This window comes from Chiloscyllium plagiosum, unplaced genomic scaffold (genome assembly GCF_037043375.1).
Source record: "Chiloscyllium plagiosum isolate Xiang-an unplaced genomic scaffold, Cpla_swu_hap1 HiC_scaffold_18, whole genome shotgun sequence".
In the NCBI taxonomy this organism is placed as follows: domain Eukaryota; kingdom Metazoa; phylum Chordata; class Chondrichthyes; order Orectolobiformes; family Hemiscylliidae; genus Chiloscyllium; species Chiloscyllium plagiosum.
The window spans coordinates 77,432,155-77,687,035 of NW_028270156.1; the positions used below are offsets into that span (position 1 = coordinate 77,432,155).

The following is a 254,881-nucleotide window of genomic DNA, read 5'->3' on the forward strand; positions in this document are numbered from 1 at the left end:
ATTTATGTTTGGTCAGATGACTGAACAGACCTTCAGAACAAGCAAAGAGTGACTAACATGATAGTAAGGAGGTAGAGGTATAAGAGAAAACCAACCAGTAATACAAAAACAGCAGGCACATTTGGAGAAATGTTTTCAGTTTTGTTGTCCTTACTTAAAAGAAAGATACAATTTCAGTAGAAGCAGTTCAGAAAAGATTCAATTAACTAATTCCTGGGATTAAGCCCTTATTTTTTGAAGAAAGGCTGAACAAATTAGACCTATATCCATAAGAGTTTAGAAAGCTGAGTGGTGACCACACAGAAAACATAAGATCTCAAGGGGACTGGATAGGGTAGACACTGAAGGATACAAGAGGAATTGTCAGAGATATTGAAACTAGGGGACATTATTTAAAACTAAGAGACCACCACTTCTGTCCAAGGTTGGTTATACTTTGGAATTCTCCTCCTGCGAAAATAATGGAGACTGGTGCCTTAAATTTATTCAAAAATGATTTTTGACATACAGTATAGTTCAGTGTTATAGAGTGCAGACAAGAAAGTGGAGCTGAGACCACAACCAAAGCAGCAAAGGTCTTACTGAATGGTGAATTAGTCTAGAAGGGACTGTGACTGATCCTGTGTTCCTATGTCATAAAAGGTCCATCACGAAGAAGTACAAGCAGCTATTTTTAAAAAACTGTGCACAGAACAAGAAATGTTTAATCACAAAATGGATCATGTTAGTATCATACATTATAGGAAAGTTAGGAGAATGTTCCCAGAGATGACGATCTTCAGTCATAAGAATGGATTGAAGACATTGGGACTTTCTCCATGGAGAGAAGAAGGCTGAGAGGATATCTGATAGAAGTTTTCAAAATCCTGGGCAGGTTGACACAGTAGATAGGGTGAAGCTGAATGGACTTATAAAGGACCAAGAATGAGAATGAGTGGACATATACTTAAACCGATGTGCAAAAGAAACAAGGGTGATATCAGGAAAAAAAAGCTAGTTGTTAGGATATGGAATGCACTGCCTGGAAACATGGTGGAGGGAGGTTCAATTGAAGCTTTCAAGAGAGCATTGGATGATTATTTGGACAGTAATGATGTGTAGGGATATGGGGAAAAGGCAGGAGATTGACACTTGACAATAGAACAAGTGCAGACACAATGGGCTGAATGGCCTCCTTCTGCACTGTGTGAATCTGTGATTCTGTGAATATTCAATGTGCAAAAATTGTGATCTATATAACAGAAGTCTGTAGACTTATTGTGATCTGTACAGCAACTGGAGGCTGCAAAAGAAATCCACTAAAAGGCAATGGAAGCACTACAGAGATTTTGTTTTCTTACCAAAGACCAAACTATTGAGCTTCTGCTAGTACAGAATGCCTGAGAAAGTTTAAAGTTGAACATCAGAGCAAGCTTGCTCTGTCATTTATTAAGATAAACATCATATTCCTGTGCTTTTCCCATATTCCTTGATGCTGTTACTGACTTGAAATCTATCCATTTTTGTCTTGAACAGATTTAATGACAGAGTTTCCACAGCCCTCTGGTGGAGAATTCCAAAGATTCTGAGGGAAGAAGCTCTGCCTTGTCCCAGACCTAAATGGTTGACCCCTCATTCGGAGTCTATGTCCCTTGGTTCTAGACTGCAAAACATCCTTTCTGGCACCTAGCTTGTATTTTTAGAGTTTTGTCAGTTTTTAAAGATTGCCTCCATTCCCAGATTCTATTGGACATCGACACTTCCCAATCTCGCATGGGAGTGATAATATCTTCCTTTCTAAGAGGCTGTGATCATTTGAGTCCTGGATTCACCACTTTTCTTAATTGGTCCTCACTGCCGTGACATTCAAGATTTCATAAGTCTCATAGCCAAGAAGCAACCATCCTCAACCACTGCCATTCAACTTCACCTCCTTTAAATAAGAGAAAATGCTCTTGGAGATTAGCCCCTGAAAGTAGAGAGGGGTTAAGGGGGCAAGTGGAGTAAATGCATCCAGCTTCTGCTCCAAACGTATCTGACTCATGCAAGGAATGGTGCAAATTATACAAACACAAAACTCAAACTAAGCAGGTACTTCTGAAAATAGTATTGGTTCCAAGCGCCTTACCTACTAATGTGTAAGTCCAAGAATTTATGGAGATGGTACAATCCTTGTGAAGGATAAACAAGATCTGTTTGAATGTCATGATGTACGGTCAGCCCTTTAGATAGAGTCATACAGCACAAAAAAGCAGGCTGCAGCTTTAGGCTAAAATTAAAAAAAATTGCTATTGACTGATTTTGCTGATAAGCCTTTTGGTAAAGCTGGGAAAACCACTAATATTTACTGCTACAGTCCAAATAGACTCTTCATTGTTAGCATTTCCCAAGAGTTGTTATTATCGTTCCCATGTGGATTGGTCAGTCTTTGATATGCTATGAGAGTCCTCAACATGCCAGAATCCATGAAGTTATAGTCATGGAGTCATACGGCACAGAAACAGACCCTTCGGTCCAACTTGTCCATGTCGACCAGGTTTCCTAAACTGAATTAGTCCCATTTGCCCACATTTGGCCCATATCCCTCTAAATCTTTCCTATCCATGTACCAGTCCAAATGACTTTTAAATGCTTAATTGCACTCATCTCTGTCACTTCCTTTGGCAGCTCATTCCACATATGAACCACCTTCTGCAAAACAAAGTTGTCCCTCGGGTCCCATTTAAATCTTTTCCCTCTCAACTTAAAGCTATGTCCTCTAGTTTTGGGATCCCCTACCCTGAGAAAAAACTTTGGCTATTCACCTTATCTATGCACCTCATGATTTTATAAATCTCTGTAAGTTCATCCCTCAGCCTCTGAGGTTCCAGGGAAAGAAATCCTAGCCTACCAGCCTCTCCTTATAACTCAAACTGCAAGTCTCATGGCATGAGGTGAAATGTGGGCAAGAAAAACTGCTGCTGATTATTGTGTATGGCACTAACCTCAGCTGAGGAGGTTGAAGTGAGGAAGCAGTGAGGATGGTATGGGTGCAAAATGTACACTGGCTGGGGGGTTTCAATGTCCGTCACCTAGAGTGGCTCAGCAGCAGAACTACTAATTGAGCTGGTTGGGTCCTAAAGCATATTTGCTGCTAGACTGGGCCACCAATCTGCTGGTTGCAGATATATCTGTCCATGATAGTATCGACAAGAGCGACCATCACACAGTCCTTGTGGAGTCCAAGTTCTGTTTTCAATTGATTGAGACTACATTCTTTTGTGTGGTGTGACTAAATGATTTTGGACAGATATAGCAGCTCAATATGTGGTACCCATTAAATTCTGTGGGCCATCAACAGAAGCAGAAATTTACTGGAATCTGCAGCTTCAAGGCACAGCATATCCCCCACTCAACCTTTACATCAAGCCAGAGGATCAACCCTGGTTCAAGGGAAAATGCAGGACAGCATGCCAGGAGCAACACCAGGCATTCTTAAAAATGAAGTGTCTGACTGGTGAAGATACCAAACGGAACTACCTGGGTCCCAGGTTCGATTCCAGCCTCAGGCGACTGTCTGTATGGAGTTTGCACATTCTCTCTGTGTCCGCATGGGTTTTCTCCAGGTGCTCCGGTTTCCTCCCACAGTCCAAAGATGTGCAGACCAGGTGAATTGGCCATGCTAAATTGCCCATAGTGCTAGATACATTAGTCAGAGGGAAATGGGTCTGAGTGGGTTACTCTTTGGAGGATCAGTGTGGACTGGTTGGGCCGAAGGGCCTGTTTCCACACTCTAGGGAATCTAAAAAAAACATGCCAAACAGCATACGCAGCAACTGATAGACAGAGTTAAGCAATTCCACATCAGGTCGAAACTCTGTAGTTCTACATCCAGTCATGAATGATGATAGGTAAATAAACAGCTCACTGGAGGGGAAGCCTCCACAAATATCCCTATCCTCAATGAGGGGAGAGTCCAGCACATCAGTGCAAAAGGTAAGGTTGAAGTATTTGCAACAATCTTCATTAGAAGTGCTGAGTGGAAGATCCATCACGGCCCTCAGCATCAACCAAACTGTTTTGCTCCAGGGGATATCAAGAAAGGGCTGGAGGCATTGGATTCTGCAAAGGCTACAACAGTGTTGAAGATTTTATTGAACACTGTACATTCATCATGAAACATCCCCACTTATTTCTTTCATTCACGGATATGGATGTCATTGCCTTTTATTGATCATCCCTAATTGCCCAGAAGGAAGTTAAGAGTCAACCACATTGATACAATCCATACAGTGTGGAAGCAGGCCTTTCAGCCCATTGAATCCACACTGACTTCTGAAGAGTAACCCACCCAGACAAACCCCTCAACCCTATCTCTGTAACCCTGCTAATCCACTTAGCATGCACATTCCTGGACACTATGAGCAATTTAACATGGCCAGTCCACCTAACATGTACATCTTTGGGAGGAAACTGGACCACCTGAAGGAAAGCCAAGCAGGCATGGGGAGAATGTGCAAACTCTGCACAGCCAGTCACCCAAGGCTCGAATCAAACCCGGGTCCCTGGCACTGTGAAGCAGCATTGCTAACCACTGAGTCACCAGGCCACACATTGCCGTGGGTTTGCAGTCACATGTAGGCCAGACCAGGTAAGCATAGCACTTTCCTTCCCTAAAGGATATCAGTGAATATGATGGGCTTTTGCAACAATTAACAATGGTTTCATGGTCATAAATAGACTCTTAATTCCAGATTATTTTTGCATTGTTGTGGTTCTGTTCACCGAGCTGGAATTTGTGTTGCAGACGTTTCATCTCCTGTCTAGGTGACATCCTCAGTGCTTGGGAGCCTCCTGTGAAGCACTTCTGTGATGTTTCCTCCGACATTTATAATGATTTGTATCTGCCGCTTCCGGTTGTCAGTTCCAACTGTCCGCTGCAGTGGGCGGTATATTGAGTCCAGGTCGATGTGTTTATTGATTGAAGGGCCTATTTCCACACTGTAGGAAATCTAATCTAATCTAATCATCTATGTGTTTTGCATCGGAACCTGTGTGCCACCTCACCCTCCAGTGAGCTGGTATTTACGTGACCTTGGCTAGCTATCCCTGCTGGTTAGTGGTGCTGGAAGAGCACAGCAGTTCAGGCAGCATCCAAGGAGCTTCGAAATCCAAGTAGCTATCCCTGCTGCACACAATTCACGTCTGATGACTCCCAACATGGAGATTCCACCTCTACGTTATGCTCTCAAGTGTGCATGGTGCTGGCAACAATGAGTCTGAGATTAAATGATGGCATATCTTATTCATTTAGTTTTTCTAGGATTTCAGTCTCATACTATTGTCTGGTGAGGCAACAGTTCCTGGGTAAGTGAAAGTGTAGAATTGAAGTAAGGATGAAAGGGCATGGTTTGCATTGTCACACCATCTACACATCGCAAATGAAAAGAATATGCTGATTAAGTGGAAGGTGAGATACGAGAAAATGGTTAGGTAGAAAATACTCTCACCCATGCAGGTTTCAGTCTCACCACTGGCACCAGCTTCAGTCATGGTGGCTATAATAGTGACAAGCGCAAGCTCACTGACATGTAGACATGCCCAACTCTGACCCATTGGACATTGCTGTCTCTGATTATGGGTCACCTTGTCCTCTAAGAAAAAGACAAGTATGTCCAGGAGTTTAGTGCGATGTGTTGGGTGATGTGCCATCCAGAGTTGAGTGATCGAGAAAGTTAAGAGATGTGGATATGAGGTTTGGAGCAGTGCTAAGTGTGTGATGCTGAAGAAAGATTCAAAATGTGAAAGATATTATTGTTAGATGAATTTAGAAAAGGGTGTTGAACAGAGCATCACCATGAAGCCTGTGATTTATTTTAAAAATAATGGTATTTGAAAATCCATTCACCTTCATGTGAGATTATTGAATTTTTTCTGACACTGAGTCCAAGTCCTCAGGACTTGGCTTCTTGCATTAGTCACAACAGTTATTGCCTTCCACAGCGCTACCTGATCACTGACAGGTTCTCCAATGATATCTGAATATTCCCCTTATTCCAATTAGTTTAATTAATTCTCTAAAAGTAAGTAATAATGCCTATGCTGTTAGTCTAGCAGACAGCATTATGGAAAGCTATTGACATAATAATATTGGAGCAATTGTGGCATCTTTGTTACAGTTTGCTTTGAATGAAGGAAAGAGATTAAAGAAGCTATATATTAAATCTTCACAGAATTTAAAAACTTGCTTTCAATTTGTCTTAAACCTCTCCCAAAGAAATGTTCAATCCCAATACTCCTCTCTGGTCTGCCCAGTCTTCATACGTGTCCCAAAGGCTGCTGAATATTTGAATGTAAATTTCCAACCCGTTTCATGAACAGGACTCCCGGAAGCTATGTTGTCTCCCAGGTGCCAGGGTCCGCGATGTCTCTGATTGAGTCTACAAGATTCTGAGGGTGATACATATTGACATCAATGACATTGCTAGGAAAAGGGATGAGGATCTAAAAACCAATTTCATGGTGTTAGGCTGGAAACTAAAAAGCGCGACGAGCAGAGTAGTAATCTCAGGATAATTACCGGTGCCACATGCTAGTGAGGCAAGGAATAGGGAGCGAGTACAGCTAAACACATGGCTACAGGACTGGTGCAGGACGGAGGGCTTCAGATACGTATATCATTGGGGTACCTTCTGGGGAAGGTGGATCCTGTACATGAAGACGGGCTGCACTTAAACTGGAGGGGCACCAATATTCTGGGTGAGAGATTTGCTAGAGCACTTTGGGAGGGTTTAAACTAGTTTGACAGTGGGATGGGAACCAGAGCTACAGATCAGAGGAAAGGGTAGTTGTTGATCAGGCAAAAATAGAATGCAGAGAGTCTGTCAGGAAGGATACATAGTTGATAAGGCAAAGGGATGGGTTAAACTGTGCCTGTTTCAATGCAAGGAGTGTCAGGAATAAGAGTGATGAACTTGGAGCATGGATCAGTACTTGGAATTATGATGTTGTGACCATAACCTTGTCTTCAAAAGGTTGGCACGGTGGCTCAGTGGTTAGCACTGCTGCCTCACAGCGCCAGGGATTCGGGTTTGATTCCAGCCTTGCGTGACTGTCTGTATGGAGTTTGCACATTCACCCCATGTCTGTGTAGGTTTCCTCTGGGTGCTCCGGTTTCCTCCCATAATCCAAAAATGAGCAGATTAAGTGAATTGGTCATGCTAAACTGTCCATAGTGTTCAGGGATGTGTGGGTTAGGTGCATTAATCATGGGTATATATAGGATAATATAGTAGGGGAATGGGTCTGGGTGGATTACTTTTCGGAGGGTCAATGTGGACTTGTTGAGCTAAAGGCCTGTTTCCACACTGAAGGGATTCTATGGATTCTATACTGGAGACATGGATTTCACAGGGGTGGGAATGGTTGCTGGATGGTCCAGGGTTTAGAACTTTTAAAAAGAACATGGAGGAGAGTAAAAAGAGAAGGGAGAGTAGCATGGTTAATTAGAGAGTGCATCACAGCTGCAGAAAAGGAAATTGTTGAGGTGGATTTGTCTACTGAGTCAGCATGAGCGGAAGGCAGTAAAAGGAAAGGAGCAGTTACTTTGTGGGTGGCACGGTGGCACAGTGGTTAGCACTGCTGCCTCACAGCGCCAGAGACCCGGGTTCAATTCCCGCCTCAGGCGACTAACTGTGTGGAGTTTGCACGTTCTCCCCGTGTCTGCGTGGGTTTCCTCCGGGTGCTCCGGTTTCCTCCCACAGTCCAAAAATGTGCAGGTCAGGTGAATTGGCCATGCTAAATTGCCCATAGTGTTAGGTAAGGGGTAAATGTAGGGGTATGGGTGGGTTGTGCTTTGGCGGGGCGGTGTGGACTTGTTGGGCCGAAGGGCCTGTTTCCACACTGTAAGTAATCTAATCTAATATGCAAAACTTTATTGGGTGTTTCTATAGACTCCCCAATAGCAGCAGAGAGATGGAAGAGCAGATTGGACAGCAGATCTTGGAAAGGTGCAGATGTAACAGAGTTGTTGTCATGGGTGACTTCAACTTCCCCAATATTGATTGGAACCTCCTTCGTGCAGATGGTCTGGATGGAGACAATTTTGTCAGGTGTGTCCAGGAAGGATTCCTGACTCAATAAGTAGATAGGCTGAGTAGGGGGGAGGCCATTTTGAATTTGGTGCTAGACAACGAGCCAGGCCAGGTGTCAGATCTCTCAGTGGGAGAGCATTTCGGTGACAGTTACCACAGCTGCTTCACCTTACCATAGCCATGGAGAGGGATAGGAACAGACAGTATGGAAAGGTATTTAATTGGGGAAGGGGATGTTATACTGCTCTTAGATGGGAGCTGTGGAGTATAAACTGTTCACAGGAAATGCACAGCAGAAATGTGGAGGTTGTTTCGGGGAACCTGTTGTGAGTGTCGGATAACTTTGTCCCACTGAGACAGGCAAGGAATGCTAAGGTGAAGGAGCTTTGGATGATAAGAGAAGAGGAGCTTCTTGTCAAGAGGAAGAAGGAAGCTTTCTTAAGGTTGAGGAAGCAAGGTTCTGGAATAACTTTACAGAGTAGCTAGGAAAGAACTCAAAAATGGACTGAGATGAGCTAGGAGGGGGCATGAAGAAGCCTTAGGGAAGGATTAGGGAAAACACAAAGGCATTCTACACTTAAAGTGAAGAACAAGAGAATGATCAGACAGAGGGTAGGGCCGATCAGGGATAGTGCAGGGAAGAGGTAGGTGAGGTCCTAAATAAGTTTTGTGCTTCAGTATTCAGTAGAGAGAGGAATCTTGTTGATAGTGAGAACACCATGCACCAGGTTAATAGGCTTGAAGGGATTGATATTAAGAGAGTGGAAATGCTGAAAATTCTGGAAGCATCAAGATAGATAGATAAGTTTCCCAGGACCGGGCCAGATATACCCAATGTTACTATGGGAAGTGAGGAATGAGATTGCTGCGCTTCTAGCGATGATCTTTGTATTCGCACTCTCCATGGGAGTAGTGCTGGATGTTGTTCCTCTGTTCAAGAAAGGGAATGGGAAATGCCTGGGAATTACAGACCAGTCAGTCTTACACCGATGGTACGCAGGGCACTGGAAAGGATTCTGAGAGATAGTACTCATGACTGTTTGGAAAAACATATTTTGATTAAAAATAGTCAGCATGACTTTGTGAGGGGCAGGTCATGCCTCACAAGCCTAACTGACTTCTTTGAGGATGTGATAAGACAAGGTGACGAAGATCGAGCAGTGGATGTGGTGTATATGGATTTCAGTAAGATAAGGTTCCCCACAGTAGGCCCATTCAGAAAGTTAAGAGGTATGGGATATAGGGAAATTTAGCTGTCTGGATACAGAATTGGCTGGCAAAAGAGTGGTAGTGGATGGAAAGTATTCCGCCTGGAGGTTGGTAACCAGTGGTATCCCGCAGTGATCTGTTCTTGAGTCTCTGCGCTTTGTAGTGTTTATAAAGGTCTATGATGAAGAAGTGGAAGGATGGGTTAGTACGTTTGCTGTTGACACAAAGGTCAGTGATGTTGTAGATGGTGTCAAGGGCTGTTGCAGGCTACAACAAGACATTGACAGGATGTAGAGCTGGGCTGACAAGTGGCAGATGGATAAATGCAAAGTGATTCATTTTGGAAGGTTGAATTTGAATGCTGAATATAGGATTAAAGACAGGATTGTTGGCAGTGTGGAAGAACAGTAGGATCTTGGGGTCCATGTAGATAGATCCCTCAAAGTTCATAGCATTGTTAAAAAGGTGTATTGTGTTTTGGCTTTCATTAACAGGGGGATTGAGTTTAAGAACCACAAGGTTTATATGCAGCTCTATAAAACCCTGGTTAGACCACACTTGGAATATTGTGTCCAGTTCTCGTCGCCTCATTATAGGAAAGATGTGGATGCTTTACAGAGGGTGCAGAGGAGATTTACCAGGATGCTGCCCGGATGAAGGCTTGTTTTATGAAGAGAAGTTGACTGAGTGAGGGATTTTCACACTGGAGAGAAGAAGGAAGAGAGGTGACTTGATAGAGATGTACAAGGTAATGAGAGGCATGGATAGAGCAGATGGCGAGAGACTTTTCCCCAGGACAGAATTGGCTGTCATGAGAGGTCATAATTTTAAGGTGATTGGAGGAAGGTACAAGGGAGATATCAGAGGTAGGCTTTTTCCGCAGAGAGTGGTGGATGCATGGAATGCACTGCCACTGATGATAGTAGAGTCAGAGACATCAGGGACACTTAAGCGAGTGCTGGACAAGCACATGGATGGCAGTAAATTGAGGGGTATGTAGGTTGGGTTGATCTTAGATTACGATAAATGCTTGGCAAAAGGGCCTGTACTGTGCTGCACTGCTCTATCTTCTATGTTCTATGTATACTGGCTTGCTCAACTGAATGAAAGATGAGGAAAAAATCATTTAACCTTTATATGCAAATGTATACAATTAAATACTGTGTCTGGGCAGTTTATAATTCTGTCACATGTGTTTAGGTTGCTTCATCAATGACATTTCCTGTGCCATACCACCAGAAGCAGGGATGTTTGCATAATGCTGAGCACCTCCTCAGATACTCAGGCAGTTGGTGCCCATTTGTAGAAAGACTTGGACAATATCAATGCTTGGGCTGATGAGTAGCAAGAAACATTTGCACCACACAAATGGTAGGCAGTAATCATCTCCAATTAGAGTGAATCTAACCATTGTCACATGATATTCAATGGTATTACCATTGCTGAATCCCCCACTATCAATATCCAGAACTGAACAGAACTATCCATCTAAAGTTTGTATCTACATGAACAGGTCAGAGGTTGGAAATTCTGTAATGAGCTAGTCACCTCCTGTCTTCCAAAACCCTGTCTACCATCTACAAGACACAAGTGGTGGAATACTCCCCACTTGCCTGAATAGGTGCAGCTTCAGCAACACTCAAGAAGCTCAACAACATCTGGACAAATGAACCCACTTGATTGGCCCTCATTTTCCATAGCTTCAACTATTCACTCATACAGTCTCAGCAGTGTGCATAATCACAAGATGCCCTACAGTAACTTAGCAAGACTCCTTTGACAGCCCCTTCAAAACCTGAACCATTTACCAGCCCAGTCAACAGGTTCAGCAGATGTATGGGTACTCTATCAAATGCAACCCTCCAAGTCACACACCATCCTGGCTAACTATATTGATGTTCCTTTGTTGTATTTGGGTCAAAATCCTGGAACTCCGTCCTGAAAAACACTGTGTATATTCACATTACAATAATTACAGCTGTTCATGAAAGTATTCCACCATCACCTTCACCAGATCAGTTAGGGATGGACAACAAATGTTGGCCTAACTAGCAACACCCATATTCCCTTGAACAAAAGAAAAATCAGCCTCTGTTTTTTCAGGCTTAATTATAATTGTATGACAATTAAAGAATGCACCGCGGAACACCATGCATATGCAATTTCTAATCTATTGAAGAAAGACAGAAATAGTTCGCCAGCACCGGAGAACTATAGAGACAGTTACAAGGAACACAGCCAATGTTTGCTTGTCTATAATAAATGTCACAACTATAAGCCACTAAGATGAACATTCACTACTTTCTCTGAGAAACATTTGCTCAGTTTTTGTTATTGACAAGGAACATTGCTCAATAGTCACGCATGTCAGGAAATAAGGATACATGGCCCACAATTATCTTCCCATTACAATTAGAAGCTTCTAAGACTGTAGCGAAAATCTTAAAAATTGTCCTTTTTGACTTGCTCATGGCATTTTTGGAAACCACAACTGGTCGGGACAACTTGACCAATTAACAGTTCAAACATTGTTTCAGTGGGTTTTATTCGGCTGCACAAAATCAAAAGAAGTTCAATATTTGCATTAAATTAGAAAGGCTTCCTTGCTACCTGTGTTTAAAACTGACCATTTGTGCATTAGGTGTAGTGAAACCTCAGGACCATAATTTTGGGTGTGATGGGAACAAGTTATTATTTAACATAAATGTCTCTCGATAACTCATTGAACATGACGGCACAAACTGAATGGGATAGTTTTCAGACTGACATTTCACCAGCTTTATTGTGTGAATGCTATTGATTTGATAACTTGGATCCTGTTTGGCACATTCAAACTCCCAGCTGTTTTTCAGGGGGTGTGACCTCCTCTGGTACTTGCATATAAATTTTCAAAACTAAGGTTATCATTCGTGACTGGTCAGCAGTGGCATCACTGCCCACCAAATCCAGGAAGCACAAGGAGCCTTGGTGCTTGCTGAGGGCATTTACAATGTTTAGATTACTGACCACGTTGGCTCTTTGCAGCTTACTGAGCAATGTTGGTGAGTTTCACATTCTTCTTGTAAAAACTATCATCTTTTGCTTTACTTGATAGCTGACATCACATACAATGATTCAACTGAAAGCAATCATGTTTCGGAATTAAAAGGTTCTGAGTTGAGGTCCGATTGCAGTATTTAGCCAGTGCTGGGCTGTTAATTGTGCCATTGTTTGAAGGGTGATAGATGGACTATCTGCGAAATTACTTGGTCATTATTGCAGATATTAAAGGTGGGAGCTTACCCTGCTGAAAATCCAATTCTGACCCACTGCTCGTGCTGAGGAAGATCCAGTCCTGATTATCCAATTGTTTGTCTGGCAATCTGGCAAAATTAACTAATCTAAAAATGAAGTAACTGATCAGTGCTGCTTGAGGGATTTTGTCTAAAATAGTCATTGCATTTCTGCTTTAAAATGATTAAATGTAAGTGAAAAGTATCTAGATGATTCTGAGAGATATGATGGGATGCTATATAAATACAAGTGTGTTATATGTAAAGTGTCCCACTACCTACCTTGCTTTTGGTACCTTGCTTAACTCCTGGTTTTCCTGCTGCCCATTCATTTTCATTACTCCAATTCTCAATTTCCCACTTAGACTAATCTCCCTGTTATTACTTTCATTAATTTTATTTCCTTTGGTGTTTTCCTCCCTCATTTCTCTACTTGTCCCGGCTTTGCCTCATGCTAAATGTATTGCTTCATGCTAAACCTTCTTGCTATTTCTGCCTCTTCTTACACCCATCACGTGTCCTCACTTTTTCATACCTTTTGCCTCTGCTATTACATTGATAAATATTTAATGGTTTGCCCTTTGAAATTATTGATTCAATGTTACTACCTGACTTAAATATGCAAATTGTGCCAAGAAACTGGAGAATATCCATGTCATAAATTTTAGAATTCATAATTGGAGATAATCATCACTCATTACTTTTTAACTCGTAAACTAGCAGTGATTCTTAAAGGTATGAGATATTCCACAAGTTTAAGAAGTTTTATTTTCTGAGGCAGTGATTCAAGCATGCATTTTAACTTGAACTGCAATAAAATGGATAAAGCTTTGAGTGATGAACAAGAAACATTGTGGATTGCCTGGTGCTCAGTTTGAAAGAATGTTTGGAAAAATGGGATTGTCCATGTGTCAGTGATGGGTCCACATTTATGTACAGATATATTAAATAAGGAGCACAAGTTTGAAATTTCCTGACAACACAAAGTAAGAAATTTGATAAATAATATTAGATAGTAGAAATGAATAAATTAGCCAAATGGACAGAAAGGTGCAATGTATATGAAGCAATGGTCATCAGGTGAAAAGAAAGAAATATGATTTATCCTTAATGTAATGATATTGGAACATGAATGAACAGTTAAATCTAGAGCATTAAGTAGACAATTCCCTGAACGTTTTTTCAACATTCATGGAATGCAGGCATCACTGGTTAGGTTAACATTTATGCCGATCTCTAAATCAGATGTTGGTTGTGTATTGACTTCTTGAACTGTTTCAGTTGTTGGGATATAGTTATAGCCACAGTGCTGTTCAGGAGGAAGTTTCAGGATTTTGATCTAGTGACAGTGAATAAATGACATGCAGCTTGCAGGAAAACTTGCAAGTAGTTGTGTCCCTTTGCGCCTAGTGCTGTTGTCTTTCTATGTGGTAGAGGTCACAAGTAAAAGCATTAAACATAACATGAGCACAGAAAGTATTCTGATTGGGGGACTTCAGTTACATCACAAGGCACATGTTAGTAACACCACTATAAGACTGGGCCTGAAAGGACATAGCTTCTAGACTGGGCCTGTGGCAAGGTGGTGAGGAAACTAACTAGAGGGAAAAACCTACTAACTTCATTTCCACAAAACTGCCTGCAGCAGATGTATGAGTTCATGACAGTACGAATAGGTGTGACCACCTCATGCTCTTGTCAAGACAACGCCATACCTTTACATTGAGGATTTCCTCCAAGTGTTATGTAGTACATTATCTCCATGCTGAGTTTCAAATAGATCTAACTACTCACACTTGGGTATCAGTAAACATCCCGACAATACTACTGAAGACCTCCACTCCAGAGTAAGCTGTACTCCAAGTCAAGCTGTTCCAATATGGCTACAACATTCAACCTACCTGACAATGTGGAAAACTGCCTTCAAAAACCAGTCAAACCTAACCCAGCCAATTAAAACCGCCCCAGTCTCAACTCGATCATACAAATGTACAACCACATGAGCTAGGAGCTGGAGTAGGCCATTTGGCCACTCATTTCTGCAGCACAATTAATCAGATCAGGGTTGATTTGGTTGTAACCTCAACTGCATATTCCTATCTGCCTCCTAATAAACTTTCACTGCCTTGCTTACAAAAAATCTAATCACCTCCTCCTTAGAAATATTCAAAAACTACTTCCAAAGCCTTTTTAAAAAGAGGGCTCCAAAGACTTAATACCCTCTGAGAGGAAAAAATAAATCCCCATTTCTAATTGAGTGACCCCTTATATTTAAATGGTCATCTCTTTATTCAAACAAATAAGAAGCTGAGGCAAACTTTCGGGTTCTTATTTGCTTCAATCAATTCACCTCATATTCTTCTAAACACCGATAGGAAGGGCAGGTCAGGACAGGACATATACTCTTAATGGTAGGGTCCTGGGAATTCATCATAGAATTATCATAGAATCCATACAGAGTGGAAACAGGCCGTTTGGCCCAAAAGGTCCACACTGACTCTCCGAAGAGCAACCCATCCAGACCCATTCTCAATTACTCTACATTCACCCCTGATTAATGCACCTAACCTACATGTTCCTGAACACCCTGAGCAATTTAGAATGGCCAATTCACCTCACCTGCACAATGAGACTGTGGGTAGGTTCATAGTTTCTTGAAAGTGGAGTGGTAGGTACACAGGATGGTGAAGAAGGCGTGTGGTATGCTTGTTTTTTTTGGTCAGTGCATTGAGTATAGGAGTTGGGAGGTCTTGTTGCAGTGGTAAAAGACATTGGTTAGGCCACTTTTGGAATACTGCATTCAATTCTAGTCTCCCTCCGATAGAAAAGATGTTGTGAAATTTGAAAGGGTTTAGAAAATATTTACAAGGATTTTGTCAGGGTTAAAGGGTTTGATCTAGAGGGAGATGCTGAATAGGCTGGGGCTATTTTCCCTGGAGCATCAGGGGCTGAGGGGTGACCTTAAAGAAGTTTATAAAATCATGAGGGGCATGGATAGGGCTGAATGGCCAAGGTCTTTTACCCAGGGTAGGGGTGTCTAAAATTGGTAGCCATAGGTTTAAGGTGAGAGGGGAAAGATTTAAAGGGGACCTAAGGGGCACCTTTTTCATGCAGAGCGTGGTGCATTCATGGAATGAGCTGCCAGAGGAGGTGGTGGAGGTTGGTACAATTACAACATGTAAAAGGGTATATGAATAGTAAGGGTTTAGAGGGATATGGGCCAAGTGCTGGCAAATGGGACTACATTAATTTAGGATATCTGTTGGCATGGACAAGTTGGACTGATGAGTCTGTTTTTGTGCTGTACATTTATATGACTCTTTGACTCTATGAGATACAAGTCTAACCTGCCCAAACCTTCCTCATAAGATAACCCACCCATTCCACATGTTTGCCTAGACCAGACCAACATTGTACACAGTAATCCTGATGTGGTATCATCAGCGCTCTAGAAATGGAAGCCATGATATGGAGGTGCCAAAGTTGGACTGGGGTGGACAAGGTCAGAAGTCACACAACACCAGGTTGGAGTCCAACAGGTTTTATTGAAATTACAAGCTTTCAGAGCACTGCTCCTTTGTCAGGTGAAGTGACTCTCACTAGATGTTAACATTCTACTAACGTTTCTAAATATTTGCTGTACCTTACTAACCTTCCTGCTTACTAACCATCTCACTGCCAAGTGATCCAAGGGCTCATTGATGTTGTTATCAATCAGCGCTTGTTCAGGAATAATCTTAATTTCAGTTCCACCACGGCACCGTAGGTCCTGACCTCATTACAATTTTCATCCAAACATAGACAAAAAATTTGAACTCCAAAGGCGAGGTGAAAATCACACAAAAAGACTATTTGTTAGAATGTAGTGATAGTGAGACCAAGCAAAACTGGAGTCAATGGGAATTAGGAGAAAATGCTCCCCTTGTTGGAGTCTAATCTAATACAAAAATAAATTGGTTGGGGTTGTGGGATGTCAATCATCTCAGCCCCAGGACATCCCTGCAGGTGTTCCACAAGGTCATGTTTGAACCAGCCATCTTTCGAGTCAAGATTAGAGTGGTGCTGGCAAAGCACAGTGGATCAGGCAGTATCTGAGGAACAGAGAAATCGATGTTTCGTGCTCACTCCTGATGAAGGGCATTTGCCCGAAACGTCAATTCTCCTGCTCCTTGGATGCCGCCTGACCTACTGTGCTTTGCCAGCACCACTCTAATCTTGACTCTAATCTCCAGCATCTGCAGTACTCACCTCTACCCAGCCATCTTTAGCTTTTTTCTCAATGACATTCCCTCCATTATAAGGTTAGAATTGGTGATGATCAGTGATCAATGCATAGTGTTGAATGGTATTATCAACTCTTCTCATGCACATCTTTATGCAGTGAGGCCTAGACAATATCCTGGCTTGAGTGTAGACAAACAGGAGGCTGGAAGAACACAGCAGCCAGGCAGCATCAGAAGGTACAGAAATCAATGTTTATGGTATAACCCTTCTTCATGAATGGAGATGGGGGGAGCAATAGATAAAGACGGGAGTGGGCGGGGGGGGGGGGGGGTCGTGATCGGGTGGGGAGAGTAGCAGAATGATGAGGTGGTGATGGGTGAACACAGATAATGGATACATCCTGATTGGACGATGGGAGGGATGTGTCCGTTTGGTAGCTGGATGGAAGCGTTGGTAGGTGGACTGGAATGAAAGTGGCAGGGCTGGAAAGGGAATCAGGGAATGGGTCGGAAGATGATTTAAGATTTGAGAACTCAATGTTAAGTCCTCCAGACTGACCGCCCAGGCGGAAGATGAGGTGTTGATCCTCCAATTTGTGGTCTGATTCATTGTGGCAATGGATGAGGCTGGAGGATGGATATGCTGGAGGGGAGTGGGAAGGGGCTGATAGGCAAGTGGCAAGTGGCACAATACAAGTGCCAAATAATGATCATATCCAACAAACAATAGTATAGCCATTACCCATTGACATTCAATCTCTGAAACTCCCAATATAAAAATCCTAGGGATTGCTACTGCCCAGATCCTGAACTGGACTAGCTGAAAAAATACAGTAGCTTCAAGGGTAGTCAAAAGCTAGGAATTGTGCAGTAAGTAGCTCACCCTTTGTCTCCCAAAAGCCTGTCCACCATCTTCAAAGCATAAGTCAGAGGCATGATTGAATATTCCTCACTTTCTTGGATGAGTGCAGTTCCAACAACAGTCAAAAAGCTTGACACCATTCGGGACGAGGCAGCCACTTGATTGATCCATCAGCTTAACTATTCATTTCCACCAATACTGACGCACTGTTACAGAAATGTACATCATCTACAAGATGCACTTCAGCAATTCACCAAGACCCCTTCAACAGTACTTTCAAAACTCACAAACATTCCGTCTAGAAGGACAAGGGCAGCAGATACATGGGAACACCATCACCTGAAAGTTCCTCTCCAAGTCAGTCATTATCCTGACATGGAAATATATTCACATTCCCTCACTGTTGCTGGGTCAAAATCTTGGAAGTGTCTTTCTAACTGCACTATGGATGTTGCTGTACCCCAAGACTGCAAAAGTTTGAGAAGGCAGCTCACCACCAACTCTCAAAGATAATTAAGGATGGGGAACAAATGCAAACCTTACTAGAGATGTCCACTTATCATGAATAAAAAGAATTAAAATTTAAAAGGATAAATTCAGGAATAGGTTCACAAATCCAAACATAACTTCAGAGGAAAACATGTTGAATTCTGAGAGAAATTGCATGAAGGAATAGTAGCATTCCTTTTTAATTAATCGTTGAAATCATTGAAGATGTTTTTTTCTTATGCTTCCACCATTCCTTCATGAATGTTATTGTAAGAATTCAGAAAATGTAATGTAATAGTAACAACTATACAAATGTCCCAAGACATTTTAATGTCGACTAAATATGACATTGAGCCAATGACATGGTATTATAATAGATAACCAAATAAGGCGGGGAAAGAAATTGTTTTGTAAACAATCTTTAAAGAAGACAGAGATAAAGACAGCTGGAGATGTTTAAGAAGAGAAGCCATGTGTTTATGACCTAGTTTCTGAAAGCACCCCATGTGCAAAATACTACAAAAATGTAAAGTTAACATTTCACGATAAAGTAATCAAATCAATGAATGATATCTATCTATTTGGTCTCTTTAAAACCTTTATAAAAACTTTTTATTCAAAGGCCTCAGTCATTTACAAACTCTTGTTATTACAGATTTGCTATTAGTTAATTGGATTGGGTTAAATGGGTGCCTGAGCCCTCAACCCCATTCTCCTACTGAGGGCTCTTTGCCTAATACAGGGCCACATTACCTAACACATATATGTTCAGCTGTTAATTAATTAATGGTGGAGTGGACAGCAGACTTAAAAAAGCAATAGTTTGCAATAAAATGAAGAAATAATATAGAAATGAGTACTGGTAAATTAATATATTAATGGGAAGCATAATAATACAGTAATATTAAGCCTTTTGTTGGCCAGTTCAATGGTCCACATAATTTTTCCATGTATCTCTTATGCTAGAATCTGTTATACGTAGTGCGATAAGTTGGCACTTTGAAGATAACAATATGATTGAGCAGAGTTAACATGGATTTATGAAAGGGAAATCATTTTTGACACATCAGAGTAGTTTGAGAGTGTGACTAACAGAGTAGATAAAGGGAGACAAGTCGATGTGGTGTGTTTGGATTTTTAAAAGGCTTTCGATAAGTCTCCCACTCATGAGATAAGATAAAGAAAACATATATTTCATCAGAAAGGGAATAAAATATTGCAAAAGATTGAGAATTAGTTAGTGTAAATAAAACAGAATAGAATTAAACAGGTAATTTTATCAGATTGGTGGGCTGTGACTAGTTGGTATTGCAGGATCAATGATTGTGCCCTAGCTGTTCACAATGTAGATGCAGGGACCATATGTAGTATTTTGATTAAACTTTGGGCTACATATCCTGCCTCGATGTCTGTCTAACCAGCATTATCCTTTTAGTTCTTCACACCCAGATTCTTACATCATCTCTGCCATATCTCCTCTCAGGTTGTTTTATTTTTGCAGATTAGTTCCATCATCACATATAAGTCCATCCCTGGTGCCAACTTAACTCCCAAAATTCACTTTCGCCAACAGTTATTAATATCAAGGTCTTCCCAAGAGCCCTGCTCACAAGCATTGATCTGTCAGTGTAGTTACTTCTCTTTATTAGATTGGTGAACTGAATTGTTTTACTTTTTATTTTACTTGAAATGGACTTCCTGGAAATGTGGTGAAGGCAGAGTCAATTGAGATAATCAAGGGATATTGGATGACTGTTTGAGTAGAAACAATGTGCAAGGGTATGGGGAAAAGGGTGTTAGGTCCTAAAGCTTGTTAAAGAGCTGGTGCAGACACAATAGGCTGGAGCATAACAATTCTGTCATTCTGAGATTTGGTGAAATGTCACACAAAGAGTTTTCATTATCTGTTGTTTCAGGACTAACTGTCAACACCTCCTCACAAAATATTAAAACAATCTTTCCACCATTAAGCAAATCTTTACTCCCAGTGTATAATGTATTCAAGGATAGCCCAGCATAACTTACAAACAATAATTTACACAGACCACCAGAGATTATACTGTTATTTGGGCAAATTCATATTAAACCACTGTTTTTTTCTTTTTCAGAGCCTCATAATTATAACTATGGTGGAAACAAATATGCAGCAAATGGTGAGTAAAGTTTTTTGCATCCAAAACTGCTGCTGACAGTGGGTCATTCTGTTAATCAGTTCATTGGTATAGCAACAATATAAGTAAATAATGAGGAGAATAGAAATTGTGGCTGTTTGAATTGAAGCAGGGAAGGCCAAGAAGAGACCAATTTGATACCATGATATATCTTGATGCTTTGAATTAGAAAATACACAGCATACTTTCAAAGGTGACGCAAAACTCCTAAGGGCAGTGAAGAAATAAACAAGAAGGGAATTTCATACACCAATTGTGATGGGAAGGACATTGTGATAACATCAATTTTCTGAATTTGGTTGTGTGGTGGATGCTAGCAGCCCTTGGAGATGTTAGCATCAAAGGCACTAAACATGACAATGCTTGTTCCATTTGATCCAACCTAGCAACAATGTAGGGACCTGTTGCAAAGGTTTTTAATAGGTCACTTAAATCAGTCTAAGGATCAATGAGCCACAGTTAGGCAGTCAGTTCTAGTCATTCAGAGAAAGTGGCTGCAGAAAGTGCTACTGTTAGTTTTGAAGAGTTGGGGATCTCAGAGAAGAACCTACCCCTATAGGGGCAGCACCATAGCTCAGTGATTAGCACTGCTGCCTCACAGTGCCAGGGATCCGGGTATGATTTCTGCCTCAGGAGGCTGTCTGTGTGGAGTTTGCACATTCTCCCCGTGACTGTGTGGGTTTCCTCTGGGTGCTCTGGTTAACTCCCACAATCCAAAGATGTACAGGCCAGATGAATTGGCCATTCTGAATTTCCCTTAGGGTCAGATGCAATAGTTGGGGTAAATATACAGTAGGGGAATGTGTTTGGATGGGGTCATCTTTGGAGGGTCGGTGTGAACTTGTTGAGCTGAAGTGCCTGTTTCTATACTGTAGGGAATTGAATCTATAGCAGGAGTTGTTTATCACAACACAGTATTGTGGCTAAAGGAAACCCATGAGCAGCATTTATAGTTCAATGCAACTGGGAGTTCATTTCAGAAAATAATCTTTCATCTTGTCTAGGAATATAACAACATAGAAATGCAATATAAAACAAAGTGTACAATTCTATGGGAACAGGAACAAAGAAACACAGAATGTGCAGGCAAGAGTCCTTAACGATTGCATGACATTTGAAAAGGTGATTAAAAAGGCATGTGTGATGTGGGGTTTTAGATATAGTGGCATAAGGCAGAATCTTCTCATCTAGTCCCTGTTTGATGGCAGGGCGATTTTTGCATCTGGCTAACCAGAACCTCTGAACAATTATTGGAGTAAACCAATTGGCACAACACTTTTGTGTCCCCTAAACTAGTAATACCATTAAAAGGGACCACAACATGAATTACACAGGCTCACCAGTGTTTTTAATTTTGGATAGGCAGCCTTCCAGGTCTCACACTTTAACTTTGAGATTCTGCAGTGGGCTGCTGAAAGACTGCAGTGACATGAGCTCAACCAGTGATGGAAGGAATGGAATAATCTCTCCAAGTGCATAGTCATGGATAAACATGGCTGAGGAAATCATCAGCATGAGAGTGCTTATAGCAACCTAGAGACTGTATACAAAAGGATCCAAGAACTCAGACAAGAAGGACAGGTGTGAATATGAAAACTCCAATATTCCTTATCATTCTTCTGTAAACATTTGCTCAGGCCAACAAACAGGATAATTCCACTTATTTCTTGATCTACAGTCACCTCAAATCTGAAAAACCAACACTCAGGCACAGATTTTTGCTCCTGGGTAAGGTGCACAGGGTAGGGAGAATATCCAGTATTTTGAACCTGACCTATAAAAATGATTAGGCGAAAGTCAGTACTGCAGATGCTGGAGATCAGAGTCAAGATCAGAGTGGTTCTGGAAAACACAGCAGGTCAGGCAGCATCCAACGGGCAGTAAAATCGACATTTTGGGTAAAAACCCTTCATCTATAAAAATACTATAAAAATGGCTGTCTGCCCTTCTGGTTTTTGGTCCAGTTGGAGGTGGGATGTAAAGCTGGGAGGGGATGGCTACTGACAGGCTGCCTTTGAAATTAGAGTAAGCAGATGACTTGCCTTGAGATCCTGCACTGTGTCGAATATTTTTAAAAATGAATGAAGAAATTAATGGTTCTTCAGCACATAACCTCCTTCACACTGCTACACACTCTCAATGCCCCAGCCATGTCAACTATGCAATCTCATGCCCTTCACTCACCTCTCTTGCACCTTGAATGTCCACAGAGTAAAGTATGTCCTCTATCTCAGTAATCCCTGTGGTAAACTATGCCCATCTATACATTCCGCATGTCCTTTTGCAAATGCAATGTCCTGTTTTGGGCATACGTATTTATATTTATGGACCATGAGGAACTGAAACGTAGAATTGTTTGAATATTTGGATTATAAGGGTTTACCAACATTTTAATAAACATTTTGAAAGGGACATGTAATTTCTTGGAAAGATTTAACAGTATCAAATGGGAAATAACTTTCTAAAGGACACAGGCACAGTTTTTTTTAGAAAGGATAAGGAAAGAGCTTTATGGCTTTGTTTATTGGACAAGCTTGGCTTGGAAGATGTGGACCCTGTATGTTGAAGGTTGCCTAGCAGCACTCTTCTAGAATTGATTCTTGCTTTTCTGAAACATCTGGGTGTGCCTGTAAATAAAGACCTACACAGTATGCAGTGCGGAAATATCTCTCTCCTGAACAAGTAAGGAAAAGCTGAACAGCAGGACAAACCACACAGATCTAACTCTCTCGGTGAAATATTTCTGGGACCCTGAGAAAATTCCAGATACCTGAATCTCTGACTATCTGACAAAACCATGAAAGTTTAACTATAACTTTGATTCAAAGATCCAAGTTTAACTGACGTTCTAGCTGATCCAAAATCTGGTCTGAGGATTTCTAACATTCTGTGGTGGTCAGCATTCAATCTCATTGACAAATATTTTGGGAAGTATGAGAAGTCATTCTATTTCATATTTTTGAAGTTTGGGCCTTGCATACAGAGGTACTGTTTTTCCCAATTGCCTTTCTTAAAAAGAAATTCTACAGAGATGTATTGTCTTGTCTGTCATTTGAGTGTGTTTATTTGGGATTAAGGTGATATTGTTTAATTATGGAATATTATGTTAGCCAGTTTTTCCACTCATTCAAATAATACATTTTGTTTCCACTAATCTACAGTCAATAATTTATACAGAACGCCAGAGTTATTTCTGTATTTGGACAATTCATATTAAACCACAGTTTTTTTCTTTTTCAGAGCCTCATAGTTATAACTATGTTGGAAACAGATATGCAGCAAGTGGTGAGTAAGGTTTTTTGCATCCAAAACTGCTGCTGATAGGGGGTCATTCTATTAATCAGTTCATTGGTATAAGCAACAATATAAGTAAATAGTGAGGAGAATAGAAATTGGAGCTGTTTGAATTGAAGCAGGGAAGGCCAAGAACAGACCAATCTGATGACTTCTATTTTTCATGATATATCTTGATGCTTTGAATTAGAAAATACACAGCATACTTTCAAAGTTTGCAAGTTATTTAACAAGTTATTTTTAACTAGAAGTTGTGATGAAGAGTCACTGGAACCAAAGTGTTAATTTTGCTTTGTCTCCACAGATGCCACTAGACTTGTTGTGTTTTTTCCAGCAACTTTTGTTTTTGTTTCTGATTTCCAGCATCTGCAATCCTTTGGTTTCAGTTTTTGAGCTTATTAAAGAAACCTGGTGAAAGTCTCTTTTGTTCTGGATAACAGGAATAAATGAAAACAATTTGGTCATTTTGGCCATGCTCATACTAATGATGTTTTATTGCAACATTGTGTAGTTTGTTGCATGGCTTGATTCCCAGTGTATTCCATCTATCAGAGTCATACCAAAGTTTGGGTATTTGCTGTAGATTCTTAGACACAGGTAACCTTTAATTGGGCATGGAATAATATAATTGGTATTGGATCAAAGGTCAGAAACCAAGCTTCTCATGGTGGAAAAAAAACTCAACAGAGTTGGCAAAAGTTTCAAAAGTGGAGTTCCTTGCTAAAACCAGTAAGGTAGAGATAATTGACATATTAGCTCAGCATTAGGGATTGATGGAAATGAGGTTGACATTTTTATTGGTAGTTATTTGACAGAAGCAAAAGTTGTAGCTTTGCTTATGATCACAGTAAGTCTGAGCGAGGCCACAGAGACTGAAGTTACAGCAGCAAGTATTTTCCTTTAGCATAGTTACCAGAGCAATAGCTAATAACGTGCTTCACAAGAGGTTAAAATCAGATCACAAGCACATATTAGAGTATTATAGCTGAAACCTTTTTTTAAAGGTTTGGATAATTCAAAAGATGTGTTTACACATTTCTTTAATTGAGGTTTAAAAACAGATCTGGCATTAAACACATTAGCACATTCAGCCCACACTAAAATGGAGAATGAAGGGGTTCTGTGGTATTATTACATTAAACATAGAATTTTGATGAGGATGTGAGAACATTGTTACAGCTGAAGAGTGGTCAGTTGCTCATTGGATAGATGCTATAGAGGTGGCCCAGGTATTGTAAAGAGATATTATGGATAGCACATGAAATTCCTATAGCAGGCCACGTAGGAATAAGGAAAACTTGAATACTTCATAAGGCTAGGTCTTCAAAAGGATGTACAGCAAAATCATGCCACACATGTCAAATGGTGGAAAAAAAACTCAACAGAGAATCAATCTGCCACTGTTAATATCCATACCATGTGCATTTCTCATGGCTAATCTATTTAGCATGCACATCCCTGGACTGGATCTGACTAGTGGTGTCCCATAAGGATCTATTTTAGGACTTCAATTGATCATATTATTTATTAATGACTTAATAATGTCATAGAAAGTCATTTATTCAAATCTGCTGATGATACAAAGTTAGGCGACATTGTAGACAGTGTAGACGACAGCATAAAATTACAAGGGATATTATTGAATAGGTGAATGGTCAAAACTCAGACAGACGGAAGGATGGATCAGAGTATTTTTTAAATGGTATGAAGTTAAATATAATGAATGTCCAATGAGACTTGGGTTTCAGGTGGAAAAATGTTTAAAATGTCACAAACAAGTGCAGAAAATAATCAAGTTGGCAAATTGAATGCTTGCTTTTATATCTAAAGGACAGCAATACAAAGATGCAGATGTTATTCTGCAGCTATAAAAACATACTCTGGTTATACCTCACTTGGCATACTGTGAGCAGATATGGCACCACACCTTAAGAAGGATTTTTTGGCCTTGGAGGGAGTACAATGTAGGTTTACAAGAATACTATCTGGACTTCAAGGATTAAGATATGAGGGGAGAGAACATACAAATTAGATCTGTTTTCCCTCTCATTTAGAAGGTTAGGCATTGATCTAACCAAAGTCTTTCAGCTATTAACAGGAAAAGACAGGATAAATGAAGTTAAGCTATTTCCAGTGGTTGGAGCTTCTAAACTAGGGAACATAACATAGATGTTAGGGCCAGACCATTTAGAAGAGATGTTAGGAGCACTTCTATACAAAAAGGATGATGGAGTTTGAAAATCTCTTCCACATATGTCCGTTGATGCTCAATCAGTTACTAATTTTAAATCTGAGATGGATAAACTTTTGTTAAATAAAGATGTTAAGGGATATGGGCCAAAGGCAGGTATATGGAGTTAGGCCACAGAGCAACCATTATCTCATTGAATTGATTTGGAGGGGCTGGTTTTGGACTTGGGTGGACAAAGTTTTAAAAAATCACACAACATCAGGTTAGAGTCTAACAGGTTTATTTGGAAACACTGGTTTTTGAAGCGCTGCTCCTTCATCAGGTGGTTGTGAAACAGGACCATAAGACACAGAATTTATAGCAAAAGAATTACAGTGTCATGGAGCTGGAATGATATATTAAACAAATTTAGATTAAGTCTTTCATCATTCAAAATGAGATATGCTAGTTTCGGTTCTTTAATATGTAAATCCCAGAACTCCTTTTAAGTTACATTGTCAAGACAACTTCAGCTTTTCTAACAATAGGTGCCATCTCAGCTCAAACAATGCATTAAAGGTGTGAGGTTAAAGTCCTTCTGTGTCCCAATGTTCAGTCAGACTGGTTCTGTCTCTAAAGTGGAAGTTACAGTATCTTACATGGACTTCAGCAGTTTTTGAGCAAAATAAATTCTGCAAATACAAATTCACCTCATAAACTTATATGAGTGAAAATGCAGGAGAGACAGAGTGAGAGTGTGCATGTGAGTGTGTGTGTGTGGGTGTGGGTGTGAGTGCATGTCTGAGAGAGTGTGTGAGTGCATGTGTGAGTCCATGTGTGTGAGAGAGAGAGTGTGTGTGTGCGTGTGTATGCTTGGTCAAGTATGTGTGTGAATGTGATGGGGTATAAACCTGTGAGAGGGTGCGTGCATGGGTGTGAGTGCAGGGGGTGCGTATGAAAGGGAGCTTGTGTATGAGAGAGGATCTGCGTGAGTGTGTGAATGTGTGTGTGTGTGTGTGCACATGCGCACTTTTGCATGTTTGTGTGAGAGTGTATAGTGCAGTGGAGTCACCTGTGGTGTGACATGAACCCAAGCTATCGGTTAAGGCCTTCCCCCCCATCAGTAATAAATGTGGCTATCAGCCTCTGTTCAGCCACTTTGCATTGTTGCTTGCCTCAAAGTCCACCTTGGAGGATGGTCACCTCCATTTGGTCTGAGGCCAAATGTCTCAAAGAGCTGAAGTGCTCCCCGACTGGGAGGGAACACTCCTGCCTGGTGATTGTTGTATGGTGTCCATTCATCCGTTGTCGTAGAGTCTGCTTGGTCTTGCCAATGCACCATGCCTCAGGGCATCCTTGCCTGCAGTGTATGAGATAGACAACATTGGCTGAATCACATGAATACCTGCCACATACATTGTGGGAGATGTCCCCACGTGTAATGGTGGTATTCGTGTCGATACTGTGACACATCTTGCAGCAGCTACCGTGACAGGGTTGTACGGTAATATGATCGATGTTACCCTGAAGGCTGGGCACTTTGCTGCAAACAATGATCTGTCTAAGGTCTGGGGGTTGTTTAAAGGCAAGAAGTGGAGGCTTCGGGAAGGTCTCATCAATAATGTGTTCCAGGCTGCAAAGGACATGGTGTAGTTTTATGGCTCCCGGGAAGAACTGGACAACGAAGGATACCCTATCGGTTGCAGCCATGTCTGTCTCCTGAGGAGGTCATTATGGTTTCTGTTGCCACATCAGAACAGGCGGTCAATGAGTTGAGCATCAGACCCTGTTCTTATGAGGTGTCCGCCACATTCTTCCTCATCTGAACAGATCCTGTGTATGAGTAGGGCTTGTCCGTCGGGATGGCTGTTTTAATATGTTTAGTGTGGAAGCTAGAGAAGTGTAGCAAAGTGAGGTTATCCATGGGTTTGGGGTCGAATGAGGTGCTGAGGTGCCCACCCTTAATGGAGATACGTGTGTCCAAGAACGAGACAGATACTAAAGAGTAGTCCATGGTAAATCTGACGGTGGGATGAAATTCGTTGATATCACTGTGTAGTTGTTTCAGTGACTCCTTGCCATGGGTCCAGAGGAAGAAAATGTCATCACTACATCTGGTGTTTAGTATTGGTTGGAGGTCCAGTTCTGAAAGTAAGTTTTGTTCGAACCTGCGCATAAAAATGTTGGGCATATTGTGGTGAACATTTGGTCCCCATGGCTGTTCCATGTGTCTGGACGAAGAACTGGTTATCAAAGGTGAAAATGTTGTGGTCGAGGATGATGCGGATGAGTTGTAGGATGGTGTTCAGAGATTGGCAGTTGTTGGTATTAAATACTGAGGCTATTGTCGTGATGCCATCATCGTGAGAGTTGCTGTTTGTTTAATATATCGTTTGTTTAATGCATCATTACAGCTCCATGATACTGTAATCTTTTTATTATAAATTGTGTGTCTTATGGCTCTGTTTCACAACCACCTGATGTCGGAACAGTGCTTCGAAAGCTAGTGCTTCCAAATAAACCTGTAGGACGACAACTTGGTGTTGTGTGATTTTTAACCTCATTGAATTGATAATTGTTCATCTGTAATGAAAGATAATTACAATGACTTCCCACTGGGAACACAGTAAGCGCAAAGGTCACAGAACGATAAGTGGCTCAGCTGTGGCAACAATCTTAGGGTGACTCAATAGAGAGGGGTGCAGACAGGCATTTCTGTGGCTGCAAATGTGACTACAGGATGGTGAAAGACAGGCAGTTTAGAAGATACTTGAAGATTTTTTTTCATCCAGAGGGTGCTAGGAATCTGGAAAGTGCTGTCTGAGAGCTTAGTAGAGTAGGGAAACTTCACAACCTTTAAAAATCACTTGGATGAGCACTTGAAGTATTATAATATTCAACGCTGTGGGCCAATTGTTGGAAGGAGAGATTAGAACAGATAGGTCAGTGCAGGCTCAATAGGCCATAGGGTCACTTCTGTGCTGTCTAACTCTCCAAAATATAGCATGGGCAAAAAAACAACCAAAGTCTCCAACCTATCATTAACAGACACAGGTAACTTTGGAAGATACCAACAGACTTTAAAGACAATCATTCAAATATATTGTTTAAAGATCTTCAAGTTAGGACAAAGGTCTGGATTTTCTGTTATGTGCTGCAAGAGATTTGCCAAATGAATTAACTGGGCTTATTCTGTTCTAATAAAGCAATGGTCACGAGATCAGAGATCCATTCAAATTAGACAAGGAAATGATGTATTATGTGTTCATGTTTCTGGACATACTCACAGGAGCATGCAAATTACTACAGGAGCATTTTGTTTTATTCCTAGAACATAGAACATTACAGCGCAGTACAGGCCCTTTGGTCCTCGAAGTTGCAACAACCTGTGAAACCAACCCGAAACCCATCTAATTCACAATTCCATTTTTGTCCATATGACTATCCAATGACCATTTAAATGCCCTTAAAATTGGCGAGTCTACTATTGTCGAGAGTGTGGTTCTGGAAAAGCACAGCAGGTCAGGCAGCATCCGAGAAGCAGGAGAATCAACATTTTGGACAAATGCCCTTCATCACGAGTCTACTACTGTTACAGCCAATGCGTTCCACACCCCTATTACTCTGACTAAAGAAACTACCTTTGACACCTGTCCTATATCTATCTTGTCACACATCTTGTCACAAAGCTGGTTCTTTTTTCTAAAAGCTGTTCCTTTTCTCAAGGATACTGTATCCTTAGTTTTTTTCAGAGGGGTCATAAACAGGCGAGGCTCCAAAACAGCTGGGTTTGGTACAAAGGTGAAAGACTTTTTTGTTTATATGTTAACAGATAAGTCTTTTGGCCAAAGCTTTTATATTTTTTGAAGTAAACTGTATAAGTCAAGGGGGCGTGACCAGCTCTCTAGCTGAGCAGTTCAGTCAGAACTAGTTAGAGTTCAAAGTTTCTGCGAAGACTTGTAGCTCGGGTACTCGTTGTTGTGGTTCTGTTCGCCGAGCTGGAAGTTTTTGTTGCAAACGTTTCGTCCCCTGGCTAGGCGACATCATCAGTGCTTGGGAGCCTCCTGCGAAGCGCTTCTTTGATGTTTCCTCCGGTGTTTATAGTGGTCTGTCCCTGCTGCTTCCGGTTGTCAGTTTCAGCTGTCCGCTGTAGTGGTTGGTATATTGGGTCCAGGTCGATGTGTTTGTTGATGGAGTTTGTGGATGAATGCCATGCCTCTAGGAATTCCCTGGCTGTTCTCTATCTGGCTTGCCCTATGATAGTAGTGTTGTCCCAGTCGAATTCATGTTGCTTGTTGTCTGCGTGTGTGGCTACTAAGGATAGCTGGTCGTGTCGTTTCGTGGCTAGTTGATGTTCATATATGCGGATTGTTAGCTGTCTTCCTGTTTGTCCTATATAGTGTTTTGTGCAGTCCTTGCATGGTATTTTGTACGCTACATTAGTTTTGCTCATGTTGGGTATCGGGTCCTTCGTTCTGGTGAGTTGTTGTCTGAGCGTGGCTGTTGGTTTGTGTGCCGTTATGAGTCACGGAACAAGGACATACCACAACCAAAAGGACTAGCCACACTACCATACATCAGGAGCATCTCGGAACTGACAGCCAGACTACTGCGACCCCTAGGACTCATAACGGCACACAAACCAACAGCCACGCTCAGACAACAACTCACCAGAACGAAGGACCCGATACCCAACATGAGCAAAACTAATGTAGTGTATAAAATACCATGCAAGGACTGCACAAAACACTATATAGGACAAACAGGAAGACACTAACGATCCGCATACATGAACAACTACTAGCCACGAAACGACATAACCAGCTATCCTTAGTAGCCACACACGCAGACAACAAGCAACATGAATTCGACTGTGACAACACTACTATCATTGGGCAAGCCAGATAGAGAACAGCCAGGGAATTCCTAGAGGCATGGCATTCATCCATAAACTCCATCAACAAACACATCGACCTGGACCCAATATACCAACCACTACAGTGGACAGCTGAAACTGACAACCGGAAGCAGCAGGGACAGACCACTATAAACACCGGAGGAAACATCAAAGAAGCGCTTCGCAGGAGGCTCCCAAGCACTGATGATGTCACCTAGCCAGGGGACGAAACGTTTGCAACAAAAACTTCCAGCTCGGCGAACAGAACCACAACAACTAGTTAGGGAATTCAGCAGTGGACTGTGTGAAGAAAGGCTTTCTCCATCTGCCCTTCTAACTTCAACCTGTAAGCCTTTGATTCATTTTTATTGTGTTTAAGGGGATTTGCTTATTGAGACTGTTGTATATATTCGGAACAGCATAATTAAATCTAGTTTGAATAGACTGAGTTCTGTAGACGTTCTTTATTCTGTTCTTTGTGTTTCATTATGTAACTTTATGAATAAATTTTTGTCTGTTTTAAAACCTGGCAGTCAACCAAGCTAAATTACTCCGGGTAATTTTCACTGTACACTTACTGAAACAAATTGCAATGTTATGGTTTGAATTGCCTGTTTAAGAAGAATGTTTTGAGTGGTCTGGCCTCGTCCATAACAGATTGGGGGCTCTTTGCTGGACTTTAAACAGCAAATGGTAGATGCTAGTGTCTTTATTTCGGGAGTTGGTTTGGTTGGGTTGACAAAGCTTGGAATAGTAATGGTTCTTTCAGTCGCCAAAAGCTTTCTGGAAGTGGATGCAGTGGATGCAAAAGTTGAATAAGACCAAGCTGCAGGAGTTAGCAGACAGGCTGGGGTTAAGCTGCCTCTTTCTTTGAGGAAAAGAGAGATAATTACAGCAGTAGCTCAGCATTAAAATTGCTGGAAACACCATCAGGACCAATAGAGATGGCAAGAATACAATTGCAAATGAAGCAGCATGAGTTAGAGGTGAGAGGTAAGGAAAGGGCAGCAGAATTGAAACAGTTTGAGTTACGATTAAAAGAGAGGGGAGAAGAGAGAGAAACAGAGAAAGCAGCTGAAGAGAGAGAAGAAGAGAGGGTGCTTGAACTTCAAAAACTGACACTTGAAAAATAAAGGTAGCTTAAAAGGCTGGAGATAAATATTGAAGGTCGGTTTAGAGAGGAAGAGAGTAAGGATGAGCAAGCACCTGGTAGTCAAAAGCCTACTGAGAACCTGTTTAAGTATGTTCAAGCATTGCCTAAATTTGATGAGATAGTTATGGAAACCTTATTCATCTCATTTGAAAAAGTAGCCAAAGAAATGCAGTAGCTAGTGACTATGTGGGTTTTGTTGATCCAAACAAAACTTGTAGATAGGGCTAGTGAGGTCTTCACATCACTATCAGAGGTTGATCTGGGGAGTATGAGGAGGTGAAAAAAGCCATCTTATGTGCATATGAGTTTGTACCAGAAGCCTATAGGCCACTTTTCAGGAATCTAAGGAGGGATCCTGGTCAAACCTTTATTGAGTTTGAAAGGATCAAACAGAGTAATTTTGATAGATGGATAAAAGCTTTAAAAGTAAGCAAACCTATGATGCCCTTCGAGAGGTAATTATATTGGAGGAATTCAAAAATACACTGCCTGAAGCAATGCAAACTCATGTGGAAGAACAGAGAATTAAAAGGGCAACGTTAGCTGCTGAAGTGGCTGATGGTTATGAGCTGGTCCATAAAACACATTTTGGCTTCCAGGTTCTATTTTAGTCTATGAGGGATAGAAACTGGGGCAAAGAAAAATCCTCACATGGAAAGAGAAAGGTAGATCTCAGTGAAGGTCATAAGGACAACTTGGCATAGGGTAAAAAAGAAACCCTTCAGGGGAAAAAGCTCTGGTGTTTTCATTGTAATAAAGTGGGCCACACAAAATCACAGTGTAGTGCGCTAGGAGAAAGCCAAACGTAGGAAAACCTGACAAACCTGGGAGTTTTGTTGGACTAGTCACAAAAGGCACAAGGGAAGTTACAGAACACAAGATGATCAGAGGTTGGTTCAGAGTGGGGGAAGTACCTGTCAGGAACAAGTTGAATCTTTTGGAAACAGTAGAGACAGATGACACTGCCATTCTGCGAGGCGGTCAGGTCTGTCAATCAAAAGTTGGCATGGAGGCAGAGCCGAGGAGTCAGACATCGCACAGAGCCGTGGTAATAGGGGATTCCATAGTGAGAGGAACTGAACGGGGTTTCTGTGGCAACAGGCGGGATTTAAGGATGGTGTGTTGCCTTCCTGGTGCCAGGATTAAGGACATCGCAGACAGAGTCCTCAAGGGCGAAGGTGAAGAGCCAAAGGTGGTGGTACATGTCGGCACAAATGATGTTAGGAAGAAGAGGAGGAACATACTACTGCGAGACTTTGGAGAACTAGGAAGAAGGCTGAAAAGCAGGACGTCCAAGGTGGTTATCTCCGGTTTGCTTCCAGTTCCTCGGGCTGGTGAGGCCAGGAACAGGGAGATAATGGACTTGTATGTGTGGCTGGGGAACTGGTGCAGGAAGCAAGGATTTAAATTCTTGGATCACTGGGGTATGTTTTGTGGGAAGCATAAATTATACAAAAGAGACGGTTTGCACCTTAATAGGTTGGGGACCAGCATTCTGGCAGGCAGGTTTGCTACTGCCACACAGCTGCGTTTAAACTAAATAGCGGGGGGGAGGGGACAAACTGGAAGTTTAAGAAGAAAATTGAAGGGAAAGTTAGAATAAGGGAAGTCAAGAAAGACAACGGTATCAATGAAGCAGAAAACTCAAAAAGGGATCATGCCGTAATGTTGAGTGAATAGGGGTTGATAGGAAGGGTGAGGGCAGTAACAAATTAAAAATACTATATATGAATGCACGAAGTATTAGAAATAAGATGGATGAGCTTGAGGCTCTTTTGGAAATTGGCAGCTACGATATTGTGGGGATAACTGAGACGTGGCTTCAAGTGGACAGGGCCTGGGAAATTAATATTCAAGGCTATATGTGCTATCGTAAGGACAGACTGACGGGCAGAGGGGGTGGGGTGGCCTTGTTGGTAATGGATGATATTCAGTCCCTTGCGCGGGGGGACCTAGAATCAGGGGATGTAGAGTCAGTATGGATAGAGCTGAGAAATTCTAAGGGTAGAAAGACCCACTTGGTATCTACAGGCCCCAAACAGTAGTCTGGATGTAGAGTGTAAGTTGAATAAGGAGCTGAAATTGGCCTATCGCAAAGATGTTACTACAGTTGTTATGGGGGATTTCAACATGCAGGTAGACTGGGAGAATCAGGATGGTATTGGACCTCCAGAAAGAGACTTTGTGGAGTGCCTCCGAGATGGATTCTTAGAACAGCTGGTGCTGGAGCCTACCAGGGAGAAGGCAATTCTGGATCTGGTATTGTGCAACGAACCAGAATTGATCAGGGACCTCGAAGTGAAGGAGCCATGAGGAGGTAGTGACCATAATACAATAAGCTTCAATCTGCAATTTGAAAAGGAGAGGGTACAATCGGTCGTGACAATATTTCAGTTGAATAAAGGGAACTAGGCAGCTATGAGGAAGGAGGTGGCCAAAGTTCAATGGTGCAATACTTTATCAGGGATGACAGTGGAGGAACAATGGCAGATATTTCTGGGTATAATGCAAAAGATGCAGGATCAGTTCATTCCAAAAAGGAAGAAAGATCCTATGAGGAGGCAGGGGTGGCCGTGGCTGACGAGGGAAGTTAAGAAACATATAAAGCCAAAAGAGAAAAAGTATAACATAGCAAAGATAAGTGGGAAGACGGAGGACTGGGAAGCTTTTAAAGAACAACAGAGGATTACTAAGAAAGAAATACGCAGAGAAAAAATGAGGTACAAAGGTAAACTGACCAAAAATATAAAGGAGGATAGTAAAAGCTTTTTTAGGTATGTGAAAGGGAAAAAAATGGTAAAGACTAAAATTGGGCCCTTGAAGACAGAAACAGGGGAATATATTACGGAGAACAAAGAAATGGCAGAAGAGTTGAATTGGTACTTCAGATCTGTGTTCACTGGGGAAGACACAAGCAATCTCCCTGAGGTAACAGTGGCTGAAGGACCTGAACTGAAGGGAATTTATATTTGCCAGGAATTGGTGTTGGAGAGACTGTTAGGTCTTAAGGCTGGTAAGTCCCCGGGGCCTGATGGTCTACATCCCAGGTTACTGAAGGAGGTGGCTCTAGAAATCGTGGATGCGTTGGTGATTATTTTCCAGAGTTCGATAGATTCAGGATCAGTTCCTGCGGATTGGAGGGTGGCTAATGTTGTACCACTTTTTAAGAAAGGAGTAAGAGAGTAAGCAGGAAATTATAGACCAGTTAGTCTGACCTCAGTGGTGGGAAAGATGCTGGAGTCTATTATAAAGGATGAAATTACGACACATCTGGATAGCAGTAACAGGATCATTCAGAGTCAGCATGGATTTATGAAGGGGAAATCATGCTTGACTAATCTTCTGGAATTTTTTGAGGATGTAACTCTGAAGATGGACAAGGGAGACCCAGCAGATGTAGTGTACCTGGACTTTCAGAAAGCCTTTGATAAAGTTCCACATAGGACGTTAGTGAGCAAAATTAGGGCGCATGGTATTGGGGGCAAAGTACTGACTTGGACTGAAAATTGGTTGGCTCACAGGAAACAAAGAGTAGTGATAAACGGCTCCCTTTCGGAATGGCAGGCGGTGACCAGTGGGGTACTGCAGGGATCAGTGCTGGGACTGCAGTGACCTGGACAGGTTAGATGAGTGGACAGATGCATGGCAGATGCAGTTTAATGTGGATAAATGTATGGTTATCCACTTTGGTGGCAAGAATGGGAAGGCAGATTACTACCTAAATGGAGTCAAGTTAGGTAAAGGGGCAGTACAAAGAGATCTGGGTGTTCTTGTACACCAGTCAATGAAGGCCAGCATGCAGGTACAGCAGGTAGTGAAGAAAACTAATAGCATGCTGGCCTTCATAACAAGATGGATTGAGTATAGAAGCAAAGAGGTTCTTCTGCAGCTGTATAGGGCCCTGGTGAGACTGCACCTGGAATATTGTGTGCAGTTCTGGTCTCCAAATTTGAGGAAAGACATTCTGGCTATTGAGGGAGTGCAGCATAGGTTCACGAGGTCAATTCCTGGAATGGCGGGACTATCTTACGTTGAAAGATTGGAGCGACTGGGCTTGTATACCCTTGAGTTTAGAAGACTGAGAGGGGATCTGAGTGAGACATATAATATTATTAAAGGATTGGACACTCTGGAGGCAGGAAACATGTTGGGTGAGTCCTGAACCAGAGGACACAGCTTAAAAATAAGGAGTAGGCCATTTAGGACAGAGATGAGGAGAAACTTCTTCACCCAGAGAGTGGTGGGTATATGGAATGCTCTGCCCGAGAAGGCAGCGGAGGCCCAGTCTCTGGATTCATTTAAGAAAGAGTTGGATAGAGCTTTCAAAGATAGTGGAATCAAGGGTTATGGAGATAAGGCAGGAACAGGACACTGATTGAGGATGATCAGCCATGATCATAATGAATGGTGGTGCAGGCTCGAAGAGCAGAATGGCCTACTCCTGCACCTATTGTCTATTGGTTAATGAGGAAGTGCCAGATCTACTTAAAAAATATACACGCAAGGGTAATGTTCATTCACATAGGCCAGGAGTAGCAGATAAAGAGGTTACAATATTAAGGGAGATAGGGTCCTCTCAGCCTGTGATGCTGAAGGATGAGAAGAAATGTACTCCTGAAGGACTATTGCCAGAAAACGTACCGGTAACAGGAATTCATGGTGAGACAAAAAGTACTCAATTATGTAAAATGAGGCTAGAGTGCCCAGAGAAGAGTCGAGAATCTGTGGTAGGAGTATTGGAAAAAACTCTCAGCTCCAGGAACACAATTTGTCCTTGCAAATGATATAACTGATTCACCAGTGGGTGTGCTGCCTACTCTAGTTGAAAAGCCAGTGGAGACTCAAGTAACTGAAGAGTGCAGGCTATTTATGCAGGGATCTTCCCAGATTATGTGGTCACAAGATCACAGAGGCACAAGCTTAAGCAGGAGAGTTCAAAACAGCACAGATAAGGAAGCTGAAATAGCTTTATCCGTGACTTTTTTTGATCAGATAAGTGGGACTGAGTAGCTTTATTTATTAACAATAATGGATGTATCAACAAGATTTCCACAGGCAGTTCTATTTTGCAATATTACAGCTAAAAGGGTTGTTGAAGAATTACTCAATTTGTTTACTAGATACTGACTACCAATAGAGATCCAGTCAGATCAAGGATCAAATTTCACATCTAAACTACTTAAGGAGATTATGGATAGTTTTGGAATAAAGCAATTCAAATCTACTGCATACCATCTAGAATCGCAAGGAGCACTAGAGAGATGGCATCAGACATTAAAGACCATGTTGAGGGCTTATGGTTAGGACTACCCAGATGATTGGGATAAGGGAATTCCATTTGTACATTTTGCAATCAGAGATGCACCAAATGGATTGACCAAAGTCAGTCTATTTAAATTAATTTTTGGGCATGAAGTAAGAGGACCATTAAAATTGATTAAGGAGAAATTAATAAATCGGAATACAGAGATCACCCATTTGGACAATGTGTCAAATTTTAGAAAATAATTAAATAGAGCTGGAGAATTGACTTGTTAACATGTAAAAGTATCACAGAATGCAATGAAACAGGAAGTCGACAAGAAATCACTAATTTGCAGTTTTGCAATTTGTGATAAGTTATTGGTGTTACTTCCAGAAATAGGTAAACCTTTAAAAGCAAGGTTTAGTGGACCATATCAAATTGAGAAGAAATTGAGTGAGATGAACTACTTGATAAGGTTAAAAATTACACAACCCCAGGTTATAGTGTTAGCTTCCCTGTGTGAGACTGTCTGTGCCACAATGGTCAGACTGATTCTAATCTAAAAAAACGGATTTACAGAATCTTACATGGATTTGTGCAGTTTTTGTGCAAAGTAAAATGTAATTCTGCAAGTACTAATTCATCCCACAAATTTATATGTGTACGTGTGCATGTGTGTGCGTGAGGGGGGGTGGGGGGTGGGTGTTATGAGTGTCTGTGAGTGTAAAGGGGTATAAGTCTGTGAGAGAGTGTGTGCGTGGGAGTGTATGTGTGAGCGTATGAGAGAAGGTCTGCGTGAATGTGTGTGTCTGTAGGAGTGTGTGCGTGTGGTGTTTGTCTATCTTCCTGTGTGCGTCCGTCTGTCTGTATATATGTTTTTGGTGCAATGGGGTCACCTGTAGTGTGACATGAACCCAAGATCATGGTTGAGGCCATCCCCATGGATACCGAACTTGGCTATCAGCTTCTGCTCGGCAACTCTCTCATACCCTCTCATGCGCTCACACATGCACTCCCACAAACACCCTCTCACAGACTTATACCCCTTTACACTCACACTCAAACACATACACACACTCTCTGACAGACAGTCATTAGCACTTCCACACACACACACACACACATAAGTTTGTGGGGTGATTGGTACTTACAGAATTATATTTTACTTTGCTCAAAAACTGCATGAATACATGTAAGATTTGTAGATCCATTTTTTAGATTAGAATCAGTCTGACCATTGTTGCACAGACAGCCTCACACAGGAGAGCTAACACCTTCAATTCATTATCTCGGCCGACATGACACCAATTGTTAAAGTTCACTTGAGAATGTTACTTTTAAAAATATTTTGCGATTTACATATGAAATAACTGAAACCAAAATGGTCATTCTAAAAGATGAGAGACTTAACAAACAATCCAGGTCTTTTTCGATATGTAATTTTAGTTACATCACACTGTAAACTTTTGCTACAAATTCTGTGTCTTACAATCTTATTCTCCACACCCACCTGATGAAGGAGCAGCACTTTGAAAGCTAGTGCTTCCAAATAAACCAGTTGGACTATAACCTGGTGTTAAGTGATTTTTAACTTTGTACACCCCAGTCCAATACTGGTGTCTCCAAATCATACTTGATAAGGACTCCAGAAAGGAAGAAATCTCACAGTGAATGTCATGTGAATATGCTCAAAAGATATTTTGATAGGGAAGGTAAGCAAAAGGAAAAGGTCTTAATGATTACAGCACAGAAGGAAGAACCAAGTTCAGAGGATTTTGAATTGAACATTCCTCAAATCAAATTGGACAATGAGGAAGTTGTCAAAAATTGGAATAAATTATTGAGTTACCTTCCACAAGAAAAGCAAAATGACCTGAAAGAGTTATTACTATCACCTGGGGAGATAGGAGGAAATAAACTGGGAAGTACTAACCTAATTGTGCATGATGTAGAAATAGAAGATGCTTTTCTGATTAAGCAACATCCTTATAGGCATAGCCCTCTGGAGTTGGCACAGATTCAGAAGGAGATAGAGCACATGCTCAAAGATGGCATAATCAAAGTGAGTTTCATTGACTGGAGCTCACCCATAGAAATGGTGCCAAAGCTAGATGGTACCCAACGGTTATGTCTGGACTATCGCAAAGTCAACACCGTTACAAAGACGGATGCTTATCGAATTCTGCAGTTGGAGAACTGTGTCGAAAAGCTGGGACAAGCAACTTACATTTCTAAGTTGGACTTGCTCAGAGGCAAGTACCTCTGTCAGAAAGAGCAAAGGCGATTTCGGCTTTCGTAATGCAAAATGGACTATATCAGTTCGAAGTCATGCCACTTGATATGAAAAACGCTCCAGCCACATTTCAGATACTGACTAATAAGGTAATTGTCAGATTACCCCAACTGTGTTGTTTACTTTGATGACCTGGTGATTTTTAGTCACTCATGGAAGGATCATTTACAGCATTTATTGGACTTGTTTGATCAACTTCGGAAGGCAGGTTTGATGGTAAACCTAGCTAAAGGAGAATTTGCCAAAGCCCAAGTCAACTCCTGGGCCATGTTATTGGACACAGACAAATGGCCCCACGGGATGCGAGAATGAAAGTAATTGGGGAGTTTTCTGCACCGTCAATGAAAACAGCAGTACTATGGTTACTGGGATTGAGTGAATTTTACCGAATGTTTGTGCCAAAGTTTAGCAGTGTAGCTGCTCCACTTACCGAATTGTTAAAAAAGGGCAAGAAATTACAGTGACAGCAGACTGTCAGAACGTGTTTGACAGACTAAAAACTGTGTTAACCACTGCCCCAGTATTAGCCACACCTGATTACATGAAGCTTTTCAAGGTGGCTATCGATGCCAGTGATGTGGGTGTTGGTGCGGTGCTCCTGCAGGAGGATGACAAGGGAATAGAAAGACACATCGGGTATTTTTCCAGGAAGTTGAAAGTTCATCAACAGAAATATTCAACGGTGGAGAAAGAGACTTTGAACTTGATTTTTGCATTACAACATTTCAGTGTTTATATTACCAGCAATGCGTCTCTGACAATCGTATATACTGATCATAACCCATTGACTTTTGTAGAAAATTTTAAGAACAAAAATGCCAGACTATTTAGATGGAGCTTGTTGTTGCAGCCATTCAATTTGACAATTGTGCATGTGACAGGTCGCGAAAATGTGATTGCCGATGTGTTGTTGAGACTCGAATGAGATACAGAGGCATTTGGTGGCGGGGGTGTGCCACAACCTGAATTCGCATCTGGTTGTGCATGTTTACATGTGTATAGTTAGTATAGTGTATAAGTGTGTTTTGGACTAGTAGCCAGTTTGTTTTTGAAGGTTTTAAAAATGAAGCCATCTTTTGGTAATGATGGTTCATTTTATTTAACGGGGAAGGTGTCACAAAGCTGACCGTTTTTTCTAAAAGGTGTTCCTTTTCTCAAGGATATTGTGTCCTTGGTTTTTTTCAGACAGGTTGTAAACAGGCCCGGCTCTGAGAAAGCTGAGTTTGGTCCAGAGATGAAAGGCCTTTTCGTTTATACGTAAACAGATGAGTTTTTAGGCTAATGTTTTATATTTTTTGAAGTAACCTGTGTAAGGCAAGGGGGTGTGACCAGCTTTCTAGCAGAGCAGTTCAGTCCAGAACTAGTTAGCGAGTTCAGCAGTGGACTGTATGAAGAAAGGCCGCTAAACTTTTTCTCCTTTTGCCATTCTAACTTTGACCTGTAAGCCTTTGTTTCATTTTTACTATGTTTAAGGGGATTTGCTTATTGAGATTGTTGTGTATATTCCAAACAGCATAATTAAGTCTAGTTTGGATAGACTGAGTTCTGTAGGGGTTCTTTATGCTGCTCTTTGTGTTTCATTGTGTAATTTTGTGAATAAAATTTTGTTTGTTTTAAAACCCGGTAGTCAAAAAGGCTAACTTACTCCGGGTAATTTTCACTGTACACTTACTGAAACAAATTGCAATGTTTTGGACTGGGTTGCCTGCTTAAGAATGTTTTGAGAGGTCTGGCCTCGTCCATAACACCCTCAATTTAAAGCTATACCCACTCGTGCTAGTCAACACCATCCAAGGAAATAGGCTCCCACTGTCCACCCTATCTAACCCTCTGATGATCTTATATGTCCCGATTAAGTCACCTCTCAACCTTTTTCTCTGCAAGGAAAACAGCCTCAAGTCCCTCAGCCTTTCCTTGTAAGACCTTCCCCTCATACTAGGCAACAACCTAGTAAATCTCTTCTGAACTCTTTTCAAAGCTTCCACATCCTTCCTATAATGCAGTAACTAGAACTGTACACAATACTCGAAGTGTTGATGAACATTTCCCATCAACCGTAACCCTTTGTCTTCTGTCAGCTCGCCAATTTCTGATCCAAACCGCAAAATCATCCTCAATCCCATGCCTCCATATTTCATGCAATAGCCTACCGTGGGGAACCTTATCAAATGCCTTGCTGAAATCCATATATACCACATCAAACTCTTTAACCGCATCCACTTGTCTGGTCACCTTGTCAAAGAACTCAATAAGGTTTGTGATGCGCAACCAACCCATCACAAAACCGTGTTGACTCTCCCTAATCAACTTATTACTTTCTAGATGATTATAAATCCTATCTCTTATAACCTTTTCCAACACTTTACCCACAATCGAAGTTAGCCTCACTTGTCTATAATTACCAGGGTTCACTCTACTCCCCCTGCTGTCCTCCAGTGTTCTGGCAGTATTCCTGTAGACAATGACAACATAAAGATCAAAGCCAAAGGCTCGGTAATCTCCTCCCTGGTTTCCAGAATCTTAGGATAAATCCTATCCAGCCCAGGGGACTTATCTATTTTTACACTTTCCAGAATTGCTGACACCTCCTCCTTGTGAACCTCAATCCTACCTAGTCTAATAGCTTATATCTCAGTATTCTCCTCGAGAACATTGTCTTTTTCTCGTGTGAATACTGACAAAAAATATTCATTTAGTCCTTCCCCTATCTCCTCTGAATCCACGCACAACTTCCCACTACTATCCTTGATTGGCTCTAATCTTACTCTGTTTTTTTTTATTCCTGATATACCGATAGAAAGCCTTAGGGCTTTCCTTGATCCTATCCATCAATGACTTCTTATGTCCTCTCCCAGCTCTTCTTAGCTCTCTCTTTATGTCTTTCCTGGCTAACTTATAATTCTCAAGTGCCCTAACTGAGCCTTCACATCTCATCCTAACATAAGCCTTCTTCTTCTGCTTGACAAGAGATTCAACTTCTTTAGTAAACCATGGTTCCCTCGCTCGACAACTTCCTCACTGCCTGACAGGTACATACTTATCAAGGACCCGCAGTAGCTGTTCCTTGAATATGCTCCACATTTCAACTGTGCCCGTCCCCTGCAGTTTCCTTCCCCATCCTATGCATCCTAAATCTTGTCTAATTGCATTGTAATTGCCTTTCCCCCAGGTATAACTCTTGCCCTGCAGTATATACCTATCCCTTTCCATTGCTAAAGTAAACATAACCGAATTGTGGTCACTATCACCAAAGTGCTCACCTACCTCCAAATCTAACACCTACCCAGTATCAAATTCAATGTGGCCTTGGCCCTTGTTGGCCTGTCTACATACTGTGTCAGAAAACCCTCCTGCCCACATTGGACAAAAACTGACCCATGTAAAGTACTTGAACTATAGTATCCCCAGTCAATATTTGGAAAATTAAAGTCCTCCATAACAACTACCCTGTCACTCTCACTTCTATTGAGAATTATATTTGCTACCCTTTCCTCTACATCTCTGGAATTATTCGGAGGCCTGTAGAAAACTCCCACAGTGTGATCTCTCCTTTTCTGTTTCTATCCACCTCAGTAGACGAGTCCTCAAATATCCTTTCTGCAACCATAATACTGTCCTTGACAGACTGACTGACTGACTGACTGACTAACTAACTAACACACACACACACACAATCTTCCCTGTTCTTACTGAAACATCTAAATGCCAGAACCTGCAACAGCCATTCCTGTCTCTGCTCTGCCCATGTCTCTGAATTGGCCACAACTTCGAGGTCCCATGCTGCAAGTTCACTCACCTTATTCCAGATATTCCTGGCATTGAAGTAGACACAGTTCAAACCAATTTCATACTTCCCAGTGCCCTCTTGCAATGTTGAAACCTTATTTTGGACCTCACTATTCTCAACCTTCTGTATACACGAACTACAATTTGGGTTCCCACCTCCCCAGCTGAATTAGTTTAAACCCACCTGAAGAGCATTAGCAAATATCCCCCCCAGGATATTGGTACCCCTCTGGTTCAGGTGAAGATCATCCTGTTTGTTAAGGTCTCACCTAACCCAGAAAGAGCCCAATTATCCAGGAATCCAAAGCCCTCCCTCCTGCACCATCCCTGTAGCCACGTGTTCAACTCCTCTCTCTCCCTATTCCTTGCCTCACTAGCATGTGGCACTGGCAACAAACCAGCGATAACAACTCTGTTTGTCCTAGCTCTAAGCTTCTACCCTAGCTCCCTGAATTCCTGCCTTAAATCCCCATCTCTCTTCCTCCCTATGTTGTTGAGCCCATGTGGATCATGACTTGAGACTGCTCCCCCTCCCCCTCAAGAGTCCTGAAAACACGGTCAGAGACAGTACGAGCTCTGACACCTGGGTGGCAACACCCAACCGTGAGTCTGTCTTGTCCACACAGAGCCCCGTATCTGTCCCCATAAAAATGGAATCCACAATGACTAATGCTCTGCTCCTCTTCCCCTTTCCCTCTGATCAACAGGGACAGACTCTGTGCCGGAGACCTGTTCCCCATTGCTTACTCCTGGTAAGTTCTCCCCTACAACAGTATCCAAAATGGTATACTTGTTGTTGAAGGGAACGGCCACAGAGGATCCCTGCACTGCCTGACGGTTCCCTTTTCATCCCTTGATAGTAACCCATTTACCTTTTTCTTGTACCTGAGGTGTGATTACCTCCCTGTGACTCCTCTCAATAATGCCCTCTGCTTCCCGAATGATCCGATGTTTATTCAGCTCCAGTTCCCTAATGCGTTTTTCGAGGAGGTGGAGTTGGGTGCGCTTCCTGCAGATGCAGTCAGCAGGAATACTAGTGTTGACCCTTACCTCCCAAATTCTATAGAAGGAACACTCAATTGCCCTAATGTCCATTCCCACTATTCTAAATTCCTACCGAGACTACTGAAAACAAAAATAAAACTAGTCTATTTACCAATCCGGCGCACAGAACCTTTTTTTTGGTGAGAGGAGGAGGAGGACATGTGGGAGACACTACCTGAGTGGTGTTCGGGTAAAGCAACTGCCCAAATATATAACTTCACTTACCTAGCAGTCTTGCCTCCGCTCCTGCTCAGCATGCGTTCTGCCTATACACGAGATAAGTTTATATTCTTTAAATTTACTGTTGGGCCTCTGGTCATTGCTGTCTCTCCTCCCACTTCAATTGCCGCCTAGAAAATGAAGACCGCTGAACCCCCGAGGTAAGTTTATAAACTTTTAATTGACTTTCCTATCGGGCCTCTGGTCCTCGGTTGTCACTCCTCCACTTCAAAAGGATGGGATTATTTGTGGAGCCTCCCCCAGTGAGTTGATTAATTGTTAACCACCAAACACGACTGGATGTGGTAGGATTCTAAAGATTAGATCCGTTGGTTGTGGAAAATTTAACTCTATCACTTGCTGCTTGGCATGCAAATAGTCTTGTTTGGTAGCTTTACCGGTTGACACCACACTTTTATTTATGCCTGGTGCTGCTCCTGGCATGCCCTCCTCACTCTCTATTGAACCAGGGTTGATACCCTGACTTGGTGGTAATCGTTGAGTGGGGTAAATGTGAGGCAATGAGGTTGCAGAATATGTTGATGTAAAATTCTGCTACTGCTGATGACCACAGTGGGAAGTGTGCCTCATGGATGCCCAGTCTTGCGTTAGTAGATAAGTTAAAATTCTGTCCCATTTAGTATAGTGATAATGCCACACAACATGATGGAGGTATTCTCATTGTGAAGGTGGAATTTCATCTCGACAAGGACTATTCTTACCAATATTGTTATGGTCAGAAATATCCACAGCCAGCTGATTGTAAAGGATGAGGTCAAGTATGTTTTTCCCTCTTGCTGGTTCCCTCACCAACTGCCACAGACCCAGTTTAGCAGTTATGTCCTTTAGGATCCAACCAGCTCGATCAGTAGTGCTGCTGCTAAGTCGGTCTTGGTAATAGATATTGAAATCCCCCACCCAGAGTGCATTTTGCATCCTTGCCATCCTCAGTGCTTCCTCCAAGTGTTCTTCAGCATGGTGGAGTACAAATTCATCAGCTGAAGGGGGATGGTACATGGTAATCAGCAGAAGATTTCGTTCTCCATATTTAATTTGAAGCCATGAGACTTCATGGGGTCCAGCATAAATGTTGAGGGCTCCTAGTGCAACTCCCTCCCCCACTGTATATATCACTGCACAACCTCCTTTGCTGGGTTTGTCCTTCAGCTGGGTCAGGACATGTCCAGGGACAATGATGGTGGTGTCTGGGATATTGGCTGTAAGGCATGATTTTATGAGTATGATAATGTTTCTTGATCAGACTGTGAGACAGTTCTCACAACATTTGGCACAAGCCCACAGATGTAAATAGGGAAGGAGTTTACAGGGTCAACAGGAATGTTTCTTTATTGTCTTTCTCAGTGTCCAGGTTAATGCCAGGTGGTCCATCCGTTTTAATTTCTTTGTTGAGACTTAGCGATTGATACAACTGAGTGGCTTGCTAGGCTATTTCAGAGGGCAGTTGAGAGTCTGGAGGTCTGGAGTCTGGAGTCACGAGTATGCAAGACCAGGTGAGGACAACAGATTTCCTTCCCTGAAGGGCATAAGAGAGTCAGATGAGTTTTTCTATTAATTGACAATGGTTTCATGGTCATCAGTAGATCCTTAATTCCATAGTTTTTTTTATTGAATTCAAGTTCCACCAGTCACTCCACTGGGTGGGTTTTCAACACAGGTCCCCAGAATATTAGTTGAGTTTCTGGATTAATAGCCAAATTAATATCATTAGGCTTTCCCCTTTCCTTTTTAACAAGCATAACAAAAATATGGACATCTGCATATGGAAACCAGAACATTTCAAATAGAAGGATTAGTTTTATTAGCTTTGCAAGGGAAACATCTAAAGGTAAGTTTCAGTCACTTGTACAATGCAATTAAGAGGTTTAGTAAAGTGAATTTTGTGGAAGATGAATCAAAAATGTCAAGATAACATAATACAACAGAACCATCATAGAAAGGAAGATTGAAAGGAACAAACATGTCTGTACTAAGAATAGTGGACAAAGACACTGATGGCGAGGTAAAAAAGTATGTTGACAATTCACAAAATGAACATCCAAATATCTGATTAGTGAACACAGTAACATTTCGCAGAATCTTCTCAGATGTTGAGTGACATGGACTATGGCAAGAAAATTGGGAAAATCATGGATTCCACAAGGGTGCATCTCAGGGGGGTCCTCTCTTGCTCTTTTAGCACTGACTCACTTTGTGTCAGCTTTGACGATCACAATATCTCTGCCTTGTCCTGCCTAACTATACATTTTGTGTTTTTACCCCTTAGCCAGAGCCTAAAGACTCACAACAGTCCTACCTTGATTTTTTTTATTATAGACACATATCACAAAGCTTGCCATGCTTGCCAACTGTGATCAGGACACGTTGTTATACGTCACTATGCTATGTCAATCTCATCCCTGCCCTGTATGCCTGCCATTACATAACAACAACATTGCACATGTATCAACTATGGACATTTCTTGAATTCTAAGGAGAGTATTCCTTAGTCAAGACAAGGAGGACTATTATCAGCCAAGGATAATAGTCTGGTACTCTTAGTCAAGAGCAGCCCTGATATGAGTCTAGTTTAATAATGTGGCAGTTGAACCCCTCTGTTAATTAAAACCAAACACTCAGAAAAGCTCACCTTGCCTTGCTATCTGTTCACATGTGTGAGTGAGTGAAAGAGAACTCCTAATTTCCGTTATTTAAAGAAAAATAACAATTTATTTTCCTAACGCTAATAGTGAACACTAAACAAAACTACTAACAAACCGAACACTCTTTCTCATAACCACTATCCCTTAACTGATCACAATTCTATCAATGTGCTATTCCAATAACACAATTATTAAATATTACATTAATTTAATCTCAATTCCACATAGTCTTCTATGCTGTCTTCCTTTTAGATTAGATTAGATTACTTACAGTGTGGAAACAGGCCCTTCGGCCCAACAAGTCCACACCGACCTGCCGAACTGCAACCCACCCAGACCCATTCCCCTACATACCCCTTCACCTAACATTACAGGCAATTTAACTTGGCCAATTCACCTAACCTGCACATTTTTTTTGGACTGTGGGAGGAAACCGGAGCACCCGGAGGAAACCCACGCAGACACGGGGAGAACGTGCAAACTCCACACAGTTAGTCGCCTGAGGCGGGAATTGAACCTGGGTCTCTGGTGCTGTGAGGCAGCAGTGCTAACCACTGTGCCATCGTGCTGCCCACTGGTCTTGTGGTTCTGCTATCTTCTCTCTTGGTCTTCTTCTTTCTTTTCACTTTTTTTTACTTTGATAGATAGTGCCTTCTGATTTCTTTGAAAGCTTTTCATATTAGATGGGCAGTTAGCTCTCTGGCTGTACAGCAGTTGCTCTGCTGTTTGGTGGCAATTGCTTGGACCAATTTTCAAAACGCCCTGGTTTTATATCCCCTAACATCATTCCCTCTCATTGGTCCAACGTTGTCAATACAATACATTCAAATCAATTGGGTTTTAGTATCCTGTGCCTAATTTAAATTAATTAGTTAAAATTGAATTGTTGTCAAAACAGCAACCAAAACTAAGGTATCCATTTTACGGGCAATTGTTACATGTATCTATTTTGGAACAGCCTATCTCTTAGCTGTTCTGTTCTGGCAGCTGAGGCTGTATTTTAAACTTACTTTAAAATTTAGGAAACACTTCCTATGTTAAAGTGAACATACACTCTTCAACTTTGTAACACCAGTGTTACAAAATGGAGGTCAAACTCCTCTGCTAATTAAAACTAGAACACCCAGAGAAGCTCGCCTCGCCTTATAATCTGTTAAAAATGTGAGTGAAAGAAAACCCCTGATTTCCACTGTTTAAAGAAGAAATAACAATTTATTTTCCTAACTCTAACAGTGAATACTAAACAGAAACTATTTAAAAACTTGAGCCCATTTTCCTTAACTAATCACCATCTGACCCCAACTCTATTAAAATGCTGCTTGAATAACACAATTACTAAACATTAAATTAACTTAATCTTTCAAAATCCATACCATCTGTTATGCTGTCTTCCTTCCATCCTTCCAATTCTGCTGTCTTCTCATGGTCCATCTTCTATAACTTTTTTTACTGCATAAAATTCTTTGGTACCTTCAATAGAGGGTGGTCTCTGAGATTTCTTTCAGGGCTGTTCAGGGTGTGACTATGCTGCTCCTTTAACAAGGTTGTGCTGTCCTTGTTTTTTTTTAAAAGGGTTGTATGAGGCAGATTTGCTGAAATGTCTGCATGTATTTACTAGAAATGACTTTCCAGTTTGAAAAAAAAACACTTGTACAATGAAAGGAGAGTGGCCAGTTCTCCCAGCTCAGCTTTTCTCTGGTTTGGAAGTGTGGTGCTGGAAAAGCACAGCAGGTCAGGCAGCATCCGAGGCGCAGGAGAATTGATGTTTTGGGCATAACCCTTTCATCAGGAATCTTTGGTTTTAGTATTCAGTCAGTTTTAGGCTGCTGGTCAAAAAAACTGCTACATGGAAGAAACTTTTCCAAGCTGAACCTCTCTGTCATCTGTTTCTCTCCTGTAAGATCCTGTGTTTGATTTTAGCATTTTTGCCAAAGGGTATTTATGGGGATTATTGCAGGAATTTGGAACAGCATCATTAAGTTGTGATAATGTGTTGGATTTTTGGATAGATTGAGTTTTTTTAATTCTGTTCCCTTTTGTTTGTGTTTCATTCAGTAATCTTGAAAATAAATTCTGTTTTGTTTAAAACTAAGTGGTTGGGTCAGCTGCCTCACTCCTGGAATATTCACCTTACACCTACTCAAAACAACTAGAAAGATTATGGTCTGGGCTACCTTCTTTAAATGTTTTGAGGTGGTTTGACCTGGTCCATAACAAAGACTCTTGGCTCTCTTTTGGTGTCTGCCTGATTTTCAAAAACATGCTTTTTTATACCCCTGATTACACCTGAAATTATAGTCAGACTGGTTTCAGGCTGTCAACATCATTGGATTTTAAATTAGATTGGCTTTGAAGGGCTGAGTGTTTGGTTTAAATTCATTGGTCAGATTTGAATTGCTGTCAAAAAGCAACCAAAACTCAGGTAACCATTTAAAATTGTTATACGTGTCTAATTTGGAATAGCCTGTCTCCCAGTTGCTCTGTATGTTGGCAGTGTTTGCTGTACCTTAAGCTTAGAAAACACTTTCTCTTGAAGGGACTATACATTCTTTTTGACTTACTTTTAGGTCAGGTCTACGCCCCCCTACAACCCACCCTCCCGTCCTGGCACATTCCCCTGCCACCGCAGGAATTGCAAAACCTACGCCCACACCTCCTCCCTCACCTCCATCCAAGGCCCTAAAGGAGCCTTCCACATCCATCAAAGTTTTACCTGCACATCCACTAATATCATTTATTGTATCCGTTGCTCCCGATGCGGTCTCCTCTACATTGGGGAGACTGGACGCTTCCTAGTAGAGCGCTTTAGGGAACATCTCTGGGACACCCGAACCAATCAACCACACTGCCCTGTAGCCCAACATTTCAACTCCCCCTCCCACTCTGCTGAGGACATGGAGGTCCTGGGCCTCCTTCACCGCCGCTCCCTCACCACCCGACGCCTGGAGGAAGAATGCCTCATCTTCCACCTTGGAACACTTCAACCGCAGGGCATCAATGTGGACTTCAACAGTTTCCTCATTTTCCCTTCCCCCACCTCACCCCAGTTTCAAACTTCCAGCTCAGCACTGTCTCCATGACTTGTCCTACCTGCCTACCTTCTTTTCCACCGACCCACTCCATCCTCCTCCCTGACCTATCACCTTCATCCCCTCCCCCGCTCACCCATTGTACTCTATGCTACTTTCTCCCCACCCCCACCCTCCTCTCATTTATCTCTCCACCCTTCAGGCACTCTGTCTGTATTCCTGATGAAGGGCTTTTGCCTGAAACGTCGATTTTACTGCTCCTCGGATGCTGCCTGAACTGCTGTGCTTTTCCAGTACCACTAATCCAGAAGCTGGTTTCCAGCATCTGCAGTCATTGTTTTTACCTTACTATTATTCTACCCAACTTCATAACACTCGGGCTTGGGATGGTCAGTCTGCTGCTTTAGGCAGTCACTGTCAACACTACTGTAGTTCAGGGACTGGACCATGGTAAGTTACATGGGTCCAGTGCAAACAGTCTGGAGAAACACAGGAAGTGATACATGAGAACATCACTACCTGCGAGTAATTCACCATCTTGACTTGTAAACAATGCTTCAAGCTGCGTCAAAATCCTGCAATGTCCTTCCTAATGGCATTGTGGGTGTACCTACACTAAATGGACTGCAGCGGTTCTGGAGGCAACTGAGCACCACCTTCTCAAAGGAAACTTGGGATGAGCAATAAATGCTATCCCAGCCAGCAAAATCTATGTCACATTAATAAAGAAAAATTGTCAGTGTAATCAAGTTTGAGAGAGCAAGAATTTTCCACTGTAATTGGGTTATAGAATTTTTTAAAAGTCAGGCATAGTTTGACCTATAAAATTGGGTCAGGCAGAGTTGAACAGTGCATGTAAGACTGGGTCGTTAGGATATGTACAGTCTGAATCAGAGAGTCATTGTCATAGAATAGGGAAATAGGCCTTCAGCACTTCATGTTAACCACGTTCCAAAACAAAACTAGTCCCACCTGCCTGCACTTGGCCCATATGCTCCAAACATTTCTTATTCAAGTACTTAACTGAATGCCCTTTAAACATTGTAACTATACCCATACCCATAATTTCCTCTGGAAGTTAATTCCATATACAAACACTCTCTGTGTAAAAAAAAGTCCCATGTCTTTTTTAAATCTTTCTCCTCTCACCTTAAAAATATGCCCCATAGACTTGACATCCCACACCTGAATCTCAGAGTAGAGAGAGGATTGTGTACAGTTTGTGTTCATGTGGAGACAATATTGTGCTTAGCACAGAGAACATGTTTGGACAGGCTGAGTTCATATAGAGACATGATAGTGTGCAATCTGAGTTAGTTTTGACTAAACTGTACACAGACTGAGATGGTTATGCAAACAGCAGTTTGTACCGTCTCAATCAGTGTGGAGACATGATTGTGCATAGACTGAGTTAGTGTGTATAGACTGCATTCATGGAGAGAGGAACATATGTATGTTCTGAATTAGTGCAGACCGGGTTATAAATTTATATAGAGACCGGGTTGTGACAGTCTGAGCTAATGCAAATCGATGTAGAGACTGGGTTGTGACAGTCTGAGTTAACATGGAGGAAGGATTCTGTATAGTCTGGCTTAGTGTTGAAAGAGGGTTGTGCATAATCTTAATGAGTGTGTATGTGGGGTTGTGCACAGTTTTGAGTCAGTATTAATTGTAAGTTCTATAAATTGAATTCATAGAATCATAAAGATTTAGAGCATGGAAACACACCCTTCGATCCAACCCATCCATGCCGAACAGATATCCCAACCCAGTCTAGTCCCACCCGCCAGCACCCAGCCCATATCCCTCCAAACCCTTCTATTCATATACCCATCCAAATGCCTCTTAAATGTTGCAATTGTACCAGCCTCCACCACATCCTCTGGCAGCTCATTCCATACATGTACCACCCTCTGCGAGAAAAAGTTGCCCCTTCGGTCTCTTTTATATATTCCCCCTCTCACCCTAAACCTATGCCCTTTAGTTCGGGACTCCCCGACCCCAGGGAAAATACTTTGTCTATTTATCCTATCCATGCCCCTCATAATTTTGTAAACCTCTATAAGGTCACCCCTCAGTCTCCGACGCTCCAGGGAAAACAGCCCCAGCCTGTTCAGCCTCTCCATGTAGCTCAGATCCTCCAACCCTGGCAACATTCTTGTAAATCTTTTCTGAACCCTTTCAAGTTTCACAACATCTTTCTGATAGGAAGGAGACCAGAATTACATGCAATGTTCCAACAGTGGCCTAACCAATGTCCTGTACAGCCGCAACATGACCTCCCAACTCCTGTACTCAATACTCTGACCAATAAAGGAAAGCATACCAAACACCTTCTTCACTATCCTATTTACCTGCAACTCCACTTTGAATTAGTATGGACAGATTTGGGTATAGTACATTCCCGTGTGGAGAGAAGTTAGTTGGCAGTCCCTAATAATGGTGATAGAGGTGGGAACTCCCAAGACATTTAAGAACTATTTAGATGAACACTTGAAATACCGTAGCATAGAAGGTTATGAGTTATGTGCTGGGAAATGGAAATAGAATAGATGATTGTCTAATGACTGGTGTGGATACAATGGGCTGAAGGGTTTCTTGCTATGCTGTAAAAATATTGATTATACTTGCTGGATGTCTATACTTTGGGTCAGTGTAATCTGCATTTATGTACAATCTAAATTTGTGTCAATATGGATTGCATACAATATTGGTTCATGGAGAGACGTCTGGGACAGTCTGCCTGAGAGTGAAGTGAAATTTGGGGACAGTCTGAGTGGAGAGTCGGTTGATGTACAGTGAAAGCATGTGTGTAGTGTTCAGTTCGAATGTAGAGTGGTAGTGGACAGTCTGAGTTGAGGGGTAAGGGGGTGATGTACAGTCTGAGTGGTGAGGATTGTGGACAGTCTGAGTTGAGGAGTGAGGGGTGGTACACGGTCTGAATGGACAGGTAGGTGGACTTTTGCCTGAAACGTCGATTTTCCTGCTTCTCTGATGCTGTCCGACCTGCTGTGCTTTTCCAGCACAACACTCTTGTCTCTTGATATCCAGCATCTGCAGTCCTCGCTTTCGCCAGGTGGATGGACAGTATGACTGAGCATGGAAGACAGTCTGATTGAATGTGAATGGGAGGAGGGGCGTCGAGAGACTGAGTGGAGACGGGGTTCTGTACAGTCTGAGTGAGTGTGGTGGAAGTGACAGAGGGGTAGTAGGCCGTCCGGCTGGAAGGGGTTGGTCATGCGAGCTGAGTGAGCGTACGTGTTGGGGGCGCACGGGGCAACATTCAGCGCACGCTCGCCCTCTTAACGGATGCAGCTCGAGCTGAAAGAGTTTGGCGCCAAAGCCGCACGCAGTTTTTGTTGTTTTCCTGCAATTGGGAAATATCCTTAATCGGAAAACACTGATGGCAAGGTTTTTACCATTAGAACAGCACTGACCTTCTTTCCTTAACAATTTCTCAATTTCACCGTAAGTAATTTGAAGCATTCTGTGAAAGAGTTAAAGGAAAACGTTTAGAATTTGCTGCCGAAAAATCTACAGAGTTTAAATTATCCAATTGCAAACTCTTGTGCTAGCCCTCAAACGTGTATCTCAGCGCTGGGTCAATATTCAGCTTTTGTCGGACAAACAGCCGCAAAATACAAGGTCAGTCTTTGATTTGAAGGGTTGTTGGTTTATTTTTGTAAATCAGTCCTTTTCCTTTCATAACTTAGCCATTCCAGATTGTGTTCCTCCCTTAAAATAATCTCTGTATCAGACGCATTCTGTGATTCCTGATGTTCTCTAAACAATCCTCCATGAAACCTGTTGCAACACCGAGCACCCCATTTCCTTTCTCACTGATATTTTTGACCATGGAGCCTGCTGGAGGCGAACATCACCAATCACTCTGTGGTATGCTCAATCTATTTGTCACTACTCTCATGGAATGTGACAGGAAAATAGTGACCAATCTCTTTGAACTTCTCTCTGAACTGTCCAATCATTTGTTAAAAAAAAAGGATGTTTGCAGTGGCATGTTTTCCGTTGCTAAAACTGAGCTTATAGGTGCAGTGAGTTGCCCCTGCAAAAGATTTCACTCTGTCTTCACTATCCACCACCAGCCTTGCCAAAATTTAATCGGTGATGAAGTTATCCTTATTTACCAGTCCATTTTTATGTTTACCTGTAGATTTCCATTATGGTATTCCCCGCTTTTCGATAGTTTGCTTTATGCCACTTTGCTTTTGTGAAAGACCTACAGGTACGTGTACGTGTTTTCGCTGACTGAAAGAAATCCGAAGAGGATTTTTCGCTTTTATGCAAAAAGGCAAAACATTTTCCCATATTAATTAATGCTTCACTTTACACTATTTTGTCTTACAAAAGGTTTCATAGGAACGCTCTACTTTTGGATAGTGGGGGATATCTGTATTCTACCTCACTTGTATTGTGCTCAACATTAACTATTAGCCCTTTGTTTCTTCCTTAGGCATTCTTGATACTGTCTTCTCATTCTCTGCACTGAGCAATTCCATGACCTTGTCTTTCTCTTCTGAATCTCCTAAGCATCTTCTTCCCTAAGCTGCAGATGTTGCATTTCCTGATTTTGCATGGAAACATGCCCTTGGAAAAGAACAGGATATTTTGGGTGAGTGAGCAGTGAACCAGATGGCCATGAGGAAATGGTCCCTTGAGAATGCTGAAAGGGGAAGGGAAAATAGTGTTTTACTGGTGGAAGCTTACTGGATTACAATTGCCAGAGGATTATGCATGGTGATGGGGTGGAAAGTATGTACAAGGGGACCCTATTGTGATTCTTCCCTTTTACGTTTACCCTTCCCACCATTGAAGGCCCCAAATGATCCTTCCAAGTGAAACAGCAATTTACTTGTGAATCTCCCAAGTTAGGGTACAGTTTTTTGCTGTTCATAATGTGGTTCCCTCTACATTGGGCAGATTAAACATAAATTGGGTGTCCATTGTTTGAGCCAGCTCCATTTAGTTGATAAACGTGACCCTATGCTTCCTGTAACATTAATTTTTCACCTTGTTCTCACTATGACTGTTCTGACCTTGGTCTGCTGGAGAGTTCTAATGAACCTCAATAGAAGCATCTTTTGACTGGCGCTTTACTGCATTCTGGATTCTCCATTGACTTCAACAATTTTACATCACAAAGTGATGGTTGTGGAAGATTGTTTTTCGAACTGGAGGCCTGTGACCAAAGGTGTACTACCGGATCCATTATTTTTCATCATTTATATAAATGATTTGCATGTGAATGTAGGAGGTATGGTCAATATCTTTGTAGATTATATCAAATTAGATGGTATGGTGGACAGTGAAGAAGATTATCTCAGAGTAGAACTGGAACTTTATCAGATGGGCCAATAGGCTAAGGAGTGGCAGATAGAGTTTAATTTAGATAAATGTGAGGTGTTGCATTTTGGTGTGGGCAAATGAGAGAAGGACTTTTACAGTAAATGGTAGAGCCCCAGGGAATGTTGCTGAGCAAAGCATCCTCGTAGCGTTGCAGCTAAATAGGTGATGAAAGCATTTAGCACGCATTGGGTGTAGGAGTTCTGATTTCATATTGCGGCTGTGTAGGACATTGATGAGGCCACTTCTGAAATACTGCATTCTTGCCACCCTTCTAGAGGAAGAATGTTGCTAAACTTGAGAAGATATAGAAGGATGTTGCTGAGACTGGAGGGTTTGAGCTCTCAGGAGAGGCTGAGTCGGCTGGGTTTTTTTCCTTGTAGCACTGAAACTGAAAGGTTACCTTGTAGAGATTTGTAAAAGGGATAGGATGAATAGCCAAGGTTTTTCCTCGAGTAGGGGAGTTCACAACTAGAGAACATAGGTTTAAGGTGAGAGGGGAAAGATTTAAAAAGGATTTGAGGGGTAACTTTTTCACGCAAAGGGTTGTGTATGTATGGAGTGAGCTGCCAGAGGAAATGATGGAGATGGGTACAATTGCAACATTTAAAACGCCTCTGCATGGATAGATGAATATGAAAGGTTTAAAGGGATAGGGACCAAGTGGTGGCAAATGGGACAAGGCCAAACTGGACTGTCTGGTCAGTGCAAATGAGTTGGACTGAAGTTTATTTACGTAGTATATAACTGTATAATTCCATAACTTCTGCCCTTACTTTGTACCTTGTTTCTTTGCAAATTTTTTAAACCTCAGTTGTTTCCTTTGTTTTTGGATAGGACCTAACTGAACATTCACTACCTGTAGGATTGTAATGAGGTCAGCAGCTGGACCTTATAGAATATGAATTCCCTGATTCTGAATCTGGTCCAATCAGGGAGCCCTGCCTGACAGATATAAACAGGAGTGTCACTGGCCACTCGGGTGTTTCCTTTCTTCCTGGTAGTGGAAATTTGAATAAAGCTTCGTGCACCTTGTCTCTCACTGTGTCTCACAGCTGCACACACACAACATGGGTGCTGGGGAAAAAAATAAGCACTACCGTAGTTAGGCGGTAGTGTGGGGGTAAAAAAAGAAAAAAAAATTAAAAATAAACAGCAGTGTCAGACATCCTGTTCACTCAGAGCTGGCTCTGAGGGAGCTGGATCAGTGTGTGTGCAAGGACTCTCCTCCTTGAAGGTGTCAGAGGGGAAGGGGACTGTCCCTGGGCCAGCTACACCACATCCAGAGAGCTCTGAGAGGAAGGAAGAAAAAAAAATAAACAGGAGTGTCCATCCTGTTCTGAGAGCTGGCTCTGAGGGAGCTGGACCAGTGTGTGTGCACACATGTGCTGCAAAAAAAATAAAGAAACAGGAGTGTCAGAGGATCTGTTCACTCTGGAAGATGGCTTTGAGAGAGCTGGATCAGTGTACTGCTGATCACAGTCTAGTGCAGAGGTGGGGAACCTTTTCATGTTGGAAGGCCGCATTATGTTAGTTGTAATCTATTAAGGCTGCATCCAAGAAATTTCAATTATATATTCATCAAAATTCACATTATTTTGTGAAAGTCTAACTACAATGTACTAACTACCTTAAAAAAAAGAAAAAAAATGTTAACTCAAAAGTTAACTAACCTTTTAATGACTTTGTTGTGACTGCTTTTTGTAGGAAAGCATTTGAATATTTGGTTGCAGCATGGAGGTCAGCAGTTTTAGCTGATCCTCTAGATGGGTATCCGTCATTTGTGACCTTAAGGGCATTTTGATTTTGGTTAAGTAGGAGAATATAGGTTGGCAGCAATAAGTGGTTGAAAAGCAAGAAAGCATTTTTCGTGCATGTTGCCGAAGGCATGGGTATTCTGTTGCATTTTTCCATATTTCAATCTGATCTTTCTTAGCGTCAAATAAGGACTTTAAAATGTCATCTTCTGAGAGCTCAATCAATTCCATCTGTAGTTCTTTAGGAGCCTTATGACTTAACAATTTTTTAATTGTGGCGGTCAGTCTGTGAGGATTATTTCGTTGAATTTTCTTTTACTCTCTGGTATTTTAAATACATTCATTTCAAGATTAAAATAAAAATAATAAAGGACAAAAAAACATATTAATAAAAAATAAAAGATTTGTTCGGCAAAATTTAGATTCATTAAAAAGGCCACACACAATGACCGAGAAGGCCGCATGCGGCGTTAAGGCCGCAGGTTTCCCATCCTGGTTAAATATGAGCCATTAGCAACTTTTGGAATACTGCATTTAATTCTATCTCCCTGCTATTGGAAAGATATTATGAAACTTGAAAGGATTCAGAAAATATTTATAAGGATTTTTACCAGGGTTGATGGGTTTGATCCATAGTGAGAGGCTGAATTGGCTGAGGCTTTTTTTCCCTGGAGCATCAGTGAGTGTGGGGTGACCTTTTTGAAGTTTATAAGATCATGAGGGGCATAGATAGGGTGAATAGGCAAAGTCTTTTAACCAGAGTAGGACAATCTAAAACTAGAAGACATAGATTTATGAGAGAGGGGAAAATTTTAAAAGGGACATAAGGGGTGGTGCATGTATGGAATGAACTGCCAGAGGAGGTAGTGGAGATTGGTTCAATTACAACATTTAAAAGGTATCTGAATGGGAATATGAATATGAAGGGTTTAGAGGGATATGGGCGAAATTCTGGCGAGTGAGACTGGTTGGAGGGTAGGACGAGTTGGACCAAAGGATCTGTTTCTGTATTAAACATCTCTATGACTGTGTCAAAAAGTCTCCACCTGTAAACCAAGTTAATGGCCTCTGTGGAATTATTTTACTTCTGAACACAGATTTGCTTACTTTTCCTTACAGCACACATTTGACTTTGTACCATGAAAAAAAGATTTTCAGTTAACATTTCCTGCTGTCTATCCTGTCACAAACATTTTAATTTCCTGACCTTCCCACTATGTTTTAATTGTCTAATCTACGTGTACTCATTTAAATTTGGGTTTTGAATTTTGGGTTAATGACAAATCATTTCTGTTTTCTGTTTACTTTTAAGCATCTCTGTTGCCATGGTGATTTCTTTTCAACAGTTTGTGAGTGCTACTTTAGCGGGACTAATGGGTTTTTATTTACCTTAGAATGTTTGATGACTTAGCAGTATTTTTAGGTGTTTTTAGGTCTGTTAGAAATTTATAAATTTTGAATTTTATGAGCTTAGTAGAAAAACACAATGTTTCGAGAATGAGTTCCCTTTTCAGTTTTTATTTGAGCAGTCCCTTGGAAGTCCTTGGATGGCTTTGGTTGTATAGAACATTGGTCCTGAGAAACAGAGAATAGTGAAGATAATGAGTTAGTTATAGCCAAACCAGATGTTTTGGGATAACATGTGACTGACCTCTTTCTTTCTCAGCTCTCCCTGTACTCATTACTCCTTTAGATCTTTTGTTTTACCCAACCATCAACATGGTTAGTTTATTGCACTAACTACACATGACAAATAAATAATACTTATTTTGCAACACCATTGTGATTATTCGAGATGTCTAACTTGTTTGCAGATCTCCATGTGATGGATACTTTTAATAATTAATTGCTGAGTTATGAAGGCTTATTCAAGCAAAATGCAGGGAGGGCATCATTCCTTCTGGATTAAGACTCTAAGGAATAGAGAAAAATGCAAAATATTTATATAATTTTTAACTACATAAGCATCTCATTATCTGAATTCCAGTTTTGTTTCATACAAGATAAACAGAAGCTTACACTAAATCATAGGTTAATGTCATTAATGTCTCCTTCATCCAGTCAAGGACCACTTAATCTTACCTTAGCCTCATCTTGGTTTGTCCATTGCTTTTAAATGTTTTTCTTTCCTTCCTGTCTGTAAATCCCTTCTGCCTCTGAGGCATCTTTTGAACATTTTATTAGTACCAACTCTGTTTGTACAAAGTTTCCTTCAGTTTCCTGCAGACTTTAGGTCTTTAAGTTGCACAAGGTTCATCTGGGCATTGCTCACTGCTTAAAAAAAAATTAACCCATGTGTTTAGCAGTCCCTCTTTTGGCCCTTGGCCTAGATAGTCAATAGATAGACATGTCATCTCTTTACACTCCACTGCCATTGATCCTGGCCAGGTCTCCAGCTTAGGGTTTAAAAGGTCAGACCATCTGAACTCATTGGCTCTATAATTTGGGGCCCTGATCCACACCCTATTGCCCAATTTCTAATTGCAAATCACCATTTTCTCTTTGACCTCCTAGTGCATTAAATCAGGGACGTTAGATATAAAATTATTAACAATGGGAAGTGATAAAAATCACGGTGGCACAGTGGTTAGCACTGCTGCCTCACAGTGCCAGAGGCCCGGGTTCAATTCCCGCCTCAGGCGACACTCTGTGTGGAGTTTGCACATTCTCCCCGTGTCTGCGTGGGTTTCCTCCGGGTGCTCTGGTTTCCTCCCACAATCCAAAAATGTGCAGGTTAGGTGAATTGACCATGCTAAATTGCCCGTAGTGTTAGGTGAAGGGGTAAATGAAATGGGTCTGGGTGGGTTACGCTCCGGCGGGTCGGTGTGGACTTGTTGGGCCGAAGGGCCTGTTTCCACACTCTAAGTAATCTAATGGCGTAACTGTTGTTACAATGCGGAGATTGAACGTTTCTGTTAATTAAAACCCAAACATTTCTATTAATTAAAACCAAACACCCAGAAAAGCTCACTTCGTCTTGTAATCTATTAAAATGTGAATGACAGAGAATTCCTAAATTCCACTATTTAAGGAAGAATAACAATTTATTTTCCAAACTCGTAATAAAGAACACTAAGCAAAACTATTCACAAATCCAAGCCCCCGCTTTCCTTAACTATTTACTATTTGACTCCAACTCTATAAAAATATGCTGTTCCAATAACACACACATTAACATTACATTAACTTAAAGTCAAGACGACACAGTCTCTGTCTTCTTCGCTGTCTTCAGTATTCAGGCTGCTGATCTCCCTGGGTTCTCTTCTTTCTTTTTTCTGCAAGTATATTTTATATGAAAAGATACCTTTTCATAGAGAGTGTTTTCTTTGAGAGCAAGATTTTAGATGGGCAGTTAGCTCTCCGGCTCTATGGTAGTTGCTTGGGTCATCGATGGCAGTTGCTCTTTCTGATCAATTTTCAAAATGCCTGTGTTCTTTATACCCCTCCAACATCGTACCGTCTGATTGATCTGATGTTGTCAAAACAATAAAATCAAATTCGATTTGGTTTTAATATCTTGGGTATAATTTAAACTTGAGAGTTTGGTGCTGGAAAATCACAGCCGGTCAGGTAGCATCTGAGGAGTAGGAGAATCCATGCTTTGGACATAACACCATCATCAGGAGTGAATTATTTCTGATGAAGGGCTTATGCTTGAAACGTCAGTTCTCCTGCTCTTCAGATGCTGCTTGACTGGCTGTGATTTTCCAGCACCACACTCTTCCGACTCTGACCTCCAGCATCTGCAGTCCTCACTTTCTCCTATAGGAGTTTGGAGGTTATGTTGCGGCTGTACAGGATATTGGTTCGGCTAGTTTTGAAATATTGTGTGCAATTCTGGTCTCCTTCCAATCGGAAGGATGTTGTGAAACTTGAAAGAGTTCAGAAAAGATTTACAAGGATGTTGCCAGGGTTGGAGGGTTTGAGCAGGAAAGTCAACATTTTGGGTGGAAACCCTTTGTCAGAGGTAATGCCATGTATAACTTAATTCTTGTGTGTAATTCCCCTCGTAATCAAGCACAGCATTTTAATAGTTTTCTTGATTACTTGCTGTATCTTTACACTAACTTGCTTTGATTCATCCACTTGCACACCCAGATTTCTCTGGGTCTGAGTGCTCTGCAACCTCTTAACATTTAGACAATATGCTCTTTTTATTTTTTCTGCCAACATGGACAATTTCATACTTTCCCACATTGTCCTCCATTGGCAGCTACTCAGTTAACCTATCTTTTTAAGCTCCTTAATACGTCCTCTTCATAGTTCAGTTTCCTATCTATACCTTCAGTCCCTACATCCAAATCATTTCAATAAGTTGTAAAGAGTTGAGGCCCAAGCACTGACCTCTTTGGCAACCCACTTTATGATATCCTGCCAGCCTGAAAAAGCCTCATATATTCCTACTGTCTACTTCCTATTAGCCAGTTAATCTTCCGTCCATGTCAATATATTACCACAACACTGAGTTTCTATGTTCTTTAATAATCTTTAATGTGGCATCTTATCAAATGCCTTCTGGAAATCTAAATACAATTCATCCATTCGTTGACCTTCATCAACAGCACAGGTTATTTCTTCAAAGACCTCCAATAATTAATCATGATATCCGTTTGATAAACCAGGTTGGCAAAACCTGATTACCTTGCACTTACCCAATGTCCTTTTATAAAGTTTTTAATAGCTTGTAATGTCCCTATGACAGATGTTAAGCCAAGTGTCTTGTTTCCTACTTTCTGCCTCCTCCCATTACATGAACTATTTTCCAATCTAAAGAAACTATTCCTGAATTTAATGAGTTTTGAAAAATTAAGATCAATGCATCAACAATTTTACTAGCTAGTTCTTATGTCAGTGGTGGGCAAATTATTGGAGAGGATTCTGAGAGATAGGATTTATGATTATTTGGAAAAGCGTAGTTTGATGAAAGATAGTTAGCATGGCTTTGTGAGGGACAGATCATGCCTCATTGAATTCTTTGAGGATGTGACAAAACACGTTGATGAAGGTAAAGAAGTGGATTTGGTGTGTATGGATTTTAGCAAGGCATTTGATTAGGTTCCCCATGTTAAGCTTATTCAGAAAGTAAGGAGGCATGGGATACAGGGAAATGTGGCTGTCTGGACCATACAAGATAGAGAGTGGTAGTAGATGGCAAGTAATAGGCCTGGAGCTCAGTGAGCAGTGGTGTTCCACAGGGATCAGTTCTGGAACCTTTGCTCTTTGTGATTTTTATAAATGAATTGGATGAGGAAGTGGAAGTGTGGGTTAGTAATTTGTCAATGACACAAAGTTTAGTGGAGTTGTGGATAGTATGGAGAGTTGTTGTAGGTTGCAATGGGACATTGACAGAATGCAGAGCTGGGCTGAGAAGGGGCAGATGGAGCTCAACCTGGAAAGGTGTGAAGTGATTGATTTTGGAAGGTCGAATTTGATTACAGGGTTAAAGGCAAGATTCTTGGCAGTGTGGAGGAACAGAGGGTCTTGGGCTCCACGTCCATAGATCCCTCAAAGTTGCTACTCAGGTTGATAGGGTTGTTAAGGAGACGTATGGTGCGTTGGCTTTTATTAGCAGGGGGATTGAGTTTAAGAGCCGTGAAGTTATAGACTCCTGTTAGAGTCCTGTTAGACCACACTTGTCTGGTCACCTCATTATAGCATGGATGTGGAATTTTAGAGAGGGTGCAGATGAGTTTTACCAGGATGCTGCTTGGACTGGAGGGCATGTTTTATGAAGAAAGGTTGAGGGAGCTAGGGTTTTTCTCATTGGAACGAAGAAGGGTTAGAGGTGACTTGATAGAGGTGTACAAGATGATGAGAGGTGTAGATAGAATGGATAGTCAGGGCAGAAATGTCGATCACGAGGCGGCATAATTTTAAGGTGATTGGAGGAAGGTTTAGGAGAGATGTCAGAGGTAGGTTTAGGGGAGATGTCAGAGGTGGATTCTTTACACAGAGATTAGTGGGTGCATAGAAAGCACTGCCAACATTGGTCGGAGAGTCGGATACATTATGGACATTTAAGTGACTCTTAGATAGTCACACGAATGATAGTAAAATGAAAGGTATGCAGGTTCGTTTGATCTTAGAGTCGGATAAAAAATCGGCACAGTGTTGAGGGCTGAAGGGCCTGAACTGTGCTGTACTGTTCTATGTTCTATGAAGACCCTATGGAATTCTGGGGGCATGTGCCTATTCATCTCCCTTCTGAAGTTCTCCCCAGTTCGAACAATTTACTCAGTGCTATTTTCCTGGTCATTATAACTTTCTTGAGTTCCTTGCTCCCTTTCAATTCCTGATTTACAGCTATTTCTAGGAATAGAACATCAACTCAAACTTCATCTGCCGTCTCTTTATCCTGCATTACTGATTTCCCAGCTTAATATTCTCCTGATTCAATGCTTATTTTGTTAACACTTTTTTGAAATGTCTGAAGAAACTTTTCTCTATCTGTTTATTTATATTTTCTAGTACTAATTTTTGTCTCCTTATTAATCTTTTAATTATTTGTTTTTTTTAATATTCTGTCCAATCTATCTTCCATCTATCTTTGCACAATTATGTGCCTATCTCTGACTTTCTTGGTTAACAGAAATGTGACTCATAGTAACATTTAGAACTAGAAATGTGGCTCAAGCCAGAACAGGACTGGATACTTAACATCCTAGGTTATAAGGCTTTTTGTAGAAACAGGTAAAAGGAGAAGAGGTATAGCAGTCTTGGTTAAGGATAGTATGATTACCCTTGAATGAGATATAGTTCTAGAATCTATGCAGTTGGAGTTGAGAAACAGTAAGGTAGGAGTTGGATATTTATTATAGACCTCCAAATGGTGGGGAGGATGTAGAAAAGAGCATTTGTATACAGATTATCAAAATCTGAAAGACAAGTCGGATTGTCATAATTGTCAATTTTAGTTATCCTAGAGTATGCTGGGAAAGAGGTAGAGTGTGGGGCATGCAAGGGGAGAAATTCTTGCAATGTGTGCAGGAAAACTTATTGGAACAGCATATTTCCAATCCTACCAGGGAGGGACAGTGTTGGATCTTGTCCTAGGAAATGAGGCAGGCCAAGTGCAGAACATCAGATTTGGGGACCATTTCAGAAATAGTGATCACAACATAATAAGGTTCAATATTAAGTTGGAAAAGGATAAAAATCAGTCAGTGATTAAAATTACAGACTGGGAAAGGTCAGATTTTACAGGTCTAAAAGTTGAACTGTAGCACGTTAATTGGATATGCATTTTAGTGGATAAAAAGTGTCTGAAAAATGGGAGACCTTCAGAAGGGAGATGAATAGGGCACATGTTGGGTACAGCAGCCAGGAGAAAGTGAAGACTGCATATGCTGGAGATCAGAGTTGAAAAGTGTGGCACTGGAAAAGCACAGCAGGTCAGGCAACATCCGAGGGCTTGCTGATGAAGGGCTTATGCCTGAAACATTGATTCTCCTGCTCCTTGCTGCACTTTTCAACTGCAAACTAGGTATACACCCGTGAGAAATAAATACAGGGTATCCAAAGCTAGAGTACACTGGATTATTAAGGATTTGATGAGAAATAAGAAAGAAAAAGGAGGCACATGATGTTTAGAAGTTGGCTGAAGGTTAGGAAATAGAGGGTTGGTATAGATGGATATTTCTCAGATTGGAGAGAATTTGAAAGTGGTGTTCCCCAAGCATCGGTATTCGGACCCTTGCTTTTTCTGATTTATATAAATGATTTGAAGTTGGATGTTACAGGTGAAAGTTCTAAATTTGAAGATAGTCATAGAGTCATAGAGATGTACAGCACGGAAACAGACCCTTCGGTCCAACCTGTCCATGCCGACCAAATATCCCAACTCAATCTCGTCCCACCTACCAGCACCCGGCCCATATCCCTCCAAACCCTTCCTATTCATATACCCATCCAAATGCCTCTTAAATGTTGCAATTGTACCAGCCTCCACCACATCTTCTGGCAGCTCATACCACCCTCTGCGTGAAAAAGTTGCCTCTTAGATGCTAAACTAAGGAGAATAGTGAATTGTGAGGATCATGCTGAGCAACCTCAGAGACATTGACAACATGGTCAGATGGACAGATTCTTGACAGATGAAATTTAATGCAGAGAAATGTGAGGTAATGTATTTTGGTAAAAGAAGTATGGATTGACAATACAGGTCAATGGTACAACTTGGAGGGGAGGACAAGAACAGAGGGATCTTGGAGTTCACATGCATGATTCTGTGAAGTTGGCCAGGCATGTTGAAATTGTTATTAAGAAGGATTAAAGGATCTTGGGTCTATAAATAGAGGCATAGAGTTTAAAGAAAAGGAAGTGATGATATACCTCTACAAATCATTAATCAGACCACATTTAGAATTTTGAGTTCAGTTCTGGGCACCTTATTTAAGGAATGTTAAAACTCTGGGCAGAGTACAAAGGAGATTTACTAGAATGATACCAGGAATGAAGGATTTTTTTAAAAAAGGAAAGGTTAGAGAGATTGGGCTTGTTCTCCTTGGAGCAGAGAAGTTTAAGAGATGACATTATTGTGGTGTTCAAAATTATGAACAATTTTGACAAGGTAATGAATGATGTTCTATTTCCACTATGGGCCACATCTTCAAGATTGTCAACAAGAGATCTAGGAGTGAGAAGAGGAGAAACTTCTTTATTCAGAGGCTTGCTAGGATTTGGAATGCTCTGCCTGAGAGAGTGGTGGAGGCAGATTCCGTAGGAGGTTTCAAAAGAGTGCTGGATACATATTTGAAAGGAATGAAGCTAGAGGACTCTGGAGATAGGCCTGGAGAGTGGATTGATGAGTAGCTCTTTTGGGAACCAGTACAGACACAATGGGTCAAATGGCCTCCTTCTGTACTGTAAAATTTGAAGATATTATGATTCTAACTATGGATGGTGGGCCTGTCCCTTATAAGTTTTCTTATTTGTCAGAAAGTATCTATTCTGTGCTTGCCACTGCATCTCTATTGATCTAATGTCGAAACTTAATTGCCAGTTTATTTTCGTGAGCTCTGCTTTCATGCCATCATAATCATCCTTGTTTAAATTCAAGTTAATAGTTCTCTCTCAAACTGTATGCAAACTTCAATAATATCATGGTGGTTATTACCCAAGACACCTTTATCGTGAGGTCAGTAATTAGTCCTATCTTGTTGGTCAAAACCAGGGCTAGTAAAACCCACTGAGTCATGCTTTAACTCGCTGATCTAAGAAACTATCCCAAAAACTTTCAATTAATTCTAGAACAAAGATCAAAGAACCTTACAACACAGGAACAGGCCATTTGGCTCTCCAAGTCTTTGCCAATCCAGATCCTCTATCTAAACCTGCCACCTATTTTCTAAGGATCTAGAACATAGAACATAGAACAATACAGCACAGAACAGGCCCTTCGGCCCATGATGTTGTGCCAAACATTTGTCCTAGCTTAAGCACCCATCCATGTACCTATGCAATTGCCGCTTAAAGGTCACCAAAGATTCTGACTCTACCACTCCCACAGGCAGCGCATTCCATGCCCCCACCACTCTTTGGGTAAAGAACCCACCCCTGACATCTCCCTATATCTTCCACCCTTCACCTTAAATTTATGTCCCCTTGTAACACTCTGTTGCACCCGGGGAAAAAGTTTCTGACTGTCTACTCTATCTATTCCTCTGATCATCTTATAAACCTCTATCAAGTCACCCCTCATCCTTCGCCGTTCCAACGAGAAAAGGTCTAGCACTCTCAACCTATCCTCGTACGACTTCCTCTCCATTCCAGGCAACATCCTGGTAAATCTTCTCTGCACCCTCTCCAAAGCTTCCACATCTTTCCTAAAGTGAGGCGACCAGAACTGCACACAGTACTCCAAATGTGGCCTAACCAAAGTCCTGTACAGTTGCAACATCACTTCACGACTCTTGAATTCAATCCCTCTGCTAATGAACGCTAATACACCATAGGCCTTCTTACAAGCTCTATCCACCTGAGTGGCAACTTTCAAAGATCTATGAACATAGACCCCAAGATCCCTCTGTTCCTCCACCTCACTAAGAACCCTACCATTAACCCTGTATTCCGCATTCTTATTTGTCTTTCCAAAATGGACAACCTCACACTTGGCAGGGTTGAACTCCATCTGCCACTCCTCAGCCCAGTTCTGCATCATATCTAAGTCTCTTTGCAGCCGACTACAGCCCTCCTCACTATCCACAACTCCACCAATCTTCGTATCATCTGCAAATTTACTGACCCACCCTTCGACACCCTCATCCAAGTCATTAATAAAAATTACAAACAGCGGAGGACCCAGAACTGATCCCTGCGGAACTCCTCTTGGAACTGGGCTCCAGGCTGAATATTTGCCATCTACCACCACTCTCTGACTTTGACCGGTTAGCCAGTTTTCTATCCAATTGGCCAAATTTCCCTCTATCCCATGCCTCCTGACTTATCAAATGCCTTACTAAAATCCATGTATACTACATCCACTGCTCTATCCTCATCCATATGCTTGGTCACCTCCTCAAAGAATTTAATAAGACTTGTAAGGCAAGACCTACCCTTCACAAATCCATGCTGGCTGTCCCTAATCAAGCAGTGTCTTTCCAGATACTCATAAATCCTATCCCTCAGTACCCTTTCCATTACTTTGCCTACCACCGAAGTAAGACTAACTGGCCTGTAATTCCCGGGGTTATCCCTATTCCCTTTTTTGAACAGGGGCACAACATTCGCCACTCTCCAGTCCCCTGGTACCACCCCCGTTGACAGTGAAGACGAAAAGATCATTGCCAACGGTACTGCACTTTCCTCTCTTGCTTCCCACATAATCCTAGGATATATCCCGTCAGGCCCGGGGGACTTGTCTATCCTCAAGTTGTTCAAAATGTCCAACACATCTTCCTTCCTAACAAGTATCTCCTCTAGTTTATCAGTCTGTTTCACACTCTCCTCTTCAACAATACGGTCCCTCTTGTTCGTAAATACTGCTCCCTGCCCATTCATGAATCTGTCTAGAACATACATAGAACATAGAAAAGTACAGCACAGAACAGGCCCTTCGGCCCACGATGTTGTGCCGAGGATTATTCCTAATCTAAAATGAAATAACTTAACCTATGCACTCCTCAATTCACTGCTGCCCATGTGGATGTCCAGCAGTTGCTTAAATGTCCCTAATGACTCTGCTTCCAACACCACCGCTGGCAACGCATTCCATGCTTTCACAACTCTGTGTAAAAAATCTACCTCTAATGTCTCCTCTATACCTTTCTCCTAATATCTTAAAGCTATGACCCATTATGCCAGTCAGTCCTGCCCTGGGGAAAAGTCTCTGGCTATTGACTCTATTACCCCTCATTACCTTGTATACTTTGATCAGGTCACCTCTCTTCCTCCTTCTCTCCAGAGAAAAGTTTGAGCTTAGTTAGTCTCTCTTCGTAAGACAAGCCCTCCAGTCTAGGCAGCATCCTGATAAATCTTCTTTGCACCCTCTCCAAAGCTTCCATATCTTTCCTATAATAGAGCGACCAGAACTGGACACAATATTCCAAGTGTGGTCTGCAGCAAAACCTCGCGGCTCTTAAAACTCGATTCCCCTGTTAAGGAAAGCCAAAACACCATATGCTTTCTTAACAATCCTATCCACTTGGGAGGCAACTTTAAGGGATCTATGCACTTGAACACCAAGATCCCTCTGTTCCTCCACACTGCCAAGAATCCTGTCTTTAATCCTCTATTCAGCATTCAAGTTCGACCTTCAAAAATGCATCACTTTGCATTTATCCAGGTTGAACTCCATCTGCCATTTCTCAGCCCAGTTCTGCATCCTGTCTATGTCGTGCTGCAGCCTACAATAGCCCTCAATGCACCTCCAACCTTTGTATCATTGGCAAATTTACACCTACCCTCAACCTCCTCATTCAAGTCATTTATAAAAACTACAAAGAGCAGAGGCCCGAGAACAGAGCCCTGCGGGATACCACTCACCACTGACGTCCAGGCAGAATACTTTCCATTTACAACCACACTCTGCCTTCTGTCACCCAACCAATTCTGAATCCAGACAGCCAAATCTCCCTGTATCCCATACGTCCTGACTTTATGAATGAGCCTACCATGGGGAACTTTATCAATGCCTTGCTGAAGTCCATATACACCACATCCACTGCTAGACCTTCATTGACCTGTCTTGTCACCTCCTCAAAGAACTCAATAAGATTTGTGAGGCATGACCTGCCCCTCACAGAGCCATGCTGACTGCCTTTAATCACGCTATGCTTTTCCGAATAGTCATAAACCCTATCCCTCAGAATTCTTTCCAAAACCTTGCTGACTACAGACATAAGACTGACTGGTCTGTAATTGCCAGGGATTTCCCAATTCCCCTTCTTGAAAAGAGGAACAACATTCACCTCCCTCCAATCCCCTGGTACGACTCCCATGGAGAGTGAGGAAGCAAAGATCTTCGCCTGTGGCTTAGCAACCTTCTTTCTTGCTTCCTGGAGCAACCTAGGATAAATCTGTTGGGGCCCTGGGGACTTACCAATCTTAATGTTTGCCAAAATTTCCAGCGCATCAACTTCATCAATCTTGATCTGTTCAAGCCTATTTCCCAGCTCCTCGAAGTTCTCATTCACACCAAGGTCCCTTTCCTTAGTGAAAACCGAAGCAAAACGCTCATTTAGGGCTTCCCCTATCTGCTCAGATTCCACGCACAGGTTCTCTACGCTATCCCTGACCGGCCCTACCTTCTCCATGATCATTCTCTTATTCCTCATGTATGAGTAAAATGCCTTTCGGTTCTCCCAAATCTTTCCTGCCAAGACTTTTTCGTGCCCCCTCCTGGCTCTCCTCAGTCCATTTCTGAGTTCCTTTCTAGTAAGCCTGTAATCCTCAAAAGCTGTGCTGGATCCTTGCTTCCTCCATAAGCTGCCTTTCTTCCTTTTGACTAGAAGCTCCTCTGTTCTCGTCATCCACGGCTCCTTAATCTTACCCCATCTTGCCTGTCTCAGAGGAGCAAGTTTGTTCATCACTCGCAACAATTGCTCCTTAAACAGTCTGCACATGTCTGTTGTGCCCTTTCTGTGGAACAATTGCTCCCAATCTGTACTTCCCAAGTCCTGTCTGATAGTTTCATAATTTCCTTTTCCACAATTAAATATCTTCCCTTGGTAACTGCTCCTTTCCCTCTCCAAGGTTATGGTAAATGTAAGGCAGTTGTGGTCACTGTAACCAAAGTGTTCTTTCACCGCAAGATCTGACACCTGTCCTGGCTCATTGCTGAGCACCAAATCCAAAATGGCCTCTCCCCTCATCAGCCTATCTACATACTGAGTAAGGAAACCCTCTTGAACACACCTGACAAAAACGGCTCCATCCAAACCATCTGCAGTAAGGAGGTTCCAGTCAATATTGGGAAAGTTGAAGTCACCCATTACAACAACCCTGCTACATCTGCATTTTTCCAGAATCTGCCTGCCTATGAGTTCTTCAGTCTCCCTACTGCTATCAGGGGGTCTGTAGAAAACCCCCAATGAGGTGGTTGCTCCCTTGCTATTCCTAACTTCCACCCATACTGACTCAGTAGACAAACCTTCCTCTACAGCCTTCTATTTTTCTACCCTCCCTGTTCTTTTTAAACGTTCTGAACCCTGTAACATCTAGCAGCCAATCCTGCCCCTGTGAAACCCATGTCTCTGTTATGGCCACAACATCATAGTGGAGAAAGTGAGGACTGCAGATGCTGGAGATCAGAGCTGAAAATGTGTTGCTGGAAAAGCGCAGCAGGTCAGGCAGCATCCAAGGAGCAGGAAATCGATGTTTCGGGCATAAGCCTATTTCCTGAAGAAGGGCTTATGCCCGAAACATCGATTCTCCTGCTCCTTGGATGCTGCCTGACCTGCTGCGCTTTTCCAGCAACACATTATCAGCACAACATCATAGTCCCAAGTACTGATCCATGCTCAAAGTTCATCACTCTTATTTCTGACACTCCTTGAGTTAAAGCACGCACACTTAAACCGATCCCTTTGTTTCATCAGTGAAAAACCTTCCTGATAGATTCACTACATCCTGTCACTACCCCATCTACAACTACCCCACTCTCAGATATGTAGCTTTAGTTCCCATCCCCTTGCCAAACTAGTTTAAACCCTCCCGAGCCACATGAACAAATCTCCCACCCAGGACACTTGTGCCCCTCCAGGTAAGATGCAACTCGTCCTTCAAGTACAGGTCCCACCTTTCGCAGAAGGCATCCCAATGGTCTATGTATCTGAAGCCCTCCCTCCTACACCAGCCTGTCAACTACGTGTTAAGCTGCACTCGCTGACTGTTACTCACCTCACTGTCTCGTGGTACCGGTAGCAAACCTGAGATCACTACTCTACTCGTCCTGTTCTTCAGCTTCTAACCTAGCTCTCTGTAGTCACTTTTCAGATCCTCAATCCCTTTCCTGACTTTGTCATTGGTGCCAATATGTACCACAATTTCTGGCTGCTCACCCTCCCTCTTCAGAATCCTGTAAACTCAATCGACGACATCCTGGATTCTGACACCAGGGAGGCAACATACCTTCTGGGAGTCCTGTTCCTGTCCTCAAAATCTCCTGTCAATCTGTCTAAGTATTGAGTCCCGTACCATTAGAGCTTTTCTATTCTCCTGCCTTCCCTTCTGAACCTCTGTGCTAGAGACCTGACAACTGTGGCTTTCCCCTGGTAGGCTGTCGCCACCAGCAGTATCCAAAACGATATACTTGCTGCTGAGTGGAACAGCCACAGGGTATCCCTGCTCTATCTGTTGGTTCCCTTTCCTCGCCCTGACTGTAACCCGGCTGTCCTTATCCTGTGTCTGTGGAGTGACCACCTCCCTGTACATCCTCTCAATTTTTCTCTCTTTGCCTCCCGGACGATCCACTGTTCATCCAGCTCCAACTCCAGTTTCTTAACTCGGTTTTCAAGGAGCTGGAGTTGGGTTCACTTCCCGCAGATGTGGTCAGCAGAGACACATGTTGTGTCTCTCACTTGCCACATTCTGCAGGAGGAACTTGCAACTGCCCTCTCAGCCATACCCCGCTAATCTGAAAGACCACATCGAACAAAACAGGAAGAGAAGAAAAGGAAAGAAAAATGAGAAAACCTGAAAACTTACTGAGTTTACAGACTCTCAGTAAGGTTAGAGGAGGTGGGTGGGAGGGAGGTTCTATGGGTAAGACCATAAGACATAGGAGTGGAAGTAAGGCCATTCAGCCCATCGAGTCCACTCCGCCATTTAATCATGGCTGATGGGCATTTCAACTCCACTTACCCGCATTCTCCCCGTAGCCCTTAATTCCTTGTGACATCAAGAATTTGTTAATCTCTGCCTTGAAGACATTTTGCGTCCCGGCCTCCACTGCACTCCGCGGCAATGAATTCCACAGGCCCACCACTCTCTGGCTGAAAAATGTCTCCGTATTTCTGTTCTGAATTGACCCCCTCTAATTTTAAGGCTGTGCCCACGGGTCCTAGTCTCCCCGCCTAACGGAAACAATTTCTTAGCGTCCACCCTTTCCAAGCCATGTATTATCTTGTACGTTTCTATTAGATCTCCCCTTAACCTTCTAAACTCCAATGAGTACAATCCCAGGATCCTCAGTCGTTCCTCGTATGTTAGACCTACCATTCCAGGGATCATCCGTGTGAATCTCTGCTGGACATGCTCCAGTGCCAGTATGTGCCACCCCTCCTGAGGTGTGGGGCCCAAAACTGGACACAGTACTCCAAATGGGACCTAACCAGAACTTTATAAAGTCTCAGTAGCACATCGCTGCTTTTATATTCCGACCCTCTTGAGATAAATGACAACATTGCATTCGCTTTCTTAATCACAGATTCAACCTGCATGTTTACCTTTAGAGAATCCTTGACTAACACTCCCAGATCCCTTTATACTTTGGCTTTATGAATTTTCTCACCGTTTAGAAAGTAGTCCATGCTTGTATTCTTTTTTCCAAAGTGCAAGACCTTGCACTTGCTCACATTGACCTTCATCAGCCATTTCCTGGACCACTCTCCCAAACTGTCTAGATCCTTCTGCAGCCTCCTCACTTCCTCAGTACTACCTGCCTGTCCACCTATCTTCGTATCATCGGCAAACTTCGCTAGGATGCCCCCAGTCCCTTCATCCAGATCATTAATATATAACGTGAACAGCTGCGGCCCCAACACTGAACCCTGTGGGACACTGCTTGTCACCGGCTGCCATTCCGAAAAAGAACCTCATATCCCAACTCTCTGCCTTCTGTCAGACAGCTAATCCTCAATCCATGCCAGTAGCTCACCTCGAACACCATGGGCCCTCACCTTACTCAGCAGCCTCCCGTGTGGCACCTGATCAAAGGCCTTTTGGAAGTCTAGATAGACCACATCCACTGGGTTTCCCTGGTCTAACCTACTTGTCACCTCTTCAAAGAATTCTAACAGGTTTGTCAGGCACGACCTCCCCTTACTAAATCCCTTACTTGTTCTAATTCGATCCTGCTCTTCCAAGAATTTAGAAACCTCATCCTTAATGATGGATTCTATAATTTTAACAACAACCGAGGTTAGGCTAATTGGCCTATAATTTTCCATCTTTTGTCTTGATCCTTTCTTGAACAAGGGGGTTACAACAGCCGTCTTCCAATCATCCGGGACTTTCCCTGACTCCAGTGACTTTTGAAAGATCTCAACCAACGCCTCCGCTATTTCCTCAGCCACCTCCCTCAGAACTCTAGAATGTAGCCCATCAGGGCCAGGAGATTTGTCAATTTTAAGACCTTTTAGCTTTTCTAGCACTATCTCTTTTGTAATGGCAACCATACTCAACTCAGCCCCCTGACTCCCTTTAATTGTTGGAATATTACTCATGTCTTGCACTGTGAAGACTGACGCAAAGTACTTATTAGGTTCTCCAGCTATTTCCTTATCTCCCATCACTAGCCTTCCAGCATCAGTTTAAAGTGGCGCAATGTCTACTTTTGCCTGTCATTTGTTTCTTATGTATTGAAGGAAACTTTTACTATCATTTCTAATATTACTGGCTAGCCTACCTTCATATTTGATCCTCTCCTTCCTTATTTCTCTCTTGGTTATCTTCTGTTTGTTTTTGTAGCCTTCCCAATCTTCTGATTTCCCAGTGCTCTTGGCCACTTTATAGGATCTCTCTTTTTCTTTGATACATTTCCCGACTTCCTTTGTCAGCCATGGCTGTCTAATCCCTCCCCGGATAATCTTTCTTTTCTTGGGGATGAACCTCTACTGTGTCCTCAATTATACCCACAAACTCCTGCCATTTTTGCTCTACTGTCTTCCCTGCTATGCTCTGCTTCCAGTTGATTTCTCACCCACTTAAAAACTTCCTGGCAGCCCTCGTTTCTCTCTGCCCTCTCTCCTTGCCGCTCTGTTCATAATAGAGGCCTGACTGTCAAAGTGAGTCCCTTTTTATGTGGGAAAAACGGACTTACCTGGCAGCCCACGTTTCTCTCCACCCTCTCTCCTCGCCGCTCTGTTCAAAATGGAGGCCCAATTCTCAAGGTGAGTCCCTTTTTAAGTGGGGAAAAATTGACTTACTTGGCCATCTTCATTTCTCTCAGCCCTCTCTCCTCGCTGCTCTGTTCAAAATGGAGTCTAGGTACATCATAAAGGATGCTATTGTTCCTGCCCCTACCACCTCTGCTGGCAATGGATTCCAGGCACCCACCACTCTCTGCGTGAAGAACTTTCCCCATATATCTCCCCTAAACCTTTCCTCTCTGACTTTGAATTCGTGACCCCTAGTAATTGAGTCCTGTACTCTGGGAAAAAGTTTCTTCCTTTCCACCCTGTCTACACCTGTCATGAGTTTGTGAGCCTCATTTCGACTACTTTATCCCATTTGAGTTTTTCACTTTATGTAAATTAAGCCCCTTGCCCCATGATAATTGCCACACTTTTTGACAATTATTCTTTCCTTGATACCCTGCCCATGCGGCTACTATTATGGGGCTACTATTATGGATAAAGTGATATCTTGCCTTTATCATTCCTCAACTTTACCCAAATTGTTTCATTAAACCTGTTTCCTGAATTTAGATCTCTGTCTCTTGTGCGAATTTCACCTTTAATTAATAGAGACACTCCTCCATTCTGTCATAGCTTCTTAAATGTCACCACATAATTCAATATTCAAGAGTGCTGGAAAAGCACAGCAGGTCAGGCAACATGTGTGGAGGAAGAGAATCGATGTTCGGGCATAAGGATTCCTGATGAAGGGTATTTGCCCGAAACATTGATTCTTCTGCTCCTCGGGTGCTGCCTGACCTGCTGTGCTTTTCCAGCACCACACTCTCTACTCTGATCTCCAGCATCTGCAGTCCTCACTTTCTCCTAGTTGATTTTAACCCTACTGCGAAGCCTCTTCCAAGGGTGCCTACCTTGAAGTTCTCCTCTCTCTGTCATTGCACCTCCCAGGTCATCCCCTCACCCCTGAAGCTCTTCAGCCATGTTCTGAAGCAGACTTGCTACCACAGCTACATCTCCTTCCTCAGTGCCTGCCTATGGAACTGACCTCTGGACAACATTTTACTCTGATCCCGCATGGACTCCGGACTACATTTTACTCTGATCTCGTATGGAATTCAGACTACATTTTACTCTTCTGATGAAGGTCTTATGCCCGAAACATCAATTCTCCTGCTCTTCAGATGCTGCCTGACCTACTCTCGACTATTCAAAATTCAAGTCCTAACTTAATACATTCTGCAGCCTTGTTTTAGTTATGGCTACTTGATTGTACTTGTGTATCTCAATTTATTGCTAGATTAAATTAGGTTCCCTACGGTGTGGAAACAGGCCATTTGGCCCAACAAGTCCACACCAACCCTCCAAAGAGTAACCCACCCAGACCCATTCCCCCTAACACTATGGGCAATTTAACCGACCTGCATATCATTGCGATTGTCGGAGGAAAACAGAGCACACAGACACAGGGGGATGTGTCAAATTCCACACAGGCTGAGGCTGGGTTTGAACCCAAGTCCCTGGCACTATGAGGCAGCAGTGCTAGCTACTGAGCTATTGTGCCACCCTACTCGTTCATCTGTCTTGTTTTGAATGCTACTTACATTTTAAGAACCCTTCATCAGAAGAGTAAAATGTAGTCTGAATTCCATACGTGATCAGAGTAAAATGTAGTCTGGAGTCCATGCGGGATCAGAGTAAAATGTAGTCCAGAGGTCAGTTCCATAGGCAGGCACTGAGGAAGGAGATGTAGCTGTGGTAGCAAGTCTGCTTCAGAACATGGCTGAAGAGCTTCAGGAGTGAAGGGATGACCTGGGAGGTGCAATGACAGAGAGAGGAGAACTTCTTCAAGGTAGGCACCCTTGGAAGAGGCTTCGCAGTAGGGTTAAAATCAACTAGGAGAAAGTGAGGACTGCAGATGCTGGAGATCAGAGTAGAGAGTGTGGTGCTGGAAAAGCACAGCAGGTCAGGCAGCATCCGAGGAGCAGAAGAATCAATGTTTCGGGCATATACCCTTCATCAGGAATCCTTATGCCCGAACATCGATTCTTTTCCTCCTCACATGCTGCCTGACCTGCTGTGCTTTTCCAGCACTCTTGAATATTGAATTGTGTGGTTACATTTAAGAAGCTATGACAGAATGGAGGAGTGTCTCTATTAATTAAAGGTGAAATTCGCACAAGAGACAGAGATCTAAATTCAGGAAGCAGGTTTAATGAAACAATTTGGGTAAAGTTGAGGAATGATAAAGGCAAGATATCACTTGTGGGAGTTGTGTACAGGCCCCATAATAGTAGCCGCATGGGCAGGGTATCAAGGAAAGAATAATTGTCAAAAAGTGTGGCAATTATCATGGGGCAGGGGGCTTAATTTACATAAAGTGAAAAACTCAAATGGGATAAAGTAGTCTAAATGAGGCCCACAAAATCATGACAGGTTATTGTACTACATTTGTATTAGGGACAACTTTTTCACGTAGAGGGTGGTGCGTGTACAGAATGAGCTGCCAGAGGAAATGGTGTAGGTTTGTACGATGCAACATTTAAAAGGCATCTGAATGAGTATATGAATAGGAAGGGTTTAGAGGGATATGGGCCAAATACTGGCAAATGGGACTAGATTTTAATACGATATCTGGTCAGCATGGACAAGTTTGAACAAAGCGTCTGTTTCCATGCTGTATATCTGTATGACTCAGGGCGGCATGGTGGCTCAGTGGTTAGCACTGCTGCCTCACAGCACCAAGGACCCAGGTTTATTCCAACCTCGGGCGACTATCTGTGTGGAGTTGTCACATTCTCCCCATGTCTGTGTGGGTTTTCTCCGGGTGCTCCTGTTTTGTTCCACAGTCCAAAGATGTGCAGATTAGGTGGATTGGCCATGCTAAATTGCCCATAGTGTTCAGGGATTTGTAGGTTAGGTGTATTAAGGGGTAAATGTACAGTAATGGGTAATGGGCTTGAGTGGGATACTCTTCAGAGGGTCGGTGTGGACTTGGGTCGGTGTTGGGCCGAAGGGCCTGTATCCACTCTGTAGGGATTCTATGATGACTCTATGACTCTCGTCTTATTTGTTGATCTGCACTTATATCTGCATTCTTTGTTACTTATTGTCTATTTATTAATTCCCATGTTATTTCTTTCCTCTGTCCATTCGTTGATTCACCACAACTTTCCTTTTTGGACCCTTGTCCTCACTATTTAGTTTAAAACCATCTCTACTTCATGAATACTTCATCCAGTCAAGGATCACTTAGTCTTATCCTAGCGTGGTCCTACTTTACCTCAAAGCTTATCAGTGTGAGTCCTTCCCTTTGTCTCAACTCCTCTGACTCCAAGCCCTCGCTGGAATTTTTTTTATTGATATGAACTCTCATTTGTACGAGAATTGCCGACATATTTGTGCTGACAATGGCCTTTGTAGTGCACGATGTTCATCTGTTGCTTGCTTCTAAAGAAGAATAACTATTTAACCCTTCTATCCAAACTACCTCTAGCAACTGTAATTTAGGAATGGTCTATTGGTTATCATTTTAATTTAACGCTATCCTTTTTTTGTAAATATTTTTATTGAAAAGGAAAATGATTTTTGAGTTTTTTTTACAAAATTAATACAAAATAGTGTAACCACTATACAGTATAATAACAGCACCAATATAAAATTAAGAAAACGAACTACTAATCTACACGATAAACTACCGAAACACAAAATAAGATATAAGAAAGAAAACCTATTTATGAAAAAAGACCACAATGTTGTACATTACTGACAACCAAAAAAGGAAAAAAAAGTCAATAAATAAATAAATACACATTCAAAATAAAATTATATCAAGTCACAACAAAACCTGTATTTATACGGGATTCTTCCTCCCAGGGACCCCCGAACCAACAAACATCATCCTCGCGGCTAAACAAAGGCCCTAAACAGTATGGCCGCTACATCTGCATTGGTGTAGTTCAAAAAGGGCCGCCATATTCTGAAAAATAATTCAATTTTTTGGTGCGCCATATTTGTAAGGAAGTCCCGGGGAATATATTCCATAACTATCTTATGCCAATTTGAAAGTCCCAGGGGATTTTCCGATACCCAACTTTCTAAAATATTTTTCCTTGCACAAAAGGAAAGGACAGTAAATAGTTTCTTCCTGTATGCATCGAGAGAAAGAAAATTTGGAAAGCCCAAAAGGAGAGACACTGGGTCCAACCCAATCTCCGATCTCAAAATGTTTGCCAAGGCATTTGCTACACTGTTCCAATATCTACGAATCTTATGGCATGTCCACAGACAATGAGTGAGAGTACCAACTTCTATTTTACATTTAGGGCACATTGGAGATGCTCCTGCCTTGAACTTTGCAAGCCGCTGTGGTGCCATATGAGTCCTATGAAGTATTGAATAGCCTGAGTTCTTTTACAGATAGAGATCTTCCTAGCATTTTCCCAGATATCCTATACGGAGATCTCCATCTCTAATTCTTGATTCCAGGTTTTATATAACCGTTCCATGTCCTTCGATACCTTATTACCTAGCGCGTGGTAGAGAGTACTGACCGAGGGTGCAACCATCGGCCGAAGCATTCTCCTTTCCATATCTGATTTGTATGGATTAGTCGTCAATGTGGTCTTTTTGTGTATGAAATCTCGTACTTGAAAATATCGAAAAAGGTCTTTGTTAGGCAACCTGATGAAGGAGCGACGCTTCGAAAGCTAGTGTGCTTCCAATTAAACCTGTTGGACTATAGCCTGATGTTGTGTGATTTTTAACTTTAAACTTCTGAAGCAACTGTTCAAAGGACATCATGACCTCCACATCGAACAGATCTCTCAAATAGGAGATGTCTCTGGACTCCCAAATTTTAAATCCAGCATCAGTCAATCCTGGCTGAAATCACAGCGTTCCCACTATAGCAGTAGATGGGGAGGTTTTTTGCGAATTACCCTTATCCTGTCACATCATCCTCCAAGCTTTGATTGTATTTAATACAATTGGGTTTTTACAATGATCCATAATAATGAGGATATGGGTCTCTGGGAGTTGGACAAAATGGTTAAAGGAGCTGCACAAAATGGCTTCTGCAAAGTGCACAAAAGAGCTTCTGCATTGTTAAATTAAATTGCTCTGAACCAGACAGAAACAAGAAACTGCAGACTGATATAATTCCAATAAAAAACAGAAATAATGGTTAATTCTAAATTGCAGTTAGCTCCTGCGTGACAACTTGGTTCCCTGCGCCTATGTGACCACTTGCAACTAGTCTCTAAAGCTATATAAGTAACTAACCACACTTTGCAAGCTTCGGGTTTATGTAGAGGAAATACTAGACCACATTTTGCAAACTGTGAAAAAGTGACATAAGCCATTACAACTTAATCAACATCATTGGTTCAAGCTAGTACCCATGAAGTAATTATAATTATTGATTGATTCTAACTATGCAATCATGCTCCATGTCTGATGATGATTAATGTATATAAACCTTATGCAAACTCTGTAAAATTATTGGATTCTTTTGATTACCAAGAAGTTTTCCTACATCTGGGCGAATCAGAGTCTGCCAACCCAGTGTTGTAACAACAATAACGATTGTTTGCATGTTGGACAAAGAGTCGTTTACAGGTGTGTTAATTGACCGATCGTGGAACCAAGTGACTTATAGATCATCAATAACTCTCATCTTATCCATAAGTAATAGATTGATGAGGGGACATTTTGCTTGGGAAGCCTCAATATCCAACCAAATTGATTGTGGGTCACAAGAGACCCAATCGGCCACAAATGATAACAGAGAACTCAGTTGGCACCTCCTGAAATCCAGAAAATCTAGACCTCCCCTTACTTGTGGGACTGCAACTTATCTAATTTAATAAGGGGCCATCTATGATTCCAAATAAAGGAGCCAAGCCAAAACGCTATCCTTTTAATATTGTTATGAAGTTAGAGGCATATGCAGTATCTTTAAGAGAGAGAGAACGTTGTTCTGAACTGAGAGCTTACAAGCATCTATGTATATAACTAGCTGGCAGTTCCAGAGTGTGCTGGAAAATTGAAAATGTGCAACATTTGGCTGTGAAATGGATACTGTTTTGGGTGCTGTTTTGACAATAATTCGAATTTAATCAATCAGTTTAAATTATGTCCTAGGATACTTAAACCCAATCAAGTTTGAATTTATTGTTTCACCAACATCAAACGAATGAGATGATCCGATGTTGGGGGCATTTAAGAATTGGGGCATATTGGAAATTGGTCAGAGAGCAACTGTCGAAGAGAGAGAAACTGCTGGAGAGCTAATTGCCCATCTAACATCTCACTCTTAAAGAAATTAGAAAAACACTGTCTGTGAAAGGTATATTTTCATGTGAAACATACTCGCAGTAAAAAGAAAGAAGATGAGCCAGGGAGATCAGCAGCAGGAAAATTGAAGACAGCAGAGAAGACAAAGATTGTGTGATTTTGAGATTAAGCTAATGTAAATTCAATAATTGTCGTATTGGAATAATGTATTGTTCTAGAGTTGGAGTCAGAAAGTAAGCGGTTAAAAGAAAACCTCATTTCCCGAGATGATAAGAATACTTTTTTTTGTTGTTTAATGTTCACTTTTAGAACAAGAAAATATATTGGTGTTATTTTCTTTAAATAGTGGAATTTAAGAGTTCTCTGTCACATCTTTTAATAGATTACGAGGTGAGGCGGGGCAAGTTGTGGGTGTTTGGTTTAATTAACAGAAAAGATTTGCCTCTGTGTTGTAACATAATTTGGGGGCTTGTCGTCCGAGATTTAGACAAACTTTGACCTGTTCAGACAGATCCAGTCAGGGATTTGGACCGATTTGAACAGGTTTGAGGTACGAAACGTCCCAGCAGATTTGAACACTTGGCTATTAGTATCCTCGATTTTTAAAAATAAAACTTAGGTGAGAAAATTTGTTTAATTTCGGTTACTTGTGGTTAGTTAATTAAAAGTGAGGGAAGTGGCTCTTAACATTACTAAAGAGGTTCTGGGGTTTATAGATGCTTCCCAAATTTTCCAAGAACGTTTAGAAAGACAAACCTTTGGATTTAGTACTTAGGTTACAATTGGGTTAACCAGGAGCAAAAAAGCAAGCTGAAATTGCACTGGAGTTGGTCAAGCACTTAGTTAGAGAAACTTAAATTGCAATTGAGGCAAATGGAGTTAGAAGATTAAAAAAAAGGAGAGAAAGTTCTTGATTGAGCAAAAATAGAGGGGAAAGAGAAAGAGGAGAGAGAAGAAGGAGAACGAGAGAGAATTTGAACTTCAGAAATTTGCGAATTCATCAGGAAAGTTAAATTAACAGAATGAGGATGAAGAGGGAAGCCAGTGATTTATACAAAGTTAAATTATTGGTACATTTTTATGAGAAAGATGTGCTAGCCTTCTTTATTTCATTTGAAAAATTGGCTAGGCAGATGGAATGGCCAGAGAACTTATAGGTAATGCTAGTTCATACTAAGCTGGTAGGCAGAGTCAGTGAGATATTTGCAGCGTTGTCAGATGAGGGGTCAAGAGATTATGCAGATGTCAAACAGGCTATTTTGAGTGCTTTTGACTTGGTACCAGAAGCATATAGGGCAGTTCAGAAACATAAAGAAGGAACCAGGTAAGACGTATATTGAGTTCAAAACAATTAAACGTAGTAATTTTGATAGATGTGTGTGGGCTTTAAAAATAGATAAGACATATGAAGTTCTAAGAAGGTTATTCTGCTGGGGGAGTTGAAAAACTCACCTTCCAGAGATGGTATGCGAGCATAAGAGGTACAGTTAGTAAGTTTGCAGATGACACCAAAATTGAAGGTGCAGTGGACAGCGAAGAGGGTTACCTCAGATTACAACAGGATCTGGACCAGATGGGCAAATGGGCTGAGAAGTGGCAGATGGAGTTTAATTCAGATAAATGTGAGGTGCTGCATTTTGGGAAAGCAAATCTTAGCAGGACTTACACACTTAACGGTAAGGTCCTAGGGAATGTTGCTGAACAAAGAGACCTTGGAGTGCAAGTTCATAGCTCCTTGAAAGTGGAGTCGCAGGTAGATAGGATAGTGAAGAAGGCGTTTGGTATGCTTTCTTTTATTGGTCAGAGTATTGAGTACAGGAGTTGGGAGGTTATGTTGCGGCTGTACAGGACATTGGTTAGGCCACTGTTGGAATATTGGGTGCAATTCTGGTCTCCTTCTATCGAAAAGATGTTGTGAAACTTGAAAGGGTTCAGAAAAGATTTACAAAGATGTTGCCAGGGTTGGAGGATTTGAGCTATAGGGAGAGGCTGAACATGCTGGGGCTGTTTTCCCTGGAGCGTCGGAGACTGAGGGGTGACCTTATAGAGGTTTACAAAATTATGAGGGGCATGGATAGGATAAATAGACAAAGTCTTTTCCCTGGGGTCGGGGAGTCCAGAACTAGAGGGCATAGGTTTAGGGTGAGAGGGGAAAGATATAAAAGAGTCCTAAGGGGCAACTTTTTCATGCAGAGGGTGGTACGTGTATGGAATGAGCTGCCAGAGGAAGAGGTGGAGGCTGGTACAATTGCAACATTTAAGAGGCATTTGGATGGGTATATGAATAGGAAGGGTTTGGAGGGATATGGGCCGGTTGCTGGCAGGTGGGACTAGATTGGGTTGGGATATCTGGTCGGGTTGGACCGAAGGGTCTGTTTCCATGCTATACATCTCTATGACTCTATGTGGATGAACAGGAAGTTCAAGAAGTGAGAGGTGCGACAGAGATGGCAGATGAATAAGCAATAGTACATAAGGTGAAATTTAGCTTCAGGCAGGAATTTCATCCTATGAGGGATAGAAATTGGGAGAAGAGGACCTCCTTCACTACAAAACAATGAGTGGATCACACTGGGAATAGTTTACCATAGGTGAAAAAAGAACCTTAAGAGGGTGAAAAGATAGTGAAAGGCCTCAGGTGTTTCTGCTGTGGTAAGGTAGACAGAAAAAGTCAGAGTGCTGGTCAATGAAGAAACGCACTGTGGGAAAATATGTGGTAAAATAGGCTAAGGCAGCGGGATCAGAAAGTAGTAAAGGAAACCCCAAGAAAAGTTGAGGAGCTGCAGGAGAGTGCACAGCCTAGGCAGAGGCTGGATATTGAGTTAGTGCCTGATCTCTACAAAGACATAACCTCTGTGGTAAAGTTTATTTAGGAAGAACAGGGGGAGAAGGGAAAAGAGATGCAATTTTGAGAGATAATGGAGCTAATCACTCTTGAAAAGTAGCACTCATTCTGACATGTTACCCGACAGAGTGGTAATTTGTGGAGTTGATGGATAGAAATTTAATGTTCACCTGTATAAGATCAGGTTGGAGAACCAAATCATGACTGAGGAAGTAACAGTGGGAGAGATTGACAGAGTGTCAGTTTCAAGAATACAGTTTGTTCTTGGGAATGACCTGGTAGGATCCAAGGTGTGACGCCCATTGTGGTGGAGAAGCCAAAGGAAAACCAGGGATCCGAAGAGGTAAAAGACAAATACTCTAGAATTTTTTCCAGACTGTGTAGTAACAGGATCCAACTGTCGTAAGTCACAGCAAGAAGGAAAGACTAAAGAGAAAGACAAAGGAATTGGGGTTCAGATTGCTGACACCCTGCTTGATGTAATAGTACAGGAAAAACCTGAACAGGTAGTAGATCAGGCAGAGGTGTTTAATCCTGAAAGGCTAATGGACTTACAACAGAAAGATGCCGTGATGCATATCGGCACCAGTGATATTGGTAATAAATGGAATGAGGTCCGACAAGCAGAATTTAGGGAGTTGGGAGCCAAGTTAAAAGAGGTAGTGATCTCAGGATTGCTACCAGTGCCACGTGCTAGTCAGAATAGAAATGAAAGAATAGGCAGGAGGTATGAGTGACTTGGGAGATGGTGAAGGAAGGAGATGTTCAGAGTTTTGGGAGTTTGGGATTGCTTCTGGGGGAGGTGGGACTATTACAAATTGGACGGTCTACACATGAGCAGGACTGGAACTAGTGTCTGGGGGTACATTTGCTAACACTGTTGAAGAGGTTTTAAAATAATTGGCAGGGGGATGGGAACCAAATGAGTAGTTAGTGGACAGTAAGGAGGTAGTAACTAAAAGCCTGTAAGGAGCTAAATAATGAGGTTAGCATGATTAAGGGGAAGAGTAGGCAAGGACCGGATGATGAATGCAAGGGACAGGTCGACTGAAGTGCATTTGTTTTAATGCAGAAAGTGTAGTGGGTAAGGCAGATGAGTTTAGGGCTGGGAGTATGATGCTATTGCTATTAATTAGTATTAGAAGTTTAGATGGAGCAGAATTTGTAAGGATCATCCAGGAGGATTTTATGGAGCAGTGTGTAAATAGTCCAATTCGGGAAGGTGCCATACTAACCTGGTGTTGGGGTGTAAGCCTGGCCAGGTGGTAGAAGTTTCAATAGGGGATTACTTTGGGAATAGTGATCACAATTCTGTAAATTTTAGAATACTCATGGACAAAGATGAGAGTGTTCCTCAAGGAAGTGTGCTAAATTGGGGGAAAGCCCAGCTATACCAAAATTCGGCAGAGGCTAGGGAATGTGGATTAGGAGCAGTTGTTTGAGGGTAAATCCGCATTTGATATGTGGGAAACTTTTAAAGAGAGATTGATCAGATTGCAGGGCAGACATATTATTGTGAAAATGAGGGGTAGAAATGGCAAGATTAGGGAACCATGGATGACAGGTGAAATTGTGAGACTAGTTCAGAGGAAAAAGGAAACAACAGGAGACAGAGCGTAGTAGTGGAAGGGAATTTCTTAAAATGGAGAACTGTGACCAGTGGTGTTCCATTGAGATCTGTGCTGGGACCACTATTGTTTGTGATATACATAAATGATCTGGAGGAAGATATAGGTGGTCTGATTAGCAAGTGTGCAAATGACTAATTTTGGTGGAGTTGCAGATAGTGAAGGTGACTATCAATTCAAGAAGGAACCAAATGGTAACTGGAAAAGCCCTGGAGAAAATTGATAAAGAGAGACATCTGGGTATTAAGGTCCGTTTTGGCCTGAAGGTGGCAACACAGGTTGATAGAGTGGTCAAGAAGTTAGACGGCATGCTTTTCCTGTGTGGGGGACTCAATTACTAAGGGTCACAAGTTCAAGGTGAAAGGGGAAAAGTTTAGGGTGAATTTGTGAGGAAAGTTCTTTACACAGAGGATGATGGGTGCCTGGAATGCAGTGCCAGCGGAGGTGGTAGAGGCGGGCACAATTGCGTCATTTAAGATGTACTTAGACAGATATATGAATGTGCAGGGAGCAGATGATTACAGATCTTTGAAAAATCGGCGACGGGTTTAGATAAGAGGATCTAAATCAGCGCAGGCTTGGAGGGTCGAAGGGCTTGTTCCTGTGCTGCAATTTTCTTTGTTCTTTTTTACTTGAGACAATAAAAGATGGATATATATGTTGATGCATACTCAGAAAAGGAATCAGAATGTATTCCTGAGGGACATTATCTGAAGGATAGCATCCTAAGATGAAAATGGAGACCACAGCAGGTTAGGGGAAATGGGCGGAAATCCATCAGATTGTGTTGCTGTGTAGCATACTGACAGGAAGTATTACGAGTAGCACATGAATTACCATTAGGAGGTCATCTAGGTGTGAGGAAGGCTCAGGCTAAGGCACAAAATCACTTCTATTGGCCTGGACTGCACAAGGATGTGGTTAAATTTTGCTGTCCATGTCAGATATGCCAAATGGTAGATAAGCCACAGGCAGTTTTTAAACCATCACCTTTGTTGCCAATTCCCACATTTGAAGAACCTTTCACGTGGGTTATGATTGATCGTGTAATCCCCTCCCCAAAGCTAAAAGTGGGAACCAGTATTTGCTAAGCATAACGAATGTGTCTACCAGATTTCTGGAGGCATTAAGGAGTATTAAGGCAAAAAGGGTGGTGGAGGAGTTAGTAGCTTTCTTTACCCAATATGGGCTACCCAGAGAGATTCAGTCAGACCAAGATTCTAATTTTACTGCTAAGCTGTTTGTGGAAATGATGTACAGCTTAGGCATACAGCACTTGAAATCAAGTGCGTACAATTCAGAATCCCAGGAGCTTTGGAAAGGTGGCATCAGACCCAGAAGACCATATTAAGAGTATACTGTCAGGATTACCCGAATGATTGGGATAAAGGTATCCCATTCATATTATTTGCCATTAGAAATGCCCCAAATGAATCTATTCAGATCACTCCCTTTGAGTTAATATTCAGGCATGAAGAGAGCAGGCCTTTGAAATTAATTAAAGAAAAATTGATAGGACCAAAGGTGGTGATTTCACACTTGCATTCTGTTTCTGAGGTGAGGGAGAGATTAAATCAGGTGGCTAAGTTAGCTAAACAGCACCTGAAGCGGGCACAGCATAGAATGAAGCAAGTGACAGATAAAAACTTGAATATTCGGATGTTTTCCCATGAGGATGACATATTAGTATTGTTACCAGTGATAAGAAATCACTTCAAAGCCAGGTTTAGTGGTCCCTATCAAATTGAGAAAAAGTTGAGTCAGGTAAACTATTTGGTAATGATGCTGGACAGAAAACTACTGTCTCGGGTATGTCATGTGAATATGTTGAAACCTTCCTATAATCGAGACAGGGAATTGGAGAAACAGGTGTTAGCTACTGCCCTGTAGAGTGACGAATCAAATCCAGATGTTGTGGAGTTTATGAACCTCAAAATACGTTTAATAATAGGGAAGTCCTTCAGGAGTGGGATAAGTTGTGAGCTATCTGTCTCAGGAGAAAAGAACAGAGTTGAACAATTTGTTGCAGCAGTATGAGCACATTTGCATGGATAAAATGAGGAGGACTTGCACTATTATGCATGAGGTGAAAGGGAATGATGTTCCAATAAAACAACACCCCTACAGGTTTAATCCTCTCAAAGCCACACAGTTCCAGAAGAAAGTGGATGCGATGCTCAATGAAGATATCATCAAATTGATTCTGAATAAATGGCATTCGCTCATCATGTTAGTTCCCAAACCTGACAGGACTCAACAATTTTGTGTGGATTATTGGAAGGTCAATGCGTAACCAAATTGGATTCCTAAACAATACCGTGATTGGAGGACTGTATAGAAAAAGTTGGTCAAGCCACTTACATCACAGAGTTGGACTTCGAGCGTGGTTATTGGCAGATACCTTTATCAGAGAAGCGAAAGAAGTTTCAGCGTTTGCCATCCCAAATAGGTTGTATTAATTCAGATCCCTTTGGAATGAAGAACACACTGGCCACATTTGTGGAGTGAATTTGTACTTGCAGAATTATGTTTTTCTCCTCAAAAAGTACACAAATTCATGTAAGATTCTGTAAATCCCTTTTTTAAGAATAGAATCAGTCTGAACATTGGGACACGGACAGACTTTACCCTTACACCTTCAATGCATTGTCTGAGCTGACGTGGCATGTATTGTTAAATTTCACTTGAGAATGTAACTTTAAAAAAAATTATGGATTTTACATATGAAAGGACTGAAACTGACATGGTCATTCTAAAAGATGAGAGACTTAGGTGAGAGACACGTGACAATAAATTCAATTCAATTCAATTCAATTCAACAACCAATCCAGGTCTTTTTCAATATATCATTTCAGTTGCATTACACTGTAAACTTTTAGAGTCCTAGAGTCATACAGCATGGAAACAGAACCTTCGGTCCAACCCATCCATGCCGACCAGATATGCCAACTCAATCTAGTCCCACCTGCCAGCACCTGGCCCATATCCCTCCAAACCCTTCCTATTCATATACCCATCCAAATGCCTTTTAAATGTTGCAATTGTACCTGCCTCCATCACTTCCTTTTTTAGATTAGATTAGATTACTTACAGTGTGGAAACAGGCCCTTCGGCCCAACAAGTCCACACCGACCCACCGAAGCGTAACCCACCCATTCCCCTACATTTACCCCTTTACCTAACACTACGGGCAATTTAGCATGGCCAATTCACCTGACCTGCACATCTTTGGACTGTGGGAGGAAACCGACGCAGACACGGGGAGAATGTGCAAACTCAACACAGTCAGTCGCCTCAGTCGGGAATTGAACCCCTGTCTCTGGCGTTGTGAGGCAGCAGTGCTAACCACTGTGCCACCGTGCCGCCCTCTTCCTCTGGCAGCTAATTCCACAACTTCTGTCTTATGGTTTTATACTCCACAACCACCTGATGAAGGAGCAGTGCTCAAAAAACTAGTGCTTCCAAGTAAACCTGTTTGACTATAACCTGGTGTTGTGTGATTTTTAACTCTCTATCAAAGGTACCTTTTCATGTGAAACATACTCGCAGTAAGAAGGAAGAAGATGACCCAGGAGTTTGCAACAGGGAAATAGTAGAATTTAGGAGTTCTCTGTCACTCATATTTTAACAGATTAGGAGGCAAGGTGAGGGGAGCTTTTCTGATTTTTGGCATAATTAATAGAAAAGGTTCACACCCCCCCGCCTCCGTTGTAACAATATTCATTCCACCCCTTCTACTACCTGTTGATTTTTTTTGTCTATTTTGTTGCTACATTATTGTAACATGTTTACATGCTTCTAACCTCAGTGGTTAGTCTTTCTATGAGTTGTTTCATATAAATTACAAAGTATTTCAGCCATTGGACCTTTGGAGAATAAAGGTAGTACTGGGATAACATGCATTTTGGAAGCACGATTTGGCTATAACATGGCTGAAGAATTCAGGAACGGTATTTTCGAGAATGCTGACCTCTGTTGGCAACAACGCGGTTCCAGCAGGGATTGATCTGCCCACTTGGCTCTGCATGTACGCTGCTATCCATGCCAAAGTCTCCATGCCGGTCTGCACATGCGGCGATGCTTGTGTCATTTCACGCATACGCAACATTGGTGCCGGTCTTCATGCTGTTCGGCAATATCCAGGCCGATGTCTCTGTGCCATTGTGTGCACGTGCGATGTCAGCACCGGTCTTCATGCCGTTTGCACCTGCGCGATGTCAGGTGCCGGCAGACAAGTTTTCTGTGAAAGTTACTGTACAGAGAACAGCTTTCTTACTTTTTAAAAAAGTACTGTGTTAAATTTACTTTTGCTTCGTTAATAAGCATGATTTCAAGCTTCATTCTGGCTGTGCTGTACTTTGCGTTCGACGTTTGGTTGATTTTTGAGGGATCATGATGATATTTTTTGGTTGCCTGCCCCTCACCTCACTTTCCCATAGGCCCCATTATTTATATTAAGCGATTTTCTATTAAGTGATGTTTTGCTGGACCACAACTTCAGAACTACCTGTAAATATTTTGATGAAAGCTGTGACTCATTTTTAAAGAGTTTGAACTTTAAACTAATGCACATGGGTGTTGGTGTAGTTTTGTGAAGGGGTTTTTGTAAGTAACTAGGTGAGACTTTCTCGAACCCTGATTTTAAAGTATGTGGAGTGTTAATGGAATTTAGTTTTATTTTGTAGGAGTTTATGTCAGGAGAGAGAAAAACATTGAAACCCTTATATTTGTATTTAGAATAATGAAGGATTGAGTTTAGGTTAGAAAACTCAAAGATTGAAATGTTTTTGAGCAGTTTAAAGTAAACCTGACTGTGGTCGGGTTAAAGAGAGAAAGTGAGGACTGCAGATGTTAGAGATCAGAGTCGAGAGTGGTGCTGGCAAAGAACAGCAGGTCGGGCAGAATCTAAGGAGCAGGAGAATCGACGTTTTGGGCATAAACCCTTCATCAGGAAATCTGATTCAAGTATTGTTTCTCTTAGAATAAGGTTGTTCATGACATTTAAGGGAATAAATTATCTCAGTGGAAGAGTTTATTTTGTTAAATTTCTAGACCAGGAATGTTTGGTCAGAAATCTGCATTAGTTGTTGAAAGCTAAGACTTCAGTTGTCTGAGGGTTCAAGGAAAAGATTTCACAATTCACAAGAGAGGAAAAAAAAGTTAAGTTTCAATCACAGATTTTGAAGGGGATGGAAATTTCTCTCATTTTTGAGTATCTGTTCAGTGAATGTTGTTGGGATTTTATTTCAGTGCGTGTTTTTAACTATTATGCTTGGTTTGGTTTATATTAATGTTATTTAGTTTTTCTTATAAACTTCTATTTTATTGTGCTAATGGTTTTATTTGTTCTTGGAATATGGATACCTGCGGGTACACTAGCATTTATTGCCCACTTCCATTTGCCCAGCTGGCAGTCAGCTACTTTGTTGTAGGCCTAGGGTCAAAATAAGATTCCGTTTCCTCAAGGGCATGAGTAAATCAGTTGAATTTTTACAACCTAAACATGGTTGCCATTTTGCTAACTTTTCAAAATTTCAGATTTTTATTGAATTCAAATTTCACCATGTGGAATGGTAGGACTCAAGGTCATGTCCCCAGAGCATTAATCTGGGTTCTGGATCACCAGTCCAGTGACATTATAATTATGCCATCATCTCTTTCACATTTCTGACAGTGGAATTTACCTTTGAAACCTAATTAAGTCAATGTCAAGTTCAATATATGCAGGTACTGATTCTGTTTTGTTTTAAAAAAGTTAATCGTGTATTGTGGGATACTGTTAAATTAATTGAAAAGGCTTTAAGTGTTCCAAATTTAGTGGTATTTGAAGTACAAACCAATAATCTCAAATTACAAGAGAAGGAAAGTTTAGGTAGAAATTCCTGCTTGAATCATTTGTCTGTTTGAAGGAAAATAAATCCCAAGAATTTGCTTGGATGATTTGCCAGTTATCAGATCTTTAATGGTATCACAATTCTCTATTGGTGTTTGATTCCTAAAATCCATGTGATCAGATTGGACCATTGCATACTCAATTTCTGACATGATCTTCTGAAGCAGTTAACAGAGAAAGGAAGGGACTCAACTTGAGGAGTCTTTTGTTGGTAAGGGTTAGGTTCATTGCTCTTTACAAATCAGAAACTAATACATTTCATATTTTTTTTTAAATGAAGATAACCTTTAAACATTGCAGAATTTTGGAAAGTTATTTATTATTGTTTGGTAATAGAATTTGAATTTTGCGAAAAGAGCACACGTTTTGACAAAGTTGTCTTGCATTCATTAGGACAGTCGGTATTCTTGTGAATTGTTCTAATGAGTCCAAGATGAAAAGCTTTGACAAGAATTATTCATGCTAAATTTCATATTAAATTAATTTTTCATGTAGGTAACTATTTTCCAAGTTATGGCTTTCAATATGGAGATCGAGACCAGACATTTCAGCGCAATTATTACAGTGAGTATTTTAATATCCTGTAGTCTTTCTTTTTCATTATATTGAAGCAAAATAACTACAGATCAAATTTGAGTGGATTAATGTTGTATACTTTATGCAATTGCTTATTATCTTTCAAAAGACAACTTTATTTTCTGTCCTTATTGTAGGAACAAATAAGTGAATTAAACATTAAGTACAACCTTCCAGCATAGAGGGAGGCTATTTACCACATATAATGTGCATCAGTGTCTGAATGAGTTGCCCACTTAGTTCTATTGGCTTGGACATCATCCTTTTTGAATTTAATGTTGTTTTTCAAATAATTGTCCTCAAGGCATTGCCATGATAATATTGTCTGGGCTGACATAACTACCACTAAAGTTGCGCTAATCTTAATTTCCTGTACTTGTCTCATATCCTTGAATATTATGATATTTAAAGTGCTCAAATATTTTTTACAGATTGTAATGCCTCCGGCCTCAACCACCTTCCCGGATAGTGCATTGCAGATTCCCATCACCCACTGGGTGAACAGGTTTTTTTTCCCAAATCTCCTCTGAATTTCCTGCCCGTGACCCTAACATTATTTTGTCTTGCGATTGACCCCTCAAACAAGGAGAACAGCTGCTCCCTGTCCATACCCCTCATAATATTTTATACCTTAAATATATCTCCTCTCAGTCTTTCTGCTCTAACAAAAACAATCCAAACCATCTAATCTCAAGTTGGCTCAATTTTTCAATCCCAGGCAACATCCTAGTGAACCTCCTCTGTAGTGTTATCACATCCTTCCAGTGGTGAGATGACTCCTGCTGTGGCCTAACTAATTGTCTATACAACTCCAAGGTTATCTTCTTGTTTTTATATTCTAGGCCACAAGTGATGAAAGCAAATGTCCCATATGCCTTCTTAACTATCCTATTTACTTGGTCTGCTGACATCAGGGAATTGTGAATAATTACCCCACAATCCCTCTGTTACTCTAAGCTACCTAATGCCCTGCCATTCATTAAATATTTTCTTATCTTGTTTCTTCTTCCAAAGTTCGTCACCTAGCACTTACCAGGGTTAAATACCATCTGCCACTAGTCTGCCCTTCTGACCAACCCACCTGTTTCATCCTGCAACCTACAGCCATCTTTGTTGTTGACAACCCTATCAATCTTGGTGTAATTGGCAAATTTGCTTAACACTTCCCCCATGTTTTCATCTGTATCATTTATGACAAACAATAAGGGCTGCTGTCCTGATCCTTGTGGTACACCACTGGAAATTAGCCTCCAGTCACTTGAACAACCTTCTACCACTACTCTTTGTGTTCTATTACTAAGCCAGTTTCTGATCCATCTTGCTAAGTTACCCTGGATACTATGTGCTTTTACCTTCATTGAGACCTTGTCAAAGGCTTTGCTGAAATCTGCGTAGACGACATCAAATGCACTAAGCCTTATGCAGAACTTGGTCACATTTTTGAGAAATTCAACCAGATTTGTTAGGAATGAACTCCTTCTGACAAAGTCATGCTGACTATCCCTAATTAACTCATGTCTTTTCCAGTGGATATAATTTGCTCCCCCAAAATTTTCTTCAATAGTTTCTCTACTGTTGACCACTCTGTAATTTCCTGGTTCATCTCTATCATCCTTCTTGAAAAGTGGAACCACATTACCTGTCCTCCAGTCCTCTGGCACTTCCCCCTGGTCAGAGAAGAATTATAGCCCCTTTGTCAGAGCCCCGGCAATTTTCTGCCTTGCCTCCTATAGCAGTGTGGGGTGCAATTCATCTGCGCCAGGGGATTTGTCTGTTTTCAAGCTCAACAAAGCCTTCAATACCTTTCCATTTCCTATGTCAAACTATGCAAATTGTTGTGTTTCTGAATTCTGTGTTTCTGAATTCTGTACCTACGTTCTCCTTTCCAGAGTCAAGAATGAAGAGAAGTATTCATTCAACATTCTTCCAATATCCTGTGGCTTCACATGCGGTTGCCCCCTTGGTTCTTAATGGTCCCTATTCTTTCCCTGGTTAAACTCTTCCCTTTAATGTATTTATAAAATATCTTTTGATTCTCTCTAATACTGTTTGCAAGTTCTTTTTCATTACCCCCTCTTTTTGCTTTTCTAAGATGCTTCCTTCAGCGTTTATGACCATTAATCTACTGCCTCGCTCCCTGAATTTTTGAGGCAAGACCTTATTCCTCACTTTGCCCATGTCATTGGAACCAATATGTACCATGGCCTCTACGTCATCACTCTCCCCTTTCAGGATACTCTTTGGGTGATAAAAATGTGGTTAAAAAAGACATGTGGGGCAATTTAGAGACCAAAAATGGGATTTATAGGAGGAGAATGTAGTTTAATGTATTAAATTAGCTGTCTAACTATCTGTACCAGAAAAGAAGACAAGACAAGAAAAGGTAGCTGAAATGCGCAATGGGTTAAAAAATTATGAAGAGGAAATATCAGAAAGGTTGATTGTACCTCAAGTTTAAGGGTCACTGGTAGTTCAGTTGTATCCAAGGGAACTGGAAAAGTAATTGTGGAAATCGAGGTGGCACAGGCCATAGTCATTCAATCCTCCTTAGTTGCAGGGGAGAGATGGAGGACTGCAGAATGGCAAATGTTACATTCTTGTTCAATAAACGGTTATAAGGATAAGTCTAGCAACTGCAGGCGAGTTGGTTCAATCGTGGTGGCAGGAACATTTTAGAAATGATAATTTAGGCAAAATTAACAGATATTAGGACAAATGTGGATTAATTAAGCAAAGTAACACTCGACTAACTTGATTGAGTTTTTGATGAGGGTGCAGACAAAGTTGATGATTGTCACACAGTTAATGTGGTGTAGATAGACTTCCAGAAGTACAGCATAACAGGCTTATGAACAAAGCTGAAGGCCAGGGAGTAAAAAGGACAGTAGCAGCAAACTTACAAAGGTGAATGATAGGAAGGGGAGAGCAAGATAATGGACTGAAAGACGATATAAGGGCTTTTCTACTAGAATCAGTGTTTTTCTTGATCTATATTAATGGCATTGAGTTAGGTATACAAAGCATAATTTCAAAATATATTGGTAACACAAAACATGGAAGTACTGTGAACTATGAGGAGCATGTAAAGAGATTTCAAGAGGATAGAGACAGACTAATAGAATAGTGAATATATGACAGATGCAGTTTATTGTGGTGAACCCTGATATGCCATTCAGTAGGAAAAAATGAATGATGGCAGTATAAAATAAAGGCAGTGTGTGTAAAAATCATTGAGATGGGCAAAGCAAGTTGAGAAAGTGGTAATAAGTAGATGGAAGAATGTTTCTTTTAGGGTAGAGCTTAAGAAGAGATTTATAGAGGTTCTCAAAATTATAAAGTTCTGGATAGAGTAGGTTTGGAAAACTGCTCCTGTTAGTGGAATGATTGAGAATAAGTTGGTACTAATTTCAGATAATTGGCAAAGGATGCACTGGCAAGATGAAAAATGCAGTGGTTGGGATCCAGAATACACTCAGTGAAAGTGTGGTGGAGGCAACTTCAGTCGAGGCTTTAAAGACAGAATTGCATCATTATCTGAAAAGAAAGATGTGGAACTCTGGGGAGAAGGTGAAGGAGTGCATTAGGTGAATTCTTCCTTTAGTGATCTGTAATTATTATGTGATTCTGTGAAACAGCATATAGGGATTGCATTTTGTAAGTAGGATGCATTAAGTACAAAAGTATAAGATATTGACTTGGACTCAACTGATCCAATTTTGGGCACGATATTTCAGGAGGGATGTGAAGACATTAGAGAACAGCAGAAAAGATTCACGGAAAGAGTTCCAGGGATGAGGAATTTTAATTATTTGGATTTCTTGGAACTATTTTCTTTGGAGAAAGTTGAAAGGATACTTGATTGAAGTATTCAAAGTTTGCAGGAGTCTGGACACTATAGATTTTCCACTGGTTGAAAGATTGGGAACAGAGAACACTAATTTTGGATAATTGGCAGAAGAATCAGAATTGATGCAGAGGTAAAACTTTCTTACACCTAGTGGTTAGGATCTGGATTGTACGTCTGAGAGTGTGTTGGAGACAGATTAAACCTTTTTTTGAGAAAGAGAATGGATCATAATCTGAAGAAAACAAAGTATTGTGGTATGTGGAAATGGCAGGGGAGTGAGCAGCTGGATGTCTATCTCTTGGAGAGAGCCAGAACAGACAAGAGAGGCCTCCCTATGTATTAAATCATTTTGTGATTCCATTGATTCTCCTAGATTCTCACTAGAATGGAGAAACATATGTATGAATAACCAATTAAATCTCATTTTGATGACATTGATTCATTTGAAATTAATTTGAAATATTATAGTGTTTGAAATTTGCAACGTGTTCTACCAATTAAAGTTTTGTTTTGACAATAATACAAAATTATTTCCTGCACAGATCCGAAAGAAGGAACATGTTATACTTGGGGGGCTGATCATTTCCATACCTTTGACAATGCATTATTTGTCATCAACGCAACATGCAACTATATATTTGCGAGCGATTGTTTTGGAGATTTCAATATTCAACTTCGTAGAAAGATTGATGGAAAGATTTCAAGAATCATAATCCAGATCATTAGTACGATGGTTAAGATTGAGAATGGAGATATTACAGTGAATGAAGAGGGGTAAGTTTTAATAAGACAAAAAATTTAACAGACCTACAGATGCTGGAAATCTGAAGCAAAAACAGAAATTGCTGGAAAATCTCAGCAGGTCTGCCAGCAGCTGTGGAAGAAGGGTCACTGGACCCTAAATGTTTAATTCTGATTTCGCTGTACAGATGCTGCCAGACCTGGTGACATTTCTTAAACAAAAACAGAAATTGCTAGAAAATCTCAGTAGGCCTGGCAGCATCTGTGGAAGAAGGGTTACTGGACCTAACGTACAGATGTTGCCAGACTTGGTGACGTTTTCCAGCAATTTCTGTTTTTGATTAAGTTTTAATAAGTTTCAGTTAGATAATTGAGACAGTTCATTCATCCTTTCAGTGCTGTTATGTCGGTGTAACTCTGGTGCTTTTCAAGTAGTTAATGGTATGAATTAAGTTAAAAGTCACACAACACCAGGTCATAGTCCAACAGGTTCGTTTGGAAGTACTAGCTTTCGGACCACTGTTCCTTCATCAGGTAGCTGTGGTGCAGGATCATAAGACATAGAATTTATAGCAAAAAATCAGTGTCATGCAACTGAAATAAGATATTGAACAAACCTAGATTACTGTCAAGTCTTTCATTTTTTGAATGGTTTGAAGGTTTTGGTTCATTAATATGTAAATCCCAGAACTTCTTTTAAGTCCTGGTGTTGTCCAGCCCTGAACAACACTTGCATCTCCACATCATGGTATGAATTAGGCATTAACAAATTATAAAAAAAGGCAGCTTGTTTGTGTTCCCTTGGGATGCAGCACTGTTTGTTGCTAATGAGACCTTTGTGCAGACTTCATGAGAATTGTTGGATAATACAGCACCTCAATGTGTACGAGAAATAAAAAAATTATCTATAATGTAGCATCTTTCATAACTCCTGATGTGCTAAAATAATCTGCAGCCAGTGAAATACTTTTAAGGTGTGGTCACACTTCTAATGTAAGAAATGTAGCAGCCAGATACACACAGCTATGTGATAATGACCAGTTTTTTTTATGATGTTGATTGACATATCAATATTGGTCTTAATATTAAGGATAACTTAAGTTTTTTTTTAAATAGTGCTGTAGCATGTTTTCCGAGGGCAGATATTGTGTTAGTTTACTATTGCATTGGAAGGACAGCATTTCTGAACTACAGCATTCGTTGGTGCCATACTAGAGTGTCAAGCTAGACTTGTTGTGCTCAAGTCCTAGAATATGACTTGGATCAAAATCCTCTGACTCAGAGTCAAGATTGTAATCAATTGAGCCTGAACCACAATAATGACTGCAAAGCCATTGAGAACAACTGTTTCTATTCACTGATGACCTTTCTGCCAAACGTAAGCCACACATCTGGTTGGATAAGCAGATTTAAGTGTGAACTGTCAAGTGACCAGGCCATTAACTTAATTCTTCCTAAAAATCTGAAATGGAAAGAAATTAACCATTGTTAAAATGTTAAAAGGAGATACAAAGGGCTTAATCTCATTTTTTTTTTGGCAGTGTCAATTGCATTGAATGTTTTGGAGTGATTCTCACCACAAGGCCTCATGTGATTTCTCCCTGTATCTTACCAAATGCACCTCACTAACTGCCTAGCCCACCCCATGGTGTCCCTCACATCCTATTTCAGCTCTATTTTATCACACATCATTCCCAGATTTGCTCACCATATTCCGTTTAAGCAAGCTGTCGTTTATAACACGCTAATGCCAATTTCATGCCATAAATTGTTTGAAATCAAAAGCTGGCATCATAACTTTGACAGTCCACAATTACTTTCTCGGGTAGCATCTACTGGAACTGGTTGTTAATCAGGTCCTATCTGTCTTGTAGAGCACAAAGCAACTAAGCTCTATCACCCACAAGAACAGATACTTCCAGCTCAGTGTCCTCATCCTTTACCTCAACCAACTGCTCCTGTTCCTTTGTGTCCTCAACATTTACCAGATTGCCTCATTGCCTGCTCCAATTTTGTACAGCATGGCATGCAAGGCATAGGGCACACACTGTACACTATACTGACGCTTCTCCCAACCTCAGATTGCTCCATACTGTGAAAGCACCACTGTTTTCCCTGCCCAAATAACCCTGACATTATACCTTGATGTTGCCCACCCTGTTCTTCTACACTCCACTGTGGTAGTCAATTCCAAAATACTCCTTCTTCCCGTAGTTTACCATGCCCTTTCATGCTGTTGCACAGAGTCCCCATACACCTTGAGTACTCCCCATCATCGTTCTTGTTCCTACTTCCAGAAATGTCTATGCATTTCTTTCCCAGCCTTGATTTCCCCACTGATTTCCCTTCAACCCTATGGGTAGTGCCTTGCACCCTTCCTTAACGATTGCTGGACTAACCTCTCGATGGTATTCACCCCACCCTTTGAACAACTTTTACAAGCGGATCCTGAACATGACTGGGGATACTGATGGGATTAAAACCCGATAAACCCAAGGGCATGGTGGCTCAGCTGCCTCAGAGGCAGGCTCTGGGTCGATTCTAGCCTTGGACGAGTTTCTGTGTGGAGTTTGCATGTTCTCGCCATATCTGTGTGGGTTTCCTCCAGGTGCTCCAATTTCCTCCCATAGTCCAAAGATATGCTAGTTAGGTGAATTGGCCATGCTAAATTGCCTATAGTGTTCAGGAGTGTGTAGGTTAGGTGCATTAGCCATGGAAAATATAGAGTATAGGGTAGAGGAATGGGTCTCCGTGGGATGCTCTTCAGAGGGTCGGTGTGTGAACCTATTGGATAAAATGTACTGTTTCCACCTGGTAGAGATTCTGTGATCATGTAGGGATTCTATGACTGACCAGACTCCTGACCATTATCTTTGCAGCTCCATGACTGTTAATAGGTAACTACCCTGACTTGACCAGACTTTACTGTTGACCACTCTTTGGGCTGCACTTGAATGGATATCCTGATAGTGAGCATCCCAAGCTGATGACTGACTATATGTGGACTTTGCCTTAACTGATAATATTTGTACTCCCTCACCAGCAGTTGTCCCTCTTCCCCTTCACTGGCTAGCCCACACTCAGTATCTGGCATGACCACTTGGCTGAATACATGAGAAGTGAATTAACTGTGCAAACTGTTATTAATAGTTATAATGTAATTGGGATCACAGAGACCTGGCTTCAGAGTGACCAAAGATGGGAACTCAATATCCAGGATTATTCAATTTTCAGGGAACACTGATAGAAAGGAAAGAGAGGTGGGTTAGTGTTGCTGGTTAAGGAGCTGTTATGGACCAGGCCAGACCCCTGTCAAAATATTTTAAGAAGGTAGCCCAGACCCTAACTTTTTCTTATTTTAAAAGCAGAGGTGAAGTGGGTGTTCTAAGTGTGATGCAGCAGTATTTGTGCATTCCTGTCTGCCGTAAGAGTAAAATAGGGAAGGTGGCTCAACCATGTGTTTTAAAAAATTCTCAAGGTCAGGTTCGTAGGAGAGTAGTCTGACACAGAACAAACGACCAAGAGGCGAGTCTGCTAGAATATGAGCATTTTATTCCCCGCAGCGTTGCCACAACCAGGTCTCATACTTACAACGGGTCTGGCTTATACTCACTCTACATGTTACCGGAACTGGGAGCCGTCAGTTCTCGTAGAGCGGTTGCCAACAACCCACGCTCGGCGGTTAAACGTAACCCCGGAGCAGACTCACCGAACTGGAGACTTTTCCAGCTGATATACTCTTTTCCAGATATAAACATTCATGTGAACAGCAGAGCAAGGCTAAAAAACACATTCCATTCTGGTTACATACAGATAAGAAGATTCACACGGGGAGGTGTGTAATAAGATTCACACGGGACTAAGCAACACCTCCATTCCGGTTAGATTCACACATGTATTGGGACATAATTTTTAACCGTTTCACCACATTCCACTGCTTGGCCCAATACATGTGTTACATTATGATTCACACATGTATTGGGACATAATTTTACACCACATTCCACTGCTTGGCCCAATACATGTGTTACATTATGATTCACACATATATTGGGACATAATTTTACACCACATTCCACTGCTTGGCCCAATACATGTGTTACATTATGCTTAATTCAGTTCAATTCGTTTCAGTTAATTTCAGTTCAGTCAATTCAGTGTAGTTCAATTCAGCTCAGTTCAGGTCTGTTCAGTTCAATTCAATTGTGTTCAATTCAGTTCCGTCCATTTCAATTCAATTTAGCTCAGTTCCATTTTGTTCCGTTCAATTTGATTCACTTCAGTTCCACTCAGTTCAGTTCAGTTCAATCCCATTCAATTCTGTTAACTCCGCTTCAGCTTTTTGGACATGCCCACATCCTCCGCTGTACCCCAGGCAAGGGGTTCTTCGGCAGGACTGGGATCCTCTCAAGGGTGGACAGCAGCGACCCTGGGGTTCCTCCGGTCGCCCCCCACCATTTCTCAAACAAACTGCCACGTACATGCCCACATCCATGCCATCCCGGGACGGTCGGGACCTCCACAGTTTGTTCTTCTGGTTTCTTAGTCTTTTTCCAAAACATTGTTCTGTATCAAAATCTCTCCTCAATTGCGATTGACCCTGCTCGCAGCGCCAAAATGTTTTAAAAAATTCTCAAGGTCAAGGACCAGGCTTGCAGGAAAGTAGTCTGACACAGAACAAACAGCCAAGAGGCGAGTCTGCTAGAATATAAGTGTTTTATTCCCCGCAGCGTCGCCACAACCAGGTCTCATACTTACAACGGGTCTGGCTTATACTCACTCTACATGTTACCGGAACTGGGAGCCGTCAGTTCTCGTAGAGCGGTTGCCAACAACCCACGCTCGGCGGTTAAACGTAACCCCGGAGCAGACTCACCGAACTGGAGACTTTTCCAGCTGATATACTCTTTTCCAGATATAAACATTCATGTGAACAGCAGAGCAAGGCTAAAAAACACATTCCATTCTGGTTACATACAGATAAGAAGATTCACACGGGGAGGTGTGTAATAAGATTCACACGGGACTAAGCAACACCTCCATTCCGGTTAGATTCACACATGTATTGGGACATAATTTTTAACCGTTTCACCACATTCCACTGCTTGGCCCAATACATGTGTTACATTATGATTCACACATGTATTGGGACATAATTTTACACCACACCATGGCAAACAAAAGAAATCAAGAACAGTGTTAAAGCCTTAGAGGAGGCATATAAATTGGCCAGAAAAAGCAGCAAACCCAAGGACTGGGAGAAATTTAAAATTCAGCAGAGGATAATCAAGGGTTTAATTCAAAAAGAGAAGATAGAATGTGAAAGTAAGCTAGTGGAAAACACAAAAGCTGACTGCAAGGGTTTCTGTAGATATATGACAAGAAAAAGATTGGTGAAGACAAATGTAGGTTCCTTGCAGTTAGAGCAGGTGAATTCATAATGGACAACTAAGATGGCAGACCAGTTGAACAAATACCTAGGATCTGTCTTCACTAAGGAGGACACAAATAATCTTAAGGAGTCTTCTGGAGGATGGAGGATCTAGCATGAAGGAGTAACTGAAGGAAATCCTTATTAGTCAGGAAATGGAATTGGGGATACTGATGGGATTAAAACCTGATAAACCCCAAGGGCCTGATGCTCTGCATCCTTTAGTACTTAAGGAATGGCACTAGAAATAACGGATGCTTTGGTGATCATTTTCCAACACTCTGTAGACTTTGGAAGAGTTTCAATGATCTCCAGGATAGCTAATGTAACTCAACACTTTAAAGTAGGAGGGAGAGGGAAAATGGCAAAGTATAGGCCAATTAGCCTGACATTGGTGGTGGGGAAAATGCTGGAATCAATCATTAAGGATGTAATAACTGAGCATTTGAAAAGTGGTGAGAGAATTGATAGGAGTCAGCATGCATTCACTAAAGGGAAATCTTGCTTGACAAATCTTTAGGAGTTTTTTGAGAATGTGACCAATAATGGTGATAATGGTGAATCAATAGATGTTGTATATCTGGGCTTTCAAAAGGCTTTTGACAACGTTCCATTTAAGAGATTAGTAAGTAAAATTAAAGCTCAAGGTATCGGAGGTAATGTATTGACTTAAATGGAGAATTGGTTGGCAGGCAGGACACAGAGTTGGAATGAATGGGTCCTTTTCAAAGTGCAGTCTGCAGGGTTCAGTGCTGGGACCTCAGATGCTCACAATATACATTAATGATTTGGACGAAGGAATTGAATGCCGTATCTCCAAATTTGCAGGTTTAACTAAGCTGGATGGCATTGTGTGCTGTGAGGTGGATGCTAAGAGGCTGTAGGGTGACTTGGACAAACTGGCTAAGTGGGCAAATCCTTGGAAAATGCAATATAATGTGGATAAATGTGAGATTATCCACTTTTGTCACAAAAACCAGGAAGGCAGATTATTACCTGAGTGATGGCAGTTAAGGAAAAGGTGAGGTACAAGGAGATCTGGGTTTCACAGTGGTACAAGTGCTGAAGGTTGGCATTGTAGGTGCAGCAGACAGTGAGGAAAGCTAATGATATGTTCTCCTTCATAGTGAGAGGATTTGATATCGGAGTAAGGATATCTTGCTGCAGTTATACAGGGCCATGGTGAGGCCACACCTTGAGTATGCGTGCAGTTTTTGTCTCCTAGTCTGGGGAAGAACATTCTTGCTATTGAATGAGTGCAACAAAGATTCACCAGAATGATTCCCAGGATGGCAGGACTGACCTATGTGGAAAGACTGGGTCGACTGAGCTTGTATTAGCCTGAATTTAGAAGAATGAGGGGAAAGCTCATAAAAGCATATCAACTCCTGATGGGACTGAACAGGGTAAATGTAGGAGGAATGTTCCCGATGATGGGGATGTCGTGAACAAGGGGTCATAGTCTAAAAATAAGGGGTGTTCCATTCTGTAATGAGAGGAGGAAGAATTTTTTCACGCAGTTGTGAACCTGTGGAATTCTCTCTCACAGGAAGCTGTTGGGATCAGTTCATTAGCTATATTCAAGAGGGAGCTGGATATAACCCTTGCGGCTAAAGAGATCAAGGGGTATGGGGAAAGGGTGGGAATGGGATAATGAGTCTGCATGATCAGCCATGGTCGTATTGAATGGTGGTGCAGGTTTGAAGGATCAAATGGCCTATTTTCTATATTTCTGTGTTTCTGTTGTAAGTGCATTTGCTGTGCAGGCAGCTGGCACATCTGTAGATGTTAAACTGATGATCAGATGTGCTGCACATCTAGATATATAACCCCGCCCCAAATAGATTCCCAATTACAAGCATGGCAAGTAGCCTGCCTATGTGTATGTACAAAAGAGCTCATATGACAATACTGACAATGTGCTAACAGGCACAGCATGAATGCTGCAAGAATGCAAGTTGACACTAAGGTAGCAAGTACTAAGAGAACAAGTGAGCAGCCCTGAGATGCATTCTGTTTCAATCTGTGAGGTGGGTGCCTGTTTCTGCCCACGAGTGTCCCTGCTGTAGCCTTTCAATGCTAGTTGTCAGTGCACCCTGCAGTGCATGTCTATGCTTCCTGAGTGACGTGCACGTGCATCGGACACATCCAATGACATAGAACATAGAACAGTTGGCACATTAAGGCACTTTGGCCCTTAATGTGCCAACCTTTTATCCTACTCTAAGATAAAATGAATCTGCAAACTTTTCACTTTACTATCTTTCATGTGCTTATCCAAGAATTGCTTGAATGTCCCTAATGTATGATTCTACTACCACTGCTGGCAGTTGTGGCAGTTGTGACAAGTTGACAGATGTCAATTGCCAATACCTATGGATGAAGGGTGCGTACATTTTGTACCAGTGGAACATGCTCTGAGATGCTGCACAACATGGAAGCTGATTGCAGCCAGTGGCAAGCTGAAGTCACCTGCTATCTGCTTTGATGCTCATATTGAGATTTCTTGACATCTAGCTTGTTTGGTGAGTTTGGTAAGATAAGTTAAACATTAATGTCGCACGTTGTGGAATTAATAAGACATTTAAGAAGCTATAATCCTCCTTAATTGGCAACTTGTTGCTGTCCAGGGAGAAACTCACCTTGCCATTTGATTGCCTGCTCAATTGCTAAATGTACATCAAATTTAGAGAAAATACAAAGGAGGTAGGAAAAACATGAAAATGCATATATGTGTTAGAGGAATTCCAACAAAAATGTCTTCATAGTTTTAGAATTTTAAAAAATTAATCAAGTAATACATTTTAAAAATCTCATGCATGTTGCCAGTGCTTAATGTTGTTTCATTAGTCTAACAATTCTTTATGATTACAGACCCATCAACGTACCATACCATGGAAATCAAATACAAATCCATCCTGTGGAAACCGAAATCAAATTAGTTGTTAAACAACAAGGTTTTGATATTGTTATTACCTGGGACAATGAAAACTTTCTGATGGTATGTAACAATTACTAAAATTTTATAATACGGATATTTCATGAAAATACCAAAAATAAGTAGACAATTAAATTTTCATGAAGCATTAATTGCTTGACTAAAGAAGAAACATAAAAACTCCAAACTACTCCAAACCAAGATCATTGACTGTGAATGACAGGATAGCACAGTTTTATAGTGTCATTCATGATATTTTATCAACTTTTAGCAAATAGTACTGTTTACCAAATTACCTTTCTTGAAGAATATGTTTTTAAAAATTCATTCAGTAATTGGGTCATGAATGAAAAAGCCAGCAGCCCATGCTGGCAACCTGAAATAAAAACATTACATTGTGCAGATACTCAACATGTGTGACAGCATCTGAGGAGAAAAATGCAGAGATAACCTTTCTGATTTGATGAAACATTATTGAATGGAAACATGCAGTGATAACATGGTTCTACGCCATCCAGTTATCACTGGACTAGTAAACTAGTGACCCAGCTAGGATCTGGGTTCAAATCCTGGGTGGAATTCAATACAAATCTGGCATTAAAAGTCTAAAGATGGACTTCAGTAAGGTGTTCAACAAGGTTCCCCATGGGAGACTGATTAGCAAGGTTAGATCTTATGGAATACAAGGAGAACTAGCCATTTGGATACAGAACTGGCTCAAAGTAGAAGACAGAGGGTGGTGGTGGAGGGTTGTTTTATAAACTGGAGACCTGTGACCATTGGAATGCCACAAGGATCGGTGTGCAGGATCCTCTACTTTTTGTCATTTACATAAATGATTTGGATGCGAGCAGAAGAGGTACAGTTAGTAAGTTTGCAGATGACACCAAAATTGGAGGTGTAGTGGACAGCGAAGAGGGTTACCTCAGATTACAACAGGATCTGGACCAGATGGGCAAATGGGCTGAGAAGTGGCAGATGGAGTTTAATTTAGATAAATGTGAGGTGTTGCATTTTGGGAAAGCAAATCTTAGCAGGACTTACACACTTAACGGTAAGGTCCTAGGGAGTGTTGCTGAACAAAGAGACCTTGGAGTGCAAGTTCATAGCTCCTTGAAAGTGGAGTCGCAGGTAGATAGGATAGTGAAGAAGGTGCTTGGTATGCTTTCTTTTATTGGTCAGAATATTGAGTACAGGAGTTGGGAGGTTATGTTGCGGCTGTACAGGACATTGGTTAGGCCGCTGTTGGAATATTGGGTGAAATTCTGGTCTCCTTCTATCGAAAAGATGTTGTGAAACTTGAAAGGGTTCAGAAAAGATTTACAAAGATGTTGCCAGGGTTGGAGGATTTGAGCTATAGGGAGAGGCTGAACAGGCTGGGGCTGTTTTCCTTGGAGCGTTGGAGGCTGAGGGGTGACCTTATAGAGGTTTACAAAATTATGAGGGGCATGGATAGGGTAAATAGGCAAAGTCTTTTCCTTGGGGTCAGGGAGTCCAGCACTAGAGGGCATAGGTTTAGGGTGAGAAGGGAAAAGATAGAAAAGAGACCTACAGGACAACCTTTTCACACATAGGATGGTACGGGTATGGAATGAGCTGCCAGAGGAAGAGGTGGAGGCTGATACAATTGCAACATTTAAGAGGCATTTGGATGGGTATATGAATAGGAAGGGTTTGGAGGGATATGGACCAGGTGCTGGCAGGTGGGACTAGATTGGTTTGGGATATCTGGATGGTCTGTTTCCATGCTGTACATCTCTGTGACTCTATGAAACTGAAAAATCCATCTGGTTCACTAATATACTTAGAAATCTGCTATTCATACCCTACACTGACTCTAGAACCATAGCAATGCAATTGACTCCTAACTGTGCTCTGAAATGCCTAAATAAGCCAGTTTTATCTACCACTATAATTTGCCAAAAAATGAATAAAACTGTAAGTATCGACTGGCATCTAGTAAGACACTGGCAATGACAACACCAAACACAGTCCTGTTGATTCTGCACAGTCCTTCTTAACGACATTTGTGTGCCAAAATGGGAGATCTGTCATATATACTAGTCAAACAATAGCCTCACATGGTCATTCTTGTGGAATCATGCCATACAATGTCCCAGAAACACAATTATCATCCTTGGATCTATACTGTCTCATGAAGAACAGAAGTGGTGGCACAGTGGCAAACAGTAGGGATGGAATTATACTGAGAATCTTCAAAATTAACTTGTAGTGGCAGAAAATCTTATGGCATCAGATCAGTCATGAGCAAGCAAACCTACTGATTGCAAAATACTGCTTGTCCTTGTCCATTGAATCAGCGTTCCTTCATGTTGAACAGTAACTGGAAGAAGCACTGAGGGTGGCAAGTGTATGTGATGTACTTTAGTTAAGGTATTCCAATATCCATCACTAAGAGTGACTTGGCACCACTGCTACTGATGAATTGGTCGAGTCGTCAAGGGCATTGCTGCTAGTCTGGGACTGTAGTAGGAGGTGATGAAATCCTCACCAACCATCCCACAAGGAGATGCATCTCTCCTTGTCAGTATTGGTAAGAATGAGCACAATACAGTGGAGACAAAGTTCTCCCTGCACATTGAGAATAACTTTCATCATGGTATATGATGGTATCACCATGCTAAATAGTTTCAAACAGATCTAGCAATTCAAGACATCCATGAGGCACTATGGACCATCAGCAGGAGCAGAGTCGTACTCCAACACAATTTGCAATGTCATAAGGCCTGACATATCCTCAGCTCTACTACTGCCATCAAGCCAGGGGATCAATCTGTATTCAGTAAAAAGTGAATGAAGGCATGTTAGGAGCAGCACTAGGCAAACCTGAAAATAAAGTATCAACCCTGGTGAAGTTGCAACATAGGACAGATGCGAGCGAAATGGATACACAACAAGTGAGAGACAGAGCTAAGCAGTTCTGCAATCAATGGATCAGACCTAAATTCTGCAATCCTCAAACATCCACTTGTGAATGGTGGTGAATGAGTAAACAATTCACTGGAGGAGGTAGTTTCACAAATATCCCCATCCTTAGTAATGGGGGATCTCAGCACAGCAGTGCAAAAGACACGATTGAAGCATTCACAACATTCTGCAGCCAGTAATACCTATTATGTGATCCATTTCAACAATCTCCAAAGATCCCCTGCATCACAGATGCCACTCAATTTGAAAATCCTCAAATTCCTCAAAACCTCCTAACTTTTACCTTAAAATTATACTCTCTTGTAAATATTTTTAAATTTAACTTATTTTTCACAAACAGTGTGTTCAGGGATGTTACTACACCTGTAGAGCAGTTGGGATTTGAACCTGGGCCTCCTGATCAAGGGGTAGGGACACAAGAGGGCCTCCTCAGATTACCCGTTGGTAATTGACCCGTTGAGTAAGAGAAACAGATGCTTTCTACTCAACTTGTCTATACTCTTATAATCTTATAAATGACATGGATGCAAATGTAGAAGGTTTAATTAGTAAGTTTGCTGGTGACGTGAAAATTGGAGAACTTGTTGATAGTGACAATGATGGTCTCAGGTTACAGTCTGATATTGATGAGCTGGTAAATTGGTAGAGCAATACTTGATGAAATTTAATCCTGATAAGTGTGAGGTGATGCATTTTGTGAGATCTAATAAGGGAAGGATTTACATAATGAATGGTGGTCCCTCGGGAGGATTGAGGAACCCTGGTGTACAAGTCCATTGATCCCTGAAGATCCTTGTAGACAAGGGGTGATGAAGGCATATGAGATGCTTGCCTTCATTAGCCAGGGCAGAAATTATAGGAGCACAGAAGACTTTTGCAGCTTCATAGAGCATTGGTTAGGCCAAAAATGGAATGCTGTTTGCAGTCCTAGTTGCAACATAATTGGAAGGACATGATTACACTGGAGAGGAGAAGAAGATTTTCTTTAGATGTTCCTTCAGATGAAAAATCTGAATTATAAGGAGAGACTGGAGAGGTTGGGTTTGTATTCCCTGAGCATTTAAAATGCCAGTTTGGGTCAATGGGATTAGTATAGTTTGGTGATTGCGATTGGTATGGATATGGTGGGTCGAAGTGCCTGTTTCTATGCTGAATGATTCTGTATGTCTCTCTCTTATACACCTCGATCAAAGTCCCCCTCAACTTTCTGTACTCCAAAGAAGACAATCTAAACATATCAAGCCTCTTTTCATAGCTAAAGTGCTCCATCCCAAGCAATATCCTGGTGAATCTTCTCTGCATCCCTTCCAGTATAATAGTACAGGTGGAAATGGTGGGTCGAAGTGCCTGTTTCTATGCTGAATGATTCTGTATGTCTCTCTCTTATACACCTCGATCAAAGTCCCCCTCAACTTTCTGTACTCCAAAGAAGACAATCTAAACATATCAAGCCTCTTTTCATAGCTAAAGTGCTCCATCCCAAGCAATATCCTGGTGAATCTTCTCTGCATCCCTTCCAGTATAATAGTACAGGTGGAAACTAGAATTTCACACAGTACTGCGGCTGTGTCTAACCAAAGTTCTATGCGGCTCCATCATAACCTCCCTGTTTTTATAATCCATTTTCTTTTTCATCCATTCATTGGATGTAGGCATTACTGGCCAGGCCATCATTTATTGCTCATCTCTGATTGCCGCAGATGGTATTTAAGTGTCAACCACATCACTGTCGGTCTGGAGTCACATGTAGGCCAGACCAGGTAAGGATGGAAGATTTCCTAAAGAACATTAGTGAACCAGATGTTTTTTTTCCAACAATTGACAATGGTTTCATGGTCACCAATAGACTATTAATTCCAGACATGTTCTGGATTCAATTTTTGGCCATCTGTGATGGCCAGATTTGAACCTGTGTGCCTGGAACCCGAGTCTCTGGATTAATAGTTCAGTGAATATTCTATTGACCCGTCACCTCCCGACTATCATATTAATGTACCCTGCCACCTTCAGGGATTTCTGGACAAATATCCCAAGATCCCTCTATTCCTCTGAGCTTTCCGTTGCATTGCCATTCATTAAATACTCTCTTGTTTTGTTACTTCTTCCAAAGTGCATCACTTCACATTTACCAGCGTTAAATTTCATCTGCCTTTGACCCTCCCATCTCCCAAGACCTTTATTCTCGCAGTCAACCACCTGGCTAATCTTTAAGTAATTTAATGAAGGCCAGTATCCCATCACCAAGTCACCCATTAGTAACATAAACAGAGTATGACACTGATCCAGCTAGCCCAGAGATGGCTCCAAAAGTCAACAGAAACTGTTTTTAATCTGTCAATCAGAACTCCCTGAAATGAATCAGATTAACAACCGTAATCAGGGAACTCATGTTCTGTGAGGTCTGCCTGGCTGACCGTGTTCCAGTCATTACCATCACTCCCCCTCTAATCTGGGGACGTAGGCCTGTTTTTTTTTTTTTGCTGTAGCTTCTCCAGAGTGCTTTTCGCACCAAGTCCAGCTCTTCCGACTCTGCCTCAAATACTGGTGGTGTTTACTGGACTATAGTCTATGTCTTGTGCTTGGAGCATCTCGGAAAAAAAAACTTTATTTTTTGGGCAGTGATGACATCAAGGCTGTGACGTCCATCCTGTCTATCTCATCCTCAGAGATTTCTTCGATGCTCAATAGAGGGGAGAACCTACGGGTTCTGACAGCCTTGACAGATGTTCTGAGTGGCTGGGTATGTTTTGTTGCTACCGGTATGTGAGGTTGCAGCTTTCATGTGGTCTACATGCTTGTTTAGGTCCCTCTCCTATGTGAATCATATACAGCATGGGATTTGACCTCCTGTTGACCATGCCTCTTATCCTTGCAGGGCCATTTCTTTGGTTTCAATACCAAACTTTATCCCCTGAAGTAAACTGCCTAACTAGCTTAGAGGAGTCTTTGGGTACAGCATTGGTTTTCCTGATGCTGTTTCATCGTCCCCTGCTCCTCAAGTCTGGGATGATCAGTTTTAACCTAATGTGAAGTGTTCTGCCCATTAACAATTCTGTTGGAGCTCTTCGTGTGTGTACGTGAGAGTTGTTCCTATGATCAAACAGGAATTGGGACAGTTTGGTATCGAGTGGATTGCTCTTTCCACAAGACCATTGGATGATGGATGGTATGGAGCTGTCCTTACACGAGAAATGCCATTTGACTTTAGGAAATACTCAAATTCCTTGCTGGAAGGTTAGATCTCATATCAAAGTCTTTTCTCTGGGGTGGGAGGGTCCCGAACTAGAGGGCATAGGTTTAGGGTGGAAAGGGGATACCGGGAAAATGAGCCATTTGGATACAGAACTGGCTGAAAGGTAGAAGACAGAGGGTGGTCGTATTGGATTGTTTTTCAGACTAGAGGCCTGTGACCAGTGGAGTGCCACAAGGATCGTGATGGGTCCACTACTTTTCATCATTTATATAAATGATTTGGATGGAGCATAAGAGGTATAGTTAGTAAATTTGCAGATGACACCAAAATTGGAGGTGTAGTGGACAGCGAAGAAGGTTACCTCAGATTACAACGGGATCTTGATCAGATGGGCCAATGGGCTGAGAAGTGGCAAATGAAATTTAATTTAGATAAATGCGAGGTGCTGCACTTTAGGAAAGCAAATCTTAGCAGGACTTATACACTTAATGGTAAGGTCCTAGGGAGTGTTGCTGAACAAAGAGATCTTGGAGTGCAGGTTCATAGCTCCTTGAAAGTGGATAGATAGGATAGTGAAGAAGGCATTTGATCTGCTTTCCTTTATTGGTCAGAGTATTGAGTACAGAGCTGGGAGGTTATGTTGCAGCTGTGCAGGACATTGGTTAGGCCACTGTTGGAATATTGCGTGCAGTTCTGGCCTCCTTCCTATCGGAAAGATGTTGTGAAACTTGAAAGGGTTCAGAAAAGATTTACAAGGATGTTGCCAGGGTTGGAGGATTTGAGCTATAGGGAGCGGCTGAACAGGCTGGGGCTGTTTTCCCTGGTGTGTTGGAGGCTGAGGGGTGACCTTACCGAGATTTATAAAACCATGAAGGGCATGGATAGGATAAATAGACAAAGTCTTTTCTCTGGGGAGAAAGTGAGGACTGCAGATGCTGGAGATCAGAGCTGAAAATGTGTTGCTGGAAAAGTGCAGCAGGTCAGGCAGCATCCAAGGAACAGGAGAATCGACGTTTCGGGCATAAGGCCTTCTTCAGGAAGGGCTGAAGAAGGGCTTATACCTGAAATGTCGATTCTCCTGTTCCTTGGATGCTGCCTGACCTGCTGCGCTTTTCCAGCAACACATTTTCAGCAAAGTCTTTTCTCTGGCATGGGGGAGTTCAGAACTAGAGGGCATATGTTTAGGGTGAGAGGGGAAAAGTATAAAAGAGACCTGAGGGGAAACGTTTTCACACACAGGGTGGTACATGTATGGAATGAGCTGCCAGAGGAAGTGGTAGAGGCTGGTACAATTGCAACATTTAAAAGACATCTGGATGGGTAAATGAATAGGAAGGGTTTGGAGGGATATGGGCCGGGTGCTGGCAGGTGGGACTAGATTGGGTTGGGATATCTGGTCGGCATTGACAAGTTTGACCGAAGGGTCTGTTTCCATGCTGTACATCTCTACAACTCTATGACCAACAGCTCTGGGAGTCTGTGCATTCCAAAAGATGCTCTCAGTTTTTCTCTCGTCATCCCCAAGTCTGATGAATGAATTCCATGCACATCCACCATTGTCGTTCCACATGAACCAGCCCATGAAGGACTAGCATAGTTAACATGTAGCCGAGTCCAGAGTTTATCCGGCTATTCCCATGAATGTGGGGGAGTTGCTAATGGTAAGTTTTGTCCTTGTTGGCACTATGGACACTGCCCCACCAACATGGCTATGTCTGTATCCAATCCTGGCTACCCTACCAGCCATAGCATCTTGCCAACATCTTAATTTTGGAAACCCTGGATGGCTCTGATGGAGTTCAGCCAGTATCTGATAGTGACCTTTGCTTGCAACAATAATTTTTGTTTCCCACAGTAATATGCCATCCTATCCTGTGATCTTGCTGTGTGCAGAAAGGTTTCACTTCTGATTTTGATGGCCCTTTTGTTTCTCCCATCACCACCAACTGTTTCAGTTCGTTTGTATGGGATCTTTTTGTGTCCACAGATAATTATTCGAATTTTGGATTGTCCAAAGGAGAACTCGAGGTCCCATTAGAAAAATTACATTAAACAGCTGTTCAACCCTGATTGCGTCTTTTGTTTACAATGGGCTCACGGAAATGCTGCAGAGAACAGTCCTGGACATCAATGGGAGCCTAGGCACCGTCTCTAAATGACTGACTTCCCGCCATCTCTCTCTCTTCCCCAACACTTTTCCTGGAGTTCTACATAGGGGTGAACCCTAAACCCTACCTTCACCAGATATTCTCTTTAGCATTGTCCTGCACAGGGCAGAGCAGGAACTTGTCAAAACGTTGTGTCTGTCTGTGTACGAGTGCTATTTGGAGACTTACCCCACAAAGGCAGCAGCAGTCTTATTGTTGGTGGCAGTCCAACTGCCCCAGTGTTTGGAGGGAGGGGTGGTCGACGGGCATGGGCGCATGGGGAGTCAGATGGTGGGGGAGAGGTGGACGGGGGTGCAGTGCTAGCCAGGGTTGGCTGGACAGAGGGTGGTGTCGGGGGCAGGTGGGGTGTGTGTGGACGGGGTTGGCGGGGGGGGCGATGTTGGATGGGATTGGAGGCAGGCAAGGGGGCGATGTTTGACGGGGTTGGGGACAGGCGTTGGGACGGTGTTGAACAAGGTTGAGGTAGGCATGGCGGGTGTTGGATGGGGTTGGGACTGGTGTTGGGCATGGTTGGGGGTTGGCGGGGGCACAGTATTGGATGAGGTTGGCGGACGGTGTTGGACAGGGTTGGTGGGCGGGCAGTGGGACGGTGTTGGATGGGGGTGGGTACGGGGTTGGGAGTAGTGTTGGATTGGTTTGGGAGTGCTTTTGGACGGGTTGGGGGCTGGCAGTGGCGCAGCATTGGGCGAGGTTGGGGGACGTTGTTGGACGGGGTTGGAGGCGGTGTTGGACAGGGTTGTGGGCGGGGCTGCAATGTAGGATGGTGTTGGGGGCCACCGGGGGGCAGTGTTGGACAGAATGGGGGTGTGGGGTGATGTTGGATGGGGTTGGGGGGGTGTTGGAGGGGTTGGGGGCTGGGATTGGGTGTGGTCTGGGGGGTGATGTTGGACGGGGTTGAGGCGATGTTGGATGGGGTTGGTGTTGGTGTTGGATGGAGTTGGGGCGGTGTTGGATGAGGTTGGGGTCAGTGTTGGATGGGTTTGGAGCCTTGCGGGGGGTGTTGTGCTGGGTTGTGTTGGATGGGGTTGGGGGTGGTGTTGGATGGGGTTGGAGGCAGGGCTCACGTGCGCTGTGCTGCTGCATGGGGTGTGCTGCATTCTCCTGAATGGGGAGCAGACCTAATGGAAAACTCTGAGTCTCAGTGGAGAGGCAAAATCAATTAATCGAATAATCAATAATCCAAACAAAATAGTGCCCGCCCATCTCGTTTGGATAATCAAGGTTCCTCTATATTTGTCAGGGGTGACTGAAAGCGTGTCTAAAATGTTTCAAACCAGAACAGACTCTTGTAGTGGCAGCAAATTTGACCTGAAGTTACACACAGCACAGCCTTGTCCTAGCAAGTGTTTGTGGTCCATTACCATTTGAAATTTATGTCTGTAAAGGTATTAATGGAACTTCCTCACACCAAATCTTCCTTCTGTATCTGGGCGTATTTTCGTTCAGCATCAGCCAAAGTCTGGGCAGCATACGCTATTGAGTGTGACTTTCTGCAGGGCCGCCAATAAGCCAACGCTACTCTGATACTGCACAGGGAGGCATCACATGTCAGCACCAGGTCTTGCCTAGGATCGTAGTGCCAACACCTTAGATGGTGATAGTGTTGCTTCACTTCTCTAAAGGTTACTTCTTGGTTACAAGACCACTTCCAAGGTTGACCCTTTTCAATCGCAGATGTAAGGGTGCCAGGATGAGGCCAGGTTACGTACGAATTTTACGTAATAATTCAAAAACCCAAAGAAATACATAAACTCCTGGATAGATGTGGGAGCTGAGGTACGTTTGATTGCCCTCACTTTATCTTCCAATGACTGTAACCTGGTCCTGTTGACTCTGTAGCTCAGGTAGGTCACTTGGAGTGGCTGCAACATACATTTATCCCTCCTAAGGTGTACACCAACCTTTAGGAGAAACATTTAAGCACTATGTCCAAGTTCTCTAAATGTTCTTTATTGGTTTCCTAGTTATTACTAGGTCATCCAGATAACCTGGGGTATACCAGTAAAACATTCTCCAGCGTTTGCTGGAAAATGACATCTGCTGATGATACCCCAAAAAGCACTCTTGAACATATTCAAACCCTTATGGATATTAATTATGGCATACTTCTGAGAATCCTTGTCTAATTACAATTGCAGGTACGCATGGCTCATGTCTACCTTTGTGAAGTACAGCCTTTCTAGTTTTGCATATGATCCCCTGTGTGAGGGACTGGGTATTTATCCAGCTGTGAGAAGTGGTTTACTGTTTGTTTGAAATCCTACAAAGGCAAACCGATCTGTCAGGCTTCACAATTGATACGACTGATCTGCTCATTCTGCAAACTGTACCGGTTTGCTGACTCCTTTGCTTTCCAGCCTCTTGATTTGTGCCTCTATTTTTGCACATAAGGCAAATGGCACTGGGCGGGCCTCACAGAACTGTGGAATTGCTTCCTGGTTAACATGTGAGGTGGCTGTAGCCCCTTTGATAGTTCCTAAACCTTCCTGAAAAGCTTCCGGATATTTAATTAGGACTTCACTCAGGCAGCCATTTCCTAATCAAAAATTTTTGAACCAATCAAGGTGAAACTTCCTCATCCAGTTTTGTCCCATTAAACTGGGCCTAAGCCTTTCACTACAATCAGTAGTAACTGAACCATCTGCTTCTCATATGAGACTGAAAATGAAGTTGGACTCTTAATCTGCATAGGTTCCCTAGTATAGGTTCTCAGCCTAGCTGAAGTCTTATGCAAACCTAAGCATTGAAGTCCAGACTAAACTTTGGTGAAGACTGATTCCGTAATCACTGCTACAGCCATACTGGTATTGAGCTCCATTACAGAGTGACCATTTAACCGGACATTTATTTTGAATGGTTATTATTTTGATGTCACTATGCAATTTAACTGTTTCTAACCAGCTCAAGGTGGACTTTCCAGGATGTGCACTCTACTGGATACCAGCCTATGAGTTCTCCTACCCAATTCAGAGGGACCTTTTTGCTGTCTGGAATCTGCATACTGGTAGCATCTACAATGACCTGCTGGCCTGGATCTTGGAAAATGTTAACCATTTGGCTGAGGCTTGGTTTTGTTTTGGGGCTTTACTGTGGGATGACCTAGAGTCACTCTGTTCATGATATGTCCTGACAGGCTATGCAATTGCTTTCACTCAAAACGTGTTCCCCAACCTCAGTCGGCTTGGTGAGGGTGTCTGTTTCTGTTGGAATACCATGTAATTTATAAGCTCCATTTGTCACATTTTCTAATGACAAAGCCAGTTGTAATGTTTGTTTGAAATCCAGTTGGGCTTCAGCTAGTAGGGGCTTTGGCATGGTCGCATTGTTAATCCTATGTCCCATATAGTTTCTCAGCATCTCACCAAAATCACATGCCAGTCTTAAGCTTGCCAAAAATCCTGAAAAGAATGCCCTGGTTCTCGAACTGCTGAGTAATATAGATAGCATCTCAGAATTAGAGGAGGCTTGGGGGCATAATATTCCTTACCTAAATCTGTTATCTCTTGAATCTCTTTTACTATTGATGCCTCAGGGAAAGTTAGGCTCCTAATAATGGAAAATGCTGTGGGTTCTCAAGGTATGTGGAGCATTATTCATTGCTTTTTGCCTACCCCATGTCCTTTGTCCAGAATATATAATGCATTCTTTCCACATACTGGGCCCATTCTTTGAGGCACGATCAAATGAATCAAGTTTCCAAAATAAGTGGCATGATGCCAGAAATGTTTACCCCAACTCAAAGATGACTGTTGTGAGTGAATAGCTTTATGGGTCTGTTTTTCTCTCATCACCACTGAAATAACTCCACGAAGGCTTGTTACCAAATAACACTTTATTTACATGAGTATAGTATGTGACACTGATCCAGCTAACCCAGAGTCAGCTCCTGGAGTGAACAGAAGTTCTGAAACTCCTGTTTATATCTGTCAATCAGGACTCCCTGATTTAACCAGGTTAACAGTTCCAATCAGGGAACTCATAAAGAACAAAGAGAATAACAGCACAGGAACAGGCTCTTCAGCCCACCAAGACTCTGCCAGCCCAGATCCTCTATCTAAACCTGTCGCAGATTTTTCAAGGATCTGTATCCCTCTGCTCCTTGTGCATGCATGTATCTAGATATATCTTAAATGACGGTAGCGTGCCTGCCTTACCACCTCCGTTGGCAACGCGTTCCAGGCACCAACAACACTCTGTGTAAAGAACTTTCCAGGTATATCTCCCTTAAACCTTTCCTCTCTCACCTTGAACTTGTGAACTTGTAACTGAGTCCCCCACTCTGGGACAAACCTTCTCGCTATCCACCCTGTCTATACCTCTCATGATTTTGTAGAGCACAGTCAGGTCTCCCCTCAACTTCTGTCATTCTAATGAAAATAATCCTAATCTACTCAACCTCTCTTCATAGCTAGCACCCTCCATAACAGGCAACATCCTGGTGAACTTCCTCTGCACACTCTCCAAAGCATCCACATCATTTTGGTAATGTGGCGACCAGAACTGTACGCAGTATTCCAAATGTGGTCAAATCAAAGTCCTATACAACTGTAGCATGATCTGCCAACTCTTATACTCCGTGCCCTGTCTGATGAAGGAAAGCATGCCATATGCTTTCATGACCACTCTATCATCCTGCGTCGCCACCTTCAGGGAACAATAGGCCTGAACACCCAGATCTCTCTGTATATCATTTTTCCCCAGACTTCCATTTATTGTACGGTTCGCTCTTGAATTGGATTTTCCAAAATGCAACACTTTGCATTTGCCTGGATTGAACTCCATCTGCCATTTCTCTGCCCAACTCCCCAATCTACCTATATTCTGCTGTATTGTCTGATAGTCCCCTTCACTATCTGCTACTCCACCAATCTTCGTGTCATCTGCAAACTTGCTAATCAGACCACGTAAACCTTTCTCCACATCATATATGTATATCACAAACAACAGTGGTCCCAGCACAGATCCCTACGGAACACTACTGGTCACAGTTCTCCATTTTGAGAAACTCACTTCCAGTACCATTCTCTGTCCCCTGTTGCCCAACCTGTTCTCTGTCCATCTAGCACCCTGAACCCCATGTGACTTCACTTTCTCCATCAGCCTACCATGGGGACCCTTGTCAAACACCTTACTGAAGTCCATGTATATGACATCTACAGTCCTTCCCTCATCAATCAACTTTGTCACTTGCTCAGAGAATTCTGCTAAGTTGGTAAGACATGACCTTCCCTGCACAAAACCATATTGCCCATCACTGATAAGCCCATTTTCTTCCAAATGTAAATAGATCCTATCCCTCAGTACTTTTTCCAGCAGCTTCCCTACTACTGACGTCCGGCTACAATTACCTGGATTATCCTTGCTACCCTTCTTAACAAGGGGACAACATTAGTAATTCTCCAGTTCTCTGGGACCTCACTGTGTTCAAGGATGCCACAAAGATATCTGTTTAGGCTCCAGCTATTTACTCTCTCGCTTCCCTCAGTAACCTGGGATAGATCCCATCCAAACCTGCGGACTTGTTCACCTTTATGGCTTTTAGAACACCCAACACTTCCTCCCTCCTTACACCAACTTGACCGAGAGTAATCAAACATCTATCCCTAACCTTAACATCCATCATGTCCATCTCCTCAGTGAATACCAATGCACAGTACTCAGTAAGTATCTCTTCTAGGAGAAAGTGAGGACTGCAGATGCTGGAGATCAGAGCTGAAAATGTGTTGCTGGAAAAACGCAGCTGGTCAGGCAGCATCCAAGGAGCAGGAGAATCGATGTTTCGGGCATGAGCCCTTCTTCAGGAATGCCCAGCTACCTAGACTACACATTCTCCCACCCTGCCCCCTGTAACAACGCCATCCCATATTCCCAATTCCTTCGTCTCTGCTGCATCTGCTCCCAGGAGGACCAGTTCCAATACCGAACAACCCAGATGGCCTCTTTCTTCAAAGACCGCAATTTCCCCCCAGACGTGGTCGACGATGCTCTCCACCGCATCTCCTCCACTTCCCGCTCCTCCGCCCTTGAGCCCCTCCCCTCCAATCGCCACCAGGACAGAACCACACTGGTCCTCACCTACCACCCCACCAACCTCCATATACATCGTATCATCCATTGTCATTTCCGCCACCTCCAAACGGACCCCACCACCAGGGATATATTTCCCTCCCCTCCCCTATCAACGTTCCGAAAAGACCACTCCCTCCGTGACTCACTCCCTCGTCAGGTCCACACCCCCCACCAACCCAACCTCCACTCCCGGCACCATCCCCTGCAACCGCAAGAAAAGCAAAACTTGTGTCCACACCTCCCCCCTTACTTCCCCCCAAGGGATCCTTCCATATCCACCACAAATTCACCTGCACCTCCACACACATCATTTACTGCATCCACTGCACCCAATGTGGCCTCCTCTATATTGGAGAGACAGGCTGTCTACTTGCGGAACGTTTCAGAGAACACCTCTGGGATACCCGGACCAACCAACCAAACCACCCCGTGGCTCAACACTTCAACTCCCCCTCCCACTCCACCAAAGACGTGCAGGTCCTTGGACTCCTCCATCGCCAGACCATAGCAACACAACGGCTGGAAGAAGAGCGCCTCATCTTCTGCCTAGGAACCCTCCAACCAAAAGGGATGAACTCAGATTTCTCCAGTTTCCTCATTTCCCCTCCCCCCACCTTGTCTCAGTCCCAACCCTCGAACTCAGCACCGCCTTCCTACCCTGCAATCTTCTTCCTGACCTCTCTGCCCTCACCCCCACTCCGGCCTATCACCCTCACCTTAACCTCCTTCCACCTATCGCATTTCCAACGCTCCTCCCCCAAGTCTCTCCTCCCTACCTTTTATCTTAACCTGTTTGGCATACTTTCCTCATTCCTGAAGAAGGGCTCATGCCCGAAACATCGATTCTCCTGCTCCTTGGATGCTGCCTGACCTGTTGCGCTTTTCCAGCAATACCATTTCAGCTCAGTAAGTATCTCACCCATTTTCTCTGACTCTACGCATATCTTCCCTCCTTTGTCCTTGAGTGGGCCAAATCTTTCTCTAATTACCTTCTTGCTCCTTAAATACGTGTAAAAGGCTTTGGGATTTTCCTTAGCCTTGTTTGCTAAAGATATTTCATGACCCCTTTCAGACTCTTAATTCCTCGTTTCAGATTGGTCCTACTTTTCCAATGTTCTTCCAAAGCTTTTTCTGTTTTCAGTCGCCTCGACCTTATTTATGCTTCTTTTTTCCTCTTAGCTAGTCTCACAATTTCATCTGTCATCTGTGGTTCCCTAATCTTGCTATTTCTATCCTCATTTTCACAGGGACATCTCTGGTCTGCATTCCAATCAACCCCTCTTTAAAATCCTCCCACATATCAAATGTGGATCTATCCTCAAATGGCTGCTCCCAATCCACATTTCCCAGCTCCTGCTGAATTTTGGTATAGTTGGCCTTCCCCTAATTTAGCACTCTTCCTTTTGGACCACTCTCATCTTTGTCCCTGAGTATTCTAAAACTTATGGAATTGTGATCACTGTTCCCACAGTAACCCCTCCTGAAACTTCAACCACCTGGCCGGGTTCATTCACCAACACCAGATCCAGTATGGCCCCTTCCAGAGTTGGATTATTTACTGCTCCATAGAACCCTCCTGGATGCACCTTACAAATTCTGCTCCATCTAAATCTCTAACACTAAGTGAATCGCAGTCAATGTTGAGAAACTTTGTATGAGATTCAATCACGACTCATTCCAGTCATTGCAAATCTTTGTGTTATTCGCAACTTACTTATTCCCCAACCAACCTTTGTCTACATCATTTGCATACAACTTGAACATGAAGGGACCTAACATCAATCGCTGTGGTATGCAATTGCATATTGGCCTCCAGTCACACACCTTTCTACCACCCTGTCATTTGCCACAAAGCCAATTTTGGATCCAACTTGCCAAGTTACACTGGATACCATATGCTTTTATCTTTATTGCTTGTCTTCTATAAGGACCTTGTCAAAGCTTTGCTGAAATCTATGACATTAAATACACTAGCCTTATATACACACTGGGTCACTTCTTTGAGAAATTCAACTAGATTTGTTAGGTATGACCTTCCTCTGAAAAAGCCGTGCTGACTTTACCTGGTCAATCTTTGCTCCTCTAAACAAAGATAATCCTTCAGAATTTTCTCAAGGTTTCCCAACCACTGATGTGAGACTCACTGGTCTCCAGTTCTCTGATCTGTCTCTACCACACTTCTTGTAAAGTGCCACAACATTAACTGCCCTCCAATTCTTTGGCATCTCCCAATTGGTCAGAGAAGAAATAAAATTTTTGGTCAGGGCTGCTGTGATTTCCTTCCTCATCTTCCGCAGCAGCTGGACCTGGGATTTGTCCACTTTTAAACCTGCTAAACCTTTAGTAGCTGCTCACTCCATTTATCAATCTGCTGAAGAATCTCAGTCTATCTTCCCAAATGCTGTAGCTGCATCCTAAGTTCGAGTGAAGACCATCTCCAGTTCCACGCAAAGATTTCCCTCATGGTTCCCAATAGATACTGCACTTTCCCTATTTATTCTCTTTGCCTTGATATATTTTGGGATTCTTCCTCATCTTGCTTGTCAGGTTTTGTTACGCTCTTTGCTCTCCTAACTGTTTTCTTCAGCTTGCACCCACAGTTTTTAAAAACTCCACTGGTGCCTTTGCTTATTTGTTGTCTTCGTTCCTTTTACACACCTGTCTGTTCTTTTTTATATAGTCCTGAATATTCTGAGACATCCAGAGTTCTCTGTGTGTGTTGCTCCCACATTTTATTCTTACATTGGGCCTCTACTCTTCCCAACTCCTTGTTGAACTCCGCCCTCCGCTCTGATGTAAATTTATCCTCAAATAGGATTTCTCAGTCTATTTTGGCTGGATCTTGTCAGATTTGTTAGAATATGCCTTTCCCTGATCCAGAACCTTTTTTGCAGACCATCTTTTTTTCTTTTCCAGACCACATGTTTACGTTTTGATCACTATCATTAAAATGCTCCCAACTAGCACCTTGAACACCTGTTCAGGCTTCATTTCCCAGAGTTAGGCCCAGTGCTGCACCATTCCTTTGTAGGATCACCTACACATTGACATACAAATGTTCTCATGCACACATTGCTCTGTCTAAACCCGGCAAACTGTGTTTATCCCAATTAATGTTGGGGAAGTCAAAATCACCTTGTATGATTATTGTATTATTGTCTGTCTACTTGAGTGAATTGTCTACATGTTGGTTCTCAGTTGACCATTGACTGTTTTGGAGGACCTACAGTTAATGCCTTGCCCTCTACTAAACTTGTTTAAACTTCTCCCTACAGCACTGAGAGCACTCCTGCAAGGAGGTTAGTCCCAGTTTGGTTCATGAGCACTCGTCCTGCTTGTAGGCGTCCCACCTCCTCAGAAACAGTCACGTTGATCAAGGAATTTAAAAGCCCTCCCTCCTGCACCAACAGGCAACACATTCATCTATATTTTCCTATTTCAGTACTCGTTAGCATAAGGCATTGGGAGTAATCCACTAATACTCCTGCTTCCTTTTTTTCTCCTCCCCTACATAGTCAGGCCACTTGTTGTACCAGAAACCTGACTGTGTCTGCATTCCCTTGAGGAAGCAATGCCTTTGTTGGCTTTCAAAATGGAAACCTTGTTGGTGAACCAGACCCCAGGGGATTCCTGCACTACCTGCCTGTTCCTCTTTGACTGTCATCTGGTCACCTGTTCATTCCTCCACTATCTTCCTACTTGGCTGACCTCACTTACCATGATTTAACATTTAAATTTGCTTAGTTTTAACAACTGGCTTTCCTGATTACTCAAAAAAACTCCCCTTTTTTATTCTCGGACTATTACTTATCTGTAGTGAGTTTCAGTTCATCTTCAATTGATAATCAAGCTAACAGCTATTACCAATCAAACAAAGTTCGAATTTTCCTGTTGTGATACTCTTTGTTTTGAGCTACGCCACCATCTGTGTCTCAGTCTATCTTTGAAAAGACCTTACAAACTGTGAACCAAAAAAAACCCAAAAAAACTTCTTCCACTCTGATCCAAATTCCAATGCTGCTGCCATGACCAGAAACACAAGATCAATTGGGCTGTACCTCACTCAGGATGTATTCTGTTTCAATTGCTTGTACAAAGCAGCTGCTTCATTAATGATGTTCCCTCCATTATAAGATCCGAAATGGGCATGTTTGCTGGTAGTTGCACAATGTTCAGCATGATTTACAACTTCTCAGATTTTAAAGCAGTCAGTGTCCAAATGCAGCAAGACCTAAACGATATCTGGGTTTGGCTGACAAGTTGCAAGTAACATCTGCATCACACAAATATTAGGTAATGGCATGTTCCAATACGAGAGCATCGAATCAACACCCCCTGACATCCAATGACATTGCCATCACTAATTCCCCACTATCAATATGCTGAGCATTACTATTAACCGCAAACTTAAGTGGACTAGCCATATAAATATTGGGGCTAGAAAAGCAGGCCAGAGGCTAGGAATCCCACAGCAAGTAACTCAGTTCCTGATTCTGCAAATCTTTCCACCATCGAAAAGGCACAAATCAGGAGTGTGTTGGAATACTCCAGACTTGCCAGGATAAATGCAGCTCCAACAACACTCGAAAAACTTGACACCATTCTAAACAAAGCAACCTGCTTGATTGGCATCACATTGACAAGCCACTTCCTCCACCACCAACATTTAGATGTAGCAGTGTGTATCATGAAGAGCATAAACTGCATTAATTTGCCATGGCTCCTTCGGTAACACCTTCCAAGCCCTTGACTACTTCCATCTTGAATTCAAGTATAGCAGGTACATAGGAACACCATTTCCTGCATGTTCCCCTCCAAGCCACCCACCTTCCTTGTATGGAAATATATGGCCATTCCTTCAGTGTTGTTGGGTCAATATCCTGGACTTTACTCCCTCACGGTATTTGGGCTTACCGATAGTTATGGGATTGCAATGCTTCAAGAAGGCAGCTCAGCACCATTTTCGCAAGGATAGTTCAGGATGGGCAAAAATTGCTGGCCAGACCAGAAACACCCATATCTCATTAATGAATAAAACAAATCCCAGTGCTTGCTGAGAGAATAAAGCCACATCATCCTTGATTTATAATAAAAAATACCGTACATTTTACAGTACATTGTGAGAATAGTAATACATCGTACAATACATATGTACTGTTTATATTCTGCATTCAATTAGAATTAACCCGAATTAAATATTTGAAGCAGATGTATTGTGATCGAATACTTCACCGAGCACATCAGTGGTTAGGATTGATCCTATAAATTTCTGAGCAACTGCTCAGGGATTAGTGATGATGTTGTCACCGAATCTCATTTAAACTTCGGAAGGATTTGCACTGTTGAAGACTTAGCTTAGGACCTCCCTCAAAAGCTACTCTATCACAGAGGATCTCAGCAATGTAGGAGTAGACAAATGCGATTCAACACATTGAATTTGCCCTCACCTCCTCATTACTTTTCAATGATGCCTCCAAAGTCTGGAGTGTCATTGGTCTCTGGAAACCTGTTGATTACTATCTTGAATGTGCTTAATGATTAAGCTTCCACAGCCCATTGGGAATTCTAAAGATTCCCCAACCTATGAGTGAGGAAATTCTTTCTCATCTCATTTCTTAATGACCTGTCCCTTATCCTGCAATTATTTTACCTGGTTCCAGAGTCACCAGCCAGATGAAGCATCTGTATTCACCCAGTATAAATTTATAAGTTTCAAAGAGATCTCCTCGCATCTTCCAAATTCTTAAAAAATGCAGACTTAGTTTCCACTGTAAAAAAATGCAGACTTAGTTTCCTCAATCTTTCCGCATAATACATTCCTGCTGTCCCAGAGATTAATCTTGTGAAGCTTCATTACACTCCCTGTAAGGCAAGTATATTTTTTCTTAAATAAGGAGACCAAAACTGTACATAGTATCACAGGTGAATTCTCACCAAGGTTCTGTGCAACTCCAGAAATGTATCTTTACTTATATACACAAATCCCCCTGAAATTAAAACTAGCACTGTAATTGCTTTTCTACTTGTTTGTTGCACATACATGCTAGCTTTAGTGACTCACGGTCAAAAATCATAAGGGATAGGAGCAGAAATTAGGCCATTTGGCCCATCGAGTCTGCTCTGCCATTCAATTATAGCTGATAGGTTTTTCAACCCTCTTTTCTTGCTATCTCCCCATAGCCTTTGATCCCCTTGGCAGTCAAGAACTTATCTACCTCTGTTTTAAATAAACGCAATGATCTGGCCTCAGGCAATTAATTCTATAGATTCATCATTCTTTGGCTAAAGATGTTTGTCCTTATCTCTGTTCGAAAAAGGTCTTCCTTTACTCCAAGGCTGTGCCCTTGGAACCACATCTCGCCTGCTAATGGGAACATCTTCCTAATGCCCACTTTGTCCAGGTCATTCAGTATTCTGAAAGTTTCAGTTAGATTCCCCCCGACCCCCACCCCGCCATCCTTCTAAATTCCATCAAGTATACATATCTTTTTGAAAACTTACACAACCTCTGACTGCTTTGTTTATGCTCGGAATAATTCCACACTGGAGTTGTGTTGTTTTTCTATTCTTCATGCTACATTTGACAGGACACACTTAACCACATTACATTCCATCTGCCAAATTTTTGTGCACACTCTTAACCTGTCTAGAGTGATTCTATTATAACATGCGCTTCTTCAATGTGATTTGGCTCTAACACATTTGTAGAATTTAGACCATTATTTGTAGAACGTGAAATTTCCTTAACTCTATTGGCTATAATGCAAATCCGGTCCCATTGGTTTCGTGATTTTTTTTATGACGTGGGATCATACCGGAATGGAACTATTGCAGTTTGTCAGAATGGACTGTATATCCCTTTATAGACACTTTCCCCCATGTTAACAATTCACTTTCATGTGGATCGTAGTGACATTGTTATTTCTAGCTATCCAAATCATTGATACAGATTCTAAACAGCTGAAGCTCCAGCACTGATCCCTGTCATACACTTCTGTACTCATGTACATTTTTTCTCCATTACTCTTACTTATTTAGTTACCTTGGTTGAAGCTTGCACAAAAAAAGGTATTTGCTGTATCCCATAGCCTGTTCACTTGCTAAAATGCTTATTTGAACAGGTCATTGAGACAAATAGAACATTGAGCCTGTCAAGCTTGCTGCATTATTCAGTTTGATTATGGGTGAGTTGGCTGGCTTGGATGAGGTACCCTGGATGCTCTGAACAATAAGAATCAGTAGTTCACGGAGGAAAAAAGGGAAGAAGTTAATTCAGAAAAAAAAGCAACCATAACCACTGGATTGTTTTTGTGATAGAATGGATGAATTAGTATTAATTTGCAGAGCATTCATTAAATACTTTGCTATTAGATAACATGATGACTTTGGGGTTGGATAGAGAGGTATGCCATGGCAAGTTCTTGGAAAACGAGTGACAGAAAAAGCAGAAGACCATTACCAAAAAATATATGATCCAACGTTGATGCATTTAAGGTGTACAACTGGGTCATGGCTCATGGGGGTTGCAGAGGGAGTTAACCAGATCATCTTGGCTATTGATTAATTGATTTATGTTGGAGAAGTAAGCACACAGATGGTTGGATTGAGCACTAGAATCTAAGTGAACCAGAACACAACTTCATGACATCTTTGAAACAATGAAAGGTAGAATGAGGAAAAGCCTGTAAGAAAAATCAAAATATGTTTGCAGCGTAAATTTAAAGGAAACCTAAGTTTGAAAGTGAGGTTTAAAATCAATCTATCCATGAACAAAAATTGTATGTTTTTTTGAAAGGTGCCCAAACTGTTGAAACATTTTGGAGCCTAATCAGAACATTGTCAAGGCACAGCATACTTACACTGTGTTTGTATTCAGCACCCCTATGAAGTCCAGTATTCCATATAGTTTGCTAACCACACTCTCAATATGGCCTGCTACTCTCAAAGATTGATCCACACATACCCTAAGTCACTCTGACCATTCACACTCATGTATGTCTACATTGCCTCTCCACTTTCCCTCGAACAAAATGCATCACCTCACACTTCTCTGTATTATGTTTGATCTGCCACTTGCCTACTCATTATTTCATATCTATGTTTTGATTAAGGTTTAGAATATTATTTCAAAACTTAGGTTCTTAAACAAAGGTAAATGAGTTTTCAGTTCTGTGTAGATGATCTAAGCTAAATTATAAATAAGCTAACTAGTGAGAGAAAGTAAGGACTGCAGATGCTGGAAGTCAGAGTCAGCAGATGTGAAGCTGGAAGAGCACAGCAGGTCAGACAGCATCTGAGTAGCAGGAAAATCAATATTTCAGGCTGAAACCCTTCAGCAGGACTGGAGAGGGTGAGGGAAGCCCAGAAGTAAATAGAGGGAGGAGGGTGGTGATGGAAGAAAGGTAGTTGGGATGGTAATAGATGGATGCAGGTAGGGGATTATTGTGCTTGGTCAGTGGGAAAGGTAGAGCAGATAGGTGAGTAGGAAGATGAGCAAGTCAGGGAGGCGAGCAGGAGGCGTGGGGCTAGACATGCGATAAGGCTGGAAGAAGGGATTTTGAAGCTGATGAAGTCAATGTTGAGGCCACTGGTCTCTAAGCTTCCCAGGTGAAATGTAGGATGTTGTTCCTCCAGTTTCCGTTTGGCCTCACTCTGACAGTGGAGGAGGCCAAGAATGGACATGTCACTTGGGGAGGTTGGAATTAAAGAGGATGGCACCTGGCTTACTTCTGGTACTGCTGGAATTATAGGGGTGGCAGCCAATCAATATTGGACAGCCAGGTGTCAGTTGCCTATTGATTTCTATGTGTGTGTGTGTGTGTGTGTGTGTGTGTAGGGGCTAATCCGTTCTTTGCCTCCTTCCTGACCTCATAAAATCCATCCCTTGCTTCTGTGAGAAGGTTATGAGAGGAATGCATGGAAACCCTCATCATCTTGCATCATTCTATTACATTCAGCGTTTGTATTCTTTCAGCATATATGTCCTTCACAAATTTAACCTTTCAAGTCTCTTACCCTGAACAAGATCATTTCCCTAAAATCCAGCACTACTATACATTTCTTGGTATGCCCTTTTTATGGTTATGTGCACTTGGAACAGAGATAACCTTTCCTATTGGACAATAGCAGTCTCAATGGCCTTCTCCCCAACAGGTGTCAGTATTGGCATCCTACCACTGGTCCTCACTGAACGTTAGATGCCTCTTTCTTCTGCATGGACAAGAGGACTGTGCATTTATGCGTTGAGAAGGGAAGTTCCTTCTGGCATGGAACAGTATGGCCTTTTCAGCATCTTTTTCCTTAGCATTGAATATTGAGTCAGTGGCCTACGAAATATAGTCATCCAAGATTGAGCAGCAGCACTTGCTGTCTGTTCCTAAGATACTTTACATATTGTTTGTTGCATTACAAGGGAGGATACTGAGTCCTTGGAAGTGTCACTCACCTTGTCCGAATACAGAAGTTCACTGAACCCGTGCTATCTGCTGGCAGACCCACTTGGTAAAGCCTGAATGCATCTTGGGGCCTGCTGTGTCAAGCATGTCCTTTCTATCATTGATCACTTGCATCAGAATGTTCAAGTCATGGTCACTAAAATATAGAGCCGATCCATTATGTTCTTTTGAAATTGAATTTGACAACTCCCATGTGTTTCATCATTAGCTTGGAGCACTGACATAGTAGCCGTGACTTTGTGTTCTGACTACCAGTGTTCAGTTTGTCATGTTCAGACATGATAGCTTCCTTGTCATTCTGGGATTGCCAGCATGGCATGGCATTATTTTCAGGTGCTAGATGTCCTTCAGGGGCAATTAAGTCTTTGCGTGAAGCAAGGTTATGAGTAGCTAGGAAATTGCTCAGGATTTAGCCTTCTCCCTTGAGATTCTAGGAACATTTGAGGCATTAGATTACGGAACCATGCCCTGAATGTGGGTTGCTGTCCCTTAGCTTGGCTGCTGTGCACACTTGTAAGGGTACACCGTGACCTGAAACAATGGCAGAATGCAACCCCAAGCTGGGCTATGACATCAATGGATCACGCAATGGTTTGGGAGTTTGCTGAGGATTTATTTACAATGGGCCTACTTTCACAGAGGTGGCAACCTGTTGGCTAGCAATAACATCAGCATTGACAGCATGTTCTCACAGATCTGTTCAGTCAACATTTCTAGTACATTGCAAAGTACAGTACAAACATTCCTTTAAATCTCATGGCTCCCAGAAAGCAGTTGAGATTAATCTTTTATTGGTCCTGAGACAGAATAGACCTCCACTTCATATCTGCCTCCTTTTGCACTGCAGACATGGAGAGGAGGTCTATTCTGTCTCAAGACCAATAAAAGGTTTTCTCTACTGTTTTCTGGGAGCCATGAGATTTAGAGGAATGTCGGTACCGTACTTTGCAATGTACTAAAACTGTTGATTGGTCAGCTTTATGAGAAAATACTGTCAATGCTGATGTTATTGTTAGGTAACAGGTTGCCACCTGTGTGAAAATAGGCATAATGTGAAGAAATCCTCAGCAAACTCCAAAACCATTGCATGATCCAATGATGTCATCATAGTCCAGCTAGGGGTTGCATTCTGCCATTGCTTCAGGTCACAGTACACTTTTACATGTGTACACAGCAGCCAAGCTAAAGGACAGCATCCAACATTCAGGGCATGATTCCATAATCTCATGCCTCAAATGTTCTTACAACTTAGTGGAGGAGGCATGGAAGTGCCATAAGTTCAAATCCAGCTGTTTGCATCTTAAATAAAGAGGACACTGTTGGTTGGGATGTGGGATCTTGAAAAACAAAATCTCCCATCCCCGGATTCTCCAAGATGAAATTCCATTTCCAATTGTGACCATCTCCATGCAGACACTTTGATCGAAAGATTAGCCACCATGCTCAAGCTTTATTCTCTTGGCAATTTTAACAGATTGACAAAGAACGAAGAAAGACAAAGCTTTGACTGGGCAGATCACTGTTTATTGAGAAATGCTATTATCAAATTAAATTTGTCTTTGAACAGATTGAATAATGGTTTATTTTGAAGTCTGTTAATTTGGGAATGTGTACTAGTATTTCCTATTGTTTTTCCTTCTGTTTGAGGTTGTTTGTAAAGTCTTAACTATACTTGATACATATAAATTGTTTCTCTCCTATGCGACCATATCAGAAATTCCGCCAACTTTCCAGGTTATAGATTGCACAAGTAAACTTCTGAACACATTTGAACAATTGCAAAGTGGTACAAATATTTGCAGAATTGAGTTCTTCCTGTGTTCCCAATGCTTATAAGTATTTACCTTGTAAAGAAAATTGACTGTGAAGTCGATATGTCATTAGGACATTAACAGTTAGTCAATATGATATTTATCACTTCTAGACTGATTGACTGAGTAGCCTAGGAAATTTTCAATGTGTAGAATGGTTGTTATTTACCTTGAGTCATACTATCTCAGGCAAAATCGGCCGAGTCGTGCAAATTTCAATACTTTTTTAATTGAAATTCCTTTTGCTAGAAATATAAATTGATAACATTGATAAAAAGTCCAGATTGTATCATGCACAATGAATTAAAGAGCTTTGACCAATATCATTTGGCTGGCCAATGTCACTGCTATATCAAATTTTATCTTGCCTGAAGTACTTGAGATGCATTTCTACCTTGTAATTCAAACAGTGAAATGTCAATATCATATTAAAATATTCATTAAAAAGCAGTGTTTTTTGTATGATTTATTTCCACAGGTTGAACTTGGTGATCAGCATCAAAATAAAACATGTGGCTTGTGTGGTGATTTCAATGGTTCTCCTGATGCTAATGAGTTTATCATAGACGGTAAGAACCATTTTCTGATTTTAAACAGAATCTCACTTCAAATTTTAAAAGCATGTTTTGGTGGTTTCTGATTGGGGACCAAACTATAGAGACGGTAGCATTGCTGAGATGGTAAATGAATATTTTATATCTTTCGCCAAGGTGGAGACTAAAGTGTACTAGTATTGCCACTGGGCTAGTAAGAACTCAGGCTAAAGTTCGAGCATCATGGGCTCAAATCTTACAATGGAAGATGATGAAATTTGTCCATTGACATTGTTGACCATTATAAATTGCTGTTAAAACCACCTGTTTCACTAATATCCTTTAAGGAAGGAAAATTTGACAACCTCAGCTGATCTGGTTTACAGCTGTCAGAATCCACAGTGGTATAGTGGCTAAGTGTAGAAATGTTGACTCTGAACCACCCTCTGAAATGGCCTAGTAAAGTACTCAGTTCAAGTGCAATTAAAGATGGGCAACAAATGTTGGCCTTTCCCGGCAAAGCTCACATCCACATGAATTAATGAAGAAGAGAGAAAAGGAAGATGCTGATAGTTGATGAGTTTCAAATTGATTAAGAGAATGTATGGATAGGTTGTGTATATTTTAAAGCGATGAAGTAACAGGATTTGATGAAATACATCTATACTGAGAGAGGTGAGTGTGGAAATTGTGGAGACACTGGCCATAGTTTCAGAGGTTTTCTTAGACTCAGGGGTGATGCCTAGTAATTAAAAAGAATTTGGATGATAATTTGCAGTTGCACCAAAATTGGTGGTATAGTGGATGGTGAAGAATGTTATCTAAGATTCCAAAACAGTCTTGATCAATTGGGTCAGTGGGCTGAGGAGTAACAGATGGAGTTTAATTTGGATAAGTGCAAATTATTGCATTTTGGTAAAACAAATGAGGGCAGGATTTATACAGTTTATTGGTAGGGTCTGAATAGTGTTGTAGAATAGAGAGACCTAGGAGTTCAGGTACATAATTCTTTGAAATTTGCATCACAGGTAGACAAGGTGGTTAAGAAGGCATTTAACATGCTTGTCTTCATTGTTCAGTCATTTGAGTATAGGAGTTAGGGCGTCATGTTGAAGCTGCACAGGCCGTTGGTGAGGCCTCTTCTGGAGTACTCTGTGCAGTTCTGGTCGCCCTGTTATAGGAATGATATCATTAAACTGGAGAGTGTTCAGAAAATATTTACCAGGATGCTGCTGGGAATGGGGATTTTGAGTTATGAGGAGAGGCTGGACAGGTTGGGACTTTTTTCACTGGACCACTGGAGATTGAGGAGTGACCATAAAGAGGTTTGTAAAATCATGAGGGACACAGATAAGGTGAATATAAAAATTCTTTTCCCTACAATGGGGAAGTTGGGGTCATATTTTTGAGGTAAGAGGAGAGAGATTTAAAAGAATCATGATGGGCAAGTTTTAATGTACAGACTGGTTAGTGTGTGGAATGAACTGCCAGAGGAAGTGATGGATGCAGGTTCAGTTCCAACTGGATAAGTACATGAATAAGAAAGGTTTGGAGGGATATGGGCTAAATGCAGGCAGGTGGGATTAATTTACTTTGTAAAATAGTTGGCATGGATGAGCCGAAGCATCTGTTTCCATGCTGTGTGACTATATCACTCTAAGACTGGAGAATTGAAAATGCTACACTTTCATTCAAAATTGCCCATGAAGACAATTTTAATCTTGTGAAACTCAACAGGTCTAGCAGCATCTGTGGAGAGAGAAACAGAACAGAGAGATCTAAGGGTACAGGTACCTAGTTCCTTGGAAGTGGTATCAAAGGTAGACAGGGTGGTGAAGAAGGCATTCGGCACGCTTGCCTTCATTGCTCAGAGCATTAAGTATAGGGGGTGGGATGTCATCTTGCGGCTATAAGAGATGTTGAGGCCACTTTTGGAATACTGCATATAATTCTGGTCACTCTGCTCTAAAGAGGATGTTCCTAAGCTGGAAAGGGTGTAGAAAAGATTTACAAGGATGTTAATGAGATGAAACATTTTGAGTGATAAGAAGAAACTGGATAAGCTGGGATTTTTCCCTGGGGTGTAGGAGGGTGAGAGTGGTGGGTGTGTGGAATGCTCTGCCCCAGAAGGCAGTGGAGGCCCAGTCTCTGGATTCGTTTAAGAAAGAGTTGGATAGAGCTCTCAAGGATAGTGGAATCAAGGGTTATGAAGATAAGGCAGGGACAGGATACTGATTGAGGATGATCAGCCATGATCATAATGAAAGGTAGTGCAGGCTCGAAGGGCAGAATGGCCTACTCCTGCACCTATTGTCTATTGTCTATTGTGAGGAGTGACCTTACAGAGGCTTATAAATTGAGAGGCATAAATGAGGTGAATAAGTGGATAAATCCAAACTAGAGGCATAGGTTTAAGGTGAGATGGGATGGATTTAAAAGGTACCTGAGGGCATCTTTTTCACACAAAGCGTGGTGTGTATGTGGAATGAACTGCCAGATGAAGTTGTAGAGACGAGTACAATTACAACATTTAAAAGACATTTGGACAAGCACATGAATGGGAAAGGTTTAGAGGGATATGGACCAAACACAGACAAATAGATTAGTTCAGTTTGGGAAACCTGGTCAACATGGATGAGTTGGATTGAAGGTTCTGCTTCTATGCTGTATGACTATGACTCTTAAGTCCAATGTGACTTTTCTGGAGAATTGCAAATTACTCCTGAATAAACTTCTATCTTAGATGATTTCATGCATATTTTATTTGAAACCACAGTGTTGACATCCCTGCTTGAAAAACATTCAGGTATGAAGAGAAAGTAGAACAATTCCAGTCATTTTCAAATCAGGAAAGTTATGTGCATTTGGAATTTCACCAATAGACTAACTTATCTTCTAGAGTGAGTTACAGAGGAACCTCGATTATCCGAATGAGATGGGCGGGCACTATTTCGTTCAAATAATAGTTTATTTGGTTTTTTGTTTGGAGTTTTCTGTTAAGTCCGCACCCCGTCCAGGAGATGAGACAGCAGCACACTATGCATGAGCCCCCGGCTCCTCCATCCAACACTGCCCCCGCCCCCGCCTGCCCCCCAACCCCATCCAACATCGTTCCGCTGTCCTGCCCCCCAACCTTGACCAAGAACTCCCCCGCAGCTGCCACAACCCCCTCCCTCCCTCCCAAACCTGTCCAACAATGATCCCCTTCTCTGAACCCCATTTAACACCCCCAGGCCCATCCAACGCAGTTCCCCCGTCCTTGCTCCCACCCCTGCCCACCCTCCCATCCACCCCCTGTCTACCCCTGCCCTCTCTCTGGGGCAGCCAGACTAGACACCAACAACAAGACTGCTGTTGTTGCCTTTTGGGGGGTGAGTCGCCAAATAGCACGCACGCGCACACAATGTTTTACTGTAACTTTTTGACAGGTTCCACCTCTGCCCTGAACAGAACAGAGCAATCTTGCACAGATTATCTGGAGAAGGGGTTTTAAAGTACACACCTTTGTAGAACTCCAGGGAAAGGGTGTGGGGAGAGAGAGAGGACAGGAGGTCAGTCATTTGGAGACTGTGCCTGGGCTCCCATCAGTCCAGAACTGTTCTTGGCAGCATTTCAGTAAACCGAGTTCACCTTTAATCACTGTAAACAAACGGCACGATCAGTGTTGAAAACATGTTTTTAATGTAATGTTTCTATCAGGACTCTCGAGGTCCCCGTCGAATAATCCGATATTCGGATAATTGCTAATCGGATAATCGAGGTTCCTCTGTATTTGTATGAATCGCTAATGTGAGCAAAGTCCCCAACTTGATGTCTTATTAATCAGTTAAATTTTATGCAGCATTTCATCAGTTACTGCATGATTCATTTTAGAGTCCAACACTGAATAGCCTTTCAGCTGTGGTATTCGTAATCTTGATGTTGACTTAATCATACATCAGATAATTTACCATTGTCTCAAATTCCTATTTATTTTTTGGTCAATTTGTCATTGTTGACAATCATTGCAAAAATACTAGATCTGGTCAACAGATCTACAAAATGTAAGATGAAAATATTTTTGTGTTTGTCTCATTATTCTAAATCTATAGCAACCATCTCGTTAAAGTCACACATTAATGAAAATCTTATGCTCGGACATGACAATGACCTCCAGTATGTTTTGTTGATTTCATTCTTCACTAACCTATTCAATTGGTCTTTGAGATAAATGTGTAAAATGTACTATTATCACATTTATATTTTGTATTTTTAAAATAAAATTAGAGGCACATGAATTTTATTAATGTCATGGATGTGGTTTTGTTAAAAATGGTTAGAAAGTCATATGGACAGTGACGTAAATGCATCATTTTTAAGAAGGCATGTAACTTCAGTCACCTGCTTAGAGGACTGCTGTAAGGTTAAAAGTAAAGCATTTATACTGTTGAGTTTACAACAAGCAAAGAAAACAGATCAGGACATTCGTTTTCATTGGTTTAAGAGCAGAAGAACTGAATCTGTTCAGGGGAAGCAGTCATAGAGTCATAGAGATGTACAGCATGGAAACAGACACTTCGGTCCAACCTGTCCATGCCGACCAGATATCCCAACCCAATCTAGTCCCACCTGCCAGCATATCCCTTCAAACCCTTCCTATTCATATACCCATCCAAATGCCTCTTAAATGTTGCAATTGTACCAGCCTCCACCACATCTTCTGGCAGCTCATTCCATACACGTACCACCTTCTGTGTGAAAAAGGTGCCCTGTAGGTCTCTTTTATATCTTTCCCTCTCACCCTAAACCTATGCCCTCTAGTTGTGAACTCCCCGACCCCAGGGAAAAGACTTTGCCTATTTATCCTATCTCTGCCCATAATAATTTTGTAAACCTCTATAAGGTCACCCCTCAGCCTCCGATGCTCCAGGGAAAACAGCCCCAGCCTGTTCAGCCTCTCCCTATAGCTCAAATCCTCCAACCCTGGCAACATCCTTGTAAATTTTTTCTGAACCCTTTCAAGTTTCACAACATCTTTCCAATAGGAACTCACGTCAAGAAAAGTGATTTCTAGTCTGTGGAACCTCCAAGCCAGTAGAACTTGGATAAAAACCTTAAAAGTTGTTAGAGTCAAGAATGTTTAGTCCATCAAAATTGTAAAAGTTCATGTCAGTGAACTTGAAAATGAATAGTAATGTATCAGTCTCAGCTTTCCAAGGGATAGAAACTTGGAAGTATCTGTTAAGGGAAGATTTTTAAAAACTGAGATGAATGATATTTCTGTGCAGTTGCGTCTCTGTATTGAATAATGTTGGGAATCAGGTTGAACCTTTGTTTTAATGCTTGTGTTCAGACATTTCTAACTACATTATGTGTATAGCTTTTAAAAAATATTTTATGTACTAAATTTATGTTCTATTCTAAAGAACATCTGCATCCTTTTATGCATATGTTTCAATGGCTAACTGACATGGGAACTAACTGCAAAAACTAAACATATGATCTATTATTCTGGAACTGACTTTTCTAGCATTACATCAGGTGGAATCATGACAATCTGTAGGCTCATGATTGACTACATCTGCATTTTAAAGCTGAGTATTTTCTGCTTTGACAAGTACGGTGAGAAAATTATCTATAAGTGTTCAAGACATTTTCCCTGGAGTGTCAGAGGCTAATGGATGACCTTATCGAAGATTATAAAATCATGATGGGCTTGGATAGGGTGAATAGCCAAGGTCTTTTCCCTGCGGTAGGGATGTCTAAAACTAGAGGGCAAAGATTTAAAAGGGACCTAAGGGACAACTTTTTCATGTAGGGCATGGTCAATGTATGGAATAACCTGCCAGAGGAAGTAGTAGAGGCTGGTACAGTTACAACTTTAAAAAGACATCTGGATAAGTGAAGGGAAAGATTTAAGAGGGACTTAAGGGGCAATGTTTTCACGCAAAGGGTAGTGCTTGTATAGGATGAGCTGCCAGAGGAAGTGGTGAAGTCTGGTATGATTGCAACATTTAAAAGGCATATGGGTGGGTATATGAGTAGGAAGAGTTTAGAGGGATATGGGCCAAGTGCTGGAAAATGGGACTAGATTAATTTAGGATATCTGGTCGGCATGGACAAGTTGGAATGAAGGTTCTTTTTCTGTGCTGTACATCTCTATGAGATGTAACCCAGTAAGATAAAGTTGGAGATATCAGAGGTCCTGACAGTAATTTTCAAATTGTCTCGAGCCATAGTTAAGGTGCCAGAGATCTAAAGGAATGATAGCTCCATCCCATTAATTAAAAAAAGAGAGGAAGGGATAGACCAGGAAATTGCAAGCCAATGTGTCTAACTTCAGTCGTGGAGAAGGTTTTAGAAATAATTGTAAGGGACAGAATATATCAGCACTTGGAGAGACATTACTTAATAATTAATTGCCATAGATTTGTTGAAGGAATATTGTGTTTGACAATTTGTGTTTGATGACCCTGCCTCTCTGATCAGATTTTTGGAATTTGTTCATGGAGCAATGTCAGTGCATGGCAAATTGCACTGGAGAAGGCTCTGGTGAACTTCATTCTTGGACCATTGTAGTCCTTGAGTTGTAGGGAATCCTACAGTGCTGTTAGTAAGACAGTACTAGTGACAGTGAAGGATCAGTGCTATTATTCCCCGTCATGATGATGAGGGAATTGGAGCAAAATAGAGGAACAGGTGAAAGCTATTCATCCCATCAAATATTCCAGTATCCAGTATCTGGATCATTCTGAAATTGGGCAATGATTAAATAGACAAAAGTGAGGACTGCAGATGCTGGAGATTAGAGTTGAGAGTGTGGTGCTGAAAAATCACAGCAGGTCAGGCAGCATCTGAGGAGTAGGAGAGTCGACGTTTTGGATGAAAGCCCTTCATCAGGAATGAGGCTGTGAGCCGAGGGGTGAAGAGATAAATGGGAAGAGTGGGGGAGGGGGGGGGGAAGGTAGCTGAGAGTGTGATAGGTGGATGGAGGTGGGGGGGGGGGTAATTGTGATAGGTCAGAGGGGGAGGATGGAGCGGATAGATGGGAACGAAGATAGACAGGTAGGACAGGTCATGAGGGCAGTGCCGATTTGGAAGCTTGGATCTGGGATAAGGTAGGGGGAAGTGAAATGAGGAAACTGGTGAAATCCACATTGATGCCATAGTCTTCTTTTTTTTGTGTCACCACCAAATGTTCTATGTATACCTTGAAAACTGAACAAAGTGACTGTTTCCTACAATATTTTTTTCACAGCAACAGATATCTTATTGAATAAGGTCACCCACTATGAGTAACAAATATGTAGGGTAGTAGCCTCTACAGTAGTCCCCCGGTACATGCGGAGGATATTTTCCAAGATCTATTGCGGAAGCCTGAAACTGCGGATAGGAACGAGCCCATTTGTTTAAATGGGAAATTTATCTTCCTAGCAGCCCACTGGTCCTTGGTTCTGGAATGTTCCTTGTAATACGTTCGGGCTGTGGTAAACCGTGGAAACAGGACCTGCGGATACGGCAGTCGCTCTTGTATTAGTTCATAGTAGTGAATATAGTGAGCTATGTTTCCTTTCAGGGCTCAAGTGAAGCCCCAATGAAGGTCTACCATCAGCAAAAAAATTAAACACAATTAATATACAATTAACCACAGGTAGAGCAGAAGCCTAAGACTGAATGACCTACTTATGCTCCTACATCTTATAGACTTATAAAATAGTAAACAGGAAGAAAACAAACAGGGAGGGCAAACTTGCAAGTGATACATAAGTGGACAGTAAGAATCTGTCTGAATATATAAGAAAAGAGAGAGACCCCAAAGTGAACATAGGGTTCTGAGAAAATGAGGCTGGGGAATTAATAATGGGAAACTGGGAAATGGCAGAGTTGAAAAATTTTGCATCACCCCTCATGGTGTAAGACGTTTAAAGCATTCTAAAAATACTAAATGATCAAGAAGAAAAGAGAAGAGGAAATTAATAACAATTACTAGAGAAACAGTACTAGGAAGAGATAATGGGGCTAAAGGCCAGTAAATGCCCTGGACCTGATCAGTTGGATCCAAGGATCTTAAAGAAAGTATCATACAGATAGTGAAATGATTCCTAGATTCTGGAACAGTCCCAGAGAGGAAAACTGAAAATGTAGTCTCCTTTTTCAAAAATAGAGGGAGACGATAAAGGGTAAATATAGGCAATTTAGCTTAACATCTATCATTGCAAAATGTAAGTCAGTTGCAATGGATGTAATAACATAGCATTTAGAAACACATAACATAATCAAGCAGAGTCAGCATGGCTTCATGTGGGACAAATCATGCCTGACATATTTATTAGAATTCTTTGTAGTACAAGAAAGAGAATAGATAAAAAGGAACTAGTAAATACAATATATTTTGATTTCCAAAAGGTGTTCAACAAGGGACGGTACGTAAGACTACTTAAGATAAGGGCCCATGGTGTTGGAGGTAATACATTAGTATGAGTAGAGGATTGGCTCATTAATAGAAGACAGAGAGTTAGATGTAGGTTTGCTCGCTACATCCAGCAAGCCGACATCCAGAACCTCAACCTGAGCTACAAATTTCTCAAAACTCGCTAACAGAGAGTTAGAATTAAGGGGACATTTTCAGGATAGCAATCTGTAACTAGTGAAATGCTAGATATATCATTGTTGGCACCACAATGATTTATGATATAGTAACAACTTGAATGATATAAATTAACATACTATTATGGATAACACAAAAATAGGTGTAAGTGCAAGTGGTGAAGATATGGGATAGTCTGTCGAGGGATACAGACATTTGGAACATAATGTGGAAAAATGTAAGGGAATGCACTTTGGCAGAAAGGATAGAGAAGCTGAATACTATTTAAGTGAAGAAAGACTACAGAAAGCTGGAGCTTGAATCCCAAAAATCTGGCCCACACAAGTTCACTAAGTAAAAGCAAGGCAAATGGAATGTCGCATTAATTTCAAAGGGAATGCAGCATAAAAATAGGGAAGCCATACTAAAATTTTACAAGGCTTTCAATTGACGCTGCTTTCACCATATTTAGTTTACCAGTGCACTACAGACTGTAATTATTTCCTACGTGGAAATTATTTTTCTCTCACATTGCTTTTACTTATTTTTACCAAATATTTTAAATCTGTGTTGTCTTATTTTCAATCCTTTTAGTAAGTGGAAACTGTTTATCCCATTGACTGTCCAGACTGTCCCTCTCCCCACCATGAATGTGGAAACTTTTGTCAAGTCTTGGGTTGAGTATTTGAGAGGAATATAGTTGGTTGGCATAATAAATGGATGTTGTGAAGGTGCCAGTGTTGGACTAGGGTGGACAAAGTCAGAAGTCACATGATACCAGGTTATAGTCCAACAAGTTTATTTGAATACACAAGCTTTCGGGGTGCTGCCCCTTCATCAGATGTAAATGTTACGTTAGGTACTATCATTTCTATTTGTAAGTTCTACAAGATTTATAAAACTTCTGGAGCAAGTCTTTGCTGGAATTGCACAGCAAAATACTCATTAAGACTCCCAGGATGATGTAAACTTGGGGTGGTACAGGGCTCAGTGGTTCACACTGCCTCCTTCCCCCCACCCCTCACTGGGCTAGAGACCTGGGTTTGATTCCAGCCTTGGGTGACTGTCCTCCAGATGCTCCTGGTTTCCTCCCACAGCCCAAAGATGTGTATGTGTTGGAGGAATGGCCATGTTGAATTGCCCATAGTGTGCAGGGATGTGTAGATTAGGTGGATTAGCAATGGGGGTTGCAGAGATGAGGTGGGATGCTCTTCCATTTGTGTGGACTTATTGGCCCAAAAGGCCTTTTTCTAAATTGCAGGGATTCTATGATATGATAAACTGAGGGAATTTGAAATTTTCTGCAGTTTGCTAAATAGGTTTGCAGGTGGTATAGTAGGTTTGCGCTGGGTTTGTTTCTGTTGAGTAATGCAGTTTTGAAATTAACTTTCTTTCCATTTATTGCTTGCATTGGTTAGAATAATACTCATACTTCTGCTCTTTTTTAGTTACCCTGTTTGGTTTTATCCTAGCATTTAATAAAGTTTTTTTTTAACACTATTGCTTGTGTTTATCTTTCTTTTGGGAATGCCTGATTCAGGAAATTCAGAAGATGAGGGATCTGCAAAACAGATGTGTAATCCCAGCATTTTATTTCAGTGAAGTACTGCAAACCACATATTTTATCCTGACCTTATGAAAAAGTTATCCATGCCATGTGTATGCAAGGACCTGGCCCAATTGGCTCGAAAAATAGGAGATGAGTGTGCCTGTTTCATACCTTCTTTGACAATTGGAGCTGCCTTACACAAGGTTTCTTCTCTTCCTTCCCTCAACATGTTTCCTATCCCAACCCTATTGTCTAACCAAGCACAGACATCTTTCTTACCCAGATGTACCAGCCTGTAGACTTGCTCAATTACAGCTTTCTTTGCTGAGGAATTGTCTCCAGTTCCAGCAGTAGCCACACTCCCAGTGCTGCTGTTGGCCATTGATGATTTCTGTTTTGTTGAGAGTCCAGTGACATTAAATGACTTTGAGCTAGTCAAACAGGGAAAGGCTCACCTTGCCCCTATCCGCCTGAATTTTGTGCCTGGGATCACAATGTAAAATTCAGCCCTTACTTTCTTATCACAATGGAAAATCACATCAAAATGTTTTGCAATTTTCAATGCTCTTGGGCTTATGCTAGATCAAGATCTGGTATGTGATTGTTTATATCATAGAATTTTTACAATGTAGAAACAGGCCACTTGGTCCAACAAGTTCTGAAGAATATCCCACCTAGACCCATTCCCTTACCCTTTTACTTTACATTTCCCCAAACAAATGCACCGAACCTACACATCCTTGAACACTATGGGCAATTTAGCCTGGCCAATTCACTTAACCTTAATCTTTGGACTGTGGGAAGAAACAAAGCACCTGGAGGAAACCCACACAGACGCAGGGAGAATGTGCAAACTCCACACATAATTTGGAGGAGCCAATGTTGGACTGGGATGGACAAAGTTAAAAATCACATAACATCAGGTTATAGTCCAAAAGGTTTATTTGGAAGTACTAGCTTTTGGAGCGCTGCTCCTTCATTAGGTGGTTGTGGAGTATAACGTCATAAGATACAGATTTTATAGCAAATGTTTACCATGCCATGCAACTGCAATGATATATTGAACAAACCTGGATTGTTAAGTCTTTCATGTTTTAGAATGGGTTGCATGTTTTGGTTCATTAACATGTAAATCCCAGAACTACTTTAACATCACCTTTTTGAGATAACTTAAGGTTTTATAACAAAAGGTGACATCTCAGCTCAGGTAATGCATTAAAGATGTGAGGTCAGAGTCTGTCTGTATCCCAATCTTGAGTCAGACTTGTTCTATTTTCAAAGTGGAATTTACAAAACATTGCATGTACTGACTGCCTGCAGATTGTGTAGACTCTGACATATTAATAAACTGAAACTTGCAGCCCATTCTAAAAGATGAAAGACTTAAACAATCCAGGTTTGTTCAATATATCTTTTCAGTTGCATGACACTGTAATCTTTTGCTATAAATTCGATGTCTTCTGACCTTATACTCCACAACCACCTAATGAAAGAGTAACACTTCGAAAGCTAGTTGGACTATAACCTGGTGCTGTGTGATAAACTCCACACAGCTAATTGCCCGAGACTGGAATCAAACCCAGGTCCATGGTGCTGTGAGGCAGTAATGCTAGCCACTGTGCTAACAGTGCTGTTGATTCCATATTTATTGGTGGTGTGACTTGAGGCTCAGTCTAGTAAACAGAACGTGGCATCATACTAAGAGACAGAGTGGTCTTAAATACTAACACACTTTCCATTCGACCTGTGTGTAATAAATGCTGGCTATTCAGCAACACCAACATCCTATGAATCACAGATACCTGAATCATATAGAAGTGAGTCCATGAATTAACAATGCGTAGAGAGTACAGTGTGATGGAAGGGTGTGTAAATTCTGAAATTATGCCTTGGTATGTTAATCACAGATTTCTGCTATAAGGCATAAGTAATAAGTATGCTGATTATAATGAGATTTTGTTTCAATAAAAATATTACTTTTGGAGCATCTTCTATTATTTGAATTAATATATTATCTAATTCAAATGTTCTTCTTTGTTCAGGTATCGAACAAAGCGTGTATCATTTTGCCAGAAAGTGGCAAATAGATGACCCTTCAGAAGATTGCCATGCTGAACAACAATCATATTTGGTAGCAGATAACCAAGAATTTGTGAGTTCAGCACGTTTTCAAATGCTGTTTCAGTTACTTGGTTATTACCCAAAAAATGTTGATCAATTGTTTGCAATGTTAAAGTGTACAAGTGCAGTTAGAAAGGCAACTAAGTTAAAAATAAACAAGAAAGTCAATGACTACGGATGCTGGAAATCAAAACAAAAACAGAAATTGATGTTCTGAAGAAGGATCACTGGATCCGAAATGTTATCCCTGCATTCTCTCCACAGATGTTGCCAGGTGTGCTGAGATTTCCCAGCAATTTTTGTTTCTGTGAAGGGAAAAGTATCTCCAAATTAAAAAGTAAAGATCAGTGGAAAAGATTCGAGGAAAACAATTATGTTTGATTTGCAAGGTTTATAAGCAGTAAATTTCAGTGACCTTTGAATAAAGGGAAGAATGGGGCAACTTAATTGATTTGAGTATTAGGGAAGCAGACTTTGAATTTGTCAAATGTTGGGCAGCATGACTGGAAGTCTCAAAATAGCTTTTGTCATGATTCTTGGGTCCTGCGTTTCCTCAGATTTTCAATGTTGATAGAAAGGGGCTTTTAGAGTGTCTCTACATTCTTTTAATGTTCCAATGTGGAACAATGGAAATATGCCACAGTTGCCTATAACACTGACTTTTGTTTCTTGGGAGAAACTTAATGCTATATTTTGTCAGATGGCAGATAAACTTGCCAGCTAATCACCCAGAATAAGTTCAAAGAATGTACAATCATGAGACAAGTGTCGGAATGAATTGCTAGCTGGCTTCAGTCAGGAAGAAGATAATGTGAGTAAAGGGAAGGCATTCAGAGTGATTAAGTTGACAAGTGGCCTTCCACAAGGATCAATGATGTGAGCAAATTTCCAAGCTTGTGGACACTTCCAAGTTTTGAGGGAAGAGGGCAGGTAGCCAATACTAAGGAGGACTGGGAGAAATTGCCGGAGAATGTTAATAATTTTTTGCATAGCAGGCAAATAATTGACAAATGAAGTTCAATGCAGAATACGAACAACAGAGAAGTCATTACTGAGAGGATGCAAATCTAGGTGTGGTAAAAGAACCAAGAGATCTTGGAATACAATTCACCAGTCTCTAAAGTTGATACTAAATGTTAGCAAAGCCATAAGAAGAGCAAACCAAGTATTACACTTCATTTCTGGAGGGGTGGAATTGAAGAGATTCTTACTCTGTCATCCTCCTGGAATATGTGTGGCCGATGCTTAAATTGCATTTCCTTGCAAAAACCTTAATTACACGGAATGTAAATGTTCACAACTGATTTTCTTGAGTTCAGTTGATGCATAGTTGCAGAATGGCTAATGGGCACAGTTGGTGATCCCCTGTGACCATTGAATGCCAGATTTAAAAACTTCTAAGAAATTTAGTGTACTTTAGTAGCATGTCAAAACTGAGGACTGAATTGTATGTTTTTTTTACTGTTATTTTTATTGGTTTTGCAGAGGATTTCACTAAAAGTCATAGAGATGCACAGCACAGAAACAGACCCTTCGGTCTGAATTGTCCATGCAAATCAGATATCCTAATTTAAATTACTCTCATTTGTCAACATTTGGCCCATATCTCTGTAAACCCATTTTATTCTTACATCTATCAAGATTCCTTTTAAATGTTGTAATTGTACCAGCCTCTACCACTTCCTGTGGCAGTTCATTCCACACACACATCACCCTTTGCATGAAAGACTTGGCCCTTAGGTCACTTCTAAATCTTTCCCGTTGCATTGAGGTATCCTCTAGTTTTGGATTTCTTATCCTGGGGAAAAGGCCTTGGCTATTTACTCTATGCATGCCCCTTATGATTTTATAACCATCTGTAAGGTCACTCCTCAGCCTCTGAGATTCCAGGGAAAATAACCGCAGCCTATTCAGCTTCTCCCTTTTGCTTAAACCCTCCGACCCTGGCAACATCTTTGCAAATCGTTTCTGAACCCTGTCAAGTTTCACAACACATCCTTCCTATAGCAGGGAGACCAGAATTGAATGCATTACTCCTAAAAAGCCTAACCAATGTCCTCTACATGACCTCCCAATTCCTACACTCAATCCACTGACCAATAAAGGCAAGCATGCCAAACGCCTTCTTCACTACCCTGTTTACCTATGACTCCACTTTCAAGGAACTATGAACCTGCACTCCAAGGTCCTTTTAATTGACAGTACTCCTCAGGACCTTACCATTAAGAGTTTAACTCCTGCCCTGATTTGTCCTACCAAAATGTAGCACCTCACATTTATCTAGATTAAACTCCTTCTGCCACTATTGGCCTGCTGGCTCATCTGATCAAGAGCAGTAGATGTGATCTATATGGACTTCAGTCAGGCGTTCGACAAGGCTCCCCATAGGAGACTGGTTAGCAAGGTTAGATTTCATGCAATACAGGGAGAACTAGCCATTTGGATACAGAACTGACTCATAGGTAGAAGACAGAGAGTGGTGGTGGAGTGTTGTTTTTCAGATTAGAGGCCTGTGACCAGTGGAGTGCCACAAGGATCGCTGCTGGGTCCACTACTTATCATCATTTATATAAATTAGTTGGATGTGAACATAAGTTAGTATGTTTGCAGATGACACCAAAATTGGAGGTCTAGTGGACAATGAAGAAGGTTACATCAGATTACAACAAGATCTTGATCGGATGAGCCAATGGGCTGAGAAGTTGTAAATAGAGTTTAACTTAGATAAATGTGAGCGTCTGCATTTTGGGAAAGCAAATCTTTGCAGGACTTACACACTTAATGGTAAGGTCCTATGGAGTGTTGCTGAACAAAGAGACCTTTGAGTGCAGGTTCATAGCTCCTTAAAAGTGGAGTCACAAGTAGATAGGATAGTGAAGAAGGCGTTTGGTATGCTTTCCTTTATCGGTCAGAGTATTGAGTACAGGAGTTGGGAGGTCATGTTGCGGCTGTACAGGACATTGGTTAGGCCACTGTTGGAATATTGGGTGCAATTCTGGTCTCCTTCCTATCGGAAAGATGTTGTGAAACTTGAAAGGGTTCAGAAAAGATTTACAAGGATGTTGCCAAGGTTGGAGGATTTGAGTTATAGGGATAGGTTGAATAGGCTAGGGCTGTTTTCCCTGGAACGTTAGAGACTGAGGGGTGACCTTACAGAGGTTTATAAAATCATGAGGGTTATGGATAGGATAAATAGACAAAGTCTTTTCCCTGGGGTCGGGGAGTCCAGAACTAGAGGGCCTAGGTTTAGGGTGGGAGGGGAAAGATATAAAAGAGACCTAAGGGGCAACCTTTTCACGCAGAGGGTGTTGCGTGTATGGAATGAGCTGCCAGAGGAAGTAGTGGAGGCTGGTACAATTGCAACATTTAAAAGACAGCTGGATGGGTACATGAATAGGAAGGGCTTGGAGGGATGTGGGCCAGGTGCTGGCAGGTGGGACTAGATTGGGTTGGGATATGTGGTTGGCATGGATGAGTTGGACGGAAGAGTCTGTTTTCGTGCTATACATCTCTATGACTCTGTGACTCTGTAACTGTTGTACTCTTTGGGATCTTCTTTGGTGTCACTGCAAACTTTACTTCCAATATTCACATCCAAATCAAATCCTCTACCATCAGCCTCTTTCTCCTGCCCTCGAGCTAGTTTTGTTTCCAAATGGCTAGTTCTCCCTGAATTCCATGAAATCTAACCTTGCTAATTAGTCTACCATGCAAAACCTTGTCAAACACCTTACTGATGTCCATATAGACTATGTCCACCGTCCTGCATTCATCAATTCTCAACGTCAATTCTTCAGAAAAACTGAATCAAGTTAGTGAAACATGATTTTCCATGCACAAGTTCATCTTGACTCTCTTACCTTTTCAAGTGCATGTCAATTCTGACCTGCAGAATCCCCTCCAACAACTTGCCCACACTGATCTCAGGCTTACCACTCTATAGTTCCCTGTCTTTTCCTTACCACCTTTCTGAAATAATGGCACCATTTTAGCCAATCTCCAGTCTTCTGGCACTGCACCTATGAGTATCAATGATACAAGTATCTCCATCAGAGGCCCAGCAATCAAGTCCTAGCTTCCTACAAAGTGCTCTGTTTACCTGATCAGGTCCCTGTGATTTGTCCACATTTACGCATTTTAAGACTTCCAGTACCTCCTCTCTGCAACATGGACATTTTTCAAGATTTATTTCTTCTCTAGCTTTTGTATCTGTCCCCATAGGAAACACTATGCAAAATTCTCATTCAGTACCTCATCCATGGTTCCACACATTAGACTGTTTTACTGATCTTTAAGGGGCCCTATTTTACCGTAGTTACTCTTTTGTCCTTAATGTATTTGTAGAATCCCTTTGTATTCTCCTTAACCATATTTGCCAAGCTATGTCATGTCCTGTTTTTGCCCTCCTGATTTCCCTCTTAAGTATACTCCTTCTACCCCTTATACTCTCCTCGAGATTCACCCAACATAAGCTTCGTTCATTTTCTTGACCAGAGCCTCAGTTTCTCTTGTCATCCAGCATTTCTACATCTACCATCTGTACCTTTCATGAATATATTGTCACTGGACTTTTGTTATTTCACTTCTGAAGGCTTCCCATAATCCAGTTGTCCCTTTACCTGCAAATAGCTGCCCCCAGTCAACTTTTGAAAGTTATTGCCTAATACTGTCAAAACTGGCCTTGCTCTGATTGAGAACTTTAACTTTTTGATCAGTTCTGTTTTTTCCATCACTATTTTAAAACTAATGGAATTATGATCACTGACCTCAAAGTGCCTCAATCACTTGCCCTGCCTTATTTCCCAAGAGAAGTTCAAGTTTTGCAACTTCTTTAGAAGGTAATTCACATACTGAATCAGAAAATTTTATTGTAAAAACTTAGCAAATTTCTCCCCATCCAAACCCTTAATACTATGGCAGTCCCAGTCTCTGTTATGAAAGTTAAAATGCCCTACCATTACAACCCTGTTATTTTGACAAGTAACTGAGATCGCCATGCAAATATACTTCTCAATTTCCTGCTGACGATTGGTGGGGTCTATACACAATCACAATAATGTGATGAACCCTTTCATATTTCTGAGTTTCACCCAAATAACTGGACTGGACGTATTCCCTAAGTACAGCTGTAATGTTATACCTAATCAAAGACGCCACTCACCCTCCTTTCTTGCCCCGCTTTCTAGCCTTCCGAGAGTAACTATACCCTGGAACATTAAGCTAAGCCATATTTCTGCAATAGCTATGATATACCAGTCCCATGTTCCCAACCATGACCTGAGTTCATCTGACTTACCTGTCAGGCCACTTACATTTAACTAAATGCAATTTGAATGATCAGTCCTACCTCAGATGCTTTGCCCCTGTTTGCCTTGACTGTTTGACTTGCTCAATTTTCCAACTGCGCTTGCCTCAGAGTGATATGTTTTCTCAATATCACTATGGATTCCGCCCCACTCCCCCACCACCACTAGTTTAAATCCTCCTGAGTGGCTATAGCAAATCTCCCCCACCAATATGTGTATCCTCCTCCACTGCACTGGCTCCTCAGCCACACATTTATCTGGTCCATCCTATTCCTACTCTCTCTAGCATGCGGCACTGGGAGATATAATGACCCTCAAGGACCTAATTTATAATCTACAGCCTAATTTCCAATGTTCTCTTCTCAGAACTTTGTCCTTTTCTCTTCAAATGTCATTGGTTCCAATGTGTACAACGATCTCCTGCTGGGTACTCTCAGTGTTAAGAATAATCTGCACCTTCTTTGAAACATCCTTGACTCTGGCACCTGAGAGTCAACACCCAATTCTGAAAGCTCATTGTTGGCCGCAGAAACACCTGACTGTGCTTGTGACTAGAGAGACCCCTATCACAATCAATTGCTTTGAACCTGATGTAACTTTTGTTATAGTAGAGCCAGTTACAGTACCAGAAACCTGGCTGTCAGTGCTACGTTGCCCTGACAGTCCATTACCCTTATATTTTCCAAACAGTATACCTGTTTGAGATGGAATAGCCAAAGGAGACTCCTGCACTTCCTGCCTACCTTTTGTATATTTCCTAGAGGTAAGCTATCTACCTGACTATATCTGTGGCTTTTCTACCTTATTGAAACTGTATCCATCACACCCTCTAGCTCCTGAAAATTCCTCATTGCCTCTAACTGCTGCTCCAACCTATCCATGTGATCTGAAAGGTTTCGCAATCAAACACACTTCCTGCACATATGTCAGTAATAGTACAATTCTCTAATCTTCCACAGCTAACAGGAAGAGCACATCGCTCACCACCTTTGCACCTTAGCAATGTACAGGTCCAGAAAATAGCACAGTCTTACAACACCCCTCTGGGATAACTTGCTACCTATGTTTTATATTTTTAAAAAAGTTTAATCTAGAGACAAATCTCAATAAAACATATAAACAAAAAAAAAAACACCCTACTCGCTATTGTAGATTTACAAAAGAAAACAGAGTCTCATTAGACTTTAAAAAAAGCTTGGCTGTTCCCCAACTGTGAAGAACTCCTGACACTGAGGTTTCTCCAAGGTCAGCTATGAATTTCAGTGTTTGTTTTAATTAGACCCAATTCATATGTCTAGAGATACTTGTAACTAAACAGCACAGGCAGTCAGCTGTGAAAGTTCACTGCCTGGTCAGTCAGCTGTACAGGTTTTCATGAGGCTTGACAAGTTTTCTTGTGCGGCCTTATCAAACTCACCACATTAATGACTTACTAGCCCCATGATACCCCTTATGGCAGATGTTTGTCGTTTCTGTGACTCACTTACCAGAAGAACTCATCACTAACCTGATATCTTAAGATCTGGGAACATAGGAATTAGGAGCAGGAGTAGATAATTCATTCGTTCAAGCCAACTCTCATTTAACATGATATCCAGGCACCTGGTGCAGTGCTATATTGAAAAGGCTATTGTGTGCTGAAATGAATACCGCCCTTTCGAAGCTGCTCAGCATGATTGAAGATAGAGTTGAGAGTGTGTTGCTGGAAAAGCACAGCAGGTTAGGCAGCAGCGAGGTGCAGGAGAATCGATGTTTCGGGCCAGAGTCCTTCATCAGGAATGACTTGATGAAGGGCTCTGGCCTGAAACTTTGATTCTCCTGCTCCTTGGATGCTGCCTGACCTGCTGTGCTTTTCCAGCAATACATTCTCGACTGATCTCCAACATCTGCAGACCTCAATGTCTCCTGATTGAAGACAGATCCTTCCTACATGGCAGGGAAAAATTGGTATCTCATCTGTAAGACCTCCCTTTGTCCATCTCTGGAAGCATAGTCTCAGAGGAAGCACTAACAAAATTGCCACTTTTGCACTTCCCACTCGCTCAGAACTGACACCTTGATGGGATTATTAATTACATTAGAAGCTGTGGACAGGAATGAGGGAGGCAATAGCCCAGAGGCTGCATGAGTACAGCTGTGCTTTTAGGAACCCAGCTGCCTAATGCATGTGTTTGTATGGCTGCCTTCATGGACAGGTTGGCAATTGCCATGGAGAGCCAGATCGAGCAGATTGAAGGACTTGCGCTTCATTTTCTTAGCCATTGGTCCTCAGCATCCACAGCAATGCCAAAGGGATTGGGAGGCCTTGAGTTCCCTTTAGGTGCTCTTACCTCATGAGGAGAAAGGGCAGTTCCAGTAGGCACCCACCCACAGGAGAAACCACAGACTGTTCAGACATCTCCTCTCAGGACTCTGTAGATGTGGCCTGGCCTTCTACCTCCGTCCTACCTGAGATCCTCATAGCTGTAGCAGCTGAAGCAGAGGAAGTGTCCACTTATCCTCTAGAAAGGACACAGTTAATGTGTCTTAGCTGTCTACAAACAAACAGCCCTGTGGTTGCCTGAAGAAAGTTCCAATGCCATTGGGTTCCACAGAGGGGAAAGCTACCTCCACTCCAGACATGGAATCCAGGACTGTACTGACATGTAGTGGTTGGGAGAGAAATAAGAAAATCCTTTGAAAGCATGGGTGACATTTCACTGAACATTTATCAATTTTTGCGCACATTGCCATATCATTTATTTTATTGTGTCTCTGTCTAGCCTGTACAGTAACAGTTGCACTGTGAGGTCATGCTGCATACATGATATACCATGGAGCAATGCCTGACTTGAGAACCTGCAACAGCATGCAGGCAAGATGAACATTGCATTTAGAAGTGACTTAGGCAAATGAGCACCATTTCTCCAGGTGGACAGACATTGCTGTTCCATCATGGTCTTGGTTGCTGTAGGTGTTGATCTTAAACAAAATAGTTGGCAGTGCTTGGGGTAAGGAGATGTCTTGCACATAGTAAAACCAATGCATAAGTATCTCTCGTGATGGGAGCCCACTGGTATGTTTTACAGTTCCCTCCCTCACCAGTCGATACACTTACTCCACTGAGTCCTGGTATGGCCTTTTTTTTTGTCATTACGCAGTTGCACTTTCCAAGTTGATGGAAGGTGACAGCGACTGGTTGAACAGTAGAAACAGTGGTTTCCATGCTTCAGCTCTTTGTATTGGTGTACAACAAGATATCCAAATCCCCTCTCTGGCAACCTTGCCTGTGGAACCTACATATGGGTGTAGGACCATTTGGCGCAGCCACTTTGTGCGAGCGATTCGGCGCGGCCGGTTTGGCGCAGACCCATTTCGGCGCAGCTCTTATTTATTCCTTTTCAGGCTTACCTACATGCATTAATGAAAGCAATAAAAAGAAAAATAATGTTTATCCTCTTCAGTAAAAATGTTAAAAAGAAAATAAAAATGAAAGAAATAAGGCAAATACAAAATTGTTGATGGCATTTTAACGGGTTTTATTTTATTTTAATAATTTGTATATTAATGTTTTATTTTAATGTATTTTAATAATTTTAATAATAGTAGTTTAATAACTACTACTGAATAACTGCAAAACAGTTCTGCGCCAAATGGGTCTGTGCCAAAATATATTTTATTTTAATATATTTTAATAATGTTATTAATTTTAATAATTTAAATAATAGTAGTTTAATACCTACTAGCGAATAACTACTAAACAGTTCTGCGACGAAATGGGTCGCGTCAAATCAGCCGCGCCGAATCACTCGCACCAAAGTGGCTGCGCTGAATGCTCCCACTCTGCCTACGTATGCCCCTATCCATCTAGATAAGAGTGCAGTAATCAGCTTCGTAGCACCCCCCCCCCCCCCCCCCCCCGTTTCCTCCAAGCTTTAGACTTGTGAGATGACTATGCCTGTCATACTCATGCACTGCCCCTTCACTTGTAGCAGTGATGTTGCTGACCTTAGACAAATTCCAGCATGACTCCATTCCCATCCATGCTGTAAAGCCATTCCTCCTTTACATAAACAGTTGCCCCCTCCCTTTCACAATTGTCATCCTTTCCACCTCCGAGGCTGCAATTCACAAACCCCATGATTAGATTTCCCAGTCTCCTTTCTGCAACTCTTTTTATGCATGGATAATATTCCTCTCAGCTAGGTGTGTAATCGCTTCAAAGTTCTGTGCATGGTGATTGGCATCAGCACACTGATTGTGGCATGGACCTTTGCTTCCAGAAGTCGCTGTAGCGCATGGATCTTTGAGGCCTTTGCAGCTTGAAAGAAAATTAGGGGGTATATTAGCCCTGAAATGTGTCTTGAGATGTTGCTGCTCTTGTCCAAGATGGGCATCTGGAGGAGCAAATGCATGGTGGCGCAGTGGTTAGCACTGCTGCCTCACAGCGCCAGAGACCCAGGTTCAATTCTTACTTCAGGCGACTCTCTGTGTGGAGTTTGCACATTCTGCCTGTGTCTGCATGGGTTTCTTCCAGTTGCTCTGGTTTCCTCCCACAGTCCAAAAATGTTTAGGTTAGGTGAATTGGCCATGCTAAATTGCCCGTAATGTTAGGTGAAGGAGTAAATGTAGAGCAATGGGTCTGGGTGGGTTGTGCTTTGGTTGGTCGGTGTGGATTTGTTGGGCTGAAGGGCCTGTTTCCACACTAAGTAATCTAATCTAAAAAAATGCCAAACTGGAGTAAACAGGTACTTGGCTATGACTTTCATATCAGAAATTCATGGCATCAATTTTGCTTGATTGGTGATAGGGATGTGCACTTGTCGAGCCGACAACAAACAATGATTCTATCTTAACATAAGAGCACAAGAACGAGAAGTAGGAGTAGGCAATTCAATCCCTTGTGCCTGTTTGGCCAGTTCATATGATGAGGGCTGATCTCACTTCAGCCTCAAGTCCACTTTCCTGCCTGCTCTCCTTAAACACATTACTGGCTAAAAAACTATTTTTTATTTAAATTTATTTAGTGCCTGATAATTCACCACACTCTGGGGTAGTGATTTACATAGATTCACAATCCTTTGAAATAAGTAATTTATCCTCATATCTATTTTAAATCTGCAAAACGTTGCCTCACACAGCATCTCACATTGCCCCACTTGAGGAAGCATCCTTTCTATGTCTGCTTTATCATCTAGCCACTGCCTAACGAGAATCTTATCTTGGTGCCCAAAATTCTGTTGGAAAATGCAGCTCATTCTCCTGTTTTGAGACAGGCCTTGCTGGACCTCTTCTGTATTCCTCTCTGTCGCCTATGTGGTACGTGTATGGAATGAGCTGCCAGAGGAAGTGGTGGAGGCTTGTACAATTGCAACATTTAAGAGGCATTTGGATGGGTATATGAACAGGAAGGGTTTGGAGGGATATGGGTCAGGTGCTGGTAGGTGGGACTAGATTGGGTTGGGATATCTGGTCGGCATGGACGGGTTGGACCGAAGGGTCTGTTTCCATGCTGTACATCTCTATGACACTATGACTCTGCATATCTATGATTCAGATTATGCAACTGTGAGCTGCTATTAGCTATTTCTTGTCAAATCTAGTTTATGTTTGGTTAGGCACTAAATTTAAAAGCAGAACTCGGGATGGAAAGATGTATGAGCAACAGAGTGGTGGTGAGAAGAGATTTTAATTTTCCCAATGTTGACTGGGATTCACTAAGTGTTAGAGGTTTTGATGGAACAGAATTTGTAAGGAGCATCCAGGAGGGTTTTCTCGAGCAGTACGTAAATAGTCCAACTTGGGAAGGGGCCATACTGGACCTGGTTTTGGGGAATGAGCTCGGCCACAGGAGGGGTTACTTTGGGAATAGTGATCATAATTATGTAAGTTTTAGAATACTCATTCATAAGTGGTCCTAAAGGAAGGGTGCAAAATTGGGGTAAGGCCAACTATACCAAAATTCAGCAGAAGCTGGGGAATGTGGATTGGGAGCAGCTGTTTGAGGGTAAATCCACATTTGATACGTGGAAGGCTTCTAAAGAGAGGTTGATTGGAGTGCAGGACAGATATGTCCATGTAAAAATGAGGATAGAAATGACAACTTTAAGGAATCATGCATGACAGGTGAAACTGTGAGACTAGTTAAGAGGAAAAAGGAAGCATACCTTTTGTCCGGGTGACTGAAAACAGATGAAGCTGTGGAAGAATATCGGGAAAATAGGATCAATCTGAAACGTTGGCCCACTCAAGGACAGAGAAGGAAAGTTATGTGTGGAGTCAGAGAAAATGGATCAGAGTTTTAATGCATCGGTATTCACCAAGACATGATGGATGTTGGAAGTTAGGGATAGATGTTTGATTACTCTCAGTCAAGTTGGCATAAGGAGGGAGGAAGTGTTGGGTATTCTAAAAGACATTCAGGTGGACAAGTCCCCAGGTCCGGATGGGATCTATCCCAGGTTACTGAGGGAAGCAAGAGAAGAAATAGCTGAGCCTTAACAGTTATCTTTGCAGCATCCTTGAATACAGGCGAGGTCCCAGAGGACTGGATAATTGCTAATGTTGCCCCCTTGTTTAAGAAGGGCAGCAGGGATAATCCAAGTAATTGTAACCAGTGAGCCTGACGTCAGTGGTGGGGAAGCTGCTGGAGAAGATATTTAGGGATAGGATCGATTTATATTTGGAAGAAAATGGGCTTATCAGTGATGGGCAACATGGTTTTGTGCAGGGAAGATCATGTATTACTAACGAAATAGAATTCTTTGAGGAAGTGACAAAGTTGATTGATGAGGGAAGGGCTGTAGATGTCATATACATGGATTTCAGTAAGGCATTTGAGAAGGTTCCCCATGGTAGGCTAATGGAGAAAGTGAATTCACATGGTGTCATGGGTGCACTAGCTAGATGGATAGAGAACAGACTGGGCAACAGGAGACAGAGAGTAGTAGTGGAAAGGAGCTTCTCAAAATGGAGAACTTTGACAAGTGGTGTTCCACAAGAATCCGTGATGGGAACGCTGTTGTTTGTGATCTACATAAATGATCTGGAGGAAGGTAGAGGTAGTCTGATTATCCAGTTTGCAGATGACACTAAGATTGGTGGAGTAGCAGATAACGAAGGGGACTGTCAAAGAATGCAGCAGAATTAGGTAGATAGGGGAGTTGGGTGGAGAAATGGCAGATGGAGTTCAATCCAGGCAAATGAGTGGTGATGCATTTTGGAAAATCCAATTCAAGAGCGAACTATACTGTAAATGGAAAAGCCATGGATAAAATTAATATCCAGCATGTGATCGCCAGCATTTGTTGTTTTCAATCAGAATGGATTTGTCAGCCTACAGCTGCTTTTTTTCTCATACAATGTAATTTATTCTTTGTTTGACATTTGACATTCTTGCATTTGACATTGTGTAATACAATGCTTTGACAGCATATCACTTTTTTTCCTAGCAGTGCTTATATTTTATAAATTAATGTTTTTAATAGATGTTCATAGACTCTTAGGCTATTATATGGATTGGGAAACATTCCTCCTACACAATTATTGGGGTGGCACGGTGGCTCAGGTGGTTAGCACTGTTGCCTCACAGTGCCAGGGACCCAGGTTCCAGCCTTGGGCAACCGAATGCGTGGGGTGCTCTGATTTCCTCCCACAATCCAAAGATGTCCAAGTCAGGTGAATTGGCCTTGCTAAATTGCCCATAGTGTTAGGTGCATTAGTAAGAGAGAAATGGGTCTGGGTGGGTTACTCTTCAATTGGTTGGTGTGGACTTGTTGGGCTGGAGGGTCAGTTTCCACACTGTTGGGGAATCTAACCTAATTATGATGCCAGCCCAAAAAATGCACTGAGTGTTGTATAATGTTTGGGTTTTCTTGATTCTGAAATATGTGACAGCAGTTGCATATTTGTAACTTCTGTTGTTTTTTAGGAAGCTTTCTGCAATGTGTTGCTGAACATCGTGGCTCCATTATGTAAAATACGAAGAGCAGATTACATCAAGCAATGCCAATGGGACCTTTCTCGGTGCATCATACAAGGAGACAAAAAGTGTGCATGTGCTACTTTTTCTCAATTTTCACGTCAGTGTTCTAGGGCAATGCACCCTGTGAACAACTGGAGAAATAGCACATTTTGTCGTAAGTCATAATTAATTTGTCAGCCGATTCTACTTCAATAAATATGTAATTAATTTTTTGCCTGCATATGTTATCACTTCATCATTTAGCATGTCAGATAATCATAACTTTGTATTTGTTACTCAATTTTGAGTTATCTCTCTGATTTGGGAACATTCATAATAAAATTACATCCTTTTATAACTGTTCTTGTTGTAAATGCAAGAAAAATTTAGAATGACTAGGGAATCTAATCCTTCAGTATAATGATTCATTCCTTTTATTTAGAACTAGAACAGCATCTCTACAAAATTTTGTTAGCTGTTTCTAGCGAAATCTTGCTGCAGAAAAAGTCTACCTCAATAAAATTCTTTTAGAAACTTATGCCTTCCAATTCATTTCCACTTTTGGAACTGCCATTTAGTTGTGCATGGGTGATTTGCATGTCCTTAATTCTGTGGCAGATCCATCATTTTATCTCTTTCATCTTCCTCATAACATATGATGAAAGAGTATCCAGTTAACTAATTTGATAGATGAAGGTGCTTGGTGAAATACCCTGCATTTGGAGATCATTCATGGAGTTGATATGACAATTGCTGCACAGCACAGCAATCTGAAACATTTTTTCAGCTACTGCCAGTAGTTGCAGCCCCTTTTCTTTTGATTACCTGGAGGAGCTCTTCCAGGTTTGTGGTGCCATTCACACCAGACCTCTTTTACACAGGTCTTTGGGCAATTCTTTTTAATCATTCTAGGGATTTGGCCATCGCTGGCTGTTCTTGTATTTACAGCCCATCCCTAATTGCCTTTAAGACGGTGGTGGTTAGCTGCTTTCTTAAATGGCTGCAGTGCATTTGATGTGAATTTGATGAATTTCTGCAGAGTGTCATGTGGACACTGCTAATACTGTGTGTTGGCATTGGTCGGAGTGACTGGATGTGTTGACAAAGTCGTGAACTGCTTTGAATTGGATGGTGTGAAATCTCTTGAGTGTTGTTTAAATTTACATCCATGCAAGTAGAGAATATTCCATCACACTCCTGATGTGTGACTTGTAGATGGTGGACAGGCTTTGGTAAAATAGTTACTAGCGGTGTTCCGCAAGGATCTGTTTTGGGACCATTGCTGTTTGTCATTTTTATAAATAACCTGGAGGAGGGGCTAGAAAGTCGGTGGAGTTGTTGACAGTGAGGAAGGATGTGTCAGGTTACAGCAGGATATAGATAAGTTGCAGAGCTGGGCAGAAAGGTGGCGAATGGAGTTCAATGTAGGTAAGTGTGAGGTGATTCATTTTGGTAAAAGTAACAAAAAGATGGGGTACTGGGCTAATGGTCGGATACTTGGTAGTGTGGATGAGCAGAGGGATCTTGGTGTCCATGTACACAGATCTCTGAAAGTTGCCACCCAGGTAAATAGTGCGGTGAAGAAGGCATATGGCGTACTGGCTTTTATTGGTCGAGGAATTGAGTTCCGGAGCCCTGAGGTCATGTTGCAGTTGTATAAGACTCTGGTGCGGCAGTATCTGGAGTATTGTGTGCAGTTTTGGTCGCCATACTATAGGAAGGATGTGGAGGCACTGGAACGGGTGCAGAGGAGGTTTACCATGGTGTTGCCTGGTATGGTAGGAAGATCGTATGAGGAAAGGCTGAGGCACTTGGGGTTGTTTTCATTGGAGAAAAGAAGGTTTAGGGGTGACTTGATAGAGGTGTACAAGATGATTAGGGGTTTAGATAGGGTTGACCGTGAGAACCTTTTTCCACGTATGGAGTCAGCTATTACGAGGGGGCATAGCTTTAAATTAAGGGGTGGTAGGTATAGGACAGATGTTAGGGGTAGATTCTTTACTCAGTGAGTCGTGAGTTCATGGAATGCCCTGCCAGTAGCAGTGGTGGACTCTCACTCTTTATGGGCATTTAAACGGGCATTGGATAGGCATATGGAGGATAGTGGGCTAGTGTAGGTTAGGTGGGCTTGGATCGGCGCAACATTGAGGGCCAAAGGGCCTGTACTGCGCTGTATTTTTCTATGTATTCTATGATTTCTAGTCTCTAATCTGCTCTTGTAACCACAGTATTTATATGGCTAAAGCAGTTTAGTTTCTAGTCAATGGTAACATTCAGAATTTTAGTAGTCTAAGATGTGGCCTCCTCTACATCGGAGAGACCGTGCAAACTTGCGGAATGGTTCAGGGAACATATCTTGTCCATATGCATCAGCCAACACCACCTTCCTGTGGCTGTCCACTTCAACACTCCCTCCCACTCCCGTGTGGACATATTCATTTTGGGCTTCCTCCATCGCCTACACAAGGGCACACGCAAACTGGAGGTGGAACACCTCATCTTCCACCTTGGGAGCCTACAACCATACGACATGGACATTGAATTCACCAGTTTTCAAATCTCCCCTCCCCCCACCTATTCCAGACCTAACAACCCCCCCCCCCCCCCCCACCCCATTCAGATCTGCCCTCTTGACCTGATCTACCAGTCCATCTTCCTTTCCACCTATCCGCTCCATATTTCTCACCGACCTATCACCAAGAGCTCCTACCTTCACCCACCTATCGTCTTCCCACCTACCTTTCCTCTAGCCCCACCCCCTCCCGCTATTTATCTCTCAACCCCTTCCCCCTTCCCAGTCCTGAAGAAAGATCCTGACCGAAATATCAACTCTAGCTTCTTGGATAGTGCTTGACCTGCTGTGCTTTTTCCAGTGCCACGCTTTATCAAATCTGACTCTCCAGCATCTGCAGTCCTCACTTTCTCCTCGTATTGGAAGATCCAGTATTGGAAATGTCACTGAATGACAAGAATTGAGGTTTAGTTTGCCTATTGTTGGAAATAGTCATCACTTGGTAGTTGTGTGTCATCAATATTACCTGCCACTAGTCACCTCAAGTCTGGATATTGTCCAGGTCTTGCTCTATCCAGGCACAGACTGCCTCAGTTTCTCTGGAATTGCAAGTGGTACTGAGCATTCTACAATCATCAACAAATATCACCACTTCTGACCTTACGATCAAGGAATGGTCATTGATGAAATAACTGAAGATGATTGGGCTTAGGATACTACCCTGAGGACCTGCTGCAGAGATGTCCAGGAGCTGAGATGACTGAGCACCAACAACCACAACCATCTTCCTGTATGCCAAGTATGACTCCAAACAGTGGAGAATTGGTCTCCTTATTCCCATTGACTGGAATTTTGCTATGGTTCCTTAAATTGTAAAATCCCTAAAGTATGAAAGTAGGCCATCCAACCCACCAAGTCCACACCGACCCCCCGAAGAGCTGCATATCCCTGTTAACCCTGCATTCCCCATGGCTAATCCACAGAGCCTGTACATCTTTGACTGTAATGTTGATGTATATTTTGTTCCACAAATCCAGACAGCACAAATTTCTGGATAACGGTAGATGCTTTAGGGTGTAGGTTTGCTCGCTGAGCTGTAGATTTGATATCCAGAGTTTCATTACCTGGCTAGATAACATCATCAGTGGCGACCTCCAAGTGAAGCGAAGCTGTTGTCTCCTGCTTTCTATGTATATCTTTCTCCTGGATGGGGTTCCTGGGGTTTGTGGTGATGTCATTTCCTGTTCATTTTCTGAGGGGTTGATAGATGGCATCTAGATCTATGTGCTTGTTTATGGCGTTGTGGTTGGAGTGCCAGGCCTCTAGGAATTCTCTGGCAAGTCTTTGCTTAGCCTGTCCCAGGATAGATGTGTTGTCCCAGTCGAAATGGTGTTTTTTTTTCCACGACAAGCAGACCAAACACAGCCAGAAACCCTAACCACCTTACCACATATCAAAGAAGTTTCAGAAATGACAGCCAGACTACTGAGACCCCTCAGAATCCTAGTAGCACGCAAACCCACCAACACTCTCAAACAAAAACTAACAAACTTAAAAGACCCAGTATAACCTATGGGCAAAACCAGCGTCATCTATAAAATTCCATGCAAGGATTGCCACAAACACTACGTAGGACAAACAGGAAGAAAGTTAGCCACCAGGATACATGAACACCAGCTAGCCACAAAAAGACACGACCCCCTCTCCCTCATAGCCCTACACACGGATGAAAAAAAAACACCATTTCGACTGGGACAACACATCTATCCTGGGACAGGCTAAGCAAAGACATGCCAGAGAATTCCTAGAGGCCTGGCACTCCAACCACAACGCCATCGACAAGCACATAGATCTAGATGCCATCTATCAACCCTCAGAAAACGAACAGGAAATGACATCACCACAAACCCCAGGAACCCCATCCAGGAGAAAGATATAAATAGAAAGCAGGAGATAACAGCTTCGCTTCACTTGGAAGTCGCCACTGATGATGTTACCTAGCCAGGTAATGAAACGTCTGGATATCAAACTTACAGCTCAGCGAGCAAACCTACATCCTAAACCTCAACCTGAGCTACAAACCTTCACAAACCTTGCGGTAGATGCTTTATTATTGGACAGCCGGCGACAGATTCTCAATGACCCCCAAAGTAATGATGTATCTATTTGTGGTGACACTTCTCCACGAATCTCTGCTCGATGCACAAAGACAGTATTTTTTATAGGAATTAAACAAAAGGTCTAAAAGTCACATGGTTGATAAGTCACAAAGATGTAAAAGGTTCAGAATATCAGTCTTTCTGACCCCGTGTATGCTGGCACCTAGCCTCAAAGGAGACCTCCACTTTCGGCACCATCTCTTCACTGCTGGGCCCACTTTGCTGAACCCTCACTTGTCTCGCAACCTCAAGAGTCTCTGTCTGTGCTGTCAGGCCATGCTGCTGCTTTGCCACAAGCCCTGCTTCAGCTGCACATGTTGCTTTGTTGGTGCCATCATCTTGAAGAGTCTGCTGCTGCCAACCCTGCCATCCCCAGTCGCTGGTGGAGTTTTGCTGCTGCTCCTGACAGCTCTAAATGCCAGGAGAACAACCTCACTGTTGTTGCTACCAGTCCTGAAAGCTGGGAGAACGATCCCACTGCTGCTGCCACCAGCCTTGAATGTCAGCCAGGAGGACAATCTTGCTGCTGCTGCAGTCGGCCCTGAATGCCAGGAGAGCGCATTTGCTGCCACTGCTTCAAACTCCGAATGACGAGGGAATGCACTCGATTCCTCCACCCCTAATCACCAGGAAAATATCCTCGTGTCACCTTCCATTACTTTACTGATAAACGAGAGTGGATTGATGGGGTAATAATTAGAGTCACCGAGTCCTACAGCACAGCGACAGGCCCTTTGGCCAAAACTGGTCCATGCTGTCCAAAATGTCCATCCACGCTAACCCCATTTCCCTTCACTTGCCCATATCCTTCTAAACTTTTCCTACCCACGTAATGTCCACATGCCTTTTAAATGGTGTTAATATACACACCTGAGCCACTTCTGCTGGTAGCTTATTCCATATACGTACCATCCTCTGTGTAAAAACATTGCCCCTCAGGTTTCCTTTTATTCTTTCCTCTCTAACCTTAAACCCTCTAGTCCTCGATTCCCCAACCCTTGGAAAAAGACTGAGTGCGTTTATTCTATCCATGCCATTCATGATGTTATACAGTTCGATAAGAACCCCCCCTCAGTCTCTTATGGTCTAAAGAAAAGAGTCCTAGCTTGTTTAACCTCTCCCTGTAACTCAGGCCCTTGAGTCCTGACAACATCCTTGTAAACTTAATCTGCACTCTTTCCAATTTAATAACATCCATCCTGTAGCAAGGTGACTAAAGCTGACCATAGTACTCCAAGTATGGCCTCACCAACATCCTGTACAACATAACTTCCCAAATTCTCTTGTCAGTGTCCTGAAGACAAATGTGCGAAAAGCCTTTTTCACTGCCCTGTCTACCTGTGACTCCACTGTCAGAGAACCGTGCACTTAGACTCCAAGGTCCCTCTGTTCCACGACACTCCTTAAGGCCCTATCATTCACCATGAAATTCCTTCCTTGATTTGACTTTCCAAATTGCAAGACCTCACACTGAGGCACTTCACGAGTCACAGGCCTCCAGTCTGACAAGAATCCTTCCACTATTACCCTCTGTTTCTTACCATCAAGTCAATTGTGTATCCAATTTGTAAGCTCCCGCTGGATTCCATGTGATCTAACCTTCAGAGCAGGATTAAATCTGATGTTCTCTTGTGTATGGATGTACAAAACAATTTTCCACATTGTCAGACAGATGCCAGTATTGTTGCTGTTCTAGAGCACCTTAGCTGGGGGCACAGCATGTTATGAAGCACAAGTATTCAGTATATTGTAAGGGCCCAAAGTCTTTCATTCAGCTCTTTCTTATTGTCATGTGAAGTGAACCAAATTAGTTGACGATTAGTATCTGTGAATTTGGTCATTTCTGGAAGAGGCTGTAATTGATCATCCACTTAGAATTTATGTCTGTGGATTGATGCAATGCTTTAGCCTTGTCTTTTGCACTGATGTGCTGGGCTTCCCATCACTGAAGATGGGGATATTTGTGTATACTCATCATCCAGAGGTTTGTTTACTTTTCTACCACTTCGCAACTGTATGTGGCAGGATTCCAGAGCTAAGATCTGATTGTTTGAGTGTGGAATCACTTGGCTCTATCTATCACTTACTGCTTTTAAGACAATAAGGACTTAAAGCAGGAATAGATAATTCAGCCACTTGAACCTGCTCTGTCACTTAATACAATCATGGTTGATCTCATCTTCGCGTCAAGTACATTTTCTTACCCACTGCCAATAATCCTTTAACAGATTACTAATTAAAAATCTATCTCCTCTTTAAATTTATTCATGTCCCAGCACCCATGGCTCTGAAATAGAAAATTCCAAGATTTGAGAGAAATCATTGCTGTTCATCTCTCGCTTTTAAATCTGCCACCCCTTGGCCTAAAGCTATGATTCATTCTAGATTGACCATAACATCTGCTGTTGCATCCTTAACACCTTATATAACCTCAATTAGATCTCCTCTGATCATTTTAAACCCTAATCCTTCTAAATTCTAAACTCATCTCAATTCTTTCTAAAGTAATCTCACCTCTAGGACATCTCTGCAGGAGTTCATCAGGGTAGTGTCTTAAATTCCAATCAGCTCAATATTTCTGCTGTTTATCATGAAAGTAGTCTTGATTTGTAACTTCACTAGATTGACACCTTGTTTATAGGTATGCCTGATGTTGTTCCTGTCATGCTCTCTTCCACTTTTCAGTGAAACAGGGTGATCACCTTGCTTGATCCAAGATATGCTGAACTATGAGTTGCAGATTATGTTTGAGTACAATTTTGCTCTGCTGATTCCCTACGGTGTTCATGGATTTATAGTCTTAAAATTACCAGATTTATTCAAATTCTCTCCCATTTAGCTCAGTGATAGTGTCACTCATCATAATGAAGGTTATCCTCAATGTGATGTTGCAACTTTGTATTCACAAGGATTAACCATTGGAGTGATCACTCCAACTGATACTGATTTAACTGATGAAGAAGGACAAGGATGGACTTGAAATCAAAGTTCTCAACTGGGAATTGGTTTATTTTAACAAAATCAGATATGATTTGGCAAGAGTGCATTGGGAGCAGGTACTTCCAGATAGATCTGACTCATTCAAGAAGGAAATGTGGAGAGTACAAGGACAACATGTTTTGATAAAGAAGAAGGATGGAACCGTTAAATCTTATGAACACTGGCTGTTGAGAGATGTAAAACATTGAATTAAGAGAAAAAGGGAGGTGTGTGGCAGATACTGAGGACTTAAAACAGCAAAAGCCCTAGATGTCTATAGAATGTGCAAGAGGGAACTTATAAAGGAGATTAGGAGAGCTAAAAAAGGCATATGGAAGAAATCTGGTGGGCAAAATAAAGGAAAATCCAAAGTTATTTTGCAAGTACATTAAGGGTGAAAGGATAATGAGGGAAAGCGTTGGACCCATTATCACAGTGGTGATTAATAAGTGGAGCCAGAAGATGTAGGTAGAGTTAAGAGTGAATACTTTGGCTCTCTGTTCACTTGTGAGAGGGACGATATGAGTATAGATATCACTGAGAAAATCTGTGATATAATCAAATAATTTAGCATAGACAGAGAGGAGGTTATTAGTGGTTTGGCAGGTTTAAAAGTAGATAAATCTCCAGGGCCAAGTAAAATTTATACCAGATTATTGCGTGGAGGAAGGGAGGAAGTGGAAGGATGCTCACAAAAATTTTCAATTCCTCTGTAGCCGCAGAAGGGCCAAAGGACTGGAGAACAGTGGTACCAGTATTCAAGAAGGTAGCAAGGGATAAACGAGCAAGTTACAGAATAGTCAGTCTAACATAGGTGGTGGGGAAACTATTGGAAGCAATTTTGAGGATTGGAATTGACCTGTATTTGGGCGAACAGTCAACATGGTTTTATTAAGGGGAGGTCATGTGATGATGCTATGGATTTAAGATGTGTATTTTGTCCAATTTGTTTTTATGAAAACAGGTTGACATACAGGTGACAAGTGGTCTACTCAAAGCCAATAAACAGCTTGTGAGACCTTGTTTCTTTTTTAAAGTTGGACAATGGAAGATGCCTGAATGGGTGGTGTCAAGCTCCCACCCAGAACCAGGATTTTCCATTTTAGCTTTCTTCAGTTGCTGGAATCTTGATGCTGGATGTGGACGCTCTTACTCCTTCCTCTGTTACAACTAAAAGCTGAGATTCTCTTCCTGCTGCTATGTTAGACAATCTATTTTACCGAATTTGCCTTCAGCAAAGGTGTGTTTATGGGATGCTACTATACTGGAACAGTTAATTAACAGTAGTTAATATATATATTACTATTAAGAATTTTGATAGTTACACTTAAGTCAATGCTTTTATTTTTATTTTGCATTTTAACTGTAGTGTAAAAATGAAATGTGTTTTGCTTGAAGTTGAGTAGTTTGACCAATTGAATTGCATCTGAATGCAGTGCCTTATGCTTAACTTTAAAATAAGGGTTGAGGCTATCTTCTTCATTTATTTTGAGGGGGTTTGGCCTGATTCATAACGGTCGTGTCTGATCAACTTGATTGAACTTTTCAAAGAGATGAATAGGTATATAGATGAGGGCAGTGCTTTTGATGTAGTTTACTTTGACTTTAGCGATGCCTTTGAAAAGATCCTGCCTGGGAGACTGAAGGTAAAGGCAAGAGCCTGTGGTATCCAAGGAAATTTGGCAAACTGGATCTGCAATTGGCCGAGTGAAAGGAAGCAGTCAGTGAGATTGAGGTGTGTTTTTTCTTACTGGAAGTCTGTGTCCACAGGGGACAGTGATGGAACCCTCACTGTTTGTGCTTTATATTCATGATTTGGCTTTGAATGTAGGAGGATTGATCAGTATGTTTATGGATGATACAAAAAATGATGGGGTAGTAGATTGTGAGGAGGGCTGTTTTAGACTACAGCAGGTTGTAGTCAGACTGGCCACTTTGGCTGATCAGGGGCAAATGGAATTCAATCTGAAACGTGTGTTGTGACGCATGTAGGTAGGACAAACAAAGCAAGGGAAATGCATCATGAATAATAATACATAGTACATAAGGACTCTTGGAGACATTGAGCATCAGAGAGATTTTAGTCTACTTGTGCACCGTTCTTAAAGTTGTCCAGACAGGTGGATAAGGTGGTTAAGAAAGCATATAGTGTACTTTTATTAGATGGATACTTTGGAGTAGGCAGCGTGCGGGCTCCTGTGCCGGGGCTTATCCTGTTTGTCTGCAGTATTTTTTTCCTTTTTCCTTCTTCTCCGTCTTTTTTTCTAAAACTTGCCTGATAAAGTGAGCTCATTGGCAGGAGGTTGCTTCAATGGGCTCCGGAGCAGCGACAACATCCTCAGATAGAGCGTAACTACAGAGTCAGTCAGTTGGCTAGTGAAGCCTGGAGTGGGAATCTCACTTGTACATGGATGGATCCCCAGCGGCTCGGAAGCCTAGAGTTAGACACTCTCTTGGTGGTATGGTGTGGGTTGGGAAGCCCAGAGTGGGATACTCTCAGTGGCATGGCATGTGCTGGGAATCCCGGAGCGGGATACTGTCGGTGGTATGGCATGGGCTGGGAAGCCTGGAGCATTACTGTGGTGGTGGTATGCCGTAGCAGTGGAGGAAGAAAAGTTGGACTCTCTTTAAGTTATCATTTTTTTATTTTATTCTAATTTAATGTAAATGATGCATATGTACAGGCGACAAAACACACTTTTCACTGTGTTTTACATTGAATATTTGAAGGATATTCTATTTTATTCTAGTCTAGTCCACGCACAGAGTTTTAAGAGTAGGGAGGTTATGCCGGAATTGTATAAAGCATTGGTTAAAACACGTAGAGTAGTTTGTGCAGTTCTGGAAACTGCATTATAAGAAGGATGAGATAGCACTGGAGAGTGTGCAAAGGATATTTACTAGTATGTTGCCTGGACTGAAGAATTCTAGTTCCAAAGAAAGATTGGATAGATTAAGGTTGTTTTCCTTAGAGCATTAGGAGATTCAGAAGGGATGTACAAAGTTAAAAACCATACAACATCAGGTTATAGTCTAACAGGTTTAAGTGGAAGCACTAGCTTTCGGAGCGCTGCTCCTTCATCAGGTGGTTGACAACCTGTAAGCCTGTTGGACTCTAACTTGGTGTTGTGTGATTTTTAACTCTGTACACCCCAGTCCAACACTGGCACCTCCAAATCAGAAGGGACATGATTGAGATGAAATTATAAGGGGTATTGATAGGGTAGACAAGAAGACATGTTTTTTTCCCTTTGATGGAGAGATTAATGACCAGGGGCACTGATTTTAGGGGAAGGGCAGAAGGTTTAGAGAGGATGTGAGGAAAGACTTTTTACCCAGAGGATGGTGAGAATCTGCACCACAAACAATCCATTGTCGGCTACTAATAGTCCCCATTAGTAGCTATTAATTTTCTTAGACCTTCATCCACTCTTTTGTCTGTCCAATTGTTTTTCTCACTTGTTGAGCTCTGTCCCCACCAATAGGTTACTCCTCCCTCATTCCCAATCCTATCTTCTGCATAAACACCAACTTTTTCTTAGCTACCATCAGTTCTGAAGAAGGATCGTTGGACCTGAAATGTGAACTCTGATTTCTCTCTACAGATTCTACCAGACCTGCTGAGATTTTCCAGCAATTTCTGTTATTGTTTTTTGTCTGTAGGGGTGGTAGAGGTGGAAACACTCATGATATTTAAGAAATATTTAGTTGTGCACTTGTAATGCCAAGGCTATGGACTAAGTGCTAGAAAATGGGATTTAAACAGTTGGGCAGTTATTTTTGACTTATGCAAATGAAGTAGTTCATGGACCTCTGTGCTGTAGATCACTACCACCTTCTCAGGTGCGATAAATGATGGCCCAGTTTGTGAAGGCCACCTCCTATGAATGAATAGAAGAAAATTTTCCCTTTTATCTTCCTGCCCCTCTTAAATTTTGCTGGCTTAAAATTTCTTACATCTCTATCTTTCCTCAGTTCTGATGAAAGGTAATTGACTGGAAACTTTGTTTCAGGTGATCCAATGGCCAGACTGCTATTATTCTCGTGTAAACGTGAGTTGTCCATGAGGACACTGCAGAATCTCAATCATAGCAGCCTCCGAAGGATTTGTCCATGAAATTGATGTTTCCCTTTGACAATTACTCTCTGCTTGGAACCCTTGAAAACCCTTAATTTAATTTGGAGAATTCTGAGGGTTCGAATAAAATTAAGTAAACAGTTAAGAAACTTTAGACTATAAATTGTGTAGTATAACTCCTGACCAAAGATTTCATTGACCCCATACTTACCTCACACACTTTCAACTACACTTCCCTGAGACCACTTAAATCCCCCAGACCCTGATCCAACATGCTTTCTCATCTTATTAGATCAACATCCCCAGCCCACTTCAGACCTGACATCCATTGTCACTGCTGCTAGACCTACATCCTTCCTTTCCTGGACATGCTCCCACCTTATGCTGCTCCAGGTCTGAAACTCCTGACTTTCCCTGCTCCTGGACCTGCAGAGCCTTCCTTTTCTGGACATGTTGTCACCTTGCTCTGCTCTGGACCTGAACCCACCCCCAACTGCCTTCCCTTGCTGCTGTACCTGATGCAACCCTTCAGCCACTCCAGACCAGACCCTTCTTTCCTTACTCTGACCCTGATCCTCCTTCTCTTCTGCTGGCCCACACTCCCTTCCCCTCTTTGATGGCAGCTGTTTAAGTGTAGTCTCTGATTTCAGACCTTTAATTTTCAAAATATAGCAGTTGCCTGCTGCGAAAAAGGGGCATGGAATGCTATCCTCTGAAAGTTCTACGCTGCAAAAAAGCTGACGGATTAGAAGTATGGCTCTGCATTTCTGAGGAGCTCTGAGGAATTTCCTGTCAGAAATGTAGACCTTCTTCCTTTCATAAAGAAGAAGGAGCAGATAGGTGATTTGCATGCGATTGCTATTGCACAAAAATTTGGCCTATTAGTTTTGTTTATTTACATAAAAGCAACCTGACCTGCTGAGTCAAGCACTCTTTGTTTTTATCATGGTTCCCCTCCATGGTCATTATATCCTACAAATCCTTGAAGTTCCACCCCCAGATAAATCAATTAATCCTAAAGCAAGGTGGTGCTTTCTTCAAGTTAATGAAATTTGTGGATGAAGGAAACAGGCTTATTCTTTTTAAGAATAGTTTTGTTTTCTGCTAAAACAAAATACCTCCACAGTTACAGAAGAACATTTAATTGGGAACATTTTTGAAAAGAAAACTCAATTTTTTTTCTTTGTTCCAGCAATGGCTGACTGTCCAGGAAACCAGATATACCGGGAATGTGGATCTCCCTGCAAATCTACTTGTTTAAATCCACAGTTTACCTGTGACAGTTATTGCAAACCTGGTTGCTTCTGTCCTCCTGGTAAGAGTGCTTTTTGAAAATAACAAATATACAGAAATCAATTTGTTACAGGTTTTGGTTCACTTAGTTCTAACATTTGATTTTAGTGCCTGTAATGAAATTTTTAAAAACTATTTCAATAATCTTTGAAGAATTCAATGTTTTCATATATTGTGATGACCGATTTGCTTGTTGAAGTATAATTACTCAGTGGTTCGAGTTGCACTTGATGCAAAGGATAAGAAAGTTTTTGGTGTTAGAGGCTTAATATTGCAGTCTTAGAAATTTGTTGCAGAAGTTCCTCAGAGCAGCCTCCTAGTTCAGCCATCTTCCGTTGATTCTCCAAACTCTACATCATAAGAACTAGGAGCAGGGGTAGGTTGCCTGGCTGTTCGAGCCTGCTCCGCCATTCAATGAGATCATGGTTGATCTTTTTGTGGACTCACTTACCCACAAGATAGGGATAAAGCTGTTTGCTAGCAGCGCTACATTGTTCAAATCAGTTTCCTTGTGATGATTTGTCCTAGTTAACCAACTTGCCCCAGTTTGCCTGGGCTTCCCCGTCTGGCACTGGTGAACCCAAACTCCTGTTTCCTTTGAATCCATTGTTGATCCCTCATGAAGTCACTGAATACTACCAAAGTTGATCGGGTTGTTAAGAAGGCATATAGCGTGTTGGCTTTCATTAGTTGGGGGACTGAGTTTAAGAGCCGTGAAATTATGCTGCAGTTCTGTAGAGCTCTGGTTAGACTACACTTGGAATATTATGTTCTGTTCTCGTTGCCTCATTATAAGAAGGATATGGAAGAGTGCAGAGAAACAGGGCATGACTTATGAAGAAAGTTTGAGGGAGCTAAGACTTTTTTTATTGGACCGAAGAAGGGTGAGAGGTGTCTTGATAGAGCTGTACAAGATGATGAGAGGCATGGATAGAGTGAATAGCCAGACACTTTTTCCCAGGGGAAAAGTGGCTATCACAAGGGGGCATAATTTTAACATGATTGGAGGAAGGCTTAGGGGAGATGTCAGAAGTCGGTTCTTTACACAGAGAGTGGCGGGTGCATGGAATGCACTGCCAGCAGTGGTAGTAGAGTCGGATACCTTAGGACCATTTATGTCTCTTGGATAGGCACATGGATGATAGTAAAATGAAAGGTATGTAGGTTAGTTTGATCTTAGAGTAGGATAAAATGTCAGCACAATGTTGAGGGCTGAAGGTCCTATACTGTGCTGTACTGTTCTGTGTTCTATGTTCTATATTATCCTGCTTTTTGTGTTCAGGATGTGCCTGGGCTCCTTTCCACAGACATCAGTGTTGTAACTGTCCTGGAAGAGCTTGGCTAGGGGAACAGCGACTTCTGGAGCACAAGTCTTCAGTATTATTGCTGGAATGTTGTCGAGTCCCATAGCCTTTGTCACCCTCACCTGAAGTGGGTGGCATAGTGGCTCAGTGGTTAACAGTTACCTCACAGCACTAGGGACCTGAATTTGATTCCATCCTAAGGCAACTGTCTGTGTGGAGTTTGCATGTTCTTTCCCCCTTCGTCTGCATGGGTTTCCTCCCACAGTCCAATGAAGTGCAGGTCAGGAGGATTGGCTATGCTAAAATGTCCATAGTGTCAAAGGACGTGTGGGTCTGGGTGGACTCGAAAGTCCGAATTGCTTACTTCCACACTGAAGGGATTCTATGATTCTAATCTATGATATGTTCATTTCAGTATCAAGGTAAGACTGGTGTCACTCCCCTCACTTGGTGAAGGGAGTGAATGTTGAGGATAGTGAATAAGGTGCCAGTCACATAGGCTGCTTTGTCTTCAATGTTTTCAAGCTTCTTGAGTGTTGTTGGAGATGCACTCATTTAGGCAAGTCGAGAATATTCCACCATACCCCTGAGTTGCGCCTTGTAGATGGTGAACAGACTTTAGGCAATATCCTGTCAGAAGATGAGTTACCTGATGCAGGATTCCTTGCTTCTGACTTGCTCTTGTAGCCACTGTATTTAAATAATTAATCCAGTTCAGTTTCTGGTCAGTGGTAACTCCCGGGATGTTGATAGTGGATTCCGTGACAGTAATGCAATTGAACAACATGGCTGGGCTGTCAAGAGCAAATTAAATTCTAAAGTAATGTTTTTGTTCATCTTCAAAAAAAGAACACTTACATGAGGATATCAGATGAAATCAAATATAAAAAGTATGTTGTTCCTTGTGTGCACTGCAACTGTACCTTAATGGCCAGTGAGAATGTTACCTGATACATTGTGAGTTATAGTTACTGTAAGTATGAGAATGAGAGTAATTTTAATTTAATCTTCCTGGTCTTCCTTTTGGCTCAACGGAATGGATAAGTGGACAGGATATAAATTGTGTGACAGGGAGCTCCTGATCTGTCACTTTGTTTTTGCTGGTTGCCTTGTATAGAAGTTACTGTTATGAGTTAAAATAAATAGGAAGTAACAGAGGGTGGCAAAATTCAACATTGTGATAGAAAGTAAAATGTTATTAATGCATGCTTAATTTGCTGCAGGAAGTGTTCTTGATGATATTACTTCAAAAGATAAATGCATACCACGACATGAATGCTCCTGTGTTCTAAATGGGAAAATTTATGCTCCAGGAGAAAAAATGGATTCATCATGTACTACCTGGTAATTAAATATTTTTACATTTATTGCCTTTGAATTTATAATCATCTCAGTTATAATGTAGAGTCGTAGAATCATAGAGATGTCCTGCACGGAAACAGATCTTTCGGTCCAACTCGTCCATGCCGACCAGATATCCTAATCTAATCTAGTCCTATTTGCCAGCACTTGGCCTATGATTCTGTTAACCCTTCCTATTTATACACCCATCCAGATGCCTTTTAAATGCTGCAATTTTACCAGCCTCCACCAATTCATCTGGCAGTTCATTCCATACATGCACCAGACTCTGTGTAAGAAAAGTTGCCCCCTAGGTCCCTTTTAAATTTTTCCCCTCTCACCCTAAACCTATGCGCTATTCCTGCAACCCAGGGAAAAGACATTGTCTATTTATCCTATCCATGCACTTCATGATTTATAGGTGCCCCCCCCTCAGCCTCCAACGCTCCAGGGAAGACAGCCCCAACCTCTTCAGCCTCTTCCGATAACTCAAATCCTCCAACTCTGGCAACATCCTTGTAAATATTTCCTGAATCCTTTCAAGTTTCACAACATCCTTCCAATAGGAAGGAGACCAGAATTGTATGCAATATTCCAAAAGTGGCCTAACCAATGTCGTGTACAGCCGCAACATGACCTCCCAACTCCTGTTCTCAATGCTCTGATCAATAAAGGAAAGCATACCTTCTTCACTATCACACCTGCCTGCGAATCTACTTTCAAGGAATTATGAACCTGTACTCCAAGGTCTCTTTGTTTAGCAACACTTCGCAGGACCTTATTATTAAGTGTATAAGTCCTGCTCTGATTTGCTTTTCCAAAATGTGGCACTTCGCATTTATCTAAATTAAATACCATCTGCCACTCCTCAGCCCGTTAGCGCATCTGATTAAGATCCCATGTCCACTACACCTCCAATTTTGGTGTCATCTGCAGACTTACGAACTATACATCCGATGTTCACATTCAAATCATTTATATAAATTACAAAAAGCAGTCAACCCAGCACTGATCCTTGTGGCACAACACTGGTCACAAGCCTCCAGGCTGAAAAGCAATCCTTCACCATGAAACTCTATCTTCTACTTTAGAGCCAGTTCTGTATCCAAGTGGCTACTTCTCCCTATATTCCATGAGATCCCACTTTGCTAACCAGTCTCCCATGAGGAACCTTGTTGAATGCCTTACTGAAATCCATAGTGATCATGTCTATCACTCTGCCCTCATCAGTTCTCTTTGTTACTTCTTCAAAAACCTCAATCAAGTTTTGTGAGACATGATTTCCCGTGCACAAAGCCATGCTGACTATCCCTAATCAGTCCTTGCCTTTCCAAATACAGGTAAATCCTATCCCTCAGGATTCCCTCCAACAACTTGCCCACCACCGATGTCAGGCTCACCAGTCTATAGTTCCCTGGCTTTTCCTTACCACCTTTCTTAAATAGTGGCACCACATTAGTCAAGCTCCAGTCTTCTGGCACCTCGCCTATGACTATTGGTGATCCAAATAGCTCAGCAAGGGGCCCAGCAATCACTTCCCTAGCTTCGCGTAGAGTTCCAGGGTACAGCTGATCAGAACCTGGGGATTTATCCACATTTACGTGTTTCAAGACATCCACCTCCTCCTTCTCTCTGGTATAGACATTTTTCAAGATGTCACTGTCTATTTCCCCACATTCTATGTCTTCCATGTTCTCTAGAGTAAACACTGATGCAAAATACCCATTTAGTATCTCTCCCATCTACGGCTTCACATGTAGGCTGCCCTGCTAATCTTTGAGGAGCCCAATTCTATCCCTAGTTACCCTTTTGTCCTTAATGTATTTCTAAAAACCCTTTGGATTCTCCTTAATTCTATTTACCAAAACTCTTATGTCCCCTTTTTGCCCTCCTCATTTCCCTCTTAAGTATACTCCTACTGCTTTTATACTGTTGTAAGATTCATTCAATCTGTGCTTTTAATCCTGACATATGCTTCCTTCTTTTTCTTAGCCACAACCTTAATTTCTATAGTCATCCTGCATTTCCTACACCTACCAACCTTTCCTTTCACCCTAAAAGGAATATATTGTCTCTGGATGCTTGTTATCACATTTTTGAAAGCTTCCCATTTTCCAGCCGTATTTTTACCTGCAAACATCTGTCCTCAGTCAGTGTTTGAAAGTTCTTGTCTAATACCGTCAAAATTAGCCTTCCTCCAATTTCGAACTTCAACTTTTAGATCCGGTCTATCCTTTTCCATCACTATTTTAAAACTAATAGAACTATGATCGTTGGCATAATAATGGAAACAGGCCCTTCAATGTGACTTGGTCATGCTGACTAAATTTCTTAAACTGAACTAGTCCCATTTGCCTGTCTTATCCATGTATCTCTGCAAATGTCTTTTAAATGTTATAATTGTAGCTCAACAATGTCCTCTGGCACCTTGTTCCATACACGCAACACCCTCTTTGTGAAAAGGTCCCTTTTAATGTTTCCAAGGGAAAAAAGTCTTTGGCTATTCACCTTATCTATGCCCCTTATAATTTTATAAGGCCACCCCTCAGTCTCTGACACTTCAGGGAATGAAGTCCCAGCCTGTTTAGCCTCTCCTTATAACTCAAACCTTCCAGTCTCGGTAATATCCTTGTAGAGCTTTATTGCACCCTTTCCAGTTTAATAACGTCCTTCCTATAACATGGCAGTTGTACTCAGTACTCCAAATGCGACCTTACCAATTTCTTGTACAGTTGTAACATAATGTGCCAACTCCTGTGCTCATTGCTCTGTCTTTTGAAAACGAGCATTTTTTTAACCACCCTGCCTATCTGTAACACTACTTACAAGGAACTATGTACCTACATCCCCAGGTCTGTCTGTTTAGCAACACTCCCCAGGCCCTACCATTAACGGTGTAAGTCCTGCCCTGATTTGTCTTATCAAAATGCAATATCTCGCACTTATCTAAATTAAATTCCATCTACCCATTTCGGCCCACTGGTCCAGTTGATCAAGATCCTGTTTTACTCTTAAATGACCTTCTTCACTGTCTGCGATACTACCAATTTTGGTGTCTTTTGCAAAATTACTAACCCTGCCTCCGATATTCTCATTCAAGTTGTTTATATAATTGGCAAACAACAGTGGAACCAGCGCTGATCCTTGCGATACACTCCAGTCTGAACAATAATGCTTTACAGCCATTCTGTGTCTCCTACCATCAAGCCAATTTTATATCCAGTTGGCTAGCTCTCCCAGGATCCCATGTGATCTAATTTTACTAACAAGACTACCATGTGGAACCTTGTGGAGTACCCTAGTAAAGTCTGTGCAGACAATGCCTATTGCTTTGCCTTCATCTGTCTTCTTGGTCACCTCTGCGAAAATCTCAGTTAAATTTGTGAGTCATTATTTTTCACGCACAAAGCCATGCTGACCATCCCTAATCATTCCTTGCCTTTCCAAATGCATGAGGAGAAAGTGAGGTCTGCAGATGCTGGAGATCAGAGCTGGAAATGTGTTGCTGGAAAAGCGCAGCAGGTCAGGCAGCATCCAGGCAACATCCAAATGCATGTAAATCCTGTCTCTCAGACTCCCCTCCAATAACTTAGCAACCGCTGATGTCAGACTCACTGATCTGTGCTTCCCTGCCTTTTCCTTGCAGCCTGTTTTAAATAATGGCACAACATTAACCATGCTCCAGTCTTTCAGTCTCTCATTCCTGCCTATGATACAAATATCTTTGCTAGGCACCCCACAATTTTTTCCCTAGTTTTCCACAATGTCCTGGGATGCACTTGATTAGGTCTCAGGGATTTGTCTGTCTTTATGCATTTTTTAAACTCTCCAGCACTTACTCTTCTGTAATATGGATTCTTCAAGACATCACCATTTATTTATCTGAGTTCCCTAGCTTCTATGTCTTTCTCCATGATAAGCACTAACGAGAAATATTTGGTCATCCATCTCCTATGGTTCCACAAATGGATGATCTAATTGATCTTTAAGAGGCCCTATTCTCTAAATCTTTGGACTGTGAGTACTAAAATGTGCATTTTTTTTCAATATTTATAAAATGTTTTTGACAACATCAGTTTGGTATAACGTATACATGTATAATCCTTAATGGATAATATATCTTACATCTACTTTGTCAACTTGTTTTTCATTATGTTGATCTGCTTCTATTACTATATTTGTTTAAAATCTTCTAGATGGACTTTCCATCTGACCTATCTGACTTCCTGATGTCTCATTCCTGTCATTATATTAGTTCATTTTTTTTTCCAGTGCTAGTTCCTAAGTCCATATCTGTGATGCATTTATTTATTTAAATTTGTCAACAGTATGGCTTTGGACTTCTTATAGTTCTTTGAAAATGCTTTTTGACCATATTAAAAACTTTTTCTGTCAATAACACATTTCGCCTTCCAAGTAATGTTAGAAAAGTATTTACCAATTTGATCCAAATATTTTTTTCTTAAAATCATGATTAAATGTCTATAAGATCACAATGTTTAAGAGCTGAAGATGACTGTTCAGCAGTTCTTTCGGGTTTTTGTTTACTGCTAAGACTCATGTTCTGTTATTTTGATGTTTATTTATGTATGAGGAGAAAGTGAGGACTCCAGATGCTGGAGATCAGAACTGAAAATGTGTTGCTGGAAAAGCGCAGCATGTCAGGCAGCATTCAAGGAGAGGGAGAATCGACGTTTCGGGCATGAACCCTTCTTCAGGAATGAGGAAAGTGTGTCCAGCAGGCTAAGATAAAAGGTAGGGAGGAGGAACTTTGGGGAGGGGCGTTGGAAATGCGATAGGTGGAAGGAGGTCAAGGTGAGGGTGATAGGCTGGGGTGGGGGTGGAGAGGTCAGGAAGAAGATTGCAGGTTAGGAAGGCGGTGCTGAGTTTGAGGGATTTGACTGAGACAAGGTGGGGGGAGGGGAAATGAGGAAACTGGAGAAATCTGAGTTCATCCCTTGTGGTTGGAGCTTTCCTAGGCTAAGATAAGGCGTTCTTCCTCCAACCGTCATGTTGCTATGGTCTGGCGATGGAGGAGTCCAAGGACCTGCATGTCCTTGGTGGAGTGGGAGGGGGAGTTGAAGTGTTGAGCCACGGGGTGGTTTGGTTGGTTGGTGCGGGTGTCCCAGAGTTGTTCTCTGAAACGTTCAGCAAGTAGGCGGCCTGTCTCCCCACACCTCCACACACATCATTTATTACCCGCAAGAAATGCAAAACTTGCGCCCACACCTCCCCCCTTACTTCCCTCCAAGGCCCCAAGGGATCCTTCCATATCTGTCACAAATTCACCTGCACCTCCACACACATCATTTATTGCATGCGCTGCACCCGATGTGGCCTCCTCTATATTGGGGAGACAGGCCGCCTACTTGCGGAATGTTTCAGAGAGCAACTCTGGGACACCCGGACCAACCAACCCAACCACCCCGTGGCTCAACACTTCAACTCCCCCTCCCACTCCACCAAGGACATGCAGGTCCTTGGACTCCTCCATTGCCAGACCATAGCAACATGACGGTTGGAGGAAGAACGCCTCATCTTCCGTTTAGGAACCCTCCAACCACAAGGGATGAACTCAGATTTCTCCAGTTTCCTCAATTCCCCTCCCCCCATCTTGTCTCTGTCAAATCCCTCAAACTCAGCACCCCCTTCCTAACCTGCAATCTTCTTCCTGACCTCTCCACCCCCATCCCCACTCCAGCCTATCACCCTCACCTTGACCTCCTTTCACCTATCGCATTTCCAACGCCCCTCCCCCAAGTCTCTCCTCCCTACCTTTTATCTTAGCCTGCTGGACACACTTTCCTCATTCCTGAAGAAGGGCTCATGCCCGAAACGTCGATTCTCCTGCTCCTTGGATGCTGCCTGACCTGCTGCGTTTATTTATGTATATATGGAAGCTGTACACATCAAAATAGAGGTACACAACACAAATTATATTGTGACGACAAAGGTTTTGTACTATTTTTACAGATATCAAGCTTCTGTTCAACAATAACTGCAGATAGTAGTTTCCAAACGAGTTACACACTTTTCATTTCTATCCCTGTCTAATCCTGGTTGCATAATTCGCAATCCAAGACCATATATATGACTATACAATCCAGTCACGTTCGAACTAATATATATGTCTATGCTATCCAATTCTATTCAACCTAACGCACATTATTGTATTTTCTGAACATATCATTACAGGCTTACATCCCATACTGTAAAATCATGTAACTGTTGTTACAGGAAACATAATCTGTTCATTTATAGAGTCTTAGAGTCATAGAGATGTACAGCACAGAAACAGTTCCTTCGGTCCAACTCGTCCATGCCAACCAGGTATCCCAACCCAATCTACTCCCACCTGCCAGCACCTGTCCCATATCCCACCAAACCCTTACTAATCATGTACCCATCCAGATGCCTTTTAAATGTTGCAATTGTACTAGCCTCCACCACTTCCTCTGGCAGCTGATTCCATACATTTACCACCCTCTGCGTGAAATAGTTGCCCCATAGGTCTCTTTTATATCTTGTCCCTCTCACCCTAAACCTATGCCCTCTAGTTCTGGACTCACCCACCCCAGGGAAAAGACTTTGTCTGTTTACCCTATCCATGCCCCTCATGATTTTATAAACCTCTATAAGGTCACCCCTAAACCTCTGCCACTCCAGGGAAAACAGCCCTAGCCTATTCAACCTCTCCAGATAGCTCAAATCCTCCAACCCTTGTAGATCTTTTCTGAACCCTTTCAAGTTTCACAACATCTTTCCGATAGGAAGGAGACCAGAATTGCATGCAATATTCCAACAGTGGCATAACCAATGTCCTGTTCAGCTGCAACATGACCTCCCAACTCCTATTCTCAATACTCCGACCAATAAAGGAAAGCATACCAAATGCCTTCTTCATTATCCTATTTACCTGTGACTCCACTTTCAAAGAGCTACGAACCTGCACTCCAAGGTCTCTTTGTTCAGCAACACTCCCTAGGACCTTACCATCAAGTGTGTAAATCCTGCTAAGATTTGCTTTCCCAAAATGCAGCACCTTGCATTTATCTAAATTAAACTCCATCTGCCACTTCTCAGCCCATTGGCCCATCTGATCAAGATCCTGTTGTAATCTGAGGTAACGTTCCTCACTGTCCACTACACCTCCAATTTTGGTGTCATCTGCAGACTAACAAACTATACCTCTTATGCTCACATCCAAATTATTTGTATAAATGATGAAAAGTAGTGGACCCAACACTGATCCTTGTGGCGCTCCACTGGTCGCAGACCTTCAGTCTGAAAAACAACCCTCCACCACCATCCTCTGTCTTCTACCTTTGAGCCAGCTCTGTATCCAAATATTAGTTCTCCTTGTATTCCATGAGATCTAACCTTGCTAACCAGTCTCCCATGGGAAACCTTGTCGAACGCCTTACTGAAGTCCATATAAATCACATCTACTGCTCTGCCCTCATCAATCCTCTTTATTACTTATTCAAAAAACTCAGTCAAGTTTGTGAGACATGATTTCCCATGCACAAAGCCATATTGACTATCCCTAATCAGTCCTTGCCTTTCCAAATACATGTATGTCCTATCTCTCAGGATTCCCTGCAACAACTTGCCCACTACCGATGTCAGGGTCACTGGTCTATAGTTCCCTGGCTTGTCCTTACTGCTTTCTTAAACAATGGCACCACCTTAGCCAACGTCCAGTCTTTCGGCACCTCACCTGTGACTATCGATGATACAAATATCTCAGTAAGAGACCTAGCGATCACTTCCCTGACTTCCCACAGAATTCTAGGGTACACCTGATCAGGTCCTGGGGATTTATCCACTTTTATGCATTTCAAGATATCCAGCACTTCCTCCTCTGTAATATGGACATTTTTCAAGATGTCACCATCTATTTCCCTACATTCTAGATCTTCCATATCTTTTTCCACATAAATACTGATGCAAAATAGTCGTTTAGTATCTCTCCCATCTCCTGCAGCTCCACACAAAGATCGCCTTGCTGATCTTTGAGGGACCCTATTCTCTCTCTAGTTACCCTTTTGTCCTTTCTTCCTCTGCATCAGCTCCCCCAGTAGTCCTTGGCAAATGCTCAAGTATATGTGTTGAAGACTCCTTCTTTGTTGTTCAGAACCTGCCAGTTGTTTAGATCCTGGATAGTCTTAAACTGCTGAGCTATATACATTATGTGTCATTGCATTTTCCCTCTCCCATTTTCCTTCATATGGTATGGGCTCCTGTTTATATTTCCTGAAGATCCTTTTTTGGTGGCAACATAGACGGAATTGTCTACACTAACATTATCAGGTTACAGACTGTCACTGCCCTCTGAAAACTTTTTAACCCCCCTGCTGTGTTGTATTCTGTGGCTGATCTGGCCATTTTGATTGCTGCTTGGATAGCGAGAGTCATCTAAACTCATCCTTGATTCATTTGTTCCTTGGCTGTCTGTATATTATTGGCATGTGAACTTTGTGGCTTCGTATATGGCCGTTCAAGCGATCTGGCCTTGGGTTTCATTCGTCAATTCAGTGTTGTTGCACCATGGACTGTACATGTGTGTGGTTGTCTGATCTAGTAAATGGATGTCTCCTAAGAAGACGGAGAGAGTTGCTTGCTTACAAGGCTGGGTGGGTACTAAGCATCTCAATCCCCCAAAAACCATTTCAATCTGTGCTGTCATAAAACAACGCTGTGTTGGTGAAACTCGTATTGCTCCAGAAGCTTACCAAGGTAAGTGTGATCTTAATTAATCAAAGGCTCTGAGGTCTGGCATGTGCACATAATGAAGTTTGTGATCCTGCACGTCATTCACCACATCCACTGCTTGGCCTTCACCAACTTGTGTCGTCACATCCTCAAAGAACTCAATAAGGTTTTGTAAGGCATGACCTGCCCCTCACAAAGCCAAGCTGACAATTTTTAATCAAACTATGTTTTTCCAAATAGTCATAAACCTTATCTTACAGAATCCTTTCCAGTACCTTGCTTACCACAGATTTTAAATATCCCAAAATACTCCTTTCTGACAATTAACATTAGTTTTTTGGTCATCATTAGACTCTTAATTCCAGATTTGTATTGAATTCAAATAGCACCATCTACCATGGTGGGATTCAAAGCTAGGTGCCAAGAATATTACCTGGGTGTCTGGATTATTTGTCTTGCAATAATACATCTCGGCCATCATCTCCCCTAGGGCAGCTACAGCCCACTCTTGCATCTTTGTGACTGTAGTTGTCATTTTCCCTTCCGACTCCCCAGCCCCAGCTTCTGATTTTATTCACCCCAGTCCAACACCAGCACCTCCACATCATGCCTATCCTGTTTATGGGTAGCCCTTCACTATTCTTCTGGATCCATCTATGTCGAGGTCATATCTGTTTCCTACAGTGCCTTGTCTCAGACTCAGTCTCAGCAATAATTGCTGTGCTGTATTCCTCCCCTTCCATATTCACCAATCCTGCAAGAGTTATTATCCTTATCTCCTACTGTATGGATCTCCCATTGTGCCTTCTGGCATCTGATACTGTTTTCAGTTGTCCTGTATATAGGATTTGTACTGTTGTATATGATGTGTGTAAAACCACTTCTCCCAGTATACTTACTGTTTCTCTAACCCTCACAGTCCCCAGGCTGTACAGTCCAATGCCTAGATGCAGCATGTTAATCCTATGGATACTGGTTACTGCTTGTTGGAATGGTATGACACAGGTGTTTGTGTTTTTGTATAGCACCCCATATTTTTGTGGTAATGTATGTGGAAGGGGTGTGTCAAATCCAGAAGTCACAGCTTTCTATAAAGGATTTGACACACTCTTGGGTTCAATTGCTCAGTCAATGGTTTTCCTTCCTTTGTCAAGTTCTGTATTGGTATCACGTTTTCCAAGTAATTGCGTACAAAGTTCCTAAAGTATTTGAATAACCCACTTTCCATATTGTAGTTGGATGGGACAGGATTAGAATAGCCCTTATCTGTTCACATGGAAGCTCTTTTATTTCCTGCGATATGCTGTATCCTGATATGTTTCTCTCTGCTATCCCACCTGTGCTTTAGTCTTCAACTAAGAAAAACTTTGGTGAGCCTTTTGTTGTCCCTTTCTTCTGTAACTGTGTCTCCGAGTTCCTTACCTCAATTGTTGGTAAAGTGTTGGAAAAGGTTGTAAGAGATAGGATTTATAATCATCTAGAAAAGAATAATTTGATTAGGGATAGTCAGCACGGTTTTGCGAAGGGTAGGTCGTGCCTCACAAACCTTCTTGAGTTCTTTGAGAAGGTGACCAAACAGGTAGATGAAAATAAACCGGTTGATGTGATGTATATGGATTTCAGCAAGGCGTTCGATAAGGTTCCCCACAGTAAGCTATTGTACAAAATGCGGAAGAATGGGATTGTGGGAGATATAGCAGTTTGGATCAGTAATTGGCTTGCTGAAAGAAGACAGAGGATGGTGGTTGATGGGAAATGTTCATCCTGAAGTCCAGTTACCAGTGGTGTACCGCAAGGGTCAGTGTTGGGTCCACTGCTGTTCGTCATTTTTATAAATGACCTGGATGAGGCGTAGAAGGGTGGGTTAGTAAATTTGCAGACGACACTAAGGTCAGTGGAGTTTTGAATAGTGACGAAGGATGTTGTAGGTTACAGAGAGACATAGATAAGCTGCAGAGCTGGGCTGAGAGGTGGCAAATGGAGTTTAATGTGGACAAGTGTGAGGTGATTCACTTTGGTCGGAGTAACCGGAATGCAAAGTACTGGGCTAATGGTAAGATTGTTGGTCGTGTAGATGAGATCTCGGTGTCCAGGTACACAGATCCTTGAAAGTTGCCACCCGAAACGTCGATTCTCCTGCTCCTTGGATGCTGCCTGACCTGCTGCGCTTTTCCAGCAACACATTTTCAGGGTTAAGACGGCATACAGTGTTTTAGCTTTTATTAATAGAGGGATCGAGTTCCGGAACCATGAGGTTATGCTACAGCTGTACAAACTTCTGGTGCAGTTACACTTGGAGTATTGTGTACAGTTCTGGTCACCGCATTATAAAAAGGATGTGGAAGCTTTGGAAAGGGTGCAGAGGAGATTTACTAGGATGTTGCCTGGTATGGAGGGAAGGTCTTATGAGGAAAGGCTGAGGGACTTGAGGCTGTTTTCGTTAGAGAGAAGAAGGTTGAGAGGTGACTTAATAGAGACATATAAGATAATCAGAGGGTTAGATAGGGTGGAGAGCCTTTTTCCAAGTGTGGTGACGGTGAGCATGAGGGGGCATCGCTTTAAATTGAGGGGTGATAGATATAGGACAGATGTCAGAGGTAGTTTCTTTACTCAGAGAGTAGTAAGGGTATGGAATACTTTGCTGCAACGGTAGTAGATTCGCCAACTTTAAGTACATTTTAAGTCGTCATTGGACAAGCATATGGACATACATGGAATAGTGTAGGTTAGATGGGCTTCAGATTGGTATGACAGGTCGGCGCAACATCGAGGGCCGAAGGGCCTGTACTGCGCTGTAATGTTCTATAGTCTGTTCTATCATCTGAAATCTGCGGATGACACCAAAAATGGTGATATAGTGGCAAAGCTCACATCCACATGAATTAATGAAGAGTATAAAAAAGCAAGACACCAATGGGTTTAAAATGATAAAGCGAATGTACGGATGGCTGTCTATGTTTGGCAGAAGTTGTTGGGAGTAATTTAGGAGACACAGCAGAGATTCGTTCTGAGGACAAAGAAGCGTGGTCCAGGGAGGATGAGGCAACTGTGGCTGACTAGGGAAGTCAGGGATAGCATAAAAGGAAAAGAGAAAACATAATGTGGCAAAGGGCAGTGGGAAACCAGAGGACTGTGTAGCTTACAAAGCCCAATAGAGGGAAACAAAAAAAAAGAAATTAGGAGGGAGAAGATTAAATATGAGGATAAGCTGGTCAGAATTATAAAGGAAGACTGTAAGATTTCTTTAGATATATAAAGGGCAAAAGAGAGACAAAAATGGAAGTGGGCCACTAGAAAATGATACTGAAGAGGTACTAGTGGGGAGCAAGGAAGTGACTGAGGAACTGAATAATTACTTTGCTTCAGTCTTCACGGTGGAAAACATGAGTAATATTCCAAACATTCAAGAGAGTGAGGGGGCAGAGCTGAGTATAATGGCCATAGCCAAAGAGAAGGCACTAGAAAAACTGAATGCCCTGAAGGTTAATGAAACACCTGGACTAGATGGACTATACACCAGAGTTCTCAGATAACTGAAGAGATAGTGGAGGCATTAATGACGATTTTTTAAAGAATCACTAGAATCATGGAGGGTCCCAGAGAAGTGGAAAATCGCTAACGTGACACCCTTGTTTAAAAAGTGAGAAAGGCAAAAGACAGAAAATTACAGGCCGATTAGCCTAACCTTGGTTGAGGGTAAGATCTTGGAATCCATTGTGAAGGATGAGATTTCTGAATACTTAGAAGTGTATGGTAAATTACGGCAAAGTCATCATGGTTTCATCAAGGGGAGGTCATGCCTGACAAATTGCTAGAATTCTTTGAGGAAGTAACAAGAAAGTTAGACCAAGGAGAGCCAATGGATGTTATCTACCTGGACTTCAAGAAGGTCTTTGACAAGGTGCTGCACAGGAGGCTACTGAATAAAATAAGGGCTCATAGTGTTAGAGGCAAGGTGCTAGCATGGATAGAAGCTTGGCTATCTGGCAGAAAGCAGAAAGTGGGGGTAAAAGGGTCTTTCTCAGGACGGTAGGCAGTGACAACTGTTCCAAAAGGCTCAGTGTTGGGAGCATAACTATTCACTTTACACACTCATGATCTAGATGAAGGAACTGAGGGCATTCTGGCTAAGTTTGCAGATGATACAAAGATACGTGGTGGGTCAGGTAGCATTGAGGAGAAGGGGAGGCTGCAGAAGGATTTGGACAAAGAAGTGGACAAAGAAGCAGCAGATGGAATACAATGTAGGAAAGTGTGAGGTCATGCACTTTGGTAGGAAAAGTAGAAGCATGGACAATTTTCCAAATGGGGAGATAATTCGGAAGTCTGAAATGCAAAGAGACTTAGGAATTCTCGTCCAGGATTCTCTGAAGGTAACCTTGCAGGTTGAGTCAGCAGTAAGAAGACAGTGAGGACAGCAGATACTGGAAAAGTGTGGTGCTGGAAAAGCACAGCAGGTCAGGCAGCATCCAAGGAGCAGGAACGTCAACGTTTCTGGCATTAGCCCTTCATCAGGAATGTGGGACGGGGGAGGAGTTGGGAAAGGGGCTGAGAGATACATAGGAAAGGGTGGAGCTGGGGCAAGGTAGCTTGGATGGTGATAGATAGATGCAGGTGGGGTGTGATGGTGATAGGTCAGAGTGGAGGGTGGAGCGAATAGGTGGGAAGGAAGAAGGACAGGTGGACACTTTAAGGGGGTAGTGTCGAGTTGGAGGGTTGGATCTGGGATGAGGTGGGGAAAACAGGAAATGAGGAAACTGGTGAAATAGACATGTGGTTGGAGGGTCCCAAAGCGGAAGATGAGGCGTTCTTCCTTCAGGCATCGGGTGGCTAGGATTTGGCAGTGGAGGAGGTCCAGGACTTGCATGTCCATGCCGGAGTCAGAGGGGAAATTGAAAGTGGTCGGCCACAGAGCGGTGGAGTTGTTTGCTGTGTATGTGTCCCAGAGATGTTCTCTGAAACATTCTGCGAGTTGGCATCCCGTCTTCCCAGTGTAGAGGAGACCACACTGAGAGCAACGGACACAGTAAGTGAGGTGTTTGGATGTGCAATAAAGTCTCTGCTGGGTGTGGAAGAATTCTTTGGGACTTTGGCTGGAAGTGAGGGGGGAGATGTGGGTGCAGGTTTTACAATCAGCCACACAGCATCAACATTGATTTTACCAATTTCCTCATCTCCCCTCCCTCCACCTCATTCCAGATCCAACCATCCAACTCGGCATCTGCCCTTGAATTGTCCTACCTGTCCATTTTCCTTCCTGCCTATCTGCTCCACCCTCTCCTCTGACCTATCATCATCACCCCTCCCACCTGAATCTACCTATTGCCTTCCAATCTACCTTTCTCCCCAGTCCCACCTCCCTCCTGTTTATTTCACAGCTCCCCCCCAAACATTGCCGATGAAGGGCTTGGCCGAAACATCAACTCTCTTCCTCGGATGCTGCCTGACGTGCTGTGCTTTTCCAGCACCATACGTTAGGAAGGCTAATGCAATGATGGCATTTATTTTAAGAGGACAGTTCAAGAAGGCGGCTCAGCGCCACCTTCTTGAGCAATTAGGGTCAGGCAATTAATGCTGGCCCAGCCAGTGGCACCCACATGTTGTGAATAAAGAGAAGATTATAAAATGAAGCTGCAGAGAGGAAACAAGGTCTTTTCCCTCGGGTGAGGGACACCAGAACTAGAGGGCATAGGTTTAGGGTGAGAGGGGAAAGATATAAAAGGGACCTAAGGGACAATGTTTTCACACAGAGGGTGGTGCATGTATGGAATGAGCTTCCAGAGGAAGTGGTGAAGGCTGGTATAATTACAGCATTTAAAAGGCATCTGGGTGGGTATATGAATAGCAAAGGGTCAGAGGGATATGGGTCAAGTACTGGCAAATGGGACAAGATTAGGTTGGGATATCTGGTCGGCGTGGACAAGTTGGACTGAAGGGTCTGTTTCCTTACTGTGCTTCTGTATGACTTCTATGACTTCACTTGAATAGAAAAGCAAGGATGTACTTCTGAGGCTGAATAAGGCTCTAGTCAGACCACATTGGGAATATTGTGTGAAGTTTTGGACCCCATATCTCAGGAAGGATGTAATGCCCTGGAACATGTTCAGAGGAGGTTAACGAGAATGGTCGCAGGAATGAAAGGCTTAACATGTGAGGAACTTTTGAGGAGTGAGTTTTGAGAAGATTTGTAGCTCAGGTTGAGGTTCTGGATGTAGGTTGCTCGCTGAGCTGGAAGGTTCATTTCCAGACATTTCATCACCCTGCTAGGTAACATTTTCAGTGAGCCTCAGCCAAAACACTGCTGATAATTCCTTCTTTCTATTTGTGTGTTTGGATTTCTTTGGGTTGGTGATGTCATTTTCTGTGGTGACATCACTTCCTGTGGTGACATCACTTCCTGTTCTTTTTCTCAGGGGGTGGGAGATGGTGTCTAACTCGATGTGTTTGTTGATATCCAGAACTTCTGGGGACTCTGGGTTTATACTGGGAGATTAGAAGAATGAGGGGGTATCTAATTGAAACAAAAGAGTACTGAATGGCCTGGACATAATAGATGCTGGGAAGATGTTTCCATTGGTAGGAGAGGCCAGGACCTGTGGGCACAGTCTTAAAGTAAGGGGAAGACCTTTTAGAACAGAGGTAAGGAGAAAACTTCATCCGCCAGAGAGTGGTGAATCTATGGAATTCATTTCCAGAGAAGGCTATGGAGGCCAGGTCATTGTGTAAATTTAAGACTGAGATAGATAGGTTCTTGAATATCAAGGGTTAAAGGAAGAAAGAAAGAGAATGGGTTGAGATACTTATCAGCCATGACTAAATAGCAGAGCAGACTCGATGGCCTGAATGGCCTAATTTCTCTCTTATGTCTTATGGTCTTATTTAAAAGCGATGAAGTAACAGGACTGGATGAAATACATCCATGCTGAGAGAAGTGAACATAGAAATTGTGGATACGCTGGCCATCATTTCAGAGATTTTCTTAGTCTCGGGTGATGCTAGAGTCTTTAAAAAACAGTTGGATGAGAATATAGGAGGCATGGTTAGTAAGTTTGAAGTTGACACCAAACTTGATGCTATAGTGGACAGTGAAGAAGGCTATCTGAGATTATGAAGGGACCTTGATCAATTGGGCTAGTGGGCTGAGGAGTGGCAGATGGAGTTTAATTTGGATAAATGTGAGATATTGCATTTTAGCAAAGTGAACAAGGACAGGACTTATACAGTTAATGGTAGGGCCCTGACTCATCTTGTTGAGCAGAACGAACTAAGGGTTCAGGTACATATTTGTTTGAAAGTTGTTTCATAGGTAGACAGGGTGATTAAGAATGCATTAATAACACTTGACTTCATTTCTCAGACCATTGAGTATAGGAGTTGGGATGTCATGTTGAGGTTGGTGAGGCTGCTTTCGGAGTGCTGTGTGTACAGTTCTGATTGCCATACTATTGGAAGGATATTATTAGATTGGAGATGGTTCAGAAGAGATTTACCAGGGCTTTGCTGGTACTGGGAGGTTTGAGTTATAAGGAGAGGCTGGATAAGCTGGGACTTTTATGACTGGAGCATAGGAAGTTGAGGGGTGACCTTATGGGGATTTATAAAATCGTGAGGGCCATTGATAAGGTGAATGGGAAAAGTCTTTTTCCCTAGGATGGAGGAGTTTAAAAGTAGGGTGCATTTTTTTAAGGTGACAGGAGAAATATTTAAAAGGGACTTGAGGGGCATATCTTTTCATAAAGACGGTGGTTCATATGTAGAACAACTTGTCAGAGGAAGTTGATGATGCAGATACAGTTAGTCATTTGGTCGGGTACGTGAATAGGAAAGCTTTAGAGGCATATGGGTCAATTGCAGGCAAGGGGGAATAGTTTTATTTGGCAAACGTAGACGGCATGGACAAGTTAGACCGAAGAGTCTATCTTGTCAAGCTCCCACAAAATCTTGTATGTTTCGATAAGATCATCTCTTATCCTTCTAAACTCTAATAAATAAAGTCTGACCTGTTTAGCTGTTCTCGATTGAACTTCATCTCAGAAATTACCTTAGTGAAGTTTTCTTGGACTGTCTCCAATGCCAGTATACTTTTTCGTAAATAAGGGGATCAAAACCATCCATAGTACTCTTGAAACATCCTCATCAGCATTTTGATGAGTTGTAATAAAATTAAATTTAAACTCTAATCTCCTAGTAATAAAGACCAAAGTCCATGTGCCTTCTTAATTACTTACTTCACATATATGCTAACATTTGGGGTTTCATGCACAAAAACACCCAGAACATATTTCTGTGCTGTACCTTTTGGAGTCTCACTCCATTTAAATAATAGTCTGCCTTTGATTCTACCTATCAACATTCATCGCCTCACACTTTCCTCACACTTTTAAGCTCTATCTACCTACTCACTCAATGTGTCTATATATCCTGTAGGAGCAAATTACTGCAGTTGCTGGAATCTACTGAAAACAAAAAATGCTGGAAATCACAATGGGTCAGGCAAAATCTGGGGAGAGAGAGCAAGATGTAAAGTGTCAGCTCTGATGAAGAGCATCTGGACTTGAAACATTAGCTGGTTCTCTCTCCATAGATGCTGCCTGACCTGCTGTGATTTCCAGCAATTTTTGTTTTCAGCATCTATGTACTCTTGCTGATTGCTTATGTCCTCATCATAACATGCCCTCCAACTTGTTTTTGTTATAGAATAAAATTCCTACAGTGTGGAAACAGGCTATTAGGCCCAACAAGTCCACACCAACCCTCCAAAATGTAACTGACCCAGGCTCATTCACTCTACATCTACCTCTGATTAATTCATCTACTCCACTCATCCTTGAATACTATAGGCAATTTAGCATTGCCAATTCTCACCTAACCTGCACATGTTTGGACTGTGCAAGAACATCCGGACACCTGGAAGAAACCCACGCAGACTCGAGGAGAATGCGCAAACCCCACACAGTCACCCAAGGCTGGCATCGAGCCTGGGTTCCTGGCACTTTGAGGCAGCAGAGCTAACCACTGAGCCATCATATTACCCCAAATTATCATCAGCAAATTTGTATACATTGCACACTGCCTACCCCTTCCTCCGAGACACTATTAAAGTTGATAAATAATTGAAGGCTGAGGACTAATCCCAAAACACTCCACTAGCTGTGTCTTTCCAACTTCAAAAAGAGTCATTAATAGAATAAAATATCCTTTATTGTCATGTGTAAAAATCTACAATGTCATATCTCATGGTGCTGTCTTAGATACAAAGAGAAATAGAAAGAAAATAGGTTGCATTACCTTAGCAACTTCATAGCATAGCATAGGTTAGAAATAATGCATAGTTAAAAGAATAAACATTTCAGACAGAAAAACTGATTACAGATATTTACAGATAATTCTGTCTTCTGTGTGCTAAGCTGAGACAGAGTGACAGAGTTGTTATCGCATTGAAAGAGGCTCTTCGGCCTGCATGCCCATGCCAGTCATCAAACCTATGTCAGTTCTCATTTCATTTTTTAGCTCTTGAAGCGTAGTCTTGTATGCTTATGGTATTTCAAGTGCTCATCTAAACAGTTGTTAAATGTCTTGAGGGTTCCTGCCTCTACCACCCTTTTAGGCAGTGAGTTCCAGAACCCTGCCATCCTCTGGATGTAAAACAACTTCCTCAAATTCCTCTAAACCATTCTGCTCCTTGCCTTAAAACTTTTACCCTAGTTAATGCCCTCTCTACGAGGGGGAAACAATCCTACTCATCCATCCTATCTATACCTTTTCTTCTCTCCTCTAAGGAAGACAACCATAGCCTATTTTGTCTCTTTTCATAGGTGAATTGCTTCAGCCCAGGCAACATCCTCTGAACATCCTCTGCACCATCTCTAATACTACTGCACACAGTAATCCAGTATATATAGCTCCAACATAGTCTCCTTACTGCTTTTATTAGTCAATGCATAATTCAATGCATTGACTAATAAAAGCAACTATCTTCTATGCCTTCCAAACTGCCTCCCCTATGACTTCGGAACTGCCTTAGATATTGTTCTGCTGCCTTCAATGGACATCTGTGGACATGCGCACCAAAATCCTTCCGATCCTATGGACTTATTATAGCCGTAACATTCCATGTGTGTTCCCTTGTTTTGTTCGTGCTCCCAAAATACATCACCTTACACTTCTCAGAATTAAATTTTATTTGCCACTGTTCAGTCCATCTAACCAGCTCATCTATCTCATCCTTCAGTACAAGGCTTTCCTCTGACCATTAACCAAACCACAATCTTCATGTCATTTGAGAATTAATATACACATTGCAAATTATAGTGTTTCCCAGTTCCCTGTTGTAAATTGCCCTGTTACACCTTGAAAGGTCAATACTCATTTTAGCTACTCTCTTCTTATGTGTCTATAGAAGGTTTTGCAATTTTTCTTAATTTTTTTTTGCCAATGTACTTTCACAATCAATTTCCTCCTTTCTTATTATTAGCATTTCATAGATCATAGAATCCCTACAGTGTGGAAACAGACCCTTCAAGTTAAATTTTAATTAAGTAATTTAAAAACACAAAGAAAATTGTACAATTTACAAAGATGGCAATGGATGCCAGGGTCAGCAATATCTCAGAATTACTGCAGAGTATTCTGGAGGGGGAGGGTGAACAGTCAGCAGTCATAGTATATATTGGTACAACGACATGAGTGAAAAAAGAAATGTGGCCCTGCACCAGTAATTTTGAGAGCTAGAAGATTAAAGAGGAAGACAACTAAGGTAATCACTGGATTACTTCCAGTGCCACATGCAACTGAATGTAGAAATGGGATGATAAGTCAGATGAGCATGTGGTGAAGGAATGATATGGGAGAGAGGCCTTTAGAGTTTTAAATATTGGGACAGCTTCTGGTGTAGGTGGGATTTGTACATGTTTGATGGGTTGCACCTGAACCGGAATGGGTGCAATGTAATTGTTGGGAGGTTTGCTTGTGGTGTTGGAAAGGATTTAAACTAATTTGGACGGGGACTGGGGCATACAGAACAAATAGGAAGCAAGGTCCAATCAGACGTAGAAGGTATGTTAGGACAATCCAGTAAGCAGAGAAGACATGAACAGAATACATTGCATAGAAAGTCCAGAAAGTTATTTTATTGTGAGCACTGATCAGCACATGGGAATATGATATTGTTGCAATCATTGAGACATAGAGTCACAGAGTCATCGACTTATACAGCACGGAAACCAATCATTCGGTCCAACTCGTCCATGCTGACCAAATATCCTAAACTAATCTAATTCCATTTGCCAGCTTCTGACCCATGTTCCTTTAAATCCTTCCTATTTATGTACCCATCCAGATCCTTCTTAAATGGTGTAATTGTACCTGTCTCTACCGCCTCCTCTGGCAGCTCATTCCATACTCGCACCATCCTCTGCATGATAAAGTTGCCCCTCAGTTCCCTTTTAAATCTTTCTCCTCTCCCCTTAAACCTATACCCTCTAGGTTTGGACTCCCCAATTCTGGGAAAAAAGACTGGGGAGAGAGTGTTTGGAAGTTGCTTATAAAACGTTAGGATGGCAAAATGGGGCCTTGAAATATCTTTGGCGGATGGGATCAAGGAAAACCTCAAAGCTTTTTCTAAGCATAATCAGCATGGATTTGTTAGAGGGACATCATACCTGACAAATTTAATTGACTTTTTTGAGAAGTGACTAAATATATTGGCAAGGGTAGTGCAGTTAATGTGGTTCTTCAGTAAGGCCTTTGACAAAGTTCTACATGAAGAACCCATGGGATCGAAGGCAAATTGACAAACTGGATCCAAAGTTGGCCTGCAAATAGAAGGTAAAGGGTGATGGTGAAGGCATATTTTTTATAATGTGAAGCCTATGACCAATGATGTATCACAGGGATTGGTGCTGGGACCTTTGCTGTTTGTTATGTACATTAATGACTTGGATGTGATTGTAGAAAGTATAATTAGTAAGTTTGCAGATTATGTGAAGATTGATGTTCTTGTTGATCGTGCAGAGGATGGTCTCAGGCTGCAATCTATTATTGATCAGCAATGAATAGTAGGTCGCTAGGGAGTGCTGTGACCAAAGGCATATACAAATCCATTGATGACTGAAGGTGTCAACATGTAGGCTGGTGAAGAAGGCATGTGGGCTGCTTGCATTCATTAGCAAGGGAATAGAATATAGGAACAAAGAGGTCTTGTTGCAACTTTATAAAACATTGATTAGGCAACAGATGGAATATGTGTACAATTCTGGTTGCCATACAATCAGCAGTACATGATTGCACTGGAGAGAGAAGAGGTTCAGCAGGATCTTGCCTGAGAGTAGAAATCTCTTATGAGGAAAAACTGGAAAGGCAAGATCTGTTTTCCTTGGAACAGAGAAGACTGAAGGGGAATCCGCTTAATGTATACAAAATTATGAGAGGCATAGATGGAGTAGATTGTTTGATTGATTTCTTGTTGTTACAGTACTGAGGTACAATGGAAATTGTTATTTGTGTACCATATAGGCAGATCGTCCAATACAAAGATATCATATCAGGGGAGCAGAACAGAGTGAAGAATAGAGTGTTACAGCAGCAGAGAAAGTGCAGAAAGAGGGATCAGACTTAACATTTGAGCTGTCTGTTCAAAACAGTCTAATAACAGTGGGGAAGAAGCTGTTCTTGAATCTGTTTGTGCTTGTATTCAAACTTTTATATCTTCCAGTCTGATGGAAGAGACTGGAAGAGAGTAAAACAGGGGTGGGAGGGGTCTTTGTTTATGTTGGTAGCTTTCCCAAGGCAGCGGAAAGAATGGATGGAGTCAGTTGGTGGAAGGCTGGTTTGTGTGATAGGCTGGGCTGTGTCCATGACTCTGTAGTTTCTTGCAGTCTTGGGAAGAGCAGTTGCTATACCATGCTGTGATGCATCCGGATTGGATGCTTTCGGTGGTGCATCTATAAAAATTGGTTAGAGTCTTTGTGAACATGCTGAATTTTGTTAGCCTCCTGATGAAATAGAGACATTGTTGTGGTTTCTTGACCATTGTGTCAACATGGGTGGACCATGACAGATTGTTGGTGATCATCACTCCCAGGAACTTGACCATCTCCACTTCAGTACCATTGAGGGCATGCTGTCCACTCCATTTTCTGAAGTCATTTTGCTGATGTCGATGGAGAGATTATTGTCTTTACCACATGCCACTAAGTACTCAATCTCTTTTCTGTATTTTGATTTGTCGTTGTTTGAGATCTGACCAAAAATGGTGGTGTCATCAACAAACTTGTAAATGGAATTTGGGCATAATTTGGCCACACACATGTGAGTTTATAAGGAGTGCAGTAGGAGACTGAGTACGCAGTGTTGTGGGGTACAGGTTATGGGGATTATGGTGGAGGAAGTGTTGTCATCTAATCGTACTGATTGTGGTCTGTGGGTCAGGGAGTCAAAGATCCAGTCACAAAGTGGGGAGCCAAGACTTAGGTCTCAAGAGTTTTAGAGACGAGTTTGTTTAGAATTAGGATGTTGAAGGAGAAGTGTAGTCAATAAGTAGGAGCCTGATGTTTCCATCTTATTCAGATAGTCCAGGGATGAGTGTAAGACTAGGGAGTTGGTGCCTTGTGTGGTTTTGTTGTGCTGTTAGGTGAATTGCAAAGGTAATTTGGTAGTCTGGAGTTGATGTGAACCATGACTAACCTCTCGAAGCACTTTATAATTGTGTAAGTCAGAGCCACTGGGCATGCTGCATGATTTTTCTTTACCATCGAGATGATGGTGGTCTTCGTGAATCAGGTGGGCATTTCAGATCATAATTGGGAGAAAGTAAAGATGTCTGTAAATACTCCAGCCAGCTGGTCTGCACAGGATCTGAGTGCACAGCCAGGGATTCCATTTGGACGAGTTGCATTCCATGGGTTCGCTTACAAGAAGAAATCTAACATTTACGGAGGTGACCATGGGTACAGGTGCATCTAAGAATGTTGAGATAGATGACATTGTTTCACTGATTTTCTGCTCAAAGTGTGCATAAAATGCATTGAGCTAGTCAGGTAGGGATTTACTGTTGCCAACAATTCTGTTCGAATTTGCTTTGTCATAAAAGCCTTGCCACAAATGATGGGTGTCCATCTGGTTGGTCTAGGTCTCAAGCTTAGTTTGGTATTGTCTCATGCCATCGCTGATGGCATAAAGAAGGTTGTTCCTGGATTCCCAATATAAGTTGGTTGGTGTGTTGCCTCCCATCCCTTCGTGATGTCTCAGATCGTGTTTTCGGGAACCTTGAGGGGGAGGGGGGTAGCCCCAAGTCATGGTCCACATAGGCACTAACGACATAAGTAGTAAAAGGGATGGGGATTTAAGGCAGAAATTCAGGGGGCTTGGGTGGAAACTTGGTGCTAGAATAAATAGAGTTGTTATCTCTGGTTTGTTGCCCGTGCCATGTGCTGGCGAGACGAGGAATAGGGAGAGAGAGGAGTTGAGCATGTGGCTACAGGATGGAAGGTTTCGGATACCTGGATAATTGGGGCTCATTATGGGGTAGGTGTGACCTTTACAAACAGGATGGTCGACATCTGAACCAGAGGGGTAACAATATCCTGGGGTGGCGGGGGGGGGAGATTTGCTAATGCTCTCCGTCAGAGTTTAAACTAATTGAGCAGGAGGATGGGAATCTAAATTGTAGTTGAATTGAATTTAGTTTATTGTCACATGTACCGAGACAGTGAAATGCTTTGTCTTGTGAGCAATACAGACACATCATAGTTAAGTAGCATTGATAAGTAAATAATAGGAAACAGCAGCAAAAACAAAAACACAGATACAGGCGAATGTTAAGAGTTTGTGAATCCATTCATTATTCTAACAACAGTAGGGGATGGATCTTAAAGAATGCTGGCAGCCTTTCCTTGATAGAGGGCCTGGTAGATGGATTCTATAGATGGGAAGTCGGCCTTTGTGATTGTCCGGGCCGAGGTGACTACTCTCTGTAACTGTCTCCGATAATGAATGGTACAGTGGCCATACCAGATAGTGATACATCCAGACAGAATGCTCTCGATGGCACACCTATAAAAGTTGGCAAGGGTATTTACCTTCATGCCAAATTTCCTCAGCTGCCTGAGGAAGAAGAGACGTTGTTGCGCCTTTGTAACCAGTGCGTCCACATGATGAGTCCAAGTAAGCTTGTTGTGGATGACCACTCCCAGGAGCTTGACACTCTCCATTCGTTCCACCTCAGTGCTGTTAATGTGTAGGGGGGCATGAGTGTCATTCCGCCGAAAGTCAATAATAAATTCCTTGGTTTTGCCGGCATTGAGAGCTAGGTTGTTCTCAGTGCACCATTGTTCCAGGTCTTCCACGTTCCATCTGTAGTCTGTTTTATCATCACCTGAGATTCGACCGACTATGGTGGTCTCATCAGCAATTTTGTAAATGGCATTAGTCTGGTATTTGACGACGTAGTCACGTGTATACAGTGAGTACAGTTGGAGGCTGAGAACGCAACCCTGGGGGGCTCCAGTGTTGAGTGCTAATGTGGATAATAGTGTTGAAGGCTGAACTGTAGTCAATGTGTAGGATTCTTACGTAGCTGTTCTTGGTGTCAAGATGTTCTAGGGAGGAGTGAAGGGCAAGTGATAAGTCATCTGACGTGGATCTGTTGGTCCGATAGGCAAATTGGAGTGGCTCAAGAGTAGTGAAGAGGCTGGAATTGATTAATGCCATGACCAGCCTTTCAAAGCACTTCATGACCTTTGAAGTTAGGGCCATTAAGACATGCTGCATGAGCCTCCTTCAGCACAGGGATGATGTTGGCCCTTTTGAAGCCGGCAAGGACAGTGGCCTGCTGCAAGGAGAGGTTGAAGATGTCTGAGAAGACCTCTGCCAGTTGATCAGCATATGCTCTGAGTGCATGGTCTGGTAATCCGTCTAGTCCCAATGCTTTCCTTGGATTCACACGAAGGAAAACTGACCCGACCTCTGATGCAGTGACTGTTGGGAGAAGTTCATCAGGACTTTTCAGAATAGGTGTTACCTGTCTGCTGGAATTCTGCTCAAAGCGAGCATAGAAGGTGTTGAGTTGATCTGGGAGGGATGTGTCATCGTTTGCTATCTTGCACTGTCTCTTTTAGAACCTGTGATGCCATTCAGTCCTTGCCATAGTCCCTGGGTGTCTGTCTGGGTCTCCAGTTTGGATCGGTATTCGTACTTGGCTGTCTTAATGGCTCTGTGAAGGTCATACTTGGATTCCTTGTATTTAAGGGGGTCTCCTGATATAAAGGCCTCACGCCTGGTTTTTAGCATGTATGTTCTGATTCATCCAAGGCTTCTTGTTGGGAAATACCTGGATTGACAACCTGTGTTGTTCTAGTTTCAGGAGTTCTAGTGATAGTTCCAGGAGTTGTAGTTCTAGTGTCCAGGAAGTTGAGAGCAGTGAGGTCAGAAATGAAATTTCAAGGTCACAAGAGTTCACCGGCAAGCAGGAATGTGGTTTGAAGTACTTCAACACCAGGAGGATCTGGAATAAGATGGGTGAACTTTTAGCATGTGTTGGTGTCTGGGCCTTCGATGTTGTGGCCATTTTTGAGATATGGATACAGCAGGGACAGGAATGGTTTTTGCAGATTCTGGGATTTATATGTTTCAGTAAAAACAGCAGATGATAAAACAGGAGGAGGTGTGGCATTGTTAGTCAAGGACAGTATTACAATGGCAGAAAAAACTTTTGAGGATTTGGGCTGAGGTTAGAAACAGGAAAGGAGAGGTCACCCTGTTGGGAGTTTTCTATAGGCATCCAAATAGTTTCAGAGATGTAGAGGAAAGGATAGCAAAGCTAATTCTGGATAGGAGCTAGAATAACAGGGTAGTTGTTATGGGGGACTTTAACTTTCCTAACATTGACTGGAAATACTATAGGTCGAGCACTTTAGATGGGTCAGTTTTTGTCCAGTGTGTGCAGGAGGCATTTCTGACACAGTATGTAGACAGGAGAAAGTGAGGTCTGCAGATGCTGGAGATCAGAGATGGAAATGTGTTGCTGGAAAAGCGCAGCAGGTCAGGCAGCATCTAGGGAACAGGAGAATCGACGTTTCGGGCATTAGCCCTTCTTCAGGAATGAGGAAAGTTGGTCCAGCAGGCTAAGATAAAAGATAGGGAGGAGGGACTTGGGGGAGGGGCGTCGCAAATGTGATAGGTGGAAAGAGGTCAAGGTGAGGGTGATAGGTCAGACTGGGGTGGGGGCGGAGAGGTCGGGAAGAAGATTGCAGGTTAGGAAGGCGGTGCTGAATTTGATGGATTTGACTGAGACAGGCTGGGGGGAGGGGAAATGAGGAAACTGGTGAAATCCGAGTTCATCCCTTGTGGTTGGAGGGTTCCTAGCCGGAAGATGAGGCGTTCTTCCTCCAACCGTCGTTTCGCTGTGGTCTGACGATGGAGGAGTCCAAAGACCTGCATATCCTTGGTGGAGTGGGAGGGGGAATTGAAATGTTGAGCTACAGGGTGGTTGGGTTGGTTGGTCCGGGTGTCCCAGAGGTGTTCCCTGAAACGCTCCGCAAGTAGGCGGCCAGTCTCCCCAATATAGAGGAGGCCACATCGGGTGTAAAGGATGCAATAGATGATATGTATGGAGGTACAGGTGAATCTGTAGCGGATATGGAAGTTTCCTTTGGGGCCTTGGAGGGAGGTGAGGGGGGAGGTGTGGGCGCAAGTCTTGCACCTCCTGCGGTTGCAGGGGAAGGTGCCGGGAGTGGAAGTTGGGTTGGTGGGGGGTGTGGATCTGACGAGGGAGTCACGGAGGGAGTGGTCTTTACGGAATGCTGATAGGGGAGGGGAGGGAAATATATCCTTGGTGGTGGGGTCCATTTGGAGGTGGCTGAAATGGCGGCGGATGATGCGCTGTACATGGAGGTTAGTGGGGTGGTAGGTGAGGACCAGTGGGGTTCTGTCCTGGTGGCGGTTGGAGGGGCGGGGTTCAAGGGCGGAGGATCGGGAATTGGAAGAGATGCGGTGGAGGGCATCGTCGACCACGTCGGGGGGGAAATTGCGGTCCTTGAAGAAGGAGGCCATCTGGGATGTGTGATTTTGGAACTGGTCCTCCTGGGAGCAGATGCGGCAGAGTCGAAGGAATTGGGAGAATGGGATGGCATTTTTACAGGGGGCAGGATGGGAGGAGGTGTAGTCCAGGTAGCTGTGGGAGTCGGTTGGTTTGTAGTAGATGTCCGTGTTGATTCGGTCGCCTGAGATAGAAATAGAAAGGTCGAGGAAGGGGAGGGAGGAATCTGAGACTGTCCAGGTGAATTTGAGGTCGGGGTGGAAGGTGTTGGTGAAGTGGATGAACTGTTCAACCTCCTCGTGGGAGCACGAGGCGCCGCCGATACAGTCATCGATGTAGCGGAGGAAAAGGTGGGGGGTGGGGCCAGTGTAGTTGCGGAAGATGGATTGTTCCACATATCCTACGAAGAGGCAGGCATAGCTGGGGCCCATGCGGGTGCCCATGGCTACTCCTTTCGTTTGGAGGAAGTGGGAGGATTGGAAAGAGAAGTTGTTCAGGGTGAGGACCAGTTCAGTCAGTCGAAGGAGGGTGTCTGTGGAAGGGTACTGGTCGGTATGGCGGGAAAGAAAGAAGCGGAGGGCTTTGAGTCCTTCGTGATGGGGAAGGAGGTGTACAGGGACTGGATGTCCATGGTGAAAATAAGGCATTGGGGACCGAGGAAGCGAAAATCATGGAGCGGGTGGAGGGCATGGGTGGTGTCCCGAACGTAGGTGGGGAGTTCTTGGATTAAGGGGGACAGGACGGTGTCAAGGTATGCGGAGATGAGTTCGGTGGGGCAGGAGCAGGCGGAGACAATGGGTCGGCCGGGGCAGTCAGGTTTGTGGATTTTGGGCAGGAGGTAGAAACGGGCGGTGCGGGGTTGTGGGACTATGAGGTTGGAGGCGGTGGATGGGAGATCCCCCGAGGTGATGAGGTTATGGACGGTCTGGGAGATGATGGTTTGGTGGTGGGGGATGGGGTCATGGTCAAGGGGGCAGTAGGAGGAGGTATCTGCGAGCTGGCGTTTGGCCTCAGCAGTGTAGAGGTCGGTGCGCCAAACTACTACCGCGCCTCCCTTGTCTGCTGGTTTGATAGTGAGGTTGGGGTTGCAACGGAGTGAGTGGAGGGCTGCGCGTTCCGAGGGTGAGAGGTTGGAGTGGGTGAGAGGGGTGGGGGAGTTCAGGTGGCGGTTAATATCGCGGCGGCAGTTGGCTATGCAGAGGTCGAGGGCAGGTAGGAGGCCAGCACGGGGTGTCCAGGTGGATGGGGTGTGTTGGAGGCGGGAGAAGGGGTCGTCAGAGGGTGGGCGGGAGTCTTGGTTAAAGAAGTAGGCGCGGAGGCGAAGGCGGCGGAAGAACTGTTCGATGTCACGCCGCGTGTTGAATTCATCAATCCGGGAGCGTAGGGGAATGAAGGTGAGGCCTCTGCTGAGGACTGATCTTTCATCCTCAGAGAGGGGAAGGTCTGGAGGGATGGTGAAAACACGGCAGGGCTGGGAGCTAGGACCTGGTGTGGGGCTGGAGCTGAGTGTGGGGGCGGGGTTAGGTCTGGGGGCGGGGACGGAGATCGGCGTGGGGGCGGGGTCGGGTGTGGTGATGGCAATAGGCGAAGGGGCGGGGTTAGACGTGGTGACGGAGATGGGCGTGGGGGCGGGGTTAGGCATGAAGTCGGAGATCGGCGAAGGGGCGGGGTTAGGCGAGGTGACGGATCTCGCCGGGGGGGCAGGGTTAGGCGTGGAGATCAGCGTGGGGGCGGAGACACATGCGGCGTTAGTGACGTCAGTGGGGGCGGATGTGGCTGTGGTGACCGCAGAGACAGAGTTATTCCCCATAGCCGCGGAGGTCGCGAATCTGCCGGTGATTGTCTTCATGGCGATCGCAGAGGCGGTTGTCTGGGCGGCGATCGCGGAGGCGGTTGTCTTGGCGGCGATCACGGAGTCTGCGAGGTCGGTGGGGGCGGAGGTGATGTCATCGGCGGCGGCGGCGGCAGGTATTGCAGCGGGCGATGTAGCGGCCCGCATGGGCCCCAGCTATGCCTGCCTCTTCGTAGGATATGTGCACCCGCACGGGCCCCAGCTATGCCTGCCTCTTCGTAGGATATGTGGAACAATCCATCTTCCGCAACTACACTGGCCCCACCCCCCACCTTTTCCTCCGCTACATCGATGACTGTATCGGCGCCGCCTCGTGCTCCCACGAGGAGGTTGAACAGTTCATCCACTTCACCAACACCTTCCACCCCGACCTCAAATTCACCTGGACAGTCCCAGATTTCTCCCTCCCCTTCCTCGACCTTTCTATTTCTATCTCAGGCGACCAAATCAACACGGACATCTACTACAAACCAACCGACTCCCACAGCTACCTGGACTACACCTCCTCCCATCCTGCCCCCTGTAAAAATGCCATCCCATTCTCCCAATTCCTTCGACTCCGCCGCATCTGCTCCCAGGAGGACCAGTTCCAAAAACGCACATCCCAGATGGCCTCCTTCTTCAAGGACCGCAATTTCTCCCCCGACGTGGTCGACGATGCCCTCCACCGCATCTCTTCCACTTCCCGATCCTCCGCCCTTGAACCCCGCCCCTCCAACCGCCACCAGGACAGAACCCCACTGGTCCTCACCTACCACCCCACTAACCTCCATGTACAGCGCATCATCCGCCGCCATTTCCGCCACCTCCAAACGGACCCCACCACCAAGGATATATTTCCCTCCCCTCCCCTATCAGCATTCCGTAAAGACCACTCCCTCCGTGACTCCCTCGTCAGATCCACACCCCCCACCAAACCAACTTCCACTCCCGGCACCTTCCCCTGCAACCGCAGGAGGTGCAAGACTTGCGCCCACACCTCCCCCCTCACCTCCCTCCAAGGCCCCAAAGGAAACTTCCATATCCGCCACAGATTCACCTGTACCTCCATACATATCATCTATTGCATCCTTTGCACCCGATGTGGCCTCCTCTATATTGGGGAGACTGGCCGCCTACTTGCGGAGCGTTTCAGGGAACACCTCTGGGACACCCGGACCAACCAACCCAACCACCCTGTAGCTCAACATTTCAATTCCCCCTCCCACTCCACCAAGGATATGCAGGTCTTTGGACTCCTCCATCGTCAGACCACAGCGAAACGACAGTTGGAGGAAGAACGCCTCATCTTCCGGCTAGGAACCCTCCAACCACAAGGGATGAACTCGGATTTCACCAGTTTCCTCATTTCCCCTCCCCCCAGCCTGTCTCAGTCAAATCCATCAAATTCAGCACCGCCTTCCTAACCTGCAATCTTCTTCCCGACCTCTCCGCCCCCACCCCAGTCTGACCTATCGCCCTCACCTTGACCTCTTTCCACCTATCACATTTCCGACGCCCCTCCCCCAAGTCCCTCCTCCCTATCTTTTACCTTAGCCTGCTGGACCAACTTTCCTCATTCCTGAAGAAGGGCTAATGCCCGAAATGTCGATTCTCCTGTTCCCTAGATGCTGCCTGACCTGCTGCGCTTTTCCAGCAACACATTTCCATCACAGTATGTAGACAAGCTAACAAGGGGCGAGGCCACATTGGATTTGGTACTGGGTAGTGAACCTGGCCAGGTTTTAGATTTGGAGGTAGGTGAGCACTTTGGTTATAGTGGCTGCAATTCGGTTATGTTTACTTTAGCGATGGAAAAGAGTTCTTGCAGGGGAAGAGTTATTGCTGGGGGAAAGGCAATTATGTTGCGATTAGGCAAGATTTAGGATGCATAGGATGGGGAAGGAAACTGCAGGGGATGGGCACAATTGAAATGTGGAGCATATTTAAGGAACAACTAATGTGTGTCCTTGAAAGGTATGTACCAGTCAGGCAGGGAGGAAGTGATCGAGCGAGGGAGCCATTGTTTGCTGAGGAAGTTGAATCTCTTGTCAAGGGCAAGAAGAGGACTTATGTTAGGATGAGACGTGAAGGCTCAGTTAGGGCGCTTGAGAGTTACAGGTTAGCCAGGAAAGACCTAAAGAGAGAACTAAGAAGAGCCAGGAGCAGACATGAGAAGTCATTGGCAGATAGGATTAAGGAAAACCCTAAGGCTTTCTTTAGGTATATCAGGAATAAAAGAATGACTAGAGAAAGATTAGGGCCAATCAAGGACAATAGTGGGAAGTTGTGCGTGGAGTCCATGGAGCTAGGGGACGCGCTAAATGAATATTTTTTGTCAGTATTCACACTGGAAAAAGACAATGTTGTCAAGGAGGGTACTGAGATACAAATTACTGGAGTAGATGAGATTGAGATTCACAAGGAGGACGTGTTAGCAATTCAGGAAGATGTGAAAATAGGTAAGTCCCCTGGGCTGAATGCGATTGATTCTAGAATTCTCTGGGAAGCCAAGGAGGAGATTGTCGAGTCTTTGGCTTTGATCTTTATGTCTTCATTGTCTATGGGAATAGTGCCAGAAGACTGGAGGATAGCAAATGTTGTTTCCTTGTTCAAGAAGGGGAGTAGAGACAACCCTGGCAATTATAGATCAGTGAGCCTTACTTTGGTTGTTGATAAGGAGTTGGAAAAGGTTATAAGAGATAGGATTTATAATCATCTAGAAAATAATAAGTTGATTAGGGATAGTCAACACAGTTTTATGAAGTATAGGTCGTGCTTCACAAAACACATTGGGTTCTTTGAGAAGGTGTCCAAACAGATGGATGAGATTGATGTGGTGTATATGGATTTCAGTAAGGCGTTTAATAAGGTGCCCCACACTAGGCTTTTGCACACAATACAGAGGCATGGAATTGAAGGTGATTTAGCGGTTTGGATCTGAAATTGGCTAGCTGAAAGAAGACAGAGGGTGGTGATTGATGGGAGATGTTCATCTGGAGTTCAATTATGGAATGAGCTGCCAGAGGATGTGGTGGAGGCTGGTACAATTGCAACATTTAAGAGGCATTTGGATGGTATATGAATAGAAAGGGTTTGGAGGGATATGGGCCGGGTGCTGGCAGGTGGGTCTAGATTGGGTTGGGATATCTGGTCGGCATGGATGGGTTGGACCGAAGGATCTGTTTCCATGCTGTACATCTCTTTAACTCTATGGTGTACCACAAGGATCTGTTTTGGAGCTATTGCTGTTTGTCATTTTTATAAATGACCTGGAGCAGGTCATAGAAGGATGGGTTAGTAAATTTGTGGATGATACTAAGGTCAGTAGAGTTGTGGATAGTGACAAAGGGTGTTGCAGGTTAAAGTGGGACACGGAGCAAAATGTGGAAAATTGTGCGATGATTCACTTTGGAATGAGCAACAGGAATACAGAGTTCTGGCCTACTGGTAAGATTCTTGGCAGTGTAGATGAGCAGACAGATCTTGGTGTCCATGTGCATAGATCCCTGAAAGTTGCCACCCAGGTCGATAGGGTTCTCAAGAAGGCATATGGTGTATTTGCTTTTATTGGTATAGGGATTGAGTTTCAGAGCTATGAGGACATGTTGCAACTGTACAAATCTCTGGTGTGGCTGTACTTGGAGTATTGCACACAGTTCTGGTCACTGCATTATAGGAAAGACGTGGAAGCGTTGGAAAGGGTTCAGAGGAGATTTACTAGGATGTTGCCTGCTATGGCAGGAAGTTCTTATGAGGAAAGGCTGATGGACTTAAGGCTGTTTTCCTTGGAGAGAAGAAGGTTGAGAGGTGACTTAATTGAGATATATAAGATAATCAGAGGGTTAGATAGGGTGGACAGTGAGAGCCTTTTTCCTCGGATGGTGATGGCTAGTACAAGGGGACAGAGCTTTAAACTGAGGGGTGATAAATATAGGACAGACGTCAGAGGTAGTTTCTTTACTCGTGGAGTGTTAGGGGCATGGAACGCACTGCCTGCAACAGTAGTAGGGAATTTAAATGGTCATTGGATAAACATATGGATGAAATGGAATAGTGTAGGATAGAGAGGCTTTAGGTTGGTTCCACAGGTCGGCACAACATTGAGGGTCGAAGGGCCTGTACTGCACTGTAATGTTCTCTGTTCTAAGTCAGGGTCACAAGACCTGATTGCCTCAGACCTGGGCTTGGTCGGGAATGGATCTCTTGGTTCATCCATGATTTCTGGTTCTGGAATATGGACCAGTCCACTGACTCTGGGCAATCCTATTGAAGATCTTTGTTGCCTTAGACCAACAGTGCATTAATTGCAGTACTGTGCCCTCATGCTTCAATTTCTGCTTGCAACCTGGAAGGAGGAGCACAGTGTTGTGATCTGACTTTCCAAACTGCAGTTGGGAGATGGAGTTGTAAGCATCTTTGATGGCTGGATAGCAATGGTAAACAATGTGCAGACGTCTGGTAGGATAAGAAATGTGTTGGTGTTATTTTGGTAGCACATTCTTAACGTTGGTTGAAATCACTGGCTACAATGAACAAGACCTTCGGATATTCTGTCTGAAGATTGTTTATAGCTTTGTAAATTTCATCAAATGCACTCTTCACTTTCACATGCGGTGGGATATAAACCACTGCCACAATAGTGGAAGTAAGCTCCTGAGGCACTTTGTAAGGACTGGACTTCACTGTAAAATATTTGAGGTCCAGGAAGCAGTAACTTGCCAGGGTCACTACGTCTGAGCACCAGGAGGTGTTGGTTAGGAGGCAGACCCCATGGCCCTTGCCTTGTCAGAGGATGTGAGCAGCCCATTCTGTGAACTGAGAAACCCTCAGATTGCAAAGCATAGTCAGATGTTACAGAAGTGAGCTATGCCTCGGTAAAACATATCGCACAGCAGTCCTTCAATTCCCTTTGGAAGTTGAGTCTCGCTTTAAATTCAACCATTTTGTTCTCAATGTCTTGAACGTTTGTCATAAATATGCTGTGGAGGGGAGACTTGACACCCTAAAGTTTCAGTCTCACTGAAGGCAGCGTGTCTGCCACATTTCCTGGATAGGTGGCTGCTCCTATTTGAGCAGGAAGTGAGGGAAGTTTAGATTAGATTAGATTAGATTACTTACAGTGTGGAAACAGGCCCTTCGGCCCAACAAGTCCACACCGCCCCGCCGAAGCGCAACCCACCCATACCCCTACATTTATCCCTTACCTAACACTACGGGCAATTTAGCATGGCTAATTCACCTGACCTGCACATCTTTGGACTTTAAAGCTAGCTGCCCTTGTTGAATGCTTTAATCAGTTAAGAGGTAGACTGCTGATCAAAATGCAAAATCGAGATTCCTTTCAAGTTTTTTCCCTAGATAATTAAAGTTTTTATCAATGTGCAAGAGGTGGCATCTCAGGTTAGACAGTGCACTTCAGATCTGAGGTACCACTGTTTTTTGACAGAAATGAATCTTGAATGAAATAATTCCCATGTGTGTGTGTGTATGTGTGACAGAGAGTGTATGTGCGCGTTTGTGAGAGAGAATGTGTGTATGTTCATGTGTGCATTTGAAGCTCAACACCCACATAGCCACAATACTATGGTTCAGCGTCATGGAGAACTGGATTATGCATTCATCACTGAAGAGCAGTGCTCAAGATGAGAGAACTTGAGACTCTGATCAAAAAAAAGGAAAATGGCAAGTACAGACAGCTGGGATTGAGTGAACCTCCCCGAGGAGTATAAAGGCAGTGGGTATATACTCAAGAGGAAAGTCAGGAGGGCTAAATGTGGTCACGAGACAGCTTTGGCAAATAAGGAGAATCCAAGGAGATTTTACAAATACATGAAGGGCAAAAGAGTAACTAGGGAAAGAATAGGGTCCCTTAAAAATCAACAACACCTGTGTGTGGAACCGTAGGAGATGAGTGAGATACTAAACAAGTATTTTGCATGAGAATTTACTGTGGAGAAGGATGTAGAAGCTAGAGAACCTAGAGAAGTAGACATTGATCTTTTGGGAAGTTTTGTAGCTCAGGTTGAGGTTCTGGGTGTATGCTTGCTGATCTGGAGGGTTCATTTCCAGATGTTTCATCACACTACTAGGTAACATCTTCAGTGGGCCTCTGGGCGAAGCACCGCTGATAATGCCTGCTTTGTATTTATACATTTGGGATTCTTTGGGTCGGTGATGTCATTTCCTGTGGTGATGTCGTTTCCTGTTCTTTTTCTCAGGGGGTGGTAGATGGGGTCTAAGAACTAGAGGGCATAGGTTTAGGGTGAGAGGGGAAACATATAAAAGAGACATAAGGGGCAACTTTTTACCTAGTAGGGTGACGAAACATCTGGAAATGAACCCTCCAGCTCAGCGAGCAAACCGACATCCATCTGATCAGGTGTATCCCAGATATCATGGGAAGCTTGGGAAGTGATTGCTGGGCCCTTTGCCGAAGTATTTATTTCTTATTAGCTTACAGACCGAACCCACTCAAAATATACTAAGAAAATGGGGCGGCATGGTGGCTCAGTGGTTAGCACTGCTGCCTCACGGTCCCAGGTTCGATTCCAGCCTCGGGTGACTGTCTATGTAGAGTTTACACATTCTCCCCGTGTCTGCCTGGGTTTCCTCTGGGTGCTCCGGTTTCCTCCCACAGTCCAAAGATGTGCAGGCCAGGTGAATTGGCCATGCTAAATTGCAGATAGTGTTAGGTACATTAGTTGGAGGGAAATGGGTCTGAGTGGGTTACTCTTTGGAGGGTCAGTGTGGACTTGTTGGGCCGAAGGGCCTGTTTCCACAATGTAGGGAATCTAATAAAAAGATGGTATACGCTCTAACTTTTTCTTATTTTGAAGGTAGTTGTATGGTATTGTGTTACAGATGCAGTTTGATTGGTCAAACTATTCACATTAATCCAAACAGTCTTTATTTTAACACGGCAGTTAAAATACAGATGAAATAAACAGACAATAATTGGCTTAACTGTATTTTATTGAAATGCTTAACAAAATAATAGTTATATTAACTACTACTAATTAATTGTTCCAATATAGTAACATCCTTGGTAAAGACAAATTTAGTAAAACTTATTGTCTCACATGCAATTCTGGTACGTAGCAGAAAGAGAACTCCAGTTTTTAGCTGTAACAGAAGGAGGATGAAGAGCTTCCACGTTCAGCTTCAAGACCCTAGCTACTGCATAAAATTAAAATTTAAAATCCTGTTTTTGTGGGAACTGACCCTACCCATTCAGGCTGATTCTATTCTTTTTTTTAAAAAGCTGTAAGGCCTCTCAGGCAGTTTATTCTGTTGGCTTTGATTGGGTTGCTTGGCGCCTCTGTCTCAACCTTGCTTCAAAAACAAAAGGGCAAGATACACTTCTTCAAGCCACAGCAGTGTTACAACAGAGCCAAGCAAATTGTCACAGTCATAGACTCATAGAGATGTACAGCATCGAAACAGACCCTTTGGTCCAACTCATCCATGCCAACCATATGTGCTGAATTATTCTAGTCCTATTTGCCAGCACTTGGCCCATATCCCTCTAAAACCTTCCTATTCATATATCCATCCAATACAATGTTGTAATTGTACTAGCCTCCACCACATCTTCGCAGCTCATTCCATATGCATACTACCTTCTCCATGAAAAAGTTGCCCCTTAGTTCTCTTTTAAATCTCACACTAAGCCTATTGGAGAAATATTGCATGAGAGTCTTCTCATAACTTTAGGTGTTATTTTGATGGCATTTGTATGAATTCAATAAAATTAAAAACTAATGTTTCTCTGTAGCATATGTGTTGGAGCACAATGGGACTGCTCTGACATTCAATGTCCTGGCACTTGTTCAATCGAAGGAGGCTCATTTGTGACGACGTTTGATGAAAGAACATACAGATTCCATGGTGATTGCGAGTATCTACTTGTTGGGGTAAGTTTTGACTGAATGTGAAGCACCAGTTGGTAATGCTGGGTGAAGTTTTAGATGCTTTTACTGTCTCAGAGAAGAAAAAATACTTCAGTAAAATTACACAACACCAGCATATTATGGGAATACTCAGTTGACATAGCAGTATCTGCTATCTGTGAAGAGAGAATCAAAGTTAATGGACTAAATTTTCCCTTTGGTGATGGGAGCTATGAGTCAGGAGTATTTCAAAATCGTTTTCTGTCATCAAAAATAAACTTTAGCATTCAACATGTATTCATAATGAGACCAGTTGGCAAGATAAAAGTCTCATTATCTGTTTATAGAGTCATTGAAACAGGTCCTTTGGCTCAAACTGGTCCATGCCAACCAAAATGTCCTTTCACATTAACCCCATTTCCCTGAACTTGGCCTATATCCTTCTAAGCTGAAAATGTGTTGCTGGAAAAGCGCAGCAGGTCAGGCAGCATCCAAGGAACAGGAGAATCAACGTTTCGGGCTTAAGCCCTTCTTCAGGAATGAAGAAGGGCTTATGCACGAAACGTCAATTCTCCTGTTCCTTGGATGCTGCCTGACCTGCTGCGCTTTTCCAGCAACACATTTTCAGCTCTGATCTCCAACATCTGCAGCCCTCACTTTCTCCTCTATATCCTTCTAAATCTTTCCTATCCTTGTATTTGTCCAAACACCTTTTAAATGTTATTAATGTACTCAATCACTTCCGCAGGCAGCTCATTTCATATGCATGCCACCCTCTGTGTAAAAAGTTTGACCCTCAGGTTCCCTTTTATTCTTTCCCCTCTAACCTTAAATTGATGCCCTCTGGTCCTTAATTCCCCAATCCTTTGAAAAGACTGAGTGCATTCACCCTATCCATGTCTGCCATGATCTTAGGTATTTCTGTAAGATGCCCCCTCAATCTCCCAAACTGGAAAGAAAACAGTCCTAACATGTCCAACCTCTCCCTGTAAACTCAATCCCTTGAGTACTGGCAACATCCTTATAAATATCTTTTTCACTCTTAACAGTTTAATAATGTCCTACCCACAGTAAGGTGGACAAAACTGAACACATTACTTCAAGTGCAGCCTCACCAACATCTTGTAGAATTGCAACATAACTTCTCAACTTATATAATCAATGCCGTGACTTGATGAAGACCAGTGTGCCAAAAGTCTTCTTCACTGCCCTGTCTACCTGTGACTCCACTTTCAGAGAACTGTACATCTGAACTCTAAGATCCCTCTGTTCCTTTGCACTATGTAAAGCTCTACCATTCACCATGAAATTCCCACCTTGATTTGACTTTCCAAAATGCAACCTCACACTTATCGATATTAAACTCCATTTCCCATTTCCTGGCCCACTTCCCCAACTGATCAAGGACCTGCTGCAATTTCTGATAATCTTCCTCACTGTTCATGATATCATCTATTTTAGTGTCATCTGCAAACTTACTAATCATGCCTTGTAGATTCTGATCCAAATCATTGATATGGATAACAAATAGCAGTGGGCCCAGCACCGACCCCTGAGGCACAAATCTAGTCACAGGCCTCCAGTCAAACAAGCATCCTTCCATTATTACCCTCTGCTTCCTACCATCAAGCCAATTGTGTATCCAATTTGCCAGCTCCCCCTGGATTCCACGCGATTTAACCTTCCAGAGCAGCCTACCATGCGGAACCATGTCAAAGGCATTACTGAACCCCATGCAGACTACGTCTACTGCCCTGCCCTCATCAATCTTCATGGTCACTTCACCAAAGAATTCTAATAAATTTGTGAGGCACAATCTCCCAACCACAAAGCCATGCTGACTATTCCTAATCAAACCCCGTCTTTCCAAATGCATGAACACCTTATCCCTCAGCATCTTCTCGAGTAATCGAACGGCCACAGATGTTAAGCTTACTGGTCTATAGTTCCCAGGTTTTTCTTTGTAGCACGTCTTGAATAAGGGCACAACATTTGCTACCCTCAAGTATTTCGGGACCTCATTCGTGGCTAACAATGATGCAAAAGTATCAGCCAGGGCCCCCGCAATTTCATGTCTAACCTCTTGCAGTGATGTTGGATATATTTGGTCAGGAGCAGGAAATGTATTCACTTGGATACATTCTAATACATCTAATATCTCATTTACTGTAATATGGACTGACCCCAAGAAATCACCACTAACTTCCCCAAGTTCCCAAGTCTTCATGTCTTTCTTCACAGTAAATACAGAGGAGAAATATTCATTGAGGACCATGCCCATTTCCTGCAGTTCTACACATACATGTCCACATTGGTCCTTGAGGGGTCCTATTCTCTCTTTAGTTATTCTTTTCTGGTTAATTTACATAAAGATCCTCTTTGGATTCACTCTAATCTTCTCAGCCAAGGCTATCTGGTGTCCCCTTTTCACCCTCCTGATTTCCTTCTTTAGTAAACTCCTGTATCCCCTATATACCTCGATCGATTCCCTTAATCCCAGCTGTCTGTACCTGAGCCGTGCCTCCTTTGTCCTGGTCAAAGCCTCAATATCTCTTGTCATCCAGGCTTACCTATTCCTGCTAACTTGCCCTTCACCCTCACAGGAACATATGGAACTTGGACTCTAGCTATCTCACTTTTAAAGGCCTCCCACTTGCTGGAGGTCCCTTTGCCTGCAAACAGATTTCTTCAATCAACCCCTGAAAGCTCCTGTCTAATTCCATCAAAATTTGCCTTGCTGAAATTGAGAACTTGATGATGGGGGCCAGTTTTGTCTGTCTCCATAACTATTTTAGAATTAATAGAACTATAGTCACTGGTCCCAAAGTGCTTCCCCCACTGTCAGCTCACTCACCTGTCCTGTCGTATTTCCCATGAGTAGATCAACTTTTGCCCCTTCCTGAGTAGGGCCCTCTATATACTGTTTGAGGACACTTTCTGGAATGCAATTAACAAATTCCGCCTCATCTAAGCCCTCAATGCTATGGCAGTTCCAGTCTATGTTAAGAAAATTAAAATCCCCTACTATGACAATCCTGTTGCTCCTGCAAGTCTCCCCAGTCTCCTGCATATTTATTCCTCTAATTCCCATTGACTATTTGAGGGCCTATAGGACAACCCCTATAATGTCACCATTCTCTTCTTATTTCTTAGCTCCACCCACAAAGCCTCACTGGATGATCCTTCAGTTATTTCACCTCTGATTAGCCTACTTTGTTGATTCAATTGTAACATTTAAGTGTCGTTCTTGCTCTCTCTCTTTCTCCCTCTAATTTTTTCCCTTATCTCAAGAATTGATGATCAGCAAAGTAGTCAAAGAGGTCATTGAGAGTTATGTCAAATGCTGATTTCTCACCAATAACCTGCTCATTGCTACTCAGTTTAGCTCATATGGTCTTTTGGCTTCAGGCTATTGTCCAAACATGGACAGAATAACTGAACTCAGAATGGCAGGAGAGAGTGACTGCCTTGGACATCAGGTAGCTTTTAACCAAGTGTGGCATCACGTTGTCCTAGCAAAACTAAAATCAATGGAATTTGAAGAGAAAATTCCCTCACTGGTTAGACTCATATCTAGAACAAAGGAAGATGGCTTTAGCTTTTGGTGATCTATTATTTTAGTTCCATCTCTGCATGAGTTCCGCAGGGGATTTTAGCTGTGTCAGCAATAACCTTTTCTCCATCATTAGTCAGAAATGGGCATGTTTGCTGATGGTTGGAAATCTTCAATATAAATTCACTAGTTCTCACGTCCTGGAACAACATCTGTTGCAAGTAATATCCTTGCTACACAAGTGGCAAGTGATGATCATCTCCAGCAAGAGAGAACCAAACTATCACTTTTTGACCATGAATAGCACGAGCATCATCAAATCCCTCAATGGCTAGCGTTTTGGGGTGACCATTGACTGGAAGCGGAGTTGGACTAGCCATATATATATGTGGTTGCAACAGCTGATCAGAGGGTAGGAATTCTGTGAGGAGTGACTGACTTCCTGTCTCCCCTTTACCTGTCCAACACCTACAAGGCATAAATCAGTTGTGAGATGAGATATTCTCTACCTGCTTGGATGAAGGCAGCTTCAACAACACTCAACAAATTAGTCATCATCCGGGACCGAAGTAGCCTGATTGATTGGCACTTCATCCACATCTTTCAAAATTAATTCCATCCATCTCCAATGCCAGTGCACTGCAGCAACTCACTAAATCTCCTTTGACACTGTCTTTCAAGCTGTGACATCTGAAACATTTAGAAAGACAAAAGTACCAGATGCATGAAAAACACCACCAACTATGGCCCCCTAAGGTTCTTGACTTGGAGTTATTGACTTCATTGCTGCAAGTCAAAACTCAGCCAATACCTTCTTAACAACACTGTAAGTGGTCCAATAAGGTAGCTCATCAGCACCTGCTGAAGACCAGTCAAAGATATATAATAAATGCTGGTATAGCTATTCAAATCCTGTGATGAATTTAAAAACTCAGTAATTTGCATGTTTTGTTCATTTGAAAATGATTGCTGAAAGGAGTGAAGCTAATATATATTTTATGGAATAATCTACGTTTTTTTTGTTTTGCAGAGCAATAAAATGGCCAGGCATGGTACTGTAGAAGCAGTTTTTGAACAATGCGGTACTACATACACAAAAACCCGTTTAGCAAGTGTCATCTACGCTACTTATGAGGTAAGTAGATAGAGTCATGGAGATGTACAGCACGAAACAGACCCTTCATTAAGTCATACAGCACAGAACCAGACCATTTGCCCCAACTTGTCCATGCCCACCAGGTTTCCTTAACTGAACTAGTCCCATTTGCCTGCGTTTGGCTCATATTCCTCTAAACCTTACCTATCCATGCATCTGTTCAAATTTTTAAATTGCAATTGTACTTGCCTCTCTTATTTCTGGCAGCTCATTCCAGATACACACTACACACTGTCAGATAGAATTACCCCTCAGGACTCTTTAAAATCTTTCTCCTCTCACCTTAAACTTACATAAACATAGAACTCTACTGCACAGGAACAGGCCCTTTGGCCCACGAAAATGACACCAAATAAGAGGCAACTTTTTCACGCAGAGGGTGGTACGTGTATGGAATGAGCTGCCAGGGGAAGTGGTGGAGGCTGGTACAATTGCAACATTTAAGAGGCATTTGGATGGGTATATGAATAGGAAGGGTTTGGAGGGATATGGGCCAGGTGCTGGCAGGTGGGACTAGATTGGGTTGGGATATCTGGTTGGCACGGACAGGTTGGACCGAAGGATCTGTATCTATGCTGTACATCTCTATGACTCTATGATCCCGACTGCCTGCTATTGATCTATATCTGTCCATTCCTTGCATATTCATGTGCTTATCTAAAAGTCCCTTAAATGCTGTTGTAACTGCATCCACCACCACCCTTGGCAGTGCGTTACTGATTTCTACCACCCTCTGTGTAAAAAACTTGCCCCTCACATTTCCTTTGATCTTTCCCCATAACATCAAATGCATGCCCCCTAGTATTTGACATGTCAATTCTGGGGAAAAAGATTTTGACCATCTACCCTATGCATCTCATAATTTAATAGACTTCTATTAAGTCCACAATCAGCCTTCGCAGCTGAAGAGAAAACAACCCTAGTTATTCTAGCCTTTCCTTACAGCTCATATCCTTTAATCCAGGCAGCATCCTGGTAAATCTCTTTTGCACCCTCTACAAAGTTTCTAATTCCTTCTTGTAATGTGGCAACCAGAATTGAACGTAGTGCTCTAAGTGTGGCCTAACCAAAGTCTTACAAAGCTGAAACATGACATCCTGACTCTTGTAGAGAAAGTGAGGGCTGCAGATGCTGGAGATCAGAGCTAAAAATGTGTTGCTGGAAAAGCGCAGCAGGTCAGGCAGCATCCAAGGAACAGGAGAATCGACGTTTCGGGCATAAGCCCTTCTTCCTGAATTGGGAGGTCATGTTGTGGTTGTACAGGACATTGGTTAGGCCACTGTTGGAATAGAGTGGTGCTGGAAATCCACAGAAGGTCAAGCAGCATCCGAGGAGCAGGAAAATCGACGTTTCAGGAAAAGCCCTTCATTAGAAATAGAGGCAGAAAGCCTCCAGAGTGGAGAGATAAATGGGGTGGGGTGGGGCTGGGGAGAAGGTAGCAAAGAGTACAATAGGTGAATGGGGGTGGGGAGAGGCTGAATAGGCTGGGGCTATTTTCCCTGGAGTTTCAGAGCTGAGAGGTGTCCATTCAGAGGTTGTACAGTATTGGAATTGATCCTCCTGGGACCAGATGCGGCGGAGACGAAGGAATTGGGAATATGGGATGGCGTTTTTACGGGGGCAGGGTGGGAGGAGGTGTAATCTAGGTAGCTGTGGGAGTCGGTCGGTTTATAGTAAATGTCCGTGTTGATTCGGTTACCCAAGATAGAATGGAGTGGTCTAGGAAGGGGAGGGAGGGAGGAGTCTGAGACGGTCCAGGTAAATTTGAGGTCGGGGTGGAAGGTGTTGGTAAAGTGGATGAACTGTTCAACCTCCTCGTGGGAGCACGAGGCAGCGCCGATACAGTCATCGATGTAGCGGAGGAAAAGGTGGGGGGGTGGTGCCTGTGTAGCTGCGGAAGATGGACTGTTCCACATATCCTACGAAGAGGCAGGCATAGCTGGGGCCCATGCGGGTGCCCATGGCTACTCCTTTGGTTTGGAGGAAGTGGGAGGATTGGAAAGAGAAGTTGTTCAGAGTGAGGACCAGTTCAGTCAGTCGAAGGAGGGTGTCAGTGGAAGGGTTCTGGTTGGTATGGCGGGAAAGGAACAAACGGAGGGCTTTGAGTCCTTCGTGATGGGGGATGGAGGTGTACAGGGATTGGAAGAGCATGGTGAAGATAAAGCGTTGGGGACCGGGGAAGCGAAAACCATGGAGGAGGTGGAGGGCGTGGGTGGTGTCCTGAACGTTGGTGGGGAGTTCTTGGACTAAGGGGGACAGGACCGTGTCGAGGTATGCAGAGATGAGTTCGGTGGGGCAGGAACAGGCTGAGACAATGGGTCGGCCGGGGCAGTCAGTTTTGTGGATTTTGGGCAGGAGGTAGAAACGGGCGGTGCGAGGTTGTGGGACTATGAGGTTGGAGGCGGTGGAAGAGAAATCCCCCGAGGTGATGAGGTTATGGATGGTCTGGGAGATGATGGTTTGGTGGTGGGAGGTGGGGTCATGGTCAAGGGTGCAGTAGGAGGAGGTGTCTGCAGTTGGCGTTTAGCCTCTGCGGTGTAAAGGTCGGTGCACCAAACTACTACCGCGCCTTTGTTACATGTCTCTTGCTGTAAATATCAAAAAAAATACTTTCATGTATCAGTCAGTTTGAAAGTTCCTAGGTGGCAACATTTAACTCTGCCCAGCAGTAGAGGACAGGTTTTTGCAAGGGTTTCAGTTGGTCATTCAGGACAAGCTGGGGTTATTAAGGACCAGTTCAAAAGATTACAGAGGTGGAAGTTAATCAGTTGTGAGAGATACAGAGACTGGACTCCATGCTGTTAGCATCTTCCCTGCAATACAATTAAACTACACAGTTATGTAATAAAGTCCCAACATGCTGCCAAATATTGCGTTTTCACAGCAATTTCAGTTTTTGTTTCTGATTTCCAGCAACTGCAATCTTTTGGTTTTTTGAATTTGATCTTGTATAGAAATAGCAAGTTGGCAATACTGAATTAAAGTCCATTTTAAACAACATTAAATTTCCTTTTCTTTTGACACTGAATATCCTACCCCAATCCTGTTATGCTGTTATTTAAGCATATAGTTTGATTTTGTATTTCTTTACCAAATCATGCAACGCTCTTGCCTTAAACTAATGAATACAATTGCTTGAATTTAGCTAAATATTTTTTGAATTTCACAGATGAAAATCGTTTTTTCAATGGATGGGAAAATAGAAGTAAATAATCAACAGAAAGATTTACCATTTCGGGCAGGTAAGAAGAAAAATGATTTGTCTCCCAGGGACTTTTTGCTAATATACCTTTTGAAATACAAGGCTCCATATACAATTTGCAAATCTGGGTCATTCACACATTTGTATTTTCTGTCTTTCTTATGAGCAAGCTTCTCCTCAATTCTAGTCAATCTTCTGTAAGGCACATGTCAGGACTGTGATGCAGCACATCCCAACTTGCCTGTTAGAGTGTGTAGTGATTGGAACGAGGTCAGCCAGGTAGATCTCATAGAATATTATTCCCTGGTTGGGGCTGTTAATCTGGTCCATTCAGGGAGCCCTAGCTGATATATATAAACAGGAGTATCAGGGGTTCTGCTCACTCTAGGAGCAAGCTCTGTGCTAGTTGGGTCAGTGTCTTGTACAATGTACGTGTAAGCAAAGGTTGACTTGGTGACGGGATACCGGCCTTCGTGAAATTATTTCACAGTGCAGCTCCACCAACTTACAAGAAGCTTAAAACCATCCAAGGCAAAGTATCTCATTGACTGACACCCATATACCACATCAGCATTCTCTTCCTTCAAGATTAATGCAAAGAAGCATTTGCCATCTACAAATTGCACTGTAGTAACTTACCAAGGCTTCTCTGACAACAAGGGGACATAAATTTAAGGTGAAGGGTGGAAGGTATAGGGGAGATGTCAGGGGTGGGTTCTTTACCCAGAGAGTGGTGGGGGCATGGAATGCGCTGCCCGTGGGTGTGGTAGAGTCGGAATCATTGGCGACCTTTAAGCGGCATTTGGATAGGTACATGGATGGGTACTTAATCTAGGTTAGAAGTTCGGCACAACATCGTGGGCCGAAGGGCCTGTTCTGTGCTGTATTGTTCTATGTTCTATCTTCCTAACCCATGGACACTACCACTTGCAACTTTCCCTCGTAAGTCATATGTCACCTTGACTTTGAACTATACTACTTTTGCTTCACTGTTGCTATCGCAATTTTGGAACTTGCTTCCTCAAAGGATAGTTGGTGTCCCTATATCAAAGAGCCGCCGAGGTTCATGGAGACAGCACATCACCACCTTCTCTAGAGAATTTGGCGTGGGCAATAGATGTTAACCTAGCTAGTATGTCATGATATGAACAAGAACATGAAAAATAGGAGTTGGAGTAGAAAGAATGGCCTTCCTTGAGACTGCTCCATTGCTTTTGGCTGACCTTTTGGATTACTTGCACTTCCCTATCCACTTCTGGTATTCCTTGATTGCCAGGGAGGCAAAAAAAAAACCCTCTATCTCTGATAGAGAATCCACTATTCTCTGAGGTAGAAAATTCCAAAGGTCATAATGCTTTGGTGGAAATAATAATTCTTAACTCCTTACCCTAAGACTTATGCTCTCTTTGTCTAGATTCCTCAGCCAAGAGAATAAGCTTCCCTATATTTAACCTGCCAAGCCTCTTTAGAATCTTGTATGTTTCTTAGGATCACTGCTGTTATATTCTTGCTATTGTTATTGTTAGATTAGTGCAAAACATTTCATGAGTGTACTAAAGCATATAATTCATGAACTTTATTTCAACACATCTTACTGTTCTAGCTTATATCATTGGCATAAGCATCCACCCGATTAAATGAAAGGTCAGACCTTATGATGCTGCATCACATGGAAGCTGATCCTGTGATGATGTACACCTGGGTGTAAGCCAATACAAACCCAACCACCTGATTCATGTTCTTCAAAACTCAGAGACCTTCGGTTGGGAGCATACATTCAGACTTCTATCATAGCACAAATCTCTCATCTTAGGATTCAATCCATTGATCTTTTGTTTTTCTACCTGCAATGCAAGCATATCAATCTTTGACGGAGACAAAATCGTGCAGAGTACTCAAATATGATCCCAAAATCCCTGAATAATTCCAGCAAATCTTCTTTATCCATGTATGTCAATGCTGTAAAAGCCAAAGTGTAATTTTGTCTTCCAAATTGCTTGCTGTACCTGTGTTGTATTTTTTTCTGTTCCTTGTATGAGTATATATAAGTAACTCTGAACTTCACCATTTAGAACTTTCACACCTTCTAAACCATAGTTCTGCACCTCTTTTCTTATTGCCAATGTCTCACATTTCCAAATTATATGCCAAGTGCCATTTTATGGCAATAAGACCAGAAGAAATATGTGCAGCAGTACATCATTTGGCCCATTAAGCTTGCTTTGCTATTCAGTAAGTTCATGGCTCATCTGATTGATTCATTTTCCTAATTTCTCTATATCTCATCACTCCATGGTTGATCAAAAATCTATCGAACTCAGCTCACGATGTATTTGGTGGCCTAGTCTTTACTCTTCTTTGATGAGCTGAATTTCAGACACCACAAATGATTGGAAAGAAGAAATTCCTCCTTATATCTGTGTTAAATGGGTGACAACTCCATGAGAGTATGCTTTCTTCTAGTGTCCATTCATCTAAACTCCAGTGAGTATCGGCCTCACCTGCTCAACTCTTTCATTTGAACAGTAAGTAGCACTACTGCCTCACAGGGCCATGGACCCGGGTTCGATTCCATCTCGGGCAACTGTCTGTATGGAGTTTGCACACTCTTCGTGTGTCTGCTTGGGTTTCCACAGGGTGCTTCAGTTTGCTCCAACAGTTCAAAGATGTGCAGGTTAGGTGGATTGGTCATGCTAAATTGCCCATAGTGTTCAGGGATGCCTAGGTCAGGGGTAAATATAGGGTAGGGGAATGGGTCTGGGTGGGTTACTCTTTGGACGGTCGGTGTGGACTTGTTGGGCCAGAGAGCCTGTTTCTACACTGTTATATTCACCTGTTCTACTGTTCTTCTTCTATTCTTCTTCAAATGCAGACATACTCTTCCATAAATAATAATATTAGAAATGTGTACAGTTGCATTCTCACCAATGTCCTTTTCATAACAAGACAACTTCCTTTAGTATCTCATTCCATTTGGAGTGAAAGACTACATTTAATTTCCCTGCTTTATTTTGCAGCACCGACATGCTAATGTTTTTGTGATTGTCGTCACATAACGTGTTAACATTCTTCCTGCCAAAGAATGCAATCTAATTTTTTCTCGCCTGACAGTCTGCTCGTTTTGGTCCAAGGTTAAAAGTCACACAATACCAGGTTATAGTCCAACAGGTTTATTTGGAAGCACTAGCTTTTGGAACGCTGCTCCTTTATCAGGATTCGGAGATGCCGGTGTTGGACTGGGGTGTACAAAGTTAAAAATCACACAACACCAGGTTATAGTCCAACAGGTTTAATTGGAAGCGCACTAGCTTTCGGAACGATGCTCCTTCATCAGGTCTTTGTGAAACTATCACTGTATTCTAACAGATGAAAGGCTTAACAGACAATCAATTCTTCAATGTATAATTTCAGTTACATCAGACTGCAAATTTTTGCTATAAATTCTGTGTTACGATCGAGCCCTCCACAATCACCTGATGAAGGAGCGTCGCTCCGAAAGCTAGTGTGCTTCCAATTAAACCAATATAACCTGGTGTTGTGTGATTTTTACCTTTATCAGGAGGTTGTGAAGTATAAGATCGTAAGACACAGAATTTATAGCAAAAGTTTACAGTGTGATGTGACTGAAATTATATATTGAAAAAGGCCTGGAATGTTTGTTAAATCTCTCATCTTTTAAAATGAACATGTGGTTTCAGTTCTTTCATATGTAAGTCGCAGAAATTTTTAAAAGTTACATTTTCAAGTGAACTTTAGCAATTGGTGTCATGTTGGCCCAGATAATGCATTTGAGTTGTGATGTGCCCTGTGTGAGACTGTGCCATAATGGTCAGACTAATTCTAATCTAAAAAAGCGGATTTTAGATTAGAACAGCTATAAATTCTGTGTCTTATGTACTTATACTCCACAACCACCTGATGAAGGAGCAGCGCTCCGAAAGTTAGTGCTTCCAAATAAACCTGTTGGACTATAACGTGTGTTGTGTGATTTTTAGCTTTGTACACCCCAGTCCAATACCGGCATTGCCAAATCAGTTTTGGTCCACTTACTTACATGTATTCTGTTAGGGATTCTTCTATATTTGCATCAGTCGCAAATTTAGCTACTAAAAACATTATCCCTTTAACATAGTCATTAATATAGATCATTAATAATGAGTCCCCTGCAGTGATCCCTCTGGCACTTCATTGGTTTGTTTGCAAACTTGAAACTGAGCCACTTATCACAATCTTGTTTCCTGTTTGTTAGATAATTGTCTACCTATGCTAATACGTCACCTCCACCGTGAGTTTGTGTCTTGTGCAGGAATCTTTTACATTCAGTTTATCAAATGCCTTTTTGAAATCGAAGTACATTACATCTATTGGTTCTTGTTTATCCACTGAAAGGGTTGAATAAGAGTTAAGCAGTTTCAGTTAGAAGTGATTTGGTTAAAAAGTCAGAACTGAAATATCAAGATGTACAGAAAGAGCATAAGGATTGTGGATAGCTAGGTCACACAGTCTTCGATAAGGAAGACCCTGGGTAAGTACATACATTGCCTGTTATATGTTTGTAAGAAAGAGCATACAACCAACAAGACACCTGATCAACATATGGTACTTGACCTGTTGTGTATAAAAGCTAGAAATCTGTGATGCATTCCACAGATTAGTTTTGACTTATAAGGCTGACTCTCATTGGGTTCACTTGAATAAACAATCATAATTTGTATCCGAGTTTCCTGTAGTTTGTTAAGTGGATACTGTGTCATTAAACTTGACAAACTACCAGAACACTTAGGCACAACTTACCATCAAATATCAGTTAAATCTTAGAAAAAACAGACTCATCAAATTTCAGGTCATACTTGAACTGTGGTTCAGGAACCCTATAGGCATATTTATTACTTACATACCTATTTTGATATTTTTAGGCAATGTCAAAATCTACAGACGCTCTTCCAATTACATTCAAATGAATACCAACTTTGGCCTGGACATACTTGTAAAGGTTATTGAAGTTTTCCAGGTGTATATCACAGTTGGAGTGATGTTTTATGGCAGTACCAGTGGTAAGCATTTAAGCATGTAATTTAATATATTAATGAATGTAATAGGAGATGTTACAAAGTGTGGGAATGGTGATTTTCTTTCTCTAACAGCAGTGTTTATTCAATACTATGATATTGGATTGAAATTTTTTTTGCTATATTTTTACTTATCTTCTTTATAAAATTTTGATTTATTCTTAATTAAGGAATAGTATCAAATTTCTGCCAGAGATTAAAGTATAATTAATCGAAAGTTTGCTTGTGCAATACAGTAGCTAGTAAATCTTTTCAACTCTGGCAGAAATTTGCTTCATGTAAAGGCATGATGGTGAAATCATACTCTGATATTGATTTACAAATAGATCTGTATGAAATGTCCTTATTTTTTCTTGAAATATAGTGTATCAGCTTTAAGTTAATTAATACCTCTATTGAAGTAACAGACAAAGCAAGACCATACTGACTTGTATTAGATGACTCCATGACAATGCTTCAAAGAGATGACTCATTAACAGGCCAAAATTCCCTGTTTTGGAATTGAGGATTAATTCAAATCACAAACTTCTGGAGCTTACTTGTCTACTTTTAGCACTGTTTGTGGATAACGTTTAAATGCAGAATGACATTATTTCATGATCTATGTAAAAATGGGCAGATGTTCACAGGGTTAGAAATACAAAGATTGAATTAGAAACAGAAAATAGGAGCCGGAATAAGTTGTGGCAAAGGAACAGAGTAATGATATGGGTAAAGACAACCAAAGTGAGACAAGCGAAAACAGCAAGTTTAACATAAATGGTTTGTCAGGTGATTGCAGGGAATAAAAGTTAAAACACCAAAATTACTAGTTTTTTTTATCAGAATGTACAAAGTATCTGCAATAAGGTAGATGAACACCGGTGGCATAGATAGAGATAAATGGTTTATGTTAATTATCATTAGAGAGGTGTGCTAGCTTAGTGTTTAAGGCTGGAAAATAAATATTTCAGGGTGCACAATATTTCAGAATGACAGACAGAATGGCAAAGTAGCAGTAAAGCATGACATATTACATTTGTGGGGAAGGACTATTATAAATAATTATAAAAGGACTATTACTGTAAAAAAAACAGTAGTTGGAATTAGCATTAGTCTCTTAGCAGCAGAGACTTCCTATCACAGGGAGTGAGGAAATCTTTTGTGTCTGTTTTCACTGTAGAAGACAATGGTTGCATACCAAAAATAGAAGCTCATCTAAGGGTTGTGGAGGAATTCAGAAATTAGGATAATTTATGTGGAAAAAGTATTGGACAAACTCAAGGGACTAAAATCGGACAGAATCCCTTGGGCCTAATGATCTACATCCATGGGTTCAAAAAGAGATAGTTGCAGAGTTCATGAATGTGCTAGCTATGATTTTTTTCTAAATTCCTGAGATTCAAGAATGGTCCCATCAGATTAAGAGTTGGTAAATATAAAGCAACTTGTCAGAGCATTTTTCCCTTGACAGGGAATGAAGACTCAGGAGACAGGCAGAACTCGAGCAAGTGAAAGTTTATTCATGCAGAAACCAGTTAAAGTAGGAATAAAGCTAAAGGATCTTCCCTGAATCTGACTTCAACATGAGAAAGCAATTTTTCCCTTAATCCCTCAGATCGGAAGATAGATCAATGACACACTCACTCTCGTACAGTAAAACGTTGTATCTTTATACATTTCTGTATTACAGCAATTACATACAATGTGACTACTACCCTTCCTTCCTAATACATACACCCAATCCAGTAAAACGTCTTACCAGTGATGGGCACCTGCTTCGCCAGCCTCGGCTTCCTATTACTTCATGGTGTCTACCAGCCATTTTCATCTCTAGTCCTTGGTATCTTTCTCTGTATCCTATTTATTCACTTATCCAAAGTCACTGGCTGTATACCTTTAGATCTGTTTCAGGCTAGCTTATCTTGTACGCACAGCTTGAATTCTGTTATTCACTGTATTCTATTTAATTGTAACTAATTGCTATAACGTTTGTAATAGTGATCTCTTCTGAAGTTAGTTAAGGTTAGATATAGCTACTCCTACTCTTAGTACTCTGTAATTAATGGCTGTGAACAATCTATTTTGTCCAGGGTGAATGAGCGTACTTCCTCAAGCTAATTAACTTTCACACATAAGCATAAATGTTTTGGTTATATGCATCTATATTTATGTTGAAGAGTAATTAAGAAATAACTACTTGCTATGAAATGGATAACTTTTGTTCGGATAGCTAGTTAGGGAGTTTAGAATGCTATTATCTTGTCACTGGTGTTTTATTCACTTAGTGGCATAATCCCACTTTCACTAGTGAGCTGAGAATATTTGCTTGTTTGTCTCAGAAGACATATTTTTGTCATATCTGTCTATGATGGTTGCTGCTCAAGACCCTTTTATTGGCTTTGGACTAGGTTTGTTTGAAGGTACCATTATTTTCTTTTACATAAAAGCTGGGACAGACTGTTAGTCTTCTTTCAGCCATCTTGTGTTTTAATGTTATGCCAGGCTATTGTTTTTGTTGAAAATGTGTTGCTGGAAAAGCACAGCAGGTCAGGCAGCATCCAAGGAGCAGGAGAATCGATGTTTCGGGCATGAACCCTTCTTCAGGAATGAGGAAAGTGTGCCAAGCAGGCTAAGATAAAAGGTAGGGAGGAGGGACTTGATGGAGAGGTGTTGGAAATGCGATACGTGGAAGGAGGTTAAGGTGAGGGTGATAGGCTGGAGTGGGTGTGGGGGCAGAGAGGTCAGGAAGAAGATTGCAGGTTAGGAAGATGGTGCTGAGTTCGAGGGTTGGGACTGAGATAAGGTGAGGGGAGGGAAAATGAGGAAACTGGAGAAGTCTGAGTTCATCCCTTGTGGTTGGAGGGTTCTTAGGCGGAAGATGAGGCGCTCTTCCTCGTGTTGCTATGGTCTGGCGATGGAGGAGTCCAAGGACCTGCATGTCCTTGGTGGAGTGGGAGGGGGAGTTGAAGTGTTGAGCCACGGGGTGGTTTGGTTGGTTGGTTGGTGCGGGTGTCCCAGAGTTGTTCTCTGAAACGTTCAGCAAGTAGGCGGCCTGTCTCCCCACATCGGGTGCAGCGGATGCAGTAAATGATGTGTGTGGAGGTGCAGGTGAATTTGTGGCGGATATGGAAAGATCCCTTGGGGCCTTGGAGGGAAGTAAGGGGGGAGATGTGGGCGCAAGTTTTGCATTTCTTGCAGTTGCAGGGGAAGGTGCCGGAAGTGGAAGTTGGGTTGGTGGTGGGGTGTAGACCTGATGAGGGAGTCACGGAGGGAGTGGTCTTTTCGGAACGCTGATAGGGCAGGGGAGGGAAATATATCCCTGATGGTGGGGTCCGTTTGGAGGTGGTGGAAATGACGACGGATGATACGATGTATATGGAGGTTGGTGGGGTCGTAGGTGAGGACCAGTGGGGTTCTGTCCTGGTGGCGATTGGAGAGGTGGGGCTCAAGGGCGGAGGAGCGGGAAGTGGAGGAGATGCGGTGGAGAGCATCATCGACCACGTCTGGGGGGGAATTGCGGTCTTTGAAGAAAGGCCATCTGGGTTGTTCGGTATTGGAACTGGTCCTCCTGGGAGCAGATGCGGCGGAGACGAAGGAATTGGGAATATGGGATGACGTTTTTACAGGGGGCAGGGTGGGAGGAGGTGTAGTCTAGGTAGCTGTGGGAGTCGGTCGGTTTATAGTAAATGTCCGTGTTGATTCGGCCGCCCGAGATAGAAATGGAGTGGTCTAGGAAGGGGAGGGAGGAGTCTGAGACAGTCCAGGTAAATTTGAGGTTGGGGTGGAAGGTAGTAAAGTGGATGAACTGTTCAACCTCCTCGTGGGAGCACGAGGCAGCGCCAATACAGTCATCGATGTAGCGGAGGAAAAGGTGGGGGGTGGTGCCAGTGTAGCTGTTTTTGTTGGCCATTTTGGCCATGTTGGCAGACATGGGCCAGTTTGTTATAAGCAGGTACAGGTCACCCTTGCAAGGATGGAGGACTGTAACATCGATCTTTGGAGAAATATTGGAATCTATTATTAAGGGAGTCTTAACAATTCAATTTCAAGTTGGCAGATTATGACTAGTGGCATGCTGAAAGGAACTTGTTATTTATATTAATCACTTAGGTACAGAGACAAAGTCATGTATCTAAGTTTTCTGAGGATACAAAGCTAGGTGGAAAGCTAAGTTTTGCAAAGAACACAGACTGCAAATAATGCAATAACAAACAAAAATGCTAGAGGAAGTCTGCAAATCGGGCAGCATTTGTGGAGAAAGAGACAAAATTAACATTTCAAATATAATGAGACTCTTTGGGAACTGAACGGGGATGAAAAATTATAGTTTTTATAGATTTTATGCTGCCAGTAAAGGGATGGAGGAGTGCATGGTACAGATGGTGAGGTACCTAGAGCACAAAAGTCAGAACAAGTGCTAATTGTAGTAAGAGAATATAGGTGCAAGATGTATGCAAAATAGGTTTTAATGGTAAACGTGAATAGTAGAGAACAAGTCAGCCTTGTGGGCGAGCTGGTGGATGGAAAGCAAAAGGAAACAGCGAGGACAGAGTATGTGCTCTGAAATTGTTATACTGAATATTGAGTGCTGAAGACTTAACGTGCTTAATCTGAAAATGAGGTGCTATTCCTCCAGTTTCTGTTGAGTTTCACTGAAGCACTGCAGCAGGCCTCGATCAGAAATGTTATCATGACAATAGGATGGTTTTTTTTGAAATTGCAAGCAATGTAAAGACAGAGTGCAGGTGTTCCGCAATGTGGTCACCCACTCTACATTTTGTCTTGACCATATTGTGAGCAGCAAATACTGTAGACTCAATGGAACAAATAAACCTATACTTCATCTAGAATTGTTTGAGGACTTAGACAGTATGGAGTAAAAGGGCAAGTGTTACATTTTCTGTGATTGCAACAGAGGGGTGAGAAAATGTATGGAATGATCAAGGAGTGGACCTGGGTTTCACATAGGGAGCGGCCCCTGTGAAATGTTAACAAAGATGGCAGGGAGAAGATGTATTTGATGGTGACATCCTGCTGACGAAATAGCAGAAGATGATCCTTGAATGCTGAGGTTGGTGGGTGGGAAATGAAGATAGTGGAAGCTTTTTCATTGTTCCAGGAGAGAGGTGAAGGGTTGATGGTAGAACTGGAGGAAATGGCTGGGATACAGCTGAGGGTCCAATCAACCTCAGAGTGGACAATCCTCTGTTGAGGAGGGAGGAGGACATGTCAGAAACCCCCTTTGAAAGGTGATATAGTCAGAACCAATGTAATAGAGTTAGAGAATCTGGGAGAATGAAATGGAATTCCTACAGCAAGTATGATGTAAGATTTTTTTTAATCCATGATATGTGGGTGCCACTGGTTGGGCCAGCATCTGTTGTGCATGACTAGTTGCCTTTGAGAAGGTGGTAGTGAGCTGCTGTCTTGAACCACTGCAGCCATTGTTATTAAGGTAACAATGTGATTGCATGGATTTGTAATGGATATTAGTGTATAGTGTTTCTCCATTTTCCAGCATCTGAAGGACTCAAAACATTCACTTTTCTCTCCATAGATGTGTTTCTCTCTCCACAGATGTCACCAGACCTATTGAGTTTCTCCAGCATTTTCTGTCTTGCAGTATCCCCAATTCTTTGCTTTTATTGTTTCAAAGAGATAGAGACTGATTAAATGAGTGGACAATAAAATGGCAGATAAGAGAATAATGTGGAATAAGAAGTTAGTCGCTTTGGTCAGAAAAATAGAAAAGAAAAATTTCTTTAAGAGGTAAAACTTGTGTAAAACATGTGAATGTTGGTATTGAAAGTGACTTCATACAAGGAATTCAGAAAGTTAGCATGCAGGTACAGCAAGGAATTAGAAAGGCAAATGACAAGTTGACCTTATTGCATGGGGTTTGGTGTAAAGGAATAAAGTTCTGCATGGCTTTGGTAAGGTCATATCAGAAATACATTGTGCAGTTTTCGACACCATACTTAAGGGAGGACATATATGCACTGTATGCGATAGAAGACTCAAAGTTTCCACAATTTTGAACAAACAACATTAACATGAGGGCATAGTCTGTGGATAAGATACTGATCATTTAGGACTGAAAATGAGGAAAAATTTCTTCACTCAATGGGTTGTGAATCTTTGGAATTCTGAAGGTTGTGGATGCTCTGTTGTTGAATATGTTTAATTCTGCAGTAAACCAACTTGGTCTCTCAGGAATTGAGGGATATAATAGTATTGATGCCCAAGGACACCCATGATCATATCGAATAGCATAGCAGGCTTGATAGGTGCATGGTCTACTCTTCCTGTATCTTGTGTTGTTATGTTCTTGATTTGTTCAGCTCAGTCATTAGTTGTAGTATTGAGACACTTGATAATGATTGAAGTCCCTAACCTAGAATATATCCTCAATGCTTCTTTGAATTTTCAGAAATTGCAGGAATTATTGGAAAAGACTTTGAAGCAGTTCAGCTACTTTGTATGCAAATGATTGTTTGCAAAAGCTATTTTTGAATGACCGTCCTTCAGGCTGGGCATTGCCATTCATCTGCTTCACATATTTTCTTGCAGGGCTATGTGGTAATTTCAATGGAGATTCAACAGATGATTTTAAGAGCAGTATGGAAATAACAGAAGGTAGTCCGGTTAATTTTGTGAATTCCTGGAGAGTCACAGCACATTGTGGAGTTGCTCATGATGAGGATTCTGATCCTTGCTCATTAAGTCAAGTAAACGGTGAGTCTAAATAGAGTGCACTCTATTAAAATGACTGTTTATATTCAGTTTTAAAAAGTATGTATCTTGTATCTTTCTGACCATCAAATGTAGTAACAATAGTTTGGTTCACTTTTATACTGTGTTTTTTAATTAGTTATTGGGTTGTGAGTATCGGTAGTAAAGTCAACATGTAAAGATCATCCCTCATTACCTTTGAACTGAATAACCAATTAAGCCATTTCAGACAGCAGTTAGAAGTCAACCACTTTGCTACGGATCTAGAGTCACATGTGAGCCATGCCAGGACTTGATAAAGTCTGCAAGAATTCCAAGTCCAATATTAAAGTTTTAGTAGGTTTTTATAACGATCCAGCAGTTCGATGGCAATTATTAAAGAGATTAACATTTAAGATTAATGATTCTTCTCATTTACTGATCAGATATAAGCATTCCTCAGCTATTGTACGGAATTTGAATTCATACCTCCAGAATATTCATTTTCTGGATTACTAGTCCAGTAACATAACTGATATTTATAGACCCGATTTGATATTTCTGAGAAATTTGGATTATCTTTTCTATTTCCGAAGATCTAAGGTGGTTTAATATGCAAATAAGAGCAGAACTGGATCAGTTTATGTTCTTATTGAATGGTCGAGTAGGCCACCTCCTGGTTCTTGATCGTACATTCCTGTACTACTGAGGTGTCTTCAGGCCTGATGCTATTTTCTGGGTGGTGTCAGATTCATCAGTGGGAAACAAAGTGAGAATAAGATTTTAAATCAAGCCCTATTATAGAAGTAAGCAGATAATTCATCCTGTGGCTTATGTGCAATTGTGAGGGAGGACAGCATTAAAAAAGCCATTTTGATTGATACTTTATATGTTGAGTAGAGCCTTTAGAGAGGAGGTGCAGCAGCTAACAGATTGGGTGCAGAGCCAACAATCTGTCTCTGAACATGGGCAAGATGATAGAGATGGCTGTTGTCTTCAGGAGGGCATGAGAGAAATCTGGACATTGATGGATCACCCGTGGAGATCATGAAGAGCATCAAATTTCTTGGCGTACACCTGGCAGAGAATCTCACCTGGACCCTCAACATCAACTCCATAGCCAAGAAAGCCCAGCAGCATCTCTACTTTCTGCGTAGGTTGAGGAAAATCCACTTCCCTCATCTTCACCACATTCTACAGAGGGTTCATTGAGAGTACCCTGAGCTGTTGCATCACTGCCTGGTTTGGGAATTGTGCCATCTCGGATCGTAAGGCCCTACAAAGGATAGTGAGGACAGTTGAAGGATCATCATGGTCTCTCTTCCCTCCATTACAGGCATTTACAGCACATGCTGTACCCAAAGGCTAAGAGCATCATGGAAGACCCACACATCTCTCACTCAAACTCTTCTCCCTCCTGCCATATGGAAGATACTGAAGCATACAGTCTCTCATGGCCAGACTGTGCAATAGTTTCTTCCCCCAAGCCATCAGGCTCCCTAACACAGTATTATTGGACTCTTTCCCATCTGAAATTCTTTAATATTGCTGCTAGAAAAATGTCTATTAGTCATCATTCTTCTGTTACACTTTAACTTGCATGTTTTACATTTTTTATGCACTTTATGCTGTGTATGATTGTGTAGCTTGTGCTGTCAATGTAGCACCCTTGGTACTGGAGGAACACTGTCTCATTTCTATCTGTATCAGTTGTATGTGGTAGAAATGACAAATAAAAGGTACTCAACTCTACTCTAGTTACCTGACTCACCAGAAAGTGGTGGACCATGCAAGTGATTTGGTGCATAGCTAATCATTTTGGGCTGCATAGGAAAAGTCAGGAAGGCTAGTGGTAGACAGTACTGAAGGCTTTAAGGGGCTGTGAAATTATCCGAGCTTGTTGAATTGTGTATATTAGGGCCTGATTAATCTATGGGCTCAGGACTGGGTGGCATTGGTGAAAAGTCATGGGTTGGTTACAGTGTGGGGCTATTGGAGGTTGCGAAGGGAGATACCTGAATCCAATAGGTGTGAAGGCAATTAATTCCGAAATCCACCAAAGCCTCACTTTGATGAAGCTTCTCAGTTCCATAACACTTGGGGAATCCAGGGTAACAGCTGTTACATTTCAACAGCTGAATGACAGCAAAAATCACAGCATTTTAACACATTTAAACTGCTAACCCACATCCTTGGATTGGGTTGGTCACCCAGACAACATGTGGTCCAAAAGAGGTTTCTGACATTAAGAAAATACATTTGCATTTTAAATTTAAAAATATAGCTTTTGCAGTTTACGTGACTGCAAAACATCATCAAATCACAATTTGAAGTGAAGCATGTTCTGCTAAACTTGTGTCAACCCTTATAAGACCATAAGACATATGAGTGGAAGTAAGGCCATTCAGCCCATCGAGTCCACTCCGCCATTCAATCATGGCTGATGGGCATTTCAACTCCACTTACCCGCATTCTCCCCATAGCCCTTAATTCCTTGTGACATCAAGAATTTATCAGTCTCTGCCTTGAAGACATTTAGCGTCCCGGCCTCCACTGCACTCTGCGGCAATGAATTCCACAGGCCCACCACTCTCTGGCTGAAGAAATGTCTCTGCATTTCTGTTCTGAATTTACCCCCTCTAATTCTAAGGCTGTGTCCACGGGTCCTAGTCTCCTCGCCTAATGGAAACAATTTCCTAGCGTCCACCTTTTCCAAGCCATGTATTATCTTTAATGGTGGAGAAATAAGAACATTATTCTTACGTATATATTGCTCCTTGAAATTCACAGCATTCTGGGTAACTCTTCACAGATTTGTGAAGGATGTGATGATTGCAGTGATTATAATGAAGTCAGCCAGGTTGACCTCATAGAATATGAATTCTCTGATTGGGGCTATTACTTTGGTCTAATCAAGGAGCCCTGGCTGGCAGATATAAACAGGAGTGTCAGAAGTTCTGTTAGCTGTGAGATTTGGCTGTATGGAACTGGATGAGTGTGAGACACTGTTTACTAATATGTAAATAAAGGGTGACTTGGTGACGGGATACCAACCTGTGTGGAGTTATTTCAATGATATTATGGTAATGCTCATGTTTCACTATTACTTATTATTCATTTGGTATTTTTGATCTATTCATTATCTATGTAGGCTTATTGACACATTTGGATGATGTTAATTACAAAATTATCAAAGACTTTCTAATAGCTCTGTATGCATTTTGCTTTCAATCACTCTGAGCAGCATTTCATTCTGAAATGAAACCTTCCTACATGGGCTTGACCTCCAACGATTTATAGACGTCTAAGCACCAATGTTTGTTTTTGAAGCTGTGTCACCATACAAATGTGCAGCAACGTAAAAGATCCTGTATATGCTCTGCATAATTTGGTTCTACTTGGAAGAAAAAATATTAAAGGACATCTGCATTGAAAGATATCTCCACTGTCATATGGTTATGCTAATTTGCAAATGACAGATCTTGTCTGATCTTGAAAACTAAGCAGACTTAGGCCTGTTTGAGAGCTCTTGTCCCATAGTGCTGGTGAGCTTATCTCTGACCCAGAGGTCTGTATTCAAATCTAGTGATAAGATGTGATGGTTATGGAGGTGTGTCATAATGTCTAACAAAGGTAAACTTTGGATTCTTGTGGTACAATGGACATGGGTTTACATCTCAGCTGCTTTAAAGGTGAGTCATAACAGGTCAGAACAAGTTATTCAAAACTTCAAGAAATTGCCTGGTTGCTCTGATTTTTAAAAAATGCGGTTTATTCCTACAACATCGAAAAATCATACGTCTTCAGTGTTTCTGGAGTTAAAACTTTTGTTAGCTACCACTTTTTCACCCTGGAGGTGTGATTGTTGATGGTTTGAGATGATAGGTGATGCAAACAGAGTTAGACAAAGCTATAATGAATTTATTAGTCTATTTCTTTCTAGTTTGGCCCTCATGTCAGTGCTCCTAAGGACTGCCTGGTGGGTATAGTAACAGTAGTGGCCTCCAATTTGTTTGGACCAGATCAAAGCCCCTCAAACTATATTAACAAGGTAGCCCAGACCATAACTTATTCTTATTTTAAGGATAAATTTAATGTGTTGTGTTCCAGATGCAATTTGATCAGTCAAACTACTTGACATTAAGCAAAACACAATTTATTCATACACGATAGTTAAAATACACAAATACTAACTCTGTTGAAATAGAGTCATAGAAATATACAGCATGGAAACAGACTCTTTGGTACTGAAATTAATCTGTACACTGGGGTAGTACCAGATGATTGGAGTGTGGCAAATGCTATTCCCTTATTCAAGAAAGGGAATAGAGATACCCTAGGAGTTACAGACCAGTCAGTCTTACATTGTTGGTGGGCAAATTATTGGAAAGGATTCTGAGAGACAGGACTTATTATTATTTGTAAAAGTATTGTTTGATTAGAGATAGTCAGCATGGCTTTGTGAGGGGCAGGTCATGCCTCACAAGCCTTATTGAATTCTTTGAGGATGTAACAAAAATCCTCAAAGTAGAGCAGTGGATGAGGTGCATATGGATTTCTGCAAGGCATTTGATAAGGTTTCCCATTGTAGGCTCATTCAGAAAATAAGGAGGTATGGGATACAGGAAAATCTGTTTTTCTGAACACAGAATTGGCTGACCCATAGAAGACAGAGGGTAGATGGAAAGTATTCAGCCTGGAGTCGGTGACCAGTGGTGTTCGCAGGGATTGGTTCTGAAACCTTTGCTCTTTGTGATATTTATAAATGACTTGGATGAAGAAGTGGAAGGGGGGCTTAGTAAGTTTGCCAAAGACACAAAAGTTGGTGGAGTTGTGGTGAGTATGGAGGGCTATTGTGAGTTGCAACAAGACATTGACAGGATGCAGAAATGTGCTGATAAGTGGCAGATGAGTTCAACCTGGAAAAGTGTCAAGTCATTCACTTTGGAGGATTAATTTTGAATGCAGATTACAGGGTTAAAGGCAGGATTCTTGGCAGTGTGGAGGAACAGAGGGATCTTGGGCTCAACGTCCATAGATCCCTCAAAGTTGCCGCCCAGGTTGATAGGGTTGTCAAGAAGGTACATGGTGTGTTGGCTTTCATTAGCAGAGAAATTGAGTTTAAGAGCAGCGAGGTTATGCTGCAGTTCTATAGAGCCTTGGTTAGACCACACTAGGAATATTGTGTTCAGTTCTGGTCGCCTCATTATCGGAAAGAAGTGGAAGCTTTAAAGAGGGTGCAGAGGAGATTTACCAGGATGCTGCATGTTTGGAGGGCATGTCTTATGAAGAAAGGTTGAGGGAGCTAGGGCTTTTCTCATTGGAGAGAAGAAGGATGAGAGGTGATTTGATAGACGTGTACAATATGTTGAGAGACATTGATAGAGTGGATAGCCAGAGACATTTTCCCATGGTGGAAATGTCTATCATGAGCTGGCTTAATTTTAAGGTAATTGGAGGATGGTTTCGGAGCGATGTCAGAGGTAGGTTCTTTACACACGAACAGTGGTGGGTGCGTGGAATGCATTGTCAGTGGTCTTAGTAGAGTCAGTTATATTCGTGACATTTAAGCTACTCTTAGATAGCACATGAAAGATAGTACAATGAAGGGTATGTAGGTTAATTTGATCTTAGAGTAGGATAAAAGGACAGCACAACATCGAAGGCCGAAGGGTTTGTACTGTGCTGTACTGTTCATAAGAGCATAAGAACTAGGAGCAGGAATAGGACTTCTGGCTCTTTGAGCCTGCTCTGCCATTCATTAGGATCATGGCTGATGTTTTCTAGAGTCAATTCCACTTACCTGCCCTCTCACCTTATCCCTTAATTCCTTTAATGTTCAAAAAAAACTTTTCTTAGCTTTAAAAACATTTGCTGAAGTAGCATCAACTACTTCACTGGGTAGGGAATTCCATAAATTTTCAACCCTCTGGTTGAAGAATTCCTTCTCAATTCAGTCCTAAATCTGCTCCCCTAATTTTGAGGCTAATTTCACCTGCCAGTGGAAACATCCTCTGTACTATTATCTATTCCCTTCATAATTTTATACATTTCTATAAGATCCACCCTTATCCTTCTAAATTCCAATGAATATAATCCCAGTCTATTCAGTCTCTTCTCATAAACCAACACCCTCACTCTAGAATCAACCTAGTGAACCTCCTCTGCAACCCCACCCATGCTGTATGTCCTTTCTCAATAAAAATATAAAAGCTTTACTTTATTTAGATTTGATTATGAAAACATATTAAGATTACTAGAGGGATATGGCTAGTTTGGAGTGGGTCAGCAAAAACAAAATGGCAGATGGAGTATATTGTGGGAAAATGTAACTTTTCCACTTTGGTATGAAGAAAGAAAAAAACATTATTGCATAAATGGGGAGAGATTAAAGAGCTCTATGATACAGAGGGACCTGTGTATCGCATTATGAATCACTAAAAGGTGCAGTGCAAATACAGGGAGAGATTATGAAGTCAAATGGAATTCTGTTCTTTGCAATGAGAATGGGATATAATTAGAGTGAAATTTTGCTGCAGTTGTAAAAGGCTTTGATGGGAATGTCTATGGAGTGCAATTTTATTCTACATAAGTAATAATATAATTGCAGTTCAAGGCAGTTCAAAGAACTGACTGATTCCTGAATTCTCTGATTAGGAGTGTTTGGACAAGTTGGGCTGTTATCCATTGAAGTGTCGAGGAATGAAAGGTGATCATATTGACACATATAAAATCAGGATATAACCTGAATGGGACTTGACAAAGTGTATGGTGTGAGCACGTTTCCCCTTGAGAGAGACTAGAACTAGGAGGTACAAAATAAAAATAACGGTTCTTTTTGAATTGAATTTTGATTTGAAAGGGAGATAAGAAATTTCTTCTTTTAGGAATTTAAATTGGTGCTATTCTCTTCCTCAGAGAGCAGCCATTTAATATTTTCAAACTAAGTTATGTAGATTCATGACTGATAAGGTTAGATGGTAGTCAGCAAAGTAAAGTTGAGGTCATAGTCAGATCAGTATGGCAGAGCAGGCTGAGGGAGCCAAGAGACATACTTTTGCTCCCAATCCATATGTTCTTAACCAAAAATAGATGGAAAGACATATTATGAGAAGGTTACGAAGGGCTTATACAGAGCTATTGGTATGTCAAGAAAAAAGTGGGCGAAAAGATGGCAAATGAAGTATACTGTAGGAAAATGTGAAGTTGTTCATTTTGGAAGGGAGAACAAAAGACAGTTTAAATGAAGAAAAGCTACAGAAAGCTGCAATGCAAAAGGATTGTGGGTACTTATGCACAAAACATTGAAACATAGACAGCTGTACACAGGTGCTGTAGGTAATTAGGAAGGCTAATGGAATGTTGGCCCTTATTTCAAGGGGATTAGAGCATAAGAGTATGGAAGTTTTATTGCAACTGGACAAGTGCTGGTGAGACCATATATGGAGTACTGTGAGGAGTTTTGGTCCCCTTATTTAAGAAAATGTATTATTTCATGAGAAGCATTTCAGACAAGGTTCACTAGGATACTCTCCGCTCTGGAGGAATTGACTTATAATCAGAGGTTAAACAGGTTGGGACTCTACTAATTAGAATCTAGAAGAATGAGAAGTCATCTCATTGAAACATAAGATTCTTAAGGGGCTTGATACGGTAAGTTCTTTGATGACACTTCCCCTAATGGGAAAGCTAGAGGGCATAGTCTCAGCATTAAGGGGTGGCAATTTAGGACTGAGATGAAATTTTCTTCTTTGAATGTTACGGGTGTCTGGAAGTAGTACCCACTGAGAGCTGTGTGGGTAGAGTCCTTTTGTAAATTTAAAGCTGATATAGATAGAAGCTTGATCAGTAGAGGAATCAAGAGTTACAGGAAAATCACCAGAACATGGACGTGAAGATTACTGGATCAATCAAAATCCTGTTGAATGGCGGTGCAGACTCGAGGGTCTGAATGATCTGCTCTTGTTCCTATTTCTTATGATCTTATGGTTTTAACTATAAAATGGATCCTTAGACAACACTTTAGATTAGATTACATTACAGTGTGGAAACAGGCCCTTCGGCCCAACAAGTCCACACCGACCCGCCGAAGCGCAACCCACCCATACCCCTACATTTACCCCTTACCTAACACTACGGGCAATTTAGCATGGCCAATTCACCTGACCTACACATCTTTGGACTGTGGGAGGAAACCGGAGCACCCGGAAGAAACCCACGCAGACACGGGGAGAACGTGCAAACTCCACACAGTCAGTCGCCTGAGGTGGGAATTGAACCCGGGTCTCTGGCGCTGTGAGGCAGCAGTGCTAACCACTGTGCCACCGTGCCGCCCACTGTGCCACCGTGCCGCTGGAGTGTAATATTTTCTGTTGAGATATTTATTTTAAAATAGTGTTCTACAAAAAGCAGATGGCACACTGCTTTATTGATATCATTAAGGTAAGCTTTCAGGCATCGACATTATGTAATTTGGGTTTCTTCTTGACTGTCTCCTGCCATTTGAATAGGTGGGATTGGCAAAGGAATGAAGAGTAGGTGTGACTGACAGATAGATTAGGGACAGAAAGACTGAAAGCAAATGATACAGCTGACAGCAGGAATCAGATGGGAGTGAAAGATGAGAGGAACAGGAAGGGCAAAGGGTCGATGAAGCAGCTAGGGAGCAAGAAGCAGGAAGGAGTGAAGAAGGGAAAGGATTAGAGCAGATGCTGAGAAGGAGTTATAAAGAGAGTTGAAAGAAGTAGTGATTCACTGTGGGAAGAAGCAGTGGTTATAAGTGGAAAAAAAGTTGAATGGAGTGAGAAGCAAATGATGTATCATGGAGATTAGAACAGGAGGGAGCCAAAAGTGTTTGGTGGGGATCAATGGAGAGTGTGATAGTGGATGATGAATCAGCAGCAGGTGGGTGTGGCAAATGGAGCCAGAGGTGTCAGGAATCGGACAGCGGGGAGCAAGAAAGAGACCAGATGGAAGTGGGAAACAAGTGGTGGGTGGGGAAAGTGAAAAGCATTGGAGAGTGAGAAAACTGGGAGTGTAGGGAGACTAGGAAAGAGCACTGTGAGAAGTCAGCAAAAATAGAAACTATGCATGTTCCAGTCGACAAAGTAGGAACTGAGTTCCTGTTTGATGACAAAATGCATGGATGAGAAAATACAAGTGATTCTGCAGGAGTGGGTCTCACAATGTAATGCTTTGTGCATAATATAGAGGCTTTTGATTCAACTTAATTTGAAATTTGTTATATATATTAAATGTGATTTTTTTATTTAAAGCAATGAAAGGGTCCAGTTTAAAAGGAGTTGAAATATTAACTGTTTTTTTCTCCCCAGGGATGCTGCCATGCCTGTGGAGTTTTGCAGCACATTTTGCTTTTATTTAAAAGATCAGTTAATTTTATAAATGCTATTTCATTGTGTGCAGGTAATGCATTTTAAATTTGGATTCACTTGAGACCCTCTAAATAGATACAGAAACTTGTGGTTCTCTGGCTAAGATGAATATACTTTAACATTTAGTTCTGTAAATAATTATGCAAGTGTAAAGTTTACTTGAGTTCAATCCCTCATTAATTGGAATGCTGGAATAGAACACACATTATTTTCTATTGAATTTCTTCCCTGTTGAAGATGGTACTTGGAAATGCAGAATGTTTAGGTAAAAACAAGGGATGCAGATGCTGGAAACCAGATTCTAGACTAGAGTGGTGCTGGAAAAGCATAACAGTTCAGGCAGCATCCGAGGAGCAGGAAAATCGACGGCTTGGGCAAAAGCCCTTCTGCTCCTTGGATACTGCCTGAACTGCTGTGCTACTCCCGCACCACTCTAGTCTAGAATGCAGAATGTTTGTAAATACACAATTGCTTCATTAACATGTTGAGCAAGAAAACAAATTCTGGGCTGTGGGATTATGTTTCTTTTAATGAAATACAACTGAACAGAATTTTTCTGTTTTTGACAATCATCAGAATCAGTAAGGCTGAAACACTTATTTTAAATAGAATACTTCAAAATTTCTCACAGTATGTTGTTTTCCATTTAACAGAGGTGTTTGCTGAGACCCATTGCTCTGAACTGTTGAAAGAGAACTCCATATTTGGACAATGTCACAACTACTTGGATCCTATAGAATTTTATCAGGCAAGGAACTGTTTCATTTGTTTTTTTTAAATCATTGTTAATTAGCTAAGAGATAGTGATTTAAAAAATAGAGTTGAGGAGGAATTACATCTTGCAAAGTGTTGAGAGTCTGAAATTCACTACCTGAGAGTGTGGTAGATGCTGGGACACTGAATAACTTTAGGGAGGAAATAGACAGATTTTTGATTAGTTATAGTTTGAAGGCTTACAGGGTCTTGAGGCCAAGATGAGACGAGCCATGACTGTGTTAAATGGTGAAGCAGGCTGAATTGCCTACTCTCTGCTAGTTCTTATGTTCTTATCGTATTATCTTTATTCTGACAGCACTTAAATTTGTTTCACAGATGTAAGAGGTTGAGACTTCATGTTAAAATTGCATATACATGAATGCAAGGTAAATGCAGGAAGAGTTTGGTTGGAACTACCAGGAGTAGCTTGGCAGCAACTTGGCTGATTTAGGATTCAACCAGCTCAAAGGACATTTCAGTAAGACTGAGTGTGTGGCAGGTGATGAGAGAACCAACCCCCTCACCTTTGAGTTTTTTTTATTGCCCAAAGTGGGCTTTGCTTGTAAATATTGGATTGGCTGCAGAGATGGTTGTACTGATGATGCATAGTAGTTTTTAAAAAACACAACTTATGATGGCTTTGGTGTTGGGAACAATACAGCACAGGACAGGCCCTTCAGCCCTCCAAGCCCGAGCCACACATTTTACCTTCCATTCTAAAACTGTCTTTACTTCTCGGATCTGTATCCTTACATTCCCTTCCTATTCTTGGATGCTGCTGTGTCTGCTTTCACCACCTCCACTGACATTGCATTCCAGGCAGTCACCACCCTGTGTGTGAAAAACTTGCTTCACATTTCTTAAACATCACACCTACACACCCTAATCCTATGTCCTGTAGTAATTGACCCCTTTATCCTGGGAAAAAGCCTCATACTTTCCACTCTATCCATGCCATTCACAGTCTTAAATTTCTCGCAATCACCCCTCAACTTTCTGTGTTCCAGTGAAAACAAACCCACCATATCCAACCTTTCTTCATAGCTAAAATTACCCATACCAAGCAGGAGCCTGATAAATCTTTTCTGTATGCCATCCAAAGCATCCATATCCTTCTGGTACTATGGTGACCAGAACTGCATGCAATATTCCAAGTGAAATTCTGTATCCTATGATCTGCCGTACTATCTACCTGAAAAAGCAGCAGTGCTGTGGAAGCTTGTACTTCCAAATAAACCTGTTGGACTATAACCTGGTGGTGTGTGATTTTTAACTTTATTCTTCCAATGAAGGCAAGCATGTCAATCAATTTTTTTACAACCTTATTTACCTGCCTTGCCAGCTTTTGTGATCTGTGGACCTGCACACCCACATCACTCTCAATATTCCTAAGGGTTCTACTCTTCACAGTATAATTTCCACCTGTACTTGATCTTCCAAACTGGATCACCTCACTATTGGCTGGATTAAACTCCATCTGCCATTCTTTCTGCCCATGCCTCCAACTGAACTCCTGTATCCTCTGACAATGCTAAATATCTGCAACTCCAAATCATTGTGTCATCCACAAACTTACTAATTAGACCACAACCGGCAGAGGCCCCTGCACTGATCCCTGTGGAACACCACGAGTCACAGCCCTCTATTCCGAAAAGCATCCTTCCACCGTTATCCTCTCAATGACTAAGCCAGTTCTCAGTCCATCTTGCCAGCTCACCCCTGACACCATATGACTTTACTTTTTGTGCCAGTCTGCCATGAGGGACCTTGTCAAAGGCTTTATTGAAGTCCATGTTGAAAATATCAACCGCTCTTTCCTCAATCATCTTCATCAACTCCTGAAAAAACTCAATGAAGTTACTGAGGCATGACCTCCCCCGCACAAAAGCATGCTGTCTATCACTATTAAGTTCATTTGCATCTAAATGCATATAGATCTTGTCCCTAAGAATCTTTTCCAATCATTTCCTTACCACCGACGTGAGGCTCACAGGCCTATAATTTCCGGCATTATCCCTGTTACCTGTCTTAAACAATGTGACAACATTGGCTGTTCTCTACATTAAGATTGCACACATGGCCCAAGAAAACAAAGATGCCTGTGTGATAACCCTTTCAGGTAGAAAAAAAAGACAAGCAGATCTACTGCCCCTCCAATTTTACTTTGATTTAGCCCATTTTCCTCCCTCCCTACCCTGATTCACTTTTGATGGTTGCATTGCCTTTAATTGGCTTTGCATGTAAATATTCAATTAGCTAAAGGGGTATTTTATTTGTAGTAATCATTAGGTTAAAAACAACGCAAACAAAAAGTGGTCAGTGACTTTGGTGGTGAATAATTTGCACCAGTTCCGTGTGACTACACCTCCGTGTAGAATAGGATAAAAAGCAGACCCACTTCCTCTCCAACTCTGTTTCACTCGCTTCTCTATCTCCCTGTCTTTCGATGGTTTGTGTTGCCCTTAATAGGCATTGTATGTAAGTATTGAATTGGCTACACTGATAGATGATAGTATTTAAAAAAAGAAAGCAAAAATCGCGGTGATTTCAGTGGTGGGAATGTCACTTAGTTGTGCGTAATAGCACTTCTGTGTCTAGAAATAAGAATAAGTCAGACACGCTGTTCCTCCAAATCCATTTTGATATAGCCACTTCTCTCTCTCCGTACCACCCCTTCACTTTTAACAGTTTGTGAAATAACTCCGATTGAAAGTATCCCATCACCAAGTTACCCTTTATTTACATATGCTTGGCAGTTCACACTGGTGCAGCTTGCATGGAGGCAGCTCCTAGAGTGAGCAGAACCCCAACACTCCTATTCATATCTGTCAGCCAGGGCTCCCTGAATAGACTAGGTTAACCGCCCCAATCAGAGAACTGATTGTCCATGAGGTCCAACTGGTTGACCTCATTCCAATCATTACATCCCTCACCCTATAAGTCCTGGGATGTAGACTTGTTCTTTGTCCTGTAGCTTCTCCTGGAGAATTTTCACATCAGGTCTGGTTCCTTTGACTCTGCCTTGGATACTGGCAGCATGTACCAGACTGTAGCCCATCTCTTGCAGCTGACATTCATCTTCAGGCAGTACCGACATCAAGACTGTGACTATATCCATCTCTTATTCAGAGGTTTCTTAGATGCAAAGTGGAATGGGAGAACCCACAGGTTCTCACAGCCTAACCAGATGGTCAGAGATACCTGGGTATATTTTGCACCTGCCCGGTTGCAAGGTTACTGCTCTCATATGGTTTGCTTGCTTGTTCAGAACCGCCTCTCCTAACTGAACTTTGTACACTGCGGGACCTGACCTTGTGTTGACCCTACCTCTTACCATGCAAGGTCATTCCTGTGGTTTCAATACCAAACTTTGTCATCGAAAGTAAACTGCTTCTTGGCTTAGAGGAGCATTGTGTCCAGCATTGGTGTTCCTGATGCCATTTCAGCTCTCCCACCCCTTCTCCATATCTGGGAAGATCAGGTTTAATCAGGTATGGAGTCTTCACCCCATTAGCAACTCTGCTGAAGCTGTCCCTGTAGTTGCATGAGGACTGGTCCTATAATCAAACATGAACTAGGATTGTTTGCAATTGAGTGAATCTGTAGGCTATTTCTTTACTCCTCCCAACAAAGTTTTGCTCTTTCTACCCGACCATTGGATGATAAGGAACTGTCCTTCCATGCTAAATGTCATTTGAAATACTCAAATTTCCTGCTGGTAAATGACAGCCTGTTATTTGTGACCAACACCTTCAGGAGTTTTGCAAAAGAAGCTTTTAAGTCATCATTCCCGTGTTTGACAAACTGAACTATGTTGACTCACGCTCAAAGTGGTTGGGTGTGCATAAAAACATAGAACCCATAAAAGGACTAGCATAGTCAACATGTAACCAAGTCCAGTGTTTACCTGGACATTTTCATGAATGTGGGCGAGCTACTGGTAGTAATTTGGCTTTGTTGGCACTCTGGGCATTGCCCCACCAACACAGCTATGTTGACACTCAATCTTGGCCATCAGATAACTTCTTGTCAACATCTTCATTTGGAAACCCCTGGATGAACCTGGTGGAGTTCATCCATCTGGAAGCAACCTTTGCTGAGGGCAATCAATCACTCTTGCTCGCATAATAATATGCCATTTTCTATGGTGATCTGGTCTCACCAGGCTCAGAAAGTTTCAATTCTAGTTATGATGATCCTTTTGTTTCTCCCCCATCACATGAGCTGTTTTAGTTTTGCCAGGACACGATCTTTGTGTTCACAGTTTAATATTGTCAGTAATGACCTGAAGGATGCCCTAAAGTTTAAAACCAGAATGGACTCTTCAAGTGTTGGCACCACCAGTGGTGTATCTGCCAGTAGGAAGCAGCTGATGGCATCTGCCTCCTGAATGGTATTACAATTTTGAGTCATTGGGTCCTACGACACAGAGACAGACCCTTAAGCCCAAACTGGACCATGCTGATCAAAATCCAGGCTAACCCCATTTCCCTGCAATTGGCCCAATTTGTAATTACATGCACTCAGAATAAGAGCCCATTGCTGAATTTGATCTGAAGCTACGGGCAGCATGGCCCTATCCATCTTAAATGACCCTAGCAGGGGTTTTTTGTTCATTACTATAACAAATTTATATTGTTAAAGGCATTTGTGGAACTTCCTCACACCAAAGATGACTGCTAACCTTCCTTCTTTATTTGGGCAAATTTTCATTCAGCTTCAGCCAAAGTCTGGGAATCATGTGATATCAGACGTTCTTCTCCGCTGAGCCACTAGTGTGCTAAATTACCCTGATACTGTATGAGGAGGCATCACATGTCAGTACACATGAAGTGTGCCACCACCTTAGTTGATGATTACTGCTTCTTCACTTCCGTAAAGGCTATTTCTTGGCTACAAGGCCTCTTCCAAGGCTGACCCTCTCAATAGCAGATGTAAGTGTGCCAGGATAGAGGCCAGGTTATGAATAAATTTTCCATTATAATTCACCAACCCAAGGAAAGACCTAAGCTCTGATCCATAAATGGAAACCAGGGCACTTTTGATCATCCTCAATTTATGTTCCAAAGAATGTATCCTGGTCTTGTCAGCCCTGTAGCCCAAGTAGATCACTTGGGAAGCCTGGAACATTTTTCCCTCCTACAGCGTACTCCAGCCTTAGAGAAATATTTAAGCACCATGTCTTCCCAGTTATTAGCATGTCATCCATATAAATAGTGACCTGTGACAGACCTTATAAATGTCCTCCATCATCTGCTGCAAAATAGCACAGTCTGATGATACCCCAAAAGGAAGTCTTGTATCTTGGTATGAACTCTTATGGGTTTTAATTGTAGCATATCTCTGGGAGTCCTCATCTAATCCCAGTTGCATGCACCTATGGCACATATCCAGCTTCATGAAGGACAGCCATCCAGCTGTGACAAGTAATTTACTGTTTGTTTAAAATCCCTATAAAGGCAAACCAACCCATCAGACTTCACAATCGTATGACCGGTGCTGCCCATTCTGCAAACTGTACTGGTTTGATAATTCTTTTGCTTTCCAACCTCATAATTTCTGCTTGTATTTTTGCATGTAAGACAAATGGTACTGGACAGGCCTTGCAGAATTGTAGAATTGCTTCTTGGTCAATATGTAAGATAGTTCCCGGGCCTTCCTGAAAACCTTCTGGGTATTTAATTAGGTCTTCACTCAGGCAGACATTTTCCAATCGAAAAATATTGAGCCAATCAAGTCTCAACCAATTTCACCCCATCAAGCTTGGGTCCGAGCCTTTTACTTCAAGTCGTGATAACTGAACCAGCAGCTTCTCATAAAACCGGAACTGAAGTCATACCCTTTATCTTTAGGTGTTCCCAGGCATAGGAGTCCAGCCTGGCTGAGGTCTTATGTAAACTTGAGGGTAGGAGTCCAGAGCAAATTGTGGTCAAGACTAGCTACGCAATCAATGATACAGCTGTCCCTTTAACTTGGTGTTTATTTTGATTGGTTCTGATTTGGATGTTGCTAAGCAATTTATCTGTTCCAAACCAGCTGTAGGTGGACTTTGTAGAGTGTTCACTCTCCTAGATATAGAACTATAAGTTATTTTAGATTAGATTACTTACAGTGTGGAAACAGGCACCTTCGGCCCAACAAGTCCACACCGACCCTCCGAAAAGCAACCCACCCATACCCATTTCCCTACATTTACCCCTTCACCTAACACTACGGGCAATTTATCATGGCCAATTCACGTAACCTGCACATTTTTTGGACTGTGGGAGGAAACCAGAGCACCCGGAGGAAACCCACACAGACACGGGGAGAATGTGCAAACTCCACACAGACAGTTGCCTGAGGCGGGTCTCTGCGGGCCGCTGTTTCACTGTGCAGTATCTTACTCAGTTCAGGCTTAGTGGGACTCTTGCTATTGTGTGTCCCCATACCGACAGCAACAACAATGGCCTGTTGGTTCGGATACTGAATAAAATGTTTATTGTTTGGCTGAGGCATGGCTTTGTTTTGGGGTTCTGCTGTGAGCTGACCTGGAATCCTTCTGTTCAGCATATGTCCTGAGTGAGTTTATTCATTGAAGAAAGGTTGAGGCAGCTAGGACTTTTCTTATTGGAGTGAAGAAAGATGAGAGGTGACTTGGTAGAGGTATACGAGATGTTGAGATGCATTGATTGAGTGGATAGTCAGAGACTTTTTCCCATGGAAATGTCTATCATGAGAGGGCATAATTTTAATGTAATTGGAGAAAGGTTTAAGGTCGATGTTAGAGGTAGGTTCTTTAATCAGAGAGTGGTGGGTGCGTGGAAGACACTGTCAGCAGTGGTGGTAGTAGAGTCAGATACATTAGGGACCCCATTTAAGCAAGTCTTGGATAGGCACATAGATGATAGTAAAATGAAAAGTAGGTTAGTTTGATCTTAGAGTAGAATAAAAGGTTGCCACAATATCGAAGGGCTGAAGGGCCTGTACTGTGCTGTACTGTTCTTCGTTCTATGTTCAAGTGGTGTCTCCCAAGCTCAGTTGGTCTGGCGAGGGCTTTCACTTCCTTCAGCATACCCTGGAACTCATATGCTTCACGCTGCATTTTCTAATGACAAAGTGCCTGTTTGATGTCTAGTTGGGTTTGTGCTAGTAGGAACTTTGAATGGTTATATCATTAATCCCACATACCAAATGGTCTCTCAGGATCTCATTAAGGGTTAAACGGAAGTTACATGCCACTGCCAGTCGTCTTAAACTAGACAAAGATTCCAACATGGATTTCCCTGGCTCTCAAACTGCTGAGTAAAACTGACAGCATTTCAGAGGAGGTTTAGGGTCATAATATTCCTTAACCAAATTCAACAATTCTTGAAAGGTTTTAGTATTGGTTGCTTCAGTAAAAATTAGGCTCCTAATAACTGAAAAGCTGTGGGTCTACAAGCAGTCAGGAGCCTTACTCGTTGCTTTTCATCTGCCCCAGTGTCGTTTGCCCAGAAAAAAATAGCACATTCTTTTCATCCTGGGTCCAGATGTTCAACGGCAGTGTCAAATGAGTTAAGCTTTCCAAATAGCAGCATGATGTCAGAAATACTTACCCAAACTCAAAGATGATTGTTGAGCATATCTCTTCAGGGACATGTTTTTCTATCATTCCCACTGAAATAATTCCACGAAGGCCAGTATCCTGTCATCAAGTCACCTCGTATTTAAACATGCATCATACTTGTCACTGCTCCAGCTAGCACAGAGCCAGGACCTAAAGTAAACCAAATACCTGGCACTCCTGTTTGCGGAAAGACATTCTGGCTATTGAAGGAGTGCAGCATAGGTTCACGAGGACAATTTCTGGAATGGCGGGACTACCTTACGCTGAAAGACTGGAGCTACTGGGCTTGTATACCCTTGAGTTTAGAAGACTGAGAGGGGACCTGATTGAGACATATAAAATTATTAAAGGATTGGACACTCTGGAGGCAGGAAACATGTTTCCGCTGCTGGGTGAGTGCCGAACCAGAGGACACATCTTAAAAATACGGGGTAGACCATTTAGGATAGAGATGAGGAGAAACTTCTTCACCCAGAGAGTGGTGGCAGTGTGGAATGTTCTGCCCCAGAGGGCAGTGGAGGCCCAGTCTCTGGATTAATTTAAGAAAGAGTTGGATAGAGCTCTCAAGGATTGTGGAATCAAGGGTTATGGAGATAAGGCAGGAACAGGATACTGATTAAGGATGATCAGCCATGATCAGATTGAATGGTGGTGCAGGCTCGAAGGGCAGAATGGCCTATTCCTGCACCTACTGTCTATTGTCTATATCTGTCAGGCAAGGCTCCTTGACTAGATTGGGTTAAGGAGCCCCAATCAGAGAATTGATATTCTATCAGGTCCTCCTGGAAGACCTTCTTAAATCTCTACAATTTGCATTGTGCATACTTGCATGCAGTTATTGAATTGCCTTCACATATTTTTACTGGTGATTGCTTGTAGTTTTAAAAAAAAGCGAAAAGAGTGACTGTGATTTTGGCAGTGGGAAGGATACCGAGCTGTGTTCGGTAATCCTTCTGGATAGAAGAAAAAAATGGATTAAGCAGATCCTCTTTTTTGGGGCATCGGGTGAGGAGGGCTGTGGGCCCATCAGAGGATCTCCTCGTAGGTCTACTCCGGACTAGCCAGACTGGCTATAAACAGAACCAGACAGTGGGTTGTGGAGGGGATCATATCTGCTAACTGTAGCACATGGTATCAGTGCTTTCAAGGCCTTCAGAGAGAGGTAGGCATCATGGGGGATACAGTGCTTAATCTCCCCTTCAACTCCATTTTGACTGAGCCTCTTTCCTCTCTCCCTACCCTCTCTCTCACTTTTGATGGTTTGCATTGTCCTTAATGGGCTTTGTATGTAAATATTACATGGGTGTTTTTACTGGTGGAAGTTAGTAGTTTAAAATAACTGCTAAGGAATGTTACACTGATTTTGATTGTGGGAAAGTCAGTCAGTTGTGTGTAATAACATTTAGAATCAGACTCGTAGAGATCTATAGTATGGAAACAGGCCCTTTGGCACAACTTGCATGCCACTGAATTTACATAATTAAACTAGTCTCATTTGGTCCATATCCCTCCATACCTATCACATCCATGTTTCTGTCTAAATATTTCTTAACTGATGAAATTATACTTGTTTCTACCAGTACCTTTGGCAACCCATTCCAGGTATTCATCATCCTCTGTATGAAATAATTGCCCCTCTGGACCCTTTTGTATCGCTCCCCTCTCACCTTGAACCTATGCCCTCTAGTTTTAAACTCCTCTACCTAGGAAAAAGCTCTTGGCTATCTACCATATATACGCTTCTCATGATTTTATCGACCTCTATAAGGTCAACCCTTAGTCTCCTGCGCTGTAGGGAAAAAAGTGCCTCAGCCTATCCAGCCTCTTCTTATAACTCAAACCTTTCAATCCAGTTAGTATCCTAGTAAATCTTTTCTTCCCTCTTTCTAGTTTAGTAATATATTTTCTTAGTAGTGCTAGAAATAAATTTTAATTAATTTAGGTGAGACCACCAAAACTGGAAACAAGACAATTTATTCTACGATCTTGCAAGAAAGGGCATCAAATTCAGAAGCAAATGAGCAATGAACATTCAAACTAGTACACAATTATACTTTTGAGCTGCATGAGGTCATCTCTCCTATCTCTTACGTTACCCAATCTTTCTTATTGTATTCTACCACTACCCAGCTGCGCTCTGCCCTTATTGCCCCCTTTTCTCCAAGTTGGCAACCTTTCCCTCTAAGTGCTGACATAAGGCTAAACTTGTATCTTGATGTTCTTTTACTTTGCTTGTAACATCTTCCATTGTTCATAGGCACATTCCATTCCTGAACACACGTTTTGACAATGTATCTTTTCTTGTCTAGTTTATGCGTTTCAGCTATCAGCTATTTTGCTGAGACTAAATTATTTAAAACATTATGATGAAAGAAATTATTTGCTTTAATAATTCTGCACTAAAGTTAGTATTCAATTATCCACAATTGTACATTAAAGATAAAGATACATTTCCCTAATGCTTTCCCAGCTGATATTTTTCCCTGTACCCCTTTTCTGCACATACACACTCTTGCTTTTCTATTTCTTATAGTAGGGCGACCAGAACTCCAGTCAGTACTCCAAATGTGGCCTCACCAATGTCTTGTGCAAGATGTCCCAACTCCTATATTCTGCTCTGACTGATGAAAGAAAGCATGCCGAAAGCCTCCTTCATCACCCTGTCTACCCCTGACTCCACTTTCAAGAAGTGAAGCTTATCGAGAAATTGACCTACAAAGGAACAGGCCTTTCAGCCCTCCAAACCTATGCCGACTCATTTTGTCTTTCCATAATAAAACTGTCTTCACTTACAGAATCTGTATCCTTCTATTCCCTTCCTATTCATGTATCTATCTATGTGTTTCTTGAATGCTGCTTTTGTGTCTGGTTCCACCATCTTCTCTGGCAGTGCATTTCAGGCATTCACCACTCTGTGTGAAAAAACTTGTCTCGCACATGACTTTTAAACCTCCCCCCCCATCTCTGCACCTTGAACCTTTGTCCCACAGTAATTGACTCATACTTTCCGTTCTATCTATGCCATTCATAATCTTATAAATTTCTATCAGATAACCCCTCAATCTCCCGTGTTCCACTGAAAACAAACCCAATCTATCCAGCCTTTCTTCATAGCTAAATTCCCCCATACCAGACAACATCCTGGTAAACCTTTTCTTTACCTTGTCCAAAGCATTCATACCCTTCTGGAAGTGTGATGACCAGAACTAATACTCCAGTATTCCAAGTGTGACCTAACTAAAATTCAATAATGCTGTCTCCTATGATTAAGCCAGTTCTGTATCCATCTTGCCATCTCACCCCTGATACTATGTGACTTCATCTTTTGTACCAATCTGCCATGAGGGACCTTGTCAAAGGCTTTATTAAAGTCCACGTAGACAACATCAATCACTTTTCCCTCAATCACCTTCGTCACCTCAAAAAAACTCGATCAAGTTACTGAGGTATGACCTCCCCCGCACAAAAGCATGCTGTCTATCGCTAATAAGTCCGTTCGCTTCTAAATGTTTACAGATCTTGTCCCTGAGAATCTTTTACAATAATTGCCCTACCACCGTCATGAGACTCCCAGGCCTGTAATTTCCTGCATATCCCTGTTTCCCTTCTTAAACAGTGGGACAATATTGGCTATTCTCTCATCCTTTGAGACCTCACCTGTGGCCCAAGAGGATCCAAAGATGTTTGTCAATGCTACAGAAATTTGTTTTCTTGCCTCCCTCAATATTCTGGGGTAGATCCGATCAGGATCCGGGGACTTATCCTAAGCAATACTTTTTAAGATGCACGACACCTCTTCCTTTTTAATAGCAACTTGGCTTAGAACTTTGGACACTCTCTTCTCTGAGATCATCCTCCACCAATTCGTTCTAGAACATAGAAAGTAGAAAAGTACTGCACAGTAAGGCACCTTCAGCCTTCAATGTTATGCCGACCTTTTATCCTACTCTAAGATCATACACACCTACATACCCTTCATTTTACTATCATCCAAATACCTATCCAAGGGTTGCTTAAATGTCCCTAATGTATATGACGCTACTACCACTGCTGGCAGTGTATTCCACCCATGCACCACTCTCTTTGTAAAGAACTGACCTCTGACACCTCCCCTAAACCTTCCTGCAATCACCTTAAAGTATGCCCCCTTGTCATAACCATTTCTCCCATGGGAAAATGTGTCTAACTATCCACTCTATCTATGCCTCTCATCACTTTGTACACCTCTATCAAGTTACCTCTCATCCTTCTTTTCTCCAGTGAGAAAAGCCCTAGCTCCCTCAACCTTTCTTAATAAGATATCCCCTCCAGTCTAAGCAGCATCCTGGTAAATCTCCTCTGCATCCTCTCTAAAGCTTCCACATCCTTCCTGTAATGAGGCAACCAGAACTGAACACAATATTCCAAGTGTGAACTAATCAGGGCTTTATAGAGCTGAAGCATAATCTTGCAGCTCTTAAACTCAGTCCCCCTGCTAATAAAAGCCAACACACCATATACTTTTGTAACAACCCTAAAAAACTTGGATGGCAACTTTGAGGGATCTATAGACATGGACCCCAAGTTTCCTTTGTTCCTCCAACTGACAAGAATCCTGCCTTTAACCCTATAATCTACATTCAAATTTGACCTTCCAAAATGAATCACTTCACACTTTTCTAGGTTGAACTGTATATGTCACTTCTCAGCCTAGCTCAGTATCCTGTCAATGTCCCTACGACAGCCCTCCACACTATCCACAACTCCATCAACCTTCATGTCATCAGCAAACTTACTAACCCTCCCTTCCACTTCCTTATTCATGTCATTTATAAATATCACAAAGAGCAGAGGTCTTAGAACAGATTCCTATGGAACATCATTGGTCACCGATTCACTCAAGCTGACTACTTTTCATCTACTACCACCCTCTGTCTTCTATGGGTTAGCCAATTCTGTGTCTAGACAGCCGACATTCCCTGTATCCCATGCCTGCTTACTTTTTGAATGAGCCTACCATGGGGAACCTTATCAAACGCCTTGCTAAAATCCATACGTTCCACATCCATTGCTCTGCCTTCATCAATATGTTTTGTCACATCCTCAAAGAATTCAATAAGGCTCGTGAGGCATGACCTACTCCTCACACAGCCATGCTGACTATCTCTAATCAAACTATGCTTTTCCAAATAATCATAAATCTTGTCTCTCAGAATCCTCTTCAATAATTTGCCCAGGGTTATCCCTATTCTGTTTCTTGAACAAGGGAATAATATTTGCCACCCTCCAATCATCTGGTACTTCTCCAGTGGACAGTGAGGACACAAAAATCATCACCAAAAGCGCAGCAATCTCTTCCCTTGCTTCCTGTGGTAACCTTGGATATATTCCGTCTGGCCCAGGGGACTTAACTAACCTCATGTTTTTCAAAATTTCCAGCACAATCTCCTTCTTGAAATCAACCTGTTCATGCATTTCAGCCTGTTCCACACTGACCTTGTAAACAACAAGGTCCCTCTCACTAGTGAATACTGAAGCAAAGTATACATTAAGGACAACCCCTATCTTCTCCGACTCCAGGCACAAGTTGCCTCCACTGAGTCTGATTGGTCCTACCCTGACTCTGTCTATCATCTTGTTCCTCATATACATTTAGAACGCCTTGAGGATTTCCTTAATCCTACCTGCCAAGGCTTTCTCATGCCCCCTTCTAGTTCTTGAGTTCCTTCCTGGTTATCTTGTAACCCACTAGAGCTCTGTCTGATCCTTGCTTCCTCAACTTTGAGTAAGCTTCCTTTTTCTTCTTGACTAGATGTTCCACATCTCTTGTCATCCAAGGGTCCTTCACCTGATCATCCCTTCCTTGCCTCAGTGGGACAAGCCTATCCACCAAGTGCTTCTTAATCAACTTCCACATTTTTGTTGTGCATTTTCCATAATATCTGTTGCCAGTTTATGTTCCACAGTTCCTGCCTGATGTCATTGTAATACTCCCTGCTCCAGTTTAATGCTTTCTCATTCCATCTGCTCCTGTCCCTCTCCATGACTATAGTAAAGGTCAGGGAGTTCTGATCACTATCACCAAAATGCTCTTTCATCAAGAGGTCTGCCACCTGACCTTCATTGCCAAGCAGCAAATCCTATATGGCCTCCCCTCTAGTTGGCATATCTACATATTGAGTCAGGAATCCTTCCAGGACACAGCTGACAAAATCTGCTCCATCCAAATTATTTACACTAAGGAGGTTCCAATCAATATTACGGAAGTTGAAGTCAGCCCTGAGAACAATCCTGTCACTCCTGTATGTTTCCAAAATCTGTCACCCAATCTCCTCCTCCGTGTCTGTGTTGCTATGGGGGGATCTATAGAAAAATCCTAATAAAGTATCTGCTCCTTTCCTGTTTCTGACTTCCACGCATCCTGACTCAGTCGACAAACCCTCCTCGACGACCTATCTTTCTGCAGCTGTTGTACTATCCCTGATTAGCATTGCGACTCTCCCACCTCTTTTACCTCTCTTGCTATTCCTTTTGAAGCATCTAAATCCCGGAACTTCCAACAAACATTCCTGGCGCTATGATATCCAAGTCTCTATAATGGCCACAACATTGTAGCTCCAAGTACTGATCCATGCTCTAAGTTCAGCACCCTTACTCCTGACACTTCTTGCGTTAAAATGGACACACTTCAATCCATCACACTGGCTGCAACTTTGTCCTATCAACTGTCTTTCCTTCTTCACAGACCACTGGCACGCTGTATCTGCCTGTTCATCAGCTACACCATCATCTGATCAGTATCTCTGGATCCTAGTCCCCTACCATCCTGAAGAGCTCTAGTAAACCTCCCACCCAGAATATTGGTACCCCTCCAGTTCAGGTTCAACCCGTCCTCCTTGTACAGATCCTGCCTTCCTTAGAAGGTATCCCAATGATACACATAACTGAAGCCCTCCCTCCTATACCAGTTCTGCAGTAATATGTTCAGCTGCACTGTTCCTAGCCTCAGTAGCACATGGCACTAGTAGCAATCCTGAGATTGCTACTCTGCTCGTCCTATCTTCTAGCTTCCACTTTAACTCCCTATATTCTCTTTTCAGGTGCTCAATCCCTTTTCCTAGCTATGTCATTGGTACTGAAGTGTCCCACGATTTCTGGCTAATCAGCCTCCCCCTTCAGAATCCTGTCGAATTGATCTGAGACATCCCTAACTCTGGCACTTGGGAGGCAACATACCGTTTGGGAGTCTCGTTCACGATCACAGAATCTCCTGTCTGTTCCTCTAACAATTGATTCTCCTATCACTATCGTTTTCCTAATCTCCCCCATTTACCTCTGAGCTACAGAGCCAGGATCAGTGCCAGAGACCTGATCACTCTGGCTTTTCCCTGGTAGGTCATCTCTTTAGTGAATACTGACACAATGTAATTGTTAAGGATGTTACTTACCCCTTCTGTCTCCACACATAGATTCCCTCCTTTGTCCTTAAATGAGCCAACCCTGTCTGTGGCTACTCTCTTGCTTTTTTGCTTAATCCTGTTTGCTAACAACATATCTTGGTCCCTTTTAGCCTTTCTAATCCAAAACCTAGATTTATTTATTTTATAATGGTCCCCAAGGCCCTACCATTGATTGTGTGAGTCCTGTCCTTGTTGCCTTACGAAAATGCACCACCTTGCAGTTATCTAAATTAATCTCTATCTGCCATTCCTCAGCCTGGTGGCCCAGTTAATCAAAATCTTGCTGCATTCCAGATAAGCTTCACTATCACTATCCACTATACCACCAATCTTGGTGTCATCTGCAAACTTATTAACCATATTTCCTAAATTCTGATCCAAGTCATTCATATAAGTGACAAATAAGAGTGGAACAAACATCTGTAGCACACTGCTGGTCAGTCTTCCAGTCTCTCTGAAGTATACTCTAACATCTTCTATACTCCTTGAGGAATTCATTTGATCCCAGGTGTCAATACAAGTCATATGTTCCCTTCTTTTTCTTGACCAAGGCCTCAATAATTCTAGCCACCCAGGTTGTTCTACTTCTGCCAGGCTTATCCTTCACTTTAACAAGGACATGTTGGCCCTCAACGCTTACTAACTCATTTATGAAAGCCTCCTATTTACGAGACTTCCCTTTGCCTGTAAACAGCCTCCCCCAATCAACTTTTAAAAGTTCCTGTCTAAGACCATCAAAATTGGCCTTGTAGACCAGACCAATCTTTTCCATAACTATTTTAAAACTAATGGAATTATGATCACCGGTGCCAAAGTGCTTCCCTACTAACACTTCCATAACTTGCCCTAGCTTATTTTCCAAGAAAAAGTTTTGCCCATCTTTAGTAGGGCTAGCTTCATACTGCATAAGAAATTCTTCCTGAACATGGTTAACAAATGTCTCTCTATTTTAACACTTTGGCAGTCCCAGTTGATGTTTGGAAATTTAAAGTCCCCTGCTATTACAATGCTATTATTCTTGCAGCTACCTACAACCTCCTTACATATTGGCTCCTCAATCTCCCATTGACTATTAGGGGGCCTGTAGTACAATGCAATCAAAGTGATCTTCCCCCTTTTTATTTCTCAGTTCTACCCATTTGTATTAAGGATTGGCATGGTGGATCAGTAGTTAACACTGCTGCCTCACAATGCCACGAACCCGGGTTCCGTTCCACTTTTGGGCAACTGTCTGTGTGGAGTTTGCATGTTCTCCCCATGTCTGCGTGGGTTTCTGCTGGGTGCTCCAGTTTCCCCTCTCAGTCCAAAGATGTGCAGGTTAGGTGGATTGCTGTGCTAA

The 254,881-nt window shown here is 42.2% G+C and overlaps 2 protein-coding genes across 2 annotated transcripts; both read left to right on the forward strand.

Annotated features, from left to right (window-relative positions):
* The first annotated feature begins 53,396 nt into the window (after positions 1–53,396).
* On the forward strand, positions 53,397–138,719 carry LOC148147014 (mucin-6). Its single transcript, XM_087996205.1, has 6 exons — positions 53,397–53,535; positions 91,857–91,925; positions 96,327–96,558; positions 104,831–104,957; positions 131,018–131,108; positions 138,703–138,719. The coding sequence occupies exons 3-6, from the start codon at positions 96,515–96,517 to the stop codon at positions 138,717–138,719; spliced, it is 279 nt and encodes a 92-aa protein (XP_087852331.1). The 5' UTR covers positions 53,397–53,535; positions 91,857–91,925; positions 96,327–96,514.
* Positions 138,720–139,064: 345 nt separating this feature from the next.
* Positions 139,065–242,905, forward strand: LOC122558127 (mucin-6-like). The gene is made up of 12 exons (XM_087996206.1): positions 139,065–139,080; positions 143,230–143,339; positions 156,524–156,731; positions 169,477–169,599; positions 172,105–172,225; positions 208,580–208,718; positions 213,278–213,382; positions 216,573–216,645; positions 221,522–221,659; positions 228,227–228,391; positions 238,413–238,507; positions 242,780–242,905. The coding sequence occupies exons 1-12, from the start codon at positions 139,065–139,067 to the stop codon at positions 242,903–242,905; spliced, it is 1,419 nt and encodes a 472-aa protein (XP_087852332.1).
* Positions 242,906–254,881: the final 11,976 nt, after the last annotated feature.

What these genes read in the sequence shown, in the direction of transcription:
- LOC148147014 (XM_087996205.1), top strand. Translation starts at nt 96,515, where the DNA reads ATGGTTAAGATTGAGAATGGAGATATTACAGTGAATGAAGAGGG. An exon ending in ATTACAGTGAATGAAGAGGG is followed by an intron (nt 96,559 to 104,830) that starts GTAAGTTTTAAT and finishes TTATGATTACAG; the next exon opens with ACCCATCAACGTACCATACC. An exon ending in ACAATGAAAACTTTCTGATG is followed by an intron (nt 104,958 to 131,017) that starts GTATGTAACAAT and finishes TTATTTCCACAG; the next exon opens with GTTGAACTTGGTGATCAGCA.
- LOC122558127 (XM_087996206.1), top strand. An exon ending in TAGCAGATAACCAAGAATTT is followed by an intron (nt 143,340 to 156,523) that starts GTGAGTTCAGCA and finishes GTTGTTTTTTAG; the next exon opens with GAAGCTTTCTGCAATGTGTT. An exon ending in TGGTTGCTTCTGTCCTCCTG is followed by an intron (nt 169,600 to 172,104) that starts GTAAGAGTGCTT and finishes AATTTGCTGCAG; the next exon opens with GAAGTGTTCTTGATGATATT.